Source organism: Tenrec ecaudatus, chromosome 3 (assembly GCF_050624435.1).
Source record: "Tenrec ecaudatus isolate mTenEca1 chromosome 3, mTenEca1.hap1, whole genome shotgun sequence".
Classification (NCBI taxonomy): Eukaryota; Metazoa; Chordata; class Mammalia; order Afrosoricida; family Tenrecidae; genus Tenrec; species Tenrec ecaudatus.
The window spans coordinates 5,276,652-5,520,444 of NC_134532.1; the positions used below are offsets into that span (position 1 = coordinate 5,276,652).

The window sequence follows — 243,793 nt, forward strand, 5'->3', positions numbered from 1 at the left end:
GATATGAAAATAATAATTTATAATCTATCAAGGGATCATGAGGGGGCACAGGGGGAGAAGAGGAGCTGATACCAAAAGGTCAATAGAAAGTAAATGTCTAGAAAACTATGATGACAACATATGTACCCAATTGATGTATGGATTGTAATAAGAGTTATAAGAGCTCACAATAAAATTATCTTTAAAAAAACAACTAATTTCTTTGTTTTATATAATTGATCCTATATTCTGCACATCTGTATAAATGAAAAGATGAGCAGTAGCCAGTAAAGAGGATAAAATGATAATTCATTGGATGGTGTAAGATATGACAAAATAAAATTTATAAATTATCAAGGGTTCATGGGGGATGGGGGAGTGGGAACTGAGGGGGGGAAATGAGGAGCAAATACCAGGGGCTCAAGAAGAAAGCAAATGTTTTGTTGGGTTTTCTTAAACCATTTTATTGGGGGTTCATACAACTCTTATCCACAATCCATACATACATCAATTGTATAAAGCACATTTATACATTCGTTACCCTCATCATTCTCAAAACATTTACATTCCACATAAGCCCGTGGTATCAGCTCCTCATTTTGTCCTTCCCTCCCCACTCCCCCCACCTCATGAACCCTTGATAATTTATAAATTATTATTTTGTCATATCTTACACTGTCCGAGGTCTGCCTTAACCCACTTTTCTGTTGTCCATCCACCATGGAGGAGTTTATATGTAGATCCTTGTAATCAGTTCCCCGTTTCTGCCCCCACTTTACCTCCACCCTCCCAGTATCGCCACTCTCACCACTGGTCCTGAAGGGATCATCCGTCCTATATTCCCTGTGTTTCCAGTTCCTATCTGTGTCGGTGTACATCCTCTGGTCTAGCCAGGTTTTTAAGGTAGAATTGGGATCATGATAGTGGGTGGGGAGGAAGCATTTTGGAACTAGAGGAAAGTTGTACGTTTCATCATTGCTACACTGCACCCTGATTGGTTCATCTCCTCCCCACCGACTTTCCATAAGGGGATGTACAGTTGCCTACAGATGGGTTTTGGGTTCCCACCCCGCACTCCCCTTCATTCACAATAATATGATTTTTTGTTCTGTGATGCCTAATAACTGATCCCTTTGACACCTCGTGATCACACAGGCAGATGTGCTTCTTCCATGTGGGCTTTGTTGCTTCTGAGCTAGATGGCCGCTTGTTTACCTTCAAGCCTTTAAGACCCCAGATGCTATATCTTTTGATAGCCGGGCACCATCAGCTTTCTTCACCACATTTGCTTATGCACTCATTTGTCTTCAGCGATCGTATGGGAAAAGTAAGCACACAATGATATGATTTTTTGTTCTTTGTTGCCTGATAGCTGATCCCTTCGGCACCTTGTAATCACACAGGCTGGTGTGTTTCTTCCATGTGGGCGTTGTTGCTTCTGAGCTAGATTTGCCACTTGTTTATCTTCAAGCCTTTAAGGCCCCAGACGCTATGTCTTTTGATAGCCAGGCACCATCAGCTTTCTTCAGCACATTTGGTTGTGCACCCACTTTGTTTCCAGAAATTGTGTGGGGAAGGTAAGCATCATGGAATGCCAGTTTAGAAGAGGAAAGTATTCTTGCATTGAAGGAGTACTTGAGTAGAGGTCCAATGTCCATCTGCTACCTTAATACTAAACCTATAAATATATGCACATAAATCTATTTCCCCATTCTCATATGTAAATATATTTACTTATGTACATGCTTTTATTTACACCACTATAAATTCTCTTTGCCTCCTAGCTGCTCCTCACCCCAGAAGAATTTATTTCAGAGGACATCACTGAAGCTGCAGCTCTGGGAGAGGGGCATGTCTGATCAGAGCATACGGGTTCAAACGAAGGGGGAAGAAGAGAGAATGGAGCACATCCTGGCCCACCAAGCCTTAATGACAATATTACTACTCAGAGCAGCCAATCCACAGAGAAGACCACATGGCCATTCCCACTATGAGACATGACATCCCTCACTTACCCCTGGTCCCACAGGGGACAGGAAACAGTGTTGGAATTACATCCGATCTGATCCCTCCACACCGAGGCAAAATATTAAGGGCGTGCAATAGAACAGCAAGGGGACCAGGGCAACAAAGTCCCCAGGGAATACAAAAAGTAGACTTTGGGGCCAGGTCGTGGCACCCCATCAGACAAGACTGGAAAACACTCCTAAAGGCCAACAAATTGTCCTTGAACTAACTACAAGCTTTTCTTTTTTGCTGTTGTTGTGTTTTCTTGTTTTGTTATTGGCTTGTTGTTGTTTTGTTTTCTTTTGTTGCTTGGTTTTACTCTGTCTTGGTTTTGTGCATGTTATTATCTCTGCAGTTCTATCTAAATAAAATAGGCTGGATGAACAATCTGGAGGAGAATACATGGGACCGACAGCTCCGGGGTTGGGTGTACATGGGAGAGGTGTGGGGGGGTGGGAGGAAGTGATGTTAACAAACTCAGGGACAAGGGAACAAGTGATCCAAATCAGTGATGAGGAGGGTGTAGGAGTCCTGGTAGGGCATGATCAAGGGTAATGTAACTGAGAGGAATTACTGAAACTCAAATGAAGGCTGAGAATGATAGTGGGACAAGAGGAAAGTAAAAGGAAATAGAGGAAAGCAAATGTTTTGAGAATGATGAGGGAAACAAATGTACAAAAGTGGTTGACACAATGGATGTATGTGTGGATTTTGATAAGAGTTATACAAGTCCCCAATAAAATGATTTAATAAAAAAAACAATCATTCAAACCCATCAATTGCTCTTTGGGAGAAAGATGTGACAACCTTCTTCCAGATTGAATACAACCTTGGAAACCCTGTGGAAAAATCTTATCCTGCCCAAGAGGATCATTTTGAGTAGTAATTGACTCAATGACAACCTGTTTTAATGATGAAGAATACAAAGCACTGATCGTTCTGTGGTGGAATTCTTTTTTTTTTTTTTAAGAAACATTTTATTGAGGGCTCGTACAACTCTTTTTTTTTTTTTTTAGTTTTTTTTTTAACATTTTATTAGGGGCTCGTACAACTCTTATCACAACCAATACATATACATACATCAATTGTGTAATGCACATCAGTACATTCTTTGCCCTAATCATTTTCTTTTTTTTCCTTTTTTTTTTACGTTTTATTAGGGGCTCATACAACTCTTATCACAATCCATACATATACATACATCAATTGTATAAAGCACATCCGCACATTCCCTGCCCCAATCATTCTAAAAGCATTTGCTCTCCACTTAAGCCCTTTGCATCAGGTTCTCCTTTTTTTTCCCCTCCCTCCCTGATCCCCCCTTCCCTCATGAGCCCTTGGTAAATTATATATTGTTATTTTGTCATATCTTGCCCTATCCGGAGTCTCCCTTCCCCCCCTTCTCTGCCGTCTATCTCCCAGGGAGGAGGTCACATGTGGATCCTGGTAATCAGTTCCCCATTTCCAACCCACTCACCCTCCACTCTCCCAGCATCGCCCCTCGCACCCTTGGTCCTGAAGGTATCGTCCACCCTGGATTCCCTGTGCCTCCAGCTCCCATATGCACCAGTGTACAACCTCTGCCCTATCCAATCATGCAAGGTAGAATTCAGATCATGGTAGTTGGGGGGAGGAAGCATCCAGGATCTGGGGGAAAGCTGTGTTCTTCATCGGAACTACCTCGCACCCTGACTGAATTCTTCTAAGCAATGTAGGAAACTCAGTTTGACTCTGACCAATACAGCTCATACTCAGCCATCATCCATCTGTCAGTGGAGGCTTACATCTTTCTATAATACTTAACAGGCTTCAACAGAGCTTCATGATTAAGACCAATGAAGAACAAAAGCCTTTCTACATATTTCTTAAAAACAGCCAATGATAACCCCATGGATAGAATTAATGTGGTAAACTACCAATGGAGGGATGTCACAGGAGCTGGCCGCATTTCATGACATTGTGCATGGTGTTTCCGTGTGTCGAGAACCAACTACCTGAAAGTTAACAGCAATTAATGATGAAAACTAAGCTATTGAAATTTGTGTGTACAATGCTAATACAACCAGCCAGACACAGCCAGGTCAGAACAAGGTCAAAGTCTCTCATGTAGGCTAGGTGACTTTTATGGCATGCATTGTAGCCCCCAAAATTATGCGTTGTAAATTCTTGTCATTCTAATACCTGTGTGAATAGGGATTTTGTTATGTTAATAAGTCTGTATGAGCTATTAAAAGAGCACATTGGGCACAAAAGGAAACAATCCCAGGTTGGGGAAGCGGATTTATTAAAACTCTTTTAGTTTTAAATGTTTACAAGAAAGAACAGGGGACATGGTGCTGGATTCTTGAGAAGACTAAGCTGTCTAAATGGCTGGAGCAGCTAGGCCCCAAGGGATGTGCCAGTTCAAACGCTGATGCAAAACACTGCGGATGATGTAACTATTTCAGAAAGGATCAAAGGTGCTCCCGCAGAGTTGTTTCAACCCTAACAGAGGGTTGAAGAGAATATCTAAAATTGATCAATAAAAATAACGTATACATGTAATACTTCAAAACATGGAAGTGAACACAAAAATAAATAGCTGGAAAAAATGAAAATGGTTGGGGACCAGAGTTACAGACAAGGACAAGGGACATACATTTTTAATAATATACTTCAGTATCACAAACCATTAGGATGTATTACTTTAATATTTTTAATTAATTCCCGCAGCTAGATCTTCAAATGGATTTTTTTAATTCAGAAGAGATGTTTTATTTCTACTAGTGGCATTAAGTTAGTATTAAATAAATCAACATACTTTCCTCCTTAAAAAACAATCTAGTGACATTATATCTTTTATATAGCTTGTCTGTAGCTGATAAAATATATGGTGGACATTCATGACTTAGGTTCAAAATCATGCATAAAAGGCTAGCTATAAGGAACAGGAGTGTCCTATATTTCATTATTTTTGAATTATAGTGTGGCAAAAGGAAAAGGGGAGGGACTTCTCTTTAAGGTATAGGAAGGTGGGAGAAGCACTACCCAGATTTTACATTTGAAAGTGGAAGATCAATAGCATAGCTGTAGAGATAAAAAATGTTTCTGTTAAAACCTTCATATATGTTTATAATCACTCCTCTAGTCTCAGTTTATGTGTGTCTGTTTGTTGTGTGCTAGAGTAGGTGGACGTATAGATAGAGGATGATTACTATTAGAATAGAAGAGTGAGAGTTAGACCAAAAAAATCCAAAATAGAATAGGGCCTGAGATAGCATTGGGAAGGCAGACCTATATAGGGAAATATTTACAGAAAGTAGAAAATATAAAGTAAGACTAAAATCATATAGCAAAACTTCACTTACTTATCTGTTCTGAGACATATGCCCGGAAAATGAGAAAATTAATGCCAAGAAATTTCCTTATGAGAATTCAAGGTCAGATAAGTTTCATCTGATTCTTCATGGGACTTTAAGAATGGGCCCAAGACTGGGCAAAACAGACCTTGTAAAGTTAGAATTTGAATTGCAGTAAAAGTGTATGTGAAATCATTTTCAAGTGAAAGTGGTATAATTTTGTGAACATTCTTAGTATAAACTCCATGTTTCTGTGTACTAATTATGAGATGTGTGCTCGGAAGTAGAGAAATAACTGCATGGTTTCCAAGTTCACTTTCAATTTAGGTACCTTTTATCATATCTAGAGGACAGCAATAGATATAGATAGTTCTGCAGTAGTATTTTCTCCCTCCCTGTGGGAGGCCAAAACTCAAAATGCACTGCCATCAAGTCATTGAATAATTACTATCTAGGGCTCCTACAGGTCAATATACCTTATCTCCAATGTCTGGATTGAATTTTGTCTCCCAAAATGTGGACCCACTTAGCTGGACCATTATTCTCTGGTTTGCCAGTTATGTAATGGCCCTAAAATATATGGTCTGGTGTGATAAGCTAAGGATTAAAGTTTGATACAACCTTAAATCCCATCCCAGCCCTGATCTAATGCTAGGAGAAGTTCTCTGGGGTGTGACCTGTAGCACCTCTGATCACGCAAGAAATAAAGGAGAAAGGAACATAGAAAGAGGAACTTACACCATCCAGAATGGACCTACTACACCCAAGGAAGGAGCCTTGGTGAAGTATTGGCCTACACTTTGGGCTGCTAACTGCAAGACCAGTGGTTTGAACCCACCAGCCAATCTGTAAGACAAAGAGGATGCTCTCTGTTCTGTATAGATTTACAGCCTTAGAAACCCAAAGGGATAGTTCTACTATGTTCTATAGGGCCACTATTAGCCAGACTAGACTCCGTCCGGTGAATTTGCTTTATTTTGGGGGGTTGTTGTTTGTTTGTTTTGTTTACTATATCCACCAAAGAAGACCCAGGAGAAGAGCCTGTCCTTTGGTCACAAGATCCCTGTACTTTGAACAAAAAGACTATAACAATTGAAAAGAATCCAAACTTTAACATCCCATGTTCTTTCCAGGAAATCAACCCAGCAGACTGCGTGGATATAGTTGACTTCTGGCTAGCCAAAGAAGAAAAAGTACCGTGAGACAGAAGTCAAACAAGCATCCATTTCCCAGCTTTATGATTTGTTTCTCTAGCACCCCACTCCTAAAGTACCATAATGTGTTCATCCAGGTAGACTAGAAAGACAAACCGTATCCAACAAAACTCATAGGAATATAAGACGGAGATATATATAAAGGGTAAATGTACATTAGGAAAGCATCCTAACTCAGTCCAGTCCAAGCCCATAAATCCGATATTAACCCATATGTCTGATACCGATCTATTTAGATTAAAAACAAAAAGAAGAAATGAGGAAAGAAAAGATTATGTAACTATCATAATCACCAAGGCAGAAACCCCGCTCTCCTTTTGTGAGCACAAGCAGTATTCTCCTGGCCCCTTTCCCAAATTCTATGATGCATTTGAAGGCCGCTGAATATGTACAAAGGTAGACTCAAGCACATGTTGCTCTCATAATTTTGGTGCATTACATTGTTGATACCACCAAATACGAAGAAGCAGAATAACATCATTTTTTTTTCTGTGACCTTCACGGAAGTTGTGGTGAATAATTCCAGAACTTTGTTCTTTGGTTTACTTCTTTTCTTTGTTCCTTTGTTTGTGATGCTATCTGCTTGGGTTTTGTTTTTCTTTTTTGCTCATTGCCTGGACCGATGCAGCTGACACTCCTGCCTTGGTTTCAAAGTCATGATTTCCACAGTGATAATTTCCACTAGCTCTACACCAGTGGGTTCCCCCATGAAAGAACACTAGAGTTGCTAGGAAAAATCTAAAATATTGAGCTTCAGATCTCACCCAAGTAAATTAAAGTTGTATATCAGGGCATAGTCATTGGCAGGTTTTAAATCTTACCTCTAATGGCCCACTTTGATAACTATTGAAGAAGTCATTTGCTTGCGCTCTTTATTTCCTGATGTGGAGTGTGATGGCAATCTTCTAATTCCATTTATTTCCAGGAATGTTTTAATCCCCTTCATAGAGAAACGTGAAGAAAATTTTTTTTCCCTGTCTGGTCCTTCTTAGTGCTGTGATCTTGAAACCAACCCGCTCTAGTAAAGGAATCTATTTTTATATTTCTTTTATTATAAAATTTTGTTTCTACGTCTTGGCTTTGTTTTCTTTCATTCTGTCTTAGGTTTGTTCAACCTAGTAGAACAAACAGAATGGAAAGGAACGTCTACAAAACTCAGAGTGATGCAGATGAATGCCAGGTATTTCCAAATAATAGAAAATATTGATCCCTTATTGGCACTTGTGGACAGTGTCTCAGCAATGAATGTTGGTAGTAAAGAATATGATCTGGCTTTCTAACGGGAGAGAAAGCTTCTTTTAATTGATGTCCAAGAAGCTACATGAGATTTTACATTTTAAAAAACACCCTTGATCTTGTATTTTTAAAGGTAGGAATTATTGTCTCAAAAGTATGATGAATTCCAATTTATTCAGGAAATTGTCTTCTTAAAGTGAAATTTTACTGAAAGGAAATCTACAATTGTTCTTAACATTTGGTTACCATAAAACTAATTTTATCTTTTCCTATATATAATAATTATATCTATAAAAGATTTTTATAACCATTTAGCTATTTTGTAAACATATTAAATGAATTATAAATCCACTGACAACCCAAAAGGGAACAATCTCAGCTTTCTGTCTTTCATTTTTTCCTACGCCATTATTCATCATTTTATAATTTTGCCTTTTACTATTTCCAACATTAGAGAATAGGAAAATGAATTTAAAAAGAGTGAACTCTTTCTTGCAGCTCTGTTAAATCTATTATGTTCCCCATAAGATGAGTTAAATGATTTGTGGAAAATGAAGTTTTCAGGTTTGGGGGTTTATTATGACTTACATCTCTCTTTTTTTCAATATGAGAAAATGTGGGGATTTAGTAGTTTAAAAAATATGAACACATTGACCTGCTATAATCACTATCTGTATGTTTATGGTAACATTAAAATTGGTTGAGTAAATTATTTTCTAGAAAACTGAAAGGTACTTTAAGTGTTTGTCCTTTTGGCACTCCGTAGTACTTCAATATTCTTCAAGCACCCCAATTCAAACGCATCAATTCTTCTTGGATCTTCCTATCCAATGTTCAACTTTCACATTCATATGAAGTGATAGAAAGTCCATGGCTTGGTTCAGGCTTATCATAGCCCTCAAAGTAACATTCCAGTTTTTCAACACTCTGTCTTGTGCAACAGATTTGTCCAAGGAAATGCATCCTTTGATCTCTCGACTGCTACTTCCATGAACATTGATTGAGAACGCAAGGAAGAAGAACGCCTTTCCAATTTCAAACTTCTATTTATCATGATCCAGTTGTGAGGACTTTGGTTTTCTTTACATTTAATGTAATGAATAGCGAAAGCTACAATCCTTGATCTGTGTCAGCAAGTTCTTCAAGTCCTCCTCATTTTCACCAAGCAAGGTTGTGTCATCTAGAATGTTTCATTTTAAATCTAGCAGGTTGGAAAAATTGCTCAAACCCTTCCATGCAGTTGATACACTTTATTTGCATGGTCATACAATTAAATGCTGAGCTTCTTCCTTTTTGCTTTTCTAACTCTAGATTTTTTCACGTTTCATTATATTTACTTTGTCTTTTTGAATTGCTGCTTGAATTTTCTGTTCAGCAGTTTCATGTCATTTTTTTCATATGATTTAGGTACTCTACTATTAAGAAATTTCAGAGTCTTTTGACATCCACCTTGATCTTTTCTTTGTTCCTGTAGTGTATTTTAAATGATCTTTTGCTTTCTTCATGTATGATGTTCTTGATATCATACCACAACTCTTCAGATCTTTCGTTATTATTGTTCAATGTGTCAAATTTGTTCTTGAGATGCTCTCAAAATCACATCAGATATACTCAAGGTCATATTTGGTTTTGGTAGAAGTGTTTTTATTTTCTTCAGCTTCAACCTAAGCATGCTTAGCATATCGTACAGTGAAAGAACTAAAAGCTTCAAGCCTTGAGTTGCAATAAAGTTTCTATGGGGGAAACTATGGAACAATGTAGGAAGTATCAAAAGAAGATGGAAAATGGAATTAAAAGTTCATATATTTTTTCTATGAAATATAAAATAGAAAATTAAAACTTCTACAGGGAAAAAAGAAGCAAGGAAGAAGATACAGAGTCACTATACCAAAAATAATTAGTCAACAGTCAGCCACTTTAAGAGGGACCATATGCGCAAGAACCAGCAATACTGAATGAACAAGTCCAAATGTACTGAAAGCATTAGCCACAAACAAGGCTCCAGAAATTGGTGGAATACAAGATGAAATGTTTCAAGAAGCTGATGAAGCACTGAAAACATTCACTTGTCCATGGCAGGAAAGTTGGCAGATACCTACTTGGCCAAGTGACCAGAAGAGATCCAAATTTGTACCATTTCAAAGAAAGGTGACCCAAAAGAATGCTCAAATTATAGAATGGTATCATTATTATTAAATGCAAGAACATTTTCTCTGGTGATCCTCCAACAATTGTTGTACATTGACAGGGAACATGTGAAAAAAGGATATCGTTGTTGATGTCAGATGTGTCTTGGCTCAAAGCAAAGGACACCAGAAAGATGTTTACTTGTGTGTTATGGAGTATGACAAGGCATTTGACTGTGTGAAGCATAACAAACTATGGGTAACCTTGAGAAGAATAGACATCCCAGATCACTATACTGTGCTTGCAGCACATGATACTGAGCTTCAGAATGTGCACATAGGTTAAGAGAAGGTGGTGCAAACAAAATTAGGGATTAGTGCATGGTTTAAAATAAAAAAAGGGTGTATCCACTCATCATACTTATTCAATCTGTCTTCTGAACAAATAATCAGAGAAGCTGACTTATATGAAGAAGAATGAGGTATCAAGATTGAAGAAAGGCTTATTAAAAACCTGTGATATGCAGATGACACAACCATGCTTGCTGAAACTGAGGAGGACTTGAAACACCTGCTAATGAAGATCAAGGATGCAGCCTTAAGTGTGCATCACAACTCAATGTAAAGAAGACCAAAATACTCATAACTGGACCAATAGGTAACATCATAATAAATGGAATAAGATTAAAATTCTCAAGTATTTCATCGTGCTTAGATCCATGAAGCAGCGGCAAAGAGATCAAATGCACACGTCAAATGTCTGGGCACCTCACTGTGGGAACCCATGTTTGGGTTTCATGGCCCAAAGAGCTACAGCTGAGCATCTTCAGGTCAAGCCTTACAGCCCAAACGGGCATTTATCAGGATGGCTAAACGAAAATTTCAATATTTTCCAAAGCAAGATCAAAGGACCATGAAAGAAAATGATGCCTGCAGACATGGCCGAGAAGAGTGTGTACTGACCCAAGTATTGTATCCTGGGCATTTCTAGTCCTGAATCATAACGTGTTAATTTCCCTAATAAATCCCATACTTTGTGAATTCTGTGTGGCCACTTCAAACAATTATTAAATGCAGCATAGAAGTAGAGTGTTGTAAGAGAGATAATTAGTGTCAGAATTGGAAAAGAGATAGTGTTATATCAGTGGGGGGTCACACTTTTGAATTTTTTATATGTTTTTCAGTATATGAAACCTAGGATTGATGAAGTTTAGCGACAACAAGTAGAATAAGGGTTTCTGGAGGGTGCAGTAGGGGGCGGTAGGTAAAAGGGAGCTGATGTCAAGAAGCTCAAGAGGGAAAAGAATGTTTTGAAAATGATTGTGGTGGCAATTGTGCAATACTGCTTGTTATGATTGAACTATGAAAAGATATGATATCTGTATTAACTCCCAATAAAATGGGTTTTAAAAAAAAGATTGTAGGCAAAGGCATATGTGATTCCTGCTTCTTAGGAGTTAGCCTTAGATTGATATTGAATGTAATTCTCTCTCTCTCCTTTGTTAAGTTATGCCCTTTTCGAAATTCTGGTCTGTTTTTTTTTTAATTAAATACTTTAATTGGGGGCTCTTACCCCTCATTACAATCCATACATTCATCAAGTGTATCAAGCACATTTGTACATATGCTGTCATAAGCATTTTCTTTCTACTTGACTCTTTGATATCATTTCCTCATTTCCCCCCCTCCTACCCCACCCACCCTCGCTCATGAACCCTTAATAATTTATAGATCATTATTTTCATATCTTACATCATCCTCTGTTGCCCTTCACCCACTTTTCTGTTGTTCTTCCCCCTGGGAGGGGTTTTTATGTTGATCCTTGTGATCGATTCCCCCTTTGTCCCCAGTCCCCTTCCCCTGTTCTCAGTGTTGGCCCTGTGGGGTTTATCTATTCTGGGTTCCCTCTGCTGCCAGCTCTTATCTGTAGCAGTGTACAAAGTGTTCTTGCCTCGGGGAGTACTTGAGTCAAGGCCCAATGTCCATCTATAACCTAATTCTTAACATATAGCTAGAAATACATAGATCTATTTCCCTTGTTATATATATATATATATATATATATATATATATATATATATATATATATATATATATATTTACATATGTACATGCCTGTATTTAGCCCTCTGTAAATGTCCTTTGCCTCCTGGTTCTTTCCTCTATTTCCTTCAACTTTCCTCTTGTCCCATAATTGTGTCTGCTTAGTAATTCCTCAGTGCTATATTTCCCTGGATTAAGCCCCGCTAGGCATCCTACGGCCTTCTCTCCACTGATTTTAGTTAACTTGCTCTTCCCTTGTCACTGGGTTGGTCCCCCTCCCCCTTTTCTTTCTCCCACCTCCCTTTCTCCCATCTCTGCCCCCCGCCCCCCCCAACCATCGGTCCCATTCTTTTCATTTCCAAATTGTTTATCCTGCTTATCTTATCTAGATAGATATGCAGAGACAACAATAAACACACACAAAAACAGGCAAAGCCATAGAAAACAACAAAGGAAGTGAAAACCAACAGAACAATAGCAACAACAACAAACAAAATAACAACAACAAAAAGAAAGCCACTGACAAAAATGGAAAAGTCTAAATAGTTCAGGGTCAGTTTGTTGGCCTTTCCGAGTGTTTTCCAGTTGAGTTTGAGCCCAGAGGACGATATTCCTGCTCAGAGCAGACAATGCACAGAGAGGACCATAGGGCCGCCCCTACCACGAGACACACATCCTTCACTGAACCATAGTGCTACAAGGGACAACACAGGAGGCACAGGGAGAGAATTGTGTCCAATCTGACCCCATCACACTGGAGCAGAACTCTAAGGGCATGCAACAGAACGGCAAGGGGAGCAAAGTGATGAAATCCCCAGGGAATACCTAAAATAGACTTGGGAGATAGATTTTTTTTTTTAAACATGATAAAATTATAGAATTTACATGGAGGTGTAAATTGCATATCACTTTCTTAAATTTCAAAATAAACCATAGTAATCCATTAGTATAAGTCTAGTGTTTAAAGTTCTGGAATTTACATCATGCTTAATTGTAATAGGTAAGGTTTTGTGTCAGCTTGGTTGGGCCAGTTTTCTCAGGGGGTTGGCTGTTGCTAGTGCTATTGAGTCAGTTCTGACCTATAATGGTCCAGTGGAGTGAAACGCTGCTCAGTCCTGTGCCCAGGCTTCACAATTGTTTTGTTTAAACCTATCGTCGTAGCCAGTGTGTCAGTCCATCTTGTTGAGCGCTTTCCTCATTTTTGCTGACCCTCTACTTTACCAAACATGTTTTTCTTTTTCCAGGATCTGCTTTCTCCCGATAAAGACAAAGTCTTAGCATCTATCCTTTTAAAGAGCATTCTAGTTGTACTATTTCAATACAGATTTGTTTTGTTCTTTTGGCAATCCATGGTGCTTTCATTATTCTTCACCAGCATCATAATCCAAATACATTGATTCTTCTTTGGTCTTTCTTATTCAATGTCCAACTATCATATGCATATGAGTCAATGGAAAACACCATGGTTTGGTTCAGGCAGATCTTAGCCCTCAAAGTAATCTTGCATTTCAACACTTTAAAAAGGTCTTGGGAAGCAGATTTACCTAATGCAATGGGTCATTTGATTTCTTGAGTGCTGCCTTCATGAGCATTTATTGTGAATTCAAGCCAATCTAAATCCTTGACAACTTCAATCTTTTCTCCATTTATAATGATGTTATCTATTGGTCTAGTTGTGAGAATTTTGGTTTCCTTTACATTGAATTGTGGTCCATAATTAAGATTGCAATACATGATCTTCGTTAGCAAGTGTTTCAAGCCCTCCTTACTTGCAACAAGTAAGGTCAAACACACATCGAAGTTTGTTAATAAGCCTTCCTCTGAATATGATGGTGCATTCTTCTTCGTATATCCGGCTTCTCTGATGATTTTCTCGGCATGCATAGAAAGAGTATGGTAAGAAGTCGCCACTATGATGCATACCTTTCTGGGTCTTCATCCTTTTAGTATTCCTTTGTTCTGCCTACCCAGCGCCTCTTGAGCCATTACCGTTTCCACATGAGCACAATGCAGAGTTCTGAAACTCCCATTCTTTTCCAGGTTATCTCTAGTTTGTTATGATCCATGCAGTCAAATGCCTTGGTATAGTCAATAAAGCACAACAAACATCTTTCAAATTCTCTGCTTTCAGGCAAGATTCAACTGACCTCAGCAGCGATATTCTTTACTCCACATCGTCTTCTGAATCAAGCATGACTTTTTGGCAGATCCCTGTCCATGTACTGCTGAAATCGTTGTTAGATGATCCTCAGCAATAATTTCTTGAATGTGATATTAGTGATAGTGTTCTATAATTTGAGTATCCTTTTGAGTCACCTTTCTTTGAAATGGCTCCAAATATATATTATCCAGTGAGTCAAGTAACTGTCTTTAAAATTTCCTGGCATAGATAAGTGAGTGCTTTCAGTGTTTCATCAGCTTGTTGAAACATGTCAATTGGTCTTCCATCACTTTCTGGAGCCTTGTTTTGTGCAATGCCGCTTGGGTTTCTCTCTTCAATATCATTGCTTCTGGCTTGTAGGCGACCTCTTGAAATGGTTGAATGTTGATCCTTTTTCTCACACTGTCTGGGTATATTATTTTCATCCTATTTGATGTTTCCTGCATCATTAAATATTTTTCCATAGAATCGTTCAGTACTGCAACTCAAGGCTTGAATTTTTCTTCATTTCTTTCATGTTTATATATGTTGGGCATGTTTTCTTTTTGGTTTTCTAATTCTATGTCTCTGCACACTTAATTACAATATTCACTTTATCTTCCCAAGCTTCCCTTTGAAGTTTTTTGTTGGAGTTACTCTATGGTTAAGAGTAAGTTTCATAGGCTCTTTTGACATCCAATTTTATCTTTTCTCTCTTTTTAACGAACTTAGTCTTTCCTCGTGTATGCTGCTCTTGATACCATCCCACGGCATCTCAAATCTGTCAGGAGAGTTCGATGAGTTATATCTGTTCTCAAGATGTTCTCCAAATTCAGGTAGGAAATACTTAGGGTCATATTTTGGCTTCCATACAAATGTCTTTAAATTGTTTAAGCATCATCTTGAACTTACATATTGTGTTAGTCTGGGTTGACTAGAGAAACGAATTCATAGATACTCATGTGTGCAAGAGAGAACTTTTATATCAAAGAGCAATTGTACAGTAAGAAAGCAACCCAGTCCAGATCAAGTCCATAAGTTCAATATTACCCCATATGTCAATACTAGTCCGTAAATTCCTCTTTTGACTCACGCAACCATGCAATGATGCCGAGTGCAGGAAGATCACAGGCCAGTGAGTGGAGAGTCTTGTGGATTCAGTGATAGTGGAAGCATCTCAGCACAGGTGTGGCTCTCCACATGGCTCCTCCAACTCCAGGGCTCTGGCTCATTTGGCTCCATGTGTCTTGTCAGCAGGAAGCACAGACAGTGTATCTGGCCTCCAGTGAGCTATTTATCTTCATAGCCCTTCCAAATGAGGTCATCAAACTGTGACGTTATTGACAGGTTAAATTCCACCCCTGCACTCTTACTAGTCTCAAGTTGACACCAGATTATGTAACTACCACACATGTTAACAAGTGATGGACTGTTCCACAGTTGGCTCCTGTCCTGCTTTTAGCTGTTGATATTGAACTTCTCCATTGTCTCTTCCCACAGATGTAGCTAATTTGATTTCTGTGTAATCCATCTGGTTAAGTCCATGTGTATAGTAGCTGTTTGTGCTGTTGAAAAGATGTATTTGTGATGAAGAAGTCATTGGTCTTGCAAATTTATTTATTTAAATCATTTTATTGGGGCTCATACAGCTCTTATCACAATCCGTGCATGCATCCATTGTGTCAAGCACATGTGTACATATGTTGCCATCATCATTCTCAAAACATTTACTTTCTACTTAAGCCCTTGGTATAAGGTCCTCATTTTTCCCCTCCCTCCGCCACCTGGTCTTGAAAATTTCTATCATGTGATTCCCCAGCTTGATTTCTATCACAAAGGCCATATTTACAACAGCTGTTTCTTCTGTGCTTCTAAATTTTGCATTCCAATCACATCAGTACATGATGCATGTTTTATCAAGGTCAAACTTAAGATGTTGGTAAAGTTCTTTAATTTTTGCATCTCTAGCTTTGGTGGTTGGTGCATAGTTAAAAAAAGTTTCCTTGGCTGGATTTCCTAGTATGTGGAAAGATATTATCCTATCACAGACAGTCTTGTACTTCAAGAAAGATCTTGAAATGTACTTCTGAATGATGAGTAGAGCCATTCTTCTGGAATATGTCATTTCTGGCAAAGTAAACTATATGATTTTCTGATTCAAAATGGCCCAAACCAGGTTATTCCAGTTCACTAAAATCTTTAAGCTTTCCATGTCATTTTTGATAATGTCAATGCTCCTAAATTCATACTGTATACATTCTAACTTCCTATTATTAATTGATGTTTAGAGAGGTTTCTTCTCATGTTGCATAGTTCCCCATCAGCAAATGAAGGTCCAGAAAGCTTTATTCCATCTGTGTCATTATGGTGGACTATATTTGATAATGCAATTTGTCTTTGATCATATTTTCCACGCTTTCTGAATGGAGAGGCTAATTTTATGGCACTATCTCTGACAATATTCTACTTATATTCACAAGATTTTCAGTGGCTAATTCCTTCTAAGTCGATAACGAATACTTCTTTGCATAGCCAATAAAACACAGACAAATATATTCTAGTCTTCCCTGTTTTCAACCATTTCTACCTAATATCAGCAATGATATCCCTTACTACATGTCCTCTTATGAATCTGGCTTTATTTCTGACAGTTCTTGAAACTTTTCTTCAATCATTTGAGTGTGATATTAATTATACTATTCCATAACTTTTTAATTCTGTTGGTAATTTTTCTTTGGAATGGACACAACTATGGATCTCTTCCAATTTGTCTGTCAGGTAACTGCCTTCCAAATTTCTTGACAGAGACCATATATTGGTAGTCCCAAATTTATTTGGCCTACATTCCCCATTTCAGGGAAAAAAATTATTCAGTGGCCCCAGCAATTAAAAACATTTGTGATGTAGTCCATAATTCAGGATATAAACTGTATTTATCTTGGTTTGCATCTCCATTGGGTCATTAATTAATGTGATGCCAGTGGAGTGTGTGTGTGTGTGTGTGTGTGTGTGTGTGTGTGTGTTTTCTGGTTGAGGGGGGAGCAAAAGTTGGTTGAATAGCTCCAGCACCATCACACTTTTGGAAACACTGGCATAGACAAATAAGTGTTTCCAGTAAGGCATCCATTCGTTCAAACATCTACAGTGATACCGTGATTGTTGAATGGCTTCAAGCTAGAACTTTCCACTATGACACAGCAAAGTTTGAAAAAGAATAATCTGCTTAGGGTTCATAACTTTGCTCCATAGTCAAAGTGAAATTCCAACTCAACAAAAAACCTAAAGGGCCATGAGTGCGTCATGGGTCATGTCTCACCACAGACATACGGGACTGATGCTTTAGTCTCTAATGGTCACATTCACTCATACAGTGCCTATTAGGACATTAAAACACATGTCAGTGTGCTTTTCTCATGTTGTTTGTGTAAAGTATCCTAACCATGGCTCCAAATAAAGTTAGTGCTATCAACAGTCAAGGTAAGAGGAAAACTGAGAACCACGATAGTTAAAGAAAGAACCCATTGCAAAATTAGAATCAAGTCATTGCTTGTCTGATTTGGTGGCTGAATACCACAGGGATAAGTGGACATTATCAGTATTTCTGAAAAAAAATAAAGCACCTAATATAGCGAAAGGTTTGAAATCATTAACCACAAAACAAAGAACTCAGACTATGGAAGAAGCTGAAAAGCTACTGTTAACGTGGTTAAATCAGAAACAACATCATGGCAATAGTGTACCCAAGACAGTGACAGGTCAGAAGGCTAAAAGCCGCCATCAGGATTTAATGAAAAATGTAGCGGAAGCAAGGGGCGAGCAGCCTGAAGTGTTCAAGGCCAGCTGTGACTGGTGTGGAAACTTCAGACACAGAACTGGCATACACAGTGAGGCATGGGGAAGTGGTGATGTGCACGTAACAATGACGCCAGCAAGTCCATGGCTGACTTTGCTGCAGACATGGAGACTGAGAGTTTTGTTCCCCAGCAAGTATTTCCCTGCTATGAAACTGAGTTTTTAAGTGGGGCGGGGGGGCATGCCTAATAGGACGTTCAATCCTAAAGAGGAAAAGGCAATCTCACTCTTTTGTGTGGGAACTCTAGTGGGGATTTTAAAATGTGGAGTTCTAGTGGGGATTTTAAAATGAAGCTCGTTAGTGTCATGCTGAAAATCCACAGGTTTTTAAACAACAAAGTGCGATTAAAATAAGTTAATTTTATTTACTGTTATGTTTTTGTACTGTATTTATTGTGTTTAGATGTTTTAGGGAATATTTCCACAACCTCACCCTGATTACTTTATGTTAAAAGTCTTGGGAAAATGGATTTACAAGTTAATTCTTGGGCTTCAGAAACAATTGTTTGGTTTTCTCTTATTTCTTGTTGGAAAAATATGTTCAGTTATTGAACTTTTTGGTATTCAAACACAAATTTGGACTGAATTGAGTTAGACAATCAAGGTATCACTGTATTAGTATTCCAACAATTCTGAGGCCCTTGTTTTTTGACAATACATTCAGTCTAGGTTAGACTTCAATCTTTAGTGCCCTTAATAATTGATCATTTGCTACCTCCCGAATTGGGTGAACACTGACCAATTATTTTGGGTGTTCCTATCATCTTCTTTTGATCTTTCCAATATCATTCCATAATTTGATCATAGAATCCTTTCACTTTAAAATTTGGGCTTGCATTTTTGTTTCCTTTCTTTCAGCTTGAAAAATGATGGTTTCCCCTTTTTGTTCTCTAACTCCCAATATTTGTACATTTTATAATAAAATTCCAATGTACATTCTCTAAAATCTCCAAAATAAACTATCTTAATTTTCCCCTTTCATTTTATTTCCTTTATATTATATTTATATTTTATGTTGTATTTCTATAACATATCACTTATATGTTATAAGTAAATGTTTATTTACTTTAAGTGTCTTCCGCCTTCCATTTTGTTCTTTCCTTCTTCTTTTCTTTTAATGGTCTGTTACTCTCCTCGTGGGTGCTATACTTGTCACCGCAGCTCATCTGGCTTTCAGCCACTAGCGCTCAATGCTTCAAATCAGCTCCTGAGATGAACTCTACATTCAGGTCACATAGACTCTAAGTCCTACTTTGGTTCTCATAGACATGTAATACTTTTTTATCTTCAACTTCAACGTGCACATGAGCAGTTGATAATCTGTTCCAGAGTTAGTTCTTGATCCTATTCTGACTTACATGGTCTTCAAGCACAAAAAGTTGGAAGTCTATCCTGAAAAGTTCCTTATTGTGAGAGATATCTTCTGCAATGCATTCGTTCTAAAAAGTTGATCCCTTCAGGAAGTTTTATGCCAGCTCCAGGTGTCTTGAAGAAAATAGAGAACTTATGTCCTCCAAAATTTCTCAGTTCACTTCATCTCAAGGTTTTGAGCAAACTTCACTAACATATAGCTTTTTCTTGTGAAAATAAAAAAGGAATGTGCCAGAGAGAGAGATGGCCAAGATAGCTGCTCACTCAGGTTTACATTCATTTGCAGTTCACTAAAATTCAGTTTATTATTCAAGGGATAGAAGTTCTTATTAGAAAAAATATATATTTTCTTAATTAGAAAAAACTTTTATTTATAAATTAAGAAATTTTTTGATTGCTTTGTCTGTGACAAAATTAAGGGGTTTATCTAATTGTTTCACTTATTAAACTTTTAAGTAAAATTCACATATGAAACAAAAAGCTGAATTAATTCATTTATAACTAAGAAAAAAACAAGGAAAAAGAAATTTTGAAAGAGTAAATTACTGAAAGTTTGAATAATTTTTATCTCTTAGTAGCTGTTTCCAATAAAGCCTGCCAAACTAATTATTCAGAAGCAATACAACTTCTTCTAGTAACAAGGACAGGTTCTACTCTAATACTTTAAGCAATCAAGAAAATAGGAAAAATCTGTGAAGGCTTAAAAACACATTGGACATCAGAGAAGGAAGGACAATGACCCCAAGGAAAAGGTACTAAATGATGCAGCTTGCAACTTAAGTGAGGTTCCAGACCCAATACAGAAAGGAACACTCAAGAAAAGTTCATTACTCATTAGTAATAATTTGAAAAAGGCTTTTCAACATAAATCAATAAAAGATTTTGATTGCTTTGGATCCATAACAAAATGAAGAGATTATTGTACTTGTTTCCTGGAGTTGGAAAGGTGGATCTGAAGTTGAAGAAGAGAGGGGAGCACAGATATAGGAATCTGAGGGTGGTCCTCCACTATTCCGTAGAGTACTTCTCAGTGCATGCATGTGAAGACTCTATCTTATATACGGAAAAACACCTGAAAGGCTTAAGGAAAACGGTGCCAATGCCATTAGAGAATGATAAGAGGTTCGGTTCTTATCAAGCAGAGAACAGAAACCTCATAATTTCCAGGTCATCAGGTAAAACACTCAAATGGATTTTTCTTCAATCGTGGAATTAAAATGGCCTTGGACTAAATGATGCTTTTATCCTATGGTTATTAGGCATTATACTAGGGGTAATCCCCAAAACCAGAATGGTTTGGTTTTGGAGTTTTTTTTTCCAAAACTATGCATTTAAATTTTTTTCCAAAACAATCTTAACCACCTTCAAAGTACACCCTGTAACATTTAATACATTTGTCAAATCTCTGATTCCATTCTTAGAAACATGTTTCAAACTCGTCTGTTTGGATAGCTGGCAGCACCTCCCTTATTTTTTCTTCACCTCTTTTTTGTCACCAACCCACTGTCCTTTTATGTCCTTCTTCATTCACAGAATCAGAAAGATGTCACACAGAGTGAAGTCAGAGGAGTAAGGTGCATGGAACAAGAGAGGCATGCTGTTTTTTTGGCCCAAAACTGGAGCACTGAGATGGCTGCATGAGCAGACACATTGTCATGGTGGTCAAATCAGTGCACCATATGCCACAAATCAAGTCTTTTTTTGTCACACGCTGTTATGCAATCTTTTCAGAATCTCTAAATAGAAAGCTTGATGAACAGCCTGACCTGATGGAATGAACTCCAAATGCATTATCCCCTCACATCAAAAAATAAAATTAGCATTGGTTTTTGTGGGGGGTATCCCCTCATAGTCAGTTCCTACTCATAGCAGCCTTATCAAATATTCTCATAATTGTTGTTATATGTGAACTCATTGTTACAGCCACTGTGTCAATCCATCTCTTTTTTTGCTGATCTTCTACTTTACCAAGCATGTCTTTTTTAGGGAACTGTATCTCCTAAAAACATTTCCAAAGTATGTGAGATGAAGTCCTGTCATTCTTGCTTTTAGAGAGCATAATAAGTACACAGCTTCCAAGACAGATTTGTTTATTCTTCAGGAACTCCATGGTATCTTCAGTGTCCTTCACTAACACTATAATTTAAATGTTGCAATTCCCCTGTGGTCTTCCTTATTCATTTCCCAACTTTCACATGCACATGAGGCAATAGGTAATACCATGGCATGGATCAAGAGCACATTCACCCTCAAAGACACTCCTCAACACTTTCTCTGGCCTTTGTTCTTCCATATTGTTTAATGGAAAAATTCCATCATCTTGTTTTCCTTATTTATTTTTTAACAGTTTATTGGCATATCATTTACATATCATACATTCAATAGTGCAATCACATCAAGAAGAGTAGTGCAATCAACCACAATCAGTTTTAGGACATTATCTTCACTCTTGTACTCATCATTATTAGCTCCCTTTTTTCCCCAGCCTCCTCTGCCATACCCCCAAGGAACCATTAATCTAGGTACAGTCTCTATAAGTTTACCTACCCTGGATTTCTTATACAGAAAACCACTTAAAAACAAAACAACTAACAACAGTAACAATGTAAAACAAAAACCTCAATAGAAAAGAAAGCACACAAAAAAGAAAACACAAAATATTAAAAGCAAGAACAAATTTTAAATGTATCAAAGGGGAAATCAAATGGTAAGGTGTTAAGTTGTAACTTCACTGCATCTGCAACCACCCATTTCCCAATACAATCTGCATGATAACAAGGCCATTTACATCCCTGGATGGTCAGAGGGAATGCACCAGAGGCTGAATCCGCATGCATTTCCCCCGCTGCACCTCTTTTTAAAAACTGAAACAACTTTGAAATGGATGAAAAGGGAGATCAACCCCTCCATGGTTTCTCTCCGCTCCCGCGAGTAACTTGGCTCCAGGGGCTCTGCCCGCCCGCCGCCCGCCCCCCGCCGCCCGGGACCGCACCTGTGCAGGCCAGGACGCCTCTCCCCCCTCCGCCTCCCCCCCCCCCCCCCCCCCCCGCCGCGGAAAGTTAAGTTTGAAGAGGGGGGAAGAGGGAAACATGGAGAGAAGGATCCACCTGGAGCAGAGGAACCGGACGCCGGCGGCTGTTCAAGAACTTGTCCTGGACAACTGCAAATCAAATGACGGAAAGCTTGAGGGTTTAACAGCTGAATTTGTGAACTTGGAGTTCCTCAGCTTAATAAATGTAGGCTTGATTTCAGTTTCAAGTTTCCCCAAACTACCGAAATTGAAAAAGCTTGAGCTCAGTGACAATAGAATCTTCGGTGGTCTGGACATGTTAGCTGAGAAACTTCCAAATTTCACACATCTAAACTTAAGTGGGAATAAGCTGAAAGACATCAGCACCTTGGAACCTTTGAAAAAATTGGAATGTCTGATAAGTCTGGATCTGTTTAACTGTGAGGTCACCAACCTGAATGATTACCGAGAGAGCGTCTTTAAGCTCTTGCCCCAGCTGACTTACCTGGATGGCTACGACCTCGAAGACCAGGAAGCCCCTGACTCCGATGTTGAGGTGGACGGTGTAGATGAGGAGGAGGAGGAGGAAGAAGGAGAAGATGAGGAGGATGAGGATGGTGAGGAGTATTTTGATGAAGAACAGGATGAAGACGAAGGTGTAGAAGGGGAAGACGATGAAGATGAAGTCAGTGGGGGAGGAGGAAGGGTTTGGCCAAGATGGAGAAGTTGATGTAGATGAAGAAGATGAGGAGGAAGAGGAAGAGGAGGAGGACAGCAGGAAAGGTGAGAAGCGGAAGAGAGAAACCGATGACGAAGGAGAAGACGATTAAGACCCCAACTAGCCTGCAGAAAAAGAACTGTTCAGGATTGGTCGGACTGCTCCTAAGGATTTGGTAGCTGTTTAAGTTTAAAAAGTAGCTGTGATTCAGAACCCCAGGACACCTGCCCACCCAAAGAGCCAAAGAATAGTTCCTGAGACATTCCACCTTCCTCTCTAGTCCCGCTTGGAAATCCACCACCAAGCCTGGGGACCTCACCCACCACAATTGTAAACGTTGTTAGGTGTCCGTGTGAGACTCCGCTGTAGCCCGGGCAGCTGTGACCAGTGAGTCTGAACCACTCATGGCTGCCAGTTACACTGAGATTATAACCACATTTTTACTTTCTGTACAACAAAGAAGCTTTGTAAATAAAATCTTAACATTTTGGGTCTGTTAAATAAAAAGAAAAAAAAAGGGAGATCAAAAAATAAATATTACATGTTAACCTAACTGCATCTGCAACAGTTGATTTCACAATGCTCTCTCTCTGGTAACAAAGCTGTTCACATCCCTCGACTACGATCAAGGGAATTCAATGGACGCTGAATCCCTGATGGACTCGGGAAATGGATTGGGGCTTCCACTGTCGTCCAGAGCCTTCTACTAAAGAGGTGTTCACAATTTAAGCTCTGATACTACTCCCAATTTCAGATTTGGATTTTATTATTTACAATCTTTGGATCACACCGACTGGTGTGCTTCTTCCATGTGGACTTAATGCCACACTTAAATGGCTGCTTGTTTGAAGGAAAACCTTTAAGACCCCAGATGTTCTTCCTCCTTATAGCCAGGCACCAACCATTTCTTCACCACACCTTGCTGTAGCACCTATGCATCCAGTCATTTCTTCATGAGGGTGAGCATCATCAGGGTCCTGCCATATGAAATAAATGTTCTTAAATTCAGGCTAGAATGAGTGAAAGCCCAGAATCTATTCATATATCTATGATTTATATATGTCTCTCATTCACCTTAGAGACACCATTGTCATTTCATGTTAGAAAACATTATCGGCGACCGTGGAAAGATGGCATCTACTTAAGACTCACCTGCCCGGAGCTCCTGCTGCCAGAGCAGAAAATTGGGAGGTAAGGTGAAGGAGTCTGAAAGGTGCAGGCCTGAAATTAGAACTAGAGTACTAGGATTTGATCCAACCCCATTTTTCTGTGAATTCCACTCACAAAGCAAACCAAGAGCTCACTTAATCACTCTAGGTTCAGAGTCCTGGGCTTGCAGGCTCCAGCTGAAGAGTTTTGCAGCAAGTAGTGATTTCCCCAGACTGAGGCCCTAAAGGGTACATAATCCCAGACAAGAGAAACACCCCATCCCAGAGCTCTCCATGCTGTTAGCTGCCTTGAGCCTAGGAAGTGGGGTTGGCCAGTAGCCATAATTTGGAGTAGAAGAAAAAGGAGGAATTTACCTGAGCCAGGTTACGGTGTGGCAGAAAATACGCGTATGGTCATAGTCCAGGGGGCGAATTCAGATCCAGTTGGTCGAGAAAAAAATAACTTTCCTGATAAGCTGGACCTCCCCCTCTGGGGGGTCATCATGGCAGCCCCCAAATAAGGATACCTTATATGATAATATAAAAAGAGAGAGAAAATATATATTCTTGGTAAAAACTGAAAATCCCGGGCTCATTGCTCAGTTCCAAAGAATCACTTAGAAGGAATCCCTTAACATAGTCAGCATAAGAAGGGAGCCCATGCTAAGGAAGGCCAGAAATTAGCTACAGTGCCTGCAGGTTTTTAGCATAACAAAGACCCTCGGAGAGTGCAGCCTTGAGGAGTGGAGTGTGGAGAATCTTACCATGGACTTCTTCCCATCTCAGCGGCGCGAGGGGGCTGCTAGGCTCGCACGCTTGGCGTAGCTCTGAGCAAAATGAAGGACCGCCTAGCAGAGCTTCTGGATTACTCCAGGCACTGTGACCAGCAGTTCCCGATGAGGACAACATTGACGCCCCCCACGAGGACATCGTCTTCGAGACGGACCACATCCTGGAGGCCTTGTACCCAGACATCCACGAGCTTCAGGTGGAGAACCAGCAGCTGATGGCCGACGTGAAGCGCCTGGGGAAGCAGAACGCCCGCTTCCTCAAGTCCATGCGGCGCCTGAGCAGCATCAAACGCGACACCAACTCCATCGCCAAGGACATCAAGGCGCGGGGCGAAGCCATCCACCGCAAGCTGCGCGCCATGAAGGCGCTCAGCTAGAAGGCTAAGGCCGAGCACAGCGAGCACTTGGCGGTGGCGCGCATCGCGCGCTCCCATTACAGCGCGATCACGCGCACCTTCCAGAGCGTCATGCACGACTACAACCAGGCCGAGATGAAGCAGCGCGCCAACTGCAAGATCCGCATCCAGCGCCAGCTCGAGATCATGGGCAAGGACGTCTCTGGCGACCAGATCGAAGACATGTTCGAGCAGGACAGTGGGACGTGGTCTCCGAGAACCTGCCGGCCGAAGTGAAGGGCGCGTGCGCCGCGCTCAAGGAGATCGAGACCCGCCACCGCGAGCTGCTGCGCCTGGAGAGCCACATCCGCGACGTGCAGGAGCTCTTCCTGCAGATGGCCGTGCTGGTGGAGGAGCAGGCCGACACGCTGAACGTCATCGAGCACAACGTGCTGCAGACCCTCAACTACACCGGCGAGGCCAAGGCGCAGGTGCGCAAGGCCGTGGAGTACACGGAGAAGAACCCCTGCCGGACCATCTGCTGCTTCGGCTGCCCCTGCCTCAACTAGGAGCAAGCCCGAGGCCCCAGCGGGAAAGGCCACCCAAGGCGGGCCTCCCGGGTGGCCTCGGAGCTCAGTCTTTCAAGAGAGAAATCGAAGGTTCCAGATTGCAGCCCAAGAGTGTCTGCACCGAGGCTGACACAGTCGATGTTTCTTTCACTCAAAAGCTCACTGCCTTCAAGGCAATCCTGACGCATCCCGGCCCTAGTGGACCCAGGAGACCTGCCTGCCGTGGGTTTCCGAGACCGGGTTTCCGAGACCTCACTCATGGGGCTAGAAAGCCTGGTCCCCGGGAGAAACCGCAGCGCAGCTAGTAGTTTAAACTGCGGGCCCTGAGCGTAGCAGTCCCACAGGACCAAGCTGCCCGGGGCTCTTTGGCATGAACAAAACCTACTGAGATGATGTAGGGTGACCACACACCCTGTATGCTTGCCCTCAGAACCAAATAACGAAGTGGCTGACGGTGGGCAAGGCGTGTGCCCTGATCTCAGGAAAACTCAGGCGGAAGTCAGTTCAGCATCCCCTAATAGTTGTGAACTCACTGGCAAAACTTAAAGATTTGTGTGCCTTGCCTGAGCGCGTCCTTAAGATCGCTGGGTGGTGCAGTTCATGCAGTGGGCTGCTGACCCGCACTGAGAGGTTTTGAACCCATCCAGAAAGACCTTGGAAGAACGACGGCGATCCACTTCTGAAAAGTGAGCCATTGAAAGCCCACGGAGCCCAGTTCTCTTCTGGCACGAGGTGTGCCAGAGGATGCCGGGATCAGAAGCCAGCATGTGGCTACCGACTTGGTTTGGGTGTTTACAGCTGGTGGTGCTGTCCGGTCAGATGGCACTGGTAACCCAGGTTGGCCAGGCAAACCCGCAGCTTCTCCTCTGGAGAAAGAGGAAATTGCTTGCTGCCGTAAAGGTGCATGGTCTTGTGGACCCTATAAAAGGTTTTTAAGATTTGGAATTCACTGGGTGGCGGTGGGTTTTGGGGGATTGGGGTTCTATTCCACTTTTGTGAAATTGACCTGGGGAAAAACTGAATCCCCTTCATGCTTTTGTTTTATGTGATTTCTAGCCTAGAAGTACCTCTGTTCTTCTTACTCCCTCCCCTCTCCAGTCCCACTAAACCTGCACAATGCCCTCACCTCTCCTCTAAGACTACCTTCCACCAGTACAGGTTTTGGAATTTTTATCCAAATATTTTTAAGCACTGAGTATTGAGCAAGCACTCAATTGAAGTATATACCAATCACATTATATATATTTTTTTCACTGATAAAATAATTTAAATTTTACCTTTTTACTTATATATGCGCACATATATGGAAGTGTATAATACTAATATTCACCAATGTGAGTACATTAAAACTAGTTTATTTTTGTTAAGTATGACATAACCAGAGAGATGGATACTTTTGGTTACTGGTGTTGATTTCCTTGTTTTGAGTTCCTCGTGCTCCAGGTTTTGCATCTCTCCAGCCCAGCTGGGATTAAGAGTTGATTGTGAGCAGTTCCATGCTGGTTACTGCATAAAGACAGATGTTGAAGGCTGAAAGACATAAGGAACAAGAAAATAAAGTCATGCTCCTGGAAGTACTGCTTTTGCTTTACTGTTGACCATTCATGTCTTAAAATGGAGTAATTTAAAATAAAAGAATCCTGGTTTTCAAAAAAAAAAAAAAAAAAACAAAGACTCTCTAGAGCAACCCTAAGTTTCTAACTGAGCACAGACCCAGGGGCCAGAGCCAGGGAGCCAATTTAATTTAATTCTATTCTAGCTGGCCAGGGGGAGGGGGGGAATTAATCATAATAAAATTCAATTTTTTATAAAAATCCTCTGAGCTAGTAGGCCACCAGCAGTCTAGATAGGACAATATGTCCAGCTTCCCTCTCAGTGATTCTACACACAGCTAGGGAGGTCCTGCCTGTCCTGGGACCCTACACAGGGCTGAGAGAACACCCGCCTCCCACTGCCACTGTAGTGCTACATAAAACACAAGGCAGGTATAACAGTGAACTCCAGTGCTCAATACCGCAATGGGAACTGATGCCTGGCCCCTGTTGTGATCTTGCCTTCGAGGGTAATCCCACCCAGCATCTATGGAACCCTACATCAAGTGGCCACACCACCCCGCTACCTTGAGGCAGAGTTGGAACTCCTCCAGCCACACAGTCAAGCGATCAAATCTCAGTTATCTCCTTACCACTCTATTTCTTCTTTTTTGATTCTCCCATCCTTCTAGCTTGCCCACCACAGTCGGTCTGAAGAGCCTCAGTTTTGGTTTATTTTTCTCTCTCTTTTTTCTCCTTTTCCCCTCTACTTCCTCTTCTCTCCCTCTCTTTCCTATCCTACGCCACTGCTGACTCCCAGGACACTAACCACCACCTAGGGCAATTCAACACAAATAGCAAGGGGAACTCCAGCCTGCCCTCTGTGGGAGGGCTGCACACCACACAAGGCAGCTGTGACAGCCCTCTACAGCTCTCCGTGCTGCTGAGGAAACCTCCATCAGACTTCTAAGGTGATCTCGCCAACTAGGGCAATTCCACCCAGCACCACCGGGTCCCTGAATTAAAAGGGCACACCAACCTGCCACCTTGAGGCAGGGTTTAAACCCCTCTGGCCCCACATACAGGCAATCAGGATCAGCTATCTCTTTATTCTTTATTTTACTTCTCTCTTTCTTCTCTCATGACCATCACAGCCAATGTTAGTGAGCACAGTTGTGTGTTTCCCCTTCTTTCTCTTTCTTTCTTCTCTCTCTTTGTTCTCTTCTCTCAGTCTGCTTTTCTGTTTCTCTCCTCTCGCTCTTTCCTTCCACATGCCACAGCGGGTTTCCAGACCCCGACCCTTTGACTAGGGCAAATCCACCCACCCAGTGGGGAGAGCTGCACCCTTCCCCCTGGGACAGTGCTGCACACTGCACAAAGCAGTGCCGCTCACAGCACGGCACGGAGCTCAGCTATCTCCTTTTCTATTTTTTTCTCTCTCCTTCACATTTTTTCTTTTGTACTTTTTTTCTTTCTTTTTCTTCTTTCACTTTTTCTTCTTCTCTACTCTTCTATCTCTTCTCTTTCCTGATGTACCGAAGTTCATATTCCCATGGAATTGATCCCAAATTAAGAACTACTGGACAAAAGGGCATATGTGGTTTGGGGGTGTTTTGAAATCATTTTATTGGGGGGCTCTTAAACTCTTATCGCAATCCATACATCCATCCATTATGTCGAGCACATTTGTACATGTGTTGCCATCATCATTCTCAAAACATTTGCGTTCTACTTGAGCCCTTGAAATCAGCTCCTCATTTCATCACCCTCTCTTCCCCTACCCTCCCTCCCTCACTAACTCATGTTTTTTAATAGCTGCTTCCTGATTGCTTTCCCAAATAAGTCTCGAATTACTATTTCCACAAGTATGTTCGTCAATTCCCTCTCCTGTGTCTCAGAAGTAACTGGTGCTTGTAGCCTAAAATCAGGCTGAGAGGCATGGTGCGACATCCCACTGTTACTAGAAACTCACTTGTCTCTAATTGTCAGTGAGCGTGGCCCCCTCTCCTGCTGCCCATTTGGATTTGCTCTTTTTATTGGATGCTTAGTCAAGCTTGTCGTCCTTTTTACTAACGGATTTTTAATTTATTTTCCTGTTCATTTATGACAGCTTGATATACTGAAATATGTGAGCCTTATCTACCTTTGAATCATATTTTTCTATCGACTTTTTTCTTCCTCCATCTGGATAAATGCTTTAATATATTTATTCAAATATATCTATACTTATTTGTAAAGATTATAACAATTAAATTTGAGTCATTTATTAAATAATTTATCCTCTGGCCCTGAAACATCAGCTGTGTGAACTTACTAAATTTATCTTCACATATTTTATAACATTGTTGCCTTTCACCTTTTTTCTTCTTTTAATATTTTCTGGAGCTTATTATTAGAATAAAGAATAAAGCTGGTTTTTAAATTCAGCTAATATTCTACCAGATTATCATGTTCTGTTTTTAATTTCAGCAGACATATTTTTATCCCCTCACCCTCATTTTGCCATGTGTACATTCATATCATCAAGTAAGATAATTTTCAAAAACAAATCCTATTTCTTTCCTTTCTACTCCCTCCTCTTCCTCTTGGCTTTCCTTTGCCTTCTCTTTTGTTTTTGACTTATTTCAACTACCACAGTCATAGAGATAATAGCAAATAACAATGGTTAATAGCATGTGGTAGGAAGTATCCTAGCTGAAGCTTGATTTTAATCAAAAATTCACTTATGTTTCTGCTAATTTAGGTAAGAATTGTTGTGTTTTTTGGAAAGTCACGTACATTATATGTGGGTCATTTCCTTTGCATTTTCATTTTATTTTGATTTTTTCTTAAGAACAGCTGAATAGTATCAAATTATGTAAATAGCTATTAATGGAATTGTTTGTATTTCAGTCTCTGGATATAATGAATTACATTGATAGATTTCATTTTACCATCTTGGGACAAATTTAATTGGAAAATTTTAAGTACTATTTTGCCATCTTGCTTTTTGCAATAAGACAAATTTTAATTGAACTTTTCCTTAATAATCACAAATTTCAATGTTATAATATTCCTCATTTTAAATAAACTTATTTTGAAATTTCAAAGTAATTATAGATTGGTATACAGTTATAAGAAATAATATGGAGAGATCTTTTGAAAGTCTTACTTAGTTTCCCTTAATACTAACAATTTGTAAAATTATAGTGTACTATTGAGGTTGGGATATTGACATTGCGACAGTCAAGGTACAGAATATTTCCATCACCTCTAGGATCTCTCATGGTATTCATTCATGGCATTCCCAATTTATGTTCCATCTCCACCCACTCATTAACCTTTAACAAAAGCACTGTAAAATTTTACTAATTATTTCAAACAGAATTAACTTGTTTCATACAAACTCTTCCAGAAACTAGATGAGGATTTTATGAATCCAGTGTGACAAAACAGAAGGCAATATATAAAAATGAAAATTACAAACAAAATAGTTCCTATGGATGTAAAGGAAGATGCTTGAATAAAATATTATTAACTAAAATTCAGTAATATTTAAAAAGAATTATGAAAAATTTCTCAAAATTTTTATTAAATTTAAAAAATCCATTGACTTTACTTTATGGGTGGCTATTTGGTTCAATGCTTGAAAACCACTTAGTGTAAGCAACCATATCAATAGATTAAATAAGAAAAATCATCTGATCCTACAAATCCATGTAAAAATATACATTTATATGATTCTTATGAAAAACCATTTGCTCTGTAAGCTTTCACCCAAATTGAAATATAAAGTTTTTTAAAGAAACATATTACAAAGTTTTTACATGTTTATGTTTACATATTACAACATATTGCATATCTGCTGATATCATATTATATTGTTTGCTGATAATGACAGAGACTTGAGCCATTTACTGGTGAAGATCAAAGACAATAGCTTCAATATGCATCGCACCTCAAAACAAAACAGAAATCCTCACATCAGGACCAATCGGCAACATCATGACCAGCAGAAAAAAATACTGAAGTTATCAAGAATTCCATTTTCCTTGGCTCCACAATCAACATCGATTGAAGTAGCATATTCCATTGGGCAAATCTGCTCCGAAAGGCCTCTTAGTTGTTCTTCTTGTTAGATTCCATTGAGCAGGTTCAACCTACAGCAATACTATGTACAATGGAATGAAGCACTGCACAGCCTTGTGCCAGCCTCACAATTGTTCCTATGCTTGAACTCAATGTCGTAGCCACTGTGTCAATCCATCTCCTGGAGGAATTTCCTCTATGTCGTTGTCCCTTTACTTTACCAAACATGATGTACTTCTCCAGGGACTGGTCTCTCCTGACAGCAAGTCCAGAGTATGTAGGATGAAGTTTCACCATTGTTGCCTCTAGGGAACGCTCTAGCATTACTTCTTCTAATAGAGATGGGTTGTCCTGTTAGCATTCCATGGTACTTTCAATATCCTTCTCCCGTACCACATTTTAAATATGTTTGTTTGTTCTATTGATACTCAATGTAACTCCCACCAAACAATCTTTCCTTGCATGGGACTGGTAAGAAAGTGGTAGTAGATACTGATAGAATTTGCCTCCAGTAATTTTGTACAAGATTCCCTGCAAGGCCATCTGAGAAGCAAGGGAGCATAATCTCATCACAGGCAAGAGTCAGGAGTCAAGCATATCTTTGGCATCCATATCTGGCTTAACCTTTCAGATTTTGGACTGAACAACACCCACTACCGCATGAATCCTTTCCTCAAAATTTCACAAATTTCGGTGGGCACTGCAGCATTTTGTAGAACCCAGAAACACGAAGAAATTTACTCAAGAGAAGAAGGATGGAATATGGAGCTGCTTGGCATCATGGAAGAGATGGACATTTGGGGCATCATCAATCCCCAACTCCCTGGGACTAGTCTAGCATTCTTCTAAAAGATATTTTTACCACATACTTTACACACGGTTTCTGTATCTAACAAGTTCTCCTTGCCTCCATTGCTATCACGCTAATCAAGGCCAATGGGATGGTGAGGTTATATCAACCTGTGTGGAAATAGAGGTAGAAGTCCAATCTCTTAGGCCACAGCCTGATGATGCCTCCTGGTCGGTGTGGCTTCATTAAAAGCTAAACACTGGAAACTTTCTTTCTTGTGCTTCTTTGCTTTCCTGCTTCTTTGAACTCTGCTCATTTTTATCCTCCTTATTTTTGCCTCTTCGGTGTCTAGATCACTAGCAGTAGGTGCTCGATAACTACTGATTAAAAGCTTACCATGCACCAATGCTCAGTGCTCGGTGCATGCTGCACATCTCACGAATCCTTCCTAATAACCTGAATTTCTTAGAAAAAAACTACAGTTATAAAAAATGAATATATAATTATAATATTCTTTTCCCAGGAAGCTAAGTTATGGATAGAATTTTCTCAATTTAAGTTTTCATCCATCATTGTTTAAAATTCATTTGTCCTGCTACCATTAGACCTCTTAATATGCTTATGGATTCTCTTTGCCATTATTTAAAAAGTAAATGATGTGTCTATCAATATTCTAATTTCATATATCCTTATTTCATGGTATTGCGAAATAGCCACAGGCAGACTTTCTACTAGTGGAAGCTGTGTGAGAACTGATTTATACTATGTATTTTATCAAAATGTTCTTAGGAAATGGATAGCAGCACCTTTATTTCGCAGTTGAGAAAGCTGAGTGTTCAAAGCACAGATAACAGGAGCAGCCAGTAAGATGAACAGATAGATATGAACAAGCAAAAGGGACTCCATTTGTGACTATATGTAGGTTTGACAGATAATATCCTCTGTCTACAAACATATTTGTATGTGCTGCAAATATGACGAGGTTTAAGCAGAGGCAATATGGGGAAAGGCATGTAAACTCCTCCCCACTCCCCCTACCAAAGACATGATGTAGGTGAGCTAGGATCGCACAGCTATGCTTGTAGGGCTCTCAATCAAACCCAGAACCATCGATCACAGGGCGAAAAGAAAGAGCAATGAGGTGTCAGAAATAAACTTTTCCAAGTCAGCATCAAGTCTTGCTTCTGAAGACCAGTGGTATAAACTAAATCTTTCCGTTACCACAATGTCATAGCTTATCTCCATCTGAAATACAATGTTTATGCATGAGTTTAGTCACCACTTAAGCTTTTAAAATAGACGTAAAAGATAATTATACCCTGTAATTTAGAAGCTGACTATAAATATATCCTTACGTGAGCTAAAAGGACAAGTTCTCTGCTGGATCTTTCCTGCTTGGAAACCATTTTCCATTGCAAGATAATGATATTCTTGTAGGACAAAAAGGACACTTTCCTGTCATCCAGCAGGAAGTTACTATACTGAAAATAAAACAACAGACAGATATTACATTCTGACCTAGAGGGGCTCTGTTGGACACGGCAGAACTTGCTCATGACGTTTACAAGGCTCGAAATAGTCAAGGAAGCCGATTGCCACACCTTTCTTCCAAAGAGCAGCTGGTCAGTTCAAACTGCTGACCTTTCAACTGATAAATTAAGGTTCCTCATTATCATAATATATATGCCTAGGAAGCTCTCCTTCAAAAAAACTTAGTTACATGTTTCCTTTGGTAATAACAAATATATTTATTGAATACTGGCTTCCACATGAAACATCAAAACAGAAATTATACACAGTAGCTGCACTAAAAAAATGGTAGATTGAGCCCAGCAGGCCGTTTCACTCGAGAAAAATGTAGCAGTCTGCTTCTATAAAAATTCACAGCCTAGGAAACCCTGGGAGGTGGGCATATTTGGTCTCTATAGGTCAGAATCCAATTGACAGACCTGAGTTAGTTACCAAAAAAAATTGGTCAATATTCAATCATTTTTGGGAAAAGATATAATTATAAACCAAAAGTACTAAAGGAAGAAGTACAGATTGCACTAAAAGCATTGGTAAAATGCAAACCTCCAAATATTGATATAATACCAATTGAGATCTTTCAAAAAGCTGATGCAACTCTAGAAATTTGGAAGACAGTCTTCTGGCCGACCTATTAGGAAATGCATCCATGTTTGTACCTATTTAACAACAAGGTGATCCAACAGAATGCAGAAATTATCGAGCAAGATCACTAATATAACATGCAACCAAAATTATGCTAAGGGAAATGTAAACGTGGTGAAAGCAGTGCATCAACAAGGAACTGTGGAGAAGTAAAGCCAAATTCACAAAAGACGTTGAGTGGGAAATACTATCATGATGTCAGACAAAGCCCGCCAGAAAACAAAGAACATCCGAAAGAAGTCTGTTTCATTTACTACTCCCAGGTTTTGGATCTCTGGAGCCTAACAAATTATAGGCAGCACTGGCAAGATCAGGGGTTCCTGGGTACTGCATGCTCATACTATGGAACCTGACATGGACCAAGAGGGAGTTGTTGGAAAAGAACAAGGGGAGACTACCTAGTTTAAGACCAGGAAGATTGTGTGGGGAGGCTGCATGCTTTCACCACACTTATTTCATCTGGATGCTGAGCGAACAATCTGAGAAATTGAAATATGTAATGCAGAATGTGATATCAAGATGTGAGGAAGACTCATTTAAAAGAGGCTTGATGAAGGCAAAAGCAATTTGAAACACTGATGGAGATGGAAGATTATAGCCACCCATATGGACTGGACTTCAACAGAAAGACACCAACATACAGAAGAACCAGTAAGAAACAGATTGACATATAGAGTCAAGCTCAGCAAGCAAACTCTTACCACTTTGATTAACTACCTCTTTTAGATTGTGGAGATCATTGTAAGGATTAAAAAGAGGACCTGATGTAAAGGGCTTAAGTGGAGAGCAAATGCTTTGAGAATGATTGGGGCAGGGAATGTGCGGATGTGCTTTATACAATTGATGTGTGTATATGTATGGATTGTGATAAGAGTTGTATGAGCCCCTAATAAAATGTAAAAAAAAAGAAAAGAAAAGAATTAACTCTTCCCTTCTACTAATGAAAACAAAATAGTTGCTCACTAAATAGTTTTTCATACGCTGATTTCTCTTCCACTCCACTCCCAGATCTATGAGGGCAGTGACGAACTATATTAACTCTTAAGGGCCTTGCTTTTAGTTGTTGATTTCAGGTGAAAACCCTGCGTGGATCTCCCCAGACATACTATTTCCACTCTGAATACAGAGTGAAGAGCAATTGCAGTCCATAAGTTCAAGTATTCGTGGCTTGGGTAAAAATTCTAAAACTATCAGTGTGGTTTCAGCAGCAAAATTGTATTATTTCAGCAAATCTGATACACACACACAGTGAAACCAAATGCATTACCATTAGGTTGCTTCAACACTGTAGGAAACCACAGAACTGATTCGTAAAACAGCCTAGGCTGTAAATCTTTATGGAAGCAGACAGCTACATCTTTTTTGAAAGAGAAGCTGTTATTTTCCAACAGTTATTGATAGTGTCCCACATAATTCTTAGCCTTTCTTCTGGCCTATTTTTGTTGATTGTTCCTCTCGTAGATTGGAGCCGAGAGATTTGTCTTCATGCTGATTGATTCAACTTTCTATTTTTAAAATTCTATATTGCTCTATTCTTTTAAAGTGTTGTATAAGTCTGTTATTTTTTAAAACATTTTATTAGGGGCTCATACAACTCTTATCACAGTCCATACATATACATACATCAATTGTATAAAGCACCTCTGTACATTCTTTTCCCTAATCATTTTCTCTTTTTTTTCTCGAATCTGTTATTTTTTTTTAATCTTCTGGATTAAACACTATCAGTTAGTGGCAGAGCACCTAACCCCTATACCATCAGGACTTCCTATGTCTGATGTAGACTTTAATGATTCTCCTAAAGATTGATACTCCATAGTCATCCCATATACTAATTAGTAAAATGCATCCCAATATAATTTTGCATTCTCTGAAACCTAACGCCCACTTTATTGTCTGCAGTGGTTTCTCTTAATACTATATTCCACAGAAATGATTCCCAGGAGGTGGGAAATCATCTACCTTCCTCATAGTTGCCTACCACAAACCCAAACCATTGTGTTGATCTAAAGAGAAGATGTGCTCTAAGACCCTGTGCCGTGCTCCCTCAGTCTTCTTAAGTTTTTCTCTCTCTTTAGACAGAGCATGAATGGTTAGTAGTCAAAACAAGCACAAGTACATTCACTATACCCTTTGTTTTCATTTATTTTATTTTTAAGAAAATATGTATTATAATTTTCCAACAGTTAGTTGATTTGCCTTATTATCTTCTTACATGGAACTTCTGCCATATTTCAGGTTTAATGTGTGAAAATTCAAAAGTCACATAAATGTGTTCAAGTCTAAGAGATTTTTGTTTCTAAGTAGTTAGAAAATACTTCAGTCATTAAAAATAATTTTAGACTGACCACCAGGGCAAGATGAGCAACTGAATGCACACATAGGGGAGCCCCATCTGCAACAAGTAGGGGAGTATCAGCATGATGGAGAAGCTAGGTAGACAGTGATCTCAGAAAAGGGCTTGAAAGTTCAGTGAATCAAAGCTGCAGGAATACAGAAGACACTTAGGGCTCACTCAAGATGATTGGCAGCTGTCACCAGTCACTGGCCAACCAACCCAGAGTCACATCCTATCCAGGCCCAGTAAAATAATTCAAAGGAATGATGTTTGGGTACTTTCAACAGATGGAGAAAGATGTCAAGGAAACAATGGAAATAGAAAACAATGGGAACAATAGAAAAACCACTAGAAATTTTACAAGAAAAGTAGAAATTATACAGCAATCCAGAAGATTAAAAAAATAACAGAATTCTACAACACTTTAAAAGAATAGAGCAGTAGAAGTTTAAAAATAGAAAGTGTTGAATCAATCAGCATGAAGACAAATCTCTCGGCTCCAATCTATGAGAGGATCAACAAAAATAGGTCTGAGGAAATCCTAAGGATTATGTAGGACAGTATCAAGAGAATAGTGTCCAATTTTTGTCTCATTGAAGTTCCAGAATAGAAAGAAACCAAAAAAACCCACAGAGAAAGTAGTACAAGAAATCCTGAGGGAGTGGGGGGCGGATCTCTGACACAATGAAAGAGGAGAAAACTTATTTCTGACTTCTCTATTCTGTACCATTGGTCTATGTACATATCATTGTACCAGTATCAGACTGTTTTACCTACTATGGCTGTGTAAGAAGCACTTGATAATCCTGATTACCCCTGTTAGTATTTTTTGTAATGCTAGCAGTGGTTACACGTTTGGTTGTTAACCACAAGGTCAGCAGTTAGAAACCACCAGCCACTCCACAAGAAAAAAGAGGAGGCTTTCTAATCCCATACAGAAACCCACAGAAGTTTATTTCTATTCTATTGGGTTGCCATGAGTCATAATCAACTTAATGACAATGTGTTTGGTTTGGGGTGTTATGGTCAAATTAATTTAGTTTTCCCTTGTTTGTACATATTCTTATTTCTCCCGCATATTTGAGGGATAGTTTTTCTGGCCAGAAATTCTTGTCAGATGTTATTTGTTTGCTATTTGTTTTTCTTTCAGTGTTTCATAAATGACATTCCTTTATTTTCTTGCCTGCATGGTTTCTGCTAACAACAACAACAAAATCCAAATTTATTCTTATTGGTTTTCCTTTGCAGGTGACTCTTCTTCATTTTTCCCCACTTGCTCTCAAGAGTCTCTTCTTATTCTTGATGTTGGAAAACTGGACAATGATGTGTTGCAATGTTTTCCTTTTGGGACCTTCCTGAATACTGTTTTTCTCCTTTTTTGTTGTCACAGAATGTAAGTATACACTCATTTCAAGTGCATATAGAACATTCTCTAGACCATATGTTGAAGCACAAATAGACCATATGTTAAGACGCATTTTCGCTTCTTGACTGCCGCCATCATGCATCACATGCATGCTCCCGGGTGAGTGCTGGGCTCTGGGCTGTCCCAGTCGGCTCTGCCCTACCGTCGCAGCGTCCCCACCTGGCTGAAGTTGAGGTCCGACGATGTGAAGGAGCAGGTCTACAAATTAGCCAAGAAGGGCCTGACACCTTCCCAGATCGGTGTGATCCTAAGAGATTCACATGGCGTCGCACAAGTGCGATTTGTGACAGACAATAAAATCCTGAGGATCCTGAAGTCCAAAGGACTTGCTCCCGATCTGCCTGAGGATCTCTATCATTTGATTACGAAGGCTGTCGCCGTTCAGAAGCATCTGGAGAGGAAGAGAAAGGATAAGGACGCCAAATTCCGGCTGATTTTGATTGACAGTCGAATTCACCGATTGGCTCGATACTACAAAACTAAGAAAGTCCTCCCTCCTAATTGGAAATATGAATCATTTACAGCCTCTGCCCTGGTTGCATAAATGTGTTTGTATGTGAGCAATAAAATCACTGTTTAACTACCAAAAAAGACACAAAGCAAAACTTCATAAATTTTAACATATTTAGATTTTGCAATAAATATTCTCAGCCCATAATCCTATAAAATTAGAAACCAACTATAAACTTACTACAACAAAATGTTCAGGACCAGATAGGTTCACCAGGGAATTCTGTCAAGCATTCATAGAAGAGTTGACGCCAATTCTACAAAAAATTTCTAGAACGTACAAAAGGGCAGTAAACTCCCAAACTTATTTTATGAAGAGAACATAACTCTAATATCAAGAAACAAAACAAAATTCATTGGCATAGAGTCTTTTCCAACTCATGGCCACGCAATAGGTCAAGGTGGGTCAGCCACTAAGGGATTCCGAGACTCTCCATCTTTCCAAGAATACAAAGACTCCTCTTGTTTTCTGAGCAGCCACCAGGTGCTTCAGACTGCTAACCTTGTGGTTAGCAGCCCAACATATAATGACCATACCACCAGGGACCACAGATACCAAAACTAGGCAAATATATTGGCAAGACAGAAAATATAGACCAATAGCCCTCACGCACATAGTTGCAAAAATTCTCAACAAAATACTGGTCAATAGGGGGCAAAAAAGTGATCGCCCTTAACATCCTTGTTATTCAATTCTGTGCTAAAAGTCTTAGCCAGAACAATTAGACAACAACAAGAAATGAAAGGAGCCCAGATTGGTAAAGAAGAAGTGAAACTTGCACTTTTTGAAGAGAATATGATTTTATACATAGAAAACCCCAACGACTTGGCAGAAAATTATTGGAAACTATCACTAGATTCAGCATTGTGTCAGGATACAAGATTACAAGATATAAAAATCAATTCGATTTGTGTATGCTAATGAAGGGACTTCTGAGAAGGAGATCAAGAAAACAATCCCATTTACAATAGCCACACAAAATGAAATCCTTGGGAACTCATAAACATCTCCGGTATTTCTAACTTTGACACTATGAATGTATTGATATTTTAAAAGGAAGTAAATTTTTTGTTAAATTTGTGCCAAGGTTTTCCGTTTTGAATGAAAACCTCATGGATGTTTATTTTAGTCTAGGTACAGTATTCCGGACATGCACATGCACATTTACCAACATCACATGCGGCCCAACAATAAAGTTGCTAAAATGGTCTCCACTTTCTTTACCAAATGCAATACATCATTAAATTTTTGACTGCAGCTTCTATGGACATTAACTGTGAATCCAACCAAACAGAAAGTCCTTGAAAATTTCAAGCTTCTCTCCATTTTTCACGATGTCTTTTATTGGTCTAATTGATTTTTCTTTGTTTGTTATTTTTATGTTGAAGTGTAATTTATACTAAACTATAAATGTAAATTATAAGTAAGTGCCTAAAGTCCTCCTTGCCTTCAGCAAACAAGGTTATGCCATCTGCATATCAGAGTTGTTAATGGTCTTCCTCCAATCCTGTTACAGCACTGCAGTCTTCATATAGTGTCGCTTCTTAAATTACTTGCTCAGTTTACAGATTAAAAAAGGTTACAACCCTAACACACAGCCCTCCTAACTTTAAGTCACAAAGAATTCTCTTGTTCTGTTCCAACAGTAACCTCTTGACCTATGTACAGGCTCTGTGTGATCAAAATGAAGTGTTCTTGAAGTCTTATTCTTTCAGGACTGTCCAAAATTTGTTGTGATTTACTGTATATACTCGAATGTAAGCCAACCCGAATATCAGCAGAGGCACCTAATTTTACTACAAAAACTGCATTAAAAATGTGCTGAATGTATGGCTTGTGATAAGAGTTGTATGCGCCCCTAATAAAACGTTTTTTTAAATGTGCTGAAAACTCAGCTTATACTTGAGTATATGCAGTATACAGTCAAATGCTATTCGTACCCAATAAAACACAGGTAAATATATTTCTGGTATTCTCTGTTTTCAGCCAAAATCCATCTGACATCATCAATAATATTTCAAGTTCTACAACCTCTTCTGACTCTAGTTTGAATTTCTGACAGGGTCTTATCAATATGCAGTTGTGACAGCATTAATCATATTTGGCAAAAGTTTAATTGTGTGTGATATCAATGGCTAGTTTGGTAATTTCTACATTTTTTAGGATCACCTCTCTTTAGAAATGGCACAAGTATGGATTTATTCCAGTCAATTGACCATGCAGCTCTCTTGTCATAAGCCAGGGAGCACTACTACTATTGCATCTCAATTGATATTCCACCAATTCCTGGAGACTTGTTTTTTCCAAGATCTTGCTGTAACTTGGATTCCTTCATCCAGTGTTATTGGTTTATGATCATATGTACTTCCTGATATGGTTGAATGTTGACTGAAGTTTTTCAGTAAAGTAACTGTATTTCTTCCATCTCATTTATATGCTTTTATGCTAGCCAGGATTCTCTAGAGAAACAAAGCCAGGACACTTATGATTAGATAGATAGATAGATAGATAGATAGATAGATAGATAGATAGATAGATAGATAGAGATAGAGAGATAGAGAGATAGATAGATACAGCACAAAGGACTATAACAGTTAATTAGTCCACACAGCAGTACAGAGGGCTCAGTTCAACTCACTTCCATGGAACAGTTAATATACTGGAAGTCCTTCAACTCACAAGGGCTGCTGGGTCCAAGGTCAAGGAAGCAGACAACTGAGTCTTCTTCAGGGCAGTGCAGGCAAATCAGCCAAAGGCAGCAAACAGCAGGGTGGGTCACCAATAGTCAGTCAGATGACAGGATCCTACAATTCCTATCTCAAGCGATATATACACCAGCAGTGTGGAGAAACAGATCTCAAAGGAACCTCAAGCTCTAGTGACAGGGTCCATGGGTTGGGTGTCCCACAGGTAGTGTAGCTGGCAAGTTGAAGCAAAGAACTAACTAAGGCAGCCACACACAGGTCCACTCACCAGATAGCAAGGCAGAGAGAGGCTGAGCTCACCAAGCCATTTACCTCTTTGTCCTCGGATCAAACTGTGATTTTATTAATCCCACATGTTCTTATTGGCCAGATTGGCACAGTAAACCTACCTATCACAAACAGAGTTCTGGCATCTTAAATTCAAAGTTATACAAATGACCACAGCCTGGAATTGAAGGGATTTTTTATTTGTTTTCCCATGTTTTATAATGGGATTGTGGGGTGTCCAGGTATCAAGACTGTGGCACACTATACCCCATGGAAGGGTACCGGATTAGTGGAGTGATTTGGGGGCAGATTGGAATTGAATTCTCCCCTGGCTGCACTCCTGTTCCACTCCCTCTCTATCCTGCATAGCACTGTCAGTTGTGCACTTGGGGACTGCATTCAGCCACTGATAAATATCCTAGCAGCTCTTCAATTGCTAATTGCTACAAATGATTATCTAATTATCTATCATTACCCAGGCTGGCAGACTTGGAGCTTGGGAGAGGGGGAATAGGGGTGGCCGATGTAGTCACTCCATTCCTGGACTGTGGGAGCAGGGAGGAGATCAGAGAGGGGAACTCGGTTGTGGGGTCTTGTGATTAGTTCTCGGTGCTCCCCATGAGCCTGGGATTATTACCGCTTTTAGACAGCAGCCTGGGGACATTATTGTTAGCTGCAGGTCTGGCGTTTGGGGCACAGCATGGAGTGGTAGATGCCATCCTGCTGGACCTGGAAAGGGGTTAGTGGACCCCGTGGACAGACACAGTGAGCTTAGATGGTTTCCGTGAGTTCTTGAGTTGCTTCATGGGTGGAAATCATACGTGGAGGTCTAAACCAGCCCCCAGTACACTGAATCTATTTTTAACACCAAACCTGCCAATCTTGGCCTCCTTACCTCTTTATTTTCTGGTCTAGCAACAGGAGAATCAGACGGATGATTCCACCTGGATGCCATCTTGACTCCCTGTCCCATTTTTAGGTTCTTTTTACAAAACTGTTATCCTCATTCCTCCCCATGGATACCAAATGTAGTTGGCATATATTCTGTCATATACAAAGGGATTTTTAAAAGTTCGTGAAAAACATTCCATTATATTTTTATTCCATTTTCCCACAAACTTTCTGAAGCTGTTTCTTGTCTTGGGGGTCCTGGCGGTGTATTGGTTATGCATGGGGCAGTGATCCCAAAAGGTTAGCAGTTAGAAACCACCAGCTGCTCCAAGGGAGAAAGATGGGAGTTTCTACTCCCTGACGAATCACAGTCATTAAAACTCACGGGGACAGTTCAACCTTGTCCTATAGAGTAGCCACGACTAGGCACAGCATCGACTTGATGGCAGGGAGTTTGGCTTTGGGTTTTCATATGGTGGAGTCTTATTTATATATGCCCATGTATATAAATAATAGCTAGGGGTCATTTGTGTGCTTAAAATTTTTATGTTAATGCTGACACACTGTACTTAACATGTTGCAGCCAATATCTTCACTGAACATTTTTTTCTAAAAATTACTCATATAAATCTAGTAAATTTATTCATTTTATTGAAGTAGAAATTTTACATACAGCAAAATGTGCAATTTGATAATTTGGTGAATTTACACATCCTTGTAACTACCATCACAATAAAGATTTAGAATATTTTTATTACTCCAGAAGTCCTCTCCTGACCACTTAATCAATTCTTGATTTTTTTAATTCATGGGTGTGGAGTGGTGGGTAGTCCTGGAAATCTTTATGCATCTTTTCATAGGATATTCTGAATCACTACCAGGGAAAATAATTACTGTTTTAATTTTTACCTAGAACAGGCCATAAATATATAAATTAACAGCAACAGGGGTTCAATTGATATATGTGGGGATAATTTGCATTTTAGGAAAGAATCCATCTGAGATATTCCTAAACAGTAGTTGTGATGCTATTTGAGCATTGACAGGTCAACGTGAATACTTTGTTGTTGTTCATTGCCATGAAGTCTTTCTCAACTCATGGCATCCCATGGGTACAAAGCAAATTTACTCCAGAGGATTGACAGAGCTGTGACCTTTCCAAAGTCTACCATCAAGATTAATTTTCCAGGTTATAATGGATGAATTTGAGTCAACAATCTTTCAGCTAGGTGTTGAATGTTTAACCATGTTTGCTATGTAGGCACTCAGCATAAATACAGCTTCTCACAAATTATTTTTAGTAGGCTGGCCATGAGATCTCAAAGAAGAACTTTGGTGGCCTACCTGGAATCAAAATCAGTTCTTCATTGAGACCTCATGGAAATCTCTAGGCATTTAAGAAATTTATAAATCAAAGAGTATATGAATATCACAATTATACTTCCTCCCTCTTTTAAGAGATTATATATCTATTTTCTAAGAATAATAGTAACATTTCCCTAAGAACTATGTATCTTCTCTGAATGGATGATATAAAAATTTATGACATTTTCTTTGTCCTTCTCTTGAAAGCCAGAAATCGTAGACCCAAACTTAATGCTCAACTTTAGTAAATATATAGAACTCTATGACGTGCATATTTATACTCCCTCTTTCCCGTCCTTCACTATTTCATATTTCCCTCCATTCAGGCTTTTACATACTGATTTTTTCTTTAATTAGATGAATTATTTCTGAGTTCTGTTTCATAAGTACAAAATATTTTTTATTCTTGATCCAAAAAACGGACTGGTTATCGTCACAATTCTTCCTTAATCTTAAAAACAACTAAGCAGAGATGAATTTTACAACCATACATGTAACCATCACCTTCAGAATTATTCTAAGTTCTATTTCTTTTTTACAAATCTGGAGTCAGTTGTGAACATCTTATTTGTTTACACACAAGAGGCTAGGGAATGAGGTGATAATTAATTACTGTCCTTCAAGTCACCTTTAGATGCGTTGTGCATCATAAAGTCCCTGCATAATACTTGTAATCACAGAAACACTGATTTTTGCTATATTTCCCATTTTCATTTCCTATAGCTCTTATTTTTTATTAAAATGTGTTAATATTTTCACTTATATTTGATTCAAAAGAATCCCAGTGAATTTTCTGAGTAATTATGCTTCTATTAAATTCAATAAACTTTCTCCAAAAGTTTCTCCCAAAAAGGGCTTAAGTGGAGAGCAAATGCTTTGAAAATGATTAGGGCAAAACATGTACAGATGTGCTTAATACAATTGATGTATGTATGGATTGTGATAAGAGTTGTATGAGTCCCTAATAGAAGATTAATTTAAAAAATTTTTTTTAATCTGTCTAGGACAAGAGTATCTCTCAGAGTCTCCACAAGAGAGCATACCACCTGTACTTACAATGAAACTTCAGAGTGACAGGGTATGATTTAATGCTTACCATATAGAAGATAAAACTTGTGAAATGTAGCCTTGACTTGGCAGTGACTAGATCAGCAGTTCTCAACCTGTGGGTCGCAACCCTTTTGGGAGTTGAATGACCCTTTCACAGGGGTCGCCCAATTCATAACAGAAGCAAAATTACAGTGATAAAGGAGCAACAAAAATAATTTTATGGTTGGGGTTCTCCACAACATGAGGAACTGTATTAAAGGGCCGTGACATTAGGACAGTTGAGAACCACTCGACTAGATGGTCCTAGGCTTCCTAAGGGCTTAAACTGTAGTGTTTTCCCTTTTTCTTGAACCTTATCTTCAGAAAAACTGAAATGACAGTAGGTCATTTAAGAGTGTCAACAGACATACCTGTCACACCACCTGTGTGATAAACAGCTATGAAGATTGAGACTATTTACTGAAGGCTGTTGTGGGAGCTGATATCTTTTGATACCCAATCATGTCATGTATCTAGACTAGACCCTGCTCCTTAGTTTTTAAAACTCATGATGCCAAACCAAAATATCACACCAAATAAGTCAGAACATCTGGAAATAGAACCTAGACATTGAATACCAAACTCCAGGTAATCTATTAAGCCGTTAAATTTGACATCTAACTTCATATAATATTAATAATGATACTACTCAAATTAAATAGAATTTGAAAGAAAAAGATATCCTTACATAATAAAATAATTCAGTCAATCTGCATTTAATTTAGTAGTTCACTCTTGGTAATACAGATCCTTTTTTTCTTCATTCTGTCTCCTTGTCCTGAAACTAACAATATAACCTGTGTTAATATTTCTATTTTAATCTGAATGTGATTTTATAAAATACTTTATTGTTAATATATTCAGTATTCAATTCAAGGAATGTCATAGTTTAATTTCAAATTTAAAGAGCTATTCCAGAGTCAAATCAAAAGTAAAGAAGGACCACAGACACTAACTAAAAAGCAAAATGTCCTTATAGAATAGTTAGAGAAGAACCCTGCTAAGAAAAATATATGTTTCATTCAGAATAGAAGCATAGTAAGTAAAGTTTTGAGAGGAGCTTTTTTTTTAAAAAAAGAAAGAAACAGCAATTTGGGTTTCATCATGAAAAGTGATTTTTAGAGAGAAAAAGAGAAAAACAATGTTATCTCATTTTACCTGTCATAGTTTTTAAAGCAAGAAGTAAATAATATTTCCATATTTGTGTCTATTCATTCTTCTGAAATCTGATTTATTTGTGAAATAAGCTAGAAGACATTGAATGTTAAACACACATGGGTCAAAACTATTCCAGTTCATATATGCATAGGTTTACAAAAAAAAACTTGCTTACACACGTCTCTGTGCTAAGTGAATGGTGATAGGAAAATGTTCTCAGTTATTCATGTGTCTTAATCTCATTAGGGTGCTTGCTCCCTAAATAAAAGTCCAATAAAAAAACTGTGGTCTCTGATGCAAAGGGCTTAAGTGGAGAGCAAATGCTTTGAAAATGATTATAAAATGTAAATAAAAATAAAAACAATGATAAAAAAAACTGTGGTCTCCCAGGGACAATCTTGTGCACCAGTTCAATTCAAGGCAAAGAGGTTAGTCTAGAATGTTATGGTGATTTGGGATTCCAAGATGATAATATTGATAGATTGTCTTGAAAGACACAAGATGATAGCAGGGACATATTATACAGAAGTTTCAAGAATATTGAAATCTGAAATCTGAATTGGTAGTGAAAATACAAAGAACTTGTGCCGAGGAATTTTTCCCAACACTGCACCTCCTCATTTTCCAAAAGAAGTGAAGGCTTTATGAGAATTTTCTTTGGAAACTTTCCCTCGTTCATTCTATAGCCCAGGTCTTAATCTCTCAGACTTCTTTCTGTTTGCAATCACAAAGGACAGTGAAAAGGAACATGATTTTGGGTCCCTCCATGGTATAAAAACTGCCACTTAGACGTTGTATAATTTGAAAGGTGCAGAACTATTAGGGTGTGCTAGTCTGGGTACTTTAGAGAAACAAATCTACAGCAACTCATGTACAAGAGAGAGTTTTATGTAAAGATTCAGTGCGCATCAAGAAAACATCCCAACCCAATGCTGCCCAAGCCCACAAGTCCAACATTAACCCATATGTCCATCACCAACCCACAAAGTCCTCCTCCAGCTCACAAAACAGAGGCAATTATGCTGACTGCACGAGGAAAGTTGAATCAGTGAATGTATAAGCATCTCAGCGCTGGTGGAGTTCTCCACACAGCTGCTCCATCACCCAGGGCTGCATCGGGGTAGGTCCATATGGCTTCTCCTCAGGGATGTCTTGCAGGAAGTCAGCCTTTCCAGCTGAAACAGGGAATTGTCTAAGGCAGCTGCACCCTGGTGCAACCATCACAAAGCAAGAGACCCGAGTACTCGAAAGGCGAAGCTCAGCGAGCCATTTATCCCTCCACCCTTCAATTAACCCCACATGTGTTTATCAGCCAGGTTGGCACAATAAACTAACTTATGGGGAATGCATTAGAAATAATGGAAACATCCCTACACACATGTATAGAGCTGGATCAAGGAGATGTCCAGAAAAAAATAGCATAATTTTTTCATATTTTGTTTAATATAGATTTCTGTCATTTTGTAGCAATACGTTTTTTACTTACTTTCATGTATGTGTGTATGTGTGTCTGTCTGTGTCTATTCTAGGAGGCTTCAAAAAAGTTCATGGAAAAGCTCACTTTTTAAAAAATTCCATTTTCCACTTTTAAAAGTTTCATGGGTCTTCAAGAAATGTGTGTGTTTGTGTGTGTGTGTGTGTGTGTATTTCTTGAAGACCAAGGAATTAGAAATAGATTTTAATTTAGATTGTGTCCATTTTATTTTCTAAAGAGGTTATTTGGTAAATTCAGTCGGTATATAAAGAAATAAAACTTAGGTTTACCACTTTTTTATTTAAAATATCTCAGAATTTTGCAGAAAAAAAATCTGTTGCCATGAATGAATCTCAATTTATAAACATATTGCTCAAAACTTTTTCGAGGTTTACAAATATGTCTTGAAGGATTAAATTGGTTGTATCTCTTTTATTTTTGGTATTAATACATATATCAAATCATTACATAATTCAATCAGGTCAAGCAAAATTATACATTTTCTACCACAATCAGTTTCCAAACATTTTTTTCTCTGCGGACCCCTTGATGTCATCACTCCTGCCCCCACCTCTGTGCCTCCCTCCCACCCAAACCCTTATTCCACTTGCTGACTCTATAGGTTCATTGGTTCTGGTTTTCTTTTTATCTATTTTAAAGTTCTATTCTTTGAATTGCCTAAAACCAATGACAAGATTTAGTCTTGACATTGGTGAAAGGAAACAGTCATCCCAGATGGGGAAGAAAACTACCACTTCCAGTATGTGGACTAAATAAACAAGGATTCATGTTTATGGAAAGATCCAGAGGTCGTGTTCCAAAGTCTGCTTTTCGGAGCCATCTACAGAGTCTGTAATCAGACCAGTTGCATAAAGGAGCACCTGCCTTTCCAAAAATTGCGTGTTTTGCATCCATGAATCATATCACTGACCTCATCAAATGGCTGGAAACTACTCCAAATGGGAGTTTTCTGGCACAGGAAGAAGAGTACTGATTGAACTGGGTTCTGTAGGGGAAAATTGGCTACTTAATTTCATGAGAGTACTAGAACCAAATGGGAAGTTCTACAGTATTTTAGAGCATCCTCTATATTTACCAAAGAGGCATATTTTTAGGTTATTGGAAAGTAGGACACAATAATATTGTTTAGAATATAATATATATAGTTAAAACTCTGATCATAAAGAGTTTAACTGATATCTGGCACCAAAAACTCATACTTGGAATTTGTTTTCTTTCATTATTCAAAATTAAGCCTCACTAACTACCAAGATTGTGGTAATTACATAATCTGGTGCCAACTTGAGACTGTTAAGAGTGTAGGGGTGGAGTGTAGTCTGTCAATCAGGTCACAGCTTGGTGACCTCATTTGGAGATGTTATGGAGATCAGTATCTCACTGGAGGTGGGACACACACACACTCTCTTTGCATTGTCTTCCTGTAAACAAGTCACATGGAGATACAGTGATGGAGCCAGAGCCCTGAAGCTGGAGGAGACACATGGAGACCCCTGCCAGCACTAAGATACGTCCACCACCACTGCATCCACAAGACTTTTCACCCACTGGCCTGTGATCTTCCTGCATTTGGCATCATTACATGTGCTGCGTGAGTCTGAAGAAGAAATTACAGACTGGTACCAGGCATATGGGCTAATATCGGACTTATGGGCTTGATCTGGAGTGGGTTGGGATTTTCTTAATATACAATTACTCTTTGATATAAAGTTCTCTATGACACACTTATGAGTGTCTCTGGATTTGTCTCTCTAGTCTACCCAATTGACACAAATATTATACTAATTGTTAGTTAGATGGCATCAAAGCAATTTCTACTCATTGCTACTCCAATAGTATTTTCTTAACTGTAACATTTACAGGAACACATCATTAGGTAATGCCCCCACAGAGCATCTGGATAGGTTCAAACTAACAATTTTAGGGTTCACAATCAAGCAATTAACCGTTCTGTAACCTGGTATCCTAATTATACGTTTGCTGCTCTTGCTGTTAGGTGTCATTGAGTTGATTCTAACTCAAAGTAATTCAAAGTGCCCTTATGTACAACAACAACAAAAACCCTGCCTGGTCCTGCTGAATCCTTATAATCATTCCTATGTCTGAATCCATTTTTTTCTTCCTCAATCAATCTTGTCTTCCTCTTTTTTCCTGACTCTCTGCTTATCAGACACAGTGTTCTTCTCCAAGGACTGGTTTCTCCTGATAATATGTCCAAAGCATGTAAGACAAAGCCACTTCATCTTCACTTCAAAGATTATATTTCTTCTCAGTCAGAATTGTTCATTTAGTCCCTGGAAGTCAATATGTCAAGAAGTCAATATGTCAGTAGGTTTTAGCCTTCACCCTGTTGGCACCATTTACCCAAAGCTTTCTATAATCTGAGAAGTACCACACACCAAACACATTCCAGCCATCATCCTTTCCTTCCCCAGAGAAAAGTAATCACATTCATATAACACAACTTTTACTAGGTAGGCTAACAAAGTGTTATCAGACTCTGACATTCTTCCTGGTGCCCATATTCTTGTTCTACTCAATTATATTCCCTGATCTCTTGTCTGTATTGTAGCATCACCTCTAGATTTCTGCTCCAACTCTTCCAGAGTCTATGACACCTTTAGTTCTGATTACTTAACTATAATGTACGCTTCTTCCTCTCAATTTAAGAAACTTTTCTCCCATTGCAATGTTAACTCACTTTGGTTCCTTCAATTTATAACCTTATGCTTCTATCTCTATGACTCATCCATCAAACTCTCTAGGTACTTGGACTAATTTATCCTGACATATCTCTACTGCAAACAACGACCCAGGACTATAACACACAACCTGAAAAATTGTGTGTATTTACCAAATAAGATGGTAGAGTTGGTCTGGGTAGACTAGAGAAACAAATCCATAGAAAATCATATGTGTATAAGAGAGAGTTTTGTATAAAGAGTAATTATACATGCTCACTCTCCCGACACAACGGCTGGAGCCAACGTGGGTGAACAAGTAAATGTGGTGAAGAAAGCTGATGGTGCCCGGCTATCAAAAGAGATAGTGACTGGGGTCTTAAAGGCTTGAAGATAAATAAACGGCCATCTAGCTCAGAAGCAAAAAAGTCCACATGGAAGAACACACCAGCCTGTGTGATTGAGGGGTCCCAAAGGGATCAGTTACCAGGCATCAAAGAACAAAAAATCATATCATTGACTGCACACCTCCATGATAGGATCGCTGAAGACAAATGGGTGCATAAGCAAATGTGGTGAAGAAAGCTGATGGTGCCCGGCTATCAAAAGAGATAGTGTCTGGGGTCTTAAAGGCTTGAAGGTGAACAAGCGGCCATCTAGCTCAGAAGCAAAAAAGCCCACATGGAAGAAGCACACCGGCCAGTGCGATCACGAGGTGCTAAGGGACCAGGTATAAGGCATCATGCAAAAAAAAGATATAAGTGTGTGTATGTATGTGTATATATGTGTATATGTATATATATACCATATTAAATGAAGGGGGAAGAGCAGAGTGGAGACCCAAGGCCCAAGTGTCAGCCAATGGAGATCCCCTCATAGAGGGGTTTAGGAGAGGAGATGGGTTAATTAGGGTGTGAGGTAGTACCGATGAAGAACACAGCTTTCCCCCAGATCCTGGATGCTTCCTCCCCCCAACTACCATGATCCGAATTCTACCTTGCAGGGCTGGATAGAACAGAGGCTGTATACTGGTACATATGAGGGCTGGAGGCACAGGGAATCCAGGGTGGATGATACCTTCAGGACCAAGGGTGTGAGGGACGATGCTGGGAGAGTGGAGGGTGAGTGGGTTGGAAAGGGGGGACTGATTACAAGGATCCACATGTGACCTCTTCCCTGGGAGAGGGACAGCAGAGAAGGGGGGAAGGGAGACTCTGGATAGGGCAAGATATGACAAAATAACAATGTATAAATTACCAAGGGCACATGAGGGAGGGGGGAAAGGGGAGGGAGGGAAAAAAAAAGAGGACCTGATGCAAGGGGCTTAAGTGGAGAGCAAATGCCTTGAGAATGATTGGGGCAGGGAATGTATGGATGTGCTTTATACAATTGATGTATGTATATGTATGGATGGTGATAAGAGTTGTATGAGTCCCTAATAAAATGTAAAAAAAGAAAAGAGGAGAAAAAAATGATTAGGTCAAAGACTGTACAGATGTGCTTTATACAATTGATATATGTATATGTATGAATTGTGATAAGAATTGTATGAGCCCCAATAAATTGTTAAAAAAAAGAGTAATTATACATTAAGAAAGCATCCCAACCCAGTCCAGTCCAAGCCCATAAGTTTGATGTTAGCCCATATGTCCAACACCAATCTATAAAGTCCTCTTCAGACTCAGGAAACACATGCAATGACACCAAATGCAGGATGATCACAGGCCAGTGGGTAGAAAGTCTTTGGACCCAGTGGTGTTGCAAGCATCCCAGCACTGGCAGGGGTCTGTACGTGACTTCTCTGGCTTCAGAGGTCTGGTTGCATTAGGGTAGGGCCATGTGGCTTCTCCAGCTCAAGGCACTAGCGTAGTTCCATGTGTCTTGACAACTGAAGCGGGAAACTGGTTAAGCCAGCTGCACCCTGGTCCGACCATCAGAAAGCAAGAGACCCAATAACTAGAAAGGAGAGGCTCACCGTGTCATTTATCTCTCCGCCCTTCAATTAACCCCACATGTGTTTATCGGCCAGGTTGGCACAATAAACCTTAACTATCTCAAGCCACCCCTTGCCAACTTGGCTCCTGTACACAATCCTTTAACCTCACAATTGCAGTTAAGTAACACCTCCACCTTATTTCTATGAATATATTCTCCCACCTATGAAAATTTGTAAGCCAGCCACTTCATGCCTTTATTCCCTCAATTTTGGGTATCCAATTTCTATACTGCCCACTTACATCAACCCAGTGCTCTGAGGAGACGATCATATTTTTTGACATGAAGAATCTTCATTCCAGTTGGAACCTTCTGAAGTACACATCCATAAGCAAAGTTAAATCGGGACAGGCGATCCATAAAGTCAGTAACAATATGCACCAGTTGACAGGCTCAAAAATCTCTTCATCTGGTCACGTTCTGGTCAACTCGATGTGGGCTGCCTCACTTAGGCTCCCCAGGGTGCCCATTGATCGCCTAGCTTTTACTCAACAAGCCTATCCCCCTCATGCTAGGTCATGAACTTTAGATCAATCAATCTGCTCTCATCTTCTCCTCTTTTTTGTGTAAACCAAGTCCATAGGTGTCAGTGGTCAAACTCAACCTGTCTCTTTATTACTGCATTTCTTCCACTTTCACTCAAGTGGATCCAGGTGGTCACCTAGCAAGCATGTCAGCCTGTCCACGGGCTCTCTTTAACATCCAGTACTAGAGAGAACTTTTCTTCAAGGTTCCAGATTTTTTCCCAGCTTCTGATAAAGACCATTGGTTCCTGAGTACTCCAAAACACTAAGTGGGGCATATCTTTTCACGGCTTTCTTTGCAGGTGTGGCCTAAACCCAGATAAAGAACAAAATTTAATGGTTGATAGCAAGTGGGCTTACAAGATTTCTATTTTCTTACTTCCATATTCTTTCGAGAAAACAACCAAATAAATGGTGTGGCTTTATCTGGCCTCTGGCTAGACAAAGAAGAAAAACACAATGAGGGAGAGTTCAAACAAATATCTTCTCTCCACTTTTGATTTATGTATCCAATACCCCACTCGTGGTACCATAATGTGTTAATCTGGGTAAACTAGGGAAACAAATCCACAGTACTTACATATATATACAAAGTCCTCCTCAATCTCACAAAACACACACAATGATGCCAACTACACGAGGAAAGCTGAATCAGTGAGCATGTAAGCATCTCAGTGCTGGCAGAGGTCTCCACACAGCTGCTCCAGCACCCAGGGCTGCATCAGGGTAGGTCCATGTGGCTTCTCCTCAGGGTTGTCTTGCAGGAAGTCAGCCTTGGCAGCTGCACCCTGATCGGACCATCAGAAAGCAAGAGACCCCAGAACTAGACATTTTAGGCTCACTGACTCATTTATCTCTCTGTCCTTCAACTAACCGCACATGTGCTTATCAGCAAGGTTGGCACAATAAACCTTAACTCTCTCAGAGAGTCTGTCTCCCTCCTGCAAGCAGGAAATACAAGAGTTCCCAAAATTCTCAGGAGCCGGCCATGCCCACACAGAGACCTCATTGGCTATCACCTGATTGACAGACTAGACTCCATCCCTTCACTATTAATCCTCTCAAGTCCCAAATTGACACTAGATTATGTAACTACCACAGATAGTAAACTTTTATAATATACAACATAGTCTCAACTTCACATACAAACATGTCTTTATAAGTTAGGAAATGAGCAATTCACCAAGAAGCAATTTTAAATAAAGAACCGTTGGAGAGGAAAATACTGTGAGAGACAACAAATGGTACAAAGAATACAGCATGTAAAAAATATTTGATTAAACACTAATGTGCTGAGTGAAGTGGGTAGAAAAGGCCAAACAAAATACATTAGAGCTCTTTGTCAACAGAGCAAGATGTGAATTTTCAGACTCAGTTTATTGAAATAGGAGGCCACTCAACCTGTAGTGATTTCAAATAGAATCAATTAACTCCTTTTTGAAATAATGTTTACAAAAGTCAGAAATTTTTTCCATACTCAACCTTCAATGAGTATCATAAAACTTCTAACCAGTGTAATAATCAGTACTACTCTCAATAATTAGTTTCCTCTGCAATTCTTGCACTGTTGTGCAATTACTAAATGTACTGTGTTTTATCTTTTCTTGTATAGATACACACACATACACACACACTTGCATCAAAACAACTTCTTCCTAAAAGCACTCTTGGAATAAATCTGCATCGTAAGAGTCCTGGTGGTTGCAAGGGTTCAAAACCACCAGATGAGACTTTCTATTCTTGGAAAGAATTACAGCCTTCAAAATTCACTGGCAATTCTACTTGATAGGAGTGCCATGAGTCAGAATCAGTTCAATGTGAGTAAGTGGGTTTTTTGGAGCTGGTGACAGGACAGGTAATGTTGCAGTGTCAACCACCTTTTTCTTATGGAGTAGGAGTGTTTTACACACACACACACACACACACACACACACCTCCCTCAGATACAACCAAAACTTAGGTGTTGTAACCTTTTAAAGGATTTAGAACCCATACAGTCAATCTAAAACTAGAAGCAACTATATAAAGGAAACACTCCTGAGAACTTGAAGTCAATTAAGCGCAGACCCAAAGGAGACTGAGTTTTACTGCCATTAGCCTCTCTTAGGAAGAGCTGATAAGTTATCTGGTCTTTGACAGCAGTTGAGTTCAACAACTTTACGGAAAGCATAATAAGAGAGTCAAAAATTTCCTCTACATCCATTTTTGTCTTTTCTTTGCATTTTATTTCTATCATTTTAAGGACTTTTTTGCCTTCTGATGTCTTTGAGTTAGCCCACTGTGCCAATCTAAACTTGAGAGATCTCTAAATTCAGATGTGATATGCTCAGGCTGCTCTTTGGTTCTCATGAACTTGCTTTAGTTTTCTTGAGCTTCAACTTGAATTTATATATGAGCTACTGATGATCTGTTCTGCAACTGGCCCCAAATCTTATTCCAACTGATAATAGTGAACTTCACCATTATCTGTTTCCAAAGATATAAAGCATTAAACAGATTCTTGTGCTTTTTTATCGATGAGGATCATGTACATAAATAATTTTCATGTGTATTTGTGGTATTTGCACCTTCAGGACCAGGAGTGTGAGGGGCAATGCTGGGAGGGTAGAGGGTGAGTGGTTTGGAAAGGGGGAACTGATTACAAGGATCTACATGTGACCTCCTCCCTGGGGGGTGGACAGCAGAGAATGGGGTGAAGGGAGACGCCGGATAGGGCAAGATTTGACAAAATAACAATCTATAAATTATCAAGGGCTCATGAGGGAGGGGGAGCGGGGAGGGAGGGGAAAAGAGGACCTGATGCAAAGGGCTTAAGTGAAGAGCAAATGCTTTGAAAATGATGAGGGCAATGAATGTACAGATGTGCTTTATACAATTGATGTATGTGTATGTGTGGATTGTGATAAGAGTTGTATGAGCCACTAATTAAAAAAAAGAAAGAAAAGGTAGCATTCAACAAACTTTTTTTACATTATTAAATGCTATATGTAAGATTATCTAGGATATAATAGGCAAAAATAAATTTTAGTTATGTTTGAAAAAAAAGAAAAGTGGTATTTGCAATAAATAAATCTTATTTTAGCAAAATTCTGTCATACAATTTCCAGGAACATTTCTATCACCAAAATCATATTTTCCAGATTTATAGTGGGGCCGGCCATGTGGTTCTTTCTGTGGACTGACTGCTCTGAGTGGGAACATCGTCCTCAAGGCCTGGGGGACCAGGATGTGCGTGTACACTGCTGCAGATAAGAGTTCTTGAAACATGGAATCCAGGACCGATAAAACCCTCAGGACCAATATTGACAGTAGTAGCCATATCATGAGAGTAGGGAGAAGGTAGGGGGAGAAGGGGAAACCGATCTCAATGATCAATACACAACCCCCACCCCAGGGGGACGAACAACAGAAACATGGGTGAAGGGAGACAGCGGATGGTGTAAAATATGAACATAAAAATAATTTATAAATTATCAAGGGTTTACAAGGGTGGTTGGGGCAAAAAGAGGAGCTGATACTAAGGGCTCAATTAGAAAGAAATGTTTTGGTACAAATGTTATTGATACAATTGGTTTATGGATTGTTATAAGAACTATAAGAGCCCCCAATGGAATGACTTATGTTTTAAAAAGGGACAGATGGCTGCTGAAAAAGCAAAGTTATACTTCCCAACTTGTGATTAAATCATGATTTTTGTGTGTTAAAAAATTGTCTCCCTATCTATAAACATGGATAGGGTAGATACCTTTTGGTTTCTTATAATAATGTTCTATATGAGCCCCTAATAAAACAATTAAATAATACAAGCAAAAAAATAAATAAAATAAAGAAGCTAAATTCTTAATTCCTTAGAAATAAGAAAGTCCTGTCTTTATCCCGCTGCTCTGTAAAACTTCACCTAAATCACAATAAACAGTTAAAGAAAATAAACAAAAGCACAAGGGCAGAGGGAGGAAAGGGTGGCTACATGGGACCACATTGGGAGGTGTTTAAAGTTAAAGGTTTCCTAGGGGGTAGGGTGGGGGAGGGAAGGGATAAAGGGGAGCTAATATCAAAGAGCTCAAGAAGAAAGAAAATGTTTTGAAAATGATAGTTGTAGCAATTGTACAATTATGCTTCATCTAATTGAATTATGGATTGTTACATCTGTATGAACTCCCAATAAAATATTTTTTTTTAATGTTAAAGGTAACAAAGGCAAATATTTGTATACAAAACCTTGTACTACTACTACTGATCTATGAGTGGATGCATGGATAGAAACACTGGTTGAACAGGTGTGGGAGGATAATGGGTCTATAACAGGGCATATACATAGGTTTGATATTTTTACACGTGTTACCTTTGGTGAAAATATATCATGAATTATAACATAAGGTTGCAAAGTTATGAAACCTTCTTAAACATACCTAAACACATTGAGGGAATGAGTTGCTGGGTCTGGGGGTTCAGAAAATAAGTATTGGGGAACACCAAGGTCAATTGGCATAACACTGTCTATAAAATAATATGCTATTCCCTACTTTGGTGACTGGTGTCTGGGGTCTTCAAATTTCATAAGCAGTCATATAAGGTAGAACTATTGGTCTTTCCTCATCGAATACAAAGAACATGGAAGAATGTCCAAGATACGTGGAAGCAATTAGTCCACTGGACCATTTGAGCATGAGTCTCTGTGACCCTGAGACCAGAGGATTTAATGGCCTGACTGCCACCACCAGTTGCTGTGAGAAAAGATCACATGAGAAGGTTCTGATGAGAGTGGGAGAAAACTGTGGAACAAAATTCAAAAATGAAAGAGGCCAGGCTTATTGATCAGAAGGCTGGAACTATGGCCCTCATTCACCCTTCAGTTCTGAAATTAAACTTCCCTGTAGCTTGGTTTTCAGGCAAATAATATACAGGTCTTTTAGGGAAACTTACTGAAATGTTATCCTTGGACTAATCAAACACTTGAGATAAAATTTACAGCATTTTCCCCAGGACAATATTCAGAAGGGTTAGAAAAGTAGGAATTAAAAATGGGAAATACATGAAGGAAGTGAACTACATTATCTTATTGATGGAAATTACAATCAGTGACATGAACAAAGTGTGTATAAATTGCTGACTAAAAATTTGATATGTTCTGTGAACATTCACTTAAGTTACAGTGGAAAGGTTTTAAAATAAAAGAGTTAGCTTACAGCAGGTACGCTCCTATTTCAATAAATGTCAAGAAGTAACAAAGGTCCACATAAACAGCTAATGAAAAAGATTTGTCTTCACTCTATATAAAGACTGGTTATACTAAATGACTTTCAATAAATGAATAAGGAAAATGTGCTATATACTCAAATAACCAATTAAATATTACTAAGTAATAAAGAGAAATAGGATTCTGCTATATACCAAAACATGGATGATCACTGGAAATTCTATACTGAGCTAAATAAGTCATACATAAAAGAAAAATGCTGTATGGCCTACTTACATACAATAAGCAAATATGTAGAAACAAAAGTTTACTAGTAATTAATTACTAGGTTTTGCTTGTGGGGCACTATATTTCAATTAGATAGAATAACTAAGATAAAGATAGGGGTAAGTGTTACACACTATAGGGAGTGTAATCAGTGTCATTGAATTGCCCATGGAGAAACTGTTGACGTGTCAAGTGTTCTGTTGGGTATGTTTTCACCACACATAAAAAGATCTAGCCCTTTTTAATGTTTATAAAGGAATATTGATCCTTTAAATCAGTCCAGATGACAGCAAGAACACAAGTGCAATAAGAATACACCGGCACAAAGAAGAGCTCTCAACACAGAATCCAGGACAGATAAACCCCTCAGGAACAATAATGGGAGTAGTGATACCATGAAGGTAGGGGAAAGGTCAGGGGGGAAAGGGATACAATGATCAACATATAACACCCTCCCAGGGTGATGAACATAAGAAACATGGGGAAAGGAGGCGGCAGATGGTGTAAGATGTGAAAACAATAATAATGTATAATTTATCAAGGGTTCATGTGGGTGAAAGGGTGGGGGTGAGGGAAGAGTGGCTGAAACCGATGGCTCAAGTAGAAAGAAACGCATTGGAAAGGATGGCAGCACATGTACAAATGTGCTAGATACAGTGGATGCGCAGAGAGCTATAAGAGCCCCCAATAAAATGATTTATTTTTAAAAAGAAAAAGAAAATGTTCTAAAATTGATTGTAATGATTTTGCAACACTACATATGATTGAACTATTGAATTGTATGGTGATTGAACTAATGAATTGTATGGTATGTGGACTATGTGCCAATAAAACTGGTTTAGAAATACTATTCAATGCACCAAACCAAACGCATAAACAACATATCCATAAAAAACGAACTTTTCTCTGAACAGAAACATAATGGCAGTATGTAGAAGCTAGAACAAAAGTAATTACATGGATTTAGTAAAATAAACTGTATTTGCTGATTTTTTAATTTCAGAATCAATTTCTAGACAAAACTCAGAAAAAAATAATTATTACTAAATAGAATGTTTATCTCATCACCTTAACAATTTAAATGAAAGTTAGATGCCAGAATTTTGATGAAAAAGAGTGAGAAAAAGTGAAAAGTCTCATCATCATATGAGGGGGCACGCCCCCCTAAAAGGAAGTCTTTTTCAAAGCTATGTATTTCAATTTTTTACAAACAACCTTACCACCTTCAAAGTATTCTCCATTACACTTTATACATTTGTCAAATCTGAATTCCATTCTTGGAAACATTCATCTAACACATATGTTTGGATGGCTGACAGCACCTCCCTTATTTTTTCTTCACCTCTTCTATGTCATCAAATCACTATCCTTCATGTCCCTCTCCATTCATGGTCGTTGCCCAGAGCAAAGTCAGGTGAGTAATGTGCACGAGACAAGAGATGCAGGTTGGTATTTTTGCCAAAAACTGTTATACTGAGATGACTGTGTGAGCAGGTGCATGATGTTGGTAAAGCAAGGCCTTTGTCTGCCATAAATCAGGCCTTTTTTATTGCAGACTATTACACAATTTTTTCAGAACCTTTAAATAGGAAGCCTGATTAACAACCTGACCTAGTGGAATGAACTCCAAATGCACTACAAGTCGACCTTTTCATCTATTTGGGAAGATGGCAGACATCCAGAGTGAGGTTTGTTGTCAATCAACATTTCCCCTTTTTTGAAACAAAACCACTTGTACACTTGAGTTTTTCCCATAGCACTGACCTTGTAAGCTGTGTTCAACAATCCCAATAGTTTCTGTGGCATTTTTTTGAGCGGGAAAAAAATTTCACAGCATCATGCTGTTCTCTTAAATCAACCATCACAAAAAACAAAATTTGTGGGAAACTGTTTTATAAAAATTTCAGTGACCAGAGAGAACCTTCCCAGGAGACACCTGGGTGCACTAACAGAGTGAATTGTTCTCCTGGATGCACACCTAGCCGGAAAAATGCATACTACAAAAGCTCTGCTCCGTCCAGCTCAATTCCGGTGTGGGGAGGGTAGCCCCTAGGACAGACTCAAAATTTATTTCCTAGAGTTTACTGAAGATGAATTCAAAATAAGTATATTGTTTACATTTTCCACAACACCAAAAATAGCATAATAAGAATACTTGTATGAGATGAAAAGGAACTTGAGTAAGTTATGTAAGTGAGCTAAATTTTATTTATAGCAGAAAGTCAATAGATTTTACCAAAAATTAGTAAACTAGCAATAGTGGTACATGCATGCTATATGGCTTGAAGAAACAGTTAAAGATAATTAAATGTGGCTTCTTCAGGTGAGGAAAAAGTAGAACCAAGAGCTATTGATTTTCCTTAGAAGTCTCTCGGTATTTTGATTTTCAACCAAGCATATTTTTATAAATAAAAATATTTTAAAATAATAATGTCTGCAACATTCTATGCTCAATCTCCAACTTAATTTTTATCATTTATTTCACTCATTTCCTCTCAATATATCTATCTCCATCTCTCTCTCCTATCCACCCTTTCCTCTCCTATTCATTCATTCATTCACGCACCCCAGTGGCAGCCAAAACAGACTATCCAAAAGAAACTATTGAGTCTCTGTACCTTTAGGTACACCTCAAAGAAGCAACATATGGTGCTGAAGACCATGAAAGACAACAGAATTTGTCTGATATTTTTACTTGTAACTGTGAACACAAAAACCATCACCAACACCACCACAATCCCTGCTACCATGACCACTATAACAATGACTGTAAGAACTGATAACATTTGGTCTTAAATTTAGCTTAGATTTAAATTTAGATTTAAATTTAGCTTAGATTCCTAGTTTTGAAGATCTCAGCTCGTCCACTGCTACCTTGGCATTCATGTCCCTGGTATTCAGTTCCATTCAGCCCTTTGGTTTTTCTTTAAGTCATATTTTCATCTGCTAATTTAACAACACACTTCGCACTCTTGGTCTGCCCTCACACCCTGGATTCTGCCTACTTCACATGTAGGTCACCATGAGATACGTTGACTTCTTCCACATCTGTCTGAATCTTACACATTTTTAAGACCAACATAAAATATCAACTCATAACCGAATAAGAAAATAATTTCTTCTCTTGATTCCAAAGAAATGGATACCTTATCTATAATAGCAGAGACTAATGTGCCTTATATTACAGTTATTACAACTGTGTATGTGTGTGTGTGTGTGTGTGTGTGTATCCCTCTCAATTTTAAATTCTGGAAGGGGAGGATTATTTCTTCTCTATCTCTTATATAACATGATTCATTTTATAATTTAATGCTTACCATGCTTTTTATGAATATTTAAATGTATTTAATTTTGATGACTCATTTTTCATAAATTATTCAGTGTTGAGCAATTAAAGACTATATTCTGTAGGGGGTTCTTTGTTTTGCTGGAAAGATTTCTTCCTTTTCGTTACAAGCATTAACTAAACTTTGTATACTTTTTATATTCAGCACCTTCCCCAAATAATAGAGATATACGAGTAAAATGAATGGTAACCTTCAAAAACTTGAATATATTATTTTTTTTAAATACTTTTATTGGGGGCTCTTATATCTCTTATCACAATCCATACATTCCTCCAATGTGTCAAGCATATTTGCACATATGCGTCCATCATCATTTTCAAAGCATTTTCTTCCCCCTCCTTCCCCCACTTGCCCTCCTTCACAAACCCTTGATATGTTATAGATTATTTTTTCCGTATCTTACACCATCCTCCATCACCCCTAGCCCACTTTTCTGTTATTTATCCCCCCTAGTTGATCATTGTGCTATTCAACCCCCTGGTTGATCCTTGTGATCCGTTTCCCCCTGCTCCCCCCCCCCCCCCACACACACACACTCTCTCTAATCCTCCTGGTATCTCTACTCTCCTTGTCCCTGAGGGGTTTATCTATCCTGGATTCCCTGTGTTACAGGCGCTTACCTGTAGCAGTGTGCATGCTCTGGTCTAATCCAATTTATAAAGTAGAATTGAGGTTATAATAGGAGGGGAAAGAAGAACCAAAGAGCTAGAGGCAAGTTGTGTGTTTCATCGGTGCTATACTGCACCCTGACTGACTCATCTCTTCCCTATGACCCCTCTGTGAGGGGATGTCCAATTTTCTACGATGGGCGTTAGGTTTCCACTCCATGACACCCCCATTCACCTTGGGTATATTTTTATTCTGAGTCTTAAATGTCTTATACCTGATCCCATCAATACCTCTTGAACACATAGGCTGGTGTGCTTCTTCCATGTGCCAGCTGTCAAAAGAATTTTGAAAATATATGATCCTTTGAAATCCTACTTTCTAAGATAAATGTCCTATAATTTTAGAAGAGTTTTTTGAAAAAGAATCTTCCTTTTATTAAAAAAAAACCCAAAAGTGATTACATGGTAAAATGTGAGAAATGTAATGGTGACTTTTCTATTCCACACAGCGGGAAGAATATTTCAAAGCACTTGGAGACACAGATACATAAAAGATATTTAAATACTCCTGCATCTTCCTCCAAAGTACAGGCATTTTTTTCAGAAAACAACTTATGGAGATGAAGAAAAGAAATTAGCATTAGCAGGAGGACTTATGTATTTTCATGCTATTAATCACAATCATTCCTTCAGATCTATGGACTGTGCATAACAAGTTGTCAAAAGTTAATCAACAAAATATTTGTCTGTGCTAGAACAAAATCCAAGACAATTGTGTGTAAGGTGCTTTCCCAATATGTATTTTCAGAATTAAACAAAAATATAGAAAAATTAATTTTATATCCATATATTCTGACACATCTAATCATAAGGATATAAAGTTATTTCCAACCATTATTAGATTTTTTTTATTCAGAAACTGGAATAAAAATTAGAATTTTAGATTTCATTTCTGTGCCTGGCAAAACTTCTGAAATAATTTTCAGTTCCATTATTACTATTTTGGAAAAAAAAATTAAACATAAAATGATTGCATATTGTGCAGACAACATGAACACAAATTTTGGAGGAAAAGCAAGAAGAGGTACAAATAATAATTTTTATAAATTAAACAAAAACCTTAATCAAAACATTATTGGTGTTGGTTGTGCAGCGAACACACTACATAACGCCATTCAAACAGTTGCTGATTTGTTGCCCATTGATGTGAAAAATATTGTTATTAAAATATACAGTAAAACACACTGGTTAGCTCTTTTGCCAGCTGTCGAAAGAATTTTGAAAATATATGATACTTTGAAATCCTACTTTCTAGGATAAATGTCCTAGAATTTTAGAATTTTTTGAAAAAGAATCTTCAAAAATTTGGCTAGAGTTTTTACACAATCAAGTAGCTCTTTTTCAAAATGCTATAAAACTTATTTAAGGTGACAAAATTTCAGTAATCGAAGTAGCAAATGAAATTAATAATTTAAAATTTTAGTGTCAAGAGCGGTTAGAAAATAATTTTCTTCCATTACCTATCCGTAATAGTATAAGCCAGCTATAAGAACAAGGTGCAATAAATCGTGCAGATATCATGAATCACATTAAAAAATTCTATAGTAACTGCATAGATTATTTAGAAGAGTGGATGGTACATTACAATAATATTGAACTTTTTCATTGGGTTACGTTAAAACAAGAACTTAGTTTGGATTATATATATGGAAAAGGTTAAATCTTGGGCATCAGCAAAAATCACAGTAGAGAACAAATGGTTATAAATATTTCATCATTTTGAAACAACCCATGTTCCACACAATAATGAACTAAAAATTATGGAATACGTGCTGTCCTTACCATGAAATAATGCTGCAACTGAACATGTTTTTTCTACAGTAAATAAAGTGTGGGCATCAGAAAACTCACAATTAAGTGCTGAGACCTTGAAAGCCATTTTATGTGTGAAATATAATTTAACAAATTCTTGTGAAAATGTTCATGATCTTTTAAACAACGAAGCAATCTACTAAAAATAATTCACTCAAATGAGAAATATGCCAAAGAATAAAGTAATACTATACATAATTTTTATGTATAATATTTGTAAATTGTACTTATGTTGAAATTGAAAAATATATACTACAATACTATTTTTGCATTCTATGAAAATTTTTGTTGCTCCGTATAGACCAAATTTTTAATCAAGAACCCCTCCTTCTCTCCCCCCTCCACCCCCATCAATGGTGTTCCTCTTTGCTAATGTTAAATTCTGGTCATCTTAGCCATACCTTGTCTCCCAAGTCTATTTTTGGTATTTCCTGGGGAGTTATTCAGTCTGCTCCCTGATGCTCTGCTGCATGCCCTCTGCCTTGCCCCAGAGTGATGGGGCCAGACTGTGTACTGTTCCAGCACTGTGTCTCCAGTGCTGTCCACCTCAGCATCATGGTTCAATGAGGGATGTAATGTCCCATGGTGGGGCCAGCCCTAAGGTCCTCCCTGAGTGTTGTCTGCTCTAAGCAGGAACATCGTCCTCAGGGTTTGGTGGGCCAGGATGTCCTCTCCTTCCTCTCCATCCCTTTGCATTTCTCCTGTGTGCTGTAATCCAACATGCTCCTCTACCCAAGCTTTAGCCCCAGTGCTCTCCTCTGAAGTGCATTCTTCTGAGGGGTGGGGAGTGTCCAAAGAGTCAGGATTGGGACCCTGCAGAGCTCTCTATTTGTTCCCTGGTACATGCCAGTATGTTGTATTCATGTCCTGGATCATCACGTTGAAGCCTGATTTCTCTCTCCCTCTCCTGTGGAGATACAAACAATACCCTACTCATGAGTGGATTACCCTGCTTCCCATTATCCACGGCTTTTTAAAAATTGTTTTGGTTTTTCTTTCCAATTCTTATTTAGTTGACTGGCATATGTATCTCTAGGTTGGGTTTGGCCCCTGCCATAATTTCTGGACCTCACCCCAGGGGTGTATGTATATAGTAGCTTTTCCCCTATGCTCTCCCCCCATTTTTTACCTCAAAAGATTCATGTTGTACTAGTCCTTTTGTGATTGACTTACTTCCTTAGCATGATTTCCTCCAGTTCTTCCCACAGGACAATATGCTTCATGTGCTTATTACTGCATTTTAGGGATCTGTAGCTCCCCACTATATGTATGTACAACAGTTTTTAGATCCATTCATCTGTTGATGGAAATTTGGGTTGTTTCCAATCAATGCCTTGCAATTGTTGGCTGTGCTGTGATGAACTTTGGAGCACAGATGTCTTGCAGTGATTTGTGTCTTGCCTCTTCTGGGTATATGCCCAGTAGGGGGATTGCTGAGTCTTCTGGTAGCTCAATCTCCACCTGTTTTAGATATCACCAAGTTGGTTTCCATAATGGCTATACATAACCTACAGGTCCACCAGCAGTGGATGAGAGTTCCTATCTCACCACAGCCCCTTCAACACTGCTACTTCCTGATTTTTTTAATTAGGTTATCACTGTTAGGTGGTATCTCATAGTTGTTTTAATTTGCATTTCTTTTATGGCTAATGATCGGGAACATTTTCTCATATGTTTACTGGCCATTCAGATTTCTGCCCCTGTGAAACTTTTGTTCAGGTCCTTTGCCCACCTCCTCAGTGGGCAGTTAGTTTTTTTTCTTATTGTATGTTTTCAAAGTATTTTAGATTTTAGTAAGAGGGCCTTTGTCTGATGTGTCATTGCTAAAGATGTTTACCCAGTCTGTGGGCTCTCTCATTACTCACTTGGTGAATTCTTTCAATGTACACAAGTGATTTTTCTTCAGTATACCCAACTTGTCAATTTGTGACTCAGCTGTATTTCTATCCTTTCCTACTTCTGATAGCCTATGTATTCTCTGTGCCAAGATTCTCAGATTTGTCCCAATTCCCTCATTAATGGCCCTAATTGTTTGCTGATTTACCTCAGGGTTTGTGATCCACCTTGAGTTTATTCTTGCCATGGAGTGAGGTAAGGTTCTTGTTTCATTTCTCCACAGGTAGATATCCATTTTTTCCCAGCAACATTTACTGAAGAAGGCATCCGCTTCCCATTTGATATTTTTGGGGCCCTTTAAAATATCAGTTGCCTGTACACTTATGTTTTCATTTCTGAGTCTTCAGGTCTTTTCCAGTGCTCTGAGTATCTGTCGTTATACCAGTACCACACTGTTTTGACTGCTGTGACCCTATATACATGCTAAAGTCAGGTAGAGCAAGCCCTCCCACTTTGACCTTCTTCTTGAGTTCTCTGCTAATTCTGGGCTTCTTCCTCCTCCATATGAAGTTGTTAATCACTTCTTCTAATTGAAGGAGGATGATGGCATTCGCATTGGGATAGCATTAAACTTATATAGTGCCTTGGGCAGAGCTGACATCTTTACTATATTGAGTCTTCCAATCCACGTGCCTGGGATATTCTTCCAGTGGTTGAAGTCATCCTTGGTTCCTTATAAGGGTGTTCTATAGTTTCCTTCATACAAATCTCTCATTTTTTAGTCAGGTGTATACCTAGATATTTCAATTTGTGCTTGGCTATTGGATTTTTGCATATATAACTGTTAAGAATTTTGAGATGATCTCAGATTAGTCAGTGGTGTGGTCCCATGTCTATCAGAATCAAACTATCTACCACTCTGAATTTTCAGAGATAGATAATGAGGAATTTCTTCCAACTTGCCTCTGGTAGACGCTAATCTTTCAGTTAACAGGCAAACATATCAGCCATTTGCATCACTCGGTGACTCTTTCCATGGCATTAAATGTATATTTAAACTATTATAATAGTGCTGGAATATAGCTCTATGTAAATGCCAGCTATTATTATTGCTGTCATACAAGTTGCATTAGCCCTGCTGTAGAAATCGTGTTTAAACCTGTCTTAAATCACTAAAAATAGTGTGTGTATATTTTAAATGAATTGCAATGTTCCACGTTCGTAGGAAATAGAGGCAAAGACACACAAGAAAATTAAGAGTCACTTTTAAAACTTAGCATAGGAGCTCAGTTTCTGACAGCGTGTTGAATATACTGCGCAACGAGCAAGCAAAGAGAACTCAAGAAGGGAACTGCTGCTGCCCAAGATAGAGCCATGTTGTCGCGAAAAGGTGCCCAGCGACTGCTGGCAAAAAGCAACTGATAATCCTGAACTACGTATGAATCATTTGCGTGGTTTTGCAATATTCCACAGCAGCACAAAACAGCAAGGACAGTCACAAATAGACATGGTTAGGCTGGTTTACATTTTATGGTTTTTCCTGGCAGGAAGGAGACAAGGACAAAGATTCACCTTGCACAACATTAACCAAACTAAACAAACTGCTAAATTGCGTACAAAGAATTTTGACAGGGAGAGATATTTGTTGCTAGGGGCCTTACGGGTGACTGTGCAGATTGCCTTTAGATGCGATAGCTCTATGTGAGAGGCACTTTCCATTAAAGAAAAAAAAGAGGAGCACTTGTATTACAGAGTTTAGATAGATTACAACAACTAGCAATTAAGTAATAAAATACCACTTGTTGAAGTTTGATATTTTAATCCACTGACTTTTCACATTTGCTTGATATTGACCACCAATACATTTGAGAAGTATTTTGTAGGCAAAACCTAAACAGACTTGCGTGAATGATCTAAATTTCTAATTGATACTTTTTGTCGTAACATGTCTTGGGTGAGACACCTCTTTGAGTGTGACATCTATTAAATGCCTTATTTGATAAAGTCATAGAGCTGGTCTAGACATTTTCTTGGTTTAACTCTTACTGCTACAGTATAGAATTCTGAAAAATTACAACTAGAAATAATAAAGTTAATTTCAATTTTACTTTCCTCCTCTTTATTTTTTTAAGCCACTCAAACACTATTTAGATTTGAGGGATAAAGAATCTGGAGTATGGGGTTGTTTTTTTTTTTATTAAGGAACATACTATAGATGTTACACAGAAATGAAATCGACAGCAATATCCTATTAAACCTTCCCTTTCTGTCGCCTCCCAATCCTGTTCCTCCCCATCCTTGTTACCTCCCCCATCCTGGCCTCCTCATAGTCACCAAAGAAGTATCTATTGGTGTATCAAACAATGATTTTTATCACTGAGACCCAGGTAATACAATTCCATGACTCTCAGAACTGTCAGTAGAAACACATCTGTAGGAGGTCCACTGGTCAAGGTGTTAATTGGTGGGTGACTAATTAGTCCCCTGTGCCTCTGTTTACCTTGCAGCTAAAAGTATTGTGAGATAACTCAGTTGTTTATGACCTATTTAAGATTCTTTTAAACCCTGCATTGTCATTGTGCTTATCTTAGAATATAGTGCTTTTAATATTCAAATGTTAAGAAAGTGTGACTAGCTAAGTAACATTTGCATAGATAAGAATGTTTTTTAAGTTCCTTGATGTTTGTTTTTTAACCAATCCCTTGTAAGAAGAGTATAAAAACCAAGCTTCGAATATACTGGGTACTTCAGTCCATCAGACTGTTGTCTTCTCAATCCCATGCTTTGTACATGTCTCTTTCTTTGCCTTTCATCCGCACGCCTCATTTCAGGTGCAGCTTGATGCGGGACAGCTGGTCTAATGACCCACACATCAATGAGCCACAGCACATAAATAATGCTGTCTACAGCAAAATGCTTAAAGTATAATTTTTTAAAACATTTTATTAGGGGCTCATACAACTCTTATCACAATCCATACATATACATACATCAATTGCATAAAGCACATCCATACATTCCCTGCCCCAATCATTCTCAAAGCATTTGCTCTCCACTTAAGCCCTTTGCATCAGGTCCTCTTTTTTTTTTCCTCCCTCCCTGTCCCCCCCTCCCTCATGTGCCCTTGGTAATTTATACATTGTTATTTTGTCATATCTTGCCCTATCCGGAGACTCCCTTCCCCCCCAAGGATCCACCAAAAGAACAATTGGAAAAGTACTTTGCACTGGGAAAAACTTCATTCATCATCCCTAACAGTGGCTTTCTTAAATATAATTTCTTAAACCCTATTTTTCCTTAATATAATTCTATAGTGCAATGCACTCTTACAGACAACATATAAAACAAATGAACCCAGGTGTGCGCCTACTCTGAAAGATGTCATAGTCCAGTGCTCCGCCCACCTGCATATGAGTTCTTCAACAGGATACCTGTAGTACAAAAGAAGTACATCATTCCAAAGAATCACACCAAAAATGAGTTTTGCCAGACAGTCATTACACATGGTTCTAGTTGTTGTTTTAAAGTGCCATCAAGCTGGTTCCAACCCACAGTGACCTTACACACAACAGAATGAAACACTGCCCAGTCCTGTACCATCTTCACAACTGCTCCTATTTTTGAGCCCATTGTCTTAGTCCTTTTGGAAAAATATTTTACTGAATATGCATGTTTCCTCCTTTTCAGTACTTAAGCCATGCTTCACATTCGCTATAAATAAACTATAAAACAAAAAGAAAACTAACGTTAGGCAATGTAATTCACACGTCTTTCAGTGAGTCATAATAATATTTTCATTAAAATTTTAAATATTAAAATTCCACTTTTGGGGGTACCAGAAGAACAAATAAAATGCATTAAACTGACAGGAAAAACAGTATCTGTATATTATTACAAGTAGAAGATGATCACTCATATCAAATGGCTTGTTAATGGAATCATTTTTTAAATTATCAGCTTAAACACAGTAAGAGACAGCAGTTCATTCAAAGTGGCTGCATATTCGGCCTATAAGAACCAAGAAATGGGCCCATTCCCGCAGACTCTGCGGCGCATGTGGTGACTCTGAAATGGGTTGTGGGCCTGGGCGGGAACGCAGGTCACGGCAGTCAAACGCAGAACCCCAGGCCCTCTGGGTTGAGGGACTAGATATGACCCATGCGTCCCAGTTTGGCAGGGGGGCCCTGTGTTACATGAGGATCCCCCTGCTCTTCTGGACTTTCCTGCCACCGCGTGCTCTCCACTGTGGGCCCAGGCCTTGTAGGATGAGTAGATCCAACCCCAACTGTCCATAACCCAAACCACCCATCCCACTCATGGAGACCCCCAATGTGACAGTAGACTGGGCTCCATAAGGCTTCCTAGGCTGTAATCTTTATGGAAGCAGGTGGCTGTTACATGCCATTGTTGATTCTGATGCATGGGTCCCCAGATTTGTGCCTGGAATAGTATTTACCTCTATTCCCTGTAACCCTTGCACCAGGGCTGTAATTTTCCCAGAAGCAGACTGCCACATCTTTCTCCCGCAGAGCAGCTGAGTTGGCAGGATCCGAAGGCAAGAATTGGTGGTGGCCAGACGGCGTCAGGAACTTGATGCTTCCATGCTGGTGCACACCTTTTGTGCTCATCCACCTTCATCAGCCCCAGCCTCCACGGGTGCTTCACACCCTGCTGAAGACACGTTTCAATTTTTCCCCGATTGCATATTTAAGAAGAAGTCTTTCATTCAAGTGGAGAGGTAAAATAAAAAATTCAGAAACAGGAGAGCTCTTTCCAGATCTACTTAAGATCAATCAACAGATATATTCTACGATAGAAAATAGGTCCGTCTTATTGTCTGTAAGCACCTCACTTTCAATTACAGAAGAATCATAACCCTTTTTTACCCAATAGAGCACCTCTTTTCTATACTTGAAAGCATATGGGCCCCACATCTACTGATGTTGGCTATATCCTATCAACTGAATCAATTAAGATTAAAACAGACCCCCTAAACCAGGGGGGCTCAATACATCAATTAGTCGATCGCAAATGTAGTGTAGGTAGATCACATGGCATTAAAAAAGTAGATGTAAGCCTATCATCAATCCCTTCACTTAATTGATATACAGCACAGCCAATCAGATGCAAGCTTAAGGTGTCAAAGGCATGCGCAAAGAACTGACAAGCTAAGTTATCGCCAATTTTTAGACCTTGGTTTTTTAAGAAAGGGCATTAAAATGAGTGGGGGAGCTGGCCCAAGTAAGAAGACAAAAATGTATCATTTTCATACAGAATGGGAGATTTTGACACTCACTACAAGCCGACATTCAGCCAAGTCCAGAGCACATGAACAGTTCTGGAACTTCCTCGCAGAGGGAAAGTACTCAAACATGAGAAAATGTGCTACCTCCTTCGCTGCATTATTCGGCTCTACTTATTTATGTGAGTCAGCCTTTTCCAAAATAAAGATCATTAAGTCCAAGCACCATTCCACCATGATTGATGATCATTTGGAAGTGTGCTTGAGGCTGGCTGTCAGCAGCTACTGTCCAGATTATGCATCCCTAGCTCATTCCATTCAGCTCAAGTCATCAGAGTAAAGTCAGGTAATGACAAAAAGTGTACATCGTTAATAGTGTTGTGTTGCACAATATGGACTCATGAGATTATGCAAGGTACATAAGCATACATTGTACACATAAAGAATTCTCAATGCATTTATGAATAAATGTAATAAATAAATAAATGTTTTGCAAAAGAAAAAAGAACCAAGAAATAAGAATTGAAATTTGTGTACTTGATCTGTAATGCTGGTACAGAAATAAGACCAGCAACATAGTTTTTATCTTGTACAAATTAAGAACTCCCTATCAAAAGCAACAGGCAGAAAAGGTGTCAAGTAAGGTAATAAAATGTAAAGCTTCTTTACTTTGCAGTCTCTCTCGATATATCCTGTCTTATTATTTACTATTCACTTTTGTTCTGTTGGTGTTGTTGCTATGTAACATAAAGTGGGTTCCGACCCACAATGACCCCACGCACAACAGAATGAAAGCCTGCGGCGTCCTTTACCGCCCTCACGATTGTTGTGTTTGAGCCCGTGGTTGCAGCCCCTGCACTGTGTCAATCCAGCTCATTGAGGGCCTTTCTCTTTCCTCAGCCCCTCCACTTCACCAAGCATGAGGTTCTTTTCATGGGGCTGATCTGTCGCGGTAACAAATCCAAAGCACTCTGGTCACACTCCTTCGAAGACAGATTTGTTTGTCCTTTTGACAGCCCATGGTACTTTCAGTATTGTTTGCCAGCCTCGATTCATCTTCTTTGGTCTTCCTTTATGTTCTAGGCAAAGAAAATTAAAAATTTTAATACGAATTTTAATATTAATCTTTCATTTATATATAGCCAGAACAATAGATATAGCCTATGAAACTGTTGTTCTTATTTCAAGTATTGATGTACGCATATTCTAGCAATATGGCCTGCCTTTGGCTTATTGATGTGTAAGAAAAGACTGAAAGGAAAATAAGCACGGTTACACTGTGTTCTATGTCATAAGTGTTAGTGTAAATGGTTAGCTAAATGAGAAAGTACCATGAGCAAGAAAGTATACGATTCCATGACCACTAGTGTTTTCTGAAACATCAACATTTTTATCAAAGCAAGTTCTGGCTTAAAAGGGTAAGTTTTAAAAAATTATTTTTTTTTTCTCACCTATCTGGTTTTCAATTTTTTAAGCATTTATTCATAATAATTCCTCATGATAACTCCTTCAAGATAGTCTAATTATCCATCTAGGGTTAAAAAGAAGAAGTCGTCATTACCTTTTGACTTGACCTTTATGCCTTGTTTTGAACTGATACAGCAGATGCCCACAGAAGCCAGTTTTGATTGGACTTTTTTTTTAGGGGGGGGGGGGCAAGGCATCCTAATGATACTAAGATAAATGTATTACTGAGAGAAATTGTCTGCAATTACCCACTAACTGCAGAAACAAGTTTAATTGTATTTGCTTGTTTGTTTTTGCATATAAACCAATGAATGTATGACTAGAACCTTAGTAGGAATACTTTTTGACTCATCCTAATGGTCTCTCTAGGCTGTCAAGACCACTCTTACTCCATCATATGATAGGCTGCAGTACAATGGATCACTTTCTTTCTTTCTTTATTTCTTTATCCTTGGCTAATTCTTGTTTTTCTTTTTACTTTTTAAAAGTAGTTTTATTGAGGGCTCATACAGCTCTTATCGTAATCCATATGTGCCTTCACTATGTCAAGCACATTTGTGCAGTTGTTGCTTTCATCATTCTCAAAAATTTTTCATTCTACTTGAGCCCTTGGTATCAGCTCCTAATTTTTCCCCTCCCTCTCCAACCCTCCCTCACTCATGAACCCTTAATAATTTATAAATTATTATTATTATTATTATTATTTCATGTCTTACACTGTCCGATGTCCAGTGGATCACTTTCATATGACCTAACACCCACCAAATATTTGGATGAAACTCTACAAATTATGTATTTATCACACACCCCGGGGGGTTAAACAGGTTGATAATAAAGTAAATATGAAGCATAAGAATTTGTTGGGCTGTGACCATTCAAATAAGGGGAATGAAACCATAAAAAGAGGATTGGTTGGTTTTGTCATCCTACTAGGCTTCACGTGAACCGTTCAAGGGCAAAAAGGAGTATCTGACTACAATCAAGAAGAGATGGAAGCTGTAGACAATAGGACATGCCCTCACAGAGGGTCATAAGAAAGAGATGAGTCAACCAGGATGCAGTATAGAACCAATGAAGCACACAATATTCCTCTGGTTCTTTGGGATTTCTTCACCCCCCATTATCAAGACCTCCCAGTATCCTGCCTTTCAGTTTTGGCTACACTGTAGCATGTATACTAGTACAGATAAGAGCTCACAACACATGGACTCCTTGTCAGACAGACCCCTCAGGAACAGAATTGGGAGTAGTGATACCAGGAGGGTTAGAGAGGTGAGGGGAGGAGGGGAGGAAAGGGTAACGGATATCAATGATCGATGTATAATCCCCCCCACCAGGGGAATGAACAACAGAAATGTGTGTGAAGGTATAAACCATGAAAACAATAATAATTTATAAATTATCGAGAGGTCCCAAAGGTGGGAGGGGGGAGGGAGGGGAATAACGGACATGATACCAAGGGCTCAAATAGAAAGCAAATGTTTAGAAAATGTTGATGGCAACATATGTACAAATATGCTTTAACGGTTGATGTATGCAATGTTATAAGAGCTGTAAGAGCACCCAATAAAATAATGGTGGTGAAGGAGAAGGATGAGGAGGAGAAAGAGGAAGTGGAGGAGGAGGAGGAGGAGGAGGAGGAGGAGGAGGAGGAGAAGAAGAAGAAGAAATGGTAGCAGAGTATGTCCTTAGAGTCTGAATCCCTACTGGCCACACAGACTTGTATCAGAAGCAGCAATAGACAGCAAGAAGCAGCAAACAGAGCAAAGGCAGCATAAACGGTAGATTGGCAGGATATTGGGCAGTGAACTTTCTGGACCACAGAATAAAAGAGCTAAGCACCTTTGGACTATCGAGACTCACACAGTGTGGTGCCTCCGGGCACTTATTGATGGAGCTAAAGAATGTGAAGCACTTGCCCAAGCAGAGCAGAGCCAGGTTTATCCAAGAAGCCTAAATAGCCAAAGACCAAGCTGAGGGCTGTCGGAGAATGAGAAAGGTTTGTTGGAATAACTAAACCGTGAGTCATTTCTGATCCTGAATTGCAGCCTGTTATTCCTTAATAAATCTCATAATCGTGAATTTTGTCTGTGAGTTCTCTGTGGCCATTGCAATGAATTAGAGAAATGGGAAGTGAAACGGAGAGTGCCACTAGAGGAATGACTAGTGTCAGAATAATTGGCTTAAAAGGTTGGCGAGAGTAGGTATGTCTGACTGGCCTTTGTATTACAGTACTTACAGTACTTAGCCTTGATCTGATGCTGATGGTAACTCTCTCCACTTTAAAGGAAGAGGTCAGAGACCTCCATCATGCCATTTTTAGACCTGCTTATTTTGCATTTAGGAGTCCTGGTGGCACAGTGGTTATGCATTATGCTGCAATTCTCAAGTTCAGCAGTTCAAAACCACTAGCCACTCCAAGGGAGAAAGACAGGCCTTTCAATTCCCATAAACAATTATCACAGAAACTCAAAGGGTAGTTATACCCTGTCCCACAGGGTTGCTATGAGTTGCCAGTGAGTTTGAGTTTGTTTGTTTTGCATTTGTGTTGATTCACATTGAACCCCTATTCATGGATATACTGGACTTCTGTGTGCATGGGCATTACGTGTACTATTTTAATTTGGTGGTAAAGATTGATAGACATATAAAGGGGTCCTAAAAATTTTTATGGAACATTGAATCAAATGATCATGGGATTTTTTTCCCATGAACTTTTGGAATCTCTTAGTAAATACTATATATTTTCTCTACCCACCTGCATGCTTTATTTTATCATTAGACTTACAAAATAAAGTTTCAAAGTTTGGTGTCAGTAAGGTTTTAAACCATATATGGGCACTTCTAAGCAAAGAACTTTGGGTTACTATGCACTTTGCTCAGGCTTTGGGCACAGTGACCATTCCCACAACAGGGACGTTCTGCTGGGCTCCTATATTATATAGCACTTACCACACTGAATTGTAATTATTCATTTGTTCTCTCCCAAGACTGCATGCTGCTAGAGTCAGGAAGGATGCTGGGGTTACCATTGAATTTTCAGCATATAATACTGATGAAACTGGTACAGAGACCAAGAGACAGTTGTTTGAACAGAGAAAGGGAATTCTGCTCCTCTTCTGCCACTGTGTAACAGCCAGCTAACAGGTTACCAAGCTTACTGAGGTAGATAGTTTACTGTGCCAACCTGGCCGATAAGCACATTTGGGGTTAATTGAAGGACGGAGGGATAAATGGCTCGATGAGCCTCGCCTTTCAAGTTCTCAGGTCTCTTGCTTTCTACGGTCGGACCAGGTACAGCTGCCTTACTCAGTTCCTTGCTTCAGCTTGCAAGGCTCACTTCCTGCAAGACATCCCTGAGGAGAAGCCACATGGACCTACCCTGATGCAGCCCTGGGTGCTGGAGCACCCTTGTGGAGAACCCTGACAGCACTGAGATGCTTACACATTCACTGACTTGGCTTTCCTCCTGCAGTGAGCATCATTGCATCTGGTCTGTGAGACAGAGGAGGACTTTGTGGATTGGTGTTGGACAAATATGGGTTAATGTTGAACTTGTGGGCTTCAGCAGCACTGGGTTGGGATGTTTTCTTGATGTGCTCTTAACCTTTATATAAAACCCTCTCTTATACATGAGTTTCAATGGATTTGTTTCCCAAAAGTACCCAGACTAACACACTTACAGTGCTATACTACCTAACTAATAATTCTGCATCTAAGTACACTGACTTGTTTTCAAGAACTTGGGAGTGTATTTTCATATTAGAAAAGCAGTTGCATATTTAAGAGAATATCAAAAAATCACAAAAAGTGTTTTATGATTTAAAATTAAAAGATAGTTTAATTCCTCTGATTAAGTGTTTTATCCATAGAAATAGACCTGAGTTATAGTGTAGACAATTGACATAGAAAATTTTTTTGCTTCTTAGACTGAAATTTCAACTATTACCATGAATATTGGCTACGACAAGTATTGGAGTTAGAATTATCTCTCTTTTTGGTATAAACATGTAAATTTACTTCAAGGAAATGATTCCGACTGAAAAGTTCCAAATCCATGGAGCAAGCCACAAGAATTATCTTTTTTAAAACCATGCCAGCTCCTGGACTGTGAGTCACTAGTCTGGTATCATAATCAAGAGACTTCTAGTACACATCCTACTGAAAATCAAGGCACACTGATATTACAGGGGAGGAAAAAGTTTAGACAAAGAATTTAGGACAGTTGGGTTTTCTGTCAAAGTGACTGGGCCAGGATTCTCAATGGTTTGACAGCTGAGGCCTAGTAATCCCCATGATGAGATATGACAGCTACGTGATGGGATCCACTGCGTGTGAGTCCAACGCCTTTCCTCAGGTCCCAGCTTTGAAGTGATTGGAAGGAACTTTCCTCAAGAGTATAGCCTACTTATTATATAAGTGGACACTGTGAGCACATTTGCTTGTTTCCTGCTGAGTCTGGATCCTGCAGCTGGCTCATTGACCTTTGGATTTTAGAGTTGAGCCAACGGTCTCATATAGAGCCTGAGTACCCAGCAAGTTTTCTGTAGGCTGCCATACCACCTGCTGACCTTGACTTCATTCTCCTCTGCAGTGACCCAGTTACATAGTTGGTCTTTGCAGCAATCTAATAAACCCATGCCAAGTGTTGGCAGCTGAAGGCTGCATTGCCTTGTTGACCTGGTTCCCACTGTTGCAGCCTGAGGTCATCCAAACCACAGGGAACACAGCAAGAGAAATATACACAGTGTCTGTTTGAGAAGGCAGAGCTGGGAGCTGTTTCCTGGTTCCAAACAACTAGTCTAGTTACATAGGACTAGTCTCTGGTCTAAGCTAAATGTGTAAGGTTTATCATGTAAGGTTATTGCGTAATCATAAAGTATATATTTTGATAACCCAAATATCCTTCCAAGGAAAATAATGAAAAAACATGTATCTATGTAATGGACAGTGGTAATACGCAGTGATAATCCAGAATTATGTAAATCTCTGCACAGATGTAGAAAATCTGTATAATAACATATTAAGATAAATGTCTGCATATAAGTGGATAGTGTTAGCTGCTGTTGTTCTCAGGTGCCGTCGAGTAGGTCCTGACCCACAGAGACCATCTGCACAGCAGAACAAACCCTGTCAGGTCCTGGGGCAGCCTCACAATGGTGCCTACGCTTGAGCCCATGGCTGCAGCCGCAGTGTCAGTTCAACTCACTGAGGGCTCTCCTCTCTGTTGATGCTCCTCTACCGCATACGATTTCCCAGGGCTGCTTTCTCCGAAGGGGGCCATTGATTCCTTCTTCGTGTCTGTTCATGGTCTGGAAGCCCCACTGAGGCCTGTTCACCTTGAGTGATCCTGCTGCCATTTGAGGGATCCATGACGTGGCTTCCAGCATCGCAGCGACACACAACCTTCACAGTACACAAAGTGACAGGCGAGTGGTGGTGGTTGCGTCATGAAATCGTTTCCGGCGTATACTGCTCTGATACACAGCTAAAGGAAATGCTGCCTAACCCTGTGCCATCTACGTGATCACTGCTCACTTTAAAGCCATTTTTCCAGCCACTTTGCCTCACCACCTTATGATAGACCTTTCTCTCTTTCACTGATCCTGGACTTGACAGGCACCATGTCCTTCTCCGGGGACTGGCCTCTCCATATGTGTAATGTAACCATTTTTACTTATAAGAAACATTCTGGCTCTACTTCTCCCAACAAAGATTTTTGTTCTTCAAACAGTTCATTCATTATTCTTCATCACTGCCATACTTTAAAGGCATGCATTCTTCTCTGGGCTTCCTCATGCATTGTTCAGTGTTTATGTTCATATGAAGCCAGTGAACATTAAGGGTCAGTCATTTACAGTAGATTTGCCTAATGCAAAAAAAAAATCATTTGATTCCTTGACTGCTGCTCCAATGGCATTGATTGTGGATCCAAGTAAAATGAAATTCTTGACAACTTCCAATTTTTCTCCTTTTATCGTGAAGTTGTATATGGGTCTAGTTGTGAGAATTTGTCTTTTCTTTCTATTGAGGTGTAATCTAGCCCGTAAACTGTACTCTTTTAGTTTCTTAAGTTAGTGCTTAAGGGCCTCTCTGCTTTTAGCAAGCAAGGTTGTTCCTCCAAAACACCAGCAAAGATGCCCCTGTTCAATGTTCTCTTCTGAATCCAGCTTGCATTTCTGGCAGATGCTTTTTGACGGTCTGTCCCAGTATTTTTAGATCACCTTCAATATAAATATACTTGCATGTGAAATTAATAATAATATTGTTCAATCACTTTTACATTCTGTTGGATCATCTTTCCTTGGAATGGGCCCAGATATGTATATATCTCTTCCAATCAGTTCTTCAGAGAGTTGTCGTCCAAATTTCTTTGCATAGCAGAATGAACACTTCCAGCATTGCATCATCTCTTTTTTGAAACATACCCATTGGTAGTCTGACGCTTCCTGGAAGCTAGTTCATCAATGCCTCCAGTGCATCGTGGACTTCTTCCTCCGTTTTCATCAGATCTTGACCATGTGCTACCTCCTTAAGTGATTCCACATTGACGAATTCTCTTTGATAAAGTGACTGCATTCCTTCCATAGTTTCTTGACGCTTCCTACTGTTTTTAATGTTTTGTCCATAGAATCCTTCGATCTTGAATGTCAAGGCTAGAAGTTTTCCTCAGTTCTTTCACTTTGAGATATGCTAACCATGTTCTTCCACTATGGCTTTCTAACTCCAGGTCATTATCAAGCATTCTTTAATGTTCTCAAACTGCCCTTTGAAATCTTCTGTTCAGCTCTTTTTCTTCCATTCACTTCAGTTATTCTAAAATCAATAGCAAGTTCCAGAATATCTTCTAACATAATTTTAGTGTATCATCTTGTCCTTTTGAAGAGTAAATGTGTTCATAAGGGTTACAGCACTTCTTTTTTTGTCTTGGTTTGGTTTTACCATATGCAAAATTTATTTAAAAGACTCGTATTCCTTGATTGTTGCTGGTTGTTTAATAAGTGTCATAACTCATCAATTATGACTCATAGAGATATAAGCCATATTATTATTCAATCACTTCATATATATGCAAAATCGGGACAATGAATGAGGAAGTCTGGAAGAGAACCGATGCATTCGAATTATAGAATTGGCAAAAAGCATTAAAAATACCATGTGCTGCAAGAAGAAGAGGTAGTTGGTGTATTGTGCCAACCTGGCCCATAAACACATGTGGGATTAATTGAAGGGTGGAGAGATAAAAGTTCTCGGTGAGCCTCGCCTTTCTTGTCTCTTGCTCTTTGGTCATCGAACCAGTATGCAGCTGCCTTGCTTGTTCTGTGCCTCCATTCGCAAGCTACACTACCGGTGGGACACCTAACCAGTGGATTGTGTCGCTGTAATTTGAGGTTCCTTCAAGAACTGCTTTGTCACACCAATGGAATTTACATCTCTTGAGCTGGGGACTGTCGGACCCTGTCATCTGGCTGACTGTTGGTGATCTACCTGCCTTGCTGTTTGCTGCCTGTGGCCGGATAGCCTGAATTGAAGGACTTGAAGGACTGCCCGTGTCTCACAGCTGTCTCACGGGAGTGAGTTGCACTGAAACATTTGTACTGCTTTATAATTTAAGTAATGGTTTATTTCCTTTGTTATATATCTATCTATATGTATAAGTATATAAAATTTCAGCATTTTGGTTTTATTTCTCTGGAAAACCCTAACACAAAGAACAAACAAATCTATCTTGGAGGAAGGACGACCATACTCCTATAAGCACGACAGGAGAAAGCTTATCTCATGTATTTTGGACACATTTTCAGCAGAGATCAATCCCTTGAGAAGGCCATCATCCTTGGTAAAATGCATTAGGTAATTCTGCTGCACAGACTCCTTTAAACTGGGTCAAAGAGGAGCCAGTGCATTTGAATGATGGGTCTGGTGACAAATGTTGCAGATACAAAGGACTCTCCAAAGAAAAAAAAACAGATATATTTTGGAAGAAGTACAATCAGAATGCTTCTTGGAGGCAAGAATGGTGAGACTTCCCCGCATGGTCTTTGGATGTGTTGTAAGGAGAGACATGGAGAAGCGCATTATGCTTGGTAAAGTAGTGGGGCAGGGAAAAATAGGAAAGCCCTTGATAAGATGAAGTGACATAATGGCTTCAACAATGGGCTCAAACATAACGTTTGTGAGGCTGGCACAGAACCAGGGAGTGTTTCACTCTTCGTTCCTAGTGGCACAGTGTGTTAAGCATTTATGCTGCTAACCCCAAAGTCAGCAGTTCCAACTTCAAGACAGAAAAACATTTTTTGAATGTTGATGTGGACCTTCACCCTCTTATGCATCATTTGTCTGTTTGCCTTTAGACTAATACAATCTTATGCTTACTACCTTTGGGGGATTTGTCTTTTGCTGTTTTCTGCTGGGTTTCCCAGCTGTGAAGCACAGGAGGAATGGATAACTCATTTTAAAATAGGAAGGTATTGAACATTTTATTGGCATTCATAAATAGTTGACCACAAAGTGTTCTACCAAAAGAACAAGGTCTTCATGAAGTAAATCTGGCACTATATGAGTTAGGAATATGTGTCAAAGTAGAACTGAGCTTCTTCGGGTTTTCAATGGCTGACTTTTCAGAAGTAGATTGCCAGACTTTTCTACTGAGGCACCTGTGGGTGCACATGAATGTCCCATCTGTAATTGGTGGCCCACTGGGTCAGCCTTTTGCATCATCCGGTCACCCCAAATTATACAGGAAACAAAGAAAGTGTAAACAGCACTGTCAATATTACCTGTTAGCCATAGTTTAGAAATAAGCCTTTTTTTTTTCAATTGGACATCCCCTTACAGAAGGGTCATGGGAGAAGATAGGCCAGTGAGGGTGCAGTATGGCTCCCAAGAAACATACAGCTTTCCTCTAGTTCTTTAATGTCCCCTCCACCCCACTATCATGACCCTAGTTCTACCTTAAAAATCTGGCTAGACCAGAGCATGTACACGGGTACAGATAAGAGCTGGAAACACATGGAATCCAGGACACAAAAAAAAACCCTCGGGACCAATATTGAGAGTAGCCATATCAGGAGGATAAGAGCAAGCTGAGGGGAGAAAGAGGAAACCGATCACAATGATCTACATGTAAACTTCTCCCAGGGGAATAGACAACACAGAAAGTGGGTAAAAGGAGACATTGGTCAGTGCAAGACAAGAAAAATAATAATTTATAAATTATCAAGGGTTCATGAGGAAAAGAGGGAGGGAGGGAAGGAGGCAGGAAGGGACCGAGGGAGGGGAAATGAGGAGCTGATACCAAGGGTTCAGGCAGAAACTGTTTGGAAAACGATGATGGCAACAAATGTACAAATGTGCTTGACACAATGGATGGATGTATGGATTGTGATGAGAGTTGTACAAGCCCCCAATAAAATTATTTTTTAAAGATTCTAGGACAAAATAAAAGTTCTATCTATTCTTTTCCAACTTATAAAAAAAAAGAAGAAGCCTTTTATTGGAGTCAATACCAATTGGCATGTTTCAACTGCAATACCAATTGAAATGTTTCAATTGGCTAATGACGCACTGGAAGCACCTGTTCATCTATATTAATTTGGCAAACAGTTACTGGGCCAACTGACTGGAGGAGATCCAATTTGTACCCATTCCAAAGAAAGGTGACGCCACAGAATGTCCAAACTATAGAACAATATCACTGATAACACGCAAGTGAACTCTTACTGAAGATCATCCAACAGAGGTTGCAGCAGTACATTGACAGGGTTTAGGTTGGATTCCGGAGCGGACATGGAACAAGGGAGCAAGGGATCTCATTCTTGGTGTCAGATGGATCTCAGCTGAAAGCAGCGAATGCCAGAAAGATGTTTGGCTGTGCTTTACTGATTGTGCCAAGGCACGTGACTGTGTGAATTATAACAAACGATGGGCAAGTCTGGAGAAGAATAGGCGTTCCAGAACACTTCATCGTGCTTACGCAGAATTTGTGCATAGATCCAAAGGAAGTTGTGCAAACAGAACAAGGCAACACTGTATGGTTTAAAATCAGGCATGATGTGCCTCAGCGTAGTGTATCCTTTCACCACATCTATTCGATCTGTATATTGAGCAAATCATCAAAGAAGCTAAAGAATGATATAGTACCAGGATTGGAGGAAGACTTATTAACAACCTGTGATGTGCAGATGACGCAACCTTGTTCTGAAAGTGAGGAGGACTCGAAGCCCTTGCTGGTGAAGACGAAGGCTTGCAGCCTTCAGTATGGATTGAGACCCAATGTAAAGACCAAAATCCTCACAAGTGGGCCACTACGTAGCATCATGATCATGATAAATGGAGAGAAGGTTGGCGTTGTCAAGGATTTGGTCTTGCTTGAATCCACAATCAGTGCTCATGGAAGCAGCAGTCACGAGAACAGAAGATCAGCCGCTGACACCACTAGTCCACAGGAGAAAGATGAGGCTTTCTGTTTCTGCAAAGAATTTCAGTCTTCCAAACCCACAGGGGTAGTTGTTCCCTGTCTCAAAGGGTTGCTATGATCAAGATAGACAGAGTGGCAATGAGTTTGGTGTTTGGAAACCGCAGTCAGATTCTGCTGGTAGAGCTGTTAAGAAGCATTAGCCTCACAACTAAATTCCTCCTATTGCGATGCTACCCAGTGGTTACAGAAACACAGTTTCCCACTACAATAAATAAGAGTGCTAGCACCTGGGTAGAGGAGAAGTTCATTTGATAGAAAATGTCCTTTTCATTTGTATATTTGTTGGCATGTTTGTTTTCACTTAACAAGTAATCAAGATTGGCATCATGCTAATGGCTGCTACTTAATAGAACCTATGCCAGATATTCAGTACACTGCTGATTCTAGCTACTTTCCTGGACAGATTTTTCCCTCACAAGAGAGAGAATGAAACCACTGTTCAGCTAGAGTAAATGATTATGTAGCTACAAACGAGCAGGGTGTGAGTCAAACACAAGAAGACTTTACCAACAACGTGTCACCAGCTCAAGATAATTTTCTTTTCACGGCATTATATATTTTTTTCAAATTCTTAACTTTGGGCAGCTTAAGATTGCTTACATTTTCATTCCTGCCTGGTAGGGAATTCTACAAAGGTACTTTTTCTGGTGTGGTTCTTTTTTGCCAACTCCAAGGGGAAAACAAACATTGTTTGTTTGTTTGTTTGTTTGCTTATTTGTTTGTTTGTCATATACCCGTAACTCAGTTCCTCTCTAGCAGTGTGGCGTTGAGCTGCTCAGATGTTTGTCAGTGTTCAAGCACTCTCTCATTTGCAGACTGTCACAAGACATAGAAACAAGATGCTTAGACTAAACGAGCAAAGACAGTGGTGTGCTTTCCCTCTGAAAGTTTTCCTCATCACTAGCGCACGTGTGTGTGTGTGTGTGTGTGTGTGTGTGTGTGTGTGTGTGTGTGTGATGAAAGAGATTAAGACAGAGCAGCAGGGCGGGGAGAAGAGAGAGAGAGGAAAAAGGAAAGCAGACAGAATGGAGAGACAGGGGGTGGGGGAACGGGAGAGGAAATGAGAGGGACTGCTTCATAGCTGCTAAGATTGCAGACAGAAATAGCTCACAACTGCCGTGAGCTGTGTGCGACTCAGAAAGCAAGAACACGTTTTATTCACTTTTACCAATCAGTTACTTGGGAAGGAAGAAATGACATCTGGTCCTGTCTTCTTCTCCATCTTGATAATTGGAAAATATTGTAAGTATACTCAGAATTCAATTTTGTATACTTTAGTATTTTCAGAAATAAGCATAATAAGTTCCAATGTTGGATAATTAGATGTGCTGTTAATTTTAAAAGTATTTTCTGATAAAAATTATAGGCATCAGGGTTTTTCTTCTTAATCAAATTCTGGAATTTATTTTAATAGTCAATCGTCTAGCAAGGTTAACCTGTGCTTCATAACAACCAATTTGCGCATAAAATTGAGATGCATATTTACAATTAAGTTCATAGTGTTTAAAGGAGAGCAGCCATGCAAGACAAGGTTTATAGAAGGAGTGTGGCCAGTGAAATGAGCTGGGGACGTGTCTACAGCTGCTCCAGTTGCCCTGTCGTTTTCATGCTTTGTCTTCCCTGCTCTGTAGGAACTGAGATGTAGGTCTGCTTCCTCCCAAAGGAATGCATTCCTAGATCCCTGAAAAGGTTTTATTTATCAAGATCCCTCACTTTTTCTTGAGAGGAAAACAGAACAATTGATGAAGCAGCATACACACAGACACACACACACACTCACACCATGAGCTCCCTTTTGCTAGAATGACAAATTTGTCTTTGTCGATGTGTGCCATGCTTTATTTTTCAGTAACATTCCAAAGTAAAGCTTTGTTGTGCGTGAAACCCCACTGGAATTATATTCTGGAAACAGAAATGAAGGAATGGTTTCTTAGTAAAGAAGTGATGAGAAAGTCATAGGAAACCAAGAAAGAAAACTTTCTGGCTACCTTGCAGGAGGATGCATAAGCTTTGACAAACTTAGAAGATAAAAGAATGTTTGTGCTCCCCTGTCCCTTAAAGCTTGTAAAAGTTGTTTCCACTGAGAATTCTCATGAAGAATGCCACCAAAAACATTTCAATCCTAATTCCCCCAATTCCAAGGGCATCCAAAATTATATATTTTACTCTCTCTCTCCTTCCCCAGGCCTGATCTCTAGAATACCTGCCCTCCCACTGCTGTCGAGTTGATTCCAAGTCTTTGTGACCCTAATAGGGCAGAGCAGAGCTGCTTGGGAGGGTTCATGAGAATGGAAATCTTTGCAGGGACAGAGGAGTTCCTCTTTCTCCCAAGGAGCAGATGGTGGGTTTGAACCACCAACTTTGTGGTTCCTGGGCCATTGATTAACACACAATGCCACCAGGGCAACAGACAGCATCATGAAATGTTCTAGTGCCAAACGTTCTCCATTACTCTTCTTGACTATTGTCGTTGCCATTTTGATCTAACAGAAAGAGAAAAGGTCAAATTACACACCATGCTCAAAAATTGGGGTTTGCCATCATAATCCCATATGTCAATTACCAGTCTTGATGTTTGCCGCCACCAGCCTCATAAATCAATAACATATTCTATCTTCTCCTAGTCGATTAAACAAATAGATCGAGTCACATAGGTATTCTTATATAAAGCATGACTAAAAGGTGCTTCTGGCAGGATAAGGGCCAATTTTGGCTGATGTTTTACCAGTCTTTTCAGGCCAGCAATGAGGTTCCCTAGCTACATGCTCCCTTTGTGTTGAGTTTTTTGAGAATATAAATAGCAGATTGTTGATGATGATGATGATGACGGTGATGATGATCCCTTACTAATCCTTCAGTCCTTTTCAATTTAAACTCTGTTCTGCTTGCTTGTTTGTTCATTTGATGATGCAATGTAAATACTCGGGGGCTTCAAGCCCATCGCAGAGGATGAAGGCATAAACATCTGATGTAGATTTTGGCATGTCTGAGTGGCATCATGGTCATTACTGGGATTTGAAAGAGACACTTAACAGGAACCTCTGAAACAACAATTCACATTCATGACTCACCCCTTGGCTTAATTTATTGCCCAGTCCCACCTAGGAGAGGCATTCTATTACACATAGCAGAGGAAGTTAACGATACGTTAAAGGAAAAATTCCTAAACTTCTGTGACTTCCCTGTGATTGTTTGTGTTTTGTGTCCACCCTCCTGTTACCTGGGAAAGTCCATGGGATGTCAGAGATGACGCCTGATCTAAAGTGCTTTGTGATTTTTGGCAAATGACTTCTCTAGACCTTCCTTTGCAAAGTGGCAATAATGTCCCCTGCCTTACATACTTCTCAGAGCCCCTGCATTCCGTTCTTTATTACACAGAGCATCTCCCTGAAGTTTTGCAACAATAAAGCACATGAGAAAGACCAGACCCAAGAACATTAAATGTCTTGTCACATCATACAAGCTAATAAATACCAAGATTTGAATGCTTTCAAAGTGTGTGCTATTCCTCCTAAGCCATGGACATTCTCATAGAGATAATGTGAATAAATAGGTTTTGAGAATTAAGCAGTTATGTGTCATTTTGTTAACCAAATACATTATTGGATGAGATATACTATAATAAGAAATAGAACTCACATATGAATACAGCATCACCCCTGCTCTGAAGGGATAGAGCAGAGAAGGTGGCAAGTTAATCTAGGATTTCCAGTCAGACCAGTGCAAAAACAAGGATACATGGATGGGGGCAGCATAAAGATTCAAGGGTTTTCTTCATAAAGTCTTGAGAGTTTTGCATTTTAAAAATAAAGTTCTTCGGCTTGTAGCCTCCCTCGTTCATTGTCTTGTGCCTATGTCGGTTTCCTGATTGGATCATGTATTGCAATTGAATAAGATGTTGGCATTAGGGGAAGCTGAATGAACAGCTGTGAGGCCATCCTGTAACAAGAAGGGGCTTTAAAAAGTTTGTGGGAAATGTAAATTTAAAACTAAGATATTTTTTCTAAGACTTTTGGAAGCATAAATTCATGTAAATGAAAGGTAGACCTTGTACAAAGCTCAGCTCTATAATACCTGCCACTGCTAGTGATGGGAAAGTGGAGTGACTGCACCACGACCTTGACTCTGCCACACAAAGCCTCGGCAACCTCACCTGTGCACTCTATTCTTTTTTATTTAAATCATTTTATTAGGGGCTCATGCAACTCTTATCACAATCCATCCATCCATCCATTGTGTCCAGCACATTCATACGTATGTTGCCATCATCATTCTCAAAACACCTGCTTTCTACTTGAGCCCTTGGTATCAGGTCCTCATTATCCCCTCCCCCCGACTCCCACTTCCCCCTGAGCCCTTGATAATTTATAAATTATTATTATTTTGTCATATCTTACACCATCCAACGTCTCCCTCACCCACTTCTCCATTGTCTGTCCCCCGGGGAGGAGGCCATATGTAGCCCTTGTCATCTGTTCTCCCTTTCTCCCTCTCCTTCCCTTCACCCTCCCTGTACCGCCACTCTCACCACTGGTCCTGAGGGGATCATCAGTCCTGGATGCCCTGTGTTTCCAGTCCTATCTGTGCCAGTGTACATCCTCCAGTCCAGCCGGATATGTAAGGGAGAACTGGGATCATGATAATGGGGGTGGAGGGAAAGGAGCATTCAAGAACTAGAGGAAAATTGTATATTTCATCGTTGCTACACTGCACCCTGACTGTGAGCACTCTATCTCTCCATTCCTCTCTCCCCTCATTCTTCAACTTACCCTCTCCCATCGCACCACCGCCCCCACTGCAAGAACTCAAATGCTCACTATATAATGCAGAACAACACAGCTCCCTCTTCTTCACCCCTTTCCAAATGCAGTTCCTGGCCCACCATTCAGCAAGATGTTCAGCCAAACCAAAATGTCATCCGCAAGTTTAGCTGCAGCAAAGGACTGCAGAGAGCCTTATTCTCAGGAGGCAGGTGAGATCTCAAATGCATTTTTGTTTCTTTTGGAAGACTGAGTAAACACTTGAGCTGAGCGACGATACAGTCCTATGAGCTCTCTCGTTGATTAAAGCTTCTAATGAGTAATTTGCCTCTTAATAATCTTTTCTCAGGCCCCGCTCATTTAAAAAGAAATAATAATATGAAATTTCCTTTTCCGCTTCCAGCAACCTGAATCTCAAGTAAATTGTTGCCTATACATTCCCTCTTACATTGTTCTCATAGTAAGCACATTGTTCTTCTGACTGAAAACAAATTAGATTGTTGGGTTTTTTTTAGTCAGAAGAAACATATAGCTTCCAAAGTACAATGTCCTCCTGTTTTATGTATGAAGAAACCATGACCATGGCAAGGTTGGCTCTTATTTTCAGCTGTGATATTCTTTACTCCATTTTAAAAGCGAGCCTTCGAATTACATATGTTGGATAAGAAGGATAGTATGTATCAGAAGAGTGAAATATCATCTTAAAATAGCAAGGACATAGGCTGGAGTTATTAAAGGAAATTCTCTATCTAGTAAATTCTTGGATGCAAAAATGAAGAGCTTTCCTATATACTGTTAGTATAGTCATTTAAATACACATAGACAGACAGACAGAAATAGATAGATAGATAGATAGATAGATAGATAGATAGATAGATAGATAGATAGATAGATAGATAGATAGATAGATAGATAGATAGACAAGAGAGAGAGTTCGATTTGCTTAATACCTAGCACTTCATATCTTTCTCACAATCAAGGAGAGAATGGGGCTGGGAGAGTAGAGTTTGTGCACAACTCCATAAATTCATGTTCAAAGTTAAGCCCAAAGGAGATGTGAATGTAAGGGTATTTTTACAATTTGTCTTTCCTTCATCATTTACATTGTTTCTACAGCCCGCTCATGCTACTAACCTATGCCCAGACAACAAAATGTGTTTCTAAAGGGTAGCCCTTCCCTTGTATTCGCTTAGGCCGTGTGCTTCTTCTCTGTGGGCTTTGTTGCTTCTGAGCTAGATGGCCGCTTGTTTGCCTTCAAGCCTTTAAGACCCCAGACGCTATATCTTTTTGATAGCCGGGCACCATCAGCTTTCTTCACCAACAATGGGGAGGTGGGTGAGGGGCAACGCCAGGGAGTGTAAGATAAGATATAATAATTATTTATAAACTATCAAGGGACCAAGGGGAAGGGGAGAGCGGGGGGGAGGGGGAGGGGAAAAAAGGGAAACCGAGCTGATTCCAGGAACCCAAGTGGAAGGTGAATTATGAGAATGACGAGTGCAACGAATGTATAAGGGTGCTTTGCTCAATTGATGTATGTGCGGATTGTGATAAGACCTTTATGAAAGATATATGTGTGTATATGTATATATATGTGTGTGTGTATGTATGTATATATGTATATATATATATATACATACCATATTGAATGAAGGGGGAAGTGCAGAGTGGAGACCCAAGGCCCAAGTGTCGGCCAATGGAGATCCCCTCATAGAGGGGTTTAGGAGAGGAGATGGGTCGGTCAGGGTGTGATGTAGTACCGATGAAGAACACAGATTCCCCCCAGATCCTGGATGCTTCCTCCCTCCAACTACCATGATCCGAATTCTACCTTGCAGGGCTGGATAGGGCAGAGATTGTACACTGGTGCATATGAGGGCTGGAGGCACAGGGAATCCAAGGTGGATGATACCTTCAGGACCAAGGGAGTGAGGGGCGATGCTGGGAGAGTGGAGGGTGAGTGGGTTGGAACGGGGGAACTGATTACAAGGATCCACATGTGACCTCCTCCCTGGGAGAGGGACAGCAGAGAAGGGGGGGAAGGGAGACTCTGGATGGGGCAAGATAGGACAAAATAACGATGTATAAATTACCAAGGGCACATGAGGGAGGGGGGAGCGGGGAGGGAGGGGCAAAAAAAAGAGGACCTGATGCAAAGGGCTTAAGTGGAGAGCAAATGCTTTGAGAATGATTGGGGCAGGGAATGTATGGATGTGCTTTATACAATTTATGTATGTATATGTATGGACTGTGATAAGAGTTGTATGAGCCCCTAATAAAATGTTTTTAAAAAGAGCTTTATGAGCCCCTATAAAAAGATTTATTAATTTAAAAAAAAACAAACCAAAAAATAAAAAAAAGAGTAGCCCTTCCCGTCACCTTCTATGTCCTGGGGACAACACGCTCAAAGTCACTTAATTTGCTGCCAGCTGAAAAGCCAGTCTGAGGATTGTTCCACAAGTATAACATGAAGCTATGGGGAAGAAAAAAATGCCAATTTTTGGTCTTCCTGAGGAGTCTGCTTACGTGGAGTGGAGTCACTCTTCAAACAACAACAACAACAAAATAAACAGTGGTTAACAAATCAATTCCAACTCGTGTCATCTCCATGTGGATCAGAGTAGAACTGAACCCCAAAAGGTTTTTGATGGATAGCTTCATCTAAAGTAAAGCTCCAAGCTTCTCTTCTGAGGGCCCCATAACTAGGCTCAAACCTCAACTTGAGTGCCTTTATCCTTTGCACCACGTGGGGACTCCTGGAGCAACCCGAACATGCTCTTTCCCTCCTTCTTCCTGCTGGTGTAGTGGTCACTTGTTGGGCTGTGATCCTCATGCTGGGCAGTTCAGAACCACCTCCATGGCCCAGAAGAAAGACTGGGCCTTCTATTCCCGTCAACAGTTACAGTCTCAGAAACCCATGAGTCAGCACCTATGAGTTTCCCTCCCTTCCCTACTTACCCCCATGCCCAGCACACACGGTCAATTTCCTGGGGTGGGGTAACATGTTCCTCAATGTTCCAGACATAGGAAGGACCCTTCCACAATGTAGTGTATCTTCATTACTATTTAATGACAATTCATGATTTGGCAGCAAAAGAATCCTATTCTGCCAATAAATTTGTCTGTTCCCAGGATGGTCGGATCTCCTATTTGTCAAGTGGGGTGAGACTGTCTTTACTTGTTGGTTCCAGACATTGAGATGCACTCTCCCTGGTCACTCTCCCTTTCAGGTCTGCCCGGTGCTCAGTCCCTCTTCCCTCTCCCATGCCATCTGTTCAGTGCCAAAGGAGAATGCCAGTAGAGAATCAGATATGCAAATGTATGTACATTGACACCTTTGGAGCAAAATTAGCAATTATTTGTCCCTAGGGACATCAAACATAAGCTACTCTGTATAATTTTCTGGAAGCTTTCATCTGGGCCACACACGTTGTTCATTTAAATGAATGGAAATAACTGATTCCATTCTCAGGTGCATCAGACATTGGCTCCTGAGATAAAGCACAGTTCAGTCTGTTTGTTCGCTCCCCAAACCTCTGATTCTTATCCTGTTTTTTTATCCTTTCTCTTTCTCCTTTCTCACCCAGCCTTTTGATATTTTTATAGGTTTTTCCCAGAGCTGGCCAAACAATGCTTGACTCATTTTCACAGGTCTAGAAGACTTGCCGTTGTTACCTTCCTAGCAGTGGCTGAGTTGTTGGACATTGCAAAAGTGCCTCGTGATTTATAAATGTTACTTTCTCACACTGTTCAAACTTAAGTAAGACATGCAGTCTGCTAGCTTCTCTTAGCCTCCGTATAGCCTCGTCCTTGGCATTAAGATCCAGAGAGACGGCTGGTTTAGTTACGTTAAATTGAGATTTTTATTTTTGCCCTTCTGCCATCCTGATCATGCAGAAGGGTTAAGCATTGGCCTGCTAATTGCTAATCCAATTTCTTGGATTTTTTTTTTTGGTTTGGGTTTTAATTAGTGTCCAGGAGATCTGTTGACTCAGTGGCTAAAGATCTCAGCTGCTAATCAAAGGTCAGTACGTTGAGCTCACCCGTTGCTTCACAGGAGAAAGATGTGGCATCTACTTCTATAATTATAACCTTGTGATGCCAATGAGTCAGCTCTACTATATCTGAAAGGATTGCCAAGATTTAGGATTGACACTACGGCAGTGGGTTTGGATTTGGGGGGACTTATTGTCCTTATCTCTGATGTTTGTATGTTTATAGAACAAGAATTGAAACCCCCTGGAAAGAGGAAATGCTTTTGCTTGTTAAAGTTGAGTAGTTTTTCCTCAACAACTGAGCATCTATCCTCAGTGTTGACCTGAAATAATGTGGCAAGACGTGTGTTCATTAAATCCATTCTAATGGAAATATCTGTTCTAATCTTTGTGTAGTGTTGCTGGCTCTTAGACATCTTTTTCAGAGTTTCTATTCTAGTATATAAAGCATCTTCATTATTATTCTTAGACCCTGAGACTAATAGTAACAGTTACACAAAGAATTAAATAGACTTGTTCTTTCCCGCCATATACAAAACTAACCAACATAAATAGATACCAAACAACTATTAAATTGAAATATGAGCACTTGGACCAAGACCAAACATTTTACCATTTGTGTAACCCCCTTAAAAGTATGCCTGTGGCATACTTACGGCAAGTAGCTGAATAGATAAATGAAGAATAAGTGACTGTGATTCAGAAGGAATGAAAATTAACAAGACAATGTCCTCTAAGGGAATCACAGAAGGAAAGATGCTAAGTGGTTTCGAATAAATACAGAAAGTGATTACAAACACCACACCGGGCCCTCAGAGGTTAAAGAAGATGAAGTCAGTGAAATCACCCAGCAATCCATGAACAGAGGCAGGATAAGGAATACGCTAAGACACATGTTGCTGATGTGACAGTAAACCCTCATAAAACTATTAATGTGTGATAGTTTCAGAATAGAATCACATATTTTAAGAACTCACCCAAAGTATGAGGCTTTCTCCATGCTTCAAAAGGAGTCTGATCACTCAATAAATAAATACAGTCTACAAAATTCTTATTAAAGTTCTATCCCCTCTCCTCTTCACTATCATTTTTCAGTTCTCAAAAGCATTTGACTTGCTTCGGCCAGATGATTAATCTCTCTTTGGCCAGAGGCAATCTGGATCCACAATTTACCCTCATTTACCTCAGTCACCCATCTCCACTCCTGGTGACCCAACACGAAGATCTCTACTGCACAAAGGTGTTTGGGGTTTTTGTTTGTTTTCCTGAAGACTCTCAAGAAGATCTTGTATTGCCTCTTTCTGGCTTCTGGTCGCTCTTGGCCATCTTTGTAGCTGGTCACTCCAATCTCTGCCTTCATCTTCCTGCAGTCTCCCTCTTGACAAGGGCATCAATCCCGTAGGAATAAGACACACCCTACTCTAGTAGACCCTTCTCAGTGTATCAGGTAACTGATAGCATCTTCAGAGATCCTGGTTCATTCTCAATGGTGACACTCTCTGCTTGGAGGGGTGGGTATGTTAAGACTTCAACCCATCTTTAAGAGAAGCACAATGACATAATTCAACCAACTACAAGCACCTAAATAAAAGCATTTAAACACCCTTCCATATCCTTCAGTCACTGGATACAGATACTCCACATCCTTCTCGCCCATACAATACACCCCTTTACATTGACTGGCAACCCACACTCAGCCTTCTCAGGAGACACAGGAAACCCACGAAGGCTCTTTGCACCTGTGAGGCATCAAGAGAGAGATGGAGCTGGCTCAGATGCTATATCGGCTCTAGATTACTCTTTTACTTTCTGGATACTGATCTGTCCCTGGTATAACTGAAGGCATGTGGTTTCTCTTAAAGACTTGCCCTTTCCTTGAGCAGTGTAACTAGATAGGAGACAAGACTCGCCTCTGCCTGCACCCAAACAGTTAAGCACCAGGTTACTAACTGGGAGGATGGTGACTTGAAAGGCCCCTGAAGAAAGGCCTGCCTATGTGCTTCTAAAGAGGAGCTCTGGTGGCTCAGTGGTTATGGCCAGGTCAACAGTTCCAAGCCACCAGCCACCCCATTGAAAGATGAGGCTTTCTACTCCCATGGATACTTACAGTCTTGGATATCCACAGGGGCAAATCTATCCTATTTTATAAGATCACTATGAGACAGAATGGACTCATAGCAATGAGTTATGCTTCCAAAAGGTTCACAATATGGGGTTTCCATGGTCATCATGAATTAGGATCTACTCAACAACTTTGTTCATGTGTTTTTTCTTTTATCTTTTTTATGTTTTTTGTTGGGTACAGCCTGCTAACCACTCCTGTGAATTTCTCCCCTCTCCCTAAGGGGTTTTACATCCCAAGGTAGTAGAAAGTTGCATGCTCACACGTCACTTATACTCCTTTCAGAGCATCACACGTCCTTAACTCTCTCCTCGGGTGGTGAACAGACTCGGTGCTCTGTGTCACTCAGGATGGATTTTAGAATTTAAAGACAAGACGGTAGAATTTTTCAAAGAAATGAGGGGGCGGGGAAGAAAGGAAGTCTTTTCCTCAAGCTATTGTAGTTGAACACAGCGACTTGCAGTGTGGGACGCCCAAGTCAGGACTTTTCTTTTTCTGGAATACTTTGTGTGTGAATCCTACTCTGCCTGGACAATAAAGCACCATCTAGCTGCCTAGTTTTAGGGACAGACCAGTTAAAAGGAGTGACCCCAAAGGAAATGTATCCGGACATATCATATAGCACAGAACATTTGGTAAATAGAACGTATGAACACAGAAGCATAGTGATCTAAAGTAAGAGATACGATGAAATACATTGGCAACATATGAAATCTTTACGGAATTCCAAAACATATGATATAACATACACACTTTTATTTCACAACAATGTTAAGGGAACACAAATGAGTGTCCTTATTTTCACAAAACTTCATAGGACAATCAGAGTTCTCAGAAATTACATAATGGTGGGTACAGTTAGTCATTTCTGAGAAGGATGAAACTAGCTTTAAGTCACACAAATAGTACTTATCATGGTCAGACTCACAAGCAAGGATTCTGACTCAACCTCCTACACTCTCTCTGATACAATGTCCTCCCACTTCCCTACTGTGTTGCATGAATTGATCCCCTTATTTCACAGACGGTCATGGGTACTTTTCATTTTTCAGCTCTTTTTTTAACATTTTATGTTGTCTTTCCCTGCATTTCTAGTCAACACATTTCACGATATTATAGCAGAAAACATCATTCAAAGTATTATTCAAAAATGAAACAAGCAAAAAATCATTGAGTTTATCTTTCTGCGTTCTTTCTGGAATAGTGCCTAAAATAACAGAACTTGAGCTAAATATTAGGAAGAAGCCAGCATAGTTTGACACTGGTAATCTTGTCCTCTCTAAAAGCTCTACCACCATAAGCACTGTTTTCTAACCAGTCTCCTAAAACCCGACATTATTTTAAATTTAATCTGGAGAACTTGCTGAAGAGTTTCACGTATCTTACAATGTACTGCATCCTATGTACTTTCAAAACTCGCTGCCATCAAGTCAATTCCAACTCCCATAAAGCAACGCAGTCTCAGAAACCCCCAGGAGCAGTTCCTACTGTCCTTGAGGGTCACTATGAGTCCTACATGCTTAGAGACACAAAATGTGCTAGGCCAAGGTTACCTACCGTAACGTGATCACTACTATGAATTATTCATGTACTCTAAGTTAAATTGTTCAAGTTCTGTCTAAACTATAAACAACTGTGAAAGTTGTCTAATAAAACCTAACATGAACCCTGAAAGGTAGATTCATGTAAGATTTAAGTAACCACCACCACCCCACCGCTCTCTGATGACAGACTAAGGCTCAAGGAGATTTAGAAATTTTCCAAGAATCCTATGCTTCCTCAATGCTTAATCTAAGACTTGAATTCAGGTTTATCTGATTGCAAAGACTGTATTCTGGCCATTCACCAGAAAAACACCAAAATTATGACAAATGGTCATTTATATAATCCCTCATTTTATAGGAAACCATAATAATAATAATATTATTATTGACATTGATTGTTGAGGAAATCAACAAACTAAATGGAATTCCATTTAAATCTGCCAATTCTGTTGGACACTAAAGTGAGGGGCCTGACTCCATCCGTAAGTCCACACAGTAAGGACAGAGAGGGCTGAATTAAAATGGTGCAAATTCAGAGTGATGGGAGAGTTGGACTGAAGCAAATGTTTACAAATAAATCAGAACTAGATTATGAATGTCTGTGTTTGTCACACTCAAGAATTTGAACTATATTCCACACACAACAGGAACGGGAGGTTTATACAGAATGTTAGAGAGCCACCATTTGCCCTTGGACCGACTCTGACTCAAAGTGACCCCAGGTGTGTCAGAGCAGACCTGTGTTCCCAAGGTTTCCCATGGTTGGTTTCTCAGAAGTAGATTGTCATGCCTTTCTTCCAGCGAGCTTCTGGGTGAACTGAAACCTCCAGTCTTCTGGCTCACTTCTTAGCTCATGGCCATTGAGTTGATTGGGATGCATAGCAACCCAATAGGATAGAGGAGAGTTACCTGGATGGGTTTCTGAAACTGTAACTCTTTCTTTTAAAATCATTTTATTGGGGGCTCTCACAGCTCTTATCACAATTCATACATACACCCACTGTGGAAAGCGCATTGGTACATATGTTGCCATCATCATTTTCAAAATATTTTCTTTCTGCTAATGCCCTTGATATCAGCTCCTCATTTCCCCCTTCCCCACTCTCCCTCTCTCATAAACCCTTGATAATTTATAAATTTTACCGCCCCCCCCCACAATGTCTTACACTGATCGCTGTCTCCTTTCAGTCTTTTTTTGACCCTGCGCTGCACAGACATCCATCTACTGACATCCAATGTGCTATCTGCCTCATTTCCAAAATTGCTCTCATGACCTCTTTTATGTGTTCATTTCCCATCCTTCCTGGTTTTCGTATGTTGTTTATTACCTAGCTCACGTTATTGCTATAATTACTTAATGCTCTTGAATCCAATTTCCAAATTAGGCAATATACAAAGCATCACAGGAATCATTGTTAATAAAGTACATACTAATAAGAGGTAGACAGAGTGTTTATACTGCAGTCATTTGATTCAATGGAATGTACTGATTATGTCAAAGAGCCATCCGTTCTCCATAAGTAACTTTGTAATCCGTGGCTGTTAACCGAAACTATCAGTCAACAAATTGGGAAGATCTTGCTCAGCAATCAATCACTCCCTGAAGCAGTAAAGAGAAAAGACCATGTGAAATCTATTTAGAAGACTGTGACCACAAAGACAGGGCCAAATATCTATATAACTTGATTATGTTTTAATGTGTCTATGCTTTAATGAATAGCACAAACCATGGCAGATTTTACACATATTAGTGTTTTGTGATTTACCTTGAAGATGAGCAAGATGAAACAACGCTGAAAGTTTTGGGCAAACCACTGAAATAATTCACAGTTACGCTCACCCTGCAGCAGTTTACATCTCCCTTTGGGAATCCTAAGGGCATTTAGAAAGATTGTCTGCCAAAAATACCCTTAAAATAAGAATACTTGTATATTATATCCTGGTTGGCTGTAATTATTCACCAAAATATTGAACGAAAAAGCACAAGTGACTCACCTTCAGCTGGACTGTCATATTTTTCCACAAGATAAATTTTCCTTGGTGTAAATTAAATGAAGGTTTGGAAGCTCCAGTAACTCTTGTAAGGTCAGATAGGCCAGGGCACTGTATATACACTGTATAGAGTTCACATTGTGGGCTCGAAGAGTTCCATATGAAAGACACAATCGTTTCTTACTGCTTCCCAGAAAGACTCTTGTGCACATTTATCAATGTATTGAATCCTAACTGATCTAGGTACATGGACTGCTTGCTGAAAGTTTGCTGGTTCACACCCACATGCTCTTCTATGGGGGGAAAGACTCAGTAGTTTCTTTCAAGATTTACAGCTTTGGAAAGCCTATTGGACAGTTCTACTCTCCTACAAGGTGGTATGTGTTGATCAGCTCAATTGACCTTGAGCTTGGTTTTCTGATTTTTGTCTTATGTTCTTGAAGGTGTCTTTGGGAGTTTCCTCCTCACTTGATGATAAACTGCAATTGTAATGTAGTATCCTCCTCAACTTTACTGAAGAGCTATTGCTCATTTAAACTGCTTATCTTTTTAGATATTTCTTTCCTGGACTATTCTTTAATCTCTTTCTTTCATTAATTATCTCATCCCTTTGTAGTTTTCTCCTTTTCCCGAAAAAGAACTAAGCTTCCTCCAAGTAGTTGTAGCATAAACAAGTTGTGAGTGTGGAGTGACTTATGGGCATCCCATAAATTTAAATCTACCCACAGTTGTCTCAGAAGGCCAACCTGGAGATCTTCTCCCTAAAATTTATAGCATTGAACACTATAGAACAGTTCTACTCTGTTCATTTGAAGTCACTATAAGTCAGAAATGACGTCATAGCTACTGATTTTGCTCTGAGATTGGTGTCCTTTGAGGAAATAAGGATTTGATGACTGACTCTCCTGGGATTAAGTTTAGTACATCTAGCCAAGAGTGGAAGAAGGCCATTTGCCATGCATATTGTAGAGAGCTTCTCAACATGGTGTTTAGCAATATTATTCTACATGCCTCAGATACATACAAAAGTATTCATTATTTACTACAATGAATATATTTTAAATTTTTATTGCGATTTGAGTGAAATCTTAGGGTAAATTAGAGTTCCACTCAAGAATTCCTGTGCATTCTGTTTCCTGACATTAAATTTAATCCCCACACTATAGCAGCTCTCTTCCCACTTCCTCCCCGTGTTCACTGTTTGCAGTTGTCAGTCTCTCCTAACCCTTCATGCCTTGTGAGGTTTATTCCTGGGCACATGCCCATATAGCTGAATTGTTCTAAGCAATGGGAACCTTCCTGATATTATTATTTACCTAATAAGCTTGTCTACCATTCGGTTGAAAGTTGAGTCATAGGAGTGATTTTAGCTCCTGTCTTGATAGGTGTCAAGGTCCACAGTCTTAGTGGTTCCACTAATCTCTGTTAGACCAGTATACTTGGTCCTTTTTATTGATTTTGAGTTCAATTCTATGTTTTTACCTAAGACGATCAGATCTCCTATTGAAGTCCCTTTCAGAGCAGTGGCTAGTGGTATTTGTGCACCATCTATTTCTTCTGGTCATAAGGCTATGGAGACTAGGGTTCACATGGTCCATTAGTCCTGTGGACTAATTATTTCCTGGTGTAGTTGACTTTCTTGACTCTTCTATGAATCAGCTGAGACCAATATGAACTAATAAATTTTGTATTCCTTTGATATGATAACCATTAATCATTGATGCAGGTATCAAAAATCAATGGAGACCAGGCAGAAAAGACCTTATCCCAATAGAAATGAACACTTTGATGGTGATGTCCAAATAACAAAAAGAGTAAATCAAAAGAAATGGTTCAGATAGTGTGGTAGTTGGATGATTTTATGTCAACTAGATGCTCCTGGCCAGGGATGGAGTGAAACCTATCAATCAAGTGGCCGCTTGATCACACCTCCTTGGGAGTGTACCCCTTTTTAAAGATCATTTTATTGGGGCTCTTACAGCTCTTATGATAACCCATACATCAGTTTTCTCAAGCATATTTATACATGTGTTGCCATCACTATTTTATAAACATTCACTATTTGAGCGCTTGGTGTCAGCTCCTCGTTTTCCCCTCCTCTGTATGAGAGTGAAGGACTGGGAACTGGCCCTTTCTCTGCCACTTCACCTTCCTCCTTCCTGGGACTTTACTGGGACTCTGTGTCTGCCACCAGGAGTGTGAGCTGCCCAATCTTGAGAGGTGCCAGTGCCCTGCCATGTTCCAACAAATAACACATCCATTCATCCTGCACTCATCATTCTATTGATCTTCCTACTTTCCAGTTCACTGTCTGCATCACCAGCATGCTGCTATGTGAGTCTGAAGAGGGACTTATGGATGAGCATCAGATTTATGAACTTGAGTTGGATGCGGCTGGGATGCCATATATATATATATAAATGTAGAGATACAGACATAGATATATAGGCATAAAGCTCTTCTTTATACATAGATGAGTGTCACTGGATATCTCTAGATATACCAGATAGTAATTAATATGAAAACAAATTAAATCGAATAGGTTAGTGGCTAGCACGAAAAGAAATGCGGGCAGGGAATTCAGAGTGAACACAGACAGGATCTCTAAGGGAGAGGTATTTAAGCTGAGACCTGAATAATAAAGAACAGCCATGCCTGTAAGAATATGGAGGAAGAACGATCCAACTAGCCAGAACAGCTAACGCAAAGACCCCTGAAGCAAAACCAACCTCAGCATGTCCAGAGAGAAGTTTCTGCATCGCTCAAACTGAGTGAAGAAAAGCAGAAATAAATCTCATTGACAAGGAGAGGCAAACAAATGTTGTCCTCTAGCCTGAGAAATGGGGTGCCAGTAGGATATTTGTGTGACTTCATGTGTTTTTGGACAATCTCTCAATATGCTTGGGTGAAGAACAGGTTGAAAAGAGGCAAGAATGGGGTTGACCGCTTCAGTTAAACACCAGTGACTCAGACTCTTAGGGAGAAAGCAGAGGTGGGAAGAAGTGCACCTATCCAGGGTGATTGTGGAGAAATTTAGCAGAAATTTCTGAAAAACTGCATGTGGGTTGGGAGGAGGAAGAGAAAGGAAGGGAATATTTTATCCACAAACGATGGGAGAATGCAAAAACACAAGTGTTAGAGAATTGACAGGAAATTCTGGTTAAACAAGATTATGTAAAAGGGGATCATATAATCTAGGATAATAATTCATTCTTTTTTAATTTAAATCATTTTATTGGGGGCTCGTACAATTCTTATCACAACCCATATAGACATCCACTGTATCAGGTACATTTATACATTCATTGCCCTCATCATTCTCAAAACATTTGCTTTCTACTTGAGCCCTTGATGTCAGATCCTTATTTTTTCCCTCCTTCCCCATTCTCCCCTCCCTCATGAACCCTTGATAATTTATTATTATTTTATCATATCTTACACTGCCCGGCATCTCCCTTCACCCACTTTTCTGCTGTCCATCCCCCAAGGAGGAGGTTTTATGTAGATCTTTGTAATTGGTTCCCCATTTCTACCTCACCTTCCCTTTCGCTCCCAGTATCACTACTCTCACCACTGGTTCTGAAGGAATCATCTGCCCTGGATTCTCTGTGTTTCCAGTTCCTATCTGTACCAGTGCACAGCCTTTGGTCTAACCAGATTTGTAAAGTAGAATTGGGATCATGATGGTGGGGGGAGCATTTAAGAACTATAGGAGAGTTGTGTGTCTCATATATGCTACCCTGCACCCTATCTGGCTCATCTCCTACCCGTGCCCCTCTGAAAAGGGATGTCCAGTTGCCTACAGATGAGCCTTGGGTCCCCATTCTTCACTCCCCCTCATTCACAATGGTATGATTTTTGGTTCTTTGATGCCTGATCCCTTCGAAACCTCGTGATCACACAGGCAGATGTGCTTCTTCCATGTGGGCTTTGTTGTTTCCAGGCTAGGGAGCCACTTGTTTATCTTCAAGCCTTTAAGACCCTATATGCTATATCTCTTGATAGCTGGGCACCATCAGCCTTCTTCACCACACTTGCTTATTCACACGTTTGTCTTCAGCGATCATGTCGGGAAGGTGAGCATCATGGAATGTCAGTTAAATAGGGGGAGAAAAGTGTTCTTTTATTAAGGGAGTACTTGACTGGAGGCCCAATGTCCATCTGATACCTTAAAACTAAACCTAAAATACATATGCACATAGATCTATTTCCCCATCGTCATATATAAATAGATTTACATATGTGCATGCCTTTATTTAGACCTCTATAAATGCCCTTTGCCTTCTTGTTCTTTCCTCTATTTCCTTTTACTTGCCTCTTGTCCCACTATCATGCTCAGCTTTCAATTGGGTTTCAGTAATGCCTCTGGGTTACATTGCCCTTGGTCAATCCCTACCAAACCTCCCACACCCTCCCTGCCACTGGTTTGAATCACTTGTTGTTCCTTTGTCCCTGGGTTGGTTAACACCACTTCCTTTCCCCCACTTACCCCTCTCCCATGTCCCCCCAGGACCATTGGTACCATTGTTTTCTTCTCCACATTATTTATCCAGCCTATCATATCTAGATAGACCTGCAGAGATAATAATATGCACATAAAAACAAGACAGCGCTAAACAAAGTGATGCTAAATGACAGCAGCAACAAAAAACAATGACAAACAAACAACAAAAAAGAAAATCTTGTAAATAGTTCAAGGTCTGTTTGTTGACTTTTAGGAGTATTTTCTGGTTGGGTCTGATGGGGTGCCACACCCTGGCCCCAAAGTCCATTTTTTATACTCCTTCGGGACTTCCTTGCTCTGCTGCCCTTGCTATTCTGTTGCAGACTCTTAGTGTTTTGCCTCGGTGTGGTGGGGTCAGCTTAGGCACAAATCCCACACTGTGTCTCCAGTGTTGTCCCCTGGAGGCTTATGGGTCAGTGTGGGATGTTGCATCTCATAGTGGGGCCTGCCATATGGTCCTTTTTGTGCATTGGCTGCTCTGAGCAGAGCTATTGTCCTCAGGGTTTGCTGGACCAGGATGTGCTCCACTCCCTTCTCCCCCTTCATTTGCTTCCGCTTCCGTCTGGGTATGGTAGGTCGATTCCTTTCCCCCACCAGAAGGTCTAGTGTCATTCTCTGTGGCACACACTTCCAGGGTGGGGGTCAGGCTGATTCTGGTTGGGACTGGCCCTTTAGTCCAGTCTTTTCATGGATTCCTCCACGTGTTATGTTGCCCTCCTGGTTTGACACATCATGGTGGGGTCTGTATGCACATTCCAGTTCTGTGGAGACACAACCAATACTCTCCCCCTGGGTGGGTTAGTGCCCTGTTCCCCCCAAGTCATCATCTCAGTTTCTTCCCATCCCCTTTCTTTCTCATCCTTCCCGCCTTTTCCCTTCTTTATGTTGGACTCACATGTACCTCCCTGGGTTTGGTCTGACCTCCCCCAGACTACCTATATTTCCACTCATGTATTGTGAGGTAAATGTCTATTCTTCTATTCCTGCTGTACTGATTGTACATATCTCAGGGGACTCAAGTTATACCTGCCCTTTTGAGATTGGCTTACCTCGCTTAACATGATTCCTTCCAACTCTTCCCATGAAATGATGTGCTTCATGTGATCATCCGTGCTTTTCAATGCTGCATAGTACTCCATTGTGTGTATGTATGTGCCAGAGTTTACTAATCTACTCATGCATCAATGCAAACTTAGGCTGTTTCCAAATCTTTGCGATTATGAACTGTGCCACAATAAACAATGGAGTGCAGATGACTGGTTGTGTTTTATTTACTTCCTCGGGGTATATGCCCAGTAGAGGATGATTGGGTCATAAGGTAGATCAATTTCCATTTTCTTTAACTATCTCCAGATTGCTTTCTACAGTGGCTGTACAAATCTACACGACCACCAGCAGTGGAGAAGGGTTTCTATTTCACCACAGCCCCTCCAACACTTGTTGCTCTCTGAATTTCTGATTTGGGCTAGCCTCGGGGGTGTTAGGTGGTATCTCATGGTTGTTTTAATTCACATTTCTCTTATGGCTAATGAACGGGAACACTTTCTCATATGCTTGTTGGCCATGTGGGTCTCCTCCCTATTAAATGTTCTTTTCAGTTCTTCTGTCCACTTCTTTAGGAAGTTAACTGTTTTCCTCTTTTTTCAGGCCATGAGGGCATTGTAGAATTTTAGTAATAAGCTCTTTGTCTGATGCATCATTACAAAAAATCCTCTCTCAGTCTGTGAGTTGCCTCTTCACCCTCTTGGTGAAGTCTTTCAAGGTACACAAGTTTTTTATTCTTATTAAATCCCATTTGTCAATATCCAGTCCACCCCTGTGTGTCCCGTTCCCTTTTGCAGTGAGTCTATGAGTTCCCTGGGCCAGTGCTCTGAGGTTAGTCCCAAATTCCCTCCTTGATGGGCCTGATGGTTTGGGGTTTAACTTCTAGGTCTGTGATCCACCTTGAGTTTATTCTTTTGCATGGGGTGAGGTAAACATCTTGTTTCATCTTTCTACATGTGGATGCCCACTTGTTAAAAAGGGCATCCGCTTCCCACTTGGTGGTTTTGGGACCCTTGTCGAAGATGCGGATGGTTTTATTCTTGGGCTCTCTATTCTTTTCCACTGGCCTGAGTGTCTGTCGTTGTGCCAGGACCACGCTGTTTTGACCACTGTGGCTGTGTAATAGGTATTAAAATCTGGTAAGGCAAGTCCTCCAACTTTGTCCTTCTTGAGGAGTTCCCTGCTAATTCTGGGCTTCTTCCCTCTCCATATGAAATTGGTGATCAGTTTTTCCAATTCTTTGAAGACGGTTGTTGGTATTTGAATCAGAATAGCATTGAACATATAAAGTGCTTTGTGTAAGATTGTCATCTTTACCATGTTGAACCTTCCATTCCATGAGCATGGGATGTTCTTCCATTTGTGGAGGATGCTTTTGGTTTCCTGTAGTAGGGTCTTGTAGTTTTCCTTGTATAGGTCTTTGGTGGGTTTTTTTGTTGTTGTTGTTGTTGTTAAATATATTCCTAGGTATTTCAGTTTGTTCTTGGCTACTGCGAAGGGTACTGCCTTCTTGATCTCCTCTTCCATGATCCAGTCTCATGTGTACAGCAAACCTACCGACTTCTGTTTGTTGATCTTGTATCCTGCCATCTTCCCTATTCCTTTACCGCTGTAAGTACTCCCAGTGTGGAGCTTTTGGGGTTTTCAGTGTACAGGATCATGTCATCTGCAAATAGAATAGTTTCACCTCCTCCCTTCCCATTTGGATACCTTTAATGACCTTCCCCTGTCTGTGTTGTTAGCTAAGACCTCTAGAACGATATACAAGTGGGGACAAGGGGCATCCTGTCTGTTACCCTTTTTCAGTAGGATGGTTTTTGTCTTTTCTCCATTGACTATGATGTTGGCTGTTGGCTTTTCGTAGATAGCTTGTATCAGCTTGAGGAATTTACCTTCCATTCTTATCTTCTTGAGTGTCTTAATTAGGAATGGGTGTTGGATATTGTCAAATAATTTTCTGCATCTACGCATATATCATGTGATTTTTATCCTTTTTCTTATCGACATGGTGTATAATATTGATGGATTTTCAGATGCTGCACCATCCCTGCGATGAATCCTACCTGGTTGTGGTGGATGATATGGTTTATATACTTTGTATTCTATTGGCTAATATTTTGTTAAGGATTTTTGCATCTATGTTCATTAGAGATATCAGTCTGTAATTCTCTATACCTGTGGGGTCTTTGCCCTGTTTGGTTATCAAAATTATGCTGGCTTCGTAGAAAGAGTTTGGGAGTTTGCCATCCTTTTCTATGCTATGGAATACTTTGTGGAGGATCGGTGTCGACTCTTACCTGAATGCTTGGTAGACTTCTGTTGTGCAGCCATCTGGCCCGGGGGCTGTTTTTGTTGGTAGTTTCTTGATGACCCTCTGTATTTCTTCTTTCAGAATGAGTTTGTTGAGGATCCTGACCGCTGTCTGAGATAATCTAGGGAGGGACTATTTTTCCAAGTATCTATCCATGTCTTCCGCATTTATGAATTCATTAGAATACAGACCTCCAGAGTACTTTGTGATTATTCTTTTAATCTCATTGGGGTCTGTTGTGATTATCCATTTTTCACCCCTTATCCTGACTACTGATGCTTGCTCCTTCCTTTTCTTGGTCAGATTTACCAGTAGTCTGTCAATTCTATTGATCCTTTCATAAAATCCCGCTTTTAACTGCATTTATATTTTGCATTGTTCTCTTGTCTTCCCACTGGTTTAACTCTGCCCTGATTTTTTTTTTCTCTTACTATTGGAGAGATTGTTCTGTTGACTCTGTTCTAGTTGTTGGAGGTTTTGTGATAAGGTATCTGTCATAAGCCTCTCTTCTTTTTTCATATATGCATTTAATGATATCACGCTAACTCTGATAACTGCCTTCGCAGTATCCTGCAAGTTTTGATACATTGTATTCTCATTCTTAATAGTTTCTAGAAACTTCCTAATATCCTCTCTAATCTGGGCCTGTGCCCATTCATGTCGCAGGAGATCGTTGTTCATCCTCCAATTGACTTCCCTAGCTTTTCTGGACATCCTTTTATTAATCTCCAACTTTATGGCACGTGATCTGAAAAAGACGCCTGGATAATATCTATGTGTTTGAATTTACTCAGGAGAAATAAAGGTCTCTCTTACATATACATGAGTGGCTCTGGATTTGTTTCTCTAGTCAATCCAGACTGACGCAATGACAATGAGTTTGGTTTTGTGGTTTTATTGGGCTGCTAACCACAAGGTGAGCAGTTTAAAACTACCAGCTGCTCCTTGGGAGAAAAACCTGAGCTTTCTACTCCCTAAAGATTTACAGTCTTAGAAGTTCACAGGGGCAGTTCTACCCTGTACTACACGGTCACTATGAAGTGACATCATCTCAATGGCAATGCGTTTGGTGTTTTAGTTGTGTTGTGTTTTCGTTTTCCTTTTTTGAAGATATAATATCTATTGCAATGGCTACACAGACCTCACAGACAAAATTCATGATTAAAGGTTTTATTAAGGAAGTTAACAAGTTGTAATGCCAGTGAGAAATGCTCAGAGTTGAATTGTTTATCAGGACATGCTACAAATTATTTCAGGTCTGCTAAAAAATGTCCATGGGGCATACTACTATGCAAAAAGCCTAAACACAAAAGAATTCAGCTCAAGCTGTGTGCATCAGCAAACCCGGTTCCCTGAATTAAATGTCCAGAAGTACCCCACTCCAGTAAGCCTCAGCCCAAAGTCACCCACTCTACAAGCCAGCCTCCTGCACAAAAGCACTTAGCTTGTCTGGCTTCACAGGCTGGAGAGTCCATCACGCTGTTCAATGCTCTGGCTCCTTGTTCTACTGCTGCTTCTCTGGTGTTATGGCTGTCTTTTGGATCCAGAAGGTTCCTTGCATAGGTATCTTGGGTCAAAAGGACACACCGCTCCTGGCTGTTTCCAGTAATGAAATCTCTCCCACTGCTTCTCAGAGGGTTTATGTTATACCCAGAAGGAAGACTTTGCAGGGAATCTTCTTCACAGTTACATATAGGTGAATCCTACCAGTATCTTCCCCACCTTCTTACTGCACCCATTCAGGAAAATATCTTTGGTGGGAGTTAGAAACTTTGACTAAAAGCCACAGTAAATAGTTCACTGTCCCTGCAACTCTTAACTATTATTATTGATGCAACTAGTTAATTTTTTATTGTTATTTCTTTAACCCTAAAGAATCAGTGCTTCTTTTTGCCTACCAGATATGTACGTCCAACCCATTTATTGATTTAGAGCACCGAGTAGACATGGACAGATCAGCAGGCGTCCAAATTAAACCCAGATGGCAAAGGCAATAAAAACATCTGAGCAAAGACAGGGGAAAACATTAATCCTTCCTGATTGTTTAACCTGGTGATCTGAATTAGCAGCCGCTTCACAGCACTGGTTTCCTTCTTAATTAGAGAGGGCAGCATGGACAGAAATAGGAAGTCAGGCAGTCAGCAACACACACTAAGTAACCACTGATGCCCATGTTCATTAGACGTCCATCAACAAAAGTTGGGAGGTAGAACTGCTCTATGTCAACTGTTCTCAACAGATTGAGAACATTAACTGGTTCCCAGTCAGCCTTTATAAGAATCAAAAGGCTCAAGTTGGTGTACCTGGTATGAGAGAAGATCTTAGCATAAAAGTGGATCACTGGCGATTCTTAGCATCTCAGCCAAATTCCAGGCCATTGTATCCAAGTATTGAGAATGCCGTGTGCTGCAGTTTGGTTGCATGATATATATTCAAGTAAATACATATTTTAGTAAAAATGTCAGCTTCTGAACGTTACTTCTTGGGGTAAAATTGGAAATGAACATTCCATGCATGTAATTTCTGTGAAAGGTAGCATATAATGGATGCCCTTTGACATCCAGTCATTTCATCTAATGCTACCCAGAAAAATTATCTGTGCAAGAAGAAACTGAAAAGTTAAGAAACTTGCACTAAGTCCACAAAGCACAACTGGGAGCTTCCAAGAATAACCCTCCCAGCCATACTTAGCTCATGCCAATTGTTGGGTAACCTCAAAAGCTAGAGGTTTGAAATGAAGTCATCTTCTTCGCACCCAAGGATGATTCAGCATTAAGTCCAAAGGAGTCAATCAATTCTTTCAATCCAAAACAGATGTGTTTAAGGAAAAGCCTCATTCCCTTAGTGGATTTTCCGAATTGAATCTCCCTGGTGTGGCCTACGGAGAATGCTGAAAGTCAACAAAAAGACAACATCTATTATCCAGGTAGCCTAAAACACGAGACCAGGTTTGTCAATGGCTGAAAAGAAACTTGGTCAAAAATGTATGATTAGTGAAATGACACGGGGTGGATCCTCCCCTGGGGTGGAGAGGGGTTCTATTTAAGTAACTACATTTGCTTTCTATCTCTTGCCAAACATACATACATATTTTTTAGAATAAACTATAAATATGTTTACTCCAAAATACTTGAGCATTCATCTCCAATAGTTACCTTCTCTGTACAGTCTTGATTCAACTAGAGAACTCAGGAAACTTAAAATTAATACAATAGTACTATCTACTAGAAAGCCCATGTTCATATTTCATCATTTGTCCCAATTACATACTTTATAGAAAAATATACTTTTTTTTGGGGGGGGGGTCCTAATCCAGACTCTTCACAGGATCACATTACATTCAGTAACCACATTGTAATCGTCTCCCTAAAAGGGGAGATGACGGCTTTGAGAGTTTTGAAGGAGAGTCAGTTGATCTCTATTCCTCAATTTGGATTTGATTTTAATATACAGCTGAATATACACCTATTGAAAACATAAGGCTGCTACCAACTTGCTACATAAATATGCCAGAGGATAGCAGCAGGGTGTATTTTGGAGATGAGCTTATGTTAAAACGTTTCTTCACATTTGCAGCAGTTTTTCTATAAGAACATGACTCATAAGACTTTCTGTTTTCACATTTCACTTGTCCTCAACCAATCTCCAAAAAGAAACACCATATTCATCCATCTTGACTTACTTTCAAAGTCATTTCTGAAACCTCAGCTCTAATTTCCTTTCCTTCAGCTGCGGACAGTCATTCACAGGATTCCTTTACTTACATATTTTTTATTAAACATCATTTTATTGTGGACTCTTACAGCTCTTATAACATTCTATACATCAATTTTATCAAGCACATTTGTACATATGTTGCCATCATTATTTTGAAAAAAAATTTTTATACTTGAGCCCTTGGTGTAAGCTCCCCTTTATGCCCTCCCTCCCCCACACTCCCACCCTCGTGAATCCTTGGTCAATTACATATTATAATTATTTCATATCTTACACTATCCATTGTCTCTCTTCACACACTTTTCTGTTATTCATTCCCTTCCGGGGTGTGTGCGTGTGTGTGCGATATATATCCAACCTTGTGATGGGTTCCCCCTTTCTCCCTCTTCCCCTTCCCCAACCATCCCCATCCCCTCTTGATATCACTACTCCCACTACTATTCCTGAGGGAGTTATCTGTCCTGAATTTCATGTGTCAAGAACTCTTATCTGTACCAATGTGTGTTCTCCAGTCTAGCCAGCTTTGTAAGATAGAACTAGATCATAGTACTGGGTGGAGGAAGAATTCAGGAACTAGAGGAATGATGTGTGTTTCATTGGTGCTATACTGCACCTTAGTTGAATCATCCCTTCCTTATAACCCTTCTATGGGGCGATATCCAAGTGTCTACTGATGTACTTCGGGTCTCCTCATTCACTTGGTTGTTTGGGCTCTTTTGATATCTGATACCTGATCCCGTCAACACCTCATGATCACACAGGCTGGTGTGCTTCTTCCGTGTGGGCTTATTTGATTCCTTGCTGGATGGCTGCTTGTTTAACTTCAAGCCTTTAAGACCCCAGACACTATATCTTTTGATAGCTGGGCACCATTTGCTCTCTTCACCACATTTGCTTATGCACCCATTTTGTCTTTAGTAATTGTGTCGGGAAGGTATCAAAGTGCCAGGTTATTAGAACAAAGTGTTCTTGTATTAAGGGAAGCCTTAAATAGAGGCCCAAAGTCCATGTGCTATCTTAAACCTTAACATGATATATATGTACATATATATGTCTCTATCCCTTTCATTATAAATTAGTATATTTACATATAAACATGCCTATAGTTATACCTCTATAAATTGTTTTTGCCTCCTCTTTCTTTCCTCTATTTCCTTTCACCTTTCTCCTATCCCACTACCATGCTCACCCTCCATTTGGTTCTCAGTAATTCCTCTCAGATACATTGCACTTGATTAAACCCCACCAGGCATTATACTCGCTCCTCGCCATCATTTTTAGATCTCTTGTTTTACCCTTATCCCTGAACTTATTGCCTCCTCACTCCCCCTCCCTGCTCCCTCCTCTCCCATGTCCCCTGGAACTTCTGGTTCCCATGTTTTCTCCTTGGGATTGTTCGTCCTGCCAATCTTATATAGATGGGTATAGGGCAAAACACAAACAAACAGAACAAAAGAAATGTGTTAGGGTAAGCTAGAGAAACAAATTCATGGACACTCATATGTGTATAAGAAAGAACTTTATGTACAAGAGCAGTTGAATATTGAGAAAACATCCTAGCCCAGTCCAGATCAAGTCCATAAGTCTGATATTAGCCCATATATCTGATACAAATCTATAAAGTCCACGTCAGACTCACAAAACACAAACAATGTTGCCAAAAGCAGGAAGCTCACAGGCCAGGAGGTGAGAAGTCTTGTGGATCCAGTGGCATTGTAAGCATCTCAACACTGGCAGGGGTCTCCACGTGGCTTCTCCAGCTCCAGAGGTCTGGCTCTATCAGCTTCTCTCCATGTGTCTTCTCCACAGGGATGTCTCTCAGAGAGTGAGCTGAGAGAGAGTGTCTCCCGCCTCCAGGAAGTAATACCAGAGTTCCCAGGTTCCTCAGGAGAAGGCCATGACCACACAGAGACCCCATTGGCTATATCCTAATTGACAGGCTAGACTCCCCCCCTACACTCTGAATCCTTAAACTGACACCAGATTATTTAATTACAACAACAAACAAGACAAAAAAAAACAATAATTCCAGGTCTGTCTGCTGACTCTTAGGTATTTTTTCAATCAAGTCTGATGAAGTTCCAAGCCCTGCCCCTTAAGTCGGAAGTTTATTTTCAGGATTCCTTGGGGACCTGGTTACTTTGCTCCCCTTGCTGCCCTGTTGCACTCCCTTTGAATTTCACCCCGCTGTGCATGGGGCAGACCAGGCACACTTTCTGTACAATGTCTCCAGTGCTGGCCCCCTTAGCGCCATGGGTAGTGAGGAAATGTCGTGTCTTGTGATGGGTCAGGTCCTCTCAGTGCCTTGGCTGCTCTGAAAAGGGGTGTCTTCCCCAGGGCTTGGTGTGTCTCTGTATTGCCTTCTTTTGGTGATATGGTAAACAGCTCAGCTTGGGCTCAGCTTCCTCCTCCTCTCTGTGAGTTCACTGCTCCATGCCAGTGTATTGCCCTAAAGGTTTGGCGCTCTGGGTGGGATCTGTCCCTCTCTTCCTTTCCTGTGGAGACATAAACAATGCCCTCCCCCTGGGTATATTTGTGCCCTGTTGTTTTTCAAGTGTTTTTTTTTCCTTCCCCCTCTATTTTCCCCTCCTTTTCAGTTGGCTGTCATATACATCCCTGAGATGGATAAGACTCCTGCCAATGTGCCTGCACCTCGCTCCAGGAATTTGTGCATTAAGTAGCTTTTCCTCTTTGCTCATTGTACTTTTTGAGCTTAACGCAATGAACTCATGTTGTACTTGGCCCTTTGTGCTTGGCTAACTTTGCTTAGCATAATTTCTTCCAACACTCCCATGAGACAATGTGCTTCATGCATTTGTCGCTGCTGTTTAGGACTGCATAGTAATACTCTGTGGTATGCATGTACCAAAGTTTTTTTAATCCATTCATCAGTTGATGGAAATTTAGATTGTGTCCTGGTCTTCTTCACAACTGTAAACTGTGCAGCAATGAACATTGGAGCGCAGATGTCTGGTCTTGGTCTGTTTCTTACTTCTGGGCATATGCCCAGTAGGGGGATTTCTGGATCATACGGTAGCTGAATTTCCATTTGTTTTAGGTATTGCCAGTTTGATTTCCAAAGTGGCTGCACATACCTATAGGACCAGTGGATAAGAGTTCCTATCACACCACATCCTCTCCACCACTTGTTGCTTCTGATTTTTTAATTGGGCTATCTTTAAGGATGTTAGGTGGTATCTCATGGCTGTTTTAATTTGCGTTTCCCTTATAGCTAATGATCATGAACATTTTCTAATATGTTTATCGGCCATTCAGATTTCCACCCTTGGGAAATTTCTGTTAGGTCTTTTGCCCACTTCCTCAGTGGGCTCTTTGTTTTTGTCTCGTTGTAGATTAGCAGAGGATTATATATTTTAGTGATAAGCCCTTTGTCTGATGTGTCATTCCTAAAGATGGTTTCCCTGTCTGTGGACTCTCTTATTCCTCTCTTGGTGAATTCTTTTGATAGACACAGGTGACCTAGCTTCCGCATATCCCATTTATCCATTTGTGCCTCCTCTGTGTTTGTGTCCTTCCCTATTTCTGAGAGCCTGTGTATTCCCTGTGCCAGAGTTCTTAGGTTTGTCCCAATTCCCTGATTGATAGCCCTAATAGTTAGGGGTTTTCCTTTGAGGTCTGTAATTACATATTCTTGAGGCTCTGTTTTCCCTCCATGGTGAAGTGTTTGTATTGTCCTTTTCATCAGTCCTTTCTGTGTTGATTTGAAATGCATTCTCGATGCAACTGAGGCTTAAAGCAATTCCTTTTCTCACAGTAGCAAAAGTCCAGAGGAAAATGCTTTTTGGTGTTAGGTCTGCTGTTCAAATACATCATACGACTCCTTGACTCTTTTTGCCTTCCCACCCAAACATTCTTCACACATTGAGTTTCATACTATACTTGGCCCCTAATACATGAAAAGATGGTTACTGCAGACCCAAACATTCGGTATGTGTTCAAAGAAATATTTCCCATAAATTTCCAAAGCAGGCTTTTTTTGACTTCTTAGAATTTAGCAACATAGCCACACCTAGCTGCTATGTATTCAGGAAAAAAACAGGTAATGGGAGCATCATTGTGTGTGTGTGTGTGTGTGTGTGACCAGTTTTCTTTCTTTCATTCATTCTTTCTTTCTTGAATACTTTTATTGGGGGCTCTTACATCTCCCATCACAATCCATAGATTCATCCAGTGTGCCAAGCACATTTGTACGTAGGTTGTCACTATCGGTTTCAAAGCATTTTCTTTCTACTTGAGCCCTTAATATTAGCTCATTTTCTCCTCCCTTCCTTACCCTCCCTCATGAACCCTTAATAAGTTATAGATTATTATTTTCATATCTTACACTGTTTTATTTATTAATTTTTTTCTTTATATACACATTGGTTTATATCTAGTTTATTTTTTAATAACTTTATTGGGGGCTCATACAACTCTTATCACAATCCATACATACATCCATTGTGTCAAGCGCATTCGTACATATGTTGCCATCATCATTCTCAAAGCACCTGCTTTCTACTTGAGCCCTTAGTATTGGTTCCTTGCTTTTCCCCTCCCTCCCCACTCCCTTCTCCCTCATGAGCCCTCGATAATTTATAAATTACTATTATTTTGTCATGTCTTACTCTGTCTGATGTATTCCCTCACCCACTTTTCTGTTGTCTGTCCCCCAGGGAGGAGGTTATATGTAGATCCTTATAATCGGTTCCCCCTCTCTATCCTACCTTCCCTCCACCCTCTGGTATTGCCACTCTAACCACTGATCCTAAAGGGATCATCCGCCCTGGATTCCCTGTGTTTCTGGTTCCTATCTGTACCAGTGTGCACCCTCTGGTCTAGCCAGATTTGTAAGGTCGAATTGGGATCATGATAGTGTGGGAGTGGCCATTTAGCTCAGAAGCAACAAAGCCCACAAGGAAGAAGCACACTAGCCTCTGTGACCATGAGGTGTCGAAGGGATCAGGAATGAAAGAATAAAAAAGGTATCAGGAATGAAAGAATAAAAAAATCATGTCATTGTAAATAAGGGAAAGTACAGATTGGGAACTTAAAGCCCATTTTTAGACTACTGGACATCCCCTTACAGAAGGGTTATGGGGTGGAGATGAGCCAGTAAGGGTGCAGTGTAGCAACTGTGAATCATATCTTACATTGTACTCTGTTGCCCTTCACCCACTTTTCTGTTGTTCGGTGTGACCAGTTTTCATCTTATTATCTTTAATCCTTATTGCATATTCCTTTATCAGAGGAGAGAGGGCAAACAAGTGAAATTTCAAATGATCCTTTCTGTTTTTTCAATCTCATTTTATATTTCCTCTCAAGTTTTCATACCTCTTCTCTCCCTAATATATTCTTTGTGAAAAATTAATTTCAACTATTTGTTAAAGTTTACACTCTATAGTCAAGCTAAAAAATGATGTTATATCATTTAGTATTGCCTCCTGATTTTACACATGTGGAAAAACTGGAATCCAGTTAGATGAAATGGCTTGTCCAAATTTGCCCATCAACTTAAAAAAATCGCTCAGAAATAAAGTAATACCCTTCAATAACTTCCATTTGGGAATATTTTGGAATTCTGCCCAAATTGTGCATTACGTGGTCCTTTTTTCATATTTCTTGTATGTTTTTGGAGACTTGATAGCACAGTGGGTAGAGTTTGGAGCTGCTAACCAAGAGTTGGTAGTTCAAAGCCTTATTAGCCACTCCTCAGGGAAAGATGAGACTGTATGTTGCAGTAAAAGGTTAAAGTTTAGGAACTCTTATGAGGAAGTTCTACACATCAAAAATCATTTTGCTTTATGAAGCACGAGGTTGCATTAATAAAGTTGCCACCTCCAACACGTTCTTCTAGAAACAACACATGAAAGTTTCTTCTTAGTTACAGTAGGATGTTCATTTCTAAGGAGCCCCTGAAGAGTAGCAGACTACACATTGAATTGCTAACCACAAGGTCAGCAGTTCAAAACCACCAGCCCTTCTGAAGGAAAAAACTGAGACTATCTGCTGCTCCAGTGAAGATTTAACCCCCCCCCCAAAAAAAAAGTAACGGGAGTAACGGTTTCCTGAGGGTGCAGGGAAAGGGGTGCAGGAAGGGGGGAAGGGAGAGCTGATAGCAATGATGACTGTATAACCCCTCTCGAGGGAAGCGAACAACAGTATATATAACAGTAAAAAGGGTTTAGAGGAGAGGAAGGGGATAGGGGATCAAGGGGAGCAGATATTAAGGAGGGCCAGAAGAAGGAGAATGTCTTGAAAATGATTGTGGTAACAAGTATACAATACTTCTTGGTGTGACTGAACTATGGAATATTATGATATCTGTGAGAGCTCCCAGTAAAATGATAAAGAATAAAACTAATTAAATAAAATTATTTAAAACGAAACCCAAAGGGGCAATTCCATCTACTCTGTCCTATGGGGATGCTATAACTCAGAATCCATTAGATGGCAGTGAGTGAGTAAGTGGTGTTTGTCTCTAAGCATCTCTGGTGGCATGGAGGATTAAAAGTTGGGCAACAAGGTCAGCAGTTAAAAACCTCCAGTCCCTTCATGAAAGAATGATGAGACTTTCTGCTCCTGAAAAGACTTAACAGTCTAGGAAACCCTAAGAAGCAGTTCTACCCTGTCCTATAGTCACTAAGAGCCAGAATGCACTTGGCAGTGAGTGGTCGTTTGTTATGTCTGCTTCTGACCTTATGCAGAAAAATCTTGGATTACCCAGGACAGCATAAAAATCATATACACTGATGAGGCAGCATCTCATCCTTGACTTGAAATGCTTATTTCCCATAGCCACATGCTTGCTACCTCTGCTTTGATCCTGAAAAACATTTCATATGTTTTATTTCTGGATATTTTTATAAAAATTTATTTATGGGCTCTATGTTTTATTTCACCTATTTATGTAAACAGTACTTACAGAGCTATCACTTTACTTCACATTATGTAAGTTGTAGAGTACAAAATGAAGGGTACCTCAAAAAATGTTTGGTGAAACTCAACAGAATCCCATATACAGTTATATAATAATTTTTAAAATACCATCATGAGTCATTATAGTCATAGGATTTCCCCATTTTTTTAAAAAGGTGGTGTGAAAGGAAATAAGGTATAAGGCATAATTGCCCTAATCTTGACTGTAAGGCATGGACAAAAATATATACATACAGGAGTGTCAGACAGAGAAGAATAAAAGTGCAAAATAAAGCCATTCAGCTGGATTCTGAGACCCTAATGGACAGAATGGATAGTAGTTCAGGGTTTCTGAGACTGTAATCTTGACAGGAGCAGACAGCCTCCTCTTCCTTGCAGAGTTGCTAGTGGATTTGAACTCTTGGCTTTGTCATTAGAAGGCCAACACGAAACTCACAGCGCCTCCAGGGCTCCTTAGAGCAAAAAGGAGAGTCAGAAATATTGATTGTTTTTCAGAGACTAATAAACATATCCACAGTGGACGGGTAGAGGCATAGTGGTTAAGATCACATGCTCTGGAATCAGATAGACCTATCTATAGGTCTCATTCCCACAGTTTACTAGTCTGTACCACAAGCAATATCTTAGCTTCCTAAAGTATAAATCATAGTAGTATTAATACTGATTTAATGGAGTTGTAATGAGAATAAAATATGATAAGCATGTCAAGTGTTAAGCCTTGTACCTGAAACATGAAAGAAAAAACTAGTGACCAGACTGAAGGGTTAATATAATGAACTATAAGAAATAAAAAAAAAAGTTGTAGTGAGTTGGGGATGATTTGATTTTAAGGCTAAATTGTAATCAAAAGGAAACTGTTAAAGATTTATTACCTGGACATGAAAGGGTAAGAACTAGAATCAGGGTAGGGGCAGTAGGAATTGGAGTGGAAACTGGATTTTCAATGGAAGAGCTATTAAAAGGAAATGCAGCTTTCCTTGATTACAATTTTTACTATTTGGCTGTACTGCCAGTATAATCAATAAAACTGTCATTATGAAAGTGATCAAAATTTGAAAAATAATAGTTAGATCTTCATAATTTCTGTCACCCTTTGAGATATATCAGAAAAATGCAATAACACAATTCAGAAAACCTGAATTGTAATTCGGAAAAACTATATTATTGTAAAATGTGTGTATTTATTTAATAAAGGTTTGCTGGATACTTATTATGGCACCACTCTGAGCTCTAAGCAATATGTATAAAAACATCTCACCCAACTGAGGGTGAGTTATCTAAGAACCTCAAAATGTCTCGCCTTACAGCCCCAGATGTCTTTTTTTCAATCACACATTTTCAGGCTCTCGTTTATTAGTTGTCCTTACTTTGCATAGAAATATAACATGTACAAATTTCTGAATTTTTAGTCACAATCCACGTAATAAATTAGAAATGGAAATTTGAGAACTGAGACTGCAAAGGCAAACCCATTGATCATGGAGAAAAGCGATACCTGGCAAATCAGTATGGAGAAAAACTATGGAAAGTTGTCTTATCTCCAAAACTGCTGTCATATAGAGTAGAATTTGTAAAAGAAAAAAATAAATACTTAACCTGCTATTGAGTCCATTCAAACTCATAGCAACCCAGTAGGGGAGGGTAGAACTGTCCCTGTGGGTTTCAAGACAGTACCTCTTTATGGTAGTTAATGAAACCTTCCTCATTCTCCTGCAGAGCAGCTGGAGGTTTCGAACTGTTGATCCTCTGGTTAGAATGCCATCAAGTAACCCACTACACTGCCGGGAGTCCTAAGGGACTTCTGTATTATTTAACACAATAACCTAAATGCACAAAGAAAATGTTAATGCTGTATTTAATAGAGTTCCAAAATGTCGGCATTAAACCTAAACACACACACTCAATGTACATCTGAGGCAGATGTACTTACTTTGAGGAGGTAGGCCTGATCCAAGCGATCCTATTTCCAACAGCCTCACATGCATGTGACAATTGGACTTTGAGTACGTAAGATGGAAGAAGAATCCATGTACTTGAACTAAGATGTTGTCAAAGGATATTGAGTCAGAACCGCCTTGACAGCACTTAACACCAACAACATGCTACCATCTTAATTGTAGACGATATGAGCATTCTCATATAGAAGAGGCATATGTGAACCACATATGCGAACACTTAAAATTAAGTACAAGAATGGGGTGTTAAGGGGAGAAACACAGGGTGCTAAGAAGAAGAAAAAAGAGCTACTGAACTCGGAGAAGTTAAGTGAAACTGAAGAGAAGGTGGCATCTGAGTCCTTTAAAAAGAAATTACGGAGGTAGGTAGAGAAGCCCCCAATAAAATGATTTGATTATTTAAAAAAAGAAGAAGAAGGAAGCCACACTCCACCCACACGGCCATTTCAATGCTGTCAAGTTGATTCGGACTCAGATGCACCCTGGGGGCGGTGGAGAACTGTCCCATATGGTGTCCAAGGTTGCAATCTTTACCAAAGAGACCTTCACATTTGCTCTCATGAACAGTCAGTAGGTTAGAACTGCAACGTTTCCACTAGCAATCAAGCACTTGATTACTCTATCACCGGAGCTCCTCGTTTAGTGCTGAGAGACAGCAACGTGTAGAAATAGGACTTGTGTGCATGGCACATCCAGGGAGAACAGACAGCGCTGATCTTAGGTCAGTTCTGGGTGAGGCTTTAGCCCACATTGACACGGGAACAGGCAATCGTTCTTGGAAAAGTGAGGACTAACCGCATGCGCAAAAGGGTGGGTGGGGAGAAAGGAAATATAAAATGAGAAACTCATCCAACCTGGCTTTTATTAGGATGATGTCATTTTTTTTCAAGATGGTTTTGCAAACATAGAACACACATCTCATCATCTCAAATTTTAAGTCCAAAATGTTCCTTTAACTAAAAGCTTCTTTAAAACATCTGTTCCTGTTATTTATAGATTCATGGATCTTGTACAGATCCGAAAATATTTCAGCATGATGCCTTTACCTTTGACAGAATATATTTCAATTATGTATCCAGTCTTCCAAATGCCCCGGAGATCATTTTCGTAAGAGAGCCCATTGTTTAATAACCTTTTTAACTTCAGCAAAGGAACCCTGGTGGAGAGCAACACATGGGGTTGCTAACTACAAGGTCAGCAGTTCAAAACTACAAGCTCCTCTGAGGGAGAAAGATGAGGGGTTTTTTTCTCCCATAATGAGTTGCAGTCTAAGAAATCCATAAAGGGCAGCTCTACTCTGTCATTTAGGGTCACGATAAATCAGAATTAGAAATCACTTCTTACAATGACCGTGAATATCCTCACTGAAATTAGTGAACCCGGCAGAAAGCAGCCTCTTCCCTGAGTTACTTGTCAAAAACCCCATCAGTCACAACCTAGTTAGCTATTGCTAGCTGCCATAAAGGTCCCAACCACATGCAAAGGCACAAGAAGTTGCCTGGTATTTGCGAAGAGACCACTGAGATCCAGAATGTGTGTAATGGGCTCATTTGCAATAGTCAACCACCAAGTTTTACCTTCCTAGTCCACCTGGGTCTGATACCTCACTGAAACCTATTGCGTCTCATAGCAGCACCACGCAGGCCTCCTCTGACAGGTGGGTAGTGAATTCATATGAGGTGCTTTGGCTAGGAATCAAAACCACTGAACCACTAATGAAGAGATAAAATAACTACACTAGTAACTGATAATATCCACCTACTTCTAAAATCTCTTCAAATCAGTTATAAAATGAAAGAAGATAAACAGCTCAATAACTAAATAATTCACTTATTTACTGTTCTTCAAGTGAACTCATAAAAAGGGTCTCCAGACATTACCAAATATCCCCTAGAATGCCAAATCACCCCACTGGAGATAACTGGCCTAGCCATACCAGACACGTTGCTGTTGAGTTTATTCTAATTCATAGCAACCCCATGTATGTCAGAGTAGAATTATATTCCAGAGGTTTTTCAATATTTGATTATTTGAAAAGAGATTTCCAGTGAAGTGGCAATCTTCTTTCTTTCTAAAGTGCCTCTGGATGAACATCAACTTTGAATATTTCGTTTAGCATCTGAGGAGTTTTCCGCATTGCATCACTCAGGGGCTCTATACTACCTGCCTCAAAAACGTTCTCACTGCCACCAAGTCAATTCTGACCCATAGCAACCCATAGAATAGAACTCTCCCATGGATTTCCTAGACTGTAAGTCTTTACAAGAATAGAAAACCTAATTGATCTTCCAATGAGCAGCTGGTGATTTCAAACTGCTGACCTTGTAGGCACTAGCCCAATGCATAAGCCACGACGCTAACAGGGCTGGTAGCACTGGTATAGTCCGAACATGATGTTAAAATCTGTGAACAGGTTTAATCATTTTACAATGCATAAATAAGAAATTAATTTTCCCACATTTGAGTTAGCTATACTGTCAGATGTGGAGATTTTCCTAATGCAACGCATATTTTGATCTCTTGACTGCTGCTTTCATGAGCATTGACTGGGGAACAAAGCAAGACAAAAATCCTTAAAAACTTCAATCTTTTCTCCATTTATCATAATCATGATGCTACCTATTGGTCCACTTGTGAGGATTTTGGTCTTCTTGATATTGAGTTGTAATCAATAGTGAAGGCTGCAATCTTTGATCTTCATCAGAAAAGGCTTCAAGTTCGCATGTGTTAGTCGGGTAGACTAGAGAAACAGATCCATGAACACACATATGTGTATAAGAAAGAAATTTACATACAAGAGCAATTGAACATTGAGAAAACATCCCAACCAAGTCCAGTCCAAGGCCATAAGTCTGGTAATATCCCATATGTCTGATACCAATCTATAAAGTCCTCTTCAGATTCATGAAACACATACAATGATGCCAAATGCAGGACAATCACAAGCTAGTAGGTAGAAAGTCTTTGGGTCCAATGGCGTTGTAAGCAGCTCAGTGCTGGCATGGTGTCTCTGTGGCTCTCTCTGGCTTCCAAGGTCTGGTTGCCTCCATGTGGCTTGTCTTCTGCAATGTCTCCCAGGGAGTAGCAGAGAGAGAGAGAGAGAGAGAGAGAGAGGTGTCTTCCGCCTCCAAGGAGGTAGTCCCAGATTTCCCAGAATTCTCCGGGGGAGGCCATGCCCACAAGAAAGTCTCATTGGCTGTCTGTCTCCAGCTTGACAGCCTAGACTCCACCCTTACACTCTTACTCCTTAAATTGACACCAGAATAGGTGACTACCACACCTCACTTTAAGCAAGAAGATTGTGCTATTGGCATAACACAGGTTGCTCATAAATCTTCCTCTAATCCTGATTCCAATTTGTTCTTCATATAATCCAGGTAATCTGATTATTTGCTTAGCATATAGATTGAATTAATATGATGAGAGAATACAGCCCTGTCTCACATCTTTCCTGATTTTAAACCATGCAATATTCCATTGTTTTGTTGGCACAGCTATCTCTTGATCAATGTATAATTTCTGCAGGAGCACAATAAAATGTTCAGGAATTGACAATCTTCTGAAGGTCATTCATACTTTGTTATGAATGCCACATAATCAAATACCTTGGTGTAGTCAATAAAACACAAGTAAACATCTATCTCCTTTCAACCAAAATCCATCTGACATCAACAATGATATCTCTTGTTCCACATCCTCTCCTGAATCCAGTCGCACTCTGGCTGCTCCCTGTCAATGCATTGCTGTAATTTTGTTGAAAGATCTTCAGCAATATTTTACTTGCGTGTGATATCAATGATGTTCTATTAGTTGCGCATGCTGTTGGGTCGCCTTTCTTTTGAATTAATATAAACATGGATCTCTTCCAGTCATTTGACCGAGCAGCTGTCTTACAAATTTCCTGGCAGACATGAGTTCATGCTTCCAGTGCCTCATCAGCTTTCTGAAACACTTCAATTGGTGTTTTTGGTAATCCATTGATTCTTGGAGCCTAGTTTTGCCTAACATTGTCATTGCAGTTTAAAGTTCTTCCTTCAATACCATTGGTTCTTGCTCATTATGTTAATCTAGGTAAACTAGAGAAACAAATCTACAGAAACTTATATGTGTATGAGAGAATTTTATATATAGGGTAAGTGTACATTCAGAAAGCATCCCGACCCAGTCTAGTCCAAGCCCATAAGTCTGATTTAGCTCACATGTCTGACACCACTCTGCAAAGTTCTCCTCATACTCACGAAACACACAATGACACTCAATGCAGGAGGATTACAGACCAGTGGGTAGAAAGTCTTTGAATCCAGTGGCAGGATAAACATATCTTCAGGAAGTGAACCTTGCCAGCGAAAGCAGCCTCACACTGGTCTGACCAGCAGAGAACAAGAGACCAGAGAACCAGAAAGGCGAGGCTCACCAAGCCATTTATCTCTCCACCCTTCAATTAATATATTCACATGTGTTCCCACATGTGTTCATTGGTCATGTTGGCACAATAACCCAACCTATCACAGTGATACATAAAATGAACTGACTATACACGATTGCTACTACAGAAAAATATGTAAGAAAAGAAGCTTATTGCATGTTTTCTGTCAACTGTAAAACAATGGTTCAAACTTTGGAAAGAATTTAATTCCTGAGACTCTTTTTTGTCTGTTTTCTTTTAATTTAATCATTTTATTGGGGTCTCTTACAACTCTTATAACATTCCATCCATCCATTGTGTCAAGCACATTTATACATATGTAGCCATCATCATTTTCAAAACATTTTCTTTCTACTTGAGCCCTTGGTGTCAGTACCTCATTTTTCCCCTGCCTCCCCACCATCCCTCCCTCATGAACACTTGATAATTTATAAATTATTGTTATTTTTATATATTACACCAACTGTTATCTCCCTTCACCCTCATTTCTGTTGTTCATCCCCCTTTGGAAGGAGGGGATTATACGTCGATAATTGCGATCAGTTCCCACTTTCTCCCCCCATATTCCCCCTATCCTCATGATATCTCTACACCTATTATTGTTCTTGAGGGGGTTATCTGTCCTGAATTCCCTGTGTCGAGAGCTCTTATCTGTACTAGTGTACATGCTCTGGTGTAGCTGGATTTGTAAGGTAGAATTGGGGTCATAATAGTGGGGGGTGGGGCATTAAAGAACTAGAGGAATGTTGTATGTTTCCTTGGTGCTATTCTGCACCCTGGCTGGCCCATTCCTTCTTTGTGACCCTTCCATGAGGGGATGTTCAATTGTCTACAGATGGGCTTTGGGTATCCAGTCCGTGTCCCACCCCACCCCCTTGTTCACATTGATATGATTGTTTGTTCTGGGTCTTCTGATGCCTGATACCTGATCCCATGGACACCTGATGATCACACAAGCTGTTGTGCTTCTTCCATGAGGGCTGTGTTGTTTCTCAACTAGATGGCCGCTTGCTTATCCTCAAGTCTTAAGACCCCAGATTCTCTATCCTGTGATAGTGAGCACCATCAACTTTCTTCACCACATTTGCTTATGCACCCATTTTGGCTTCAGTGATCATGTCTGGAAAGTGAGCATCATAGAATGCTGGGTTATTAGAACAAAGTGTTCTTATGTTAAGGGAGTACTGGAGTAGAGGCCCAATGTCTGTCTGTTACCTTAATATTTAATATATAATATATGTACATAAATCCATGCCCCTATCATTATATATAAATATATTTACATATGTGGTTGCCTATATTGATACCTCTATAAATTTCTTTTGCCGCCTAGAACTTTCCGCTATTTTCTTTTACTTTGCTCTTGTCCCACTATCATGTTCCACCTTCATTTGGCTTTCATTAATTTCTCTTGGCTAAATTGCACTTGCTCAAGCCCCACCAGGCATCCTACACCCTTCTCGCCATCGATTTTAGACCACTCATTGTTCCCTTGTCCCTGGGTTTGTTGGTTCCCCCCTTAACTTCCCCACCTCTCCCTCTCCCATGTCCCCCCAGAATCATCAGGCCCATTGTTTTCTCCTCAGGATTGTAAGCAGTCCTGTCTATCTTATCTAGACAGACATGGAGTCCAGAGACTCTTAGCTTCGTTTGTGCCAAGGTCATGGTTATACAGAAACATAAGATAAATATCTTTTAATAAAGTGTACTAAATTCATCCACCACCTTAATTTAAACTTAAATAAGTCATCCTGCCTTTAATGAAGTGACTGCATAGAATTCAAAGCAGCTTATTCAAGCCATGATAAAAATTTTCCACATTAATATTTAATGTTGTTATAGAACAAGGTTGATAATTTTCCTGCATTTGTGTTTTCATGAATTCCTTGGACAAAACCGTAAGTGCTTGTGCATTTCTGTCAAGGTCTGTCAGACACTAAAAGCTAAGTTTTATTCTACTAATGATAAACCACTAGGAACTAAGTTTCTAAGAAAATGTTATTGAAACCCTTGAGGTTTTAGTTATGATAGAGGGAGTCATATCCCAGGTCAAATCTCCCCCAAAAAATAGGCAGTTAGCCATCGTACACTTATTGAATCGAATCAGGTACAGCTTCCTCAAAACTACATTAGGAAAAATGTTTCCTAGGATTTGTGTTATGGGTTTGGCCCTTGAGTTAAATTATGACCCAATTAAGTCAACGAGAAATCCTCAACAGCTACATAAAGCCTAAGCCCGTTTTTGCTTCTTTCTGCACCATGATGCACATAGCACCCCATGATATGCATACAAGAGGCAAAGACATTTTGTCGGCAAATAATAGCAGTAATTTATCCTCCAACGGGGAAAAGATTCCCTGTTCTCAATACTTATTTCTCACTTGGCCATCAAAATAGGTGCCTATGGTTGTATTTCCATCCATCTAATCACAAAGGATTTTTAGAAGAAAAACAAGAAAGTGTGTCTAAGTAAAACTGTATCTGTTACTTCTATTAAAATTACTAAATACTTTTCCTAGTTATGCTTTAAAAATACCATGTTCACAGACCTAAAGGTAACCCCCCAAACTATCAGGATCATCAGCAATAAAACTGGGACAAACCTAAGGGTATACACAGACTACCAGATGTACCAAAGGAAGCCCACACAGTAGAATATCAAATAGATGACTTAGACCTATTAAAAATAAAGCACTATGTACATCAAAAAAACCTCATCAAAACAGCTAAGTAAGAGCCCACAGATTGTGAAAATATCTTTAGCAATGATATAACAAAGGACTAATTATTAAAATCTACAGAATTCTGCAACACCTTCATTTAAAAAAATAAATAAATAACCCTCTTAAAAGGTGAGAAAAGGCCCTGAATAGACAATTCACAAATGATGACACTTGCGTGACTAAGAAACACATTGAGGAAATGTGTTCAGTCACTAGCCATCCGGGAAATGCAACTCACAACAAAAATGAGATACCAGCTTACACACGCATTTAAATTTTTTTAAATAGCAAACAATAAATGCTTAAGTGATTGTGGAGAGACTAGAATTTTTTTTCCTAAGATCATTTTATTGGGGCTCTTACAGCTCTTATAACAATCCATGTATCAATTGTATCGAGCATATTTGTACATATGTTGCAATCCTTATTTTCTAAACACTTACTTTATATTTGAGTCCTTGGTATCAGCTCCTCTTTTAACCCTCCTTCCCCCCTCTGACCCTCCTGACCCCTTGATAAATTATAAATTATTATTATTTTCATATCTTACAGCAACCACTTTCTTCCTTCCCCCATGGTTTCTTCCCCCCTCCTCTACCCACCTTCCTCCATTCTCCCATTTCTGTTTCTGAGGGGTTTATCTGACCTGGATACTGTGTGTTGTGAGCTCTTATCTGTATCGGTGTACAGCCCGCAGTGAAAGGCAGAATTCGGGTTGTGATAGTGGCAGGTGAGGAAGCCTCAAGGAACCAGAAGAATGTTGTGTGCTATTCCGTGCTATTTTTCACCCTGGCTGACTTGTCCCTTCCTTGCGACTCTTCTGTGAGGGCATGTCCCATTGTCTACAGACGGGTCTGGGGTCTCTGCTCCAACCCCACTCATTCTCAACAATATGATTTTTAGTTTGTTTGCTTTGGGTCTTCTGATGCCTAGTACCTGATCCCATTGACACCTCGAGATCACACAGATTAGTGTGCTTCTTCAGGCTTGCTGCTTGTCTGCTTGATGGCCGCTTGTTTAACTTCAAGCTTTTAAGACCCAGATGCTATCTCTTTTGATAGCTGGGCACCATCCAGTTTCTTCACCACATTTGTTTGTGCACCAGTTTTGTCTTCAGCGATCATACTGGGACAGTGAGCGTCCTGAATGCCAGGTTGTTAGAACAATGTGTTCTTGCATTGAGGGAGGGCTTGAGCAGGGGCCCAAAGTCCATCCACTTATTGAAAGTATTGCCACATAAATATATGTGCCTATGCCAATACCTTTATTTTTATGAATTAATATATTTACATAAGTACACACCTATGATTATACCTCTCTCCATCCCTTTGCTTTCTAGATATTTCCTCTGTTTCATTTTACCGTCCTCCGTTCCCACCATCACACTTGCCCTACTTCTTAGTAATTCCTCTCAGCTAGATTGCTGCTGTTCCAACACTCCGAGGATCTCTACATCCAACTTGTTGATTTTAATTCCCTAGCTGCTCCCCTGGGTATAGCATTGTTAGCTCACCACTTCCTTCCCTTCCCCCATCTCCTCCTCCCTCTAAGTCCCTCCAGAACAAGTCTCATTGTTTTCTCCTCAGGCTTGCTTCTCATGCCTATCTTATATTGGTAGGCAAACCAACAATAACGTAGACAATACAAAAAGAAAACAAGATACCGAATAAAAGGAGAAAATAAACCAAAAAAATAAATAATTATTTATATAGATATAAACAATAATAATGACTACCAAAAAAAAAACAGAAAGCACAGATAATTCCAGACTGTCCACTGACCTTTATAACTGTCTCCCCACTGGTCCTGAGAGGTTCTGGGAACTGCCCATCCTAGCCTAAAGTTTATTTGGGGGGCTCCTCTGGGGTATTATGGCTTTGTTTTGCTCCAGTTGCTGATCTGTTATGTTCCCTTCTTGGTTTGCCCTGCTGTGGAGTTCAGACGGGATTCACTCCCTGCCATACGTCCCCAGTAGAGGCTGGAACTCTTATACACTATTGGTGAATATGTACTCAGAATCATGTGGAAAGTGATAGGGAAATAACTATAACAATTGGTAATTGAAATAGCATGCAACCCAGTAATACCATTGCTGGAATATACTCCAAAGAAATGAGACCGATAAAGAACAGACATATGTTCTCCTACATTCATTGCAGTACAGCTTACAACAGCAAGAAACTGCAAACAGCCCGAATTCCCCATCAGTGAAAGAATGGGTTTAAAAAAACTCTGGTACATACACACAATGGAATATTATGCATCCATAAAAAGCAGCCATGAAACCATGAAACACCCTTGACATGGAGGGTTCTGGAAATCGTTATACTGAGTGAAGTTTGTCAATTACAGAAGGGCAAATGTTGCCTGGGTCTGCTAGTGTAAGGAGAGGAAGGAAAGCTCATTCTTCCAGGTCATGCAATCTGCTAACCACTCGATCTGCCAAGCAACTCCGTAGAGAGTCTGAAACATCCAGCATCCTCTCTCTATGAATTAATTGTTCTTAGATTAGAGCTAGGATTAAGTGTGAGTCCAAAATCCATTCATCTGCCTATGATTTATATATGCCCCTGGTTCACCTTAGGAGCATCTGTCATTTTATGTTAGAGAACATTATCAACCATCTCCCTGAAGCACAAAATCATTCTGTTGATAGTGTCATTAATTTAGCCCACTGAAATGCATTTTTAAAACACAATTGAGAAAAGGAAATTAAAGAAGTATAGGCTAGCTACAAATCGCAATATGAGGATTATTACTTGTACAAATTAGATCCTTACGCTATTAGATACTGTTTATTGGAGTTAGTGGTAAGGCAAAACTGACAATAATAGTCAATGACAGTGGCAGAACCAGGTCCTACCAGATTAATACATATGTTAATAAAGCAAGTAGGACATCGACCACCAATGCTCTACTCTTTGTATGGCTGTCTTCCTTTTCTTACACACCATGTAGTTTAGGCTGTAAGACCAAGGGCTATAGTTATGTCTGCAGTAGAGCCCAGTTCACTTTCTAGGTTTTCCACATTGAGTCCTGGTATGGCCCATGAAAGATGCTGTGCACCTCGAAAACATAGGGTTTAAAGCTCCAGAAATCTATGGCACATGGCCTGGGTCCCCAGGGGCTATGTAGAAATGAAGTTTAATGTGCCCTCTTAGGAGCAGAAGGCCTGGCATATTCTCCCCTAGGGATCTGTATATGTTGTTAATATTTATTTTTCCTGTTGGGACATTAGTTCTCCCCATTTTTTATCCAACAGAAATGCACTTGCCTTCTCTAAGATGTGTATGTTCCCCTCTCCGCACCTCTTGATTTGATTTTCCCAGCAGGACCCCTTAACACTCTGGTAGGAATGTATATTGGTTTGGGGTGAACTTAGCACACTTTTGTAAGATGTCAACTCGTTGGTCATCTCGCCTTCCCCTGATCGTGAAAATCTATGGTAAAGAAACAAGGTGGTGCCTAGCTAACAGACAGAATAGCATCTGGGATCTTAAATGCTTGTCTTCAAACCAGCAGTCATCTAAGTGAGACACCAACTAAGCCCTTGTGGAAGGAACACACCAGATTGTATGATCCAAGAATTGTAAATAATATAATCCAAATCTATAGGGGGTAATGTTATCAGCATTTAAATTGTGAACACCTGGTCTACAGAAGGCTGTGGATGACAGTGGAAGCCCAAAATCCATGTGCAGGGTTCACACATAGATTAAGCTTCCAGGGAATCCCTCTGACCATAGTTGAGAGATAGGAATAGACTTGTTATCAGACAGAGAGCATTGTAAAGTCAATTATGACAGATACAGTCAGGTAAAATGTAATATCGTATTTGATCTCCCTTTTGACGCATTTAAACGCTGTTTCGGTTTGGGGTTTGTTTTCAGTGTGGGTGAAGCCTCCAGTGAATTCCCTCTGACCACAGACCAGGGATATGACCAGCCTCGCTATAATACAGAGTGCCCTGCAAAGTGGGTTATTGCAGATCGAATTAGGTTAAAATCTAACACCTCATCATTTGATTTCTCTTTTGACTCATTTTTAAATTGGTCTAGTTTTTTAAATCCTTTTATTGGGGCTCTTGCAGCTCTTACAATAATCCATGCATCAATTGTATCAAGCACATTTGTACCTATGTCACTATCCTCATTTTCTAAACATTTTATTTGTTTGAGCCCTTGGTATGATTTTCCATTCTTTCTCCGTCCCTCCCGCCCTCGTGAACCCTTGATAGATTATAAAGTATTGTTATTTTCATATCTCACACCAACCGCTGCCTCCCTAACCCACATTTCTGTTGTTCTTCCCCTTGGATGGGAGAGGGGGGAAGAGAGTTATATGTCGATCATTGCAATCAGGTCCCCTTTTTCTCCCTCTTCTCCCTGCACCTTCCCCCTACCCTCTTGGTATCGCTACTCCTATTATTGTTCCCTAGGTGTTTATCTGTCCTGGATTCTAGAGCTCCAGTCTAGCCGGATGTGTAAGGTAGAGCGGGGTCATAATATTGAGGGTGATGAAGCCTCAAGGAACCAGGGGAATATTGAGTTTCATTGGTGTTATACTGCACCCTGATTGACGTGTCCCTTCCTTGTCACACTTCTGTGAGAAGATGTCCAATGGTCTACAGATTGGTTTTGGGTCTCCACTCCAAATTCCTTCATTCTCAACAATAAGATTATTTGTTTGAGGTCCTCTGATGTCTGTACCTGATCCCGTGTACTCCTCATGATCACACATGCTGGCAAGCTTCTTCCATGAGGGCTCATTGCTCTCTGCTAGTTCTAGTTTTTAATGTATACTTTTGATTGTGAAAAGTAACCTTGTGATGACGGTTTTTCTCCATTTTATTTTAATATTGCGGTTACCTTTTTTGTTTCTTTATTTCTGTAGGTTTTTATTATATGGAATCCAGAATGGGTGATCTGTAGAGACAGAGATGGGATGAATGGTTTCACGGAGTCATGGCGGGGAGAGTTGGAGACAATGGGGAGCTAATAACAATGAGCATAAGAAAGAAGAAAGTATTATAAAATTGATTGTGGTTATGATTGAACAACTCTTCTTGATATGATTGACTATTGACTTGCATGATAAGTGAAGTATGTGGCAATAAAACTTTAAAATATAATCACAGATGAAGCGCTTACATGAATTCTAAAAATGTTCATGTTTATTCATTTTTTTCAAAATATATGTAGATAAAAAAGTAAGATTTATAACAGGGAATCTTACCTTAAAGGCAACCCAAATTCCAACAAAATCATGAGAGGATCACATATTTTTAAATCATTTTTAGGTGCTCATTCAACCCATCACAATCTATACATACATCAATTGTGTAAAGCACATTTGTACATTCATTGCCCTCATCATTCTCAAAACATTTGGTCTCCACCCAAGCCCCTGGTGTCAGCTCCTCATTTTGTCTCCTCCCTCATGAACCCTTGATAATTTATAAATTATTATTTTGTCTTATCTTGTCCTGTCCGACGTCTCCCTTCCTCCATTTTTCTGTTGTCCATCCCCCAGGAAAGAGGTCACATGTAGACCCTTGTAATCAGTTCCCCCTTTCCAATCCACCCTCCCTCTACCATCCCAGTATCGTCACTCACACCACTTGTCCTGAAGGGATCATCCACCCTGGATTCCCTGTGTTTCCAGTTCCTATCTGTACCAGTGTACATCTGGTCTAGCCAGACTTGCAAGGTAGAATCGGGATCATGATAGTGGGCGTTGGGGGGGAGGAAGCATTTAAGAACTAGAGGAAAGCTGTATTTTTCATCGTTGCTACATCGCACCCTGACTGGCTCGTCCGTTCCCTGAGACCCTTCTGTAAGGGGATGTCCAGTGGCCTACAAATGGGCTTTGGGGGGGTCTCCACTTCGCACTATCCCCTTCCTTAACTATGATAAGATTTTTTTGATGCCTGATAACTGATCCCTTTTATACACATGATCGCACAGGCTGGTGTGCTTCTTCCATGTGGGCTTTGTTGCCTTCTGAGCTAGATAGCCACTTGTTTACCTTCAATCCTTTAAGGCCGATGGGATCACATATTATTGTGGATGTAATTCAATTTTTAACTGTGATCTTCATTTAGGTTCAGATGCTTTGAAGTGATTTTTCAGTTAGAATGATTTTTTTAGTGAAGTGATAAGTTTCTTAAATGATAAATTACTTACATGTTAATTTTAATTAACATTTAAATTAATAAATATTAAGATAAATATTTAATTGAATTTTAAAATTTTAACTAACATTTAAATTAATAGCTATCATGATAAATCTTTAATGAAAAAACAGAGATGTCACACTGAACTGTGGTACATCTGACCCAAGTGATGAAAGGCTGGTCTCGTCACCTCATTTATGGGAAATCTAAATACTTACTTAGGAAGATTGAGGAAGAATTGTTGCCTTTGAACTATAATGTTAACAAACAGTCATATTTTTACTCTTGTGTACTTGTTTTAATTTTCAACTTCAACTTAAAGCTGCATATGAGTAATTCATGATCGGTTCCACAATCAACCCCTACCCTGATTTTGACTGATGATATTGAGTTTATCTCACACATACATTCATTCAAATTAATAGTGTAATCTGACAAGGTCTGCATGTAAACTTATCATTTATCACAAGAGGTATTTCCAATGAAGAAATTATTGGTCTTAACAAAATCCTATCATGTAGTCTTCAGCTTCATGACTATCATGAAGGCCATACTTTCCAGCTACTGCACCTTAGTCTTTGTTTTCAAATTTTCCCGTTCAAATTACCAGTAAGTATCAATACATCATAATTCTATGTTTCATCAATTTCAGACTGAAGAAGTTAGTAGACTTCTTCAATTTCTCCATCACTGGCTTTAGTGATTAGTGCGTACATTTAAATAACAGTTGACAAACAGAAGATAATATACTTTTCTTCTTTGTATGCATATAAATATTGTCCTATCACAGTTAACATTATACTTTAAGATAGATCTGAAATGTTCTTTCTGACTATGTATTACCCCATTCCTCTTGTATTTGTCATTCTCAGTGCAGGAAACCATATAACTGTGCATTTCAAAATGACCAATACCAGTCCATTTCAACTCACTAATACCTAGAATATTAATCTTTGTGCATTTCATTTTATAAGACTTCTTATTCTCCTATATTCATATGTAATACATTCCACATTCTGATTTATTAGTAGATATCTGCATCTGTTTCTTCTCATTGTTGAGTCATGACCCATGTATATATGAGGATCCCCAAAGCTCTACTCCACCCATGCCTGCTTGACTCAATTTTGAGAAAGTAGCTCTTCCTCAGTGCTATTTGAGTGCCTTCAAACCAAAGGACCTCATCTCTGGTGCTCTATCAGACAGTGTTCCGTTGATTTTCATTTTCAACAGAGAACCCCTCAGAAACAGCATGTATGCCTTCTTCCTAGTCTGTTATTAATCTGAAAGCTCCACTAAAGCCTGTTCACCATGGGTGTATCTGTACTTGAAATACCAGTGGTTTGGCTTCCAATGTCACAATAACATGCAAGCCACCACAGGAGAAATAACTGTGGTAATTCACCCCCCAAAAGAATTATTAATAAAACTGGAGCAATTATTCCTGCTGGTGGAGAACAACAGAGATATAAAATAGGTAGGGTGTATATTCCCTCCTAAGGGAAATACATCAGAATCTCAGTGAAAGTGTGTTTCTCTATGAAAGCATGTGAAATAATTTTGATCATCAAATCTGGAAAACTTTTTAAAAGCTTAAGAAACACAGTATTTCAGAATTCAACAGGGAGCTGCTGGTCATGCATAGAAAAAAAATTAACTTTTGGGGTGTTCAAATGTTATCGTTGAAATTAAAGAATTAAGCTAAGTGATCCTTCACTTTAAAATATCTTTAAATTGTTATAAACATATTGTTTGTAGACCCAATCAACACTAATAATTAGGCAAAAGAAATTTTGAACTAGTGACAATTGCAGTCATATTAGTTTCAATAGAAGATATATATAAATAAATAAAATATAATGTAGTATAAATATAAAAATGTTTGTATATACCTCTAAGAGTTGGAAATGTTCCTCGTTTAAAAATAAAAAAAACTCACATTGCCATTTGGGTTTTCATTTAGACAGAGCCAAAATTCTCATTCAAAGTGTGTAAAGGTAAATTACTTGTATGTACAAGTCAATAAATTTAACTTGGTTGTGTGAACTTTCATCGCTATATTTGGGGGTGAGAATATGTTTTTAAAAATAAAATCAATTTCTTGCAGAAACTCTGCTACATCTTTCTGAACCCTTAATTCGGTTCAACCTTATTTAAAACCATTGATATGTCCATTTATTTTCCAGATGGCAAAACTTAAGCTCAAAACATTTGCCCACGGCCGCAGATATCAGGTAGTGATAACGGCTAACCATCCTTAGTGCTTTGATTCTCAGTGTTTTTATGTTGGCCGCCATGATTTGGCTGCCATTCTTGGTAACCTTATATATAACCAGGCAAAACATCGCCCAGTCCTGCACCATCTTCACGTGATTTGTTGTGTTTGAGTTCACCGTCATGGCTATTATGCCAATCTATCTCACGAAAAGTTCTCAATACGGAGGTGGGCTCTTTGCTCTCACTGCCATGGAGTTACCCTATTGGATGAAGTAGAAGCGTCACTGTCGATTGTCACTCTTTTCGGTAGCAGGAACCTCATCATTCTCCCGTGACTCGGTTAGTGTTTTCAAACGTCTGTAAGCAGGCCAATGGGCAGCCCTCTCCATCATCCGTGTTAGGTGATTTGTCTTTTTTGTTGTTTTGTTTGGGAGGTTTTTTTATAGTTCCTGGGGGTTTTGTTATACCAAGAAGAATTCATGTGCTTAAAAAAAAATCTCATATAAAAAGTAACACATGATTAGTGAAATAAGTTGCTCTAAATGCTACATAGCTATCAAAAAGAATAGTATCTGGGGTCTTAAAGGCTTGCCTTAAAACAAGCTTCCACCTAAAGGAGACATCAAGTCCACATGGAAGAAGTACGCCAACCTATGTGATCCAAGGTTATTAATAATAAAGTCCATATCTGAAGGAGGGAATGACATCAGAGCTTAAAAGTGAACACCTGGTTTGTAGACTGCTATGGATGACAGTGGAATCTGAAAATCCATTTACAGGGCCCCCATATAGACCTGGCCTCCAATGATTTCCCTCTGACCATCATGAGGAATATGAATAACTTCCTATCAGACAGAGAGCATCATAGGAGATGTATAGTTAGGTTAAAATCTAACACCTTATCATTTGATCTCACATTTGACGTGTTTTAAATTTGTTCTGGCTTTTAATATTTCCTACTTTCTCCTGTATATTTGTTATTGTTGTTGGATTTTGGGTGGTTTTTGTTTTCCTGTTTGGCAAGGGTGTGTGGGAGGTGGTGGGAGGGAGGAGTTGTTATGGTTACCAGTGTATGAGATCCAGGGTAGTTAAAGCTCTAGTGACAGTAACGGGATTAATGGCTTATTGGGGGCATGGAATAGGTTGGAGGGAAATGGGGAGCTAGTAGCAATGAGAACAAGGAGGGAAAAAATGTTCTGGAACTGATTGTATTAATGATTGTACGACTGATTTTGATATAACCAAACTATTCAAGTGCAAAATACGTGAATTGTATATCAGTAAAACTATTAAAAATAGAATAAAATAAATTGCTCTGAATTCTTGTCTCATTTGCGTAGCAACAAAAAGGAAAAAAATATAAAACTGTTTTTCCTACTTTAGTATGAAGTCCATAAAATATGTCATAGAAACTTTGAAAACAGGAACTCATTCATGGCAGCATATATAGTTGTCTTTCCAATGGCAAATTAAAACTATTGAAAAACCCTACATACTTTTTAAGTACCATCTGTCTATTGCACTGAAATTAGTAAATCACAATTAACTTGATAAGTGAAATTAAGTTTATTGTTACAAAATGTTTGTGGGGTTACTTGGGTCATTAAGAATGTCTCTCTCAAATTGGCGTTCTATGACGCTCACCCTCCCAACGCAACCACTGAAGACAAAGCGGGTAAACAAACAAATGTGGTGAAGAAAACTGATGGTGCCCGGCGGTCAAAAGACACAGCGTCTGGTGTCTTAAAAGCTTGAAGATAAACAAGCGGCCATCTAGCTCAGAAGCAACGAAGCCCACATGGAAGAACACATTAGCCTGTGTGATCACGTGGTTCCGAAGGGATCAGTTATCAGACATCAAAAATCCAAAAATCATATCATTGGGTGCACACCTCCATGATACGATCGCTGAGGACAAACGGGTGCATAAGCAAATGTGGCCAAGAAAGCTGATGGTGCCCAGCTATCAAAAGAGATACCGTCTGGGGTCTTAAAGGCTTGAAGGTAAACAAGTGGCCATCTCGTTCAGAAGCAACGAAGCCCACATGAAAGAAGCACACCAGCCTGAGTGACCACGAGGTGTCGAAGAGATCAGGTATAAGGCATCATCAGAAAGAAAAAAAATCTTACCATACTGAATGAAGGGGGGAGTGCAGAGTGGAGACTCAAAGCCCATTTGTCTGCCACTGGAGATCCCCCTTGCACAGGTGTTTAGGGGAGGAGATGAGTCAGTCAGGGTGCAATGTAGCACCGATGAAGAATACAGCTCTCCTCCATTTCTTAAATGCTTCCCCCGCCCCAACAATCATGATCTGAATTCTACCTCCAAAGTCTGGATAGAGGAGAGGATGTACACTGGTGCAGATAGAAGCTGGAGACACAGAGAATCCAGGCAGATGATACCTCCAGGACCAGGGGTGTGAATGGCGATACTGGGAGGGTAGAGGGTGAGTGGGTTGGAAAGAGGGAAGGATCTACATGTGACGTCCTCCCTGGGGGATGGACAACAGAAAGGGGGTGAAGGGAGACGTGGGACAAGGAAAGATATGATAAAATAATAATTTATAAATTATCAAGGGCTCATGAGGGAGGGGACAGCGGGGAGGGAGGAGGGAAAAAAGGAGGACCTGATGCAAAGGGCTTATATGGAGAGCAAATGCTTTGAAATTGATGAGGGCAAAGAATGTACAGATGTGCTTTGCACAATTGATATATGTATGGGTTGTGATAAGAGTTTTATGAGTCCCTAATCAAATGTTTTTTTTTAAAAAGAACGTCTCTCTATAAAGTAGAGGCAAGGTCTGTTTGCTTATATTTTTGAAAAGTTTAAAAGAAAAGAAAATTGTCCAGATGAGGTAAGGAGAGAGAAAACTGTTCTCTGCTTCTCCCTCCTGCGTGACTGTAGGTGATGCAGGTGGATGCAGGCAATGAAACTGAAAAGGCTGCCAGAGATGTTCCCGTTACACTTAGGATACATAGTAATATTCATTGATTATAATAATAAATTAACACCCTAGTTTCCCTTTAAGCCTTTAGCTTCCATTTACAAACCCTACCTTGAGAATGCCAATCAAAGCACCTGTCTCCATGTCAGTCCCAATATGCTCCCCAAAGCCTATACAGTCTTGTTACTTCCCTGACATTTCTCATAGGCATGGGTACTAGGGAATGTGAGAGCTCAGGGATGTTTTTGTCCTTGATCTAAGTAAGGAGCCCTGGTGGTGTAGTGGTTACATATTGGGTCACAAGCACAAGGTTAGCCATTCAAAACCACCAGCCCCTCCACAGGAAAAGATGAGACCTTCTACTCCTAAAGAGAGTTAGCCTTGGAAACCCTTAGGGACAGTTCTATCCTGTCTTGTAGGGTCTCCGAGTCAAAATGGACTCAATGGCTGAGTTGCTCTAATGTACAGAAAATTCTTTTTTTCTTTTGTACAGAAAATTCTTACCGCATCAACTTTGAAGGAAAGTTTAAACAATTCATAACTGAGGCTTGGTGAGCATGACCTTCTTTCTGTCCCTGGTAGCTCTACCAGCCTTGCACTTACTCATTCAGTTGTCCTTGTCAATTGCCCAAGTGACTCAAATAGAAAGTAAATGTTTAGAAAATAAGGATGGCAACATATGTACAAATATAAGAGCTGTAAGAACCCCCAATAAAATTCTTTTAAAAATAAAATAAATACATTGCCCAAGTAAAATTTCTCATATCCTGGAAAGAAACTTTATGCAGAAAAGACACTTGAGGTTTTCTGATTTGTCTATAAGAATACTTTTTTGTTGACAACTAGATAAAACTTGGCCTACCTACCATTGACCTAAGCCGAGAGGAGTCTGTTTTTCTCATAGAAGAATGAGAATAGGATTCTGACAGGGGCTCTGGATTGTGCAAACATTTGACCACTCAACCAAACTGATAATCCTGTCCGTTTGAACCCACACAGAAGCCTTCAAAAAACCACAACCTTGAAAATTGGAGAGAGCAATTGTAACACACGATTTTGTTTTATTTTGTTTTTGGCCATGAATGAGGATTGACTTGACAATTTTGTTTTCGGTTTGGGAGGTTATTTTGAGAGGTCTGGTGATGTCAGGGGGGAAATTTTTCAGATATCTAGGCTATTTGGGGTTTGGGGTTTTTTTTAATCTAACCTTCATTTGTTACCAAATAACTACAAGAGAGATGCTTGAGTTTTAGGTATCACATCCCATTCGAGACAGAACGAAGGGTGGCAACAGGGTAACTGGTCCGTGTGTGAGTAAAGTGGGATCTGCAGACCTTCTCAGCAGGCTGCAGCATCTGTATTGCTGCTCCGAACTGTGTCCCATTGCCATCTAAAAGCAAGCAACTGAGAAAGAAATTATTTTTCTTTTCCAACGTCGATAACAGAAGAGCAAAAACAGAGAAAGGGCGCTTTGTGAATTTCTGTTGAATCAGAAAACCAGTAAGTATCACACCACTTGGGTTTTTAATTAATAATATTTTAGTACAGTCACAAATGTAAGCCCTGGTTTTCCTTAAGTCTTGTTATTCTATTTATAAACCTTGTAAAATGTGAACAAACTTATTTTGTCTTCCTTTTCATCCATATCGCACGCAAGTGGAACCAACTAAACGTTTACCCATCCATGCATCCCATTCAAAGTGCAGTTAAATATACTCAGTTATTTCAAAGTGCTTTCTATCGGTAAAAATTAGTTATATTTTAGACACTTTATTAAGCAAAACCAATTCAGTTGTTAGAAGACTATGTAGTCACAATCATTAGCCATCCAGAGGACACGAGGCAAAACAATGATGAAATATCACCTTGGACTGAAAAGATCGATCAATTATAAAAAACAAAGCCCCCAAAACCCAGAAAATAACAAAAATGTTGGATAAGGCGCAGACAAGTTGGAAGTCACATACACAACCACCTCCTGACATGGATGGACCTGGAGAATATTATACTGGACAAAATTAGTCAATCCAAAAGGCCAAATCGTGTACAAGACCAGGGCCATCACAAGACAAGGAGTGGCACCGCAAAGGGTATAGACTGGCAGTTCCTAAGGGAGTGCAAGGGTATGAAAAGGAACCAATGGACTAGAAGATTAATGGGCATAAACTTAAGTGTAAAGGAGGACAGAGGTCCATGAGAGAGAGAAGAGAAAGCAGAGAGCGAAGAGGGGGGAATAACATACAAGGGTAAGGTTGATGAGTAGTTTGAACTGTTGAGTGAAGAATTGCTATTCTCAACTGTGTATACCTCACCTAATTCATCATTTTAAAAATAAATGAAAAGTAAAAGGCCCCTTTTAAATTTTCAACACAAGAAATCTTAAGTTCCCTAAAATATCCTAATGCTGCTTATAATCTTAGTTTCTTATACTTTTCCATATGAACTCACATCAAGCTAAATTCATCAATTTTCATTGAATTTAGTAAAATTATTCTTTTATTGACTGATGAATTTAAACATTAAATATATTTTAATATTAAAATTATTTACACACATATTATTCCGATATTAAAATCCAGTATGAACACTGTCTATATATTTTATACATCTCATTCTCTCTATATTTAATTCTAATATGTATATTAGCTGAAAATGCATGTATCCATTCAGGAAAAATGTTTACCATACCACATGAACAGGGATTTTTTTCTCAAGCAAGTTTCAGTCAGTATTTCTTTTTTACAGGTGTGTAGTTCAATAATCTGGTGTCAATTTGGGACTAAACAGGATTAAGAGCAAAGGGGTGGAGTTTCCTCTGTCAATCGGCTCATAGCCAGTGAGGCTTCGGTGTGGGCATGGCCTTCCCTAAGCATTCTGGGAATTCCAATATTTTTCCTCCTTGGAGGCAGGAGACAATTTTCTCTGAGCTCAATCCCTGGGATACATTGCAGCTGACAAGACACATAGAATTCCACTAGTGCCCTGAGCTGGAGAAGCCACATGGTCCTACCCTGATGCAACTAGACCTCTGAAGCCGGAGAAGCCACGTAGAGACCCCTGCCAATGCTGAGATGCTTACAATGTCATTGGATCCAAAGATTTTCTACCCACTGACCTGTGATCATCCTGCATTAAGCATCATTGCATGTGTTTCCTGAGTGTGAAGAGGACTTTATAGAATCGTATCGGACATATTGGCTAATATCAAACTTAAGGGTTTGGACTGGACTTGGGTTGGGATGCTTTCTTAATGTACATTTTTACCCTTTATGTAAAACTCTTTTATACACATATGAGTTTCTACGGATTTGTCTCTCTAGTCTCCCCAGACTAACACAACAGGACTCAGAATCAGGGGATTCATATGAATCCAGGTGACTCTACCAGTAGAGCCGACCAGCTCTATCAGTAGAAATCAGTAGGGAACTCTCCGTGTATTCCCTTTAGTAGCAATGGGTTCCAAAATCTACTGTGCTAACATTCACCCTACTAAAGAAAGACTAAACAGATGACGGGCTTCCAAAAGTTCATTTGTTTAAAGTTATTCAAAGATAAAGAAAATTTCCCACACACTTCTGGAAACCTCAACATGTTTGTGTGTGTGTGTGTGTGTGGCAGATGTGTACTGTTGGATGTGCGTATAATTTAATATATATTTCAGCATAGTCGATTGTCCTATATATTTATGTTTGAATTCTCCTTTGAATTGGTATACATATCAAAAGATTCTATATAGTGCATTTACTAATAAGGGAACCAATCAGAGGAGACCAATATCATACATACTTATCAAAGATTTTATTTAACACATTTACTAATGAGGAATCCAATAGGATGCTACTCATTTAAAGGAGACTTAAAAATATGTATATAGGCCAATAGGCTATATTGAAATAGTTAATAGATGCAAAGCTGATGAATATCCACAGAAAATAATCCATTGAATCTCCCAATATCCACAGAGGAATAATCCATTGTATCTCTCTTAGACATTTTATGGGCAAAAAGATCTGAAATGATATGTTTCATAGAATTTACATTGGAGTTGTAAAAAGCCCAAAGACTGTGAGTTAAATACAGTGTGGCACACAAATCAGATCTTTCAGTCTTTCATAGTTTTCTCCAGTCTATGATGGCCTCATTACTCCTTAACCTTTCCCAACTTTATGACCTGATCACCTACTATGGAGACTTCTGTGCCCCCAATAAAATAGCCAGGTTCTTTTGCTGGTTAAATTCCTTTTTACTTTCTTATTTCTTCTGTCAGTTAGAGTTCTTATGTTTTCATGGAATTCTAATAGATTCGATCTCTTGCTTTTTTCTGACTCTCGCTATACACTCAACACTGGAGACACACTACAGATACTTGATGTGGTGTGATGTGTTTGTTTAGTGCTCTGTGCCAGGGCATAGAACTCATTCTCAGAAGTCGCTAAGCAGTGCACACTGGCTAGTCAGTGAAAATAACACATTTTTTCACGCGAGCACAATCTACCGCAACTTTAAGTAGCAATTTCCCATTCATAAGCTTACTGCGATGGTTAGTTGTTGCCCAGTCTGTTCCCACTCATTGTGACCCTGTGGAAAACAGAATGAAGCACTGCCTGGTCTTGTACCATGCCTACAACTGTTGCTATGTTGACGCCCAGGGTTGCCCCCACTGTGTCAATCCATTCTCTTTGTCACAGACTCTCGACTATATCAAGCGTGATGCCATTTTCCAGGGACTGCTCTATGGTGATAGCATGTCCAAAGGAGGTGAGATGAAGTGTCCTGGTCTTTGCTTCTAAGAAGCATTCTGCCTGTACTTCTTCTGAAAATAGATGTGCTCATTCTTCTGACAGTCCGGGGTATTTTCAATATTTTTCACCACCACCACCATTCAAATGCATTAGGTTTTTCTGTAGCCTTCCTTCCTTGTTGTCCAACTTGCACCTGTCTAGGAGGCCACTGAAAATGCCATGACTTGGGGCAGGTGCACCTTAGTCCTCAAAATGCCATCTTGCTCTTCGACAGTTTAAAGAGCCCTTGTGCCGCAGATTGGCCTAATGCAGTACATAGTTTGTTTGGTTGACTGCTGCTTCCATGAGCATTGAATGCAAATCCACGCAAAATGAAATCCTTGAAGACTTCAGTCTTTTCTCTCTTTATGTTGTCTATTGGTCCCTTGTGAGGTTTTTTATTATCTGCACATTGAGTTGCAACCCATCCGGAAGGCAGCAGTCTTTGATTTTCATCAGCAAGTGCTTTAAATCTTCATAGCTTTCAGCAAGCAAGGTTGTGTCATCTGCACATCACAGGTTGTTTATAAGCCTTCCTCCAATCTTGACGTTACGTCCTTCAAACAGTCCGACTTCTCCGATTATTGGTTCAGCATAGATTGAATAAGTATGGTAAATGGATACAACCCTGATACACACCTTTCTTGATTTTAAACCAGGCAGGTTTTTTGGGTTACCGGTGGTTTCTTGGTTTGTTTGTTTGTTTGCTTGTTTTACAATCTACAAGAACATCCTAGTCTGACTTTGTAAACTAACTGTTCCACTTTTAAAACTCAAATTTATATCATTTCAAAGATTATTTACACCCCAAATATAATCCTTTTGTTTCTTATCTTTACCAAGTTTGTAAATTTTTGGATTGTTCAAGAATACTCATCAGTTATCAATAGTTTTAAGTCAATAAATAGTTTATTATGTAAAAATACATTTGTAGGGAATCCAGGGAAGATGATCCCTTCAGGACCAGTGGTGTGAGTGGCGATACTGGGAGGGTGGACGGAGGGTGGGTTGGAAAGGGGGAACCGATTATAAGGATCTATATATAACGTCCTCCCCGGGGGACAGAAAAGTGGGTGAAGGGAGACGTCGGACAGGGCAAGATATGACAAAATAATAATTTATAAATTATCAAGGGTTCATGATGGAGGGGTGAGTGTGGAGGGATGGGAAAATATGAGGAGCTGATGCCAGGGGCCTAGATGGAGAGCATATGTTTTGAGAATGATAAGGGCAATGAATGTAAAAATATGCTTTATGCAATTGATGTGTGTATGGATTGTGATAAGAGTTGTATGAACCCTAATAAAATTATTGAAAAAAAATACATTTGTGGTTCATTTTCAGAGCATGAAAAGAGTAATGATGACTATTTTATTTGTAGGATCCATTGGGACCTCTAAATCGTGTCATGCAACATGACTTATAGAGAATTAATATATGTATATCAGGTATACATATTTTATGTATATATAGTATACATAATTTATGTATATCAGGTGCAATAATTGATTGCACACTATTGTTTGAAAGAGATAATTTGATGAAAGAAATAGTTAAATCTATGTAATAATGAGTCATACTGTAAATAAATGTTTTCACTTATAAAATTTTTGTAAGGGAATTTAGCAATATTTTGTAAACCAATTGATTTAACAAAGTCAAAACCTGTATTTGTATGAAGGGAACATCAGTGGTGGAACACCCACATTTTTTTTAACAATTTATTGGGGCTGATACAATTCTTTTCACAGTTCATTCATATACATACATCAATTGTATAAAGCACATCTGTACAGTCTTTGCCCTAATCATTTTTTTCTTCTTTTACATTTTATTAGGGACTCCAACAACTCTTACCACAATCCATACATATACATACATCAATTGTATAAAGCACACCCATACATTCCCTGTCCCAATCATTCTCAAGGCATTTGCTCTCCACTTAAGCCCCTTGCATCAGGTCCTCTTTTTTTTCCCCCCCTCCCTCTCTTTTCCCCCCTCCCTCATATGCCCTTGGTAATTTATACCTCGTTATTTTGTCATATCTTGCCCTATTCGGGGTCTCCCTTCCCCCCTTCTCTGCTGTCCCTCTCCCAGGGAAGAGGTCACATGTGGCTCCTTGTAATCAGTTCCCACTTTCCAACCCACTCACCCTCCACTCTCCCAGCATCGTCCCTCACGCCCTTGGTCCTGGAGGTATCATCCACCCTGGATTCCCTGTATCTCCAACCCTCATATGTACCAGTGTACAGCCTCTGTCCTATCCAGCCCTGCAAGGTAGAATTCGGATCATGGTAGTTGGGGGGAGGAAGCATCCAGGATCTGGGGGAAAGCTGTGTTCTTCATCGATACTACCTCACACCCTAATTAACCCATCTCCTCTCCTAAGCCCCTCTATGAGGGGATCTCCATTGGCCAACACTTGGGCCTTGGGTCTCCACTCTGCACTTCCCCCTTCATTTAATATAATATATATATACACATACATATATACATATACACATAAATACACATACATACACACACTTATATCTTTTTATTTTTTGCATGATGCCTTATATCTGGTCCCTTGGGCACCTCGTGATCGCACTGGCCGGTGTGCTTCTTCCATGTGGGCTTATTTGTTTCTGAGCGAGATGGCCGCTTGTTCACCTTCAAGCCTTTAAGACCCCAGACACTATCTCTTTTGATAGCCAGGCACCATCAGCTTTCTTCACCACATTTGCTTATGCACCCATTTGTCTTCAGCGATCCTATCATGGAGGTGTGCAGTCAATGATATGATTTTTTGTTCTTTGATGCCTGGTAACTGATCCCTTTGGGACCACTCGATCACACAGGCTGGTGTGTTCTTCCATGTGGACTTTGTTGCTTCTGAGCTAGATGGCCACTTGTTTATCTTCAAGCCTTTAAGACCCCAGTCACTATCTCTTTTGATAGCCGGGCACCATCAGCTTTCTTCACCACATTTACTTGTTCACCCACTTTGGCTCCAGCCGTTGTGTCGGGAGAGTGAGCATCATAGAGTTCCAATTTAATAAAAGAAGGTATTCATGCATAGAGGGAGTGTTTGAGTAGAGGCCCAAGGTCCTTCCGCCACCTTAATACTTGACCTATAAATATCGACACAAAGATCTATTTCCCCAACCTCCTATATATATTTGCATGTACATGTCTTTGTCTAGACCTCCATGAATGCCCTTTGACTCCTAGCTCTTTCCTCCATCTCCCTTCACCTTCCTCCTGCCCTACTATCATGCTTCATCGCCACCTGGGCTAGAGTATACCTCTTCTCTAAGCAACCTTACCCTTGATCATTTCCCACCAGGCCTGCCACTCCCCCTTCTCTACCCTTTGGGGTCCCATGTTTTTCCCTTGTCCCTGGGTTTGTTAACACCACTTCCTTACCCCCCCCCACCCACCACCCCAAGTCCCCCCGGAACTGTCGGTCCCGTTGTTTTTCATCCAGATAGTTCATCCAGCCTGTCCTATTCAGACAGACCTGTGGAGTCACTAACATGCACGAAAACTAGACAGAGGAACACAAAGCAACAGTATACAACCAGACAACAAAACAACCAAAACAAACCACTGAAAAAGAACAGAACAAAACAGTTCACAAGAGAAAAGCTTGTAGTTAGTTCAGGGATCTTTGCTGGCCCTTAGGAGCGTTTTCCAGTCCAGTCTGTTGGGGCACCACGCCCTGGCCCCAAAGTCCGCTTTCAGCATTCCCTGGGGACCTTGCCACTCCATTCCCTTGCTGTTCCGCTGCACTCCCCCAGTGCTTTGCCTCGGTGTGGTGGGATCAGGTCAGGTGCAATTCCCACACTGTGTCTCCGGTGCTGTCCCCTGTATCGCCCTTAGTCACTGAGGGGCATCATGTCTCATAGTAGGGCCAGCCGTGTTGTTCTCTCTGTGGACTGGCTGCTCTACTCAGGAACATCATCATCACGGCCTGGTGGGCCAGGCTGTGCTCCACTCTCTCCTCCTGCCCCTTCATCTGCTTCCGTGTGCTCTGATCAAATATGTCCATCTCTCATAGCTGCAGGGTCAATGTCGTCCTTTGGAACAAGTTCTTTTCGGGGGAGGGGCAGGAATCCACTTAATTTATGGTGCTGGGGCCAGCCTCCCAGACCTCTCCACCGGTTCCGTCCTCCACGCCGGGATATTGCATTCACACCTTGCGACACTGGGTTGAAGTCTGGTCCCACTTTCCCTGTGGAGATATAAACCATACCCTCCCCTTGGGTGGATTAATGCCCCATTTCTGTCATGCTGATTGTACTTACCTCAGGGGACTCATGTTGTACCTGTCCCTTTGGGTCTGGCTTACCTCGCTTAACATATTTCCTTCCAGCTCTTCCCATGAAATAACGTGTTTCATGTGCTCATCGGTGCTTTTTAGTGCTGCATAATACTCCATTGTGTGTATGTGCCAAAGTTTGCTAATCCACTCGTCTATCGATGGAAACTTAGGCTGTTTCCAAGTCTTTGCTATTGTGAATTGTGCCGCAATAAACATTGGAGCGCATATGACTGGTCGTGTTTTATTTGCTGCTTCAACCGGGTATATGCCCAGTAGAGGGATGGCTGGGTCGTAAGGTAGATCAATTTCCATTTTCTTTAGGTATCGCCAGATTGCTTTCCACAGTGTCTGTACAAATCTGCATGACCACCAGCAGTGGAGGAGGGTTCCTATTTCACCACAGCCCCTCCAACACTTGTTGCTCTCTGATTTACTGATCTGGGCTAGCCTCAGGGGTGTTAGGTGGTATCTCATGGTTGTTTTGATTTGCATTTCTCTTATGGCAAGGGACTTTGAGCACTTTCTCATATATTTATTGGCCATATTGATCTCCTCTCTAGTGAAAGTTCTTCTCATTTCTTTTGCCCACTTCCTTAGGGGGTTAACTGTTTTCCTCTTTTTGCAGGTCATGATGGTGTTGTAGATTTTAGTAATGAGCCCTTTGTCTGACGTGTCATTACTAAAAATCTTCTCCCAGTCTGTGGGTTGCCTTGTCACCCTCTTGGCAAAGTCTTTCGAGGTGCACAGGTGTTTTATTCTTATTAGATCCCATTTGTCGATTTCCAGATCACCTGTGTGTGTCCCCTTCCCTGTTGCAGTGAGCCTATGTGCTCCCTGGGCCAGTGCTCTGAGATTAGTCCCGATTCCCTCCTTAATGGTCCTGATGGTTTGGGGTTTGACTTCTAGATCTGTGATCCACCTTGAGTGTATTCTTGTGCATGGGGTGAGGTAGACGTCTTGTTTCAACTTTCTACATGTGGATATCCATTGTTTCCAGCACCACTTATTAAAGAGGGCATCTGCTTCCCACTTGACATTTTTGGGACCCTTGTCAAAGATCAGTTGTCTATATGCTGATGATTTTACTCCTGGGCTTTCTATTCTTTTCCACTGGTCTGAGTGTCTATCATTGTGCCAGTACCATGCTGTTTTGACCACTGTAGCTGTGTGGTAGGCATTAAAATCAGGTAGGGCGAGTCCTCCAATTGTGTCCTTCTTCTTGAGGAGTTCTCTGTTAATTCTGGGTTTCTTCCCTCTCCATATGAAGTTGGTGGTCAGTTTTTCCAATTCTTTGAAGAAGGTTGATGGTAATTGGATTGGTATAGCATTGAACTTGTAGAGTGCTTTAGGAAGAACTGTCATCTTTACTATGTTCAGCCTACCTAACCATGAGCAGGGGAGCTTCATCCATTTGTGAAGGTCACTTTTGGTTTCCTGTAATAGGGTTTTATAATTATGCTTATATAGGTCTTTAGTATTTTTTGTTAAGTATATTCCTAGGTATTTCAGTTTGTTCTTGGCTACTGTGAAGGGTACTTCCCTCTTAATCGCCTCTTCCATGGCCCTGTCCGATGGGAACACCCACATTTTAGAGATCTTAAGGGTACATAAAATAAGTTGATCTATATTGAGGTTTATTTTTTGTATCTTTGTTAATTTTTAAAAATGCATTTTAAAAAACATGATTTTCAGAAATATTGTTTGACACCTTTTCAACCTCCTGCCACAGATATTGTTTAATGCTGCTTTAATTAGACATGCTGCTGCCTTGAAAATTCTCCTAATAACTTATTTGCATCTTATATTTTGATATTCTGTTCTTAAAATTTCATATTTGGAGTTAGATCGCTGTTTCGTTTTTGTGTCGTGAAATTAGTCCTACATTTCCATTACATTATGTTTCAACAGATATATTAGAAATCTTAAACAGGAAGTGTGTTTTAAGTGACTTTTTTAAATTGCATCAAACTTGTAGAGAAGTTGTAAGTATCATATAGTATAAATACTAAATATTTCCTCCCCCTCCCCCACTATCATGATTCCATTTCTACCTTGCAAGTCTGGCTAGACCACAAGATGTACACTGGTACAGATAGGAACTGGAAACACAGGGAATCCAGGGCGGATATTCCCTTCAGGACCAAGGGTGTGAGTGGCAATACTAGGAGGGTAAAGGGGGTGGGATGGTTGGAAAGGGGGAAATGATTACAAGGATCTACATGTGACCTCCTCCTTGGGGGATGGACAACAGAAAATTGGGTGAAGGAAACGTCGGACAGCGCAAGATGTGACAAAATAATAATTTATAAATTATCAAGGGCTCATGAGGGAAGGGGGAACAAGGGGAGAGGGGAAAAAATGAAGACCTGATGCCAGGGGCTTAAGTGGAGAGCAAATGTTTTGAGAATGATGAGGACAATGAATGCAAATGTGCTTTACACAATTGATAAAAGTTGTATGAGCCCCTGATAAAACGATTTTTTTAGAAAGAAAGAAGCAAGCAACAAACAGAAGAGAGGAGAACAAAAGCAAAACCAGCGCCATTGAGTCCATGCTGTGGCTTTCGGAAACTGTAACAGTGGAAGGGAGGAGACGCCTCGTGTTTCTCCTGAGGAACCGCGGGTGGTTTCCAACTGCCCACCAGGCCGATCGCAGCTGAACTCAACTCATACTCACTGCAACCACCAGACGGCTTTCGGGCTATTTACTCAGCAAAAGAAATAGAAAGTCAAAGAATTCACAGGTCATGTTTGCAGAGAATTTTTTAAAATATCTAAACAAAATCTATAATTTAACACTATTATATTGGCAAAAAAAATATTGAAAATGGCATAGACACCAGAAGAGCATGATTTGGAGAGAACTATTCAAGAGAGAATAGTCCTTGTAAAAGGGCATTACACTTGGTAAACGGGTTGTGAGGAGATGGATGAGCCAGTCAGGGTAGCAACAATGAAACATATAACTTTCCTCTGGTTCTTAAATGCTTCCCTCCCCCCTCCCACTATCATGATCCCAATTCTACCTTATAAATCTGGCTAGACCAGAGGATGTACACTGGTACAGATAGGAACTGGAAACAGAGGGAATCCAGGACAGATGACCCCTTCAGGACCAGTGTTGATTACCAATAAAGAGAGACATTCTGGCTCATTTGATGTGGTTCATGTGAAAGATGCCGATGGCAATAGCTTTTCCACCCGGCTTTCCAACATTTTTGTTATTGGAAAAGGCAACAAACCATGGATTTCTCTCCCCCGAGGGAAAGGTATCCATCTCACCATTGCTGAAGAGAGAGATAAGAGACTGGCTGCCAAACAGAGCAGGGGTGAAAAGATCTGGGTGATGGACATGGAAAGAGCTCAAAAGGGACACATACAGCACAATTAATTGGCAAAAAGAAAGAAAATGACAACAACACGTGGATTGTTACCATATCTTGGTCTGTTTCCACTGTTGTTTTAATATCATATATGGGACGATGTTTAACTCCTTACAGTATAACACTATTTTTTTCTGTTCAACCAAGTAATTTGTAGGATCGTTAATAAAATATGATAGACTTTATTTCCAGTGAGTTGTTTCCTGTGGAGGAGATAGGACTAAGGTACTCACTACTATTTGAGAACCAGTAAGTGCTGAAGTAGACCAACTGCTCATTGGGATAGATGGGGACTCTTGCTGGGAGAGATTCATCTGAGCTGCTTTCCGAAGTTCCTAACTTCTCACCGATTTCTTCATTCTATATAATTTCATTTATAAAGATATAACTATGTAATATAGTCAGATGAGATTAAAATATTTTAATATTTTTAGTAGTCAGAATATATTCTTCCTTTAAAAAATGGTTACAAATGGTGACTATGATTTCCTCGGGAAAAAAAGAATATTTATCTAAATAAAAGTAAAGGTTCATCTATCTGTAAACCAATATAACCTGAAGCAGGAATTCCAACACAGTTGGAACTGCAATATTGGGGGCAGTCATTGGTGATGAAGGTAGCATTCTAGAAACTGGGTAATGGATGAGAAGCCAATGAATGGGATTCTGAAATGGGAATGGCATCTTGAGAAAGCCAAATGGTGGTGAAGGAAACTGGGTATTGAGTTAGAAAGCTTGGATAGATGGTGAAAATGGAAAAAGTGGGATTTATTTCTTTGCCAAACCTATCATACCACTAGAAAATCTTAATAATAGCCCAGTATTCTACCAGCTATTCAAGTCGGTTCAACAGATTGCATCCGTCCTGCCTCTAAATTATATCTCAAATATGGCCACTTTTCTCGGATGAACTGGTACCAGCCTAGATTAAATTCCATCATCTTTCACCCAGTTTACTCCAAAGACTGACAACCCAGCTTCCACAACCCAGGAAACTCAGATTTCCCTCCCTAAACTCTTAACCCCATTGATACCACACCGATGACAGCCAGAGTAATCTTACTAAAGCATATGTTTCCCAATTGGTCTCTCAGCTTCAATGGTTTCTTTTTCCCCTTTAAATAGGATTCAAATTCCTTAACTTGACCCAGAGATGCCTTTCAACTTGGTAAATCTCAGCTCCTATTAGTCAACTCTGCACATTGTATGCTTGTCAGAGCAACTTTCTCTTAGTGCCCTGATCCTCTGCCTGAGCCCACATCATCATGACTTCAAACACTCACACGGCTTCCCCACTTCCACCTTTTCCATTCCCAATGCTGGTTTCCACTTCTTCTTACTTCATCACCAATTATATAAAGTGACAGCAGTCAATTGTGTTCCTCTGTAAAACTTACCCTATTTCGATTCAAACCTCTCAGAATTACAATAATTCATTAAATTTTTTAATATGTTTCTTCCCTGCTAGTTGATAATCTCCATGTAGGCAGGAGTTATATTTCACTCGGTTCTGCATCCACACAAAAAATGTTTTTGGTTACTTGTCTCTGGGTTTGTTAGGGGTTTTTAAATTATTTTATTGGGGGCTCATACAACTCTTATCACAATCCATACATAGAGCAATTGTGTAAAGCACATTTGTACATTCGTTACCCTCATCATTCTCAAAACATTTGCTCTCCACTTAAGCCCCTGGCATCAGTTCCTCATTTTTTTCTCACTCTCTCCCCACTCACCCACCCTCGTGAACCTTTGATCATTTATAAATTATTATTTTGCCATATCTTACTCTGTCCGAAGTCTTCACCCACATTTCTGTTGTCGGTCCCCCAGGTAGGAGGTTATATGTAGATCCTTATAATTGGTTCTGCCTTTCCAACCCACCTTCCCTCCACCCTCCCAGTATGGCCACTCTCACCACTGGTCCTGAAGGGATCATCCAGCCTGGATTCCCTGTGTTTCCAGTTTCTATCTGTACCACTGTGCATACTTTGGTCTAGCCAGACTTGTAAGGTAGAATTGGGATCATGATAGTGGTGAGGGGAGGAGAAGCATTGAGGAACTAGAGGAAAGTTGTATGTTTCATCATTGTTACACTGCACCCTGACTGGCTCCTCTCCACCCCGCGACCCTTCCATATGGGATGTCCAGTTACCTACAGTTGGGCTTTGGGTCCCCACTCTGCATGCCTTCTCATTCACAATGATATGATTTTTCTTGTTCTTTGATGCCTAATACTTGATCCCTTCGACACCTCTTGATCACACAGACTGGTATGCTTCTTCATTGTCAGCTTTGTTGCTACTCAGCTAGATGACCACTTGTTTACCTTCAAGCCTTTAAGACTCCAGACACTATCTCTTTTGATAGCCGGGCACCATCAGCTTTCTTCACCACATTTGTTTATGCACCTGCTTAGCCTTCAGTGATCCTGTCGCATCCACAAAACCTTATACAGACCCTCTAACATAGGGATTTTCCAATAAATTAATGAGCATGTTTACTACTTTCCTATAATCTTCTTTTTCTTCCTGACTTTGTGTCAATTTAGTTTTGACTCTAAGCTTTATTAAGAGAACACTAAATTCCTGATTTTTAGAATGATTGCTCAAAAAATAAAACAGGAAATGGGGAAATGAGCTGACCAACAAAAGATAGGCATGCCTCCATAGAAAAAAGATCAATGTGTAAGATATTCCAGGAAGGAAAAGTATGAACAAAGACAAAGAGAGGAGAAGAATCTGGGAATCTTCTGGAGATGTAGAAATGAACATCTCATTTGAGGTGCCGGTGCTAGAAAGTAGTGGGCATCAGGTTGATAAATACGATAAGACTATCTTAAGGAGGGGTGTGCACATCAGGAAAAGATGGTCAAATGCTTTGGGTGCCATGTCTCTGTATTGCCTTATTCAAATAATGTATCTTCTCTCTCCTTTTCATCAAAGTTGCTGATGGGAATGGACAGGATGGCGAGTGCTCCCTTGGCCACTTCCCCTGTGGAAATATCACGAAGTGCTTGCCACAGTTTCTTCACTGCAACAATGTGGATGATTGTGGGAATGGGGCTGACGAGGAAAACTGTGGTGAGTGAAGCCCCCTGGAGACACAGTGAGAACCTAAATGGATGTGATGGAGGGCAAAAAGGAGTGGTGGGGAAATCATTCAGATTCCTTGTGACAAAGACGGAAATGGGAGAAGAGAAAACTAAATTGAGATACAAAATATATGTTGTTTAATTACATCTATTTCATCAGTTAAAACTATTCATTATTTTCTATGTAATAGTATCACATCCAGGATGTCAAGAAAGTAGCTTTCGTGCGTTCAGTACTTTTAACCAAGCAGATCTGCCCAGTGTGTCTCATAATGGCAGAATGGGGTAGAAATTAAAAACCTGGATGATAGAACCAGATTTCCAGAGGCTAAACCAGGATTCAAGAATAACCAACTGTGCAAACTTGAAAACATGTATTGACCTCTTTTTTGCTGTTTCTTGTTTGTAAAAAAAGTTTTAAAATCTATATCTTCACTATGAGGATTTGTGAAGATTAAATATTAAAAATTAGAACACTATCAGATCTATGGAAAACGCTATATAAGTGTTGCTGTTACTGTTAGTATTACTGCTGCTGCTCCTACTGCTATTGTTAGGTTCCATCACGTCTTTCCAATTCACAGAGACCCTGAATACAGCAGAACCACTCGCCGCCCAGTCTTGCACCATTCCCACGGTTCTCCCTGTGCTTGAACCCACTGTTGCAGCCACTGTGTCAGTCAAGCTCATTGAGGGCCTTGCTCTTCTTCTCTCACTGTTACCAAGCATGATGTCCTTCTCAGGGACTGGGCCTTTCTGAGAACATGTCCAAAGTATTTGACATAAACCAAGACTTGGCATCCTATTTCTAAGGAGCACTCTGGCTGCACTTCTTCCAACACTGTTTTGCTCATTCTTGCAAATTGATGGAATATTTAATATTCTTCACCACCTTTTCTTACAAACATTACTTCTAAGGGTCTCTACTTACGTAAGAGTCTGTTAAACAATTTAACTATTCCTAAGAACAACATAAAGAACTCTGATGGAGTAGTAGGTTATGCATCGAGCCCTTAAGAATACGGTTTCCAGTTCAAACCCACTAGCTGCTCTGTGGGAAAAAGATGAACCTATCTCCCCTGTAAACATGTTTCACCTGAGAAACCCTAAGAAGCGGTTCTACTCTGTCCTACATGTTCATCACAAGTTGGAATTGACTCAATGGCAGCCACTTTTTTTTAATATGTGAATTTCTGTATGTGCTTGCATGTGTATATATTTGTGCATGTATATCCAACATATGCTATCCCAACCATCGGGGTTAAGTATTCTAAAATAGTGGTTTCTGAGGGTGAGTCAAAAAATATTGCTTCCAGGGCCCCAATGCATGCATGGGTTTACTCCAAACAAAACATGTTATCACTGGATGGTGGCAGACAATTTCTCTCAGTTTCCCCATATTTCCTGAAACTGTTTCTATAGCTTCTTTGTTGTTTTGTTGTTAGGTACCAGTAAGTCAGTTCTGACTCATAGAGAGCTTAAGTAGAGCAGGATGAAACACGGCAGACTCCTAGCCATCCTCATTGTTACTAATTATTTAGGGAAATGAAGTATACAACTCTCTACATTTGGCCCCTCACTGTGCTCATTGTGCTAAATCCTAGTGAAACTTAATGGCATGTAATATAAAAGTAGGAAAAACATAAAAATCTCATTCTTTAAAATTAAATTTTTAGTCTGACAACAAGCTGGGTTTACTTCGTGTTAAAACAACAGTAAGTGAGGACAAGTGTCCCTTTAGAAACGTGTCTGCGTTTATCTCAAAGGCTACCCTCTTTTCCCACCGGTTTCACTTTCTGCTGGACTTTCCCTACCTCCCGATGTTTCTTCCACGCTCTCTCTTGATCTGTGTCGTCATCATTTGTATGGATCTCTCACTTGCACTCTGCCTCTTAGTCTGTTTCCCATCTTCCTTTTCCTCTGTCTCAACTTCCTTATCTCATGCTCACGTACTCCCCTATTTCTTTCCCTTTGAAATCAAGTCACCACAATATTCCTAAAGGATAATTCCATTCCCATTTAGGTAATTTCATTAATCTTGTACATTGGTGTTTATAACCATTTAAGTATCTGTACACAAAAAGGAATAAAACCTGAGCCAATACTCTATTTTTATATGGTCCTGATTTTATATGGCATGAGCGCTGCTCTCCCAGTTACATGGGCTAGGTATCCCAAAATAATGGTTTAAAGGGGTGAGTTTTAAAATTACGACTAGTCGGGCTCCATGGGCTTATTCCAAGCAAAAACATGTTTGAGCAGGTCTCTGCAGTCAGTTGATGGTTTTCTTAGATCTCTCATGAGAGACATATACTTGGTTCTTGGATTCACGAGAGAAAGAATTCATTCTGAAGCCTGGTTTGTGATCCCAGAGGGTTTATAGAGAATAGTAGCAGTTTCAGGTTGTACAGTAAATGGACCACAAGCCAGGCAGAGTCCATGGCACAGTTGCGGTACTGCAGCCTGGCTGCTCCAGGACCACAGCCCGGCTGTGCTACATTGTGTAGCAGCCGCTGGGAAAGAGAGAGAGCACCAGAGAAAAACCTCTGGCCTTTTCAGGACCCCAGTGGGAGGCATAGTTGATGACACTGGTCTACCCCATTGGCTGAATTGAAGTCACCTGGCCCACATGGGCCAATCAGGTACAACGCCCACCTAGGTGTACCACCCCTTCCTGACCAGAGAAGCTTGAACCTCTGACCATGCGTAATGGATGCCCAGTCCCTATGCTAAGCTACCTAACAGTTTCAGACAAGTTCTCTCAGTAATGTACTTGTCTTCGTCTCATTATGGTGTCTTCAAAAGAAAAGTCCAGTCAAAACAGTAACTTCCACGGGGATCCGCTATGCCAGTTAAACCCAAGGCAAAGAAAGAGGTCAAAGCAAAAAGTCATAACAACATTTCTTAGAATTAGAAAAGAGTGATCTTGGTAGATTTCTCAAAGGTCACAGGACGATCCCAAGGGCTTATCATGAAGTTTTTAAGAAAGTTGAAATCTACATTAGTGAGAAGAAAATCAGGAAAAAATTTCCCCCCATCACAACTATGCACCTGCTCCTTCTTGAAATGTAGTAATGGCTGTCCTATGAGCGTTTTGGTGAGAGCCTAGAATCCTCACCAACTAGAATCCCTGCTCTTATCCCTTCGTGCTTCATTTTCTTCCCCAAACTCTAAGTTCACCGAAAAGCAGTAAGACATGAGTTGTTCAGAGATGCCAAATCATTCGGTGTGCTAGAATTCAAAGAGCACAAACTTCTACAGGGAGAGGTTAGAAAGATGGAAATACTGCTTTCAGAAGTGCATAGACCTAGATGGAAGTTATGTTCAGAAACATCTTTACATTTGGGTAGTTTTTATTACTAAAGTTCTCTATTATTTATAGCAATGCATTTTTACTTGCCCTTGGATATTTTACAGACAATGGACTCAGAAACACAGTAAAATCTTCTGTGGGTCTGTGAATGCCCTAGAAACTGCACACTGGTGTATATTTATGTACATGTGCATTTTCAATAAGAAAAGTGTCCTTCAGGTAGCAGACACCAAAGAACAACAAATGTGTGCATAAGTAAGTGTGGTGAAGAAGTCTGATGGTGCCCAGCTATTGAGAGATATAGCGTCTGGGGTCTTAAAGGCTTGAAAGTAAACAAGCAGCCATCTATCTAGTCCAGAAGCAACAAAGCCCACATGGAAGCAGCACACAAACATGTGTGATCATGAAGGGCTGAGGGGACCAGGTTTCAAGCAACAAAGGTGAGGGGGGCGGAATCATATCATCGTGAATGAGGGGAGTGCGTGATGGGGACCCAATGCCCATCTGTAGACAACTGGACATCCCCTGCAGAGGGATAGTGGGGAGGAGATGAGTCACTTAGGGTTCAGTGTAGCAATAATGATACTCACAACCTTCCTCTAGTTCTTAAACACTTCCTTCCCTGGCCCCCTCCCCACCCCACCCCCAATTATCATGATTCCAATTCTACCTTGCAAACCTGGTTAGACCAGAGGATGCACAGCAGTACAGTTGGGATCTGGAAACACAGGGAATCCAGGACAGATGGACCCCTCAGGACGAACAGTGAGAGTGGCGATACGGGAGGGAAGTGGGGGTAGAAAGGGGGGACCGATCTCTGGGATCTTTACATAACCTCCTCTCTGGGGGGTGGGCAACAGGAAAGTGGGTGGAGGGAGATGCCGGGCAGTGTAAGATAAGATAAAATAATAATTTATAAATTATTAAGGGTTCATGAGGGAGGTGGGAGCAGGGAGGGAGGGGGAGGGAAAAAATGAAAATGAGCTGATTCCAGGAACCCAAGCAGAAGGCAAATTTTGAGAATGATGAGGGCAATGAGTGTATAAGGATGCTTTACTCAATTTATGTATGGATGGATTGTGATAAGAGTTGTATGAGCCTCAAAAAATGATTTTTAATAAATAAAACGCATCTCATATTTTAAAAAAAAAGAAAGAAAAGTATCCTTAACTATTAGCTTGGCAGAAATATTTTGCAAAAAGATCCCCAGTCTCTGCCTAGGGCTAAAACAGAAATTTCCTAATGAACAATTTAATGCTGAGTTGGAATCAACTTGCCCCAGTTAGCACTCCCAAATGTGCTACTACAAAATGCTATCTTCCCAGTCGTTTTTTTCAACAATGTTATTGGCTTTTTTTACATATCATATAACTTTACATATCATATAATTCCATAGTTCAATTATTTAATCATATCAAGGGAAATGGTACAATCGCCCACACTTCAATTTCAGAACACACACACACACACGTAAAACTGCCTGTAAGGTGAGTTATGCAATCAGAACCCGTTCCCATGTTCCCTCCCCCTCCCATCTTCATTACTTACTCCAAAAATCCCTTTTCCCTCCCTGTCTCCCCTCCCCCCACACACACCTGTATTCCCTTCATCCTCTTGTATCAGTTATGATCATTTCGCTTCCACTCCTCCTGTGCTTCACAGCTGGAAGGCCCAACAGAAAACAATAACAAACAAAATCCCACTAAGGTAGTAAGGACAAAAACGTAATAGTATACAGACCTAAACACAAATAATGCATTATAAAGAAAAGACCCCCAACAGCATTCTAACAACCAGGGAAGAAATGTCTCTCATGGAACCAGTAAGAGATACTTGCACCCAGAACAGGTTCAGTCAAGTGGAGTCTGCAGGATGGTCAACTGGCCAAGTATCAAGTTCGATCAGCACAATCAAGATTACAATGGTCTCTGCTTGATAGTAAAGCAGTAGTTAATTTGTTTTTAATCACAACATTTTTCTCACTTACTTTAATTTCTTTTAAAGTAGAAGTAGTTATAGAATTGTAGGATATCCCCTCATTGGACATCAGAAGATTTGGGCTCAGATCCTAGACATGCTTTGTTAATCTGCTGCTCTTTTCAGTTATGTGCCAATTTTCCTACTGGTGAAACAAGGATAATAAATTCACTGTGAGGCTTATGTATAAAAATGTGTGTGTAAAAAGGCATATCAAAGAATGTACAGATGTGCTTTATACAACTGATGTATGTATATGTATGGATTGTGATAAGAGTTGTATGAGCCCCTAATAAAATGTTTTTTTAAAGGCATATCATAAATTTTTGTTCTAAGTTGTTATTCAGGCAGCTGATATTATTATGCCCAAATAACTACACTATCATAAAATCCACCTAGACTCATTGATCAAATGTAGTCCCCAGTCCAAACCAATCAATGTCAGCCAGGAACTTGTTAAAAACACAAATTTACAGGGACCCTCTCAGATCCGCTAAATCAGACGCTCTGATGGTGGCTCAGCAATCTGTTCCACTAGCTCTTTACGTCCTTCTGATCCCACAACATTTGAGAGTCCCGACCTAAGCAAGTGAGCAGAAATTTTACATGAAACCGAACATGCTTGAGTAGGTTGGAACTGCTCAAGAGGATGTCAGAATTTCTTCACTGTATTTAGGGCCCAGCTGGTAAAATTATAAAATATCATTATTTTGCATTATATCTATCATTTCTTTAATTTCATTATCAGTGTGCAGTGTGTGTTTGTGTTATTTTATAATAACTGGCTAATTTATGCTTCTAGGTCACTTTTAAGACATCCATATTTAAATTCTACTTGATGCTAACTAAATAAAATCAGAAAGTTGATTCTTTTCAGAATATGTAACTAACATGCATATTTAAATATGCAACATTGAATATATTTTCTTTTTATGTATATAAATCATTTTATTGGGGGTTCTAACAGCTCTTATAACAACCCATAACTCAATTGTATCAAGCACATTTGCACATATGTTGCCATCATCATTTTCAAAACATTTTCTTTCTACTTGAGCCCTTGGTATCAGCTCCTCTTTTTACCCTCCCTCCCCACCCTCCCACCCTCAAGAGCCCCTGATAAATGATAAATTATTAATATTTTCATATCTGATACCATCTGCTGTCTCTCTTTACCCATGTTTCTATTGATCATCCCTTTGATGGGGGTGTTTATGTTGATCATTGCAATAGGTTCTCCCTCTCTCCCCCTACCTTCCCTACCCCCATGGTATCGCTACTCCCATTACTGTTCCAGAAGAGTATATGTGTCCTGGATTCCATGTGTTGAGAGCTCTTATGTGCACCAGTGTACATGCTCTGGTCTTGCTGGGTTTGTAAGGTAGAACTGGGGTCATGATAGTGGGGAGAAGGAAGCATTAAGGAATTAGAAGAATGTTGTGTGTTTCGTCCATGTTATACTGCACCATGGATGACTTGGCCCTTCCTTGTGACCCTTCTGGGAGGGGATGCCCCATTGTCTACAGCTGGATTTTGGGTCTACACTTATTCACATTGATATGCTTGTTTTGGGTCCTCTGATGCCTGATACCTGATCCTGTCAATACATTGTGACCACACAGGCTGATATGTTTCTTCCATAGGGACTTTGTTGCTTCCTTTAAGACCCCAAAAACTATATCATCTAATAGCTGGGTACCATCACTTTTTCATCACATTTTCTTATGCACCCATTTTGCCTTCATCAATAGTGTCAGGAAAGTGAGTTTCACAGAGTGCCAGGTTATTAGTACAAAGTAAGAAGTGGCATTGTAAGCATCTCAGTCTCCAGGTGGTTCCTTCAGCTCAGAAGTTCTGAGTGTCTATGGGTAGCTTCATGTGGCTTCTCCTTAGACATGTCTTTCAGGGAGTGAGCAGAGAGAGAGTGTGTCTCCCACATCCAAGGAAGAATACAAGAATTCCCATAATCCTCAGGAGAAGGACATGTCCACACATAGGCCTCATTGTCAATGACCTGATTGACAGCCTAGACTCTGCCCCTTCACTTGTAATCCTCTCAAATGACAACAGATTATATAACTACCACAGCCTCTTAGTTATTTCCTCTATTTCCTTTTAATTTTCTTCTGACCCACTATCGTGTTCAACCTTCATTCAACTCTCAGTAATTCCTCTAGGCTACATTGCACTTAAGCAAGCTCCACCAGGCATTCTATGCCCTCCTTGCCATCAGTGTTAGATCTCATATTTTTCCCTTGTTCCTTGGTTTGTTGGCTAGCCCCTCCTCTCCCATGTCCCCACAATACCCCGAACCATCAGATCAGTCTCGTTTTCTCCTTGGGATTGTAAACAATCCTGCCTATCTTATATAGATAAACATGCAAAAAATTAAAAATAAAACAAACAACCCTATAAACAGTTCCAGGTCTGTCTGCTGACCCTTATGAATGTTTTCCAATCAGGTCTGATGAGGTGCCAAGCCCTGCCCAACCCCCAACCCCCACCCCTAGTCCGAAGTCTGTTTTTGAAATTCCTCAGGGAATTCGTTGCTTTGCTCCCCTTGCTGCTCTGTGATGCTTCCTTCCTGATTTGCCCCAGTATCTGGGAGTCAGACTGGGCCCATTTCACACACTGTGTCTACAGTGCTGGCCCCATAGTGCTGTAGGGCAGTGAGAAGATGTGTCTCACAGTGGGGCTGGCCCTAGGTCCTCTCTGTGCATTGACTGCTCCAAGCAGGCATGTCATCCTGGAGTCTTGGTGGGCCAGGATGCAGTTCTCTCTCTCTCTCTCTCTCTCTCTCTCTCTCTCTCTCTCTCTCTCTCTCTCTCTCTCTCTCTCTCTCTCTCTCTCTCTCCCTGTGTAGTCTGGGCAGAACCTCCACTCTCCCCGGACTATGTCTTCAGTGCTGTCCTCTGTAGTGCGTTCCTCTGGGGAGGGGGTCATAGCTGGGATTGGAGCCAGCCCCGCAGACCTCTCTGTTAGTTTGCTGCTCCGTGCTGCTAGATTGCCTTCAAGACTTGGTGCACTGGGAACGAGGTCGGGTTCCTCACTCCCTTTCCTGTGGTGACGTAAACAATACCCTCCTCATGGGTTATGGGTTAGTGCCCTGTTCCCCCACTACCCTCGTATTTCCCCCCTCTCCCCTGTCCTTTTTACTTGGTTGCCATCTGCATCCCTGGGTTGGGTCTGGCCCCTGCCAGAGTACCTGGACCTCGCCCCCAGGAATTTATGTATTTACCCTGTTTCCCCAAAAGTAAGACATCCCTGAAAATAAGACCTACTTACAGTTTTGCCTCTTGCTGAAACATAAGGAATCCCCTTGAAAATAAGATCTCCCCAAAAACAATGCCCCCCGAAGCTACTTTAACTCTGGACTCTGGACCATAGCGGTGGGCACCATCATGCAACTCACTGTTGGCTGCAGAGCAGCTGGAGCAGACAGGAAGTACAAGGTCTCTTTTAATAAAACAATAAACAATAAGTGTGTACCGTATTCTTCTTCGTGGAAAAATAAGACATCCCCTGAAAATAAGACCTAGCGCATCTTTAGGAGCAAAAATTAATATAAGACACTGTCTAATTTTCGGGGAAACAGGGTAGTAGCTTTTCCGTACTTTTCGAGCTTACCTCAGTAGATTCATGTTGTACTTGTCCTATCGTGCTTGGCTTACTTCACTTAGCATAATTTCCTCCAACTCTTCCCATGAGATGATGGGCTTCATGCGTTCATCATTGCTTTTTAGTGATGCTTACTACTTGATTGTATGTATATACCAGTGTTTATAATTCCATTCACCCATTGGTGGAAAATTAGGTTGTTTCCAACTTTTTGTGAACTGCACCACAATGAACATTGGAGTGCACATGTCTGGTCATGGTGTCTTCCTTGCTTTTACTGGGTACATACCCAGTAGGGGGATTTCTGGGTCATATGGTAGCTTGAGCTCCATTTGTTTTAGATATCTCCAAGTTGTTTTCCATAATGGCTGCGTGTCTATGTAGATAATATAGGTGGCATAAACAATCCTGGAGGAGAAAACAATGGGACAGTTCCGGGGAGACACAGGAAAGGGAGAGGCGGGGGAAAGGAAGTGGGTGTTAGCAAATCCAGAGACACGGGAACAACAAGCGATCTAAAATCAATGGCAAGGAGGGCGTAGGAGGCCTGGTAAGGCTTGATCAAGGGCAATGTAACCAAAAGGAATAACTGAAATCCGAATTAAGGCAGAACATGATAGTGGGACAAGAGGAAAGTAAAAGGAAATAGAGGAAAGAACTAGGAGGCAAAGGACATTTATAGAGGTCTAAATATAGGCATGTACATATTTAAATATATTTATATATAAGCATAGGGAAATAGATCTATGTACATATATTTATATTTTAAGTATTAAGTTAGCAGATGGACATTGGTCCTCTAAGTAATCTCTCAAAGCAAGAACACTTTGTTATATTAATGTGGCATTCCATGATGCTTACTTTTCTGACATGATTGCTGAAGACAAAATGAGTGTATAAGCAAATATGGTGAAGAAAGCTGATGGTGCTGGGCTATAGCTTCTGGGGTCTTCAAGGCTTGAAGATTAAATAAGCAGCCATCCAGCTGAGAAGCAACAAAGCCCACATGGAAGAAGCACACCAGCCTGTGTGATCATGAGGTGTCGATGGGATCAGGTATCAGGTATCAAAGACGCAGAACAAAAAATCATACCATTGTGAGTGAGGGAGAGTGTGGAGTGGAGACCCAAAGCCCATCTGTAGACAATTGAATATCCCTTACAAAAGAGTCACAAGGAAGAGACAAGCCAGTCATGGTGCAGTATAGCACTGTTGAAACATACAACTTTCCTCTAGTTCTTTAATGCTTCATACCCACCACTATCATGACTCTAATTCTACCTTACAAATCTAGCTAGGCCAGAGGTTGTACACAGGTACACATAAGAGCTAGAAACACAGGGAATTCAGGACAGATAAACCCCTCAGGGACAGTATTGAGACAAGCGATACCAGCAAGTGAAGGAGAAAGTAGGGAGGTAAAAAGAGGGAACCCATCACAATGACCTACATATAACCCCCTCCCAGGGGGAACAGGCAACAGAAAAGTGGGTGAAAGGAGACATCGGTCAGTGTAAGACATGAAAAGATAATAGCAATTATAAATTAATCAAGGGTTCATGATGGAGGGTGGGGGGGAGGAAGGGGAGGGAATGAGGAGCTGATACCAAGGGCTCAGTAAAAAGAAAATGTTTTGAAAATGATGATGGCAACAAATGTACTAATGTGCTTTACACAATGGATGGATGGATTGTGATAAGAGTTGTATGAGTTTTTTTTAAAGAACTAGTAGAAACAAAATATTAAGTCATTTAAAAATGGTTTAGTAAAATTCTGGCAAGTAAATTAGCCTGAGTCCCCAAATATTGATTGATTGATTGTTAGGTGGCATAGAGTCAATTCTGACTCATGAAGACTCTGTATAATGGGCCATTCCTGTGCCTTCCTTGCAGCCACTGTCTATTCATCTTACTGTCTTACTCTTTTTCACTGACCCTCTACTGTTACAAGTTGTTATAAGTTGGGCTGCTAATTGCAAGGTCAATCAGTTCTAAACTACCAGCCACTCGGCTGGAGAAAACAGTCTTCTACTCTGTAAACAGTTACAGTCTCAGAAACCCATAAGGCATTTCTACTCTGTCCAATAGGGTTGCTAAGAGTCGGAAGAGACTTCACACCAGTGAGGGTTTTTTTTTCTCCTTGTTTTAAAAATTTAAAAATCGTTTTATTGGAGTTTCTTACAATTCTTATAACTATCCATAAACCAATTGTATCAAGCATATTTGTACACATGTTGTCATCATTATTTTCTAGACATTTACTTTCTATTGAGCCCTTGGTCTCTGCTCCTCTTTTTACTCCCCTTCCTCCACTCATGACCCATTGATAAATTATAAATTATTATTATTTTCACATCTAACACCGATTACTGTGTCCCTTCCCCTGTGGTTTCTGGTGTTTGTGCCCTGGAGGGTGGTGGTGGTGGTGGTGGTGGTGGTGGTGGTGGTGGTGGTGGTGGTGGTGGTGGTGGTGATGGTGGTGGTGGTGGTGATGTGTCAACCATTGCAATTGGTTCCCCTTTCCTGCCCTCCTTTTCCCAGCTTCCCCCTACCCTTCTGATATTGCTATTTCCATTCCTGTTCTTGAATAACATGTGTCATGAGCTCGTATCTTTTATCTGTACCTGTGCACATGCTCCAGTCTAGCCCACAGTGAAAGGCAGCACTGGGGTCATGATAGTGGGGGGGTGAGGAAGCCTCAAGGAACCAGAGGAATATTGTGTGCTTCATCAGTGCTTTACTTTGACCCTTCCTTTTGACCCCTTTGTGAGGGGATGCCCTACTATCTACAGATGGGCTTTGGGTATCTGCTCCATACCCCCTCATTCTCAACAATATGGTTTTGCTTATTTGTTATGAATCTTCTAGTGCCTTTTACCCTGTCCCAATGACACCTCGTGATCACACAGGCTGGTGTGCTTCTCCCGTTTGGGCTTTTTGCCTCTCTACTAGATGGCCGCTTATTTAACTTCAAGCCTTTAAGACCCCGGACAATATATATTGTGATTGCCAGGCACCATCAGCTTTCTTCACCACATTTGCTTATGCACTCATTTTGTCTTCAGTGATTGTGCCAAGAGGATGAGCATCACAGAATGCCAGTTTAATAGAACAAAATCTTCTTGCATTGAGGGAAGGCTTGAGCAGAGGCCCAAAGTCCATCCACTATCTCAGTGTGTTGCCATATGACTATATGTACATAGGTCAATACCTCTATTTTAATCAATTAATGTATTTACATATATACACACGTATGCTTATACCGCATCCATAGTTTTGCTTCCTAGATCATTCCTCTGTTTCCTTTTACTGTCCTCCTGCCCCACCATCATGCTCGCCCCACCTCTTAGTAATTCCTCTCAGCTAGATTGCTGGATCTCCAAAAACCCCAGGATCTCTACATCCTCCTTGTTGTTGATTTTCATTCCCTAGTTGTTCCCCTGTCTATGGGTTTGTTTGCTCACCTCTCCCTTCCCCCGCCTCTTTCTCCCCCCAAGTCCCTCTGGGACCAACGATCCTGTTACTTTTTCCTCAAACTTGCTTCCTGTGCCTATCCTATATAAGTAGGTTAACCAATATTAACATAGACCAAACAAAAGTTTGGGGAGGAAGGGGGCTATAGAGCGAAACATACATAAGTCCAGGTCTGTCTGCTGACCTTTATGACTATCTCCCGACTGGTCCTGGGGGGCCTCTAAGAGCCGTCCCTCCTAGCCTGAAGTCTATTTTAAGGGTCTGTTTAGGGGCTTTGTGACTTGACTTTGCTGCCATTGCTGATCTATAATGTTCCCTTCTTGGTTTGCCCATTGAGAGGGCTGCCAACCAGAGTAACTCCCTGCTATGTGTCCCCAGTATTGTCCTCTGTCATGGTATGCTCCAGTAAGGGGACAACCTGTCTTGAGGTGTTGTCAGCCCTACAGTCCTCCGGGTGCCTCAGCAGTTCAATGCAGGAACATCATCCTCCTGGATTGGTGTGCTGATATGAGGTCTAGACTCTCCCTTTTTCTTTTTCCTTCTTGGTTTGCTTCCGTGTGGGCATGGTATGCCAGCCCCTCTCCCCAACCTGTAGGTTGAATGTTGTTCTCTGTCGCACATGCTTCTAGGGAAGGGATCAGTTTGGTTCTTATTTGGGGTGGCCCTGTCGCCCAATCTCTGCATGGATTTCTCCACATGGTTACAGTGCCTTCGAGGTTTGGTGTGCTGTGGTGGGGTCTGTGTGCACAATCCCAATTCTGGAGACATAACCAGTACTCTCCTCCTGGATGGGTTAGTGCACTGCTCCCCCATGCCATCATCTCCTTTTTCCCGTGCTTTCCTCCCTCACCCTCCCCCCCCATCCCCTCCTGTACCTTGGAATAACATGCGGCAGTGAGTTTTGAGTTTTTCTACTCAAAGCACGAAGTATTCTTCACAAAACTGTCTCTCCTAACAGTATGTTGAAAGTACATGAGACAAGTCTTGCCATCCTTGCTTCTAAGGGGCACTCTAGAATACTGAAATATACCATGAACTACGTATGTTTGTTAGTCCGGGTAGAATAGAGAAACAAATTCATAGACACTCACATATGTATAAGAAAGAACTTTATATACAAGAGCAATTGAGTACTGAGAAAACATCCCAGCCCAGTCCAGATCAAGTCCATAAGTTCAATATTAGCCCATATGCCCAATACCAATCTATAAAGTCCTCTTCAGAGTCAAAGAACACATGCAATGACACAGAATGCAGGAAGATCATAGGACAGTGGGTTGGAAATCTTGTAGATTCAGTGGCATTGTAAGCATCTCAACACTGGCAGGGGTCTCCATGTGGTTCCTTCATCTTTGAAATTCTTACTGCCTCAGGGTAGATTCTCCACAGGGATGCCTCATAGGGTAAGAGCAGAGAAAGAGAGAGAGTCTCAGTCTTCAAATGGACACCCCAGTATGTAACTACCACAATATGTGTGAAAAAACTGCTATTTTTATATTTTAATGAACATTTTATTATTTTATTAGGGACACATACAACTCTTATCACAATCTATACATACATCAATTGTGTAAAGCACATTTGTGCATTCATTGCCCTCATCATTCTCAAAACATTTGCTCTCCACTTAAGCCCCTGTCACCAGCTTAATGAACATTTGAAACAAGTATCTTAATTGAGTATTGATTGTCTGGTTTTCCTGGATACTCAATCAAGTAATTTCCTTATAAGTGAACACCTGACTACTTATAAAAAGTTAAAATATCACAATACAAAGAGCATTGAATCATTAAATGTATTGAATGATAATCCCTGGCATTCTCTGACTTTCTAGATATAAAAGTTATGTTCTGGTTGCCATCCCATTGAATCCATTGACTCCTAGCTCTACATGACAGAGTAGAATGGCCCAATAGTGTTGTCGTGGCTGTAATCCTCACATAACCACAATCGTGAGGAGTGTGCCGAAGCAGTAGTGTTTTGTTCTGTCACACATCGGACTGTTGTATATCAGAACTGATTCCACGAAACCTAACCATTTTACAGAAAACAGTTCTCCAGTCTTTCACCTATGGAGCCGCTGTGTGGGTTTAAGCCACCAACCTTTTGCTCATCAGTCTTCAGCATGGTTTTAAAAAAATGCATGGTGCTGTTCACTACAGATTTGAAAATAAGCACAAGCAAGCCCATGCTTACTTTGCTATTGGGTGAGCTGACACTGCATACCACACAAGTCAGTGGCTTTAAACAACAGAAATGGATGTTCTCACAGTTCTGGGGTCTGAATGTCCACATCAGCATTTTCCTGACTTCAGATAGTCCTGTGCATTGCGCAGAGCTCTGTGGAATGGTGGTTACACATTGGGCTGCTAACTGCAAGGTCAGCCATCTGAAATCACCAGCTGCTCCAGGACCAAGACAAGGCTTTCTACCCTCCTGAAATGTTACACTCCTGGAAACCCCAGGGGCAGAGCTGTCCAGTCCTACGGGATGGGCGTGAGTCGGAATCAACTTGATGGGACTGAGGGTGTTTTTTTGTTTTGAGGCGTTCCTTGGTTGGTACACACACAGGTCTCACGTGGTGTCTGTCTTTCCATGTGTATGTGTGTGTGATCTGCTCTTTTTATAATTTAGAAGGACTCGGGGTGAGGGCCTAACCTACATTAGCATTAGCTATCAACATAGCAGAGAAAATCCTGCTTCCAAATGATTACACCCACAGGTACAGGAGCTGGAATTCCAATATCTACTTTGGGGGGACATAATTAAACCCATGACAGTCATTGTATGATATCATGCTTAGACAAATCTCTAAAGGACAAAATGGTCTTGGGACCACTCTTTAAATCATGTTTTACACATCTTTTTTCCCCCACTGATTTTAGCTTCTCGATAAAGAAAAGAAAGCCACTCATTTCCTTTGTAGGATATAATGCATGAGAGATTAAATGACCACCCACATTAAAGTCATAAGAAAAATGATTATTAATTTTATACCACATGTGTATGGCAATATACTAAGTGCTTTTTATATTCTACTACATTGAATCTCCATGACAACTTCTGAGAAAAGTACTGTTTTTGTTACCTTTAAAAAATGGGTAAATTGAAGGATTGAACCAGCCGTACAAGTTGGATCCGGCAGTCAGACCACCTTCTCAGGTGTAAAAAAGCCCAAACCTTTATTTTCGTTACGCTGTTACAAGTGATAACATCCTAAATCAAGACAGTGAACGACCTGACTTATTTCCCTTCCCTGGAACTGCAATTGAAGTCTTCGTCTCCGGCGCCACAGTGGTCACGTGCTGGACTGTTGGAAATCGCCAGCTGTCACTCGGGAGAAGGTGAGCCTTTCTACTTCCATAAAGAGGGGCTCTCATGGAGCCCCGCATTGGCAGTCCCACCCTGCCCTACAGGGTCTGCGTGTATCTGAACAGACGCCATGGCAGTGAACTTGGTTTGGAGAAGAGAGCACCTGACTATTAAATGGAAGTTTGAAAAGCAGACGGTCTGATTATCTGGTTGCAGACAGTGTTTGGTGACTGCAGAACCCCCTGAGAAGCACATCAATCCACATATACCTCTGTGGTATGTGGATATAGATCATCTCATGTGTGTTCCAAGTCCATCATTCCAGCTACATATCCCTCTCCCAGCTACATCCTCGCTTCAGACCCTGGAGCTCACTGAAACATTTGCTCCTCTTGAGCCAGTGACCTCCTGATGAATTTTCATGGCATATTGATATAGTTAGTTTATTCTGCCAACATGCCGAAAAAAACACATGTGGGGTTAATTGAAGGGCAGCGGGATAAATGGTTCAGTGAGCCTCACCTTTCTAGTTCTCGGGTCTCTTGCTTTCTGGTGGTTGGACCAGGGTCCAGCTGCCTTAGTCAGTTCCCTGCGTCAGCCTGCAAGACTCACTTCCTGCAAGACATCCTGAGGAGAACCCCAATGCAGCCCTGGGTGCTGGAGCAGCCATGTGGAGGCTCCTACCAGCACTGAGATGCTTACATGCTCACTGACTCAGCTTTCCTCCTGCCGTCGGCATCATTACATGTGTTTTGTGAGATGTAGGAGGACTTTGTGGGTTGGTGTCGGACATATAGGTTAATGTTGGACTCGTGGGATTGCACGGCACTGGGTTGGGATGTTTTCTTGATGTACACTTAACCTTTTTATAAAACTCTCTCTTATACATATGAGTTTCTGTGGATTTTTTTTTCTCTAAAGTACCCAGACTAACACCATATGGTACCTTGGGAGTGGGGTCCTGGAGAAACAAATCATATGATGGAGAGTAGATGTTTGCTTGATCTCTCCCTCGTGGTAGTTTTTCCTCTTTGTCTAGCCAGGGGTCAGATAAAGCCACACTGTTTATTCGGAAGTTTTCTGGAGAAAATATGGGAAGTAGGAAAATAGAAAGTTTGTAAGCCCACTTGCTTTCAGCCATTAAAATGTGTTTAGTTGGGTTTAGGCCATGTCTGAGAAGAAGCCATATGAACTTACCCTGATGCAGCCCTGGGTGCTGGAGCAACCGTGTGGAGACCCCTGACAGCGCTGAGATGCTTACATGTTCACTGACTTGGCTTTCCTCCTGCAGTCGGCATCATTGCATCTGTTTTGTGAGATGGAGGAGGACTTTGTGGACTGGTGTTGGACATATGGGTTAATGTTGGACTTGTGGGCTTGGGCAGCACTGGGCTGCGATATTATCTTGATGTGCACTTAACCTTTATATAAAACTCTCTCTTATACATGAGTTCCTGTGGATTTGTCTCTGTAAAGTACCCAGACCAACACACATATTTCAGTCGATCTGCATCGGTGCCTCTGTGATAACATTCCTGCCTTTCCTGTGAGAGACCTGGGTTTCATTCCTAGCCAATCCCCTTGGAGTCTGACAGTGGAGGTTTGTGTGTTGTTTTTGTTGTTTATGTGTTGTTACAAGGCTGAACAGGTTGCACCAGAGTTTCCAGACTATGGAAGACTAGGAAGAACAATGTGACAATGTATTTCTGGAAAATGAGTCAAGGGTGTGATGTGCATCTGATCATGGGGGTGGCATATGACCATGAAGTTTCATTATACTCTTTCATTCCAATATCAAACCAAAGTGCACAACAATGATGTGGACCATGCCACACATGTGGACTGAAATTTTACTTAGTAAGAGAGGTCAGACAACCCTTACTCTAAGAGCGTGGAAGCCAATCTGGAAACTATGTGATTCACCCACATTCAGACTGAAAAAGCCTCTGAACACGCCCTTTCTGGGTCATGAGTCTTATCCAGTCTAGACACAACAGAGCTCATCTCTAAATCATTTTTTGTTTTGTTTTGCTTTTACAAATCAATTATTAATCATCTAATTTAAGCCTTTGAAGATCAAATGCAAGAACTTGACTTCTTGGTCATCTGCAGACTATGTAATCCCTTCCTTCCCTGAGACGATGAATGTGGAAAACTCTGGCTGCCTAGGACAGAAAAGGGAAGTGCAAGAAACCTTTGTGAATACCTCTGAGTATTTTCCAGTCCCTGACTTAGCATTTACAAATGCATGATCACTTAAAAAGCAGAACTGACTTATGAGGGTGATGGTGGTGATACATATATCTTTAATCATTTTATTGGGGGCTCATACAACTCTTATCACAATCCATATATTCAATCATTGTGTGTCAAGCACATTTGTACATTTGTTGCCCTCATCATTCTCAAAACAATTGCTTTCTACTTGAGCCCTTGGTATCGGCTTCTTATTTTTCCACTCCCTCCCTCATGAGCCCTTGATAATTTATAAATTATTATTATTTTGTCATATCTTACACTGTCTGGCATCTTCCTTCACCCACTTTTCTGTTGTGTGTCCCCCAGGGAGGAGAATATATATAGAATGTTGTAATTGGTTCCCCCTTTCTCCTCCACCTTTCCTCCACCCTCCTGGTATCTCCACTCTCAGCACTGGTCCTAAAGAGTTCATCTGCCCTAGATTCCCTGTGTTTCCGGTTCCTATCTGTACCAGTGTACATCCTCTAGTCTAGCCGGATTTGTAAGGTAGAATTGGGATCATGATAGTTGTGGGGAGAGGGGAAGGAAGCATTTAAGAACTAGAGAAAATTGTATGTTTCTTCATTGCTACACTGCACCCTGTCTGGCTTTTCTCCTACCCTGACCCTTCATAAGGGGATGTCCAGTTGCCTACACATGGGCTTTCAGTCCCCAATCTGCACTCCCCCCACATTCACAATGATATGGGTTTGTTTGTTTTTTATCTTTGATGCCTGATACCTGATCCCTTTGACACCTCATGATCACACAGGCTGGTGTGCTTCTTCCATGTGGGCTTTGTTGCTTCTCAGCTAGATGGCCTTTAAGACCCCAGATTCTATATCTGGGAACCATCATTTTTCTTCACCACATTTGCTTATGAACACATTTGTCCTCGGTGATCATGTTGCGAAGGTGAGCAGATGATACATATTTTAAGTAGGAAAATAAGAGTATTTGAAGCACATTCAAGAACTCTTTTAAATTTACTTGAAGCTCCATAAAAAAATTCCAGAACACTTACATAATGCTCCATCATTTCCTAAATATAGACTATTTTTATAGTTATCTGCTCTATATAGAAAAACAAATTCTGACTCAGAGCGACCGTGTAGGACAGAATAGATACACTCCTGTTAAGTTTCCAAGACTATAACTCTTCACAGGAGACGAAAGCCACATCCTTTCTCCTAAGTAAAGATCACAAGATAGGAAACTCAATTGAGAAGCCCTACTTGATTATGCAAGGTCATTATGAATGGGAATGGATTCAAAAAACACACAAGAACAACATCTGGATAGTGGTAATGTCAAACAGTTTGATGTCAAATGTAGTTGTTCTCATGTTAGAATAGTACATTAAAGTTAGTCATTCTTTTTAAGGTTAAAAACAGGAATGAGTTTATATTATTCTATAAACATGTACTATGTATTAAATATATTAAAATATTTTAAATCACTATTTATTCTCAAAATAATATTGGGACTGCTTAAGTAACTGAATCCTGACCATATTTTAAAAGTACATATCTACTTTTAACCTCAAATACATTTAAGTGTTCATCCATTTAGATAATGCTTAAGTTACCTCCACAAGGGCATTCTTCTTAGAGCCCTTCCTACTAGACTGAACACAAACTTAGTACTTTACAGCCCTCAATGTTCTTTAAAAGTTACCCAAGAGAGCAATGAATGTACAAGTGTGCTTTACACATTGGTGTATGTATGGATTGTGATAAGAGTTGTATGCGCCCTTAATAATAAAATGATTTTTAAAGAACAAAAAGTGAAATTAATAACAAATAAATACAAATCAATTTTTTAAAGTTATCCAAGATCATGTTTTTGGTGGTGCTTCTAGGTGCCATTGATTCCAATTCATAGCAGCCCTTTGTACAACTGAGAGAAACTCTGCTCAGTACTGCGTCACCCTCACCACTCTTCTCTATGTGTGAGCCCATTGCGGCAGCCGCGGGGCAATCGTGCTGTTGAGAGCCTTCTTCTTTACTGCCCCTCTACTCTACCACGATCACGTGACAGCCCTGGCCTGCCACGATGCGCACAGTTACCGGTTGCTCTTGAGTCAGTTCCAACTCATGGCAACCCTGTGTGTGTTCAGAGTAGACTTGTGCACTGTAGAGTTTTTGCTTGTGTCTTGTTCCATTTATGGTTAAGGGATTTATTAGCGAAGTTAATAATTCACCACAAAACAGGATCGGCAAACAATGAGGAGATAGTCATTGGTCTCCTCCGCCAACAGCCAAGTTACCAGTTCTCGGACTCTCAGCCATGTGGTAGGCCAGTCTCTTTCTATTTCTTAGTCTCTCCACCATGTAGTCCCTTGTAGTTGCCTCTGGGGGGCCAGGAAGCCAGCCTGTCTTTCACTTGGTCCCACTGTTCCGTGGTCTCAGACCAGATGAGGACAAGGTACCCCACAATCTCTGGACTGCTCCGCTGTGTGAAAATGCAAACATCAAGGGGAAAAGTGGTGTTTTAATCCCGATACATCTGTGGTACATTTCTGAAAGGTGCTCTGTGGAATACCTGCAGCAGAATCACGTGGGTGAATTGAGCTGAAGAAAGATCTAAAATCCTGAGTCCCACCCCTCAGAAATTCTAATCCAATAGACAGAAATCTGCCTGTTTAATAAACACTGCGGGTGAGTATCAAGCTTGTGAGATGTTGAATGATCCATTTTCTTATGGAGACATTTTATTACCCATACAGAGCACTGAACATTAAGTACTTTAAACCATAAGTTCACAAACTTTGTCAGGTTTCAAGTCACCTGCAGCGCTCTAGTTGTACGTCATCCAATTAAGTCTAACTCGCGGCCACCCTGTAGAACAGAGTAGAGCTGCCCTATGGCTCTCTCAAAGTACGCAGACTCTTTCTCCTGGTGGGTTCAGACTCGGACCTTTCATTTAGGAGTCAAGTGCGCACCTCAGATCACCTGTAGGGCTTTTGAACCTGGGCCCTGCGTGTAGCACCTTACCGTGAGGGCTGAGAATGCATCACTCTTTCGAGTTCTCCGGTGATGCTATTGCTGCTGCTCTCAGAGCCACACTCTGCAAACCACTGCTCTCTAGATACTCCACGCAAATACTATTCAAAAAGGTTTTCACAAGTGTCATATAAAAGGGGTTAAATAAACTTTTAAAAAGTAACGTAAAGGCATTTCTTTGAGTGCACAGTTCTTGTTCCATCATCCTAGGATGAATTATTGACTGCCCAGTGAGATTCTCCGATGCAGAATTCACCAAACATACGTTATTAGGGAACTCTCTTGTCACATAGAATCCTTGGAAACCATTTAACAAGGTTTGAGAAAGGATCATGGGAAGCTGCACACCCAAAGAGCTTGTATCTTCCTTCTTCCTATCTGTGCCTCATCCCTTGCTCCTTGATGACATGGCCTAGGGGTGACAGCTGACCTCCTCTGACTACTCAACGGAGGAGACTCAGAGGCCCCATAAACTGAAGGCCAGTTGCCGCCAGGCCGAGGGCAGACCTGCCACCACACGTCATCCATCTGACCCTATTCTGACACGACCCTTCCCCCCAGACAGTATACTTCTCTGCAGGGCTTGATTATTTATTGCAATCTCCACAGAGAACTTACAGCCAATACTTTTCAATAGTGTGGTGCTAATTGGGGAAGCTAATGGGTTATCAAACATTAAGGATGCAGTTCTTTTCTCTGCCACATCTCTTGTCAGCCATGCTGGCAGCGTGCTCTCTCTCTGGTCCCAGTCTCTCTGCCCTGGGATACCTTGGTCTCTGCTTTTTCAATGGACCAACAAGCCCACTGCTATGTCACATGGTCTTGGTGCTGTTCCTCTACTCTGTCTCGTGATCTGTGCTGTAGCCTCTGCTACGTCATCACTTAAGAAGAGCTAACTTATGCAACTTTACTTCACGACACTTCCTGACGTGAACTCCAGGGGAAGCTAACCACCCTCGAAATGAGTGACGCACCATCCGGAATTCTATTCGGTGTGCCCAACCTACTTTCCCAAAGAACTAAACTGGACAAATCAAATCATGTGATGGCTTTTGATATACTTTACATGCTTTATGAGAGCTAGTATAAATTAAAGTTACCTTAGGAGTCACTGATATATGCAAACACATTCCTAAATGCATTTCCTACCATACTGTCATAAGAAAACAAACTATGTGCATAAATAAACATAATATGCAAAGTCAATAAAGTTTGGACAGCCTGAGGGTCACGAATTGTCAGCCCTGGACAGTTTTGCTTTCAAAAAGAGAGAGAAAGAGATTTCCCTTCTGATAGTCAGACTTTTTTTTCTATTACTAATTCTAGCTGTCCACTAACGTACAAGATCAGGACTAGTAGACTTGAACAAATTTCAGAACAGTGTTTAAAAACTTTCTCTAAGGGTCCTTTAGGGGACTTGTGCTTATTATACACAGGCCTATACTAGCCAGATAAGTCCGAATTTCAGTGCAGAACCCTGGAAATCTGTACTTTTGACAAATGTCTGTCAAGGGAAGGCAGCCCCTAACACATCATTACGGGTCCGATAGTCGCAATTGTACAGCAATAATAAGTAAAGATCATAGTAAAGTTATAGAGAGCATGAGAGATAGAAGAGAAGTATTGAAATAAATGGAGTCAGACACAATTTATGGTAGCATGCTCACCCCCACTTGGTGGTCCACGTGGAGGGAGAGAGAGATTTTAATGCTAGCCCAGGCTTTTATCTTCTCTGGGGACATGCAAGCCCCCTAATTACAGGTGAGGACATACATCACAGGAAGGGGTTGTCTTATAGGTAATACGGTAATGAGAGGGGGTGGTCTAGGGACATACATGCAATAGGAAGAGGAGGGATTGGGGGTATACATGTGACAAGATGGGCAGATCCTAGATTCAAGATGGCAGCCTTGCCTTAGTCATCCTTGGGCGGGTTTGACCTCTCTGGGGTCTCCTACAAGGAAACAGACAACTACTATCCTTATCAGAAGGGACTGGTACCTACTTGTGGTGGGATAAACAGTGGTGTCTGCTTGCTCTAGATGGCTGATAGCTCTTAGGGAGAATGACCCCTGATCTATTCCTGATGACCTCCAAGTGTATGGTCATTCGCAAGCAGCTATTTGGCATATATTTGGGGGAGACAGCTTGGGAGAAATCCTTCTGTATCCCACAAGTGTCCAGTTCCCAGATTTCACTTTAGTATAAGAGGGAGTAACTTTTCTGCAGAGTGCTTTTGTGGGAAGGATGCCATTCAGTCATCCAAGCAGTAAATAATATATTAATCTCATGCAGTATGCAAGGCAATTTTTTCTTCAATACATCATTGCCTCATTTTTAGCTAAAAAATTATTTTTAGTATAAATACAGTTATGATTGATGCTAGTCATACAACACTACAAATATGTGTCAGAAGCCATTTTCCCTAACACATTATTCTCTTAGGACAGGGCTCTTTAAACTAAACTATGTTGCCAGATGAAAACTCAAGAGAATCCAATTTAAGATAAATAATAAGGTAAAATTATATGAAAGCAGTCTGGCCGCTGCTCTTTAAAATGTGAGTGATTTTGTAAGGTCTCTCTCTCCTGGGCATAAATTCCAACCTTGGTCCTTGGCTCCGCGTGAGAAAGAATTCACGCCGAAGCCGGGCTAGTGATCCAAGTGAATTTAATGAGAGTTACAAGAAGCTTCAGGTTTTACGCGGGACCCATAGAATTCCTTTGACCATGCGACCTGGCAGAGACTGCTCAGGGTCACGCAAAGATCTCTCTCCCAAGTTTTCCTCCGAAAAAGGCCAGACAAAACCCTCTCCCTCTCCGTTCCTCCTTTTCAAGGATTCCCGGAGGAAGCGTGGTGAACGACCCCAGGTCGATCCCATTGACTGAATTGCAATCACCTGGCCCAGGTGGGCTGATCCAGGTGTAAGGCCCATCCGTGCCCACCGGCGGGAAAATCCAGCTTTGTCCTATGCTGGCTCTCCTGCGCATGCGTCAATGGACTTCCCAATCCCTAGGCTAAGCTACCTAACAATTTTAAGATATAAAAACACATATACATACTAAAAACTGTGTGGTTGAAAAAGCTGACTTTCCAGTTTGGCAATTTTGGCTACATATCTTGTGCTCTAAATGTATTCGTGCCTTATGGTGGGAGGGAGTGGGAGGAAGAAAATGTTTTGGGGAAAGTGCAAAAGAAAATAAAAACCAATTACTAAAAAGCCTGATTTTTTTTTTGCTTTTTATAACCCAACTATATGCTGTGACTGAAGGAAATTTAAGCAGAGCTAAAATTCTGCTGTTCTAAATTTTGAATTAATCATAAAATGTATGTGTTATGCCCTAACACATTACTATTTTTAAAGTATTGACTGCCATCCTGATATCCTGGAGCCCTGGTGGTGTAGTAGTTAAGTGTCAGGCTGTGATCCATATGGTCGGTAGTTCAAAACCACCAGGTGCTCCTTGGTAGTAAGACAGGACTTTCTACTCCTGTTAAAGGGTTACAGTATCGGAAACTCACAGGGTCAGTTCTACCCTTGCCTATCGGCCCCTATGAGTTGGAATTGACTCGATGGCAGTGAGAGTTTTGTAGAGGGTCAGCCTTAAAATGGGAGAAGGCAAGAGAGCAAAGGTGAAGGACAAAAGATTAGAAAAGAACACAAGGGCACCGCACTGTTAAGAGCAGAGATGCAGCACATTGACATAGATTGTGTGTAAACCATTCGCTAAATAGCCTGCTGAAGATCGGGGTGCAGAAAATCAGCATCTTCCCACCGTCACTGAGCTCCTTGTGGCATGACGTAGGAATGCTGCTCACAAAACACAGCCCGCCTGGGGTTCTGGAGTGCTGACATCTCACCTAGTTTGCATCCCTGTGGCCTGAGGTAAAGGTAGATGTACCCCTAACTCGGCATAAACATGTGGCGTGCACCTGCTCCCAGGAGGTCAAATAAGGCCCTGTCAATGGCTAGATTAAGTTCTCTAAACTATGGAAAACACGTTTCTCTCTCTCTCTCTCTCTCTCTCTCTCTCTCTCTCTCTCTCTCTCTCTCTCTCTCTCTCTCTCTCTCTCTCTCTCTCTCTCTCTCTCTCTCTTACTGATAGGCAATGTTTGTATTACATTAAGTAAAAGAACTTAAAAATTCATCTGGCAGGTTAAAGGAGACTGTGACTTTATCGTATGCACTAGAATACTGCTGACTGGCTCAAAGTGAGGAAAGGGACTGAACTGTGCATACATTCCTGCCGGTGTGTTGGCTGTGGAAATCTGCAGAGACAACACCAGCAAAGAATAATACAGTCTACCTACTGAAAAACTCCTGCCATCGAATCAATTATGGCTCCGTGCAGTCTATGCAGGAGAGATTCAGAGTGGAGCATCTTTTTTTTTTGGGGGGGGGGAGTGATTTTGTTTTGGTTTGGTTGGTTTGTTCTTTAATCGTTTTATTAGGGGTTCATACAACTCTTATCACAATCCATACATACATCAATTGTGTGAAGCACATCTGTACATTCATTGCCCTCATCATTCTCAACACATTTGCTCTCCACTTAAGTCCCTGGCATCAGCTCCTCATTTTCCCCTACCCACCCCCCCCCCGGCTCCCCTCTCCCTCATGAGCCCTTTATAATTTATAGACTATTATTTTGTCATATCTTGCAATCCTTGATCTTCATCAGCAACTGTGTCTAACTCCTCCTCACGTTCAACAAGCATTTAAGCATGGCAATACAATGTTTGTGCTTTTGTATCTGAGTCTCTCCACTCAGCATCATGTTTTCAAGGTGTGTCCATGCCATAGAATGTCCCAGAACTTCATTTCTCTCTAAGGTTAAATAATATTCCTTTGTAGGTTCATGTTGTTAGTCTACTCTGACTCACAGTGACCTTAAATATAACTGAATAGAATGTTGCCTGGTCCTATGCCATCTTCAAAATCATTGGTATGTGTCTTAGACTGGCCTCTCTAGAGAAGCAAAGCCAATAAAGTGTATATAGAGCGGGAGAGAGAGAGATTGTCCTCAAGGAGCTGCCTCATGCTCTTGTAGAGGTTGGCAAGTCCCAAGTATGTAAGTTAGCATCAAGTGGAAGGCTATGCCAGACTTATATAACTGCAGGGGCTGACACATCCCAGGCAGAGAAGTAAGATAGCAGTCTCACAGGCTACCGAGGCTGATCCCAAGAATCTGATGTCAAAATGTGATGAGCTAGAATGAGCGAGCTATGCCTGAACATCCATATATATTGGATGTAGGCAATACTGCCGTAAGAACTCCCCTTACAAATCGGATCACATCATGAAGAATGATCACATCATTTAATAGCTGCCAAACCGCTGAGAATCACAGTGACAGCCAGGTTGACACACAGGTTTAACCATACCCACAGGTTTGACACACAATTGTCACACAATTGACACACCGGTTTAACCATACCCACACGCTTCAGTCTAGCCACAAGGTTGACACACAGGTTTAACCATACCCACACCCTCAGTCTAACCACAAGGTGAGCAGTTGGAAACCACCAGCAGCCTTATGGGAGAAAGAGGAGGCTTTCTGCTCCTGTAAAGGTTTACAATCAATGGCACTGAATTATACATGTAGAAGTTGTTTAATTGGAGAATGTTTTGTTGTGTATATTTTGCCACAATAAAAAATTACATAAATAAAATAATTTTAATACATTCTATAAAACCTGAAGAAGAAAAATTACAGTCTCAGAAATCCTAAAGGGCAGTTTTCTACTCTGCCCTTTAGGGTTGTTATGAATTGGAATTGCCTCAATGGTATGAGTTTGGGTCTCTGTTTGTTTGTTTTTAGTATACTAGTATACTTTTCTGTTAAAATAGGGAAATCAATATCCTTCACAGAACTCTCCCCTCATGAATCTAAAGACATGAATCTATCTGTTAAAGTAAGAATTTGAGGGGACAAAAATCAACAAATCATCCAAAACAATGAAGGAAGGAAATCTCGGGCCACAAACTACAAACCCTGATAGGCAAGGAAACACATGATGATTCTGGAGCCCAGTAGAGCAGAACATCTTGTAAGACGTCTGGCGCTATCGCCAGAACCTTGATGGATGCAGGAAAAAATGTCAAATGTGTCCCTGACATCCTTGAAGCAGGATCACAAAAGTGGAAACTTATATGCGCTCAGAAAAAAAAAAAGGCCTTGCTTTGGTGAGCTTCTTTCTGAGCTCCTAAAATTAATCCAATGTCCTTCCATATAGAAATAACATTTTATTCGAGTAATTCAAATTATCCATATACTTATTTGCTGTTTAGCAAAACAGAAAGCATTCCATGAGAGTTATCAGAGGGATCAGATACTTAGAAGAGGTGAAAGAGTGGGAGTGAGCAGGGTCTCCATTCGAGCTATTGAGTCCAAGAGCCCACCACCGCCACTTAGCTCTGGAAATTGAGACAACTGTTGCTGCCCCTATTGCCAATTCTTCATGTTTCATTCACAACTGCCTCTTGATACCTACCTGAAATACGAAGTTCCTCTCTACCACTGCGCCTGTGGCTTCTTAACATTTCTATCACTCTTTTAGACAGGGCAGCAGAAAAGTGGCCTCTACCTCTCATCCACCAACCAAAACACATGAGTGTTTCCAGATTCTGAGTATAAAAAAAAGACACTAGAATCGGCTGTCTCGGCGGTGACGTCTCTTGTACATGCGTTATTAAGTGCCTTCCTGGGGTCTCATGGACTAGTCGGTGCTTGGTAAAATTCAGCTCTCACCTTCTGAACTGGGATATTGCTATACTACTTTTCTCCTTTCGTTAATTTTTAAATCCTCTTTAATAATAAAAAAAATCTTTGAAACAGATGAGAAATTCTGAAGGAGGGGTAGTGTTATAAATACAATATTTAAATAATATTCTTGGCAATATTTCATCTTTTAGTTGGACTTCAAAAGGAATTCGATTTTACAAGTATGTATATATTTACATTGAATTACCTTTCCTTTCCCAAATGTATCAGCATGGAGGAGTAATAAGCAGAAGAAAAATAAGAAAATAGCTAGAGAAGGGAGGGAAATTGCACGAATTATGCTTTATCGGGTATGAGCAGACTCCAACAAGGTTATCCTTCTGCTGTGGGCAAATTGACATTTAGAGAGACCATCCCACAATCCAGAGGCTTTAGTAGTAGTAGCAAATTGACACAGGGGAGGATAACGGGGTCTAATTAGGAAATGTTGGCTTTGAAGTCCCTGTAAGAAGCTGAATTCACATTACATGATAGAAAAGTGTGCATCGGAGGGATAATCAGGAAATACGTAGAGAGTGCAGGCACGGGTATAGTTAGTCAGTGTCTCCAAATCCATGCATCTGAACTCAAGTTTCAGATAGAGATGATATATGCATGGCCATACATATAAAGCCAACGCTAGATTGCATTTGCTAGTAACTTCCAGAAATAGCGTGAACATGTATCATTTCACCATCCATTTAAATACATACACAGCCTTAAATAGACCTAGCAGCGCTCTGAACACTTTAATACTCCCAGCGAGGATCACATTCAGACCTGCCCCCCTGTGGGAACTACTTCCAAAGAAGCTGATCCTACGTACCCATTTACTCGTCCATTCTATTAACTGATTCCATTCATGGTTATACCATTTTATCACATTTTTGGTGAAAGTTTACCCAGGAAATGAGGTTTCCACTTAAAATTTCCTAAACAAGTGGTTGAGTGCCATTGGTTACACGTTTTACAATGTGTCCACATTCTCATTATTTTCATTCTAATTGCTCCATTGCCAGTCACCACTTTCCCTCCCTCCCACCTTCTCTTTGCATCCGTGTTCATGTGAATGTTGACCATTTGGTCTCCTGTAGGTGAGTTTTCCAAGGAGCACAATAGACACGGGTGATAGTCTTTAGTGTATGAGCCAAAGGGACTGGCCTAAGAAGTCCTTTCAGTTCAAACTTTAAAGAGTGCCTCAGGAAGATCGTCTTAGGACCCTCTGGTCTATATCCTTTTGAACTGCTAAATAAGGTATGTTGGAGGCATAGCTTCAAAACATTGAGGACTAAGGTGCACCTAACCCAAGCCTGGTCCTTCCCATAGTTCATACACATGTGAAAGTTGAGCACTGAAACGGAAGACCAAAGAAGGGTGGATATATTTTAATCGTGGAGTTGGAGAACAATATTGAAAATACCATTAACTGCTAAAAAAGACAAACTGACCGGTCTTGAAACAAGTATAGCCAGAGTGCTTCTAGAGCCAAGGGTGACAAGACTCTGTCGTACACACTTTGGACACATTGTCAGAAGAGACCAGTCCCTGGAGAAGGACATCGTGCTTGGTAAAGGAGAAGCAGCTGGAAGGAGGAAGGAGCTCCATGAGATGGATGGACATCATGGCTGCAACCATGAGGGCAAACATAGGAACCATTGTAAGGCGGGCACAGGACCACGCAGTGTTTGGTTCTGTTGTGCATACGGTCACTATGGACTGGAACTGACTGGATGGTGCCTAACAACCATACATCGTATGTGTTTCTCCCTTCCATTCATCATCCATCTAATTCAGCCCTGATCAGAGCAGTGGATGGCGGTAGTTCAGCATGATCTAGATCTCATCTCAGCCCATCATTCCAACAGGCTTTCAGTCTTGCACAACATATTTTTCTGAGTCTTTGCTCTCTGTCTTTGTCTCTTGCCTCGGGAGTAGAGACCAATAATAATATCGTAGGTGGCTGTACACTAGCTTTTAGGAGTTCAAAGACTACTCACCAAATTAGGGATGTAGAACATAAAACACACCTCTGCCATAAAGTCACTTCTAACTCATAGCAGTCAGAAGTCAGGAACTCTTTGGGTTCCTGAGGTTGTAAATAGCACCTTTCTCCTGAAGAACAGCTCGTGGTTTTGAACCACCAACCCTGAGGTTAGCGGTCTCATGCTTACCTAGCAACACTACCGGCATTCATTAGATATAGAAAATAACTTTTATGAATTGTGAAGGTAAGTCCAAAAGTACTGCTATAAAATTTTAGAGATGTGTATTCCACAAAAAATGTCATGCTTTAACTGATGTCATGTACTTTAGTATGTCTATAGTTCTGTTTCTCAAAGTGTGTTCCAAATTCTATGTACTGAAAAAAATTGTTAGAAACCATAGGGATCCCCATTCTATGTTTATGAAATCAGAGTCTCTAGGTAGAGAATTCAGTAATTCGTGTTTGTGACAAGGGCTCAGGTGATTTTTCTCTTTGTGAGTTTGCGGATCACTGGTTCCTTTTCCAGTCAAGGTTCTAGTTTCACCCTACCATCAGAGTGTTTCTTTTCATTTTCTGTTATCATGTTTTTTATTTCAGGAGACAACAACGGATGGTCTGAGCAATTTGACAAATATTTTGCAAAGGTCTACATGGTTCATTCCACAGAGGAAAACCTATTTGACTGTTGTGAGTAACCAGAGACATGAGCTACCTTGTCCAGGAGGTCATATTAGGCACCAAAGTTTTGGACGTTTAATTCCATTTTTTTAAAGATTATTATAGCTTTCTAGTTGCAAATCTCAGTAATGATGAGAACCATTACATAGCATAGGAATTTTTTTAAACATTTTATTAGGGGCTCATACAACTCTTATCAAAATCCATACATATACATACATCAATTGAACAAAGCACATCTGTACATTCTTTGCCCTCATCATTTTCAAAGCATTTGCTCTCCACTTAAGCCCTTTGCATCAGGTCCTCTTTTTTTCTTCCCCTCCCCACCCCCCCAAGGAATTTTATTTTTAAACGACTTAGAGACTGACAGTGTCAAAGAAACAAGTCACTCAAGTCTTCCTGTGAACAAAATGACTCCATGTCAGTCAGTCAAGGTAGCTGTATTGATCCCCATTTGCACAGTTCACTACCAATCTTATAAACTCTGATGTAAAGAAAACTGCCAAAATAGAAGCCTGGAGAAACTTTAACTTTTAATGATTTCAGCTCTTAATATTTCCAAAGGAAACTCCTCAGGGAACTGAGCTGTATTTTGAGAACCACAAAAGCCTTGTTGATTATAACCTGCTGTCCCTAGGCATACAGCTGCAACTTAATTTTTAAATAACTGATGGGGCTTGGCTGGGGGAGATTTGTAAAGCAGAATCTGTGTGTTAACTCTATACTATTTTGAAAGCTGTGAAAAGGAACTTCTTTTAAATGAATTTGACCTATTACTATAAAATACTCAAGAATGAATCAGTGCCCTGGCCTTAAATTTTGGATTCTAGCTGCTCAAACTCTTGTTTAAAAGCAGGAAGTAGGGGGAGGAAACATTACTCTATGCTTTCCTACTATAAAGCCCAGCTTTTTTGTGTTTTTTGTAAATTTTTTGTCCTTACTATATAAATGAGATTTTTAATAAGTGAAACTATTAATAATCCCCAGTTTGAGGAAATAATACATACTTCTCATGTGAGTCTCTGCTTTACCTATCGCGGAGATCCTGGTGATCAGATTATGTGATCATTGAAGAGTCAAAAGCTCTTGAGGAAAACAAGGTTAGCTGATATCATTTAACTGCTAATGTAAAGTTTAAAAATGAAATGGATTAAGATGCATTCTCTCAAAAAGTAGTCTTTATTTCCTTTTTTAGTATATATCATGTTCGGTTTATTTCTAAAATATTAATTAAAGTTTCTAGAAATTATCTTATTCCCAAAAGGATTTTAGATACATTTTGACTGCTAATAAACTTTTACATTAATATGCTATAAAAGGCTAAAGCCAACTGATTGATAAGAAGGGAAATTGAGGGAAAATATATATAATAATAATATAGATACACACACAAATATAAAGGAAATCCTCACTGAGAGAAGCCAGCATCTATGTGTTGAGCTTTTGAACCTTGTAATCATTCATTCCAAAAGAAGCATAATGGGCTACACAATTTTTCAACTCTGGTTTGTAAAAACAAAATCAAGTAAATGGGTGTAGGGGAGAAAGCAGATCAATTCAACATGCTATGGAAAGAATTTTTCACAAGGATATGTATGCAAGAGAAGTCAAGCTACAGGATAGATTATATGTCAAAATATGTAGTAGTAACTTATCAGATTTACTAAAGAACAAATTGCATCATTTTAAATAGAGTTTTTCAAAGTGACGAAGTGTAATATATAGTTTAATACAGTTTCACACTCACGCTCAGTGCAAAAATTAATAGAAAGCATAGTGTAAAACTTGGGAGTAAACAAAGTTTCTATTCTTGCTATGCTATTTAAATCAAATTCTTATGGGGATTTAAATTTAATTAATGAGGACAGCCTCCAATCATTTTTGACTAGGTGAAAGAATGTGAGGAGTTCACGCTTATCAAATCTCTTCTCAAGAACTCAAACATGGAAATGTAATATCTTGTATTTTTTACTCTTTATTATTTAAATTAATAATAAACATTATTAATGCTTACAATGGGAGAATTTTGAAAATACACAAATTTGGAAAGAATTATTGGTCATCGTTTCACGACTTGAGGCCACCACACTTAATCGATGGATTGTTCATTGTCTTAGTTATCTGATGCTTCCATAACAGAAATATTCGAAGAGAGTGATTGAACAAATGAAATTTTATTTTCGTCGTAGTTTGAAGTCTAGAAGTCTGTATTCAGGGCATTGGCTTTAGGGGAAGTCTTTCATCCTCTGACGGCTATAGGGAATGATTCCATAGCTCTTCAGCTTCTCTATGCATAGGAAGCAGTTTATCTATATTTATCTTACCCCACTCATTTGTGTTCATTTGTTCACTTAACTTGCTTTTTATTAAAACAATTTGATTGGGACATAATCTATATATCCTACAATTCAATAATGCAATCATGTCAATAAAAGTTGTATGATCCTTACCACAATCAAAATTTTAGAACATTTTCTTTTTGCTCATACTCCTTGTTATTGCCCTCTTTCCCCAAAAGTAAGACTTCCCCTGAAAATAAGACCGACTTACAGTTTTGCCTCTCACTGAAATATAAGACATCCGCCCAAAAATAAGACCTCCCCAAAAATAAGGCCCCACGAAGCTACCGTAACTCTGGACTGTAGCAGCAGGCGCACCAGCGCAGCTCACTGTTGGCCGCAATGCAGCCGGAGCAGGCAGGAAGTGCGAGGTCTCTTTTAATAAAACAATAAATGTGTACCATACTCTTCTTCATGGAAAAATAAGACATCCCCTGAAAATAAGACCTAGCGCATCTTTGGGAGCAAAAATTTCATATAAAAGACACTGTCTTATTTTCGGGGAAACAGGATAACTCTGAATTTCCTCCCATACTGCCCTGCCATAGTCCCAAGAAACCAGGAATCTAGTTACTGTCTCTATAGATCCACCCATCCTGGACATGTATGAATTATCTTAATGCAGCATAAATAAATGGACTGTGCACGCTAACGTCAGTGTCATTCATATGCTTCCTATTACTACACTGCAGGTCTTCCTCTTCCTTCCCAGTCCCCACCAGACTATGCCCACAACATAGACATACGTCAGCATATTAGACATGAACTAAATTTAAAGGGACACAATCAGTGCTCAAAATTACAGTGCCAAAATGGATACCTAACAACTACAAAACTATTTAAAAGTTCTTGGAAAATACTCTGTACACAGAAGACATAAAACCTGCTCTTGATCTTTTATAACCCTGGTGAGGAGTGTGCAGATCACTGAGAAAGCACATCTGTTCCCCACCATCTGAGCAAAGAGGCACATTATTAGCTCATCGTTGTAATCACTAGTGCTCATCAACAAGCGTGCCACCCGTTGGTCAAAGGGGTCTCAATTTCACCATGGAGGCAAGAGGTTACTCTCGGAAGGTTTTAGTGTAAAGGTAAAAACTGGAAGCGTACATGCACAGCATTCTCACCGAAAGTTTTGTGTGTTCTGTAAAGTTTTCAAATATTTTTAATTAGCTACTGTGATTTGTTAACTAAGTAAGTACTTTTTTCCTATATTTCTGGCTTTTCAAAAGTCGGTAAGCTTGGCCACAAATGCCCTACTCTATGTGCAACAGTGAGCCGGAGATTGGGATACATATCTGAAGCCATTTCATGTCTCGTTTGTGTTACCTGCCTAACTCCTGTAGATATTTGAATGTACATCGTTGAGACTCCAGAAGTAAATGTAAGGGGGAAGCATTCCTTCTTGGGGAATTATTCATCCCTTTACAGAGTTTTGGGGAGAAAGACGAGCTTCTTCCTCCTGTAAGTCTCAAACTCACCGGGGCAGTCCTACCCTGTCCTACAGGGTCACTTATGAGTCGGAATTGACTCGGTGACAGTGAGTTTATTTGAGTTACACTCTTTAACTCAATGAATAAATACATCCCTGATGTTCTCTAATATATAGTTGACTCTCCTTATTGGCTCCATATCCCTGGATTCAACCAATGCTGATTGAAAATATGTGGAGGGGAGGGAGAGCAACTAAAAATCTATTAATGGTCAAAGCAATCCCTCAAAGGCTAAGAGCGAGAATAAAGTGCTATTTGCATATCATTTGAATTGTATTAGGTACTATAAGTAACTTAAAATGATTTAAATACGTGTAAATTATGCTTAGATAGTATGTAAATACATGCAAACAAGTATCCACTAATTTGGGGTTGGGGCCAAGATCCTGGAACCAATTCTTCAAGAATATATCCTTCCTTTAAGACTCACCACAAAATAAACAAAGGTATATATCTTGTTCTAGAACCAAAGAGTGTGCAGAAAACTCATCACCCCATAAATCAAGTTTCATATATCCTTATGCCCCTCCATAAGCAAAATAAAATAAAATCAGAAAGTTGCTAGTCCGTTAAAGTTCTTTTGAAGAACTCTTCAGTATTAAGTAGCAAGAGGGAAAGAAACTTCACTAAAACAAAGTTAGGGTCTTTCCTAACTCTCATTAGCTAAAAATAATTAGCCATTACTGTTTTGAATTATGCTGTTAATAAAACTTTCCTTTTAAATAACGGCCTTAATGTGAACATAGAACTTCATCACACAGTGTAAGGTCAGCCTTGGACATAACTACTCCCAAAGGGAAGAACAAGTGAGTCATTCATTTTTAAACAAATGGAAAAGAGTGGAAACAACAACAACAAAAAAGCATGCCCTGGTAAAACCCTGTTTCCAAATCTTAATTCTCGAGCATTATTTTAAGATAAAATCAAGATCAAACTTTGAAGCCATTATAAAAAGTAGCACCCAAATTTCTTAGGTGAGGCATGCCACAATTTTGTACGAAATCATTTTCTTGTGCCTTTTCGTTTTTGCTTCTGGTTGCTCTCTTCCTGTGGTCCTTCTACTCCCCCTTCTTTATTCAGTGGTTGGTTCTGTGCCCGCGCAATGTCTTTGCCAAGGAAGAGAGCTTAGATGCGATGAAGCCAACTTGAAAGTTGTCCCATCAGTTCCTTCAAATGTGACTCTAATGTAAGTAGAAAAGAATGTCACTTGTAAATTGTATCACAATTACGGCATGTCATTATTAACAATATATTTTTATTCAAAGGTGATATCACTGGTGTGGGGTTTATTATAAGGACTGCTGTTTGGGGTTTTATTCGTGTTTATTAAAGTCTAACTCTATTCTAAATTATCTCATACATGAACTTATCTAATGCCTCATCATAATTCTTGATCATCATATTTTATTTAAGCCCAAGATCCCATCAGTTGAATATGCTGCTAAAATTAAGGGAGGCTGCAAATTAAACTATATTATATAGTGTTTTCCTACATAGAATTTTGACACTTAATGAATAAGCTCTTTTAGACTTTATTGGGCACAGTTTTAAAGATGCACTTGTACATTTTTTAAAAAACAAGTAAATGATTCAAATATCCTAGATCTCGATATTTAAAGTGAAACTCTTTGTGTATGTAGAATTAAATTATGATTTATTGATAGATTTATAGAAGTAAATTATTCTCACATACAATAGTTAGTTTATTTATCTAATGCCAATATACATTCAGTTAAATTCCTGTTTGTGTGTGTGTGATTGACTGTGTGTGTGTACTAGCAAGTTTTACTAAACATCTGTGTGCTAAAATTTGTATTACACATTTAGCTTACACTTTTAAAAATAAATCAGAGAAGGAGGAATCAGATTTCTTGGAGAGATATTTCAACAATGGGTTCACTGAGTTCTTCTTTACGTAATTCTTTTATCCAGAAGATTTTGAGACATGTGAATTTTCAATGTATGGTTTTTCAATATAAAAGCTGACTTTTCATAAATAGACACAATTGTGAAATTTTCAGGTATTAACAAGTCCTTTCTGTTTCATTGTTTTAATCATTTTATTGGGGGCTCATACAACTCTTATCACAATCCATACATATATCCAATGTGTCCAGCACATTTGTACATTTGTTGCCCTCATCATTCTCAACATTTTCTTTCTACTTGAGCCCTTGATATCAGCTCCTCCTTTTTCCAACTCCTTACCCCGCCCTCCCTCCCTCATGAACTCTTGATAATTTATAAATTATTATTACTTTTTCATGTCTTACACTGTCTGATGTCTCCCTTCACTCACTTTTCTGTTGTCCATCCCTCTAGGAATGGGGTTATATGAAGATTATTGTGATCAGTTCCCTTTCCCCACACCTTCCTCTTACCCTCCTGGTTTCACTACTCTCATTATTGGTCCTGAGGGGTTTATCTGCCCTGGATTCCCTGTGTTTCCAGCTGTTATCTGTATCAGTGTACATGCTCTGGTCTAGCCTTATTTGTAAGGTAGAATTGGGGTCGTGACAGTGGGGGGAAGAAGCATTAAAGAGCTAGAGGAAAGTTGTATGCTTCATGGGTGTCATACTGCACCCTGAATGGCTAGTCTCCTCCCCACGACCCTTCTGTAAGGGGATGTACAGTTGCCTATAGATGGGCTTTAGGTCTCCACTCCATACTCCTCCTCATTCACAAGGATATGATGTTTTTGTTCTTTGTTGCCTGATACCTGATCCCTTCCACACCTCATAAGAACTCAGACTTGTGTGCTTCTTCCATGTTGGCTTTGTTGCTTCAGAGCTAGATAGCCGCTTGTTTATCTTTAAACCTTTAAGACCCCAGATGCTATATCTTCTTCACTACATTTTCATATGCACCCACTTTGTCTTCAGCGATCATGTCAGGAAGGTGAGCATCATGGAATTCTAGTTTAATAGAATAAAATATTTTTGCATTGAGAGCGTACTTGACTAGAAGCCCAATGTCCATCTGCTACCTTAATACTAAACCTATACATATATGCACATAAATCTATTGCCTCATCGTCATATATAAATACACTTACATATGCACATGCCTGTATTTAAACCTCTGTAAATGTCCTTTGTCTCCTAGTTCTTTCCTCTACTTCCTTATACTTTTCTCTGGTCCCACTATCATGTTCAGCCTTCATCTGGATTTCTGTAATTCCTCGTGGTTACATTGCTCTTGATCAAGCTCTACCAGGCTTCCTACACGCTCCTCACCATCAATTTTGGATCACTTGTAGTTCCCTTGTCCCTAGATTTTCTAGCACCCACTTCCTTTCCACCAACATCCCACCGCCTCCCCCTCTCCCATGACCCCCCAGAACCTATGGTCCCATTGTTTTCTTCTCCAGCTTGTTTATCCCACCTATCTTATCTAGATGGATCTGCAGAGATAATACTATACACAAAAAACAAGACAGAGCAAAACAAACCGTAAAAATAAAACCAAAACAACCGAAAATAAACCAAAGATTAAAAAAAAAAGAAAGAAACAGCCTGTAAAACATTCAAGGTCTGTTTGTTGACCTATGGAAGTGTTTCCCGTTGGAGTCTGATGGGGTGCCATGCCCTGGCCCCAAAGTTTATTTTTTGGCATTCCCTGGCGACTTCCTTGCTATGCTCCCCTTGCTGTTCCGTTGCATGACTTAATGTTTTGTCTTGGTGTGCTGGACTCAGATCGGGCACAATTCTCACACTGTGTCTCCAGTGTTGTCCCCTGTAGGGTTATGGGTCAGTGAAGGATGTCGTGCCTCATAGTGGGGGCAGCCCGATGGTCCTCTCTGTGCATTGGCTGCTCTGAGCAGAGAAATCATCCTCAAGGCTTGGTGGGCCAGGATGTGCTCCACCTCTTTCTTCCTCCCCCTTCATTCGTTCACATGTGCTTTGATCAGAGCTGTCCCTCTCCCTGAGCTGTAGTTTCAGTGCTGTCCTCTGAAGTGAATTCTTCTGCGGGGAAGAGTGACTGTCCACATAGTTGGGATGGGGACTGGCCCTTCAGACCTCTTTATTGGTTCCCTACTTCATGCCGGTATGTTGCATTCATGTCTTGGAGCACTGGATTGAAGTCTGCTCCCTCTTTTCCTATGGAGATATAAACAATACCCTCTCCTTGGGTGGGAGGTGCCCTATTCCTCTGCTACCCATTTTTTTCCTTCCCCACCCTCCTTTTTAGTTGGCTACCATATGCATCCCTGGATTTGGTCTGGCCCCTGTCATACTACCTGGATCTCACCCCAGGAATATTTGTATACAATTGCTTTCTCCCTATTCTCCTTTTGCATTTTTTTTAAACTTACCTCAGTGAACTCATGTTGTACTTGTCCTTTTGTGCTTGCCTTACTTCGCTTAGCATAATTTCCTCCAGTTCTTCCCATATGGCGATATGCTTCATGCATTCATCACTGCTTTTGAGCAATGTATAGTACTCCATTGTATGTATGTACCACAGTTTTTTAATCCATTCATCCGTTAATGGAAATTTGATTTGTTTCAAACTCCTTGTAATGGTGAACTGTACCACAATGAACACTGAAGCATAGATGTCTGGCCATAAAAACCTTCATTTTTATTGTCGCTCAAAAACAGGTATTTTCTAATGCTTAATAACATAGAAATGGAAAACATAACTATAAAAATAAATTATTAATTTATTTATTTTATATTTTGAAAATTATTAGAATTATAATGCATTCATCTATTTTCATAAAAATGAGTATTTTAATAATATAGTCAATTCCTTAGACCTAGATCAAGTGATATTACATAAATGAACCTAATACAATAAAATGTTTATGGACTTCTGAGAGGTAAAGTAGATGCAATTTGCAATTATCAATATAGCCATTATAGTTTCTAAATAATGAAAGAAAAAAGACAAAGCACGTTAAGTAAGAAGACTATTTTACATTTATTTCAGGTCACTTCAGTGGAATTTAATTAAAAAGCTTTTTCCTGATGACTTCAAGAAGAACCAGGATCTCCGGAAATTGTAAGAAAAAATTATAATTCCTAGTATGAAATAATTAACTCCTATTTGGGGGTAGAAAACCAACACTCTATCACTGTTCAAACCTAATCTCATTGCTTCAGGTCATCATCTAGCTGCTAGTTCAGGACTGCAGGCAACCTTATTCCTTGCGTAGTTACTAGAAGCTGTTCTAGAAGAATCTCAGTTACCTTCTCTAAGCAAACTGGAAGATATGCAGCGTGAATCCTCCCACTATATTTGCCAAAATGTAATCCCCAGGGAATTTATTCTTACATTATTTTCGCATGAGTTGTTTCAATGCCCAAATTAAGACAGAGTTGACAATCTTTTGTCCACTAGACTCTGGATTTTAGCTCCTGAATAGCATTCCCTGCTATGCTATGCTTGCAAATTTGTTTATCGATTAAGATAGGAAGTCATGGTTTGAAACCTTGGAGCATGTTACTTTGGGACTTGATTTCATATGTCAATAGAATGCAAAAATTATGGAACAATAATGTTAATATCGCTAGCCAAGTAAAAAATTGCTGAAGATAATTTTCTAATGGTTGCAGCAGTGGATTTTCAGGGAGCTGTCAGAAATTGAAGCTGGACATGGAATGAGAGGCACCATTGTTGATGTCAGATGGATCTTGGCTGAAAGCAGAGAATACCAGAAACATGTTTACTTGTGTTTCATTGACTATGCAAAGACATTCAACTGTGTGGATGACTGACTACAAGCTATAGAAAAGATTCAAAAGAACGGGAATTCCAGAGCACTTCATTGAGCGTGTGCAGAACTTGTACGTGGACCAAGTGGCAGCTGTTTAAACGGGACAAGGAAATGCTGCATGGTTTCAAGTCAGGAAAGGTGTGTGCTCGTGATATTTCCTTCCACTCTACTTTTTCGATCTTTATGCTGAGCAAATAATCTGAGAAGCTGAACTCTATGAAAACGAATGTGGTATCAATATTGGTGGAAGGCTTATTACCGACTTTATGACACATCCTTTCTTAACTGAAAGTGAAAAAAACTAGAAGCACTTGCTGATAGGACCAAGGATTGCAGCCTTCAATACGGAGTACAACTCAATGTAAAAACAAAATATCATCACAAAAAGACGTGAAGAATGGAGGAAAGATTGAAGCTGCTAAGGATTTCATTTTGCTTGGATCCACAATCAACGCTCATGGATGCAGTAGTCAAGAAATTCAATGGCATACTGAATTGGATAAATCTGCTGAACAAGACCTCTTAAAGGGAGAGAGAGAGAAAATAAAAGAAAGAAACCTCTTTGAAATGTTGAAGAGCAAGAATATTATACTTGGAAGACTAAGGTGTACCTGATCCAATCTGTAGTATTTTCAATCACTTCATACACGTGTGAGGTGAGACAAATAAAGAAGACGACAGAAGAATTGATACATTTGAATCGTGGTGTTGGTGAGGAATTTTTTAAGTACCATAGATTGCAAAAAAAAAAAAAAACACCTAGTAAAACTCTCCTGGAAGTAATATAGGTAGGATGCTCCTTAGAAGTAAGGATGGTAAAACTTCACTCACACGCTTTGGACATGTTAAGAGGAGAGGCCAGTCCCTTGCACAGGACCTCACCCGTGGTGAAGCAGAGGGCCAGCTAGAAAAGAGAAGCCTTCAATGAGAGAGATTGACACAGTGGCTGCAACAAGGAATTAAAAGGATGGGATGGGGCCGTGTTGCATTCTGCAGAACACAGGGTCATTACCAGTCAGAAACAACTCGATGGCAACTAACAACAAGAACAGTAAAAATTAAAATTCTACCAAGATGTGAATGCAACATGCCGGCATGGAGTAGGGAACCAGTGGGGAGGTCTGAGGGGCTGGCCCCAACCCCAACTATGTGAACACCTGCTCCTCACCCCAGAAGAATTTATTTCAGAGGACAGCACTGAAGCTGCAGCTCTAGGAGAGGAATGTGTCTGATCAGAGCACCTGGGAGCAGATGAAGGGGGAGGAAGAGAGAGTGGAGCGCATCCTGGCCCATCAACCCTTGAGGATGATATTCACACTCAGAACAGCCAATCCACAGAGAATACCACATGACCGAACCCACAATGAGACACAACACCCCTCAATGACCCATAGCCCTACAGGGGACAACACTGGAGACACAGTGTGGGAATTCCGCCCAATCTGATCCCACCACACCGAGGCAAAACACTAAAGGCACGTAAAAGAACAGCCAGGGAACAGAGCAACGACGTCCCAGGGAATATCAAAAATAGACTTTGGGGCCAGGGCTTGGTGCCCCAACAGACTGGACTGGAAAACACTCCTAAAGGCCAAAAACAACCTTTGAACTAACTACCAAAAAAAAATTTTTTTAATTCTAATGAAAATGACTTTTCAGAATTGGATTCTGAACATAATCAACAGAGATGAGCTTTCCAAAAATTATGCCTGATGCATTTTATTTTGGTCCTGGGGAGATTCGTTTCCATTTAGGGTCATACACATCTGCTGGTATTCACTTTCAATGGTCCAGGTGATGATAACCTGTTATTCAGGACCACTTTGCACTAAATCATATGGTTCAGCTGTTGGGTTTAGCTATTGGTGCCTAAATCTAGTTCTATTTTTCATTCCTGTATTGGTTTTATGCTAGGAAAATTTGGTATCTCAATAATGACTTCAAAGTTTTCGTGTTGACAAGAGACGTATCTACTGTAGAACCAGAAGAATAACAAATCCATTTCATTCATTGAAATGTCCTGAAAACCTAGATAATCAACAGAAACCAAATACCAACACACTGCCAGTGAATATATTCTGACACACAGTAATCCTATAGGACAGAGTAGAACTGCGAACTGCTCCATAGAGTTTCTGTGAGTGAAGGGAGCAGGCTGCCTCATCTTTCTCCTAGGGAACAGCAAATGGCTTGAACCATCGACCTTTAGGTAAGCAATCCAACGCTTAAACTAGTGGTCACCCAGGTTCCAAAATCAGCAGAAAAGCTTAAATATATTTACATATGAAATGTTGTGAATATTTGTTGATGTTTAAATAAATTTGAATATTTCCATGTATTCACATATGAAAATAAAAATTCTAATGAGAATGATTTCCCAGAATTTGATTCTGAATATTATCAATGATAGGCTTTTTAAAAATCAAGTCTAATACAAACACTTCAAGGACATACATCCTTATTCAGTGTGCTGATATCTGGAATAGGAAGAATTTTCCTGATCTGTAGCACCACCTCATGTCCACATGTTTAAAAGGAGTTACAAGCATGAATCTGAATACCAAAATTCAGTTTTAAAATACAAGGTAGTTTTGCACTTTGCACAGTAAACACTAAAGTAAATTCTGCACAGCCAAATATTAAATGATTAAAATAACCTAATCAGAATTTTTTTCTAATTTTGTTTTCTAAGGTACAGCTTGGCTCAACCTCTGGTCAGTGCAGTGTGTTGCTTAGTAGATCTTTACTACAGTCAAAAACAAATAAACAAATGTATGGTAAAGTCTTTCTGTACATTGGTAAGAAAGATGAATTACCTACACCATGGTTGGATCCAGAACATATTGGGTGAAATTGTTAGATGCATGATAAATTTAATTTAAGTAAACATTTAAAATCAAAGTCTATCTGCATGCTGGAAAAACAGGTATTGTCTTATAGTCAAAATGGCTGATTACTTCAGAGTTCATTTGTGTTGATTTTTCTCCTGATTCCCCTAAAATGTGTAATAGATTGCATATAAACTAAAAACAAAAAACCACAATGTCATAGTGTTGCTTTTGACTCTTAGTCTCTGGCCCAATACTGTGCATCTTTACTAGAGCAAATAACGTCATCTTTCTCCTGAGGAGCTGATAGTGGGTTTGAACCAATCGCCTTGTGGCTAACAGCAATAGTTAACCCACTACACCACAAGGCTCCTGCATATAAATTTAGGACACCCTAAAAAGAGGTTGTGTCCTTCAGTCAGAATAAGAAGTTAGGCTGGAATCACACCAACCTGTGTGATCGCAAGGTGTCAACAGGATCAGGTAGGTCTCAGGCATCAGAAGACCCAAAACAAACAATCATATCTATGTGAAACAGGGAGGCCGGAGTGGAGACCAAAGCCCATCTGTAGACAATTGGACATCCCTTCACAGAAGGGTCACAAGGAAGGGACAAGTCAGTCAGGGTGCAGTATAGCACTGACGATATATACCACATTCCTCTAGTTCTTTAATGCTTCCTCCCCCACTATCATGACTGCAGTTCTACCTTACAAATCCAGCCAGACCAGAGCATGTACACTAGAACAGATAAGGGCTCTTAACATAGAAAATTCAGGAAAGATAAAACCTTCAGGAACAGTAATGGGTGTTGCGATACCATGAGGGTAGGGGGAAAGGTGGGGAACCGATTACAATGGTCGACATATAACACACATGAGGACGAACAAAAGAAATGTGGGTGAAGGGAGACAGCAGTTGGTGTAAGATATGAAAATAACAATAATTTATCATTTATCAGGGGTTTAAAAAGGGTGGGATAGTGGGAGAGGGAGGGGGGAAAAGAGGAGCTGATACTCTGGGCTCACGTATAAAAAAAGTTTTGAAAATGATGATGGCAACATATGTACAAATGTGCGGATACAATGGATGGATGGATTGGTATAAGAGCTGTGAGCGCCCCCAATAAAGTGACTTAGTAAAAACAAGAAGTCGGGCAGGGAGCTTTACTGATTCCCACCACCTGGGGAAAGCAAAGCACACGCAGAAACACAAACAAGCCTTCACTTGGCTGCAATGGATGCGACTTTCTGCGCTCCTAGAGCCATGGCCTTTGACCTCCAGCGAACTCAAGGCCAAACTGCCAAGTCTGCATCTTGTATGCACATTGTGTTGACAGTCTAGTGTATATTTTTGCAGCCCTGATACATTTTAATTACATTTTTTTATTTTTCTGTTTTTCATTTTCATATATACGTCCTATAAATAGGATCACTGAGTCAGAATCAACTCAATGGCAGTGAGTGTGGTTGTATTTTTGTTTTTTAATAAGCTGCTTTAAACACTAAATTTTGGAATAAAATTCAGCATGTAAGATTAATAAGATAAAGATTATTGATTAGCGGATTTTTTAATTAACATTATTTGTAATTAACATTTGTAATAACTTGTCATTAACATGTAATTAATATGCTTGGGGAATTAATGATATCACAGGCTTGTAATTTTGGTAGCACTGTATTGAGCACTTTTAGGTTTGAAAAATTACAGCAAAGGAGTGTTAAGTCTGACTTCTAGAACTATCTGCTTAGTGAGTGTTTTTTTATGCATTAAAATTTTATTTCTCCAAAATTCAAATGTTAACTTTTAGCTGATGTATAGGATTGCCTTCATAACTATAATTTCTAAATAATTAGTCAATCATGTGTTTATTTTTATCAAAAAAAATGACAAGAATTTACAACTTCAGGAATTTATTTCATGATGCTTACTTTTTTAATAATCTTCTTCACAGGTATCTGCAAAACAATAAAATTCAAACTGTACACATACATGCTTTCAGAGGGTTGTACAATCTTAATAAACTGTAAGTATAAAGTCTGTCCACTTACCCTTTCCACAGTAATAGGTCCGCCTGACAACCCACGAGTATTTCTGCATGGTAGGTCAGAGCAACCAATTTTCAGTCAACTAGGCATGGGCATGTGAGTCCTGACCTCATCACTTACAGAATCAATCATAAGACTTAACCCAAATGAGACTAAGGCTATAACTATAACATAATAAAATATAGTGATCTTGTGCATCACTCCCTCCACTGTAAAACCCAAATTATAATAGTATTTAAATAGCCTAAGGGGCTACTTTTAGGGCCAAATAGGAAGAGGAACTTACATATCTATACTTCATATATTGTGAGTAGCACATAGTAAGAAGTTAATATGCATTAGCCTTGGTGACAAGTATAATCATTGACTAATCTAAAAATTAAAAAGCCTTGTGTTAATATTACATAGGAGAACACTCAGACTTCCCTAGATATTATTTCATTATTCCTACTTATAGCAACATATAATATTTAAATTACTGATGAAAAAGAGCAAAGCTTCTAAAAATAGATTTTCTCCAAGTTATGTCATTGCATTCTGTCAAGTGTTTAAACAGTCTCCTAGAAGTATCCGCATAGAAATAGAACTCAAAAGCACATAAACAGCTTCTTGTATTTCCATTTCTGTACTTTTGTTTTTAACATCACTTTTTCACCTAGCTCAAAAAGTTCATTCCAATTAGACTGTGGTATCAGAGTTCAGAATTCAGTTAAGAGGATCACCTAATCTTTAATTATCAAAATGGAGGGAGGTCACAAGGAGACTCACAGCCTTAATAATAGTCCTCCCCAGACCCTCCTCACTTCGCTCACATCCCTCCTCTTTAGATCTTCAAAAGCTGCCCAACATCAGTATTGAACTTATTCTCACCAGGATCCTATCTTTCTTTACAACCATCCTCACCTCCGCCAAACCTATTCAACACTCACTAAATGGCATCTCCTTTGTTTGATATGCAAGCCATGTGAAGGTAGTACAAAAACTGAAGAGTAATTTTTTAATTATTGTAATTGGGGTGAAAATTCACAAAGGAAATTAATTTGCTATTCAACAAGTCATATGTCTCTGTTCTCTTGGCATCGATTTCAATGATCACAATGTAACAACATGCTTCCCACTTCCTCCCTTCATCTTTCTTTCCCGCCCCTTTCTGCATACTGAACTGTATCCCTTGGCTAATGCTCCGCTCAGTCTCAGACAGTTGATTATTTTAAGGAATGGATAAGGCTTCAGTGTTCATTTTCACCTTATCAGTCTGTCTACTGCTTGACTGAAAGTTGATCCCAAGGAATGAGTTCGCCTTAAGTCTGGAAGGGTGTCTAAAAGCTGTGGCCTCAGGGATTCCACAGTCTCGTCAATAAATAAACCTGTTACTCATTTTTTTTAATGGTTTGGCATTTCCGTACACATTTTTCTCCCAGTTTATCCAGGCCTTCCAAATGCGATCCCTTTCAGAGAAGTTGGTAGTAGTCCCCAGGAGCTACCTAGAGTTTCTGGTCTGAGGCTAGTGGAAACTGAGGTTCATGCGATCCATTGACTCTTTGGGTGAATTGTTTGTACAGGCCTTTGATTTTCTTCACTCTTTTATTCCAGGTGGGGAGAATCAATAATTAAATCTTAGATCACCACTCAGAAGCTTTGTAAATTTTCAAATGCCTTCCTCTCTTTTTCCATAGCACTGGAATGTTGTCTGGGTTGTCACATGCTTCTAGTTGTTCATAAATACTCATTAGATACTGGCTAGTTGTTCATCCTCTACGATGACAGGGGCTGGGTGCTTGTCCTTGTCTCTTTACTGCCATGTTACTATCATAACCTGGTCACTGGCAGTCTCGACTCCAGACTCTGAGCCCCGAAAAAAAGCTATGAAACATCTAAAACCTTAGCAAGGGCACTCAATACAATTTCATGAGTACATGAATAAATAAATGAATAAATAGGTTGGTTACTTAGTTATGGACAAATTGTCAACTAAGTAACGCAATGTAAATAATAAGAAAATTTATGAGATTCTGTGTCAGAAGAATGTCATAATGAATTCACACAGGGAAGTCTAAAATGGATGATATTTTCCCCAACTTTCCTCATTGTGAAAAATCATGAAGGTACAATTTTATTCTGTTCATTTCTTCATTTTCAGGTATCTCAGCAATAACCAGATAAGCTTCCTGAGCCCGGGTGTTTTTGAAGATCTTCGCAGATTAGAATGGCTGTACGTTTTATTTATGTGGCATTTTATTATATTAGCTATTATCATCTAAAGGTATATTAATGAATCAACTTATTTTCTTCTCTCTAACAGGATAATTGAAGATAATCACCTCATTGAAATTTTCCCCAAAACATTTTATGGACTACATTCTCTTATTCTCTTGTAAGTACTGAACTCTTGGAAGTGAAAAACAAATTTTTTTTTTTGAAAAATATTTCACTTGACAGAAGGATAGGAATAAAAATTACTGCATCGAGTTTAATAGTACTAAAATTTGTAATTGTTCAGACAAACCCCCCCCAAAAAAAAAGAAAACCTTATATTCATCATGTTCTATAAGGTTATTTTGTCGTTTTGAAACTTCAAACAATTTTATAAGATCTTCTATCTTCTAGACTGCCAGTCCACTGAGACTGAATATAACAAACTCATTGTCATAGTTTGAGGAGCCCTAGTGATGTAGCAGGAGCCCTGGGGGTCAGCAATCCGAAACCACTAAGCACTCCTCAGGAGAAAGCAGGTTCTTCTCCTCCTGTAAAGAGTTATAGCAGGATTGCCAAGAGTCAGAATCGACCCATGGCAGTGAGTTCGGCTTGGTTTGTCATATGTTATGGAAATGTTTTTAAGAATCGCATTGGTTTTCTATATTAATCTTGGTAAAGAAAACTAACATTCGGCAAACTAACAATCTATAAATTATCAAGGGCTCATGAGGGAGGGGGGAGTGGGGAAGGAGGGGATAAAAAGAGGACCTGATGCAAAGGGCTTAAGTGGAGAGCAAATGCTTTGAAAATGATTAGGGCAAAGAATGTACAGATGTGCTTTATACAATTGATGTATGTATATGTATGGATTGTGATAAGAGTTGTTATGAGCCCCTAATAAAATGTAAAAAAAATAAAAGAAAACTAACATTCATTTAAAATCACTCCTTTTTACTACCCACTGTTAAGAGTTTATTTCAGTTAGAAACATGGCTGCTCCTTCCCATATTCTAACTAAGATGTTTCCAAACATTATTACTGGAAGTTTATATAGGGGGTTATAACTCCCAGATTGTAACTAAGACATGTCCAAATGTTATTACTGAAAGGTATGTAGAGATGAAAGGACTTACAGGGAAATTTTAGAAGTAGAAACAGCTAACTTAATCTATTTTCATGGTTTTATAATAATAATAACACCATAGTTGACTTCAGAAGGGAAAAGGAGATAATGTGACTTCTTTTCTCTCTTTTTCAGAGGGATGATGAATAATGCCCTCACCCATTTGCCTGATAAATCGCTTTGTCAGCACATGCCAAGACTCCGTTGGCTGTAAGTTACATGCTTCTTTTTAGTCAATGACTTTTTCCATTTTGCCTAAGTAATTTTGAATATCAAAAAATTTAGGAGGACAAGATGTTAATATCATATTGTATGTGCTCAAATTACTTTAGCACAACTTTTATATTAAGTAGCTCTATTATCCAGGCTAACTCTTCTAAACTCTCATCAAAATAAAAGAACTCCAAAAAAAAAGTTTGTAGTCAAAAAAAAAGATCAATATTAATAGCCTTCCTTTCCTCTACTCATCTATTCATTTATTATACAAAGATTAGTCCCTTGCTTTGTTCCTAAATTTTTAATAATGAGAATATAATATTTAGTATTTATTTAAATATCTTGACAATAGGATATGTTGTATAGAATACAACCTAGCTTTCTGGTGGTATTAAGTATAATCTACCTATTCAAACTTCAAATATCCATCATTGCCTATTTTAGAATACAGAAGACACTGAAGAAATAGAACACCAAAATAACTCTTTAAAAACACAATCAAGTATATGTACATCATTTTATGAAAACTCATTCAATCTCTTATTTTGTAGGAAATTTTCCAAAGGTCAATTGTTTGGTTTCTCAGCTCATAGATTACATGACTACTAATGGTCTCATAGGAGTCCTTGGGTGACATAAACTGTTAAGTGTTCAATTATGAGCTAAGAAGTCTGTGGTTCAAATCTCCCCATGGTCATCTCAGAGGATGGACCTGGTGAGCTGGCCTGATCTGAAAGTTCATGACCATTGAAAACTCTATGGAGTCTGATTCTGGTGTGTACCACATGGAGCTGTCGTGAGTTGGAACTGGCGACTTCATGGCAGCTGAAGCTGACAAACTAAATCTGATAGGAAGGCAAGAAACATCAATGTCCTGAGAACTAGATGTAATCACTTAAAACATATGCCAGTTTGGAACCATGGAGAGGAAGATGTTAAGCAATACATGTTCCAAGAAAATACATTAATGTGTGTGCATCAAATGGAATTCCCATAACAACCCAAAGCCAAGAAAAGTAGATAGGTTGTGGTTGTTAGGTGTTTTCAAGTTGGTCCCAAGTCATAGTGACCTTATATACAGCAGAAGGAACTCCACCCCACCCCCACCCCCATGTCAGACAGGGTTTCTAGAGAAAAAAAACAGAACGCTAATAATTTTATATATATTTATATAGATAGAGAGAGATAACATAAGAAATAAACAGTTAATTAAATTATAAAGCAGTACAAAGGGCTCAGTGCAACCCACTCCCGTGAGACCGTTGTGAGACACTGGCAGTCCTTCAAGTCTTGAGGGCCGCCGGGTAGTCCTCTGTAGAGCAATTCAGGCTATCCGGACACAGAAAGCAAACATACTCAAACACCAGCTCAAGAGATGGTGTGGCGATTCCAAAGGTGTGGCGAAGCATGTCTTAAAAGAACCTCAAATTACAGCGACACAGTCCATGGGTTAGGTGTCCCACAGGTAGTGTAGACTGCAAATGAAGGCACAGATCAAGCAAGGCAGCCGCACACTGGTCCGATGATCAAAGAGCAAGAGACAAGAAGGGAGAGGCTCGCCTAGCCATTTCTCTCTCCGCCCTTCGATTAATCCCACATGTGTTTATCGGCCAGGTTGACACAAAAAACTAACTACCTCAGCACCCCAGTGCTGTGCCATTCTCACCATTTTTCTTAAGTTCAAGCTCATTGTTGCAGTCACTATATCAATCCATCTCCTCTTTTTGCTCTCCCTCTGCTTTATCAAGCACAATACCTTTCTTCACTGGTCTCAGTCTCTCCTTACAACGTGTCCAAAGTACATGAAAGCAATCTTGCTGTCCGGGCTTCTAAAGAACATTCTGGATGTACTTCCTCCAAAAGCGAGTTGTTTGCTCCTTTTTTATAGTCCATGGGACTTTCAGTGTTCTTTGCCAACACTATAGTTTAAAGGCATTAATCTTTCTTCAAGCTTCCTTATTCAGTATCCAACTTTCACATGCATCTGAGGCAATTGAAAACACTATGACTTGGGTCAGGCACACCTTAGTCTTCAAAGTAACACCCTTGCTTTTTAACATTTTTATGAGGTCTTGTGCAGCTAATATAAATATACTGCACAGACATTCATAAGCAGTAAGACCATTAAACCACTTCTTTCCGTATCTGAGAGATCATGTAACAAACTGAAATAAACAATATAAGTTGGCACCAATGGATTTCTATCAAATCTCAGTGTCCCTTCTCAATAACAGAATTGATTGGCATTGGTTATTTGCATAACTGATTTACAGAGACACATAATAATGTGCCTAGCTAAATGTCTACATTTCCAACCTTCTTTGCATCTAGAGGGGCCCTGGTGGCTTCTGGGTTAAGAGTTGGGCTGCCAGACTTACCATGATCACGAAGGTGGTTTTCCCAGGACGAGGCTCACCCATTGCACACCCTGCGATTGCCCCAAATGTGGGAAACTCGACTGCATAATGTGTGGTAGTGGGGGACTACGTTCACGCTCTCCCTTTAGGGGGAGAGGGGAAAGAGTTAGGTTAACAACTGCAAGATCAGCAGTAAGAACGCACCAGACAGTCGGAGGGAAAAGACTCACGGCCGCAGCAACTCACAGGGGCAGTTCCATTCTGCCCGACAGGGTGCTAGCAGTCAAAATCGATGGCAGTGACTTTGAGTGGCACCTAGAGATGACCAGGTGACTGAGTTCTAACAATGAGTTCTACATAGAAGTAGATTTTTCTGGGAAATCTCCCTGAAGAGTGACAACGCCTTTCCTAAACTTCCTCAGACAGAAAACCAAAACGGAACTGTCTAGGATGATTTGGGTATCGTGTTGGGGAATGAAAGTAGGACATGTGAAGAGTGGATGGGAACGATCGTGGTTTTCTAACCCTGGGAAACGACTATTCCAGCCTTGGAGTGCCTGACTCCACCGTTTAATTTTTTACATTGGAAAGAAAACCAAAAACCTGATAGGTATTGTAGTATGCTCGTAAAGGTATCCGTGCCTAATCTGAATAGATAAGCACCTACAAGGAAAGGATGCCCAAAGGGCAATCACCAAGTGTGAACATGTGCTTCAAGACACACAGACACAAACCAAACTCGGAAAAGAAAAAGACTAGGAAGACATGAGATGCGTACACAGGGAGCACGTAAGAACTTTTCCTGTCACCACCACCTCTGTTGTTTCCATGAAATGGGCACCAGAAATGTTTCAAAGACATGAAAGTCGAGTTTGAGGTTTGTCTGCTTTGTGGAACTCACTGGGGGATCGCAGAGGTGGTGGAGAGGAACAAGAAAGATGGTTAGTGTTTGGGTTTTGTGGTTGTTTTACTTCGTATCAAAGAACCAAATTTTCAGGGAGGAGATGAACCAGGCAGGGTGCAGGGTAACAACGATAAAACATATAACTTTCCTCTAGTTCTTAAATACTTCCCCCCCCCCCCAATATCATGATCCCAATTCTACCTTGCAAATCTGGCTAAACCAGAGGATGTACATTGGTACAGATAGCAACTGGAAACGGGAATACAGGACAGATGACTCCTCCAGAACCAGTGGTGAGAGTGGCGATGCCTGGAAGGTGGAGGGAATGTGGGGTAGAAAGGGGGAACTGATTACAGGAATCTATGTATAGCCTCCACCCTGGGGGAGGGACAGCAGGGACGAGGTCAGGGGGAGACCTCAGACAGTGTAATATATGACAAAATAATAATAATTTATGAATGATGAAGGGTTCATGAGGTGGGGGAGTGGGGAGGGAGGGGGAAAATGAGCAGCAGATATTATGGGCTCAAGTAGAAGGCAAATGTTTTGAAAATGATGGTGGCAACAAATGTACATATGTTCTTGACACAATGGATGGATGTATGGATTGTGATAAGAATTGTACGAGCCCCAATAAAATGATTTTTTTTAAAGGAACCACATTTTCATTTAATTGCAATTACATTAACTCACAGTAACCCTACCAAGCCAGGTAGAACTGTAAATGGTGGTTTTGAATGGCTCACTTTGAGGGTACTAGCCCAACAGGTAACCACTACACCTCTAGGGCTCCCTGACACATCAAGGAACAAACCATGTTGATTCTAGGGGAAAGCCAAAGCAAATTTCCAACCCATGGTTCAACTCATTATTAAGTTAAACTATGTAAAATTTTCAAAAATCCTCTAATTTGTGCAGACGTGTGTGACTCTTACTGATTTTTCTCACATTGCTACCACCTCTCTTGCTAACTTAACCTGACCGTTAGCTTGTGAGCTTGAAGGGAACATCTGCCACCTGGTGGTAGATTGCTTGTAACAGCAATAAAATAAGAAACACCTGTCCGTCTGTCATTAACATCCATTATAAAAGGACTCGAGAGATTTGTCCAAGCCTAATAGACAGAGCTCATAACAACCCTATAGGACAAGGTTTCGGAGACGACAGTTCTTCACAAGAGTAGAAGTCTCATCTTTCTCCCGAACAGCGGCTGGTGGTTTCAAACCGCTGGCTTTGTGTTTAGTAGGCCAAAACATGACCGTTGAACGACCAGGGCTCTATGAGTTGGAATAAACTTGATGCCATCAAAAGGGAGTGCTGCTAGTACACTGGTTAAAGTCTTCAGCTGCCCGTTGCGAGATTGGTGGTTCAAACCCACCAGCCGTTCCGTGGGTGAACTACGTAGCAGACTGCTTCCACAAAGATTACAACCTTAGAATCTCAATGGAGCAGTCAACTAATTGGTCACTATGAGGTAGAATGAACTTGACAGTAGTGGCGGTGGGGCTGGGGGATTGGGGAGTGGGGATGTTGAATAGCAAAGAAAAAAAGTTCAGCTTTTTTAAAAACTAGAATAATAGAAAAGATTCTTTAGAAATGTGATCTAGATTTGAGATCTAGAAGTATAATATAATATTCTATACAAGATAAAAATGCTGTCTATAAAATTGTTGAGATGTAGCATATTGCTACTGCTAATACTTCTAGAATCAAGAAGTTTATTCTCTGGTACTGGAGATTGCTAGAAATTTGTAGCTTACATTTAAAATGTGTCTTCCAACCAAGAAATCTCATTTTATTATGAAACGTAGAAAAGCGTGTCTCTTCTGAAGCTTGACCTCAAATATATGTCTTCATTTGGATCTTTTACATTATAAACACTTCATTGTCTTGCACTGACTTGATTGCCAAATCCCTTAACCCAATCTTCTAGGTATTTCAGATATGCCAGGGTTTGTCGATGATTTTAAAGGCCCAAGATAAAGCCAAATATCTCACAGGTAGCCTCAGGATCACACTTCAGGTCATATATTTCTGTCACAATTATTCCTGAAAACTAGTACGCGAATCGCCACACAACATATTCAAGAATAAGTGTAACTAAATTGGGGTAGATTTAAGGCTCATTGACTTCTGAAGGTATGACCCTAAAATCTCAACTCCTCTGCTCCTACTTCACAAACTTCTGCCACCTAATGATCAGGTGAGGGTTGAGGAGCGAGTAAAGATGAACTTCGCATCTTCTTTGAACTAAAAGGAGCTTATTTTAATAAGTAAAGTATGTCTGCTTTGCACTCTGTTCTTTCAAAGAATTATCTGTGTGAGATCAAATTGACAACCGCGAATTGGAGGTTTAGATGCCAAACTTAGGAGGCACTGAGTTTAAACCACAGGTGACTGTACAGTTTGGAAAAGGAAACGAGTTTTCTCACTAACAAAAGGTGAGGGAGGCTTGGCTCTGGGAAGTCTGGGGCCACAGCAAGATCTGCAGGAAGAATAGAATCACCTGTCAGCTGGGTCATCAAACGAGCACACTATTTAGGTAAGTTTAACTGATCAAGTGTTTGATATGATATGTTGTAAGTCTAGCTCATCAATGTTATTAAAATGGATATTTACTATCCTAAAGAAATTCATTTTGACTTCTGATTCTCTTTGCATTGATCAGGGTAACTTATAGACCCTTAGGAACAAAATTAAATGAGAACAGATGGTTCACAAAATATTTTTGCCATCAAGTGAAAATCTATATAAAATAAACAGCATATTGCATGAAAAGATAGATTACTAGAAAAGCAAGTCATTCTCCCCCGATTTATTTCAATTTGTGATTCAAATCAGCTCTGTCATGTTTGAGTTTTGTTTCTGTGTTTATTTCTTTCTCTCATGTTCCAGGGACTTTGAAGGCAACCGTATCCATACTTTAAGAAATTTGACTTTTACTTCCTGCAAAAATTTAACTGTTTTGTAAGTAATATTTTATCCTTTTAAAATAAAGTGAGGTGCCTTTACACACAAAATGAGTCATTTATGTGGACAGAAACTAGCTAAACCTGCATATAAATTCAGATAACTGCTTACACTCAACTTGAGGTTTCTAGAAAGTGAAGTACATGGCCACCATTCCTCAAGTTCAGACCAAGCGCAAGTGCAAACAGAAAAGTGTGTTGGTTTTTTTCCATGTAGAGAATGGTTATAATGTTATTTAGAGGCCATAGACTGCCCCTGGAGGAAAAACTAAATTATTACAGCAAGACGGTGCTATCTAAGATCCATTTTAAAGGGGAAAGGTGTTCTTTGTCAAATGCCAAGAACCTGTCCCTGGATCTCAGAGTGAGAAAAACTGAAGTGTTACTCCTTAAGAGTATTTGTCTTTTACAAATGATTACTGCAAAGACCGTTGGTCTTTGTCACTCTACCAAACTAAATCTAGTCAAATTTTAAAATAAATGTTGCACAATTATCAAGCCTCTAAAGGCATAATCGTGAACAGCAGTATAAACCGTAGAGTATTATGGACTATAATTTCCTCTTTTGCCTGCCGGCACCTTTCAAATGCCCATTGCCTCTTCCATGTCAGTGAAAGAAGCTGGGTCCTCCTTCCTTCGATATGAAAAGACAACTGCCTCACCATTTTCTGAGAATAATTCTTTTTTAAGCTGCGGGTTGCAGCTCACAGTGAGTGATGAAAGCAATGAGGCAAGATCAATTTATTATGTCCTGAGCGGCATTTTAAAAAATTAAATAGAATAGAACTGAATGAAGTACAATACATCGGGAGTGCAGTGCAAGTAATAAAAGGGCGGTTTCATGAATCTCAGATCATATAAGTGCAAATACTTTCTGTCTCAATGTAAAATGAATTTTTCACTGTGGGTTGCCTTTGAAAATGTTTGGCAACTGTCCTCCAGGGAGTACATAGGGCCCCTGTGTTTCAGCAGTGTAATAGCTTCCACGGCTACGGCAATGGCTTTTCTCTAATATACACCCCCAACACATACACACACACACACACACACACACACACTTCTGATGAGTTCAAAGCTGCAGGAAAGTTTGAACTCTTCTGCTGAGTGAGTTTAGCAATATTCCGATGCACGGTGCCTTCTATTAGCAATGCGGAATAGTCGCTGTTGTAGTTGAACTACATGATGGACATAATGAATGTTGCCAAATTGTACGTGTGAAGCTTATTGAAATGACAGGTATTTTGTTTCTTATATACTTACCACAATTTTTTAAAGGTAGCTAATGCTAATTGTGAAAAGGAAGCCAGATTGCACCTTAAGAAATAAATCTGGAAAAACATTAGAATTTACTTTGTGTTCTATTTGCATTTGTTCAAAAGAAAACTTTTGTATGAAGAAGACATCTGTGTTTCATATGTACGCATTTCAATATCTTTTCATAGGTATGTATATGTCAGGAGCAATATACAGGAGTTAGCTCCTGAAAGTAAGACAGAAAACTTTTCAATAAAGATGAGGGTCTTTTCTTTTGTGCCATTCCGATATGAACAGCTGTTGGGTTTTGTTTGGGTCTTTTTATTTTTACCAGAAGCACGTATAATTTTGTAATAAAAATAATGTTGAGTGTATCTTTCACTTTCAAGAAAAGAAGAAATCATCTGTGGGTTTCCTCTTGGCAGGTGCGTGCACTTTTCTGATGCAGGGACACTGAGAGGAAGTGAAAATGTTTTGGAGTACTGAGAGAAATTAAGTGTTTAAGGATGAGACAAGGTCAACTTCCAGGCATGTCACAAAATATTTAAAGAATTGGAAACCGTTAAAGCTTAAATGAACCGTCAAATGTGTGATCCATCACTTCAAATCAGAGATTTTTCTGAATTGGTCCGGTTTAGCTTAGCCTTTCTCAGGAAGCCCACCCAAAAGCTCACATCAACTCATGAACGTTCGCATCATGGAAATTTGTTAGAGAGAACGACAGACGTGCACTTGAAAACGGCTTCCAACAGTTGCATGATACCCATATGCAAGACTTGTGGTCTTCACTGTTTACATGGCAAAGCTTCACCTTATGCACTTAATAATCTGAATTGCATTTTATTTGTATTGCCATTAGCAGATGGGGAAATTCAAGATTAAAATTAAATTGGGCTATTCCTCATACTACTTCAAAATATCTTGATGTGAAAAGTACATATATAATTATCTCTCTTTTTCAGACTATTAGTCTTCTCCTTACGTCCTCATGTATAGATTACCTCAAGAAGTCACCATGTGCTTTTCTTTACACTTTCAGGATAATGAGGAAGAATAAAATTAATCACATAAGTGGAAATACTTTTGCATCTCTCCAGAAACTAAATGAACTGTAAGTTTGATTGAACATATATCATTAAGATTTTTGTTCTACTATGTTATGTCATATTTGTTATGCATATTTGCTCTCATATATTTAGGAAATGTTAATTATCTTCTTTTTTCCTGAGCATTATGTTGGCTGATGGGATCACCATGAGTCAGAATCAACTTGATGACAACTAGTGGTTGTAGGTGACAAGAAAATTCAGACAACTTACAAAATATCACAAAAGACAAATACAATTAAGATTTGAAGGAACTTGGGTAACAAAAATACATATGAAAAATTAATATATAAATACATACCACGCCACTCTGTCCTACTCCTAGAGAGGGGTAGCATATTGGTCCTTCAGCATCCTCCAAAGCAAACAGAACTCACCAGCATTCAGTCAATGACGACCCTATAGGACAGGGTAGAACTGACCCTGTGGGATTCCAAGACTGGAAACGCTCTACCAGAGTAGAAAGTCTCATCATTCTGCCCTGGAGAGGGTGGTGGTTGTGAGCAGTTGACCTTGTGGCTCACAGCCTACCATGTGACCACTACGCCATTAGGGCTCCCTAATCATCCTAGAATTTTAGAACTCGGGGGGTGGGGGGGTGTTATAAAATGAAAAGGCACCAGCATGCTGATTCTGAAACCAAAGGGTAACCCTTCCTTAGGAGCCTCACAGAAATTAGTCCTAAGTTAAATCCCTCCCCATAAAATATGTTAGATCACTCTAACAACTCTTTTCAAATTGTCTCCATTTTAAAGTCCGACACATAATTCCAAAGGGCATTAAAACAACCTTAAGAAGAACCGTGACCGAGTATATGGAAAATGCATATTATAATCGATGTATGGAATGTTATAAGAGCTGTAAGAGTCCCTGGTAAAATGATTTATAAATATATATGCATATTATACAAAACTATGTATAGATTTTTTTCCCTTGTTTTGTAGTAAAACTTGTACTACCTTGTTACAAGTCTGAATAGGGTCTGGCTTGAGGCACGGAAAGGTCAGGCATACATTTGAAAAGAGTCCCTATCAAAATAAGAGGCATTCTGCTCAAGTGGAAGCAAGAACAAACACCACATTTTATCGGTCAAGTTAGAGGGGTTTTTTTTTTTAGTAATTTTCTTGAAATAATATTCACATACTTTAACATTTGCATTTGCATAGTTAAATCGCTTTTCAAAAGTTATATATACATCATCACAATCAATTCTTTTTTTTAATCATCACAATCAATTCTAATGCTCCCTCCCCAACCTTGCATTCATTGATCATTCCCCAATTTCCTTCACCCTTCCCCTGCTCACCTGCCCTCCCCTCGCCCTTTCCAGATACACCATTGCATCAGCTATTGTCTCTATACATTGACTCTTGGGTTTCTTATATTTTGATTTTCGTTATGTCGAGTTGTAATACACGCTGAAGATGGCAATCCTCGATCTTCATCAACAAGTGCTTCAAGTCTTCTTCACTTTCGACAAACAAGGTTGTGTTGTCTGCACATTTCAAGGTGTTCATAAGCCTTCCCCCCATCCTGAGGCCACATTGTTCTTCATAAAATCCAGCTCCCTTGATTATCTGTTCAGCATACAGATTGAGTAGATATGATGAGAAGATACAACCCTGACATACACCTTTTCCGATTTTAAAATATGCAGTATTCTCTGGTTCGGTTCACATTAGCACCTCTTGATCCTTGTACAAGTTCTGCATGAACACACTGAATTCCCAGTTTGGAATTCCCATTTTTCTCAAGGCTATCCATAATTTGTTATAATCCACACAGTCAAATGTGTTGGCATAGGCAATGAAACATAAGTAAACATCATTCTGGTATGTTCTGCTTTCAGCCAAGATCTATCTGACATCAACAATGATATTCTTTGGTCCGTGTCCTCTTCTGAATCCAGCCTAAACCTCTGGCAGATCCCTGCCAAAGCAGTGCTGCAATTTTTGTTAATGCTTGTCAGCAACATCTTACTTGCATGTGATATCAATGATATTGTTCTATAGTTTGAGCATTTGGTTGGGTTACATTTCTTTGGAATGGATACAAATGTGGATCTCTTCCAGTCAGTTGGCCAAGTAACTGTCTTCCAAATTTCTTAGTGTAGATAACTATTTCCAGTGCTTCATCAGCTTGCTGAAACATTTAAATTGAGATTTCATCAATTCCGGGTGCCTTATTGTTGGCTAATGCTCTCAGTGCAACTTGAACCCCTTCCTTCAGTGCCATTGGTCCTTGCTCAGGTGCTCTCTCTAGAAATGGTGGACTGTCAACGAGTTCTTTCTGGTTCAGTGACTTCATTAGTTGCTTCCCGTGTCGTTCAATATTTTGCACATCAAATCTTTCCATATTGCAACTCAAAGCGTGACTTTTTTCCTGTATTCTTTGCATTTAAGATACACTGAGTGGATTATTTCCCCTTGGTTTTCTGACTCTAGGTCTTTGCACATTTCATTATAGTATCTAGTTTGTCTTTGTCTTTTCAGAATGCCCTTTGAAATCTTCAACCCTTGAACTTCATCATTTCTCTCATTTGCTTTAGTCACTGTACAATGAAGAGCAAGTTTCAGAGTCTCTTCCGCCATACACTTTGATCTTTTCTTTCTTTACAGTCTTTTTAATAATTTTTGCTTTTTTCATGTATGGTATTTCTTGATGTCATCCTATGCCTCATCAGGCCTTTTGTCATTAGTGTTTAATGCATCAAATTTTCTCTTGAGGTGCTCTCAGAATTCAGGTGGCTTTCCTGGACTAATTTTCATTTTCTTCAACTTCAACCTGAATTTAAATCTGGTGATTTAAATTGATAGTCTGTCTCCAGTTGGCCCTGGCCTGATTTGAACTACGATTTAGCTATGCTAGCAGCTATTTTTTAACTTTTTTTGTTTTGTATCATTTTGAGTCGTGCCCCATCACAAATCAAGGTTCTGAAAGCTTACTTCCTTAGGCTTTCCTCCACCAGCATCACTGTGGTTGAGTCTACATTAAGAAGGCCGCTCTTCCCTGGTCCTATTTTGAGTGCCTCTGGCTAGAGGGGCTCGCTTTCTGGGACTATCTCTGAAAGTGCTCTGCTTCTACTCATTCGTTTTCAGTAACTGGCAGTGGCTGGATAGTATCCACAGGGCTTTCGGTGGCTAAGTCTTCTGAAGTGGACAGCCAATCCTTCTTCATAACCTGCTATTAGTCTAGAAACTCTGCAGAAACCTGTTCACTCCGGGTGACTCTGCTGTTGTTTGAAATACCAATGATGTAGCTTCCAGCAACACTCAAACTACACCATACAAGAAATTGACAAGCATGTGGCAGATTCTTGACTGTTGTATTGACAAAAGCAGATTGCTAGGTCATTTTTCTGGGGTATCTCTGGGTGGTTCCAACCACAAACCTTGCTATTAGCAGTTAAGAGCTTACCCATTTGTACCACCAAAGCTCCTCATAATCAATGACAGCAATTTATTTGAAAAGTACACCTTATATTAAATACATGAAGAGATTTTATGCCACCATAACTACTTAAGATCTGCTATGCCAAGTAGATCCTGATGGTTTACAATTTTGCTCTCCTTACTTCTACTGGTGAGAGCAAACGCTCTCTCAAAGAACGATCATCTTTTTTTCTAGCTCTTCTTAGAAAGCATGCCATTTTTTCCCTTGTAAGTTGACTTTTCCAGGCCAGTATTTAATATGGGTTAAGGAACCTTAGTGGCTCAGTGGTTAAGAGATGGGCGGCTAACGAGAAGGTTGGTGGTTCAAATCTGCCAGCTGTTCTGTGGGACAATGGTGCCAGTTAGATTCCCTAATACTTACAGCTTGAAAGAGCCCTTGCCATGTAGTTGGTTACACATTGGGCAGCTAACCACAAGGCCAGCAGTTGGAATCCACCACTATTTGGGGGACAAAGAGAAGATTGGCTCCTCCAGTAAATCTTTATTGTCTCAGAAATCCTAGGAAGTATGGGGGTCCATAATCAAACAGGTCCAAGAGGTGGTTGTGTAATTGAGGGGTAAATTTAAAAAGAGACACCAAACAAGATAAGGCATGCAATTGCTCACTGCCCAGATGTCATGATCTCAGCAGCCAGATAAAGTGAATATATTTCCAATCATGGCTTATATACATTTAGGGGATGTGCATGCACCCATAATTACATCATAAAAGGAAGGGTTTGTACCATGGACATACATGCAATAGGAGGGGGACGAGCTAGGGGGGTACCGCAATAGAAAGGGGAGGCGCTAAGGGTGCACATGTGACAAGATGAGCAGACTCTATAGTCAAGATGGCAGCCTACCTTGTCTTTGGGATCTCCTTCAGGGGAATAATCCACTATCCTTATCAGCAGGGAGTGGGCCCTTCCTAGGGTGGGACAGACACTAGGGTCTGATTGCTCTAGATGCTCATAACCCTCAAGCAGCTAACTTCTAACAGTTAACCTCCAAATGCATAGTCCTTGGCCGTGTGTTAGCAAGCAGCATGTTAGGTTTGGCATATCGTATGGGGGCACAACCTGGGAATAAGGTCGGTATTCCACAAAGAAGCAATTCTACTTTGTCCTTTAGGGCTGCTATGTATGACTGGGAATCAACTTGATGGCAATGGGGCTTTGTTATTGTTATGTGCAATTGGTTTGTCCCAATTCATGATGACCCTCTGGACCATAGAACTAAGGCCATCATCTCTGATGTCATTTAGAACTAATTTTATGACATCAGGACCCAAACCCTACCTCCTTGGTAAAACTGACTTGACTCAGGCTGGGAAGTATGGGGTGGGCAGAGTAAAGAAAGGATTGGTAAAAGGATTTAGGTTCTCTCTCTCTCTCTCTCTCTCTCTCTCTCTCTCTCTCTCTCTCTCTCTCTCTCTCAACTCACAAATTGCTCTTCTCTCATTTTGAATTGAGCCGTAATATAGAGACTTCATTAAAAAGAGACGGCAAGGCTTGAACTATTGGTGGAAGGATGTTGCTGTCAGATGCCATCAGGTTGACTGCAACCCCTAGTGACCCTATGTGAAACAGAACAGAACACTGCCCAGCCCTGTGCCCTCCTCACAATTGTTCCCATGCCTCGGCTCATTGCTGCAGCCAAGGTGCCAACCCAGCTCATTGAGGGCCTTCCTCTCCTTTGCTGCCCTCCCCTTTACCAAGCATGATGCCCTTCTTCAAGGACTGATCTCTCTGGACGGTATGTCCAAATTACATAACATGTAGTTTTGCCATCCTTCCCTCCGAAAAGCACTGGTGATACTTCTTCCAAGACAGATCAGCTTGTCCTTTTACCGGTCATGGTACTTTCAATATTCTTCCCCAGCACAATTCCAATGTATTGTTTCTTCTACAGTCTTGCTTAGTCAATGTCCAACTTTCACATGCACATGAGGCAATGGAAAATATCACAGCTCGAGGTAAGCACACTTTAGTCTTCAAAGTAACATCCTTGGTTTTCTTTTTTTCTTTTTGCTATTCTTCCCATCATTTTATTGGGGGCTCTTACAGCTCTTATACATTCCATACATCAATTGTATCAAGCATATTTGTACATATGTTGCCATCAGCATTTCCGAGACATTTTCTGCTTGAGCGCTTAGTATAAGCTCCTTCCCCCCCCTCCCATCCACCCACCCGCCTGCCTATATCCTTGATCAATTATATATTGTTATTATTTCATATCTTACAATGCCTTTGTTTCCCTTCACCCAAATTTCCATTATTCATTCCCTTCATGGGGTGGAGAGGCTATATATCCAATCTTGTGAAGGGTTCAAGCTTCCCCTCCCTGACAATCCTCCTACCCTCATGATATCGCTACTCCCATTACTGCTCCTGAGGGGTTTATCTTTCCGAAATTCCCTATGTTGAGAGCTTGTATCTGTGCCAATGTGTGTTCTCCAGTCTTGCCAGATTTGTACAATAAAACTGGGTCATGGTAGTGGGGGAGGAGGAAGTATTCAGGAACTAGAGGAATGATGTGTGTTTCATTGGTGCTATACTATACCTTGATTGAATCACCCCTTCTTTATAACACTTTTGTGGGGTGATAGCCAATTATGGGCTTTGGGTCTCCACTCCAACCCCCCTCTTTTGCAATGATATAGTTGTTTGTTTGGTTCTTTTGATACCTGTTGCCTGATCCTGTCAATGCCTCGTGATCATACAGGCTGGTGTGCTTCTTCCATGTGGGCTTACTGGCTAGATGGTCATTTGTGTGATTTCAAGCCTTTAAGACCCCAGACTTTATATCTTTTGAGAGCCGGGCTCCATCCGCCCTCTTCACCACAATTGTTTATATACCCATTTTATCTTCAGTGACCATGTAGGAAAGGTGAGTATCAAAGAGTGCCAGGTTATCAGAACAAAGTGTTCTTGTTTTAAGGGAGGGCTTGGATAGAGGCCCAAATCTAGCTGCTATTTTAATACTTATAAATATATGTGCATCAATCAGCCTCTATCCTTTCATTATAAATTAATATATATATTATGTATATATATATTCATGCCTGTAGATATACCTCTATACAAAGCTTTTGCCTCCTATTTCTTTCCTCTATTTCTTTCACCTTCCTCCTATCCCACTATCAGGATCACCTTCCATTCTGCTCTCAATATTTCCTCGTGGGTACATTGCTCTTGATCAAGCCCCACATGGCATTATACATGCTTTTTTCCATAAAATTTAGATCTCGTATTGTTCTCTTATCTCTGAATTTTATGTTTCCCCACTCCCCTTTGTTTGAGCCGGGTCCAAATTAGGCAGTCCCTTTTGAACTAAGCTGAAGCAGGTTCCGGGCCCTGCATGTACTTCCCTGCACATCCCAAAGGTCAGCAGCAGATGGCGCCAGATAACTGCCAGATAAGATAACCAGGGAAAATAGATGTTCTGTGTTCACAGAAAGCCGCAAGGAGTCGACAAGCAATTCTCAGTTTCCAGACCCCGTGTGCTAATTGTGATAATTGCCATACATTCCTCACCACTCCTTTAAAAACCCTCACCCCCAGCTGCTCAAGCATGACTTCCCTGACCTGTTGGCCTAGGTCACAGAACTTTGTCTGGGAGCTCCACCCCCACTAAAGCTATTTCTCTTTCTGCTCTCCCTTGTCCTGTCAGTTATGTCTGTCTTCCTCCCTGTACCTCAGTTTCACCTTTTACATTTGGTGCTAAAACCTGGGAGAGGTAGGAACATGGGTTTCATGCTATCCTGGCCCTGCTTCACCTAGGATGCAGCCCACCCCTCCTCTCCTCTTGAACCTCTGGAGCCTGTCTGAAAGCAACTTCTGGTACACTGAGGACCAGCAAACTCATACAGGAACTTAGGGTCCACCCGAGGCTAACTAGCTGAAAGCCCTGAAAAGCAAGTACGCTAGGAAGCTGAATGTGGCACTGCTGCAGGGGGTTATTCTGCAATCCTAGTACCAAGAGGAGCTAGAAAGAACTGCCTTTCCCCAAAAGGGATGCAACAATAAGGCCAGTTTCTCGTGTCCATCTTTTCTCTATGTCTATCTTCTCTCATGTGACCTCCAGCCTTTTGTCTCTGTGCTTACCTCCTGGATTCCTGCTGACAACAGGACTCCTAGCACTAGGCCTAGCAGTCACTGCACCTTCTGATTGGACCAGAATGCAGAGGGTGTGTCTGAACCCTTTCTACCTGTTTGTGGGTTTTGCATCTGTGGCCCTGTAGTGCTTTCTCTAAAATTTTCTGCTTCCCCTTCCTCTCACCATGAACAAAGGCCTGACCAACCTCCATTTTTACCACCCATAAAGCCAGGACCCTCTCCCCCTCCTAGGCTTCCATTGTGTCTCTTAAAGTCACAGGCCTGTGCCAGGGAACCTTCCTGTTCCGGAGAGTCCATGACTCTCCCACTGGGCCCCTAGCTCTGGCTGGGATGCCTCTCAGGGTTACCGGGCCACCTCCTGACTGATGGGTGCAAACGGGGATCAGGGACCACCCTTCTCCTCTGTCCGTACCCCCTGCAGTTTGAGACACATGGGAAGTTTTCTGTCCCAACCCCCTAAGGACAGTCCTTTGGAGTGCCTACTGCCAACCTTATTGAATTGCGTTTGGCTCCTGATCTCCACCCTAAATGCCTGGGCTTTTTCTGTAACCAAGTTTAGCCTCAATAACAATTGGACAATGAGTCACGCTAGCCAGAAAATAGCACTTTCAATTTTAACTTTCCCCACAAGCTCAACAATTTTTTTTGTCAACAAACTCACAAATAATCAGAAGTCCCATATGTCCAGGTCTTTTTCTTTCTTTGCTCCTATCCCTCTCTACTATCTATCACCCTGCTCAAGATCTCTTAGCCAAACACTCTCTTAATCAGGCCCCTGGAAGTACACCCCTTCCACTTTTCTCTGGACCCCCTGACTCCTTATCTACACCCCCAGTAAGGCCTACTCCATATTATGGGTACCCCCACCATCACCTCCCTCTGCTACCCCATCAACTCCCAGACTGAGGCACTGTGCCTCCAACACCCATCAGTTCCCCAGAGTCTCAGTCTCTCTTTCTCTCTCTCTCTCTCTCTCTCTCTCTCTCTCTCTCTCTCTCTCTCTCTCTCTCTCTCTCTCTTTCCCCCCTTCCCAGCCCCCTCCCTTCTCAGCATCCACTGAGCCAACACATCCATAGTCCCCATCCTGAGATCAGCAGGAGGGAGGGGTCAGAAAGCTCCAGGAAGTAACAACTTTAATCGCCTGCCACACTTTGGATTTCAATATCCTCTGAAATCTCAGCAATTTCTGCCAGTAAACTCACAAACAGTCTGAGATTCTGTATGTCCAGACTGCCTTTTCTTTGCACTCCATCCCTTTCTCTACATTTCCTGCTCCCCTTCCCAAGTGCTCTTGATTAAAGAAAATTCCTCCTCTCCTCCTGCTTCTGGACACCGCCCCCCCTCTGGTGTCTACCTTTTCAGACCTGCCTGAACACCTTGTCTCCCCTCCTACTCACCCCTCGCCCTATTCTGACCACACCCAGAGCTCCCACATCCTATTCTCCTGATCTACCCGCTGCCTCGCTGGAGGAACCCAAGTCTGCACTCGCCCGCCAGTTAGCAAGCACACAAGACCACAGAAACCCCCTTCTCCTCTGTCCGCTCTGGAAAGTGGCCGGGACTGAGACAGGGGTCCAGTTCACGTGCCCTTCTCTCTCACTGATTTATCTCAGACTGAAAAATATGTGGGCGCCTTCATAATGATCCCACCACCTACATTAAGGAGTTTCGATATTTAACTCAAGCTTATGATTTGTCCTGGCATGATATTTCTGTCATCCTTTTCTCTGCCCTAACTGCAGACAAGAGGGAAGGAATTCTCACTGGTCAGCAGCACTCCCACCAGGTTCATTTGACTGACCCTGACCTAGGCGGCTCCCAGACAAAAACCTGGTTAGAGTTATCAAACTGACAATCAAGCAGGTAGGGACAGACATGCCCACCTGTAATAAAATGCTACAGTATGTTCTGGCTTGGCTTCAGGCCATTTCCCATATAGGAGCCAATTTTAATCATCTTAAGATCACTCAAAAGCCTGATGAGAATCCAGCCACCTTTTTAAGCTGCTTAACTGATGCTTTACATTAAAAGCTTTAAAAAAGGCAGAAGAAAGGCCCTCAAACCCTGATCTGAGATTTAGCAAATATGGCATTTAAGGTTTTTAACACCCGGGAGGAGCAGGCAGAGTCAGCCTGTGATGCCTGGTTCTGCCAGAAGGTAAATTTTCAAACCCAAGCCTTAGTAGCAGCCTTGCAGCTGGCGATCCCCTGAGGCCCCAAAAGGGCAGCGTGGGGTAAGGGTGTATGGGAACAAGGACCACCACCTGGTGCATGCGTCAAGTGCACAGAAAGGCACTGGTCACAGAAGTGCCCCAGGCCTAAAGCTCCAACCAAACCCTGCCCGGCGTGCGGTCAAAGCGGACACTGGAAGTCCGACTGTCCTTGGAAAAGCGACAAGCCCTTTGCGTCTACATGTGGGGGGACTGTCCTTCAAATTCCTGACCCGCCACTGACCCTGCCAGGATTGGCCGAAGTCTGAAGAGACCCTGACTGGACCCCTATCACCCTCACCAAGCCTGGGGTATTGCTCAAGGTATTGGGTGAGTAAATTTCCTTCTTACACATAAACTATCTTTTCTGACCTGCCGTCATTTTCAGGGGTAGGCAGTCCTTCCTCAATCTCGGTCATGAGTATTGATGGCAAGCCTACCTGCCCCAGGTGTACTGGCCCTTTACTCACTCCTTCCTTAGAATCCCATCATGCCTGGTCCCTCTGTTAGATCTCTCTGGAGATAGAGTTGTACCTCGGTCCTTGGCCCCGCGCGAGAAAGAATTCACGCCGAAGCCTGGGTCGTGATCCAAGTGAGTTTTATGAGGGTTAGAAGAAGTTTCAGGTCTACACAGCACCCATAGGACTCCTCCTGAACATGTGGACTGGCTGGAAGCTGCTCGGCTTCACGCAAAAAGGTAGTGTCGCTGGACTCTGGGCTCCTGACTTTTCACAGATTCCACAGGGAGGCGTGATGGACCACCCCTGATCGACCCCATTGGCTGAATTGAATTCACCTGGCCCAGATGGGCCAATCCAGGTTCAGCGCCCACCCATGCCTACCGGGAAACCTGAACCTCTGAGCATGTGCAGTGCCACTCCTTTGTTTCTATAGCTTGGCTCTCTGGGCATGTGTTAATGGACATTCCCCAGCCCTACGCTAGCCTACCTAATACCTCTGTTGGGAAGAGATATTTTAAATTAGTTAGGAACCTCCTTACACCTTACTTTTGGTCTCACAGCACCTCTGCTCCTTCCCCTTTCTCTCACCCAACCTGGAAGAACTGGCCCTACAGACCCCGTTGCTTCCCAATGTTAACCCATTATAGAGTGCCTCCTTTCTGACCACCTCATTACTCCTACCCACTGTCCCTGCAACACTCCAATATTACCAGGAAGAAACCAAGTGGTACTTATCGTTTGGTCCAGGACCTGCGCCTCATTAAATAGCTGTGATCACGAGGTGTCGAAGGCATAAGGCATCATCAGAACAAAAAAATCTCACCATAGTGAATGAAGGGGGAAGTGCAGAGTGGGGACCCAAAGCCCATTTGTCAGCCACTGGAAATCCCCTTGCAGAGGGGTCTAGGGGAGGAGATGCGTCAGTCCAGGTGTGATGTAGCACCGATATAGAATACAGCTTTCCTCTAGTTCCTAAATGCTCCCCTGCCCCCACTATCATGATCCGAATTCTACCTTGCAAGTCTGGCTAGACCAGAGGTTGTACACTGGTGCAGATGGGAACTAGAGGCACAGAGAACCCAGGGCGGATGATACCTTCAGGACCAGGGGTGTGATTGGTGATACTGGGAAGGTAGAGGGAGAGTGGGTTGGAAAGAGGAAACTGATTACAGGGATCTGCATGTGACTTCCTCCATGGGAGACGGACAACAGAAAAGGGGGTAAAGGGAGACATCGGACAGGGCAGGATGTGACAAAATAATAATTTATAAATTATCAAGGGCTCATGAGGGCAGGGGGAGCAGGGAGGGAGGGGAAAAAAGAGGACCTGATGCCAAGGGTTTAAGTGGAGAGCAAATGCTTTGAAAATGATGAGGGCAATGAATGTACAGATGTGCTTTACACAATTGATGTATGGATGGATTGTGATAAGAGTTGTATCAGTCCCTAATAAAACGTTTTTTTAAAAAGCTGTTATCCCTATACACCAGATAGCTCCCAACCCCTATACTCTTTTGTCCCACATTCCCCTTTCCATTAAACCTTTTTCACTATCCCCCTTAACCCAGCTTATCAGCATTCATTTGCCTTTACCTGCAGCCCCTCCTAAAACAGTCCTAAAGCAGACACGGCCAAACTCCCTTAACTTCTCTCTTCCTCCAGGACACACATCTCATCCCCTTGCTATCTGTTTAAGGCTGTGTCCCACCCCCACCACTCCGAGTTTAACTCTAAATAAACACTAAGTCTTAAAGAACCTCTGACCACTGACTTTGAGTGAACAGATACTTTACATTAAGTGCCCAATTTCTCCCTTATAATGAAACCATTAAATTCCCCGTGGTAGAGTGGCTGCAGCAGCCTTTTTGCAATGCAGAAGTGACTCCCAACAAACCTTTAACCCTTTGCTGACATGCTGACAGTTAATACAATTGTCATTTCAGTGAATGTTTAAGTCAAGATGGAAACAGTAAGTTTCAGAAGGTCAGAGTAAGCTGAAAATAATCAGAAAAAGAGTTGGATAACTTATTATAGTTTGTCTGGCTGTGCCAGAATGTGAAGAAATTTGAAAGTTACAGAAAGCTGTGTGCCAAGAAGTTGATGAGAGAGAAGTGAATGGGTTCATGGTAAGAAAGATTACAGTGTGAGAAATGTGAAGGACATCAAGCTGATAGTTCAAGGGGAAGCGACAGAGCAGACAAGGTCGCCCACAGCCTAAATAATTGAAGTCACCCTCTCCCATCCCCTCCTTGTCACTGCCCAATGTCCAGCCACAGCTAATCTGTTGCTTCACAAATCAGGATGAGGATGACTTTTCTCTGCATGGAGTTTACAGACTGTTAATCCCACTCACACTCATGCACCTCATAAGACCTCTGATAATAAGCTGTGTACTATTACTTTTAGCTCCGTGTGTGTTTAAATTTTGCAGGAAAGAATGAAAAATATCTCCAACCTGACCTTCAATCAGTTTCTTCACTCTTACAGTCCGCTGCTGACCGACCCGGCCCTGAACCTTCCAACTCTTTTTTTTTTTTTTTTTTTTTTTTTTTTTAACATTTTATTAGGGGCTCATACAACACTTATCACAATCCATACATAGACATACATCAATTGAATAAAGCACATCTGTACATATTTTGCCCTAATCATTTTCTTTTTTTTTCTTTTTTTTTTTTCTTCTTTTACATTTTATTAGGGACTCCAACAACTCTTACCACAATCCATACATATACATACATCAATTGTACAAAGCACACCCATACACTCCCTGTCCCAATCACTCTCAAGGCATTTGCTCTTCACCTAAGCCCCTTGCATCAGGTCCTCCTTTTTTTCCCCCCCTCCCTCCCTTTTCCCCCCTCCCTCATATGCCCTTGGTAATTTATACCTCGTTATTTTGTCATATCTTGCCCTATTCGGGGTCTCCCTTCCCCCCTTCTCTGCTGTCCCTCTCCCAGGGAAGAGGTCACATGTGGCTCCTTGTGATCAGTTTCCCCTTTCCAACCCACTCACCCTCCACTCTCCCAGCATCGTCCCTCACTCCCTTGGCCTTCCAACTCTTAATCACCCCCTTCTTCACCCTATCTCAGCTGGAAGTAGTTAAAGTAGAACACCGCCTATTACCATTATTAAGAAGTTTGGAATGCTTTGGCCGGGTCCAAACTAGGCAGCCCTGTTTGGACTAAGCTGAAGCAGGTTCTAGAACCTGCACGTACTTCCCTGCACATCCCAAAGGCCAGCAGCAGTCAGTGCCAGATACAATAACCACCAGATAAGATAACCAGTGAAACCAGATGTTCTGGGTTCACAAAAAGCTGCAAGGAGTCGACAAGCAATTCTTGGAGTTTCAGACCCCATATGCTAATTGCAATAATTGCCATACATTCAGACCCCATATGCTAATTGCAATAATTGCTATACATTCCTCACCACCCCTTTAAAAATCCTCACCCCCAGCTGCTGAGCACAACTTCCCTGACCTGATGGCCTAGGTCATGGAACCTTGTCCTGGAGCTCCTCCCCCACCTAACAAAGCTATTTCTGTTTCTCCCTTGTCCTGTCAGTTATGTCTGTCTTCCTCCCTGTACCTCAGTTTCACCTTTTACACCCCTCCCCACCCTCTCCTCTCCCTTGTTCCCCCAGAAATGCCTATCCCATAGTATTCTCCTGGGGATTGTTCATCCTACCTATCTCATGTACAGAGACATGGGGTGAAAGAAAGATAAAAGCAAACTAACTAACAAACAAAAACCTAATAAAATGTACAAACAAAACAAAGCAGAACGGGGGAGGGGGTACAATAGATAATTCCAGGTCTGTCTGTTGACCATTATGTGTATTTTCTGATCGTGCCAAGTCCTGTCCCCCAAGCCAGAAGTCTAGTTTCAGGATTCCTTGGAGACTTGGTTACTATGCTCCCCTTGCTGCTCAGTTGCACTCCCTTAAGGTCCTGTGCAGCAGACTCACCTAATGCAACATGTCTTTTGGTCTCTTGCCTGCTGCTTCCATGAGCATTGGTGGAAGTATGCTTGGCTTTAATTTGGATTGATTAGCTCTTAATAGTGTTGATAGGCATAGTCTTATAAATGTGATGCTAAAACTTGTATATATCGCTGTTGGATCTGCGTAGCACACTAGATTCTGATATAATTGCAATCTTCAAGACAAAGTCATTACTCTGTGAAATGTGGCATTATCTGTCTCAGTTCTGGGCCCGGTCGTCTGCTGCTCAGGGCAGAGTCACTGTTCCAGGGTTGTAAAGCACCTGTTTTCCTGTAGCTCCAGGTTCAGTGTGACAAGTTTTAATGGTGGACACAAGTTCATTAGGCCTACCGCTATTAGGAACATTTTTCAGCTACAGATTCATTCCCCTGGAGCCAACGGAATGAGTTTTCTAACAGAGCCGGGTGGGCCATCAACAACCTGTCAGCTATTAAAAGTGACTATTTTATCTTTTCTTCAGTTTCAAAGTTTTCACCAAAGAAAAACCCAATCTAGGGATTCATCAGTTCGGTCAAAGTTGATATCTGCAAAAATGGAACCAGATTCATCAACGAAGATTCATAATCTTCGTTCCCGTTATTGGCAATGGATAGTGGGTCCCTGTGAAAAAAAGCCAGAACTGATTTTTGCTCCTAATTTTGTTGAATGCTGCCAGATGTATGACATCCAAGCATCTGTTGAATCAGCTGAAACTGTTGTTCCAGCTTTCAACTGTCAGACTCAGCTTGATATCTCCCTTTGCTCTCTACATCCACCTGATTGCGTGCATGCTTCAACTTAGCATCCAGAGTGCTATGCTCAATCGCTGAACCCACGCCCACCCCCCCAAGAAAACACTGCCATTGAGTCAATACTGACCCATAGCAACCCTATAGAGCAGGGTAGATGCATCCCTGTGGGTTTCTGAAACTGTAGCTATTTACAGGAGTGGAAAGCCTTGTCTTTCTCCCAAGGGGTGGTTTTGATCGGTCAAACTTTCGAATAGCAATCCAATGTATAAACACTATACCACCAGGGCTCCATTTTCATCCGAAGATTCTGCATTTCACCAGCGCTTGGTCTGTTTCGTCATTTTTTTTTTTCCTTTGCCAACTGGGTGAATTGGAATTCATGTCCTTCCTTGAGAATCTCCACCTGTTGTACAAACTGTTCAAACAGATTCCTTGAATTCAGAATTATAGACTCCAACTTCCCAAGTGCTTACAGGACAGAAGCTGGGGCAGGGCATCAGAAGTCAATTCAAATGATGACTTCACAAATCCAGTGTCCGATGTACTTAATCCATTGGTGTTTTATAGGATAATTTTTCTGAAAAAAATGCTCCTGCTTGTGGCACATGTGTTCTCTCCACCTTCAGTGTCCAGTGTACCAAGGAGGCACTGTTGTTGTCGTCTTTAATTTTTATGGCAAGATTTCTAACAAATAAACGTTCCATATATTGTATTGCCAAAACATATGGCTCTGTTCATGCCTCAGATTTTTTCTGAGGAACACAAAGTTAAACTAATTGCTAGTCACACTTTATCAAAGACACAATTCAGAATAATATTAATAATTTTTTAAACAATTTATTAGGGGCTCATACAACTCTTATCACAATCCATACATATACATACATCAATTGTATAAAGCACATCTGTACATTCTTTGCCCCGATCATTTTCTTTTTTTTTTTTCTCCTCTTTTGCTCTCCACTTAAGCCCTTTGCATCAGGTCCTCTTTTTTTTTTTCCCTCCCTCCCCGCTCCCCCCTCCCTCATGTGCCCTTGGTAATTTATGCATAATTATTTTGTCATATCTTGCCCTATCCGGAGTCTCCCTTCCCCCCCTCTCTGCCGTCCCTCTCCCAGGGAGAAGGTCACATGTGGATCCTTGTAACCAGTTCCCCTTTTCCAACCCACTCACCCTCCACTCTCCCAGCATCGCCCCTCACACCCTTGGTCCTGAAGGTATCATCCACCCTGGATTCCCTGTGCCTCCAGCCCTCATATGTACCAGTGTACAACCTCTGTCCTATCAACCCCTGCAAGGTAGAATTCGGATCATGGTAGTTGGGGGAGGAAGCATCCAGGATCTGGGGGAAAGCTGTGTTCTTCATCGGTACTACCTCGCACCCTAATTAACGCATCTCCTCTCCTAAACCCCTCTATGAGGGGATCTCCATTGGCCGACACTTGGGCCTTGGGTCTCTTCTCTGCACTTCCCCCTTCATTCAATATGGTGTATATATATATATATATATATACATGCATACACCTATATATACATGCATACACCTATATATACATATATATACACATACATACACACATACACATATATATCTTTTTTTTTTGCATGATAGGGCACCTCGTGATTGCACTGGCTGGTGTGCTTCTTCCATGTGGGCTTTTTTGCTTCTGAGCTAGATGGCCGCTTGTTCACCTTCAAGCCTTTAAGACCCCAGACACTCTCTTTTGATAGCCGGGCACCATCAGCTTTCTTCACCACATTTGCTTATGCACCCATTTGTCTTCAGCAATCCTATCATGGAGGTGTGCAGTCAATGATATGATTTTTTGTTCTTTGATGCCTGATAACTGATCCCTTCGGGACCACTCGATCACACAGGCTGGTGTGTTCTTCCATGTGGACTTTGTTGCTTCTGAGCTAGATGGCCACTTGTTTATCTTCAAGACTTTAAGACCCCAGTCACAATCTCTTTTGATAGCCGGGCACCATCAGCTTTCTTCACCACATTTACTTGTTCACCCACTTTGGCTCCAGCAGTTGTGTCGGGAGAGTGAGCATCATAGAGTTCCAATTTAATAAAAGAAAGTATTCATGCATTGAGGGAGTGTTTGAGTAGAGGCCCAAGGTCCTTCCGCCACCTTAATACTTAACCTATAAATATAGACACATAGATCTATTTCCCCATCCTCCTATATATATTTGCATGTACATGTCTTTGTCTAGACCTCCATAAATGCCCTTTGACTCCTAGTTCTTTCCTCCATCTCCCTTGACCTTCCCCCTGCCCTACTACCATGCTTCATCGCCACCTGGGCTAGAGTATACCTCTTCTCTAAGCAACCTTACCCTTGATCATTTCCCACCAGGCCTGCCACTCCCCCCTCTCTACCATTTTGGGTCCCATGTTGTTCCCTTGTCCCTGTGTTTGTTAACACCACTTCCTTACCCCCCTACCCCCCCACCCCAAGTCCCCCCCGGAACTGTAGGTCCCGTTTTTTTCCTCCAGATAGTTCAACCAGCCTGTCATATTCAGACAGACCTGTGGAGACACTAACATGCATGAAAACAAGACAGAGGAAAACAAAGCAACAGTATACAACCAGACAACAAAACAACAAAAACAAACCACTGACAAAGAACAATACAAAACACTTCACAAGAGAAAAGCTTGTAGTTAGTTCAGTGATCGTTTGCTGGCCCTTAGGAGCGTTTTCCAGTCCAGTCTGTTGGGGCACCACGCTCCTGGCCCCAAAGTCCACTTTCAGCATTCCCTGGGGACCTTGCCACTCCATTCCCTTGCTTTTCCGCTGCACTCCCCCAGTGATTTGCCTCGGTGTGGTGGGATCAGGTCAGGTGCAATTCCCACACTGTGTCTCCAGTGCTGTCCCCTGCATCGCCCTTAGTCACTGATTGGCATCATTTCTCATAGTGGGGCCAGCCATGTTGTTCTCTCTGTGGACTGGCTGCTCTACTCAGGAACATCATCCTCACGGCCTCGTGGGCCAGGCTGTGTTCCACTATCTCCTCCTGCCACTTCATCTGCTCCCATGTGCTCTGATCAGATATGTCCATCTCCCGGAGTTGCAGAGTCAATGTCGTCCTTTGGAACAAATTCTTTTCGGGGGAGGGGCAGGAATCCACTTAATTTATGGTGCTGGGGCCAGCCTCCCAGACCTCTCCACTGGTTCCCTCCTCCACGCCGGGATATTGCATTCACACCTTGCAGCACTGGGTTACAGTCTGGTCCCACTTTCCCTGTGGAGATATAAACAATACCCTCCCCTTGGGTGGATTAATGCCCCATGCCCCCACTACCCTTTTCTTCCTTGTATTCATCCTTTTGCTTTCCTTTCCCCCCCTCCTCCGCCATTGTTGTGTCTGAAAGATATGCTCTCCATTCATTGACCTCCATATATTTTATTCTAATAGAGCTCCTATATAAGAAGACTTTTAAAAGCTCGTGGAAAAACATTAGTAAATTTAAATTTTAAAAATAAACTTCATTTCTATCATAAGCTCCATCAAGATCAAGACAATTCGGTAAAGGATACCTTTTAGACCATCTCTATGGAACTGGGAATTTAGTCATGCCAATGCAGTCTTCTTTTACATCCTTAACTGAAGATAACTGGGTGCCCTTTAAAGATGTTTTAGGATTAAGAAAAAGAAATCAGAGAGAGCCACATTAGCACTCGAAGGTGGATGTCTAAGGATTTCCCATCAAAACCACACAATTTCCCTTGTTTGATGGGGAATGAGCAGGGACACCAAGGACATAGTCATGGTGGAGAAGAATGGTTTGGTTAAGCTTTTGCAGGAGTTTTTCTGCTAAAGTTGTGGCTAATTATCATAAAACAGTCTCATAAGCTACTCTTTTGTTTGTTTGTTTTAGTTTTCCTGAAAGTCAATAAGCAAAATGCCTTGGGCATCACTGTAAAAAAAACAAAACAACCAAACAAATTTAAAAAAACCCAATTATCATGACCTTTGCTCTCAGCTGATCCATTTTTGCTTTGCATGGATCATTTCCACTTCTTGGCAACTATTGTTTTCTTTTTTTAATAAATAATTTTATTGGGGTTTGTACAACTCTTGTCACAATCCATACATATATTCATTGTGTCCAGCGCATTTGTACATTTGTTGCCATATCATTCTCAAAACATTTGCTTTCTACTTGAGCCCTTGGTATCAGCTCCTCATTTATTCCCCTCCCTCACCACTCTCCCTCCCTCACGAACCCTTGACAATTTATATTGTATGTATGTATGTATGTATGCATGCATGTATGTATTGTGATAAGAGTTGTACGAGCCCCCAATAAAATGATTAAAATTTTAAAAAGAAGAAGAACACCCTGTGCGGCCCTCGGCTGCAACAGGAACACAGCGGAGCTGCCGGGGGACTCACTCCTGCCTGTAGGTCACAGGGCAGCAGAACCTGAAGGACGCCTGCAAGCCGCCCAGCAACTTCCTTGAGGTCAAGGTGAGCCACCCCCAGAGGGCTCATCGGGGCCGCTTCACCACCTGTGAAATCAGGGTCAAGACAAATCTTCCTGCTTCTAAGCTGAAGGACTCCACTGTCTTCCAAGCTGAAGACAAGATGACTTTGAATGGCTGCAACATGAATTAGAGATCGAGAGCAAGGTTGTAGTTCCCCCAGCCCCTGGAAGAGCATTCCTTTGCGAGCTGATGGGATCTTTGATGACAGTTTTGTTGAGGAAAGGAAGCAACGCTGGAGCAGTTTATCAACAGGGTCACAGAACGATCGCTGTCTGGCACAGAACGATCACTGTCTTCACATGTTTTTACAGTATGAAATAATAAACTAAAGTTGTACTTTGCCCAAAATACGGTGCCTGACATTTGGCAAGAAGGAGGCAAAAAAGAAAAAAACAAACCAACTTCCCGTAACTGTTAATGATGTGTACGTGCCAGTGGAGAAATTCCCATCTCCCATGCATGCCACACAGAGACTGGTCTATCATGCCTGCCATGTGCTAGTTCTCACGGTGATGCTCAGTTTAGTACGTTTCGGCTGTTGACAAGAAGTTCATCTGCTTTAGCTAAAATCCTTCATTCCAGCCTTTTTATCAATACCTCTCCGTCGCCGTTCTTCTGTGGTGGGCACTAATTGATGGCTCACCGACCTGTCATTGCAGTGTCATCTTCAGTGGTCTCACTAAAGTGACTGCCTGGGTCTGCTATGCACAGATTTGGGGTCATGTTCGCTTCTTGAACCTGATTAAGCGGGATGTTTCTCTTACCCCTCTTTTTATTCCAGGAGGTTACTTGGCCTCCTTGCTGTGTAGGGGCTGGTTCCCACGACCGCCCACATAAGAGGCATTCTTGTCTGCAAACCGCATCTTCCTCACATCTTGCTTCCACATGGAAGACTCCAAAGGGGCATCTTTATATTCTGTACAAAGAACGACATCAAATGTGTATACAAAAATCATATGTCTAAGATTTTAAGTTGTTTTCAATTAAAAATAAAACCACATTTCTGAAATTTTTAAAAAAAGAATAGGAAGAATGCCTTGTGAAGCACACTGGCTGTCACATGTGGTCACCGTGAGTCAGAAAGCAACTCAGGACCACCTTACAGCAAGTTCATCGTATGCTTCAAAGAGCCTGTACAGAAATGGTCTAAGCTTAGGACAACTCTCTTGAACTAATGCATGAACACCAATATTATTTTATTTCTAGATTCATGCTTCAAGATATGCATTTCAGAATTCGCACTAATAGCCAAAACCAAGTCTATTGAACCAGAAACTAGCGAACTTGATGTTTTTATATTTGTATTTTGATGGGCTACTCTAAATCTGCTTTGTGGTAACATGTTATTTAATTTATCATGAGGAATTAGAATTGTGCCCAACTTTTATCAAACTATACAGCAGCTTTAGGTTATTAATATACAGAAGCAGTTTTAACATGCTATACAAGGATATGATATATGTTATATACATTATAATATAAGTGTGTAAAACAGAGGAAAGAGCGTGTAAACACCATGAACCCGAAAGATCTCATAGAGGAGTGTCATTTGAGCAGGGTCTTGAAGGATGAGTAGGGACTCACTAGAGGGGCAAGGACCAAGGTTTATTAAAAGTGGAGGGAAGCACCGAGGTGAAGGCATGGAGTTTATATTCCTGATATACATTCTGATAAGGTTCATTTTGACTTCACAGAAAGTGGTAGGAAGTGGGGTTGGAAATTAGGCAGTCATAGGATAGGCTGGTACTTGAGCCTTTGCATGCCATGCTAAGCAATTTTGAAAGGGGGCGCTGCGGCATGGTGGGTTAGACGTTGAGAGTGTTCCGAGATGTACAGCTTCAAAGCGATTGAAATATTATATCATTTAGGAAAATCAGAAGCCTTTCTCAAAGAATGGCTAATATGGTCTCAAGAACTGCGATTGTCAAAATAACCTGTTCCAAGATCACACACCATGTTAGGCAGCCCACCATGTCGACTCCAGAAAAACCCTTAAACTCGCTGTCATCAAGTCAATTCTGAACTCTCTACATACTTGCGAGGGCACTGCGCTCAGGAGTATCTGCGTACACCAGTTGTGAGAAACCTGCAAGTAAAAGAAGACACTGATTATCCCAAGTGAAAGAAAAAACATTAAAGCCCCCAAACATATTCCTACTCCAAGACAGTAGGAAGGCAAAGGGGGATGGAGGGAAGAAGAGTTATAACTCACCAGTAGCATTATTAGAAAATTACATAATGACTTGCTACTAGATTTCAGAATAATGTAGAATGTCTTTGGAACACAATGTGACAGGTTTTCTATTATTTCTCTAGGGATTTAGGAAGTAACAGGATTGAAAGTCTTCCGCCATTTGTGTTTAAGGAGCAGAAGAAGCTCTCGCAACTGTAAGACTGAGCTCAGTTTCTCCACTTCATGTCTGTTATGCAACTTGTCCTTCATGGTCATTCTTCCTCTCTTTACTCCTTTCTGTCCCTCTTCCCACCGGAACTCGTTCCACCTTCAGCCAACAGTCAAATCTACAACAAGTGTCTTAAAACGAAAAGATACCAACACAAGTCTGCTTTAATCAATGGTCTTGTCAGATTCTGAGATTGTCTCCCTTGAACTTCAGCTGAACTGTACTCTGATTTATGATTTCTTTGTCCCTAATTAAAGCCTTTTCCTTTTTATTGCACACCTCACACATCACTAGTGTAATATGTCGTTCTTTGAAATAAGATTCATTATTTTTTAAAATTAGTGTGTGATTTTGATTCAGATATTATCTAACAAAAATTATTTTCTTTTTCCTTTATTCCATTTGAACCTATTTCTAGGAAAAATGTGAAGCTAGTGTGGCTTCTCAGTACCCTACCACTTACCGTACATACTAGAGTATAAGCCGATCTGAATATTAGCCAAGGCACCTAATTTTATCACAAGAACTGCATTGAAAATATGCTGGAAAACTCAGTTTATACTCGAGTATATACAGTATCTAGTGGGAGCTAGTAGTATTTCTACCTTGTTGCTCATGTTGTCTCAGCTCCCTTCCATCACAAATACAAATCATAGAGTATGAACTAAGAGCCATCACCACTTTGTTTTGCCTAATCATTTAAATACCCAAGCAGACCCATTAAACAAGTGCTATTATTATACTTTTTGGTAATTTTTAAAGAAGAAATCCAAAGCCAACGGGTACACTTTCTTTGCACTCAGACAATTTCTAGAAAATACCCTAATTGCTGACTCTTTTTTAAAAACAGGAATCTTTCCTATAACCCAATCCAGAAAATAGAGGAAAACCAATTTGATTATCTCGTCAAACTCAAGTCACTGTAAGTATCCCTTTAATGAGGCAGTTTTCTCCTTGAGTTATGTTTTTGTTGTTAGGTACCATTCAGTTGGCTCCATCCTCATAATCATTGCTAAGATTGAGCCCGCTGTTGCAGCCACTGTGCTAGTCCATCTTCTTGAAGGGTTTCCTCTTTTGAGATGACCTGCTTTCTCCAGGAAGAATGTCCTTTCTCCAGAGCCTGATATCGCCTGGTAACATTTCCAAAGTACATGAGATAAAGTCTCCCCAACATCACTTCTAAGGAGCATCTGCCAAGACACATTTGTACACTCTCTGTCGGCCCATGGCATATTCAGTATTTTTGCCAAGAGCATAATTCAAACGTATCAATTCATCTCCAATATTAGTCTTCTTTACGCATTATGGATTTTTCACACATGTATGAAACCATTGAAAATATAAATTTCCCTTAGTCCTCTGGTGACTGACATCTTTGTTTTTAAACTCTTTAAATGGGTCTTTTGTCACAGATTTACCCAGCAGATGTTTTTGCTTTTTTAACTGCAATTTCCATGAGTGTCAATTGTGGATCCAAGTAAAATGAAATCCTTGATAATTTTAATCTTTCCTTATCATAATGTTACCTCTTGATCCAATTTATATAATATGTAATATCATGCAAAACACACTGCTTATTTATTTATTACACAAATATATATTGAATAGTTATTATGTTGTGCCATCAGGATTGTAAGAAGACTCATCAATAACACTATGCAAATGACTTGTTTGCTGAAATGAAGACAACTGGAAGCATTTACTGATAGTGGAAAAAGACTGCAGTTTTCAGTATGGATTGCATGTGAGCATGAAAAAAAAATCCTCACCACTAAACTGATAAATAATATTGTAAATGGAGAAAAAGTTGAAATTGTCAATGATTTCCTTCTTCTTGGATCAATGACCACTGAAGCTGCAGTCAAGAAATCAAAACCCCAGGCATTGGGCAAATTTGCTGCTAAACTTCTTTGAGATTGTACAAAGCTAAGATGATCATTAGCTGTGCCTAATCATTAAAGTGTGCCTAACCCAAACCATGGTCTTTCCAATTGCCACAAGAATGAACAAATAAGCCTTTGGCAAAATACAGCCCAGATATTCCCTAGAAGCAAGAATGACACGACTTCTCTTGCTTACTTTGGACATATCGGGAAAGATCAATTGCTTGAGAAAGGTATCGTGTTTTGTAAAGTTGAAAACAACGGAAACGTTCCATAATTAGCACCATAGCCAAGACAATGGGCTCAAATACATCAATGATCATGGTGGTGTCACAATGCCTGTAGTGTTTCATTTTGTTATACATTCCCCATGAGTTGAAGCAGACTGGACAGAAACTAACAACAGTCGCTATGTACATAGCATGTACCATGATCTGTAAGGATCTTGTTATTCAAATAGTGAAAAGATATGTTTATAAATAACTGAATCAAAAAGAGAAGGAATGGGGGCAGTGCCTAGCATGTGCCGAATATCATCGTTTCATTCAGCTTTTGTGTGAATTAAAAGCATTTGAATTTTATTGCATGGCTTTTACTTTTCCATTTCTATGATACCAAATTTAACATATGTATTATCTTCTTTCATTATTAATTTGACATTTTTAGCAGCTTAGAAGGGATTGAAATTTCCAATATCCAACGAAGGATGTTTAATCCTCTTGTGAACCTTTCCCACATGTAAGTACATGCTTTTCCAGTTCTTCATCGTGATCTAATATTTTTATGTATCGACATGTGTTGCTGTAACACTGTGCTATTAACCTATACTGAGTAGTTTGCCTAAATAAAACTTAACTCTAAAATAATTAATGTTTAACTTTGATATTACAATAGGATATTTTGTCCTTGCCCACAATTTTCGTTGGCATATACTTCGCATATCACACAAGTCAATAGTCCAATCATATTAAGATAAGTTGCGCAATCATCACCACAGTAAATTTTAGAACACTTTCCTTTTTCTTGCACTCATTAATGTTAGCTCCCCATTTCCCCCCAAACTCTGCCTGCCATGCCTCTAGGGAGTTATTAATCCCGTTACAGTTGCTATATCATGCTCTACAATTTGAAAGAATCTCATAGAGATTTATTTTGAGCTTACAGAGGAAATGATTTACAGATTGGGATAGAACAGGATGAATACACAGCAATTGAACTTGATTTTTTTTTTGTAGTCAGTTCAAGGAACTTGAATTTAAAGGGATTGTATATTATAATCCTTAAGCTTTTGTTCCTGTAGTTCTTTTTAATATAAAAATATTTTCTTTTGCTAGAGCACCTGGTTTTAGATACAAATCTAATTTTAATTCCATTTTCTACATTTATTAGAAAATTTCCTACCAAATAATTTGGCTCCGCTGAAAATTATAGTCTCATATGGTAACACTAGTGCTATGTCATGGGGTTGTGGAAATTGACTGCTGATACCTAAAACTCACTCACTGATATCAAGTCAATTCTGACTCAAAATGATCCCATAAGAGAGGGTAGAATTGCCTCTGTGGGTTTCTAAGACTGTAACTCTTTATGGGGGTAAAGCCTTGTCTTGAGCTACCAGTGGCACATCTTTGAGCAGCAGAGCAACATGTAAGCCAACTACAGAGCGCAACTGGAAGATAGCATCATAAATTCTGTAGTAGAGAAGCTATGGAAATGCAAGAGGAAACACTTGACTCTTATCTTCACCTGAGGGGAAAATCATAATCAGCTGCAGCAATTAGAAGAATGAAGTGATAATGCATATATATATATATATCTATCTTAAACATGAAAAACCCACTGTAAGTTTCCTTGGATAAATGAATTCTCTTGAATGCATCTTAACGGTTTATCTATATTCTAAGATATGCGCTATGGCAATTCGCAGCTCTCACCCACGCATTCTGTTACAGGAAAATTAAATCAATAGGGGGGGAAAAAGTAACCTTAAGTTTAAAGCTTCCGTACTATCCCTAGTGTTTTACTCTTCTCTGGGTCTCAAATAATAATGTATAGTGACCATGACACAAAATGAGACTTTTATTTTGTCTTCTATGTGTACCCTAGATATTTTAAGAAATTCCAGTACTGTGGATATGCACCACATGTTCGCAGCTGTAAACCAAACACTGATGGAATTTCATCTGTAGAGAACCTCTTGGCAAGCATTATTCAGAGAATATTTGTCTGGGTTGTATCTGCAACTACCTGCATTGGAAACATCTTTGTTATTTGTATGCGACCTTACATCAGGTCGGAGAATAAACTGCATGGCATGTCGATCATTTCTCTGTGCTGTGAGTATGTCCCGGTAGAAGAGCAATTAAAGTTTTTAAGTACATGAAAGCATTTACTATTAAGAAATTGGGAAATCAAACTGATTGGTAGGATGATGAGATTTAAAATGTTCTTCCACATTTCTTGCAATGAAAATACAATGACTGAGAAAGAACACAAAAAGTTTTTGGAATAAGTAAATTCAATCACATTATATAGAATAAATGAAGCTCTCATTCATTAGTTTTTCTTCCATACAGCATCCCTGAAGGTGTAATATTTTATTAATAAAACACTAGCAGTCTTGCATTCAACGTAAGATTTCAGCCTTCTTTAGTGATTTTTACACCAAAAGATGTTTTGGTTTGGGGGGTTTCTAGTTTTATTTTCATGGCTAGTTCCTGGATGTTGAGTGAATAGCTAGTTGTTTTTCTGAACTCTAAGCTACTAAAATCTTTTGCAATCATAGTTTGCAACTTTTCATAGGAAGAGAATATTTGGGGGGGGGGGATTTACAATTTGAATTATGACCGCAAAGTATTGTGTTAAATGAGAACTACAAAGAAAAATAGATTAGAACCCAATCCGTAGAACATATCATCTCTGTCAAGGGGGCAACATATGCTTTATGCTCCTTTAGAAAAATTAAATGATAGTCTACTGTAATTATGCTGCTTTTAAATTTGTGCTGACCCATGCCCCTTCCTCATCATTGCTCAGTTCTCTGATTATTTTTCAGTACATAAGAAGAGAATTTAGAAATTGTTTATAATTCTGTATTGCTAACAGAATGTGAACAATCTCAATTTCTCTGGAGACGGCTAGAGTGTAACTGTTACGTTTGGAATTAGCCTTAAGGCTAATTTGAGAGACATAGGGTGGAATGCTCACTCACCTCTGATAGGTGAGGAAAGCAAATGCGCCTTGTAGTGGATCTCACTTAGAGTTGGCTCTTTGGGGTGAAAAAAACTCTGAAAATGTGCAGACAAAGAGGTATAGGTGAACAGCTATGGGAACAAGGAGAGCAATTGTGCACTGGGCAGTTCTAGGGAAATAATTTCATTCCCCCAAATTGTTCTGACTCCAGGTGACTTCATAATTACTCATTATCTTCTAAATTATCAGACGTCAAACACCGTACTCATTACTCTATTAGTAACTCCTGAATTATTTTTATTTGCAATTTAAATGATGTTCCTCATTCACCACACTGAGAGAATTTCGGTGGAAAGGCTCTTCCAGATAACAATGTCTCTAGGCCCTAACTGGGTGGAGACTCAACACAATCGCAATTTATTTATCTACTCAACACTGGTAGGTGATGGGACCGTGTGAGATAGATAAAATCCCTATTCTCAGAGACTTGTTTTGAGGAAAATGCACGTTAACAATGTATTACTTAACCTCCCTGGCGGAAACCCCGAGTGTGGCTCGGGGTCAATGTTAACTGTGAGAAGCGGTAACCCTGAGCCACACTCGGGATTACACTGCAGAGAAGTCCCTTAACTGTTCCTCCATCCAGCGGTGTCCTCCGCTGCGATCACAGAGAGATCTGAATTTCTTGTTCCGTTTGTTCTCTGCATTCAGTGTCGCCGCCACTCAAGAGCGGAACTGGCGGGACATTCAAAACTGTAAGTCTAAAGAACACACACACACACACACACACACACACACACACACACACACACACAAACAGTGATGCAGTGAGGATTGACCTGTGAGGACTACATTGTATCAAAGCAAATCACCTCAGCTTTGTCCCTAGATCAGTCTCCAATGTCCTGCCTGCCCTTTTTGCTGTCACTTGGAAAATTTTTGTCTGGAAATTTTTTGGCCATGGCATCAAAAAAATGTCACTTTAGCACAAAAGGAGTTTTAGACCAGATAAATGACAGCGACAGTGAGTTAGAATTACTCGCAGAATGGAGCGATAGCGGTTCATGGGGAAATTCATCACCTGACACTGACACTGATCAGATAAGTGACCACAGTGATGATTCCGCACCTGAGCTCAGCAAAGTGCGAACTTGGTGCTCTATTGTCTGCCATACGGATCAGGCAGCTCCCCCAAGATTGCCGTTTACTGGAGCACCTGGTATGAGAGTAGACTTTGACCACACAACCCTTTGGCGTACCTACAGTTATTTCAGACCGATGAGGTCGTTGAAAAAATTGTTACAGAGACAAACTGGTACAAAGCGCAACAACTCGCTATTCTGCTTCCTAAGTTTTCAAGAAGCAGAAAGTGGGAACCAGTCATCAAAGATGACATTTGGAAATTTCTGGAAATGGTATTGGACCATCAATTAATTACTTGCAAATCCATTTTTTGTCACCATCATGTCAGAATACAGATTTGCCCTGATTGTGACATTTTTTCATTTCACAAACAATGAAGAATTTGGGTACAAAGTTAGTGACATAATTAGACCACCAGGGAGGTTAATTAGCTATAAAGGATAATATAAATATGGCTATTAAATAGAACTGAACAAGTGAGCGTCATCCATAGCAAATTTTTCGAAGTATAAAATGACCACTCCTCCAAAACAGAAGCAATTTGGCTATTTACTGCGAATATTATTTTTAAATATTGCTGATAATTCCTTTGTACGTACATATTCTCTAAGTTTGTGCAACTTTCCGATCCACGTAGGTGCTGACTGCTTGATGGGAATCTACTTACTTGTGATTGGGTCCTTCGACTTAAAGTTTCGTGGAGAATACAATAAGCATGCACAGCTGTGGATGGAGAGTGTTGACTGCCAGCTTGTGGGTTCTTTGGCCATTCTGTCCACAGAAGTTTCCGTTTTGCTTTTAACCTTTCTGACACTGGAAAAGTATATCTGCATTGTATATCCATTTAGATCATTAAGACCTGGGAAATACAGAACGATTACAGTTCTTATTCTCATTTGGACTGTTGGGTTTATAGTGGCTCTCGTTCCACTGAGCAATAAGGGACTTTTCAAAAACTACTATAGCACCAATGGAGTGTGTTTTCCCCTTCATGCAGAAGATACGGCAGGTTCCGGAGCCCAAATTTACTCAATCGTCATTTTTCTTGGTAAGAAATCTCATACTAAAAGTCCTTTCATTCAAATTGTACTATGAATTGGAATCTGTACCTCGTGACACTTCCTAACATTTGTACATTTTTATTTCAGATCTTCTAGCCAGCTTTTCTCAGTGAGGGTGATCCTATCAGAATCCCTTAGAAGGAAGTATTTTTTCCAAATTATCCCTATATCATTTAAATTTCAAATTGATGCAGCTTAATAAAAGATAAAGCACTAAATACTGGTGTTTCATTAATTTACCCTAAATAACACTAAGCAAACTGGCTTTGGATTCTTTGCTTTTTAATTGAAACTTAATAGTATTTGCTATCCTTCCAAATCCAAAGCAGCCAAACAAAGGGTTGCAAAGAAAGTATATAAACAAGTATTTTGAACCAGTAGTGTTCAAAGATTCTCAAAGTACAGCACCAAGTAATTGATATGAAAGAAGTGCTAGAAAGTTGAAAAGGCTGAGGCTATTCACTGAATCACTATAATTTCATTTTTAAATTGAACGTTTCATCATTCCGAGCAACAAAACTCCAGCTCAAAAAACTATGATTTCTGTGCACCTCAATAATAATTTATGAAGAACAACAAACACATGTAATGGTCTAGCTTTTTTGGTTCTTTTGAAATAACACCTAAGGGTATTTTTTGAAAGAACATTATATAACTGGTAATATTCCTTGTGTTCCAAACAGGTATCAACTTGGCGGCATTTATTGTCATAGTCTTCTCCTATGGACGCATGTTTTACAGCATTCACCAAAGTGCCCTTCCAACCAGTAAAATACAGAGTAAAGTGAAAAAAGAGATGAGCCTTGCCAAACGTTTCTTTTTCATTGTATTTACTGATGCATTATGCTGGATACCCATTTTCATACTGAAATTCCTTTCACTCCTTCAAGTAGAAATACCAGGTACTAAGCGTTTTGGCTTTCTGGAGAGATAGGTGTTATTAGTCTGTTTATGTGGTGTCCTTTATCTCAAGCATTATATAAGCCAGACGTATCCATAATTCTAGCTCTGTTCATGAATGAAATATGGACCAGGAGATAGCTCTTCAGTTCTTTCTATAAATCCCTGATAACACAGTCACTAGAATTGAGGAGAAATAACCCAAATAAATTGCACACAAGTTGTTGAAACTCTGGTTTATCTATATAAGAGATGGCCAGAAAAGAAATTAGGCCAAAATAATTAACAATAGCTACTTCATTTTTTTTAGAATGTTAGAAATCAATTTCTTCTTTTCTTAATCAATAGATTCTTTTGGGGGGCAGTTTTAGATTTATAGAAAATTACACAGGAAGTACAGTATTCCCCATGTACCCCCTCATCCACATGCTTAGCCCCTGTTATTATCATTCTCCACTAAGATGGGGGTACATTTGTTACCATTAATTAACCAATATTGATAAACTGGTATTAATTAAGGCCCATATCTTACATTAGGATTCACCCCTTAATTAAATTTGACAGCTTTTAATTAATGCATATTTTTTACAAATATTCTTTAGCAGTTAAAAATAGAAATCATATCTTCAAGTCTCAGACCAAAAATAAAATCAGTACAAAAAAGAAAAATAGTTTTAAAAGCCCCAAAATATTTGGAAAATGAAACACCACATTTCTCAATACTACACAGGTAAAAGAAGACCCAAGAGAAAATTTTTAATATTTTAGCTAAATGGAAATGAACATATTATCAAAAATTGTGGGGAGAAGCAGATGCAACATTTAGAAGAAATTTTATAGGAGTAGAAACCTATGTTAGAAAATAAGAAAAGTATTAAATCGGTCATTTAAGCTTACAGCTTAAGAAACTAGAAAAAGAAACGTAAATTCACACTAAAGCAATCAGAAGACAATTTGAAAGAGCAGAAGTCGTTGACGTTGAGAATAGGAAATTAAGAGAGATCATCAACAAAGCCAAAAGCTACTTCCATGAACAGCTAGCAACCAAGTTCAATCTGTCTGATTCACACTGTAATGAAGGATACAGTCATCATGCCTCTCAGATTTATCATGTCCCGGGAAAATGTGGGTGTTTGAGCCAATGTATGGATGCCCGTGTTCTGAGATTCTCGGTAAAATGATGAGATTTATTTCTAGCAGCATGCTGATTTAGAGAATATTACCCTGCAATGTGAAAGATGATAGAAGAAAATAAATGTTCTCAGTATTCTGAAATACTGTGTAGACATCGTGTTATCTTTATGTACAATACATTTTGCACATTTTCACATTTATCAACATAATCTTAATTGTTTTTATCCCATAGAGGTTGTTGGTAGTATTTTCACTTTCTGAGCAACAAGAAGGCAACCCCAACAAAATTCCAATGAAAATTTGGTAGTTGCATGTATACTACAATGATTTTTTAGTTAGGGCTAACTAAAGATGTTTTGCTAAAATGAATAGCTGGTCAAAAGCCTAAAATGCCCTATCTATTGTTAAAATAGCAAGTAGCCAAAAAGAAACATTGGACAGACTTCTGTTAATAAATATTCATATTCTGAGAAACACCATACGTGCTCTCTAGTAATCATGTATTTTAAAAATGAATCATGTCAAAGTAATATATAATCACTGTGGAAAATACTTCTACTGATATGCTTCTGTTGATATGTTTCACCACAAAGAATCCTGGTTTTCCACACCACCACCATTCCCCACAAACACAAGACCTCTTACTGCAAAGATGTCCAGAAACACATACAGACTTACTATCTGGGTGAAATCAAAGGGAGACAACAATGAGAACAATTACAGGAGCATATGGAGAAAAGTGAGGAAAAGACATTTCTAGACTTCGTAAATAAGGACACACACAAGTGCTAACATGATTTCATTTTTCTCTTTCAGGCACCATAAATTCTTGGGTAGTTATTTTTATTCTACCTATCAACAGTGCTTTGAATCCAATTCTCTATACTCTGACCACTAGGCCCTTCAAAGAAATGATGCATCAGGTTTGGTATAACTACAGACAAAAAAGATCTGTTGGCAGCAAAAATGTTGAGAAAATATATCCTCCATCGTTCATCTGGGTGGAGATGTGGCGGTCAAGTGAGGATCCATCTACATTAATGCAGCCAACTCTTTTCACAGACCCCTGTGAAATGTCATTGATTTCGTGATCGAATAGACTCAGCTACTCTTCACAGGAAGATCGATTCTTCACAGAACTGCTGTAGGATGTTCTTATCATGGATTACTGGTATATAATGAATACCACAAACAACTTATAGGATAACCAGAATAAACTAGCTCACAAGGACCCAAAGTTGTTATTGGGAGGGGACAGGAATAAAAGTAACTGATATTTATGTCAAAGGAAATGAATTCTATTGATAATGTATATATACTAGTACATATGTTGCCTAAGAAATTAAGAAGCTACTTCTGGAATAGTCATTTATGCTGTCATCGTGTATTTATGGTGCACCCACTATGTGTATGCACTGCACTAAATATCCTAGAAGTAGACAATGCAGAATCGTCTCAATTTGCAAAGTAAAATTGTGCTTAACCACAATAGAATCTACACATTTCATCTGCAAGTCCTAGTACTGGGAGCATTGTGCACCATGCGTATCAACAAATATAAGAATCATAGGCAATTCTAAGTAAAGGTTTTTAAAATACGCATACTAAATTTAATAGCATCAGGGAAATGCATGGTTATTTTCAAAACACAGAAATTGGTTTACGAAACCATCTCATCACTTCAAGTCTCCATTCATTGGAAAGCCAACACAACCTATTGATTATTATTTTGAAAGGATGCATTATATAAATTCAAAACAGAATTGGTCTATCACTTCCTACCTAATTGTCTCACTGCTGTAAATGAGCACCTTCGTGTAGGAATACAACAGGGAAGTACAAGCATTGCACAGGAGTGAATCAAAACAGCTGGAATGGTGAGAGATTTAAAAGGAAAAGGTGATGTCACTGTGAATCCTAAAATAAACCTTCACCCATACAGACACTTGCTTTTCAACACAAGGGTCACATATGGGGAAGAAACTTGTTTTTGTTTTTCTTTAACAAATAGTGCTGGGACCAATGGATAGCCACAAGCAAAAGAATGAAGTCTGAACCTTCCTTCACACCATATTACGAGCCCTGGGGCATGATGGCTAAGTGTGGGGCTGCGAACCATCCTGTCAGCATTTCAAACCAATCTCTAAGGGGAAAAATTGAAGCTGTCTGCTCCCATAAGATTTACAGACTCAGAAACCCTATGTAGAGATATACACAGTTAAATCTAAATTGGTCCAAAACATAAAATGAGAGAAAACATAGGAGTACATGATGGGCCTTTGGATAACGCCATGAATTCTTTAAATATGACACCAAAAGGACAAGCAATCCAAAGAACAATTAGGCAAACTGGATAGTTCAGCATTTTGAATGAGGGCTTCTACGGACATCGCCAACAAAATAAAGACCACCCAGAAGCATATGAGAAATTTTTATAAATACTATAGATCACATACCTGATCATAGGTGCGTATTTAGAATATATAAAGAATTCTATTACTTAACAATATGTAAAAAGACAAGTAACCAAATTTTAAAATGGGCAAAGGATCTGACTGACATTTCTCCAAAGGCTGTACACAGATGGCCAGTCATTAGTCACAATAGAAATGCCACTTACAACCAGGGAAAGAGATCAATACATGGCTAATTCAAGTTTGGGCCTGGATGTGGAGATATTGGAGTTATTCTGCGTTGTTGGTGGAAGTGTAAAATGGTAAAGCCATTTTGAAAGCAATCTGGTATTCAAAAGGTTAAATGTGTTAGCACGTGACCCGAAAAGAAAATCCCAAACCCAAAAGCATTTCTCCCCAATCAATTTTGACTTATGGCCACTCCAGATGTTGCAGAGTAGAACCGTACTCTATAGAACTTTAATGGCTGGGACCATTCTGAATTAGAGAGGACTTCAAAAAGTCCATGAAAAGCTGGAATGATACGATCATGGAAATCCCCACAGCTTCTTGAAGCCTCCTTGTGCCAAAAGACATTAAACCGTGTACGTTACTTAGGTAAACTTGACACAGTGTGTCTCGATCGTACATCTTATCAAACTGGTTCAATAAAAAAAAAAAGCTAGAGAGCCACTTAGGGTGCAATGTAGCAAAGATGAAGCATACAACTTTCCTCTAGTTCCTAAATGCTTCCTCCTCCCCACCCCACTATCACCACCTCAATTCTGCCTTACAAATCTGGCTAGACCAGAGACCAGAGGATGTACACTGGCACAGATAGGAACTGGAATCACAGGGAATCCAGGGTGGATGATCCCTTCAGGACCAGCGGTGTGAGTGGCGATACTGGGAGGATAGAGAGAGGGTGAGTTGGAAAGGGGGAACCGATTACAAGGACCTACATGTGACCTCCTCCCTGGGGGATGGACAACAGAAAAGTAGGTGAAGGGAGATGTCAGACAGGGCAAGATATGACAGAATAATAATTTATAAATTATCAAGGGTTCATGAGGGAGGGGGGAGCGAGGAGGGAGGGGTAAAATGAGGACCTGATGCCAGGGGCTTAGGTGAAGAGCAAATGTTTTGAGAATGATGAGGGCAATGAAT

The 243,793-nt window shown here is 40.2% G+C and overlaps 1 protein-coding gene and 3 pseudogenes across 1 annotated transcript; all 4 read left to right on the forward strand.

Annotated features, from left to right (window-relative positions):
- The first annotated feature begins 22,339 nt into the window (after positions 1-22,339).
- Positions 22,340-23,487, forward strand: LOC142443243 (acidic leucine-rich nuclear phosphoprotein 32 family member D-like; annotated as a pseudogene).
- Positions 23,488-25,018: 1,531 nt separating this feature from the next.
- On the forward strand, positions 25,019-25,998 carry LOC142443244 (syntaxin-11-like; annotated as a pseudogene).
- Positions 25,999-38,279: 12,281 nt separating this feature from the next.
- On the forward strand, positions 38,280-38,747 carry LOC142443245 (small ribosomal subunit protein uS15 pseudogene; annotated as a pseudogene).
- Positions 38,748-84,257: 45,510 nt separating this feature from the next.
- On the forward strand, positions 84,258-241,381 carry RXFP1 (relaxin family peptide receptor 1). Its single transcript, XM_075544691.1, is given in 18 exon segments — positions 84,258-84,439; positions 151,984-152,121; positions 182,417-182,506; positions 187,413-187,518; positions 191,268-191,339; positions 196,837-196,908; positions 199,071-199,142; positions 199,233-199,304; positions 200,385-200,459; positions 206,622-206,693; positions 208,989-209,060; positions 230,835-230,906; positions 231,771-231,842; positions 233,470-233,541; positions 234,910-235,139; positions 237,776-238,186; positions 238,883-239,101; positions 241,050-241,381. Coding segments are annotated over 18 exon segments (2,298 nt in total). The 5' UTR covers positions 84,258-84,390.
- Positions 241,382-243,793: the final 2,412 nt, after the last annotated feature.